At 44.2% G+C, this 263,984-nt stretch overlaps 8 protein-coding genes and 1 long non-coding RNA gene across 10 annotated transcripts; 5 read left to right on the top strand and 4 right to left on the bottom strand.

The window, feature by feature from the left end:
- Positions 1-39,604: 39,604 nt before the first annotated feature.
- On the top strand, positions 39,605-43,835 carry MRGBP (MRG domain binding protein). The gene is made up of 5 exons (XM_030463263.1): positions 39,605-39,837; positions 40,320-40,441; positions 40,968-41,049; positions 42,011-42,085; positions 43,150-43,835. Exons 1-5 carry the CDS (start codon positions 39,612-39,614, stop codon positions 43,338-43,340), a joined length of 696 nt encoding a protein of 231 aa, XP_030319123.1. The 5' UTR covers positions 39,605-39,611; the 3' UTR covers positions 43,341-43,835.
- Positions 43,836-46,747: 2,912 nt separating this feature from the next.
- On the top strand, positions 46,748-55,726 carry OGFR (opioid growth factor receptor). Its single transcript, XM_030463211.1, has 7 exons — positions 46,748-47,059; positions 49,335-49,397; positions 49,692-49,776; positions 50,187-50,265; positions 51,074-51,140; positions 51,452-51,600; positions 52,275-55,726. Exons 1-7 carry the CDS (start codon positions 46,856-46,858, stop codon positions 53,620-53,622), a joined length of 1,995 nt encoding a protein of 664 aa, XP_030319071.1. The 5' UTR covers positions 46,748-46,855; the 3' UTR covers positions 53,623-55,726.
- A 1,137-nt stretch (positions 55,727-56,863) lies between these two features.
- Positions 56,864-91,177, top strand: COL9A3 (collagen type IX alpha 3 chain). The gene is made up of 32 exons (XM_030463051.1): positions 56,864-56,944; positions 58,071-58,139; positions 62,093-62,128; positions 62,790-62,861; positions 63,077-63,130; positions 67,279-67,314; positions 67,939-67,962; positions 68,435-68,488; positions 69,120-69,173; positions 69,713-69,754; positions 70,948-71,004; positions 71,782-71,835; positions 72,303-72,356; positions 72,796-72,849; positions 73,214-73,267; positions 74,374-74,427; positions 74,878-74,931; positions 75,223-75,276; positions 75,847-75,900; positions 76,588-76,632; positions 78,290-78,343; positions 78,697-78,750; positions 81,490-81,543; positions 82,100-82,171; positions 85,675-85,710; positions 85,885-85,929; positions 86,446-86,478; positions 86,826-86,972; positions 87,594-87,648; positions 88,124-88,306; positions 88,562-88,639; positions 90,551-91,177. The coding sequence occupies exons 1-32, from the start codon at positions 56,879-56,881 to the stop codon at positions 90,724-90,726; spliced, it is 2,028 nt and encodes a 675-aa protein (XP_030318911.1). The 5' UTR covers positions 56,864-56,878; the 3' UTR covers positions 90,727-91,177.
- A 1,144-nt stretch (positions 91,178-92,321) lies between these two features.
- On the bottom strand, positions 92,322-98,348 carry TCFL5 (transcription factor like 5). Of its 2 annotated transcripts, none has more exons than XM_008497964.2 (6): positions 97,503-98,348; positions 96,607-96,793; positions 95,395-95,551; positions 94,614-94,857; positions 93,385-93,526; positions 92,322-92,677 (listed from the first exon to the last, which is right to left on the bottom strand). In XM_008497964.2, exons 1-6 carry the CDS (start codon positions 98,222-98,224, stop codon positions 92,558-92,560), a joined length of 1,572 nt encoding a protein of 523 aa, XP_008496186.2. In that variant the 5' UTR covers positions 98,225-98,348; the 3' UTR covers positions 92,322-92,557. The 2 variants fall into 2 exon arrangements, with proteins under 2 accessions (XP_008496186.2, XP_030318940.1); XM_030463080.1 differs by having other exon boundaries at positions 94,614-94,860.
- A 2,965-nt stretch (positions 98,349-101,313) lies between these two features.
- On the bottom strand, positions 101,314-152,830 carry DIDO1 (death inducer-obliterator 1). The gene is made up of 17 exons (XM_030462861.1): positions 152,715-152,830; positions 140,264-140,465; positions 138,212-138,322; positions 136,488-137,406; positions 135,889-136,207; positions 133,304-133,516; positions 132,281-132,506; positions 119,266-119,731; positions 118,211-118,370; positions 117,443-117,559; positions 117,147-117,254; positions 116,530-116,665; positions 115,858-116,401; positions 114,879-115,032; positions 113,750-113,839; positions 112,942-113,137; positions 101,314-106,516 (listed from the first exon to the last, which is right to left on the bottom strand). The coding sequence occupies exons 2-17, from the start codon at positions 140,358-140,360 to the stop codon at positions 103,170-103,172; spliced, it is 7,203 nt and encodes a 2,400-aa protein (XP_030318721.1). The 5' UTR covers positions 140,361-140,465; positions 152,715-152,830; the 3' UTR covers positions 101,314-103,169.
- Positions 152,831-155,558: 2,728 nt separating this feature from the next.
- LOC115599421 lies at positions 155,559-157,837 on the bottom strand. The gene is made up of 2 exons (XR_003988405.1): positions 157,644-157,837; positions 155,559-155,709 (listed from the first exon to the last, which is right to left on the bottom strand). It is a non-coding gene; the product is annotated as an uncharacterized LOC115599421 (long non-coding RNA).
- Positions 157,838-158,936: 1,099 nt separating this feature from the next.
- Positions 158,937-167,272, top strand: GID8 (GID complex subunit 8 homolog). The gene is made up of 5 exons (XM_008497807.2): positions 158,937-159,020; positions 160,165-160,294; positions 161,150-161,346; positions 162,901-163,098; positions 163,387-167,272. Exons 2-5 carry the CDS (start codon positions 160,177-160,179, stop codon positions 163,558-163,560), a joined length of 687 nt encoding a protein of 228 aa, XP_008496029.1. The 5' UTR covers positions 158,937-159,020; positions 160,165-160,176; the 3' UTR covers positions 163,561-167,272.
- A 2,804-nt stretch (positions 167,273-170,076) lies between these two features.
- SLC17A9 (solute carrier family 17 member 9) lies at positions 170,077-188,312 on the top strand. Its single transcript, XM_030463099.1, has 13 exons — positions 170,077-170,189; positions 178,027-178,224; positions 179,842-179,981; positions 180,652-180,751; positions 181,739-181,869; positions 182,660-182,756; positions 183,675-183,771; positions 185,833-185,920; positions 186,210-186,244; positions 186,760-186,875; positions 187,286-187,341; positions 187,944-187,973; positions 188,080-188,312. Exons 1-13 carry the CDS (start codon positions 170,095-170,097, stop codon positions 188,241-188,243), a joined length of 1,347 nt encoding a protein of 448 aa, XP_030318959.1. The 5' UTR covers positions 170,077-170,094; the 3' UTR covers positions 188,244-188,312.
- Positions 188,313-230,368: 42,056 nt separating this feature from the next.
- Positions 230,369-231,043, bottom strand: BHLHE23 (basic helix-loop-helix family member e23). Its single transcript, XM_030463181.1, has one exon. The coding sequence runs from the start codon at positions 231,041-231,043 to the stop codon at positions 230,369-230,371; it is 675 nt and encodes a 224-aa protein (XP_030319041.1).
- Between the last annotated feature and the right edge of the window lie 32,941 nt (positions 231,044-263,984).

Raw genomic sequence — 263,984 nt, forward strand, 5'->3', positions numbered from 1 at the left:
TTACTTTAGCAGCTCCACATCTTAAATGCCAGAGGCACTGATCAGATTAAAACAGAAATCACAGTTTTGTGGCTTGTGTCTGGAAGGAACAAAGGCTCTGATCCTGATTTTGATTGAACACAGGATGCTATCTCTTCCTTATTGTGTCTGTTACAATGGCAGGGAGGGAGAGCATTTATCACAGGATGCCTCAGTGCTTTTTAATATAGGATTTAGCATATGGAGCTCCCTGGCATTCACCAACTCCCTTGCAGATTTCACTTGGTGTCTTCAGAAGTTTTCACAGACTTTGGGAGGAAAAAAAAAAAAAACCATGTTCCTCTGCTGCCATTCTCCCCCCATTCACACACAATCAAACCCAGCTCCTCGTGGAAGATCAGCTTGGTTTAGGAACTGGTAGAAATCCCTCCCAAAACACCAAAATAAAAATTGTGGGGGGCTCTCACTGCTCCACTCATCAGTCTGGAAAGCAAATGAAAATTTCATGGATCTCCCTGTTCAGGGAGATGGAGGCAGCAAAGGTTTCTAGGAGAAGGTTTCCTGTCCCCCTGAGTTGAAATGCACACCAACCAAAAAGCTACAGATTTTCAGTGCTCAGTTTGGAGAAAGGTTGAGCTGTATCAGCTGAAGATGTAGGGCAAAAGGTACAAAGGACTCCAAATGGGCAAAGTCAGTACAGAATGCTAATTCTATTTGTTTCTGTGTGCCTGTATACATCCTGTCATCAAAAGGATTTGCAGGCTTTCCAGAGTGAAGACAGTTGTGTTGGCAACACCAGCACGTAACAAAAAAACAATGGAAAAGGAAGAAAAAAGGAAAAAAAACCCCAGAAAACCTTCTGCTCCTCTGATTTCCACATCTTCACAAATCAGTCAAAAGCTTTTCCCTTCAACCAAAATCTCACTTCCATTTGTTTATGACAATTCATCCTCCTGTGCTATTCATTTTTCTTGGAGATTGCCTCCAGGGCTCAGGGTCTGCCTATTTTTTATTTCCATCTCTCCAGAAAGCACCACAGGGTTTGAAGATTTCTTGCCTTGATCCTTGCTTTGTGCAAGGAGGGGCTGTGAGTCACAGCAGGACTTTGATGAGCCCAACAGAATTCCTCAGAGGTTGGCACCAGAGTGATGGAGAACTGGGAGCAAAATACTGACTCAGAGGAGGGGATGGGGAAGATGTTTTGTTGGGGTGGCAGCTGGGGATGTTGCAGCTTTCTTTCAAATGGAGCCCACTTCTTGGGAGGCACAAAATCCCATTTCTCAGGCAGCTGTTTTTAGTGTGTGGGCTGAGAAGCAGCCTGGGAGAGAGATCAGGATGAAGGCAAGAGGGATGCTGAGGCAATGCTGGGGGTGAAGGGAGGGCATGGGTAGAACCCCACCAACCTGCTCAATAAAGCATCCCCATACCAAGCAGCAGAGCACAGATGAGAAGCAAAGGGTTAAGTCTGCCTCCCAGCAAATGTTGTCTCTTTTTTGGGCAGAGTTTTTAACCTGTTCTCTACTCTTAGTGCAACTATTCCAAAAACCAACTGAGGATGTTTTGCCTCTGCTCAAAGGAAATTCTCTTCTGTTCAGTTTGGGAGCACCTCCTTGGACCACCTGGAAGCATCTCCTACCTTTTGTTTCCAATCTGTACCCAGCCAGCTGCAGGGAGAGTAGTGAAAACACTTAGAAAATCAATGGGAGAAGAGACCAGAAGGGGAGAAGATCTGAGCTGCTTCTCCAGAGGCTTACAGGACATTCCCTGGGCTTACAGGAAAGAGGGAGAAGTGAGACAGCAAGGAAACATTCCAGTCTGGTGAGGTTTGCAGAATTATCTGCTGCCAAATACAGCTCCAGAATCATCAAGCTACATTTTAATCAGTACCCCCCCATCCAGCTTTTCAATCAGATATTTCTTACACTCATTCCTGGTCTTCAAATGTTAAGTTTGGAAAAAAATAGTCAGCCTCAGGCCCTTAAACCAAGTGTGTGTTTGATTTTATTTACATCATATCCACTGCAAATACTCACATCCTTTCCACCAGCTCCTTTTCTTTAGGATTAACAAGGAAAAGTTTCCCTCGAGCAGCTGTGGCTGCAGCCCATGAATGTTTAAATTGAGAATAATTTGGTTTTCTGTTCCTATCAAAGTATCTGCTCTATAAAATTACTTGAGCCAATTCTACATTTTTTATGTTTGTGAGCAGAAGTATTTCTGGCTTATTGGTATTGTGAACAGATTTATTCCTGGCTTTGGTTTTTTTTTTTTAATTAGATTGTAGCTTAAACTTTACACTTAAATACTGAGACTTACAGTACAGAGATTTCAGCTAAACTTGTTCACTGGTCAAAGCACAGAAGAGAAAATATTTCAGTGTAAATGAGTATTAGCTTTTCTCTGTTATTCTACCAACAGTAATCAATTGCAATTTAAAATACAATGCAGCTCTAACCATAGATATTCACAGCTAGAAGTCCTTATTTTCTCTTGACCTCTTCTGTGCTGCTTCAAAAGTCAAACACTGAGACCTCATCATAACCAAATGTCCTCAGAAAAACTGAGATGCAGGTAATTGGATTTCATCTCAAACAAATCACAGGGGGGGAGCAAGGCTGGAGCCTGAGAGTTAATGTGGGAAATGGGATACAAGGAAAGGGAACCCAGGGTGGGCAAAACTGGGATTGCACAGCCAGGGTTTGGTGAAAATACTGAGATATCACAGATCAACATTCTGGACCCATGATGGAGAGCAGGAGCAGCCAGGTGTTAGGGCATGAAGCTGCAAACAGGGTTTGGCCAGGTCTGTGGAGCCTGAATGATGGGAAATAAATAATAATTAGAAGAGATTGAGTCTAGCTCCCAAGGAACTTCCAGAGGTGATGTAGGATCCTGCTGCTTTCACAGCATCACAATGGTTGGAAAGAACCTTCAAGGTGATTGAGTCCAACCATTAGTCCTACAGCCCTAAATTGTCCCCCAAAGCACCACATCTACCTAATTTTTTAATACCTGCAGGGATGGAGATTCCACCATCTCCCTGGGCAACCTGTTCCTCTCCTCTCTGCTCCCATTTTCTCCTCTCTGCTCCCATCCTCTTGGTTTGACATCCCCAGGTACCTGGGGTCAGAGACATCTGGAGCCAGTGCCCCATCCTCAGGCACAGACACGGGAGGTTACTTGCAGAGAGTTTGAGCACAGGGAGGGGGGGAAAGGAAGAAAGGGTGTCCAATAAACCCCATAACAAATAGGAAGCCAAAGGTAATTCAATCACCCTGCACAACAACGTTACCCAAAAGGATGATGAACACAAGTAGATAATTGTTTATCCTTTGTTTTCATTGCTGATTCCAAACTAATCCAATTATTTGTGCAGGTGATGTCTCAGCTCTGATTCAGGTGGGGGAAGAGTTCTGCTTGTGTCTGGTGAACTCCTAATTCAACACGACAGGTTTGACCTGAGAACACTGGTAATGTTGTCATCTCAGCTGGCTGTTGGCACAAAACTGGACTGATATTTTCTGTCTCCCTACTTCTGGCAGTGTTTTGGGAGCAGAGATCCCTCGGGTGACAACAGTCTCCAAGGGGAATGGCTTGTTCCTTTCTTTCTTTTCTAAGTATAAAATCCCCATAACATGAAGTTGTCCTCCTTTGCTTTGATTTCACCACTTAAGTCTTTTGTATATATCTTAGAGAGCCAGAAAGGGAAGAGAAATGAGTGGGGAAGTGACTTCAAGAGTGGGTTGTGGTTGGGCTGTCCCCTCCTCTGCCTTCTCTCAGCAGAAGAGAGCAATTTCCTTCCCCCCCTGGTTATCCCTGATGCTCAGCAGGGCACAGCCAGGGACACCTCCAGTTGTTACATCAGTTTTTCCATCCCGTTTGCCCTTGTTGACCCTATCTGAAGTCATGATTGTGCCATGGGATGAAATGAGTAAAAAAAAGCAAAAAACCATAACCCTCCCAGCTCCTCTTCTCCAGCTGATGGCTGAGCCTCCCCAGTCAACACTTGGGACTTTCTGAGGATGGACAGATCATCCTCACCACCTCACCCCACCTCTCCTGATGCTCTGAAAGCACCAGCACATCTCAGAAGCTGCTTGACCCTAATGGCCAGGGCATGGATCCCAGCAGATCTCAGCAGCATCCAAAGGAAAGGATGAGACAGAAAATATCCACCAGGAACTGGAGCCGTGGGATGGTTGTTCTCACAAACTCCTCCACTCCTGCTGACAGTGGATGCTGAAATAAAACTTGCTCAGATGTCACATTGGAGCCTGGAGCCAGGCCAGTGGGAGGAGAGGAGGTGTGGGGGTGGATGAGGAGGAAAATTGGTTTGGTTTTTTTCCTCTCTCTCTTTGCAAACATTCAGTTTCACCACTGACAAGGCTGACAGGTAGGAACCAATTAAAAAGAAAATCCTACTCACAGGTGCCCAGCTTCTTAGGAGGAGTTCCTCAGTTCTCCCCACTCCTTTGCAGGAACTGCTGGGTGCTGATCCAGCACACAAAGCAGCCTTGGAGTCTTTTGCACCCATTTTCCCAGGAGATGCTATGAGTGTCTCAGAACAAGAGAAGCTCGTTCAGATTGATGCTTCATAAGGCAAGGACAAGGTGTAGCCTATTGAGACATCATTAGGCTTCAACATTTCATTTTCTCTCACATACTCAGAAGGATCAAAGTGAAGATATCTATGTCAGGAAGGCAGCTCTTGCCAGTTCATCAGCAGCCAGCCCTGACACCAGAGCAAAAATTGGGTTCTTCCCCTTCCAGGATCAAGTCTGAATTGAAACACCCATATTCCTGGGAATCTTCATCAAGATCCTAATCAGCTTATGCCAGAAAGAGCAAGATGGGCAGACAAGGTTATTTTCAGCTCCATTTACAAAATCCCCATGCAAAATAAATGTGCATTACATTCCCACTGCAGCATGCATGGGGCACTTTAGTGTTTTAAAACTCCCTGATGTGCTTTGTTCTGCAAGGTACTGAGTGAGTTCCCCCTGAACTCAGCCAGGAGGGGTGAGGAGCTGCCAGTGCTTTGCAGAAACCCCTTTGGTCCCTGCTTTTGGTCCCAGGGTGCCATTTTTTGCTTGGGATGGTGGAATCTCACCTTGACCTCAGAAAGGGCTGGAGAGCTGGGATGCAGGAGGCCAAACCAGAGCAAAAGGGATGCACCAAGTTCCTCCTTCAGCAAAACACTTTGTGATGCCAGATGTGAGGGACATCAGGTGGAATGAATTGTACCACACTTAGTTAGCTCTCTGTCTCTTCTTCAGGTCTGCTACAGCCAGATTTCCTTCCTTCCTGTCCCGTTGTTCCACATCCCTCTCTTTCAGCTCCTTTCTTCATTTGGCACTCTTGCTAATTCTGTAGCTGGTTGTTTACTTAGAAACTGAGGCAATTTGTACAGAAAAAACAACAACAACAACAACAAAACAACAAACCCTCTCCTGTGCTAGGCTGTGCCTTTCTGGTGGCTATCACCAAACCCAGACCTTTTCTGCTTGCATCTGGAGACCCCAAAGAGCTAAAACCACCCCTGACTTCAGTACATGAAGTAGGGCAGCAGCCTGACTTAGATCCAGGCAAATCCTACACCCCCTGGCAGCATTTTAAAATCAGGAGGAGCCACTGGGCTTCTATCCAAGTATCCCAGTCTGCCCCTTTGGACAGAGAATGTGTCTGCTTGGTTTTCAGCTCAATACCAAGCCCAGTGGGGCTGTGTCAGTCTGACTGGGCACCAGAACCTGCTTTGGATTACCAGGAGTTCATATTCCATTGCTGGAGTGATTACTACTCTCAGTATTTTATTTCCAGCTGTACTGGGGTGTCTTTCACCAGACAGGAGCAGAAACAGAAGTTGCTAGAGCATTACCATGAATATATCCCATCTCCAAACTGATACAGAAACTATCAGCAGCAGAAGGACCAGAGGTGGAATAATTCAAGCAGCATTTGCTGATCCAGGGGGTTGGAGGAGCAAGATGGGAGATGGACAGTAATAAACTGTTTAATGATGATGGCAAAACACCCTTGGGTTTGCACAGGGAAACTGAGGTTGCTCCCCTCCCAGCTCTCACTCTCTGAAAAATTAACTTTGATGGGACCTTGCCTATTTCTCCCTTCTCTGTTTTGCTAGAATGTCTTAAAGATGTGGGTACTGCCTGAACACCCAGCTGAAATGGCTCTCAGTGAGTTCAGATGCAAAGCCAGGCTTCCAGAGCTAGAACTGATGCAGAAGGAGAATATTTTGAGTTCTTTTGGCCAAAACCTTCACTTTGACATGCACAAATACACAAGTGTATTTGCTGGCAAAGAAGAGAAGTGAGACAAGGTAGCAGTACATGAAATTGCATTGATGTTTTCTTTGCTTTGCCAAGAAGAATTAAAGCTTCAGGGCAAAGGTCTGTTCTTCACCCGATTTTATTATGTGGCCTGAATTTAATAGTGAGCATCCTTTAGCAGCTCTGTTCATTCTCTTCATCAGCCTCCAGATACACACACAAAACCACCCCCATTCCTCTTCCTTCCCTTGCTATTCCAGCTGTCCCTGAAATACTGAAGCCCCAGTTTTCCAGGCAGAACTGGTGGCTCCTGGGATGCCAGGAGGCAGCTGAGATAAAGCTGGGCAAAACCAGCCAGCCAGATAAAACCTTGCCATGTTATAGCCACATTAAATAAATGTTGATGTGGATGGGAGAAGAGAAGGTCCCAGTGTCAGGGTATAGTCCAGGGAGGGTTTAAAAACCTGAGGACAGGATCTGCAACTGAAAACTCAGCCCAGGGGAAATGCTCATTTATTTTACCCAGTTTTGCCAACAGATCTGATTTTTCTTTGCTTATTTATCACTCAGCTCCATCAGGTATTTTCTCAGTCATGCTGCCCAGGCACTGGCTACTTCTTTTGGATTTTTTTCTCTCTCTGTGCCTTTCCCACCTGCATTCTGAAGTTCCCATCACAGCCTGGAAACAAATGACCCTGACAGCTTGATTTGGGAATGGAAAAGCTCCTTAGGAGCTCCTTTTCCCACACCATTTCTGGTAGTTCAGAAGTGGAAGCCTTGCAGAGACACTGCACAAACCTGTGCTGAAAACTGAGGTCAAATACGTGACTAATCTTTCCTTCTGGGTCCTGCTAAGTGTTAGTAAGCAGAACTTAAATCTTGAAGGCAGAATGGGAGGAGAGCATTTGTAACACAGAAATACTTCTGGCTGGTGCCACAACCTGTGGTGCAGATGCTGCTGTGTGAAACCAGCTTCAGATTTGGGGTCAGAGCCAACAGAATTTCCTGACATCCCTGATAGGTTTTGGGATCAGACCCAATTTCCCTGAAATCAGGCATCTGGCATTTAAATAAACTAAAAGGTTTTATGGTTTGTGGGTTTCCAGTCATGGTAGGAGCACAGAGCAAGTTCTCATCTAATATTCCTTCCTGACTATAAGTTTTGCCCCAAGATGACAAATTGTTTTCAAATAGACTCACAGGATGTAATTCTATTATAGATGCTCTGTGTAAGTTTCATGATGAGGCTTTCTATCTCTTTAAAATCCTTCAGGAAGCAGATTTGCTATGAAGTGGATATTTATAGATATCAAAAGCCATACGTTTAAAGGAAAAGGATAAAATAAGTTCCCCTTAAAAACAAAAATAAAAGAAGCAGAAAATAACAGCTGTACGTTGTACAATGGTATTTGGAATAATTATGTGCTGAAGGAAGCAAGCTGAGATAGGTGGGAACAGCTCACCCCAGCATGAAATTACCTCTTGTTTTATCTACAGAAGTATCCTGCCACACATTTGTTTGCTCAGGTGAAGTCTGGTTTCTTCTCAGCCCTTGAAAAAAAACTGATCAAGGTTTTGCCCAGCCTGACTGGCACAGGGAGAGCTTCACCTGGGCCATGCCAGGTGTGACATTCAGGGACTCCTGAATCCTTAGAGGATCTTGCCAAGCCCCTCCTGACACTGCTCTCCCATCCTGCTTCCCCAGATCCAGGGGTTGGATGCAATTCCTCTGTGCATTGGGAAGCCAAAGGGTTCCCCAGCTGCTGGAGGAACCAAAGGGCAGAGGTTTGGTACAGGAGGGATCAAACCTTTTGCTCTTGTCTTGGTCTGTGTGTCCTTAAGCTGCACTTACCCTTTTTTCATGCCCAAAAATAAATGCATGCAGAAAACCCCTGGCACTCAGTATTTAGAGGACCTGGTTTGAGTCAAGGATATAGTGCAAGGAATTTCATCTGTGAACTTCTCAGGGTCCCTGATAGAAAAGGCAGGCCCCAAGACTTACTCCTTTCCATGGGTATCTTTGGCTTTCGCAGCCTCTTCATTCCAAATGACCCAAATAGTTTCTGTCTTGTTGATAATCTGAGTGTGATGAAACCTCTCTTAGTGCTATTAATCTCTCATGCAGAGCCATGTGAGCAGAGCCAAAGGACTTACCCAAGCTTTTTTCAAGAGCCTTTGAAAGCAGCTCTCTCTTCCCCTGACCAGGCTACAAATGTGAGAGCAAAATGTCAAGTTCTTGTTAATGTGCATACTTACTGCAAATTATATCCACTAATATTGGCTATGGGATTACCAACTATTATTATATCAAAGGCACCTGTAACTATTTCAGCTTTAATTATATTGATTAAACAACACAAGGAGAAAGCAAAAGGAGTTAATTGATTGCTGAGCCCAGTAAAAGGCTTTTTCTTTCTTCTCAGGAAGATGCCTGGGTGTCATTATAAAGATGCAGCTCATTACAAAGTTCTTGCTTCTCCTATATTTGTAGTGACATCCACACCAGGAGCTGCTGAACCCTTCCTGCCAGCCTCTTGTTTCTCCTGACATGAATTGGATGCAGGGGGAAGCCCAGGAGAAGGGGGAGGGCAGGGAAGGAACTGGTGACCCTCCCATTGCAAGGGTGAAACCATTTAACCCAGCAGCCCCAGGAAGGATATTGCTCTGATAGGAACAGTTCTTTGCCTCCATTTGGGTTCCACTTTCCCCAGGATCTCGAGGTCCAGGAGCAGCAGATCAAGAGCTTCATTTTGGGGTCACCGTTGTGCCAGGTGGGTGACTTTTCTCCTTCTCTGCTCTGAAAGTGTCTATTTTTTTTTTCCCTCAAGTATCAGCATGACTTTTATCGAGTTTTCACAACAAAGATTCCCTTGTCTAGTCAGAGTTGCTGTTTCTAGAGAAGGAATGCTTGTCAGTGCTACTGTGGACTGGTGTTTTCTCTGGCTTTGAATTGCATGAAAAGCCTAAATTAGCAGTTTGCTCTGAAAAGGAAGAGGTAGCAGCAGCTGTCACAAATCTGTCTCACTGTGGAAAGAAAAGTTTGCTTCTGATTTGCAGATGGTAAATCTGGGTCTCAAATTCACTGTTACAAACCCAAACTGACCAGCCAGATTATTTTCACCTGGCTATTCCTTATGGCTTCATTCTCAGGAGAAAGAACAGGATGAAAGAGAAAGTCTGTATGAAGGGTTGGGATAACTTCCCATGAGGACACAGCAGGGATGATTTGCAGTGACCTGCAAGATAAGGAGCAGAAAGTTGCCAAATCCTATAGGAATCTCCTCTGAGCATCCTGAGGAGAGGAAGATGATGCAGAGTTTGTCCCAGACAGGGATGTGCTGCAGGGAATCTGCAATGCTGAGCAATCCAGGTTCTGTAATTCTAAATTCAGTGGGACAGGTGGGGATGGAAGGCAGAGACAAGACCAAAGCACTCAACTTTCCCAGAAGGAGCTATCCCTCCACCTAAACTTTATGCCAAGAAAAAAAGGAAATGTGGGACTGAAAGAGCTGGTGGCAGAACTTGGGATAAAGAAGAGTCCCAGGATGTGTCAATGGCCTTTACAATTACTGCTCATCAGATTTCCATCTTCCTCTCCTTGCCTGCAGTGTAAATCTGTCATTTCCTCTTCTGAGGGAAGAGAGAAAGAAAGGAAAGAAAGAGAAAGGAAAGGGGGAAAGGAAGGAGAGAAAGAAAGGGGGAAAGGAAGGAGAGAAAGAAAGGGGGAACGGAAAGAGAGAAAGAAAGGAAAGAAAGTGGGAACGGAAAGAGAGAAAGAAAGGAAAGAAAGGGGGAAAGGAAAGAGAGAAAGATGGAAATGCTGCTCTGCTGTTGTAGCACATCTCATAAAACATCACATCTGATGTGATAGCTGGGAGGGAAAGTGGGTCATTTAGCTACAGCAAGTGACTTTAATTAAAGTCCTTGGCAGGTCCCATGGAGACACTGTGTTCACACCTCTAATTGAACCTTTTTGGATGGCTTCATTCAGCCACAGGATCTCCCTTTCTCCCTGTCCTCTGCTGACACCCTCCTTGCTCCCTGCTCCTCCTAAGCCAGCCAGCCCATTTTTGTAGGGAATTGGTGGCATTTTGAGGATTTCCCTCTGGCAGCCCTTCCTCCCTTGCTGCTCTTCTTCTCATGGGTGCTCAAGAGTGGCCCAGGAGCAGGTGGCACCCAGGAGGTGCCTCCATCAGACCTGCAGGCACCAAACAGCCTGAGTCCTTTGGCTTCAGAGATGATGGTGGAGAATGGGAGCTTTTAAGTGATCCCTCTGCAAAATTTTGCAAGGTCCTGGTCTGGATTAGTGACTTCCATCACCCTGCATTAGGTTACTCTCTGCAGCAGGACAGTGGATTGCAGAGCATCCTGGTGTGGGAACCTGAGTTTGTGCATCATCTGCCAAGGGTTTGCTGTCAGGAAAGGTTGTGGGGAAAAGGAAGGTTATTAATGCAGACATAATGAAAACAAAGAGTGGGGATAATTACATTTCCTGGCTCTTGTTAGAGGTCAGCTGGGGCTCAGGGAGTGGTGTGCACAGCCTGAGAATGGCAAGAGAAAAGGAATGGAGGGGATGGATGCATAAAAAGAAAGAGAAAAGAAAAAAAAAGAAAAAGAAAATAAAAAAAAGGCATTGCCACAAGTTCACAAGTTGAGACTAGATGGACAATTTTTTATCTTTTTAAATTAAAAGCATCCCTTTTTTTTTCTTTTTTTCTCTCAAACTCTGTGCCACCAAGTAAATAACTTCATGGAAATGCACTTTGGAAATAGACTCATTTACAAGCTCTGGCCCTTGAAAACAGATAAGCATTTATTGGGTTTATAGGGAGAACCAGGTATTTCTTAAGAAAGATTTCATTTCAGACACCTTATTTCTGTCTTTCAGTCATCTCATCAAAGAAATAAAACTTAGCACTGGATCCCTGTCTCTGAGTCACCTGTAATTTAGCCATCACTGACTCAGAGAGGCATCAAGCATAAATGGACACAGAGTAAAAGCCAGCATCCACCTGATGTTTTTCTGTCAGAGATAATAATTTATAATATCAAAACCAGAACAGCTGATTTTTTGAAGTGAGCTAAGTCTTGGAGAAGCAGTGAAAAACCTGCTGAACTCTGTTTTCTGCAGATATAATTTCCACATGTATATATTCAAAAGACCTCAGAGGACCAGAAAACAAGACAGGTTTTTAGGATGCTACCTGGCTGGGGAGAGTTGTGGTCAAGATATCAGACTGCAAGTTAGAAGAATGTGCTTTGGGTTCTGGCTCTGCAAGAAATGCTCCATGTGACCTTTAGCATCTCATTTATATCTCCAAAATAAGGGAAAAAAGAGTAATTTTAATACTGTTGCCCAGCCTCCACAGAGTGATTAATGCAGTTGTGTCCCTAATTCCATGGCTACAGCCCTGGGTGACCCATGGGCCACCAAGTCAACCCCTACCCTATAAATGGGTATATGTGTATTTATATATAAATGGAAGTGACAGCCACACAACCCATTGCAAGGCAGTGGGAGAACTGGATCTGCCAGGTTCTTCTGACCCTGTCACCTGCCCTCTGCCCACAGCCACATTTATTCCATCCTTCTCCATCTCTGCAAGCTCCAATCTGTCAGCATTTGACAACCCATTCTCAGCTTTGATGAGAGGTATTTAGAGAGCTGCTTAGTGAGAGCTGCAAGATGAGCATTATTCTAATTTACCAGCACTCAGAGAGCAGGGTGGGAAGTGTCTCTCATCTTCTCTTTACCTCTATCTAAATTATTGCTTTGCATCTAAAGACTATTGAGATGAAAACCCTGCAGTCACCAAAACCCAATTTCATTTCTAGTGTCATGGAATCAGTTCCCATACATTATCAATAAAGAGAAGGAGAAGGTAATAATTCTGGAAGGAATTATGATTCTAAAGGAACTCGAGTGGACTTGACTAGAATAACACAGCCCAAAAAAAGATCAAGCAGCTGCCTTCATCACCAGCTCTTTGTAGGAAGCTGAGCATCAGCCATATAACCCCCCAGGCAGTCCTGTCAGGCTCCAGGACATCTTTAATTAATCCAGCCAAGGAAAAGGAAGGAAATCTCTGCCCTCTGTGTTTTCTTTGCACTTTGAATATCCCACCAAAATGAACTCTGGGGCAGGCAGTGTCATCCAACGTTATGGTACCATGGGTGCCTCACAAACCAGGATAAGAAGGAAAAAAGCTTCCTGCACCAAGGAAGGGGCATTCCTGCCCTTTCACAGACCCCCCCACAAACACACTTTTAGATGCCAGGCTTTGTAGAGCCTCTTCAGCCCCAAAGATTTTATCAGCCCTGGTGTAAGGGCTGACCATCCAGTTTGGGTTGTCCTGCTCTTTTTATGAAGCTTTTTGCTTGTGTGCAGCCAGCACCCACTCACTGCTTCAGTTTCTTCAGTTTCTCTGAAGCAATCTAATGAAATATATTACATTCTGCCTCTAGTCCCCAGATTTTCTTTCTAATTATCTCCTCTGCCTTGCACACAGAAAGCTCGAGAAGTGAAGCAGCCAGGGGCCAAAATTTAATTTGGGTGGCTCACCCACCTAACCAGACCTGATAAAGCAAAATATTGGCAACACCACCAGCCTGGAGAGAATGCTGCAGATGGCTCTGTGACCTCAGGTAGACCAGATTGTTATTAAACATGATCTCAGAGCAGTTAATTCCTTAGAAACGAGCAGTTTATTAGGATCTATATTGACATTCCAATCTCCAGCAGTTGACAGAGCAAGCACAAATTCATCTTCTGGATGACTGGGCAACCCTCTGCTCCTCTCATGTTGACAGATCTCAGCTGAAGCCCATTTTCAGGGGGTTTTTTGGCAGATAAGTCAAGGACTTTTTGGCCATCTGAGCAGTCTCAGGCCAAATTAATTCACTGCTACCTACACAGCTCAGGACCCTGGGCACATTATCTGGGTGCCCACACTAACTGATGGGAAGCAGGGGACATCTCAGGACCCAGGTGACCCTACTGCAGATCTCCAAAGTCAAAGTCTGGTCCCAGTCCTGTCCAGTTGTGGGCACTGAAAAAAAATCAAAGGGTTTTATTCAGTTCTGCACATCCACACCTATGGACATTTACACACAGGTGTCAGTGTTGGAGTGCATCCACCCCCCCAACCCTAAGCAGAAATCAGAGCATTCAAGCTGCCTGGATTTTGACTGTTTTACAGCATGGACATTGAAATAGAGAATAGAGAGTAATAGAAAGCATCCACCCAACATATCACTGCCCTGAAGTCCCTTAATCAAGGGACCTTTTTATACTATATTGAGAACACCTGATGATTTCTGATGATTTTCTGCATGACCATGAGGGCTCTGGGTGGGCTCTGTGTTCCTGTACCATGGGGCTTCAATCAATGGTGCAATCAAGACCTTCAGATCCCCCACTTCTCATTCTAAAGGAAAGAACCCCTAGGAAGCTGTGAATAGTGGCTGATCACCCAAGGAAAAGGGGCAGCAATTCAATCAGCCATCCAGCTGGTCAGCAGCAGAGCATTTGCTTCTCCACTTTTCTGAGGAATAAAAATCAAAATGCCTGAGAAAGGCAGTCCTGAAGTGTTTGTTTACTGACACTCAATTTTTCATTTGCACAGAGCTGTCACCTGTAAGGAATGAAGCCCTTGTTTGAATCTCACTTCAATAAAACCCAAAGGATGTGTGGAGGGGATGCCTATCCTGCTGACTGCTGTCTGGCAGCCCCTGAACTTGGGTCCAATTCTCAACACCTCCTGGTGCTTGCAGCAGCTTCAGCTCCAGGTTCTTGGCTGCCTGTTTGATGGGGTTTTTCTAACTTGTCAGCCCTGATGACAAGATGAGGATGAGATGAAGCTGGTCCCAGCCTGCCATCCCCATCTGCCTAAGGCTTCAGGACTCGGTTGGCCATTCTTCTGCTTCTCACAGATTTGTGCAATTTGCATCTTATTTGCATTCCCCACACAAATCCCACAGGGAGAGGCACAGACTTGGGCTGAGAGGCAGGACCTGCAAGCTAAAGGGAGCTGGTGTTCCTATTACCTGGATTTTGTGAGCAGATGTCTGAGGGAGGGAATCAGGGTCTCCAGTCTCACCCAAACCTGGGAATTAAGCTTAAGCCTAACCCAGTTCTTGAAGCTCAACCCAGCATCTTACCTGAAACCCATTTTCTGAGTAAAGGGATAACTGAAAAAAAAATCTCTTTTGTTAGCTTCATCATTTTGGATCCCATCCTGTGACCTTTCCCTGGACTAGACTCAGCCCTGCAATTCATCTCACTTAAACCCCAGGAACTCAATGGGAAAAAGATGTCTTGAATCCACTTGAGAGCAGCCAGAACCTGCCCTTTAGGAGGGGAGGGAAAGAAAATGGGGAAGCAGAGGCTCTCCAGGGAGTTTAAGGTGTCTGTCAAGCTCCAGTTAAGTGAGCTGTGGCAAGTTTAATCGGATGGCATCATCCCAAACTGAATTCATTTGCTGGTGTGTAATGTTAATGAACCTCGTCTGCTCTGGCTGAAAATAGAGTATGAATGTGCATTATTTGGAGTGCATGCATTAGCCACCACGAGCTCCTTAATTAGTTTTGCAAAGACTGTGCCTGAATGGAAAGGTTAGGGGATTATAAGTGATAATGGACTCTTGATTTTATTTGCTGCACTTGCCTGATTTGTGGGGCACTGAAAGAATGGGAAGGAAAAAGAATTTCTTTTCATCAGAGGTAACCATGTTGTGAGCAGAAGGAAGCATTCCATAAATGTTCTGAAACTCTCAGATCCAGACAAGTTTGGCTTGGATGGAATTCCCTTTGCTAGGGACAATTTGCCTGCCAAAAGGGAGTGTATTTTTTTCACAAAGCCTTTGGAACCTGCCAGCTTCCCTGTAATCCACTTGACTGCTGCTCCAGTCTTTCTTTTTAAAGAGCAGGGCTGCATCTGAACTGCTTCAGATGTAAGTACAAAGGAACCAGTGAAATTCCAAGTGCTGAAAGCCATCAAGGCACTGGGAAATGCATCAATGTCCATGAAAAGAAAGGATCTGGAGGTACAGGGCAGGCTTTCAATGGAGGAATAGGGCTGCTTGGTGGAAATAATAAAAAAAAAATTAAATGCCAGGGTCTTGGACAAAGGAAGTGTCAGTTTTCCTATAGAAAATGGGAACAGTTCATGAAAGAGTGGTTTTGTACTAGCAAAGACCTTTGCATTTTTAAAGCCAGATTATGTGCTTGCAAAACCAAAGAATGATCCACCTGAACAAGGAGACCCAAATCCTTACCAAAGAGCAGTCTCCTGACCAAGGGACTGGAAGATGCATCTCTTCCATCCTGCCCCATCACCTCCTTTATCTCCTCAGGGAGACATCACCCTCACCCTGGCACAGGCTGGGCAGGGAATTGCCCCCTCCATCTCCTCCCTTCATCCCCTGACATGGCTTAAGGCTTGCTAATAAAGGACTTAACAAAATAGCAGTAACCATTTCTATTTGTATGAACCTCTTCTCTGCATCAGAGCTTCTCAAGGACATTCTCATGCTAGAAATCTGTGAAATTCTGGCCCATTCCTTCTGGTGTGTTACAGGAGTTCTGTTCAAACCCATTTCCTTCACCCTCATGTAAAAATTCTTCTGCCTTCACTCCTTTTTGCTGGCATTTCCTCACTATGAGCTCTGAGGTTCACTATGAAGTACATTGTTTTGACTGAACATACACAAAAAATATTATGCCCCATAATTGTGCAAGGCTTGGTTTTGCTTGTAAGAGATCCCCTTGCACACAAAGGATCTGTGTCTTAGCTGGTTTCTTTTGCTTTAATGCTAAGAATAATATGTAAAGAGCAGAGGCTCCGTGTTGTGCTGGTTGTGCACTTCGTTGGGTCCAGTTCTGGGCCCCTCAGCTCAGGAAGGAGATTGAGGTGCTGGAGCAGGTCCAAAGGAGGCAACTGGGCTGGTGAAGGGATCCAGCACAGATCCTGTGAGGAGAGGCTGAGGGAGCTGGGGGTGTTGAGGCTGGAGAAGAGGAGGCTCAGGGGAGACCTCATCACTCTCTCCAACTCCCTGAAAGGAGGTTGGAGCCAGGGGGGGGTTGGGCTCTTTTCCCAGGCAACTCTCAGCAAGACAAGAGGGCAGGGTCTCAAGTTGTGCCAGGGGAGGTTTAGGTTGGAGATGAGAAAGAATTTCTTTCTGGAGAGGGTGATCAGGCATTGGAATGGGCTGCCCAGGGAAGTAGTGGATTCTCCGTGTCTGGAGATCTTTCCAAAGAGCCTGGATGTGGCACTGAGTGCCATGGGCTGGGAACCACGGGGGGAGTGGATCAAGGGTTGGACTTGATGATCTCTGAGGTCCCTTCCAACCCAGCCAATTCTATGATTCTATGATTTCCATTTTTCAGATTTCTTAGCAAGTCCTACTCTGTGATTTACAGCAAAATAAAAAAGGAGAGACTGATCTGGCAGCCCTGTCATTGAAACCCTGACACAGTATAATGTTTGGGGAATTGCCTCTAATCAAACAATTAGTTAAATTGCAGTGGATTTATTTATTGATAAACTTATAGATACTGAAGCAGTCAGAACCTCTTCAGAAATGATTTTTTTCCCTGGAAAGCTTTTTTCTCGTGTCAGGATATTATTTGCCATGTTCAGGCTCCTCAGCCTGGCTCAGGAGAGTCTATGCTGTGACAAGAATTACTGTATTATTTGCCAACTTATTCAACAAATGAATGCTGATGAATAAAAGCAGCATTTTCCTGAAAGTCTGGGATATAAATTAAATCCTGAGGGAGACTAATACCATCCCAGCCTGTTTGGAAGCTAATGAAGGGGCAGTGAGGTTTACATAGATGTTCTTTCCTTTCAACCAGCAATTTCTTTTTGCAAAACACTAGAACCAACTTCTGACAAAAGTTTCATACAAAGTGGCTTTATTTTTTTATTTCTGCAAAGGATTGCTTTCCAAAAAACATTTTTTTTCCACCCAAAATATTTCTGATGTCCCAAACACATTGAAAGGAGGGGATGCTCAGTATCAGCCACAAAAGGAAAAAACCAAAACCAAAACCACCTGCAGCTGTATCCAGATGCTGAGTGCTCTGGAATGCTCTGGCTGCTCCAGAATTTAAAGACTGAATCACAGCCACTTGCAGCTGGCAAACAAGGAGAGGGAAAGGAGCAGATTTAAGCCTGAGGAGCCCTGCCCCAGGCTTGCAGCCTTGATCTCTTCAGGAGAAAATCAGCTTTTTCTCAGCAGCCAGAGGATGGGTTTATTACTCCAGACAGAAGCCTTTGACTCCTAATTCAGGACTTCAATAGAAGAGGGTTGGAAAAGTGAGATAAAATGAAAAAATCCTTTCTTAAAGTTAAGTGGGGAAAAGATAACATTTTGCTGAGGTTTTTTCTTGCTTCCACCTGAGAAGGAAAGTGCCCTTGGGTAGGATCAGAGAGAGGGATGCTTTCTCCCAGTGTAAGGACTGAGAATTAGGAGGCACAGATGCAGTGCTTGTTGATCCCCTCTGGGCTGCACATTTTTTGTCTTCTTTTTGTCCTGCCAGAGGGAATTGCTGGCAGTATTTCATCTAACACCATAGTGGTGCCCTAAGGACGTGGGGAATTCAGTCCCTCAGAGTCCTGTCTCTTAGGCCCTTCAGCAATATTTCTTTTCTGGAAAACAAATTACATTTTCTACAAACTAACTGCTGTACCTTTGGTTTTGGGGTTTTAGTTTTTTGGTGTGCAACACTGAGGAGGAAGGGAACATCTGGAAATTGCATTTAACAAACTTAAGAAGTGAGACTTTTTTTGGGGCTTCATGTTCTCCTTGGAACACCTCCAGCTCCTTACTCACAGCTCTCTGGGTCTCCTCAGGGGAATCATCATGGCAGTGCTGATGTCCTGATGGATTAGCCAATTTCTTAATAATTAATGACAGTTTCCCTGTGCAGCCTGGTCAGCATCCCACTAAACAGCACAAAACAAATGAGGTAACAACAAAATGGTCCTAATAATGGAGGGCAAAAGCTCTGAGGCTTCTTTAATTTTGCCATCCACCTTCACGTTTCTCACGTGGGAACTTTGTTTGGGTTTTTTTTTCTCAATAGGTGACTAAAGACCATGAAAAAAATTCTTTTTTTTTTTATTTTTTCAATAATATCCCCTAAAGTCGTGTAATTTGTGTTCCTTGAGTGCAAAATACTGAAACAACCCCACAGAGAGTTGATGCCCAGCCTGGAGATGTGCAGATTCCCCCCAGGGAAGAGCTGAAGCTCTCCAGAGGACAACCCAGAGAAGCTTCACCTAAATTACCCTACAGAAAAACCACTGATCCTCTCAAATGAGTATGTGGGGAATTAAATTTACCTTAAATTTACCTTTCTACCTGAAGAGATCTTTGCAGAACCCTACAGTGAATGGAAAAGCAGAGCAAAATAGGAGATGAAATGGGAAAAGGGTGGAATATTTGATAGCTGGTTTTCTATACCTTCTCAAAAAACAAATAAATAAGGAGAAACCAGGTAGGGGGGCTCCACTGTTTTCACACAGAGGAGTTCAGGCCTCATCCTGTTTAGGTATTCCATAAGTAAGGTGGATAACTGAGTATGGCAGGACCTGGAGAAATCTCTCCTCCAGTGTTTCAGGAAATGCTTAAATTTAAATAATTGACCAGAGATTATCTTATATTTCCCTGAGCCTTTCCTGAGTGTTCTCTATATAATAATGGAAGCAGAAGATAATTGCAACGATCAGGATCAGGAACTGGTTGAAAGGAAGGAGTCAGAGAGTTGTAGTCAGTGGGGCAGAATCTGGTTGGAGGTGTGTGACTAGTGGAGTCCCTCAGGGGTCGGTACTGGGACCGGTGTTGTTCAATATCTTCATCAACGACTTGGATGAGGGTATAGAATGTACCCTCAGCAAGTTTGCTGATGACACTAAGCTGGGAGGAGTGGCTGACACACCAGAAGGCTGTGCTGCCATTCAGAGAGACTTAGACAGGCTGGAGAGTTGGGCAGGGAGAAACATGATGAAATTCAACAATGGGAAGTGTAGAGTTTTGCATTTGGGGAAGAACAACACAATGGCCCAGTATAGGTTGGGGGCTGACCTGCTGGGGAGCAGTGTAGGTGAAAGAGACCTGGGGGTCCTGGTAGACAAGAGGATGACCATGAGCCAGCAATGTGCCCTTGTGGCCAAGAAGGCCAATGGCATCCTGGGGTGCATTAGAAAGGGTGTGGTTAGTAGGTCAAGAGAGGTTCTCCTCCCCCTCTGTTCTGCATTGGTGAGGCCGCACCTGGAGTATTGTGTCCAGTTCTGGGCCCCTCAGTTCAAGAAGGACAGGGAAGTGCTTGAAAGAGTCCAGCGCAGAGCTACTAAGATGATTAAGGGAGTGGAACATCTCCCTTATGAGGAAAGGCTGAGGGAGCTGGGTCTCTTTAGTTTGGAGAAAAGGAGACTGAGGGGTGACCTCATCAATGTTTTCAAATATGTAAGGGGTGAGTGTCAGGAGATGGAGTTAGGCTTTTCTCAGTGGTGACCAGTGATAGGACAAGGGGTAATGGGTGTAAATTGGAGCACAGGAGGTTCAAGTTGAATATCCAGAAAAATTTTTTTCCTGTAAGGGTGACAGAGCCCTGGAACAGGCTGCCCAGGGGGGTCGTGGAGTCTCCTTCACTGGAGACATTCAAAACCCGTCTGGACACGTTCCTATGTGATGTACTCTAGGTGGCCCTGCTCTGGCAGGGGGGGTTGGACTAGATGATCTTTCGAGGTCCCTTCCAACCCCTAGGATTCTATGATTCTATGACTAAAATCATCATATCCATTTACCTACTGTGCCTGGCAAATAAATTTAATAAAAAAAAAAGAGTACAATTTGGATATATTTTTATTCTATAGGAATACAGCATCATTCTTTATTTATACACAAAATCAGTACTGGGATCTGTTTCAGCAGAATTCAAAAAGCTTCTAAACCTGAGAAGAAATCTGCTGCAGGGAAAATTCCTGCTCTCCCAGAGCAGGTGGCTGGGAGCAGCACAGATTGGAGGCAGAGACCTCAAGTCAGGGCACATATAAACTTCTTATGTGGTGATCAAGCCCAGCCCCAGTTTGGGATTAAGGTTATGAAATGCTAAAATGATGCAAGCAGAGCTGACACCAGCAGGTCACTTATCAAGCTGTTAGAGAAGTGACTTTGGGGTATTTTATCAGGCTCTTTGCAATGGGGTGAGCTGCCCTTTTTTTGGTTTTTTGCCCTTAAAAAGATCTCTCAAATTTTTTTGCATGTTGGATGCTGCCCTTCCCCTCTCACAGATGAGTGGATGTGGTACCAGGAGGTCTGCAATGGGGCTCTGCAAAAGAGGAACCATCCCTCAGTCCATCCTTTGCAGCCCAGTGGCTCCACCTGCCCTCTCTCTGCTTCTGCATTACCAAGATTTCTGTCTTACCTTGGACAGGTGAAGCTCCTCTGATCACCCATTGTAGTGTAACAAGGCAACCAAGTGCCCCTAATTAGGCACAGGTGGGCTTAACACAAGCTCATGCCCACTCCCTGGCAATTAGGGGCACCTGGTTGCCTTGTTACACTACAACCCATCACTGATTTCCTCCCAGCACCATGAGCAGCCCCAGCCTGGATGCCTTGTGCTGTAAGAAATAATGGACTTTCTAGCCCTTTCTGGTGTTAATTCCAGATAAACTCAATTAATTCCCATCAGGACTCAAGAATAGTCAAGAGCAAGCTAAAAGAAAAGGCTATGATATAGAAAAAGATATTTCTTGTGTTGGATCCATGGCTGCACTATGTACATAATATAAATATTGCTTATTTACCTCTCAACAGTAATGATTTTCTTTTTTTTTTTGCAGTTCAATATGAGTAAGAGTTAGCATATCCCTGCAGCAACTCTGGTTTCTGTTGGTTGTCTTTCTGGTTGGTTTCTTTTTGTTTAGTTTTGTTTCTTTGAGGTTTCTTGTGGCTTTTTTTTTTTTTTTTCTTTTTTCTTTTTTTTTTCAGGCTCTTGTTGTTGGTTGAATTTCTTTGGTTTGATTTTTTCATTCCAGAAAAACCTAGCAGTGGGTATGCAGAATGCAGAATGCACACAGGTGGGAGTCAATAATGGATGGAGTTGAGGACAAATAAAGGGAAGGATAAAGGCAAATGGGTTCTGAGGGCACAGCTGCTAGGTTTTCCTTGGAAATGTAGGAATTTGGGGCTCAGACACCCCTGGAATGGGCTTGCTGACTGTGTGCAGAAAGGGTGTAGTAATGAGTTAGCCTGGCTCCAGGAAAGGCAAGATAAATGTATTCAAGTTTATCTGAGACCAGTGGATCATTAATTCAGGAAGAAACAGTTGAAGAAGCAGCACATTTATTAGAAATATTAAATGTGCAAACCTGGTCTTTATATATTACTTTATTTGTTATAAATTATAAATATTAAATGTGCATTGAGGAGTGTTTGTCTGAAACTCAGGATCTGTCTCTCCCAGTAATTCTGATGCAAAAACCCAAAAGGTGACCTAGTTTAGCACATCAGCTCCTCCTGATGGAGAGACTTTTTCCAAGATTTTCTTTTTTCTTTTTTTTCTTTTTTTAATTTCCTTGCTTAGAGTTCAATCTTCCTTGCCCAGGTGTGACCACGGATCCACCACAGCAACTCCAGCAGGGATCACCCTGATCCCAGTAAGAAGATTTGGGCTGTGCTGACTTGCCCAGGGTGTCAGAGTGGATTTGTGGCAGAGATGAACAGAAAATCCATGCCTCCTGATGCCCTCCCTGCTGTTCCCCTCCTTACACAACACTTTGTTACATAAAACTTTCTGGAAAGAAAAGGGGGGGGAGGAGAGAACCAACATCTTTTTGGTGTTCAGCCAGTTTTCTCTAGCAGCATGGCAGTAGCCTGGGAAGTGAAGCAAGGTTCCCTTATAGCACCATGTGACAAGGCTAATCAAAATAAACATCCAAAAAATAAAGGAATTAAGGATGAGGGAGCAGGCTGTGGGGAGAGCAGATGGTTATTTAAAATAACAGCAAATTTTCTGTGCTAACTGCAGCTATAGCTCTTGTCAGGAAACATAGTTGTTAATGGCAAAAGGGAAGGCAGGAACATCACCAGGGTATTTTGTGGGGCTGGTGAAAGCAGAAGGATGAAAAATACATGGGGGAAGAGGGTATTTTCAGCTCTCTGCAAGCCCTGCCCCAAATCTCCTGGCACTGGAGCAGAGAGAGGGCAAACAGAAATGCAGGAGGTGGAAAGAACATCCTATTGATCCAATTTCTCACACAATGTAAAAGGGCTGTCACAAGTCCAGGGATCAGACACTCAGCTAAAGGAGAATCAGTTGTGCCTCCAGGAAAAGCAAACTGCCAAAGCTGTAGTTTACAGCAGCTTAAAACCCAGAAAATAGGGGCCAGACCTTGAGAAAGGAGCTGGAAAACCAGACTGCACTGTCAGGCTTGGCTGAAGGCAAAACTCAAGTCCATCCACTTGCAGTTTCCAGCCCCTTGGCCAAATCCACCCCTTGGGTTCAGAGCCATGGGTTTAGCCAAGGGATGTGCTAATCTGGTTATTTGCCAGGCTCCCACTGGGAGAAAAGGGTTCTTGCTATGGGTCTGTGACCCAGATGTTTCTGAGCTGATGGACAGAGCAGTTTGGCCACCCCAGGAGGGAGAACTGTGCCAGGTTCCTTTATCTCAACCTCAGCTCTCAAGGGATGGGGCAGCAACCACCCCTGCCCTCCAGAGGATTTCCATCCCTTTTCCTGATGGGGAATCCAGCTGGGAGAGCATCAGCCACAGGTTTCCTCTGAGTGGTCTCTCCTTTGGTTCTACCAGGATTCATAGCAAAGAGAGGGGCAGATTATTGCTGGGCTGCAAATCCTATTAAATAACAAAATAAAACCCAAAGATGGGCTCATGGATAGGCAGGGGTGTGATCCCATTTGCAAACACACTCTGTAGCTCCAAAATTGGTCCAGTATTCAGGTGGCTCATCAACTCTATTTAAAACCACCACCTCAAAAGCATTCCCAGCTCTTGGAACATCCTCACTTCATTTTGAAGATGCCATTCCCTCAGCTGCCTCCCTGGAAATTCCCTTTGTAATGTGCCTGGCTTTAGAAAAGAAAGAAAAAGGAAGAAAGAAAGAAACAATCTCCTCCTGGCGTGACTGTTGTGACAAATCAAATTACAGGATCAAAACTTCCCTCTGTCCAAACCAACCACTTGACAGCTGTGTGGGTAGCTGGGTGGGAACAGGAGGGAAAGGTGGCCCAAAGCACTGAAAAAAAGAAAAAAAAACCCCATCCATCTGTACTCCTGCTTGCAGCAGCTGTTGTGGGATGTGCTCTGGAATAGCAGCCTCCTGCTGCACATCCCAAAGATGCTCCAGCCCCAACCTGGCTGCTCTTGGAGACCTGATCTTCAAATATCCTGTAGTAAATAGAAGCTCCAGGTCTGAGTAATGAATAAAGAGTTGAGCTACGTGGTCAGCTCTGACCAGGCTACATTTTACCCCAGACCAGAGAGAACAGGACATTTCCTGAAGGCCATTCCCAGCTTACCCCACCCTCCCTGGCTCCAAGCTCCCCATGCTCTTGCTCCTCTCCCAGTCTTTCCTAGTGGATTGTAACCTATTTTTTATTTTTTTTTGTTCTCCTCCCACAAGAGGGACTCTGGGAAGGAGAGGTGCCAGGTGCTTCAGCCTGCATCCCCATAGCAAAATGAGCAGCAGAAAAAAACCCAAAAACCCTTACAAAAACCCCATACACTGAAACTCACCCTGGTTTCACCACAGCCAAGTGCAGGCAGCACCATCTTTGCCAGCTGCTTTCAAGGGCAGTATTCTTTTTTCTTTTCTTTTCTTTTCTTTTTTATTTTGGTACAAATCCCAAGTTCAATGTGTTGCTGGCATCCCAGGTGCAAACAGGGTTCTGCAGCTTCCAAGGATGCTGCCAGCTGCTGCCAAGAGGTGTTTCAGATTCACTGGAGGGTACCTGGGAGTCCCTGCCTGCAATCTCACCCTGCCATGTGCTGGCAGCATTTTTCCCAGTTTTCTCTCTCCTCCCTGTGAATCCATTGCTGGCAAAGATCACCAGCAGATTGCTCTTATACCACCACCCTGTCCCCTGACCAAGTCTGGTCAGAAAAGCCATGAAACCAACTCAACAACACCTTTTAGAAGGTGACAGAAAATACCCATTTCCTCCTGAGCCATTGGATCTAAACTGCTCCTCCCCGTGAATCCCCTTGGAAGGCTGAATAATAAAAATAATCATCAGAAATTGAAGACAAATTGCTTCCTCCCTACAGTTAAAACTTTGAGAAGTGAGCTGTCAGCACGCTGCAAGAAAGGAGAGCAGCAGCTCTGCTCTCTGCTATTAAAGGTTTTTAGCACAGCAGACACTTTAGGATCCTGGCACAGTGAGCAATAAATGCAGAAGCAGCATCTTTTCTGCCTCCTGCAGAGGAGGGGGAGGTAGAGGGACTAAAGCTGGAGATGACAGTGACAGAGGATGCAGCTGGATGCTTTTTTTCCCAAGGCTGATGATGGGTTTCCATGGAGTTCACAGCACACATCAGCTGCTGGGTTGTTGGGACCCATCCATGTGTGGTTCCAAGCCCAGCCTGACCTGCTGGATGTGGGAAACCCTGCCAAGCCTGGGAACATTTTGAAGATGTAGAGACAGCTCCCTGACACCTGAACTTTGGGACTGGATCTCTCAGAAAGGTGGAAATTGCCAGGTTAGATCAAGCCCAAGGTCTCTTTACTCCACTCACCTTCTCTGACAGTGGCAGCACCAGATGTTTGGGAAGAAAGTGATTAAAAAAAATAAATCCCTTGAGTACTGCAAGCTGGGCAATGTCCCTCAGGTCTGGGAAGGCATCATCTGCCTTGCTGTCTGGATTGTCCTACCCTTCCAGCTGGTTTTCTGTCCTGTCTAACAGAAATGTTTGTGTTTTCTGTGATGGTGAGAAAGCTTTTCTAGGAGTTATTTCACTCCTCCAAAAAAGAAAATAAAATTAAAAAAAAAAGGAGTTTTGGGCTGAAAAATATCTGTGGCATCAGCTTCTCCTCAGCATCTCAGTGCTTGTCTCACACAACATCCTACATAAAAATACATTTAGCAGCTATTTCAGCAACAGAAAGGACAGAGGCAAAGGCTTATTGCCTGCCTAGAAACACAGAAATATTCATGTGTCTATCCTGAAGAACTACTGCAGCTGAACTGGAGAAGAAATGAAAGGATTTTTTAAATTCTCTTCCTCCTAAGTGATCATCCTTGTGCAAATGAACTCTGTGGGTGCTCACAGGATTTAAGCACAGGGGCTGCTCAGAGGTGTCTTCTGGAAAGGGAAGTTTTGCTGAAAGGCTCAGCTCCTGGTGACTGTTTCAGACAAGATCCTTCTGCAGCTTTATCTAGGTAAACAAAGACTCTAAATTTCCCCAGAAGTCAAGCATCTTTGTACATACACCCTTTTCATGAAGCTCATATTATGCAACTATTTAACATCACCCTTCATCAGCACCATATCTGAACAAATCTCATCTAAAAAGTGAGAGTGAAGGAAAATTTCTGTTCATTCTTTCTGTTTCTTGCACACTGGGGTAAAACCTTTGCTTTGATGGAGGCTTTCTTTTCTATTTCTTCATCATTTTTGACTTCTTGATTAAAGGAGATTTATCAGGTAGAAATCTAATTCTCTAAGGCTGGGATTCAGGGCAGGATGAAGCTCATCACTAGCAGACAGAACAAGCTTTATTTCCCATCTTAGGATACACAAATGGGGAAAAGGTGTTGGTAACCCAGAGCAGAATCCCAGAACCTGTCCTTCTGAGTCCAGTTAGAAATCCCCAGGAAAAAGAGCAAGAAAAGCTTGAGCAGAACCCAGGCACAGGCAGATGTGGTGTCACCTCCCTGCTTTTTGGGGAAGGAGAGCTCTAGACCTGGATATATTTATAACTTAATTTTCTAGTTCCTGTGAAACATCTGACTAGAGCTTTGGACTCTGTTTAATTCACTTTTGCAAATATATCCTACATCAGTGGTCTAATGAAACAAAAGATTATTGCTTTCTTCATTGCCAAAGGCCTTGAAATTCAGATCTAAAGGATTCAGATCTAAAGGATTCAGGTCTAAAGGATCCAAGCACCCACGTGAGTACACAATGAAACACAAGATTTGACTCACCAGAGAAGCAGAACCTGGATGGTGACTGGCAGTGTTTGCTTGGATCTTTTTCCTTTGGAAATTCACATTCTTGCCAAGTTTTGCTCCCCAAAATATTTACACACCTCGAGTACCCCAGCAAGGATTTACTTGGCAAAACAACAGCCCCAGAAGATATGATGGAGGCTACTGCCATGTTTCCAGGTTTGTAAAAATTCTTTTGAAAATTGGAAGTCTTTCTATCTAATATTTCTGTCTGCAGACCCTTGTTTGCTCAGTGAGATACCAGCCAGGTAACAGATAACCTTCAGTTTACCCTCAAGGGAGCTGTGTGCTCACAATATCTGTAAAACATCGTTTTTCCACATGTACAGGGCCTGAAAAAAATGAAGGAAACGACCAAGAATGAGATGCCCTTACCCACTGTCTGGATTTGTTTGGGTTTCTCCTGCTCAGTGCCACATATTCCACCCATCCCAGGAACCAGATGGACCAGAACCAGCAGGATTTTCTGCAGGAAGTGGCCAAGTTCCTCATGGGACAGGGGAAAGGTTCAGGTTGGAAGCTCAAATTTCCTCTCTCCCTTTTTTTTTTTTTTTTTTTTTTTTGTTTGGCACTTAACAGCTCCTTTTCGCTGCTATTTGTGGCATCTTTGGTTGTGAGTCCTCAGCCAGGAGAGAGACAGAGCTGCAGAAGGAAAGAAATGCAGTGAGAACTTTGCAAGGTTACACTGAATTTTGATAGGAAGAAATGATCAGAGTGTGCCAAGAAGCTGAGTAACTATCCTGCACTTGGTTTTGGCTGCCCCCATTCCCTAAGACCTGAATTTCTACCTTAGGTTAGCTCTGTCCTCTGTGTAACCCCCTGGCCAAGCCACCAGGATGCCAGAGGTTTCCTTCTGAAGAGAAATACACAAAAAAACCCCAATGGCGATTCTCCCCACAGCTTGGACAGGAGCACCCTGTGCTGGGTCAGGAACTGGCTGGAGGGCCCAGAGAGTGGTGCTGAACGGGGCTGCATCAAAATGGCGGCTCTGGTGTCCCCCAGGGATCAGTGTTGGGCCCAGTGCTGTTCAATATCTTCATTGATGATTTAGATGAGGGGATTGAGTCCATCATCAGCAAATTCACAGATGACACCAAGCTGGGGGGGAGTGTGGATCAGCTGGAAGGCAGGAGGGCTCTGCAGAGGGACCTGGACAGACAGGAGAGTTGGGATGATCCCAAGGGGATGAGGTTCAACATTCCAAGTGCCGGGTCCTGCACTTTGGCCACAACAACCCCATGGGGAGCTCCAGGCTGGGCACAGAGTGGCAGAAAGGGACCTGGGAGTCTGGATTGCCAGGAAGCTGAAGAGGAGCCAGCAGTGTGCCCAGGTGGCCAAGAAGGCCAATGGCATCCTGGGCTGGCTCAGGAACAGCGTGGCCAGCAGGTCCAGGGAAGGGATTCTGCCCCTGTGCTCAGCCCTGGTGAGGCCACAGCTTGAGTCCTGTGTCCAGTTCTGGGCCCCTCAGCTCAGGAAGGAGATTGAGGTGCTGGAGCAGGTCCAAAGGAGGCAACTGGGCTGGGGAAGGGATCCAGCACAGATCCTACGAGGAGAGGCTGAGGGAGCTGGGGGTGTTCAGGCTGGAGAAGAGGAGGCTCAGGGGAGACCTCATCACTCTCTCCAACTCCCTGAAAGGAGGTTGGAGCCAGGGGGGGGTTGGGCTCTTTTCCCAGGCAACTCTCAGCAAGACAAGAGGGCAGGGTCTCAAGTTGTGCCAGGGGAGGTTTAGGTTGGAGATGAGAAAGAATTTCTTTCTGGAGAGGGTGATCAGGCATTGGAATGGGCTGCCCAGGGAAGGAGTGGATTCTCCGTGTCTGGAGATATTTCCAAAGAGCCTGGATGTGGCACTGAGTGCCATGGGCTGGGAACCACGGGGGGAGTGGATCAAGGGTTGGACTTGATGAGCTCTGAGGTCCCTTCCAACCCAGCCCATTCTATGATTCTATGAAGAACATCAAAGTTTCCAGTTTTTGATACCAACAGAGCCTAAAAAGCAGCACAAAGATTGCTCCTCCCACAAAACAACATCCCTCTGGTGCTGCATCCCACTTAATTCCAACCTTTCACTAACCCTCTGAAGAGAAAAAAAAAATTAATATTGTATCTCTTGGCAGGAGACTCAGATGAAGAGCAAACTGAGGGAAATAATCAGGCTCACAATGTGGTAATAGACCTAATGAAAAGCTTTTTCTCTCAGGTGCCCTCTTGTTATAACAGGTCACAAAGTTTTAAATTGTCTTTAATTTAATGTGATTTTTTTGCCATGTAAACTGCAATTATGGCTCCAAACTGAAAATTAGAGGTTAGTGGCAGAAGTTTCTTTTAGTAGAGCATATCATAGATATTAATATTACCTCTTGAGAGGGCTTTATACATTTTTATTGTCTTTTTTCTTGGAGAAATGTGGCAATTTAACCCCTTGGGCAACCCTTGCCCTGTTGGGAATTCCCTGACATGAAGTTGCCCACTTGGGAGTTTCCAGCTCTCATTTAAGGGTGTTTTGCCAGGGAGCTGCACTTGGATCTGAAACTGCCCAAAAGAGCAAATATTTAAGTTTGAGGGGTTGAATTAGATCTGCCCATAATGAATAAATAGAGAATAATTTAAAAAAATAATAATTGTGTAAAAAAGTAGCTGCGTGGCAGGAACTGTGCTGCCACATAGACACCACTTCTCTTCCTGTTTACACCACTGTGAACCAGGAGTAATTCCAGTGACTGGATTCAGTAGCTTTAATTCAGTGCCATAAAACAAAAGATCATCATCATGTGCAGCTCTCTGGTTTTTAAAGTTCTGCCTGTTCCTAAATGAGGAGCAAAGGGAGCAGCAGCCACTGCATAGTCAGTGTTCCACTCAGTCTGGGATTTTCATTTTCTGGAAATATGTTTGCCAACAAGCTTCCTATTATGAACCTGAATATTACTGGTATTGGAGTCAGGAGATTCAAACAGCCCTTGTCAGGATTAATTTTAGAAATTGGTCTGGAAGAGAAGTATAAAGACACACAATCAGCAATCCTATCTAATAAAACTGATTAGAAGGGCACGGTTTTGCATGAGCTTCACCTTGACCATGGTGAGAACAAATAGAGAATGCTTTGAATTTGAACAAAATTAAAAATAATCCCATCAGGGTACAGAGCTAAGGTAATATACAGATATGAATTGCAGCAATAAAAGCTAAAATGGAAAATTAAATAAGATTATTTTTCTTAGCAACTCAACTAAATTGATCAAAGAAGAATAGCTTCAAACATTCCAAGTAGTGAGTGGAGGATTTTATTACATTTTTGGGTTCCTCTTCCACAAAGGCTGTAGATATAAAGGAAAATTCATCACCTCTCCCGAACTTCCCCACCTGTGTTGAAGATAAATCACAGTTCTGTACAGAGGTAGCTGAACAGATACACATTTTGTACATGTAGCTCACCCTGGCAGAAAGACAGCAGCAGATTAAATGCTGTCCTGGGCAATTGCAGAGCTCCTGGAATGAGAATTCCCACCCCTGAGGATCAAAGTTAGGCAGCTGGATAAGGACAAAAGTTTTGTTAGACCCAACGTCACATCTGTCACCTTCACCCATGAAAATCCCTGCCATAAAAAAACCCAACCAACCAGTTCTGAGATCAGTTGCAAAGGGATCATTTAAGAAAGGCAGTGGATGAGCCAGCATTTAAAATTGCTGAAAACATTATTTTTTTCCACCTCTCATTTTAGGTCTTTCTTTGATTAGTGAGCACTTGATCTTCAGGCTAAGAAAAAAAAAGCAGGACAGCAGAACCAGAAATAGGGGGAAATGTCAGCATGAGAAAGGCCAGAAAAGGGAATTTCTGAGAAATTCAGGTGATGAGGAGATTTGGGGAAAGGTCCTTGTACTCCCCAGGGCTGGAGAACTTTGTCCTCTGACCAAAGCCAGGTGGTTCCTCTGAAGGTCATCCTGAAGCTCTTCCTTTAAAAGCATCAAACCAACCACTGCTGGATTCATGTTCTCTTCTGAACTTACCACAATTGTAAATATTTTCTAGTGGAGACTTAGTCACTGAAAAGGAAAATGGTGGTGATTCTGTTTAATATCATCAAAAGGAGAGAGCACTTCAGGTGATCACTTCCAGGGAGGGGAAATAAAGCACTGGGAACAAAGCCATCCTTTTCAACTTGTAAATATTTATTATAATTGCATGAGCAGCTCAGCATTCTGGTATGGAGTGTTAATGGGACTCATTAGAGTTCACCTGAGCCCCAGATTTCCTGCCTTTAATGCAAAATGGAATTTTTTTTTTAATCCTTATTATTTTCTGAAAGTACACGGGGCTCTTTTATATGGTAAGTGGTGTATGGATTCCAAATGAACTTTGTAATCTGCTTCCAACAGGGAATAAAGAAAGAAAAACTTTTGAAAATCAGAAATATAATGTCTTGAATAATGCTAGTGAACCCAGGGCCTAATTAGGTATCTCTGAAGCTGCTGTGAAAAGCATTTTCTGGGGTTTTTAAGCTTTGATATGTCATGGCAGCACAGAGAGCTGGGAAAAGAGCTGTGGTCTGAAGTACTTGGAGTTAGCTCTGCTGTATAGTTTGGTAAATATAGATTAAAGGCACTAAATCTTCCTTCCCAGGTAAAATAGAAAGCACAGAGACACCTGAGCTGAGGCATCTGGGTTAACAAAACATCCCTCAAACAGGAGAACACCAGTAGTAACCAAATGCCCAGATCCTGTGTGAGCAAAGGGGCAGCTCTGCCTCTGTCAGACCCAGATTGGCAAATCTGAAAACTAGGCAGTGAAGGAAGATCAGAAAAAAAAGGAGGATTTTTACCTTCCCTAATTCTTTTGACCACACAGCAGCATTTCTGGGGTGCTTAAAGGATCTCCTAAGATTCACTGATGGGTATAAAGTGGCTGAGGAACCACAGAGCTCTGACATTCTTCAGGATGTTCTTAAATTAACTCCTCAGCTCCAAGAGGACAATTGGCAGCAAATGGTGCTTCTCCACCTCCTGCTCCTGATGGCTTTTTAAGAGGTGATCTCCAGTTTTCTGAAGGCAGGAGAAAAACCCTCACAGCCATGGGTACATTCTGTATCAGTTCCTTTGGAGAAGGGAAGTCCTTTCCTTACAGGACTGGAGGAGGAGTGTGAGTGATTCAGGTCACCCCAGAGGAGCTTTTAAGAATGGGATAAGAGCAAGAGATGCTTGGTAACTCTGATTGGGACTGGAGGATGAGTCAGGAGCACAGGATGTGCAGGTGGGACTGAAGCCAACACCTGAGGAACAACCTCACCTTCCCATTCCTATCTATAAAAGAAAGAGTTAAGAGAGCTGGAAAAAGCATTGCCCTGGACACACTTGATAAAAATCAAAGGGATATTTTCTTTATAAGTTTCCCACATCGTTAAGAAATGAAGTTTCCTACTATGGAAGAAACTTGGGGCTTCCTACCACTTAGAAAATTGCTTCAATTTGGTACTTTACCTCTGATATTGTGTCAAGGAGCATAATTCCAGCATGAATGGCTGGGCAATTGAGAAATCCTGAATAGGAGGAGAAGCTCACTCTCTCTTTCCAAAGAGCTTACAGTCACAGCTTGCTGGGAAAAGCTGTGAAATGTGCTAACTGGCTTTGTCACTAACATGATTATGCAAAGCAGATGATGGTAATAGTGCTGCCCTGCCAGCACTTACAATGGCATCTGCTCTCTTTCAATTTTATGCAATTTTCATTGAATTTAAGTTCCTCAGGTTGCCCTGCCATGGGATTCATGTGAAAATGAGATCCTTATCCTTAGCAAAAGCTGGAGCTGAAGAAATGGGAAGTGTTAATCCATGATGTAAAGGGAGGCAGATTATTTCAAAATGCAGAGAGAGAAAAATCTGTTGAAATGGGGCAAGTTTTCAATTATTTCCATTCCAAAAAAAAAACCTGAGCCCATCCTAAGTAAGAGGTCTGCATACCACAGCTGGCCTCTGATACATATGATCAGATGGAAATTATAATACAAATATATGAAAAACTGCTTACAGACCTAGCAAAGAGAGGATTCTGGAAGGAAGCTAAGTTAGGGTTCAAATAACAACTTGGGGGTAGAAGCTACTGAGTGACATAAAAAAGGGACAAAGCAGGAGCAGAAATGGGGAGTTGACCCCATTGTAGAGCACTGTGGCCAAGCCAGCCTCTTTAAATTCCTCCAACCCCAGTGTTTAATTATATAGTTCTTGTAGGAAACACTGCAGAAGATGGTAATTAGGATTTTGGAGTGCAATGGAGAACTGCTGATCTGGTTTAAGTAATTAGGTCTGTTATAATTTGCCAAATTTCTTAAGTAACAGCTCATTAGCATGATTGATCATCAACTGATAACATTTCTGTACAGTTTATAAAATCAGTGTTATAGTATTACAAGCAGCAATGCTCTGAAATAGTATGCTGCCTGCTGAATAATATCTGGAAAGCTATAAAAAATAAAAGAAAAAGTGACTCAGAGTATCAGCCCGTGACAAAAAGAGTTGCACACATTACCTTGGTAGTCTGGTTAGCTGTATCTGTTCCTTTTTCCAGGAACAGATTTATCCACATATTTATATTTTTATATAGTCATGTCAGTCATGACAGTGTTGTCTAGAGCCTTTCTTTAAACCTGTTTATTTATTTGAGGGTTTTTTTTACCTCCTGAGACACCCCAGGCATGCACATGGTGAAAACTGACATTTCGTTGGAAACACTTCCATGCTTCAGATTTAATCCAAAGCCTTGAAATTACTGATACAGTTATTTTGGCATTTTGGTGCTGTTTTAAAAGGAATAACTGATTGTGAAGTATGTGGTCTAAATTACAACCAAAAAAAAAATAAGAGTTTCAGGCCTGAAATACAATAGCCAACTGTCTTCTGTCTCTTCTTACAGGTGTCTCCTAAACTGCCAAATAAATAGAAGCAAGAATAGATGAAATAAATGAAATAGATGAAATTCCACCTTGGCTGAAATCAATGTTTTTCTTCTATTTTGCTTAACATCTAACAAGACAACTTTTCTTTCTCTTTGCAGTTGGTTTTAGGATCATTATGGATAGTTGTGGATTAATTAAAAATGGTGAAGGGCAAAACTCAGGGGTTTTGGCAACAGCAGTTGAATTAACTGGGGATCCAGGACAGGAGCATCTGGCTGGTTAAAAGGAAACTCTGCCCCATGTTAAAAGCATCTCCTACCAATAGAACCACTGCAAATATACTGATGATTTCTGAGAATCAAATTTCTTCTCCATGTGATGGATTCTTTCACACCCAGTGAGAAATTTGGCTCAGCAGGCAAAGCTCCATTGTCAGGGATGTTGGTTTATGAAGCCTTCTATGCTGTGAGTAATTACATCCTGTGCACATGAGGATAAATCCAGAATAACACAGCTCTGGTTTGGTTCTGTGAATCAAATGCAGGCTTGAAATTCTGGAACCAAACCAGAAGTGTCTGTAAAACAAAAGAAGGGACAAGCCATGCCTGTTTTCCACACCTAATGAGGGGAAAAGCTCCTGATGCTACCACTTTAAGGACTTTTCAGCCACATGCTGACTTTAGAGATTTATTTCTACAAATCAGACAAGTTCAGATGTTCTTTGACAAGTTACTTGGCTTGGTCCTGGGTGGTGCTATTGACTTATCACCATTACAAGCCAAATTTCCAACTAACCTGCTGTTTCCCCAGCTTTCTGTAACAGCAGCATTGCCTGGCTTGCTGCACTTAGCACCTAACACATTTTTGGCTGCCAATTTCCATGCCAGGAAAGATTCTTAAACCCCTCCTCAAATGATGGAGCCCACCAGATGATGCTGAAGGTTGCTTGTCAATACCCTCAGGTAGTCAAGGTTGAAATGCAAAAAAAAAAAAAAAAAGAAAAAGGCTCCAACAGAACCTCCCCGACTTGCAGAGCTCTGTCAAGGTTTGCATGTGCTGAAAGGAGCACTCAGACTTTATGAAAATCTGCTGCCACCCTCTGCCACAGTGGAAGGCTGTGTGGTTGTGATCTTAATGTCAGGTTTACTACTTGTCTGCTCTCTTTCTGAAGAGCCTTTGTGCTTGTGCTGCCTCTTTTTTACTTTAAAGAGTAGTGGGGTCTCTTCTTGAAAATGTAAATTTAAGAAATAACCCCCAGGGAAGAAAATTTAAGATCTGAACAATCCCTTGAAAGTGTCAAGGAAAAGAATCCCTTCTAGTTTTAATCTGGGACAGTGGAAGGTGAGTTTGGCAGGCAGTTTAGGGACCATCAAGAAAAATCACCTTGAGCAAAACATCTTCTGGTTTTCTGCCATAAGATGGGCAGGCACTCAACATCTGATTCTTGTGCTCCTCTTGAACCAGCTCATTCCAAATTCCCTGGTTCTTCCTTACACTTCTCTGTAAGCCTGGGCTGTGATGGATTTATTGACCTGAAAAATCAACAAAATGGCTTTTCCTTCCCCAGTCCCCCCTCTGCACTGGGGTAGATTGAAGGGTAAGTGTAGCAGTAACAAACATCTCCGTGCAAGCCAAGAGATAATTATTTGCACTGGTTTTAATCTATTTTTCCAAGGCTTGCCACCTGATGCCCATCCAACCTCTCTCCCTTGGGAGAATGAGCACAACTGATCACCAGGGAGAGGTTCAGGACCATCTGTCTCTGCCAACAGGACCTACCCTCTGCCCGACAGCTGCTGCCCTCTTCTTTGCTGCTTCACCTCCCCTGCCTCATTTTGATTTAAATGCTGTATTTTTACCTTGGGAAGAAGCCATACAGGCCAGACCTGAGAGTGAACTCCTCATTCAGTGTTCTTGTCTAAAATAAACAAAGACATTGTTGCTAAGAACTTAGGGAACTGGGAGGAAGCTGGGAAGGGATCTCCTTGCCAGCCACTGGAAACAGCAATGCTGCTTTATAGGGCTGTGGGATAAAACAACAAACAGGTTTGTTGGGGTTTTTTTATTCTTGACAAGTTTAATGGGGAGAAAAACAATTCTCTATCTATCTCAACTGGTTTATCAAAAGATGTTCAAAATGAGCAAGCTCCAATTTCTAGACAGTTCCCTATGCGGCCCTGTTAAACAAAACATCCCACAGACATCTCACTGAGAAAACAGATTCTAAAATAAAGCTTACAAACCAGCTCAGAACTCCTCTTTTATGGAGGTCCTCACCAGTCAGGACGAGTATTTATACTTGGAAATACTGTAATATGTCAAGGCACTGAGATTCCTTATTTTGTAGGAGTATTCATGTAGCCAAGAGTAATTTGGTCCAAGGCTATGTATGTCCTGCTGCATGGAACTATCTATGGAAATGGCATCATACAGAAGGTAGTTACCCAATCTGCCAGAAATTAAGCCCAGCTATGGCTACAAACACACAGTTTGTATCAAATGGTGATTTCCATCCCACTAGAATGAAGGTTCCAGTGTTTTCTGGGGGTCTCAGGAGGTTTCATTTCCTATGTAAGAAAAATTCTGCTAGATTCTACATCAAAGATGTTACTAAAACACCCAAACAAAACTTAAGTGACTGGTTTTTCATGCAAAACATGAAGATTTTATTCCTTTACAAACGTTTGTGTGGCAAAACAAAAATTACCCAGGATTCAGAATGAAGTTTTCACTTTGTTAAGGGCACTAACACATGGTGTTCTAAAATAATGACAGAAATAGTTTTAGCCATATTGCTCATCCCAGAAATCCAACACTCCTCGAGATAATGCCAAATGCTGGGCAGATTTCTCTGTTGTTCAGACTGCAACATCTCCTGAAATATCAGCTCATCCCTCTGGGGATACACAGCCTGGTCCACTCAAGGCTGAAAACTCTTGGTTGGTATAATAGGCAGAGAGGTTTCTAAGGCTGAAAGAAGCCTACAAAGTGGGAAGAAAAAAAAAGAGGAACCAACCTGTGCATGTCTTACATGTCTGCTGAAAAATAAAAGTGAGATTTAAACTTGTAGAAAGAGAGGGTTGATTTTTCTGAATCTGGAAAATCTGTTCAATAAGGGGGGAAAAAGCCTTCTAAAATGAAAAAAAGAGGAACATTAACTCAGGTCTGAATCCAGAGAGCAGCTGTATGTGGCATTATGAGAGGTTGCCATACCTTTCCTGGAGGTAATGAAAGAGACAAGGAAATTTAGATGCAGGGAAATGTAATTATTTGTGATTGAAACTAAATAGCAGCCCGTTTGTGTACATGTTCTTTTTGTTAACATTATTCTACCAAATTAAATTATTTTCATGTTATTGTGCTCACAGAAGTAGCCATATGTTTTTTTCACATTCTGTTTCACATGCTACTTTTTTTACTCATCAGAACTTAATGACATTAAAATTGCTGTCTGAGCTGACACAGTTATTCCCCCTAGATGATACTCTTTATGTAGTAGCATAATGTGACAGATGAAATAAAGCTCAGTACTTCACACAGACCTAAAAATAATTTCACATTTACTCCTGCAAAACTTTGAAAAGTGTTCGACGGGGGAACAATTTTTCTACTCTGTAATTTCTTTGCTTTTCTTTCTTCCTTCCTTCGTTTTCCTCCACCTAGAAACATGTGTATGAAAACAGGAATTTAGTTGTTCAGGAACCCATTTGCTCCTGCTGTGCAGTCATCACAGGAAATCATAACCCTCTCTTTCAGTAGCAGCTTAAGAGTGGGAAGCAGCACAGATCAAACAAACATTGGAAGACTAAATGGGTCTGAGTTGTATTGGATTTAGGGATGGATTTAACTGGAAAACCTGCAGACTTGTACTCTTGTTAATATAATATTTTGGGAAGTAGGGTGAAGCTTGAGCTGTGTAAAATCAGGCTCAGCATAAGGAGGATGTGGGTACAGGAGGTAGAAGAAGGATTTCTGAAGATTCCTTTAGCTTTGACATGGAAAAGGGGATTCTGTCAGGATCTTTCACTGTGGATGGAACTCTGACAGAAATAGTTATCCCTGGAAAATTTCAACCATGACTGGAGTGAGAGATTCCTTTCCATTTTGAGAGGACTGCCTGAAGGCCCAAGGAAAGGAGGATTTGCACCCAGGCATCCACACCGAGGATCTGCACCACCAAACTTCCCAAAGCTTCACACAGGAGATTTTGGGTTTAGCTCCTTTTAAACAGTTGCTTAATATTAGATTAATCTGTTTTGGGTATAAGTGTTACCTCAAGCCTCAAAGAATGATACGAGTTAGGCTAATTACTTGGGTATCAAAGGTACAGAAGGTTTTCTGTTTCAGAAAATTGTACCTTTCCCTTCCTGCTTTTTATTATTTGTAGACCTTGCAGGAAAACAACCTCTCTGCTGCTGAGTTTTTTGCCATCACTGCTTTATTATTCACTCACTCATCCTTTGCACATGATGTCATCGTTATTTGTTACCGAAATAATTCCAATGTCACAAAAAGGATTAAGATTTCAAGTGAGGAGCGAGCAAGAGAAAAAACCTGATCACCTAAGCAACAGCAGCCCTGTTTCATGCCTGTGAATCTAATAATACCTAACCACGCACAAACCCCTGTCACCAAAGGAATGATACATTCTCTTTTCTCCCAGACATAATGAGTTTTTACGCTTTAAATGACGGACAAAGCTGGTGGGTTCTGCATCTTTCAAGCACGCCTGGTGTGGTTATTTTTTTAAGTATCGATGTCAGGTTGATACTAAATGATCCTGTTGTGACAAGGACGAGAGGACTGGGGGGGTTGCAGCACACGAGACCTTTCCCCAGCACCATATTCCACCTTGGCAGCTCCTTGCACCGTAGGAGGATGTGCTGGGAGTGTGAGAGCTGGGATGGTAGAGGTTTTCTAAGTGGTTCTGACCTCCCAGTGTCAACTTCCAAACCTTCTGTGGATCCCAAAGGCAGAGGAAGAGGACTAGAGGGACCATTTGGGATGATGGCATTCTGCTGTCTCCATGACCGGCCCAAGAAACCCAAAACTTTGACAGTGGTGGATGAGAAGCTTCTTGGAGGCATCCGATGGTCTCATCTTGGCACTGAGGGGATGGGCTCCATGACCACCTTGTGCCTCTGGCACTACAAGTGTGGTGTGCCCCAAATGATGTTGGAATATTTGAAGGATTTGGTCAAATGAGAAAGGAGAGAAACCTCCCAGGAAGAGTTGAAGGGAAGGTTGGATGGAGCTTGGAGAAACCTGGTCTAATGGGAAGTGTCCCTGCCCATGGCAAGGGGGTTGGGAGAAGATGATCTTTAAGGTCCCTTCCAACCCAAACCATTCTATGATTCTATGAAATTTAAGTGGGTAATTAATAATGTGCTGCTTGATTGCTTAAAGGTGATTAATTTAAGCAATCAAATGGGCAAACTAGACGACATTAGAAAGGTGAACTTTGAATGAAGTTGGGCAATCAGCCCAGGGAACCACGTAGAATTGTTTAGCTCAGCCGGAATAGTGATCTTTGTGTGAATTTTGCTGATTTTGATATGAAAACCACACTTCTGGAAGCTACTGTACACTTCCACTGGAAGCCCCTTCCCCATTCCCTTGCGCAGTAAAATCAAAACAGAGATAACCTTAACCCACAGTCTGCGAGTTTCAGGACAGTGAGCACCTATAAAACACATGAAGGCTTTGTATACCTGAATACATGAAGACACTATAAATATTTTCACCTTCCCCCCTGGGCTGTGCCAGCTTTGCGGAATTACCACCCCTCTCACAGGCAGGATTTAAATAAAATCCACTCGGTGCGTTCCCTGCGGGCTTACAGACCCCATCAGCTCCTTGTATCACACAACCCTGAGGTAAAACCCCACCGAAATTTAGGTTAGATATTAGAAAGAATTTCTTTACGGAGAGGGTGATCAGACATTGGAATGGGCTGCCCAGGGAAGTAGTGGATTCTCCGTGTCTGGAGATATTTCAAAAGAGACTGGATGTGGCACTGAGTGCCATGGGCTGGGAACTGCAACGGTGGTAAAAGGGTTGGAGCTGATGATCTCTGAGGTCCCTTCCAACCCAGCCAATTCTATGATTCTATGATTCTATGAAAAACCTCCCCACTCCTCAGCACCGGGCTCGCCACGGGCCTTCCCCCCCCTCCCTCCCGGCCCCGCTCCGCCTCGCCGCTCCCACCGCCCCCTCCCCGCCGCCTCCCGCCCGCCAGGAGCCGCTGCGGCCCGGGAGCCGCGGCCATGGGGGAGGCGGAGGGCGGCTCGGCCGCCGCTGTGGAGAAGCCGCCGCTACCCGGGGCCGGGGCCGGAGCCGCCGCGGCGGTGGCTGCTGCCGTTGCAGCTGCGGCGGCGGCAGCGGCTTCCGCAGCCCCGGATCCCGGGGTGCCGGCGGAGGAGGCGGTGGTGGTGTGGAGCCCTGAAGTGGAGGTTTGCCTCTTCCACGCCATGCTGGGCCACAAGCCCGTAGGTGAGAGGGGGCCGCGGGTGAGCCTCGGTCTCGAGTAGCGGCGCTGGCCGGGGAGGAGAGCGAGGTGTCGGGGTGCGCTGGCGGCCCCGCCGCGGTGCTGCCCCCAGCGGCCTCCAGGCCCGATGCCGGCCCAGAGCCCCGGGGCCTGCGGGGATGGAGGTGCCGTGCGTGGCCGGCTGCCTCTGCCTTCCCTCGGGGGGCTCGGAGCCAGCCCTCCTCGTTTCCCTCAGCCTTCCCTGCCGTGCTGCCTTGGGTCGGTTCTCGGGCAGCCTCTCTAAAAGGTCTTGGCTGCAGGCACATGTCTGCATCACCCCGCAGGGCATCCCGAAAATAGCGCCTGTCATGTATGTTATGTCACCCATAGTGCATGTTTTCCCTGTAAGGATAGAATGGCTGGTTTGGTTTGGTTTGGTTTGGTTTCTGGAGTGTATGTTATGAGTGAAGCTGTTGGTAGTGTTAATTGTGTTGAGTTCTCCCCTCAGGTGTGAATCGCCATTTCCACATGATTTGTATCCGAGATAAATTCAGTCAGAATATCGGACGGCAGATTTCTTCCAAAGTGATCTGGGACCACCTGAGCACCATGTATGATATGCAGGCACTTGTGAGTACCAAGGATTGGCACGAGCATGGTCTTGTTTCTTACAGTTGATGAGGTTTGATGGGTCAGGATCACTGAGCCTGACATTCCTGTCATGTTGCTAAGATTTCTGTGTCATTCCAGGGAGCTGATGAGGTTTTCCTCATTAAGTGGGAGACAGTCAAACCTTCAGTGGTTTGCTGCTGGGGAATTGTTATTGTCATATGGAATTCTCTCAGTTCAAGTTGCCTAAATGCAGATCCAGCAGTCGTTTCCATAGGTATTTTACTTACATGCCAAACAAGAAGGTCACAGTGTGTTTACATAAGAAGCCATAGTTGGATTCCTGAAATGATCTTAAATGATCACGAGCCTGTCTCTCAGATATCTTCACTTTAATAATCAGTTTGGCATCAGGAGCTTCCCAGTTCTTCACAATTAATGTTTGAAGTATCTTGTTAAGAAATATCTAACGAGTGCATGTAAAATAGAACTTCCAAGTCAAAGTTTTTACCAAGTCATTCATGGAGATCTTTCTTTCATTTCTAAGCACGAATCTGAGATTCTTCCCTTTCCTAATATAGAGAAGAATTTTGCTCTTCCTGACGAAATGATTCAAGAAGTGAGAGAAGGTAAGATGTGACAGCAGTTTCTTGTTCTTCGTTACTCTAAGCTCAGATCAGGTAGTTTAACAGAACTCCCCCCAGAAAAGAGCATAATGTACCAATCCAAGGCCATTCCTTTGGACTAGTCTGTAAGGTGTACGAGGAAAAGGAACTATTAAACAGAACTTTATCTCAATTTAATTTTAATCATAAAACTGACATAAATTAATCATAACTGACATAAATTGTTGGAGAAAGGGTTGCTGCTTGGGATGTTCACATGCTCGCTATCAGCCCCTGTGACTGACCACAGTAGGAGGCAGGATAGTGGGAGAGAGAGACCTTTGGGCAGGTTCCACAGAGTGTATTCCCAACGGGATGCTACTGCTGCACAAACAGGTTCTGTTTACCCTGTTGAGGTTCAGTTCCTCCTCCTGGCTGTGCAGAAACGATCCAGGTGCTTCACTAACAGCAGTCTGCAGATTGAAAGGCACAATATGGCTCTTAGCAAGGTGATTAGTAGTTTATTATGGGGTTTTTTTGCATTTTTTCAGACTGCTATAATGTTACATCATAATTGTGCTAAAAGAGATGATCTGCCCACTGTAATGTGGCTCATTTTGTAGCAAAGTTGTTGTGGGAGCACTGGTGTGTTACCTAGTGCTGTTATCCAAGGTAGAAGCTAGGAACCTCAAGCATCTGCAAAAGGATTTCTTGGGGTATTTAAAACCACAGTAGAGTGCTTCTCACTTATTAGGTACTCAAACTTTCCACTTAAAATTTTCAGTGCTTTTCATTATGCTCATAGAAAGCTGGAACTGTTACCTGTGTTCCTCTACACAGTGCTGAGGATCCTTTCTAAATTACTGCTCAATGTTGCACTGAGTATTTGTTAAGATTATGCACATAGGCTGAGGCCACTAATCCATAAAAAAGAATTGCACACAGTTCTTTAAAACCATCTGTTTCTTAACAATCTTCTCCGTAGGAAAAGTAATGGTAGAAGAAGAAGTGAAAGAGGAAATAAAAGAAGAGATGGAAACACATGCAGGTCCAGAAGAAGGTAAATTTGTAACTCTCTACTGTGTGATACAAGATTAAAAGACAACTGTATCTCTGAGAAATTAATGTTAAAATGTAAATCCCAAATATTCTGGAATTTGTGTTTTGTGTTCAGACGCAGCATATGCTCATGCCAAGAACAATTTAAGAATGCACAGAATAAGCAGTTGCCAATATCTGGTACTTCTGAAGGATTTCTCCTTTGCTCCTAATTCTTATGTGCAAAGTTGTATAGCTTTGGAGTTTATTGGTTTTTAAAATGTACTTGACACAACCCTGCGAGTGTGATGCAATCCAGAGATCTCTGAGAGAAAGTGGAGTCCAGTTTAATGAACCAAAATACTGTGTTGGGATCTTTGTAGCTGTGGGGGAAACAGGGCCTAGAGATCAAAAAAGATTGTAAGACTGTATGCTTCAGTGTGAGGACAGGCAGAGTGGAGCTGTATTTGATTTTATTTGCATTATTATGCTTCTTTTAAATACAAAGCTTATTTTCCTAACGTTTTGCTGTAGAACAAAGTCAAATGTCAACAGTAAAGATCCTGCTCTTAACCTTAACAGACCAAGTCAAATGTTAAGTGTGTCATTTCACAATATTTATATCACAGACTAAGCAGTGTTTTAAGATGGACTGTCATGAAAGATGTAAAAAATGTATTTAAAAAAAAATATATTAAATTTCACATTTTGGGTGTCCAGTTTTAAGATCTATCTGTAATGCCAAATGTAACAAGCGTTGCTGGTTATCAATTTCAGAGAATGATCCCATTTTCTGTAAATGTTCCTTTCAAGTATTTTAATTTTTAAGTGCTGTTTAATCCCACTTTACTTTAGTCTGTCAAAATATATGCCTGTCTTTAAAGCAAATAATAAAAGCAAGATGTGCCTTTCTTACAGCAGATTTTTCCATTAAAAGTGCAAGTAATGCCTAAACTGGTGGTTAAATATGCTGAGAATTGAATGGTTTGAAAAGCTTGATATAATATGAAGGAATTTGCTAATCACTTTTTTGTTTGCCTACCTTTATAACTCTGATCTGGAATCATTACTTTGATCCTATTTCAGTTTTTGCGCCCTCTGGAAGTTTAGGAAAAACCACAGAAAAGCCAAGCAGCAAAGAGAAAGAGAAAACTTCATCAGATTCTGGGTCCAAAGAAGGGTCTGATAAGAGGAAACGCAACAGAGTCACTGAAAAGGTCCTAAATGCAAACAGTAATCCCTCCAGTCCCAGTGCTGCAAAACGACGTAGAACATAAAGCAAGCTGTGAAAAGAGAGAACTAATAAACTGTGGGACATTAAAAAAAAACAAACCAAACAGTAGCACAGTAGTTGCTACCTAAACTTTTTGAGAAAGGAAAAAAGAGCTGAGCCAGGAATTTGGAAGAACCTGCACACTGGCTTGGTAAACGTGCAAGACTTGGTGTTTCCTGCTGTGTTTTCTGCCTCACTGCCTTCTCAGGGCACTGGAGAGCAAACTGGCAGCATCTGGAGTTTTCTGGGTGGGTAACAAGGTGGTCACATTTCAAACAACATAACTCATGAAACAAGTGCTCAGTGAAACACAGTGGGCATAGGTTCCTTCTGCAGTCTGGGGGTTGGTATTTCTGCCTTTGCTTTGTTGTTGTCTGGGAACATCCCAGACCCTTTGTGGGTAACGTTGTTGGGCAGTTTTCCTTCCTGCAAACACCACGTTTGCATCAAATGTCTGAATTTGTTGGTTCAGTAAAACTAAAGTTCTTTGAAATACAGATTAACTACTGAGTTGAAGTATTCTTTCACTCTGTTTACTGGAGGAACCTTCTTTCACCCTTAGTGGTGTAGCATTTTTCAATCTTTATAGGTTTATTTACCATAAGTGAAGTGAAAATACTAGAATAATAGTTAATAAGTACTCTAAAGAAAATACCCAGTGGTATCACATGGTTTTGTAAGGGATCAGCTGAGCTGTGCCTGAACCTGGACATGTTTTTTCATCCACTTGTAATGTAGCATATGGTAGTGGGGGTTTGTACTGCATTATTTATTTTTTTAAAGCCATTTTAGTAGATGTTAATGGCATTGGAGTTCCAAAATGTTAATTTTGTTCTACAACTTGAGTCTTACTGACATTGTAAAGCTTATCTTTTATACACTAGAATATTCAGGTTTTGGAAGTTACTATTTTTATGTTGTGTGACCAGATGCAGTGCCATCAACAAACATGTTGAATGGTGAATGAAGTAGGCAGCACTGTTACTGTGGGTTTTTCCACCATATTAACTGTCAGTTCATAAAAAAGACTGTTCATAGTCATAGAAAGTTCATAAAATTACTTCTTAATTTGTCAGTATTGCCTTCAAGGTGAGGAACTAAGAACCTACAAGTTTTTGCTTTCATTCTAGGTACGTGACCAAGTTCTTGTCTGCATTATTTGCTTCACTTGTTTTATACCAAAAATAAATTTGACTTGTTTTTATTTTACTAAATGCCAATTGTTGTGTAACTTGATTAAAATTTGGCCCAGCATAGTTTGGAAATTGCTCAGGCATCTTGTGCTTTTAGGTGAATTGGTCAAAAGTGATGATGTGGGGTTTTTTGTTTATTTAGGGTTTTTTTCCCTAACTTTGGATCTTACAAACTGCTACCCTCTCATTTCTTTTAAGTTTTTTGATAGGAAATCAGCAGACAGGTTGCTGCAAGCTTTCAAACTGGAGGATTTGCTCTCTTCTAACTGCACAACCCAGTTGTGAAGTGCTGAGTTGAAGGTTTTGTTGCAGTCTTTTGGCTGATAACCTCTTCACCCTCTCCCAGCTGCTGGGGAAGTTCAGAGCTACACTACATCTGCTTTTACAGCATGATGCAAACTCCCTCTTTCAGGGTATCAATTCCAAAGCAGGAGGTATAAAACACCATGAATTTAGTGCTGTGCTTCAACTGAAAAACCTTGCAAAAAGGTCCACAGGATAAATACCTGCCAGGTGGAGAAAGAGCTCCACAGAGCTCTGGTTTGTGGGAGAGATGCTGCAGATGTCTCAGCTTCTCTGGGTGCTTACAAAAGGAAGTTTTACAGCCTTACTTGAGGAAGCTCCTGGGTTTGGTTCAAATATTTAAGAAAAATGCTCAGTTTCATTTCTTTGTTGGAATTACAAGTCACAGTTCCTGGTAAGGAAGCAACAACAAAAAAAAAGTCCTGAGAAAGAAGAAAAGTTTGAGAAAAAAAACTGGGGTTTTTCGTGGATTTGGGCCACAAAGTGCAGATTTTATAACTTTCATGGCCTTGGGGATAAATCTGTTTCATCCAACAGATTCTAGCCCTAATTTTTTTGCCATACCAATGGCAGGAGAAACGAATCAACGTGAACATGCACTGGTGCAATCTCTCCACACCAGCTTGGAATTTGGGAAAACCCACTGGTGATTTCACATCAATCCAACAGATTTTTTTTAGGAAATCTTGGCTGTGAAGTTAAAAGCATTTGGAAAATACCAAGTGCTTCAAATGACCCCAGTGTCAGTGACCTGCACCTCTTTGCCTCCCTTCCCCTTCCCCTGGGGTGGTTTTACTCCTTGTCCTGCTGCAGAAAGAGGACGTTTTTAACACGTGAAGAAGACCCCAAGCCTTGGTAGGGGTTTTCCTCAGAGCAGGGAAGAGGGAACCTCCCTCTGCCCCAGTTCCTTGTCCCCAAGTGCCACCAGGTTGTGTGGTGGGGTGGGGGGAGATGCCTGCCCAGCTGGAAAGGGGATGGATGGAAAGGAGCAGAATTACGTTTCCATTTTTTAATATATTTTTTTTTTCCCTCTCGGAGGAGAGTCCGGAAGGGAAGATCCCTGAAGGAACAGGGGGGATATTGAAAGGAAGCTGAGCATGAGCCAGCAGTGTGCCGGGGTGGCCAAGAAGGCCAATGGCATCCTGGGCTGGCTCAGGAACAGCGTGGCCAGCAGGTCCAGGGAAGGGATTCTGCCCCTGTGCTCAGCTCTGGTGAGGCCACAGCTTGAGTCCTGTGTCCAGTTCTGGGCCCCTCAGCTCAGGAAGGAGATTGAGGTGCTGGAGCAGGTCCAGAGAAGAGCAAGGAGGCTGTGAAGGGATCCAGCAGAATTCCTGTGAGGAGAGGCTGAGGGAGCTGAGGGTGTTGAGGCTGGAGAAGAGGAGGCTCAGGGGAGACCTCATCACTCTCTCCAACTCCCTGAAAGGCTCTTTTCCCAGGCAACTCTCAGCAAGACAAGAGGGCAGGGTCTCAAGTTGTGCCAGGGGAGGTTTAGGTTGGAGATGAGAAAGAATTTCTTTCTGGAGAGGGTGATCAGGCATTGGAATGGGCTGCCCAGGGAAGTAGTGGATTCTCCGTGTCTGGAGATCTTTCCAAAGAGCCTGGATGTGGCACTGAGTGCCATGGGCTGGGAACCACGGGGGGAGTGGATCAAGGGTTGGACTTGATGAGCTCTGAGGTCCCTTCCAACCCAGCCCATTCTATGATTCTATGAGTGATCGGGGCAGGGGGGACACGGCCGGAACCGCCACCCCGGGAGCCGCCATCATCCCCCTGTGAGGAAGCGCGGGGCGGCGGGCACAGGGACCGCGGGGCCGGGCGGGCGGCGGCCAATGGGAGGCGGCGCTGCGGGAAGGGGCGGAGCATCCATGGGCCCGGCAGCCAATGGGAGGCGGCGCTGCGGGGAGGGGCGGGGCTTTCCCGCGCTTCCTCCCCCCCTCCCCGCCCCACGTGCGGGGGCGCTCGGTCCCGCCGCCCCTTTCGCTTTCCCTTTCCCTTCCCATTCCCGGTCCCGTTCCCCTTCCCCATGGCGTCCCGGTGCAGCTTCTGGGCAGAGGACGAGGCGAACTGCTGCAGTTACGACTCCACCTGGGACGAGGACGAGGAGGATGAGGATGGCGGCGAGGAAGAAAGCGAAGCGGCGGGAGCGGAGGCGGCAGCCGGGGAGGAGCCGGAGGATGCCGGGGAGCAGCCGGTGCAGAGCTGGGTGCCCAGCTCCTGGCAGGCCCAGGTGGGTGCCAGAGGGGTGCGAGGGTCCCCCGGGGTGGGGAGGTGACCTTCGGAGGCGGGGAGGGCAGGGGAAGGGGCTCCTGGGCTGCCCCCGCATCCTGCTCCGCACCCGGTGCCGCTCGCTGCAGTCCGGGAGGTCTTTAGGAGCGGTATCGGTACCGGGAGACTTAGCCCGTAGCCCTTGGGATCGTCTTGGAGAGTTTATGGGACGGATTATTCTTCCTAGGTCATTCTCACCATGGTGCCGGTGTGGTTGGGCCCCATCTCTTTACTTTCCTAATTTGCTGTCGGGAAGAGATTGAGCATCAGTAATCTTGGGATCAGTAATATTGGGATCAATAATCCTGGGAGCAGCGTTGCTTTGGCACACGCAAAACTGGGTCTCTTTTTTTTTTTTTCAGTTTTTCCTGGGGCAGTCGAAACACCCCCCTGGCTTTCACCCTAACTCCTCCCCTTTAGGGGAAAGGAAAGTGAATCCTTCAGTTTCGTTTCAGTGACTGTCCATATAACTAAAATATAAGTAGACTGAGCTTTCCAATAAATACACTTTTAAGAGAGTTTAATAGTAACTTCGAGTTTTATATTAAGTTTTGAGGTATTAACCTCCCTCTAAATAAATAAATAAATAAATTCAGTGCAACATAGGATAGCAGAAATTCCTGACTTCCTAGAAAAATATTATCTGTGCTTTACAACCAAAATTAAAATTGGGATAGAGCAGGTGGATGTTCCCATTCCTGTCTGCATCCTCATGGAGTTTACTGGATGGAAAGAAGTGAGGCCTGAGCTGTGCAAGCAGAGGTGTGGGAGGTCACAGGTGGTTTTGGCAAAAAAACTGAAATCCTTCAAGGCAGAGATTTCCTTTTGAAGGGTTTCACCTGTTTTGAGGTCATACTGGCACTTGTCTTTGGGTTTTGGTTTTCTTCACAAGCTTTAATGTTTCCAGAATGTTCAGGTTATTCTTTTTTAATCCATTTTTTCTTCATGTAGATTTTTTTTCCTTAGAGCAACTTCTGGATTGTGCCATCTGTAAAAACAAGGACCAGTTTTTCACTCTAGTGAGTGGACTTCTCAAACTTTGCCTTACAAAGAAGGATGTTGTATCATGGTTTATGGCTCCTGGAATATTGTTCTGCATCTTTAAAGAGGAGTTCTTCATTCAGTGATGAATGTGTAGTTATCTCTGCCTGACAGTCCCTAAAAAAAATGTTTTTGAAGGGCAGTGAGGATGCATACAGAAAGAAATAGTAAATCTGCTACCCATTTATTCCTTTACAACCTCCCAAAAGCATGAGTCAGTTTCCAAAATGGGTTCCTCCTTATATGACACTGATTGCTATTTCTCTCTCCTCAGCCTGGATGGTTTATCTTATTGCAGAAGCTGCTAATGGTTTTTATTCAGTACTGAGGTTAAAGGCTTTTTTTTTTTTTTTTTTTCATGGCACACTTTCAAAATCAACCTTAAATTCAGCTTTTATCTTTGCACTTCACTTGTGTCTCTGCAAATACTCCATGTTTGTGGTCTGAAATTCCTGTAGGTGTCTTTCCAGTTCTTTTGCTTTCAGTGCTTTTGGCTTCCAAGCACTGAATAGTTTGGACTTTTGTGCTCATTTTTAAAAGGTTAATGCTTGGGGTTCATGCTTTTCTGCTCAGAGCCATGTTTTAATCTCAAACCCTGTAGTTCTGCCTTCTAACTTGATCAACAAAAATTCCAGTTTTTCAGCCAAATCCTGCTTGTCTTACCCTCTCCTGGCTTTGTAGTGCTTTCCTGACACTCTCTGCACAGCAAGACATGTTCTGACTGATGTCTTGCAGGTTTGGAGGGAAGGGAAAACCCACTTGGATTGCCTGGAAGGGATGTGAGAATTAAGGAGCTGATGTGTGAATTTCTGGTTTAACCACTGGCCTGAGTAGAGTTAGGTCAATGGTTGGTAGGGTTGGGTCAGTGGTTGGACTCAATGATCTTGAAGGTCTTTGCCAAGCAGAACAATTCTGTGAAAGACCTGTATGAAACATGAAGACTTCTAATAAATAAAGCTAGAAAAAAAAATATTTTGGTAAAGGAGGTAATGTGAACTTCTGAGTCCAAAGTTGTCACGCAGAGAAACTACTGCAGCAACAAATGGGCTGGTGTGGGGCTGCTGGGAGGGGAGAGAGGAGCACACAGGAGAGCTACAGGCAGGGGAAGCTGAGAAATGCTGAGTTCAGCCTGGATTTTGTTTTATTTCGCAGAAGACAGCTTTATTTTTGATTCCTCATCTCTCTCTCTTCTCTAGTACCCAGCCTGGCGCAACTGGCATGCGGCAGAAGATTTGCAGAGGTACAGACACCACTACCCGGTATGAACCTGCTCCTGGGGCTCTTCCTCATCACATCTCCAGTTAGGAACACTTCCCAGATTTCAGGGCACCCCTTTATCTTGGCATTGACAGGCTCAGAACCTTTAAAGGCTTCATTTGTGAGGTGGAAGGGGTGGTGGGAATGTGGGTGCATCAGAACCAAGCTGTGAGTGCCCAAAGTGTGTTTCAGTGACTTAGCTTGAAACGTTTAATAAACAGGAGGGAGAGAAATGAGAAGTGTTGAAGTGAATAATGTCTTTGAAAAGATTGTTGATTTCTTGGTCTCATCTTCAGGGCTTGAAAGAATCAGAAGATGTTGATGAAGAAGAGATGTGGAACTTAAACTTTTATAAAAATGAGATTCAGTTTTTGCCCCGGGGTGAGTATCTGCTGTGATGGCTGTTTGGTGTAACTCTTGCAGCTGGTTGAACTGATGAAAGAGTAGCTTGATCCCTGTGGGACAGTAATTAAAAAAAACACAAACCAACCAAACAAAACACTCCACTAAACCAAAACCAAACCAAAACAACAAAAACCAAACCAGCCCAACCAAAACAAACAACTTCACTTAAGAACTTCCATTTTAAAATGTCCTTGCTCCTGCTGTACATTCCTTAATTTTCTCTTTGGTGGTAGAAAAATGGATTTTTATTTCTGGCTTACCAGGCTGGTTGTCTAGAGAAGTTAATGCCTGTATGCAAAGACATGGTGCTGGAAATTAAGCCACTGTGGGTGACGGGCTAACTTTAATTTCCTTTTGATGCAATTTTTTCCTGCTTTTCTTTTCAGGTTTGCATATTGAAACTCTGCTTGAAACTTGGTGGGACAACTATGAAGTTCTGGAACAAAACCACTCTTACATACAATGGTAAACTGTCTGCATGCAGTGTCCCTCTTTAGCTGTAGTTCCTGTAAGAGCCAGTTGTATCTGTGCTCTTGAATTCAGTTTCCCAAAAGGCCAGAATGGTGATGAATTTCCCTGATGAAACCTATGGCCACTTTATTTTTATTAAGTTATGTTTTTCTGGAAACAGTAGAAACTCTTTAAGGGACCCAGGTTTCCAGTGTAAATGTAGCACTAGAGCTCAGATGTGCTTGGTCTTAGGGCAACAAGAGAGACCCAGATCAGCAGAATATGTTGTGACCATTGGTGTAGACAATGCTTAGATGGGAGGGATTTATTTCATAGAATCATAGAATGGGCTGGGTTGGAAGGGACCTCAGAGATCATCAAGTCCAACCCTTGATCCACTCCCCCCGTGGTTCCCAGCCCATGGCACTCAGTGCCACATCCAGGCTCTTTGGAAAGATCTCCAGACACGGAGAATCCACTACTTCCCTGGGCAGCCCATTCCAATGCCTGATCACCCTCTCCAGAAAGAAATTCTTTCTCATCTCCAACCTAAACCTCCCCTGGCACAACTTGAGACCCTGCCCTCTTGTCTTGTTGAAAGTTGTTATGCAAAAGAGACCAACCCCTGCCTGGCTACACCCTCCTTTCAGGGAGTTGTAGAGAGTGATGAGGTCTCCCCTGAGCCGCCTCTTTGGCATATAGTAAACTCCTTCTGGGCCCATAAGGATGTGAGGTTTCCAAGAGATCTCTAAGGCAGCAAAATTTCTGCAATGGGTTGGATGTTATCTTTGCTCTTCTGGGCTGAAAATTCCTTTCCCTTCAGGCTCTTCCCTTTACGTGAGCGTGGGGTGAACTTGCGTGCCAGACAACTCACGTGTCAAGAAATCCAGGTATTTGAAGTTTTCGGTTTTTTGTTTTTTTTTTTAATCTGAACTGTGTTAGGATTTTCCCTGGATGCCTTATATCTGAAGTCTAGTTTGTTGTGTTGTTTGTGTGGTTTTTTTAATTGCTTCCTAGTGGGACCAGAGCTCACTCAGTGACCATTAAGCATTTGTCTGTCTTTTGCCTACCAGTAGCTACACCAGAAATGAAATATATTTAGTGATACAATCAAGCCTTGTTCATAATTCAAATGCCACTTCAACTGATGCAGGTAACTGGGGAGCTGTAGCTTGTACTCAGAGGTCTCTCTTGTTTTCAGGCCTTTAAGAAGTCTGAGGAAGTTATGCAAAGGTTTGTACGTGCTTATCAGCTGATGCTGAGGTTTTATGGGATTGATCTGGTCAACAAGGAAACTGGAGAACTTAAAAGAGCAGAGAATTGGGCTGAACGGTTTCGAAACTTGAACAGGTGAGTCTGTGTTTATACTGCTGGTCTTTTACTGCAGCCTTTGAGAAGACAAAAGTCCCAAGAAAATCCTCAACCCTTGATGAATGGAAGCTTTTGCTGATCAAGATGTTAACCAACTAAAGTATTTTTGGCTTGGCTCAGCCTCTGACTGGAGGTCATTGCATTCTCTCCCTGTAATAAATGACAAGAATAATAAGAACCAACTGAGACAGGTTTCATTCTGTGTCCAGTGCAGCTGTTAACAGCAGGGTTCTTCATGTTGTTATCCTAAAGTAGGGAATACAGACATGGAGATCTTAGTACTTAATCTAGCAGAACTTGTGTTTAAAACCATTATTTTAATAGGAATCTCTGAAACATTTTCACAAGTAGACAAATAGCTTTCACAGGACTCTGTTAAAGCACTGAGTAGGAGTGTTTCCAAATGCTTCCTTGATTGTTTATTGAATTTCCAAGGAGCTGAGATGATTAATCCAAGAAGAGCAAGGAAAACACTGCTAAAAGCAGGCAGCAGCAGTAGCTGCTTTAAAAGTGAGCTCACCTGGACTCCAGTCCACGTTGTCAAATGGTCTTTAATAGATGAGTCAATGCACAAAACATTTTGCAGGAGTGTTTTTTGGTGACTTCAGGCTCGTAAGAGTCACTTCACAGTGTTTCTTGGGTGTTTATTTCAGGTACAGCCACAACAACTTGCGGATTACCCGCATCCTGAAGTGCCTGGGGGAGATGGGCTATGAACACTACCAGTACCACTTGGTGAAGTTTTTCCTCAGAGAAACTCTCGTTGAGGAAACGTTACCAAATGTCAAGAGAAGTGCCTTGGATTACTTCCTGTTCACCCTCAGAAGCAAACAGAAGAGGAGAGAACTGGTTCACTACGCCTGGCAACACTTCAAACCTCGGAGTGAATTTGTGTGGGGACCACAGGACAAACTCTTGAAGTACAGACCACACCTCACCAAGTCACAGCTCCACCAAAAGGCTGAAGATAAACAGGAAACTCCTGGCAAAAACAGTGATGATTCTGTGGAAAAAGATCAGAACCAGTCCCCAGCAGAAGAGCAGAAAGCTGGAGATGCTGTAGACTTGGTGCCTGGAGGGAATGATGGAGATGTAAAAGAAAAGCCAAATGAATGCCCTGCAAAGGGAGGGGATGGGGAAGAGGAGCAGCAGGAGGAGAAGGATTTAAACAGTGAGGCTGAAGAAGTGCTGGGTATGGCAGAGAATGATTGCACAAAGGAGAGCAAGAAGAGAAAACTGGGTGCAAATATGGCAGACTCCACAAAGAGTGCTCCTCTGAAAAGCCCTCCTGATATTGAGAAGATTTCCCGTAACCTGGGAGAATGTGCAATTGATGCAGAAATCACCTCCTCGGGTTCACTGGTACAAGCAGAAGAGGATCAGGAACCACAGAAGGAAGATAATGCAAATACTAAAGACTCAGCAGTGCCAGAGGCCAGTGATGCAACTGCAAAACGGAGGAGAGTGGATAAAAGGCCCCCCAGAAACAAATGCAGCTTGGCCATAAACCTGAGCATGGGGTTGTCTGCTTCTAGTGCCAATTTAAATCCATCTGTTACAAACAGTGAATCTGAAAAAGAAAATGTCTGTGAGAAAAATGCAACTGTAGAAGCACCAAGTGAGAAGGGTGAGGGTAATGCAAATGGTGTGGGAAGCTTGGAACCAGCCAAGGGTCTCAAGACTGGCAGGACTTCTCCAATAAATAGTGGCTTGGAGTCAAGTGGAGATGAAGTCCCAGCAAAGAATGATCAGCACCACTGCAGCAGCCCACTCCTGGGTGGCAAAGATGTGGTAGATGGGGTAGAACAGCCTCAAACCACAGGAAATGAGAGTGGAAAAGGGGAAGCAGAAGTCACAGACAAGAAACAAGTTCTAGAGAGTGTTGAGCAGAACATGGCATCCTCTTGTCCAGAAGAAGACAGTGCTGAGGCTACAAAACAAAAACCTGAAAGCTCTGAGCATGCAGCAGAACCCAGTGAAGAGCAGGTGGCAGCAGAATGAGACCAGCAGAGTGGGAACTCAAGGAAATGACAGAGCCCTAACTCCATCTGTAGTGATTGGGATAGCAGAAGTACAGGGAAGAATAAACTGATCCAGCCTTTGTCTGACTTTCACCTTTCCTTGCTTTTTTAGTATCACCTGGAGTACTTCACTGAGGTTGATTATCCTAAAGAAGAAAACTAATTTAGTCTTCTTCACAGGCAGGCTGTGTCCTGTTCCTGTTTTTTATCTGATGTTCAGGACTATCTTGCAGTAACAGGGGGTTTTGCACTTTGCTTTGGTTCTGTCTCTTCTTCAAGAGAAGAGGAAAACTATAATGTTTCCTTGTTTGAACTAGCTGAGTATTTATTAAACACATGATTTTTAGTGTTATTGACAGCATGACCTAATTTGCCAGGCTCCTTTCTGTTACCCTGTAACTTCTGTTTGTTATTTTGAAAGGTGGTACCTTCCCAGGAGGATTATTCCTGGCAAAGATTCTGCTTTTTAGGGCAGGAATCATTCTTTTTGTGGCATTTTGCTTGAAAGAGATGAGTATTTGCATTTTACATCATGTAAGAGTGTAGTTGCCTCTCCTCCTGTAAAGAAAATAGATTTGGTTTTAGAGTGGGGTGAAACAAGTGGTGTCTCTGACCAGTGTTCACCTTGAGTTACAGATACACACCTTTGGGCACTGTTCTGTAGGGTGTAAAGTGCTGCTTAATTTGCTCCATTTATCCCCTGCAGAAGTTGTTTTGTGGCACTTGTTAAAGCTGAAAATATGAATAATCTACTGGTTTCAAAGAGAAAAACCTTCAGACATCACCTAAAGCTGCCTTGAGCTCTTCTTCCTCAGGTTTTCCAACATTTTCACACCCTTGATTCCACAGATACTGATGCCCACTACTGGCTCAAAGGCCTTCTTTTAATTGCCAAAATGAAGCAGGTATTTGGCACTGCAGCTTTTCAAGCTCTGCCATTAATTTTCAGCAGTCTTTGGGACTCTCTTTTCTGCAGCCCCTTTCCATGAAGTGAGATGTGTCAAATTTATCCTGCTTCCCAGCTAAATCAGGGCTGTTCTACCATTAATGGTCAGCATGTCAAGACAGTGAGGGCACATTAATGTGAACATGTCTGAAAACCATTGGGTTTTGTGGGCAGTTAATTGAAACTTTAATTGGAGGGGCTACGCTTGTCTGGTTCATTTATTTACAGCCCTCCAGGATTTACTTTCAGACCTTGCCAGCTATTTCCCTGCCTTAATGTTGCTGACCTCCCTGGTAGCTGTTCTGCCTGATTTAGACAGGATTCAACCAAGGCTGAAAAGAGTGTTAAGCAATTCAGCACTTTCATTCCTAGAGGTTTACAGCAGAGGATTTGCCAGTCCATTCCCAGAAGGTCTGGACTTCCAGATATTTTGGTTTAGTTTGGAGGTTTTTAGGTGCTGTTTGTTTTGGGTAGGAGATGGCCAGAGGCTTGTCCACCTTGCCAGAGGTGGCAGTCTTAATGTTTTTCCTCTGTCAGCTACAGCTCCTTAAGAAGCTTCATTTTTCAAGGGATTTGATGGGATTTTCCTTCCCAATGTCAAGGTCTTGGTCCAGCTTGTGTGTGGGAATAAAAGCCTTGCAAGTGTAACATCTGATGGTCATGATCACACACATGCTGGAGAAAGGCTTTAATGGTTTAAAAGTACTTTTTGAATTGTTATTATGAACCAATGGAGCTAAGTAGCCAATGGGAATACACTTTATGACAGGTATAAATACCCTTAAGATGCTGAGTGAAAAACCTTTCATTAAAAAAACTTATAAGGAAGTGTTAATCAAGGCTTTTGTGCAGATTTATAGTAATTTTCTTATTTAATGAAGTTTTCATTGTGAGTATGTGCTCAGCTGGGGCACAGAGCACATATCTGGTTGCAGTGCTTGTTTCTGTGTTTGGGATTTCCCTGTGAGCCCCAGTATGGAGTGTTCAACCCAAACCCTCCCCTGTCATGCCCAGGTTTGGGGTTTGGGCTGTAGGTGTTTGCAGTGAGGAGTTTTCAGGATGTTTTCCAAGAAGAGCCAGAGCTGTGTCACAGAACTTGTTGTGTTGATGTCACCTATTAAAGCATGGCTTGATTTCATACCAGCTTCCACTTGGAGTTTTTCTTCATTTCTGAGGGCAGGACATGACCATAGACCCTGAGCACCTCTTCTGAGAGCATCCTTGGGACTATCCCAGCCTTCCCAAGCAGAGTCTGGGTTCACCAGGAGTGGGTTCACCAGGAGACCCAACCTGCTGCTTGCTCCCAGTGGAGATGATGCTCAGACTTCCTCCACCACTGTCACATCTGGCCAGGGAATGTCTGGGGGAAAAAAGACACTTCCCTCCATGCTTCTTCTTGAAAGATGTGCTCAGAAGTCTGTGTCCTGGTGCTCTGCAGAACAAGGATTTGGATTTTTGGGTGGCTCCTGGGCTAGCAGGCTGGAGGGCAGGTGGCCAACCTGGCTCTGGGGCTTGGAGTCCAGTGGGCTTGTTCCTCAGGACACAAGCACAAGGGGGTCTGTGGTGAGGATTTTTGTAAGGCACTGTGTTTCTTCCTCCTTGGATCTGTGGTCATCAGCTGTTCTCTGGAGAGGATGCATCATTTGCTGAAGAAATCAGCTGGCATTCCTTAGAACTCCCTGAAAAAAAAACAAAACAAAACACGATCCAAAAATAAAATAAATTAAAAACAGAAAATGAAAAACCACCCCAAAACAAACAAACAAAAAACCACAAAAAAACAAATCCAGATGTAAATACACCTCCAGGGTAAATAAACCACCTTGCAAAGCAGTAAGTGCATCTCTAGGTGTCTGTTGGGCTTTGGGTGGCTTCAGGCTCTCCCTTCTCTTGCTTTTTTTCTCTCTCAGGGTGATGGTTTTCCAGAACTGTCCCTGGGTGAGACCTGGGGAACATTTTCATACCTCCAGCTGGATATTTTGGCTCCTGTGCTGTGTCTGCAAGTCCTGCCCTGCCTTCCTTCTGCTCCCCCCTGGATGCTGAGGGCTGGGGCTGCCCAGGGGGGATGGACAGAACCTCCCTGACTGACTGATTGCTGCTCCCCCTCCTTCTCCCACCTCCTTCCCAACTTCTCCTCCCAGCTCTGCCCCTCCAACTGGAGCCACAGGTTTCTCTGGAGGTCAGGAGGCTCCTGTGTAAGCTGAGACCCAGGAGGAGGGATCTGCTGGATTTTGCAGGAGAAAGGGCTTAGCATCCAAGGAGGAAGGAAGAGAGGCAGAGCCTGGGCACCATGGTTGGAATCTCCTCTCTTGGGCTCCTCTTCCTCTGTTGGCTCTTGGCCACAACATCATCTCAGGTAAGGAGCCTCATTTATTTCTTCCACTCGAGTCTGTAAGGTCAGGAGGGTATTGTCAAGTGTGTGTTGTGTCTGCAGGATGCAGTGTGCCAATAAGCAGGTTATTAGGCTCTAAAGTTTATTAAAACTCTGTGTAGCTGGGGCTGTTATCCAGCAAACCCCTCTGGCTGGGGATCTGCTTTAAACTTCCCATAGTCAGGCTTGTCCTCCCCCTCAGGGCTGCTCTTCCCAGAGATAATAAAACCTTGGGAAAAGGGAGACCTGTTGCTGGAAGTGAAAGAGTTTGTTCTTACAGCAGCAAAGTGACCTGATCTGGCTTTTCAGCTGAATCAGAATGTCTCAGTCCTTCCCCAAACCAGTGTTCCCAACTTATGTTTCTGCAGCAGTGGATTTAACCCTTGTACATCTCAGACCTGAAGCTGCATTGAGTTTCCCTGCCACCTTTCCGGTGTCAGTGTTATTCCCTGGGGAAGTTAACACCTCAGCCAGGGTTTTCATTGTGTTAGGGAGGAATTTTTTGCTGTCTGGTTTGAGAGCTGGGAGCTGCCCTCATCTGCTGGGAGCAGAGCTGCCTCCACAATGAAACCTTTGTTCACAGGAGCTACAGCAAGCTGCTCTCTGGAGCCCTCTCCATACAGAAGTCATTTATTGGACCTTCCTTTCCTTCCCCCCACCTCAGACCTCCCTCAAAATCAGAGCTTTTCCTGCTCTGAAAGGAGCTTTTTCCTTTCTCCTTCTATATTCCATCACCCATCAGACTGGGGCTATAAATGAATTTTTAATACCAAGCACTGGCACCTATAGTCTGTGGGCTTTGCATTTTCTTTTATGCCCAAACCAGAACTGTCCTACACAACCAAACCCATTTTAATCTGCTCTGATCCCCTCATAAGCCACCAATTAAATGAGAGCCCCAAGTCAAAATAATTTTCCACAGAGGAAACAGGTCCTGAGCTCCTCTGAGCCCATGCAGGATGGTGGTGATGGAGGGGGGGGGATGGATGGAGGATTAGTGCAGATTTAGGGTTAAGCTGTAGGACTTGCCCATTGCTTTCTGCTTTAGCCTCTATGTTTCTTCTGATGCAAAAATAAACTTTTCTCTCTCTCTGGTCCCAAATCCTTTCAGAGAGTAGGACCACAAGGCCCTCCTGGACCACGAGGACCCCCTGGACCATCTGGCAAGGATGGCATAGATGTGAGTGCCATGGGGTGGGGGGCAAACAGCTAAAGGAGGGTGAGGGATGGAACAGAGGCACTGAGCAGGGATGCTGCTCATGTTCCCCAGAGCCTCAGGCTTTGGGTCATCCATCAGAGGTGGATGGATGGACCTGGAGGACAAACCCCAAGAGACCTTGTTCTGCAAGGCAGAGGTGCTGAGTGGCTTCAGGTTTTTTGCAGGATGCTCATAGAGAGCTCAGGACTATGTCTGTGTATGGATGGGGGACTGTGACCCTGCTTGCAAAGCTTCATTTTTCTCTTTTGGTGTCCAGAGGGGAAGGGGAATGCAATATGTAAAGCTGAGTGCATGGGTATGATGTGTGCCAGAGTCATTGCAGGTTCTGTGGTACAGAGAGAGCTTTGTGTGACACTTCAGAGCCCCCACATTGCAAGCTCCAAGAAACCCAAATAGACAGGACTGGACACTGCTTTGATGTTGGTTTTATTTCAGGGTTGTCAGCATGGCCATCCCTACCTTCCCCTGGGCTGTGAGGTCTGTGTCTGGCCCCTGGGTTGCCAGACATGAGGTACCTTTGGTGGCACAAGAGGCAAATGAAATGAGCAAGGTTTATTTCCCCAGGTAGTTCCTTAGAAATAAACCTCCTGCAGAGGTAGAAGACAACTTAGCACAGGACTCCCTGGAGGAGAAAACCTTGTGCTATTTACTTCTAATTGATGTTTCCATAGAAATGAATTTTTTTTTTATTTTGCATCTGTTGGATAAGGACTGAGTTTTGTCCTGTAGTTGTCAGTGGGTAAATGGAGCATCAAATGGACCTTCAAGACCACATCAACTCTAAAAGGTTGGATTCTCTCTTTAATACTCTGAGCAGAGCTTATGGAGTCTCTCTGAGCTGCTTATGGAACAGGGCAGGGATTTTTAACCTGAAGTAAGTTTCTTGGAATTGGGCTTTTAAAGCAACCTTGAAAAAAACCCTATTCATTCCACAGGGGTCGTTTTCTTTTGGATAAGAAGTTTAAAAAAGAAAGTTAAAAAATATCCTGGTGTATGGGGAACAAGGAGCTTTTTTGTCTGCAGTGCTGAGGTTTCCCAGCAGCTCTGTGAGCAAGGTTGGTTTCTCTGCAAAGAGAACCTCATTGATTTACAGCTGGTCCCTCTGAAGTGTCCTTTTGGCCAACACAGACTTTCCCTGAAAATTCCACTCTGGTTTTGTAGCCTGAAAAGTTCAGAGCTGGTTTTGTAGCCTGAAAAGTCCAGAGCTGCCACCCCCATGGTTTCTTTCTGCTGTTCTCCATGATGTGCTGAAGGGGATGCCCTGTTCAGAGTGAAATAGAAGAATTTAAGAGGAATGAAGCCCTCCAGACTTCAAATCATAACCAGCTTGTGTGTAGAGGCAAATCAGAAAGAAGCAAATCCCTGTGGCTGTGTTGTTCAGTTCCTCTTTGCCCCAGGATATTTCACCCAGGATTCTGGACCAAGCCCAGCATCACTTCTGATGGGAACAGGAGCCTGAGGAGATGTTGGTGGAAGCCACTACCAAAAGTGTTGTCAGGCTCCCTGTGGAACAGAACCAAATAACAACACCTAAGTTATATTAAGAACTTAGTCCTAATAAATCAGGTGGCTGAGGAAAGTGTTTTAGGTCTTGCAATCCCAGCTTGAGGTTGGAGTTTTGGCCATGCAGTTGTCTCTCCTTTGGACAGATTTGAGCTACATCCCTCCTGTGGTAAGCACAGCCCTGCAGCCCTCCTGGCTACCATTTTTCTGGGAATCCCTTTGAAAAATCCTGGCATATAAAATCCAGGCACTGCTCTGCATTTTCATGGCCCTGCATGGAGAGGACCCAGTGGATTCTGAGAGGTGGTGTCAGTTCTACCCCTGCAAAGAACAAACCCATCATTTTGGGTTTGTGTGAGATATATATATATATATTTAATTAAACACAATCAGAACTTTTCTGGGCCATATCTGTGCAAGATTCCTGAAGTCTGGAAGCCACTCCAGCCAGCTCATCTTCACCAGATGCCTTTGGATGGGTTGCTGTGTGGGAAGAGTCACTGGACAGCCCTTGAGCTGGATGGGTGCTGCTGAGTGGCTGAGCAGTGCCTAACACACAGCTGAATTATTCAGGATCTTTCCAATAAAACCTTGGATGAACCCCACAAGCACAATTTCTAGAAGCTGCTGCAGTGGTTCCTGCCTGCGACATGAAGTCCCTTTGAAATATTTTATAATTACAGCCTGTAACATGTTTCACGTTTCCTACTCAGTAACAAGCAAAACCTCTCCCTCTCAAGGCTAGAAACAGCATGTTATGATGGGAAGAATTAGTGACAAGTTCCTGGGAATTATTTCTGGGCATGTAATTTAATTCCCCAAACTGCTAATCACCAATTGTCACTTTTCAAAAATCAAGCTTTTTTTTTTTTTTTTTTTTTTTTTCCCTTTTTTTCTTTCCCTCCCCCCAACTTTTCATCTCCTGGCTTGACTTGCCAGGAAGGAGCAAACTTCCTTCTGTCTCTCATGTAGCCCTAGGAGGGCATTGCCTTTTCCTGGCAGCCTGTGCCTCTAATTCCCTGTGACCTGGCATCAGGGACATAAACACTGATTAGGCTTTTGATTTAGCTGCCTGAAGTCCTGGGGCTCCTGCTGAGTCCCACAGGGGTCCCCAGCACCAGGGTCAAGGTTTAAAATGGTCCCAAACAACCTCTCCCTGATGCTGAGACTTTACTGTGCCCATTGCCACCCCATAGGCAAGAAAAAAAAAATTAATTCAAGGTTTTGACAATTTCAAGTGATGGAGGAAGGAGTAAACCATCTCCAGCTGCCTTTTCATCCCAGTTTGTTGCCAAAAGAACCACTCCCTTCGTTTCCTTGGCAGGGAACCTTTCCCACCACTGAAAATGATAACTATTTATGGAGAATCTGTGGGCAAGGGGCAGCAAAGGGGTTGGTGCAGCAAACCAGAGCATAAAGATCCCTCTGTTCACTGTCCCTCTGCTCTCTGCTTGGTTGCTCACCAGAGCTCTGCATCCATCCTCAGCTCAGCACCCTTTTTTCCATATGGATTTTGTCCTTCCAGGGGATCAATAAACCTCTTCCCCTCTGCTTGCCCACAAGACCTGGGTTTCTCATAATATTCAGTGTATGAATATTCAGAATATTCTCATCATATTCATCCTAAAGCATGGAGGGGAGGGCAGGGCACCATCCAGACATCAGGAACAGGGACACAAAGTGATTTTTAGCACAAAACAACACAAATATCTTGATGTCTGGGGTCTGTGTTACAGCTGGGTGAGATAGGAGTTATTCAAAGGCTTTTTAAACACTGTGAACACTTTGAATGCTGCTCTTTCCATTAGGATAGGGGGAAAGAATGAGTGCTCCTGAAATATTTTCTAAAACTTGGTTGAATCCGTTTGTGCAATTGGATTAGGGGGAAATCAGCTGGGGGCTTTGTTCATTTGCTTTTCCTGTCAAAGTGGAGCCAAACGAGGAAAATAATTGCAGACAATTTGTTCATTCTTCACTTCCTGACAGTTCCCAGCTCCTGGTAGCACTAAAGTTTTGGTTTGTGTCCTGGAAACCTGGAGCTTAGCAGGATTATCCCTCTGGTTCATCAGGAAGATGTTTGAAAGCCTTGCCCAAGTGCAGAGAATTCTTAAGGATGGAAAAATGTTTGGAAAATGCTGGAGGTGTTTGCACTGATCAGAAGCATTGGTTGTCTCTGGGAGGCTGGGGGTGTGGGTTTCACCAAATCCCCAACTGGAGATGTGTTAAAGGTTCTCCAAGCTCATCCTGCTTTTGGGGGGCAGCAGAATCCAGAACATCAGCTTCCTAAGACTCTCAGAGCAGGGATGGAGGGAGATCTGAGTGCTGTGACAGCAAGAAACATCTTTGTGGCGTGAAAAGCCAACTGGAGGAGGTTCAGCACTCACACTGAATGTTTTTCTTTCCCATTTCAGGGGGAGCCAGGCCCTCCTGGTTTGCCAGGCCCACCTGTAAGTATTTCCTGGCTGATGCTAATCCTCATCCTCATGACCCACTGCAAGAATTAAGACTTTCTTGATTTTTCCTTGCTCTGCAGCAGAGTTTCCATAAGGGGTGCCTGGGACTGAAGATGCTCAGCCCTAGTCCTGGGGACAAACATGTTCTCCTGCTTCATTGCTAGTGGGGAATGCATGAAATAAAGCTGGGGCATCACCCCTCTAACAAAACTGCCCCCAAGCCACACATGCAGGGTTATTTTGGGCATTGGTCTGAGTTTGCATCTTGGTCTGCCAAGGGGTGCTCAAAGTTGCTCCAGATGACACAGTTCTTTGCTTTGGGCCACCTACTCCACCCCATTCTACCAGGAAGAGCTTATGGGGAACTGAGTGTGGGGCTGAGCCAGAGCACTGAGGTGTATTTAGGATTTAGATATGGATTGGAGGCTGGGTTCATCTCCCTCCAGGATTTCTTCCATGTTGGTATCAGATAAAACACCAACAAGTGAGCTCCCATCCTGGAGCCTCTATCAACACGTGCCACCTTCCTCTTGTTCTGGTGTTAAAAATTATTACCTGTTTGTTTGGTGTTAAAAATAATTACCTGATTATCTGGTGTTTAAAATAATTACCTGCTTGTCTGGTGTAAAAATAATGACCTGTTTATCTGGTGTAGGGGCCAAAAGGGGCACCAGGGAAGCCTGGAGCAGCTGGTGAAGCTGGGTTGCCTGGCCTTCCTGGGGTGGATGTGAGTATTTTTGTCACCTTCTCTTGGACCTTTTGGATTATTTCACAGAGGGGTGGGTGTTCTCCCAAAGTATCTCATCAGCTGTGGCTGTTGGAGAAGCAAAATGGATCTTGGATCTACAGGGAATGGATAGCAGGGGAAATGTCAGGTACACCCTGCAGGTCTCATGACTGTAGTTCTCTGGTTTCACATTTACATGTATTTATTTTCTACAGGGTTTAACAGGAACTGATGGCCCACCTGGCCCAAATGGGCCTCCAGGAGACCGTGTGAGTACCACATTAAATCTTAAGTCCCTCTTAATGCACTGCTTGCATTGAGGATTTCTCATTCCATTGGGTGACCTTTGGGTGATGATGATGATGATGATGATGATGATGATGATGATGATGATGATGATGATGATGATGGCAGATTTATCTGTGAACCCCTGCAGAAGACTCAGGCTCTTGGACTGAAGTCCTGGGTGGCATTTCTGTAGGCAAGGCAGAGATTCCTCTTTCTTTCACAGGCTTTGGATGGGCTTGGGTAGTGATGGCAATACCAATGCAGAGCTCTGGTGCTGTTTTATGTACCCTAAAAAGTTTCTTGAAGCAGCTGATTGACTTCATTATGAAGTTCATCAAACTGAAGCTATTCTGGCCTTTTTTTGCAGCCTGGTTATGCAGCCCTGGTCTAATTCCTGCAACTCTGGATTAACTGTTTACACTTTTGCTTTTTATTAATTCTGGGGCTGTCCATATGGTTGACATTATGAGTTGCTTTGGCACAGTCATCCCCAGACAGCACAGCAAGAAATAAGAAGGTTTTTTTTTTTTTTCTTGCTTCCTGCATATTCCAGCTCTGCTAAGGGCACCACAGGGAAATCACTGCCTGAGATGTTACAGATGTCCTTTGGAGCATCTCTGTTGGGGCCAGGAAGGTATTTGGGCCTCCTTGTGATATTAAGCACTAGGCATTAGTGGCCAAACAGCACAGATTTTGATGCAGAATGTCTGATTCCCTGGCTCCCAGCATGGGAAGATAAGGATTATATCCATAGCTGGTTTACTGGGGGGCTGAACACCCCACAGAGGGTAGAAAAGGCAAACTTCTCTAACATGGTGAATATATCTCAATAATCCACTGGCTGCCCCAGTGAGGTTCCCAAACCTTGAAACTCTCAGTTGTTTCATTTAGCTGAAGAAATGGCAGGGCCTTCTATCTCTGATGTCCTCTCCTTCCTTTCCCATGTGCAAAGCAAAACTTTCTTGGCCACAGGAATCTGAGTGGCAGGACCCAAGCATCTTGGTGACAGCTCCAAGCCTCCATCCATTGACCCTGCATTAAATTCATCTCCTTTGCTTTTCCTCCTGCCCATCTTTCTCCCTGGAGATCCAGGGCTGCAACATCCTGACTCCTCTCAGACCACCTGTGCCAAGAGCATCTTCTGGGAATTATCCCCTGATTTTTGATATAGAAATGTCCAGGACCACACACAGAAGCCTGTGAGGAGTTTTGTTGCCCCTGTTTTATGTTTGGGAGTGGTGTTTGCCCATGCCCCCTTTAGCACCCAAGGTTCTAACTTGCAGGGTTACTGAGCAGATAGTTTTTGGACACAAGAATTTCCTCTTCAGGTATTTGCAGGATACACAAAGGTTGTTTTAGCAGAGTTGCTGTAACTCCTGCTCTGGTTTGATCTGCTTTCCCCTCTCTTGTAACTCAATCTGTCAGCATGGGGCAAACTTTGGGACCTGTTGTCATCTATGGGAGCTTTTCAAGGTCAGTGGTCCATCTGGAAAATCATTTTAATTGGTCTGATAAAAACCTGGGAAAAGGAGAGAAAAACCCAAACCCAACTCTAAAAGCTTTAGCACTCTCAAAGGTCAGAATTTTTATCCTGACTTTGTCTTCTCCTCACCTCTCAGAACTTATTTCAGGCATCCCTGAGGTGAGCAGGTGTTAATTAAAGTTGTGAGATTGAGTTCGTGCTTCATCCTGTGACTTCTGCTGAATAAACAAGTTTTTTCTGGCAGAGAGTTTCTGGTCTGCAGGTTTTTAGCACATGGAAGTGAGCTCCTGGAAGACAAGGTCCCTTCCAACCCAAACTGTTCTGATTCTATGATTATTTTATTTATTTTCTGTCCCCTTCTGACCGTTCATGTCTGACCAGGGGCAGAGTATTGTGAGGGCAGCACACCAAAATGGTTTTATCTTAAATACTTCTGTTGCTATCAGCATCCTCTAGCTTTCCTTATGCTTACAGACAGATAAGATCAAACCTATTTATTTGTTCAGTTACCAAAACTCTTTATTTTTAGCCCCTGGGTTCTGACCTCAGGGCTCAATCCATTGTTGGGAAGTTTTCCAAGACCGTTCTGAAGTTTGGTGCTTCCCACTCTGAGCAATGAGAGAAACCTAATTATTCCTGTTTGTTTATGGATGTAATATTAATCAAGTATTTCCTGTGCTCCATCATATATATCCATAAAGGGGAAAATTATGGTGAGATTGTTTTCTAGTCAAAAGAACATTGTCACCAGGAGGATGAGTTGAGTCAGGCAGTGTTATTAAAATCCAGGTGTAATTGAGTTTCTCCTTTGAACTCAATGGAATCCCCCCAGCTTGCTCAGGGATTTGAGGATTTTTCCAGTACCAAGAGTGCTCCTGGCTCCATTCTGCACCTCACACCCTCATAGACACCAAACTTACAGAGAGTGAAGTCCCAACTCGTGGCACTTGGGGTTCTCTGCCAACCTTTTGGCACGTGGATGCATCCAGGTTGGACGGGGCTTGGAGCAGCCTGGGCTGGTGGGACTGGGTGGGCTTCAAAGTATCTTTACACCCAAACCATTCTGTGGTTTTATGTTGACAGGGGTTACCTGGCTGGGTCCTGGGGGACCAGGGTTAGGGTGCCAGGCAGGAGGTGCCAAGAACTGAATGCTGTTTCTCATGGAGGAGATCCCAGCTTGTCCCTTACAACCATCAGCAGTTGTAAGGACTTGAGCCTTAGGATAAGAGTGGCAGAAAGCAGAGTAACCAGCAGGAGAAGGAATGAATGAGCTGACATTTACAACTCAGCTGATTTTTATTGGATTACAGAACTGCTTCTAATGAGGCCTCAGGCCCTTGGCATCTTTCTCTTTCAGTTTAACAAGGGAAATATTTCTAATCTCATTTGGTATGCAGAGCATTAGGAAAGGGCCAGCCTCATCCCTGGGATCACAACAAGCAGCAGTGTGTTGGGATATTTTCCAGCTCTGTCTGTCTGCCTTCTTCTTCTGCTCCTAGGGGTAGATATCATTTCATTCCAGCTCAGAACATCATTCTTGAGATGTTTCTGTGCAGCATTTTGAGACCTCTGGGGTGGGGAGGAATTTAAAAATCCTAAAATCATTCAACTGGCATTGCTACACCTCTGCCACTTCTTTTTTTTTTTTCCTTTTTTTTCTCTTTTCTTTAATAAAAGAATGATTAATTTGGTCTGCTTTCATCAGCTGCCCTCCTCTGGCACAGCAGCAACAGCTTTTCTCTGAGGAGGCTTTTTGGACCTGAGAGCATCACTCAGACACTGCACACCCCTTATCTCTTGGGTGCTCTTAGCAGATGCTTGCCAAGGTCAATGCACCATTCTGCTGCTTTTGTTCATTTTTACATTTCCCTTCATTTTCTCTTTCAGAACTATTGCCTGTAATTCATTTTACAGTCTCTGGGCCAATGCTGGCATCTTTGCAACAAAGGGATTAAGGTCTGTCTGCCTTACTGAGCAGGAACACAGCAGCCTCAGGAATGACTTAATTCCAGTCTAAGGCCAAGCTCCAGGGAAGCTGAAGAGTAAGAATGCAAACTGGAGAGAGGAGATGGGGGATTTAACAAGGAAGCAAGGCAAGAGGCAGAAGCTGGCAAATCTTTCTCTTGGCTTCCAGGGAAATGTATGAATTAATAGAAGTCAGCAGAGCGAGGCCAAAGCTTGTAAATAGTTTCAGATAATTCAGTCACTGGAGCTAGGATATGGATGTATTATGAATAGTAATATTTCCCATGAATGAAATTCAATGTACAAGCATTTAGATGTTCCTGGGGACCAAGCTGAGGCCAGCTCTGCCTTGCAGAGGTGTCTTTAGGCTTTTAGAAGCAGCTCATGTTTTAGTCTCTACTCTCTCTTGACCTCCAAGTGGGGAAGAAGGTTGCTGGGACCAGTTCTGAACTATCTTCCTTCCTATCTTCCAATATTCCTTAATCCAGTAATTAATCAGCAATGACAGAGTCACCTTCCTTAAGTTTCTGTCCTTATAGTTGTGGATTCAGCATCTCCTGCTCCGTGCCCTTTCTGGAGCTGTCAAGCAGATATTGGTGGCATGGAGAGCAGAGGGTGGTGGCTTCCCACATGGAGGTTTCTGGTTTATTCCTGCTAATTTCCACTCTTTTCTTCCCATAGGGTGCATTAGGACCTGCTGGGCCTCCTGGACCAGCTGTAAGTATCTCCTAGACCTGCATGATGAGTAGATGATGTGTAATACTCTACCAATACCATTACCAAGACAAGGTGGGAAGCCTTGGATCCCAAACAAAGGGATAAAAGCCTGAATTGAGTAAAAATGTTGTTTAAAGTGTTTAAATATGTCTGTATGACCTACTCTGGGAATGCAGGGGCCTCTTAGTCTCAGAGATGTTAAAAACAACCCAGCTTGGGATAAAGATTGGCATGACAAATGCTATCAGAATCATGAGACATTAGGTAATGTCTATTAAAATGAGAAGAAAAAAAAAAAAAAAAGGAAAAGTAGATAAAGTAGAGCATTGTCTTCAGAAGTGCTCCTGTCCCACCCTCACGTCTCAGCGTGTGGCTTCACTTAGAGATGTCTCACAGGTAACAGCAATGCAAAGGGAATACAAATTATCAGAGGCAACAAAAGGATTCATCAAGACTCCAGCTGTGACTGCAAATTACAGTAATCAAGGACAGAGGAGTGCTAAGGAAACTTAAAAAAAAAAAAACAACAAAAAAGCATACCCCCAACCAAAGAGGATTTATGCTTTCCTTCCTGTATATTTGGTTTCTAAGTGATTTTTTTATTGTTTTAAATGTTGTTTCCAGGGCAAAGGACTACCAGGACCTCCTGTAAGTAATGAGGCTCTTTCAAAAAGAAGTTGAAATTATTATACAGCCTTTATTGGGAACTCTGAGTGTTCCAAACCCACCCCAAGCCTTGGGTGCTGGGCAGAGGGATGTGGAGTGGGTGGGTGCTGGGTGCTCACCCTAAGGAAGGTGCCAGGGGTGTAAATGAAAGGTGCAGCAGCTTTGTCACTGCAGGAAGGGACCAGTTCTGGGGCAGCTTTTATTTGGTAGCTTCCAGGGGCATCTCAGAGCTGTCCTGGGTCAGAGGGGGTGGGTGAAGATGTCCCAAACCTCTGCTCCATGGGGAGGTGGAGCAAGAGGAAAAGTTGTGCAGTGCCAAGATGATTTTCTGGGTGCAGCACTGAGCTGCTCACGGGGGGGGTTAAACAACCCAGTACAACCTAACTGTTTGTCCCTGGGTTTTGGCAGCTCTAGGAGCTGCATGATGAGTAAAACTTTTCTCTCTGTTCCACAGGGACCCCCAGGACCCAGTGGGCTCCCAGGTGGAAATGGATTCCGGGGTCCTCCTGTGAGTTCCTCCTCCTACTCCATCCTCATTTATAGAACATGCCACAACCACAGAAGAATAAATTTCATTTCTGGTCTCTTATCCATTCAGGAAGAATGTCTGAGACACTCCAAGCTCTGCAAATGCTATTAATAATCAACTTGTCTAGGGCCACCCCAGTCACCCTGTGCAATACCAAAGGTTTACAACTGCTTGCAGCCACATCTTCCTTTACCAACTATGAGTAAGGACAAAAGAGCAGCCAGTCCCATGAGGTCAGAGCTGCTTACCAGCTGGTGTGAACCTGGCAGCATCCTCAGAAGCAGCTATTGAACAGGATGGGTCTGATCTTAGGGAACCCAGAAGCACCCAGTCAGGTTTGGGTGCCCCCAGCTCCACAGAGCCAGTGAAAGCAGGGATGTAGGTGCAGGGATTATGTTCTTCTCTCCTAATCTGTCCACTTCCATCTGCATCTGCTCTCCCCTCTGCAGTCATAGAAACCTCTGCAGGAAGCAAGGTGCAGAGTAGTCCTGTTACCTTGTCTCCCATTCACAAAGATACAGTGGTATTTGGTAGCCACCCTTCCTCCCCCCTTGCATTTACATTTAGAGGATTAAAAGGGGGAATTCTTACTATTTGTCACTTTTTTCAGGGACCTTTTGGTCTGCCAGGATTCCCAGGGCCTCCTGGACCACCTGGACCTCCAGTAAGTTGACACCTGAAAATAAATATGAGATAATTCCTATGGGGAGTCCAGAGTTTTCTTCTTGCTGCCAGAAGCTGCAGTTTTTGTTTCTTGCCATTGCCTCGAGCACTCAATTTATTCAGAAACACTCAGAATCATCCAGCTTGGAAAGGACTTCTGAGATCATCAAGAACAACCTTTAATTCACTACCACTGGGGTTCCCAGACCATGGCACTGAGTCCCACAGCTTTTTTTAACATTTTTTTCCATTTTTTAAATTCTGTGCCCCAAGGAGAGCAGTGACTTCTCCCTGGCTTCTCTCTGCTGTGTTCATCACCTCCTCTTTGGTTTTTGTGCTCTGTGGGTGGAGGAACCCAGTGACATCCAAGCTTTATGGCCCAGAGAGGTCACACCTTGGGCTTTCTCTTCTCTGGGGTTGCTCACATCAGGATGTGTTCTGGGAGGGCCATCAGTTTTCCTAGAAATTCTCTTTTCTCCTGGTGTTTGTCTCAATGTATTAAAAAAAAAACAAACCTAAACAAACATATTTGAATTTCAGGGTCTTCCAGGCACCTTTCCTGATGGTAGTGGGGACCTTCAGGTAGGTTTTTCCTTATGGAGCATGAAAATATTTTGTGGTTTAAGCCCTGATGTGGTGCTGTGTGTGTCTTTACAAGCCCAAAATGCTCTTTCAAGGAGGTAGATGTGCTACTGCTGCTCCATTGCCTTCATCTTTGCTTTTCAAAATGCAGGTTGTTTTTTGTGGGTTTTTTTTTTAAAACAACTTCAGCATTTGGTAAATGACAAGAGCTTTTCATGCATCTGTTTCCAGCTCTGCTTTGCAAGAGAAAAGGTCATGTGTGTGGCACTGTTTATTTCCATGGATGGTGGCACTGGGTTCCTCTGGGCTTTGCTGAGGTTTCCTAGTGGAAAAATCCTTGATTCCTTTCTTTCCAGGGAATAAAAGGCATGGTTAAGTCCATGAAGGATGGAAGTGACATTTCCAGATTTCACAGCTGCTGTTGTGACAGCATCTTTGGGTTTTCTAATTGGCATGCCCCAAAAAAGCTCCGAGTCAGTTTAGACTGCCTTATGGCAAGTTGTGTGGAAGTTAGTAGAAAATGATATTATTCCTGCAAGTTTAATTTAAGTTACCCCATGGAATATACTAGAAAATTCAATTTCTTCTGCAGAGGTGTTGCCTGAGGGTTGATTAGAAAACCAAAGAAAAGCTGCAGAAGAAAATCTCATTCCCTATTTATTAAGTTTTTAGAGTTTTTGAGCTCCCACCAAATGCCCATGTGTGTTCTGATTTGTTCCCAGAGTTCTTTTTGGGAGCTCTCCCACCCTTAGGCTTCTGCAGACACCAGCTGAGAGGTGTTGGGTGACTTTTCTTACAGGTCTCCTTTCAATAAACTCTTATTTCTTGTCCTTCCTTCAGCTAGGTGAGCTGTCTAAAAGAAATCAATAAGGGCCAATTAATCCATAGGATTAAATATCTTCCTAATGATTTATAAGAGACTGACCCAGCTTTACTGGGGAGCTTTGTCAGCCTTCAGGATTTCTCCCAGTCCATGCTCAGAGGGATGCTGACCATTCCCAGCATTTTACTGGGAGCCTGAGGACCTATCCAGGACCCTCTTGCCATGGGGTCAATACTTGATGCCATCAATGCATTAGATTTAGTGGATTTAGACCCAAAACCCCACATGACCTCTTCTCCTCTCCCTAGTACTGCCACCCACAAGCTTCCCTGGGTCTGTACTTGATAAAGCAAATTTCTGTTCCTTGCAGTGTCCAGCTCTGTGCCCACCAGGTCCTCCAGGGCCCCCAGGAATGCCAGGGTTCAAGGTAAGGAAAATACCACTTCCAGATACAAGGTTGTGTCTCCCCTAAAACTGCTCCTGGGGATTAAACTTTTTTTATAGAGTACACACCTCCTGGAGGCTCCACACCTCTCCAAAGCAGCCATGCATCTGCCTGGGTTTATGGTGTCAAAACAGAAAACCCAGGAGTTATAATCCCCTATATAATAACATGAATTCCCTATGCAATAATATAAATTCTCTATACAGTAATATCATTTCCCTATAAAAAATATAATAATATAAGTTGCAGGTAGAACATCTGGCATGGCTGAAATCAATCTGGGTCTCTCCCCCAACAATGGGATCTCAATCAGAGTTTATATAAAAGATTTTAGGAGCACATGGATTTCCTGGGAAGCTGGGTAGTTGGGATGCTTTAAAGAAAAGGAGGGGTTAAAGATAGAGAATGGGGTTTTCAGAAGGGTCTCACTCCTGTTTTCAGAAGTGATGGGAACTGAGTTCTGGTCCCTGCAGTTGGGAATTGAATCTGGAGCCTGTTCTCACCAAAAACCCCCAAATCTGGGTAATTCCTGAAACTAGATCAATCCTGACCCAGTGATTGGTAAGACAGGAGTGGGCTATGGCCAATTCACCCCAGAGGGATCTCTACTCCCCCCCCTTACAGCATCTGCATGGATTATTTTCCCAGGAAGGTCACGGGTGTTGTGTGGGTTTGGGTCTTTAGAGCTGTCTCAGGACATTCCCATTTTAAAACTGGGATATGTCCTGGAATATGAATAATTGGGGTTCTTCTTCCTAGGGCCACACTGGTCACAAAGGAGAACCTGGTGAAGTAGGAAAAGAAGGAGAGAAGGTAAATGGTGATGTAAAGGGAGGAGGGGAGGATTTTTCTCTTTAAAAACATCATGACAAATGAGTTTTTCAAGAAGAGAGGGAGAAATGAGGCTGAAGGAGACATGGCAATGAGTGCAGAGCATTGGTTGCCATGGCTCTGCATGCAGGACTCTGTGCTGGTACTTCAAGAAAATTCTTCTTCCCCAAACCCATCATGTTAAGATCAGTGTGATGCCTTAACACATCTCGTTCAACGTGCAGGGATGTCAGCTCAGGAAAAAAGCTCTGCATTAATCCCTGGGGTAAATTCCTGGCTGATGAAACGTTCCTGCAGGTAGAAGACATTGCTCAGAACATAGAAGCAAATTCTGCAGAAGAAATCTGGGTGGGAGGGAGCTCAAGGAGGAATCAGATGGGAAATACCATGGATTTCTGCTGGCAGGTTCATGTTATCTCACTCTTTTCCTCTTTATTTTTTCTCTCCAGGGGAACCCTGGCCCTCCTGGTCCTCCAGGCATCCCTGGCAGCATTGGCCTGCAGGTATCACCTCCTTTTCTGACCATTTCCTATGTCCTTGTCCCTGTGGAACTCAGTGGTGGCACCAATCCCCCTGCAGAACCAGAGATGGGAAAGTTGATGCTGGTGAAGAAAGAACTGGAGCTGCTTTCCCTGAGGTCCTGCTCCTGGTACCTCAGCTCAGATGAGACACCCAAGTGGTTGGTGCTTTGGTAGAGCTCTGGACACCTTCTGGGTGGATGGCAGGTTGGACTTTGAGGGCATTTCTGCCTGGGGTAACTCCAGCATCACTTGCTTAGAGGTCCCCATCATCACAAGGCTGAGCTTTTGGCCACTTTTCATTGGGTTTTAATGTTTTCTGTGCTGATGAATAGCTTCATCAGGCTTTTCTGCCATTCTTATGTTTAACAGTGCTTGTCTTAATCATTTAAGACACTTTTAATTGTCTTGTTTTCTTAATTAGGGCCCGAGAGGACTAAGAGGTCTCCCTGGTCCAATGGGTCCGGCTGGTGACAGAGTAAGAAAAACCTTTTCATTTCTTCCCTCCCTCCATCACCAATTTCTCTTGTTAGAGGCTCAGGTGGTGTTTTTCCTTACTGAAAACCACTGGAGAACTTGTAAAGATACAAAATGCAGGCTTTTTCCTGCTTTTATTTAGGAACAAGTGTGTTACCAGAACAGCAAGGCCATGATACCAGCACAGCCCAGACACAGGGGTGGGGAGATCAAACTTGCTTGTTCAGAACAGAATCTTTTGCAGAATTGCCTTGCAAGAAATATGGGATGTATTTCCAGGGCTTTTGTGACTTCTTGGGTTGCAGGGATGCTGTCACTTCACTCTGTACTGTCCCAGCATTGTCATGATGTGTTATTCTTTGCAGGGTGACATTGGTTTCCGAGGGCCACCTGGAATCCCAGGACCTCCAGGGAAAGCTGTAAGTATCTGAGCATCTCTCTGGCTCTGCTTTCCACAACCAAAGCCTCAAGTTTATCCCTTGGCTGGCAGTGGAGAGGAGGAGGAGCAGGCTGACCACTTCCATCTGATTATTCCCTTTGCCTTTTTCCTCTCCCCTTAGAGCAACATTATTTCACCTGCCCTGGATCTCAAGAGGTCTTTCTCTCAGCTGTGGTTCCCCACTTATTCTCAGAAGAAGTGCTAAGGAAAATATGGTTTTTTCATCACTTCTTTTCCCAGAACATCAGCAGCTGGGGGCAAGCAGTTGAGAGGGGCTTGTGTTGAGCTTGAGTTTTGAGGAGGAATCCGTGAGCACTACCCTGAACTTCCCTCCTTTGAGCCAGATTTGTGCCCAAGTGCCCCCAGCTCCCAAGGACTTCTGCTACAGGCAGAAATAGCTGTGTCTGAAAGCTGCAATCTGCATCCTTTTGCAGAGCTCTGGGTGATGGGCAGGAGCATCCTGAGCTCACTGACCTGTGGGCAGAACCCTCTGCCCTCCTTACTGTGCCCAAGTAGGAGACCTGAGCTGCCCTTGCAACTTTATGGCCTCTCTAAGTGTTTCCCACTGGCCTGCAGCCCCTTTTCTCCCCTTGGTGTGAAAATCTTGGCATCTACTTTCTAGCAGCCACCTCCACCTGCCAGTATCCTGCAGTCTGCATCCCCCCCAGGGCAGTGCCACCCTCTGGGAACCCCTTCCCATCTTTGCAATGATGGAAGAAATTCACCCCAAGGAAACCAAAAGGAGGTGTTCGCTGTCCTCCAAACACTTCATTACCCCAGGCAGGATCTAGAAGAGAAATAGGAAAGTTTTTCTCCTCCTTTGCTTGAAGAAAACATTTCTTTAAGTGAAGGGGAAAGGATGGTCCCTGCCCAGAGGGCTGGCTGGTAAAAGCCCTGCTGCAGTTCATCCCTGGGTCAGGAATTGCAGAGGGTGATGGAGAAAGAGGAGCTGAGCTCCTCAGGGCTGCTGTGTGCTCACACCAACACCAGCAAAGAGCCAGAAACCCTTCAGCACTTCCAGCCTGGAGACAGAGTCCCTGTCACCCTGTGAGCAAGGTGCTTAATGGCTTTTCCTCTCTGTTGTAGGGAGACCAAGGAAGCAAAGGACCTCAAGGATTCAGGGGGCCCAAAGGTGACACTGTAAGTGCAGTAAAACATCCATCTGCTCAGAGTTTGGGTGTGACATTCAGAGGAAGCTGTTTCATAGGTTTACTGTGGTTTGTCCCCCCTTGGTTTATTTGGGAGGGAGGTGAAAGGGATGAAATTATTCTCCTCAAAAATAAGATGTTTAAAATCTTAGTAAAGATCCCTAAGTGCTGCTTCTTAGAAGTACTTAGTGCTTCTAAGTGCTTTTACAGCCCAGAGCACAGGGATCACCTCTTGCATCTCCATCCCATGAAACAGTCAAGAATTTTCCCAGATGTTGCAGCCAGCACCTAAAAGAACTCCCACATCTATTCCTATGAACTCCCATGAACAGAGCACAAACTGAATAAAATGTCCCTGTGGAGTTTAAGGATTCTCTTTTGTTGACTGGTTGTTCTTAAATGTTGTGTCCTGGATAACTGAGGATTTACTGTTGATTTCTAGGGTAGACCTGGCCCAAAGGGAAACCCAGGACCTCGTGGACTCATAGGAGAACCTGTAAGTTGATGAAGCAGGATCCAAGTCTCAATGTTGTCTGGCTTGCAGATGACAAGCAAAACATGACAGGAGAAAACTTGCATCTTACACTCTTTGCCATCAAACTTCTGCCCTGTGGCTCTGTGTAACCTTCAGGGCAGTCCTGGTTGGACTAAACCCAGCTGTGATGCTGTTGATGAAAAATCTCCCCATTTCAGTTTCATTTCCAGTACAACTTGAGTTGGACCTGTTGCCAAAAGGTTCTTTGTGAGTGTATTTTGCAACCATAACCTGTTCTGTTCATGGTTTCAGGGGATGCCAGGCAAGGATGGACGGGATGGAGCTCCTGGACTCGATGGTGAGAAGGTTTGTAAAGTCCAACTTCAACACTGCAGGGGAGATTTCTGGTACTGCCCCTTGTGCTTTGCAAAGCTGCTGTTGTTTGTCAAGAGCACAGCTGGAAAGCTTTGGCTTCTAAAAAGTTTTCCAGTAGCGTGAAGAAGAGTGAAATTGCTTTTATTAATTAATCCCAAGGAAATTCCCTAAAGAAGGGAGATGCAGATGTGGCCCATGATCTAAACTCAGCTGTGTACTTAGTGGTTCCAGCTGGCTGACTCTCAGCCCTCAGAGATGCCTTTTCAAAGCCACTGACAGAGACAACAGTTTATTTTAATTGCCTGGAGGCAAAGTTCTGTGGAGATATCCTGCTTGCCTGGTATTTGAACACTGGTCCCACCTGGAATGTGGATGGGGTGCAGCCAAGGAGGGACTGGAGCTGTAAGGGGATGGGGGGAAGCTCCTGCAGACAAAACTCTTCTGGGTCCTGCACATATGGGGAGGGAGAAGGTTGGAAAAGCCTGGGTGGGAATGTTCCCCCTCCATGTGTCAGACCATTTCCCAGCAGCTCAGAGTCTCTCCTCACCTCTCTATCCACAGGGGGATGCAGCTCGGATGGGAGCTCCTGGAGAGAAGGGACCCAATGGACTGCCTGTGAGTATGGCAGCAGCACCCAACACCCCTGGGGCATTTCAGCAGCTTGGCCAGAGATCCCTCCTGGGGAGAGGGGAGTTTCATTTTGAGCCCTGTCTCACAAGGGGCCCCATTTAAACTGGGACTTTTCCCACCATATAGACAGGTGAACAACATACAAGACAGTCTGGAGTGGCATCAAATCCTACTGCAGTAATACCCTGGGTTTTGGCCACTCTGACTCTGTTTAAGATTTAAATTTGAGATGGATTTTCTCTTTCACATCCCAGTGAGGAGCATCCCTTGTGCAGGGAGGTAAGATCTGGGGTGCAGTAACCTTTTTTACTGGTGCTCATTGGCAAAATATTCTATCTCTCTACTATTCCAACTATTTTGATAGAGGTGAAGTTTTCCTTTCTTCCCCTTACAGAATATTTTGAACACCCCTGGAGGGAGGTTTCTGCTTTGCAAAATGTTCTCTGTTTGTCTGCTCCTCTTTGCTGTAATTGTCAAGGATCAGTGTACTGAGAGCTGCTGATGCACTGACCAAGAGAGACACTGAAGCCATAATTTTCATGGTGAAAGCTGCAGAATCATAAATCCTCCAATGTTTCAAGGAAACACTGCTCCTTGTATGTCAAATCAAACCAGAGTAACCAATTTAATAACTCTACTTCCTCTGACATTGCTTTAATGCTTCTTTTTCAGGGGCTGCCTGGCAGAGCAGGTATTAAAGGCTCAAAGGGTGAACCAGTAAGTGAATCTCTAGTGATGGATTCTGGTGGGGAAGCTCCTGAACTTGTTCTGGCAAGGTTTTCCAGCTCTGGGGGGGTTGGTGCACACAAGCAGAACCTGGGAGGACCCATCCCAAGGTGATGGTGTCACCGGTCCCAGGCACTCAGTGGGTGTAACTGGGTGGCCCTGCCCTTGCTGAGACAGCTCTTGAACAGTCAATGAAGAAATGGCAGATGTATGGGTTCAGTAACTCCAGAGGGAAGCATTTTGCCTTTTGTCAAAGCCCTGAGAGCAAGCATCATCTCTGGGGGTCAGAAAGCTGAGTGTGTCCAAGCAGGAGCAGGATTATCCCATCTTGCCTTTGGAGACCTTCTGTGGAGCTTTAGGTTGGCACCTGCCTGTGAGATAAAAGAAAATTTCAGACCAAATCATTCCAACCTGTTCTGGAATGTGTCTAATTTTCTGTCCCACTCCCCTTCCTTTCTGAATTTCCCCCTCTGCACCTGCAGCCTTGTCCTTGTTAATCCTCCTGCAGGAGAGAGCACTCCTTACATCAAGGAGATGCAGGAACAAATCATAGAATCATAGAATCATAGAACTGGCTGGGTTGGAAGGGACCTCAGAGATCATCAAGTCCAACCCTTGATCCACTCCCCCCGTGGTTCCCAGCCCATGGCACTCAGTGCCACATCCAGGCTTTTTGGAAAGATCTCCAGACACGGAGAATCCACTACTTCCCTGGGCAGCCCATTCCAATGCCTGATCACCCTCTCCAGAAAGAAATTCTTTCTCATCTCCAACCTAAACCTCCCCTGGCACAACTTGAGACCCTGCCCTCTTGTCTTGCTGAGAGTTGCCTGGGAAAAGAGCCCAACCCCCCCCTGGCTCCAACCTCCTTTCAGGGAGTTGCAGAGAGTGATGAGGTCTCCCCTGAGCCTCCTCTTCTCCAGCCTCAACACCCCCAGCTCCCTCAGCCTCTCCTCATAGGATCTCTGCTGGATCCCTTCACCAGCCCAGTTACCTCCTTTGGACCTGCTCCAGCACCTCAAGCTCCTTCCTGAGCTGAGGGGCCCAGAACTGGACTCAAGCTGTGGCCTCACCAGAGCTGAGCACAGGGGCAGAATCCCTTCCCTGGACCTGCTGGCCACGCTGTTCCTGAGCCAGCCCAGGATGCCATTGGCCTTCTTGGCCACCTGGGCACACTGCTGGCTCCTGTTCAGCTTCCTGGCAATCCAGACTCCCAGGTCCCTTTCTGCCACTCTGTGCCCAGCCTGGAGCTCCCCATGGGGTTGTTGTGGCCAAAGTGCAGGACCTGGCACTTGGCCGTGTTAAACCTCATCCCCTTGGGATCATCCCAACTCTCCAGTCTGTCCAGGTCCCTCTGCAGAGCCCTCCTGCCTTCCAGCTGATCCACACTCGCCCCCAGCTTGGTGTCATCTGTGAATTTGCTGATGATGGACTCAATCCCTTCATCTAAATCAATAAAGATATTGAACAGAACTGAAATGGGGTGTCCTGAGTGTGCCCCCAGAAGAACTTTCTCTCTCTTCTTGGTCTTCAAAGTGTAAAGCTGGCTTAATTTCCTGATCCAGGTTTTAGCTCCCTCCTCCATTTATTGCTCTGGGTGGGACTTTCTGAAATGATGCCCTGACTGTTTGCTTTTTTCCCTCTGCAGGGCAGCCCTGGAGAGCTGGGAGAAGCTGGTCCCTCTGGAGAACCTGGCATCCCTGTAGGTACCCCCAGCATTTACACTTAGCAGGAGCTCTGCTCTCAGCCTCTTTTTAAACCAAGCTGTCAAGCTCACAGGCTGCTTCCCTGCACAAATAAAGCTTTTAGCAAGGGTTCCTGCCATGTGTGCAAACCCAGGGTGATGAGCAGTGGGTCAGCACCTCCCTGCACAGGTTCTGTGCTTCAGTAGAGGACAAAGCCCCTCAAAGGCAGGAGGGGTGACTGAGTGGATGGGGCAGCAAGGCTTGGGGAGGGAAATTGGGAGACAGGCATCCATTCCATCTCTGCAGTGGGATGGGAAAGGGTGGATTCAGGGCTCCTAAATGGCATGGCTGACTTTGGTGTTGTTGGCAGGGTGACGTTGGTATTCCTGGTGAGAGAGGGCTGCCAGGACCCCGAGGAGCAACTGTAAGTACAAGGCTGCTCATGGATCAAAATGATCCCAAACTCGAGCTCAGTGCCTGGGGTTGTTCTCTCTACAAAATAAAAGGGCCAGGTCCTCTCTTGGTGGTGTCTCTGGGGAGTTTTGGCAGCAGAGGAATGGTTTTCCCCCCCTTGAACGGGTCAGATCCTGCTCTCTCTTGCCAGCTTTGCAGAGGTGCAAAGTGCTGCCTCCCATTTCCCAGAGCTTTGTGGAGCTGCTGGAGTCACACAGGGACACTGGACAGGCAGGAATTCCCTGGTTCAGGCAGTAATCAGGCTCAGTTTGTGCTGAATGTGAGGCATTAATTAAGCAAAACTCCCCTTAAGCTCTTGCAAAGCCCATTGCCCCCCAGCACATGAAATCCTTCCCATTCCCACATCGCTTTCCTTGGGGCTGTGGAGGTTCTTCCCAAAAGCTGCAGCCATTTGAGCAATAAAAGAAAGCTTGCACGTTGTCGTGGTGGAAAAAAAGGGGCTTGTAAGGTGCTAAAAAGCTGGGAGAGCTGTTGGGAACCTCTTGCCTTTCTCTGCTTTTCCCAGCTCCTTGCACCAAGTTCACAGCCAGGTGATGGGGCAGCACCAGGACAGGGTTCAGGGGGGGAAACCTCTTCACACATTTCCTTCTCCCACCCAATGTTGCAGCTGCATTTATTGTTGTGAGTTTGTAGGTGTGAGCCCCTAGGATAGAAAAACCCCACGCTTGCAGCTCTGGAAGTTTTTCACCTTTTCCTCTGTGAACTGACAACTTTTGGAAGGTTCTGGGTTAGAAGGCACTGAGGTCCCCACGGAGCCTCTTGCTCCTGCTTTGGCTGCATCCTTGGCATCATCTCAGAGCCTGAGAAATAAAAAAGCTGTAGGAGTTGCAACAGAAACCTGGAAATAATTACATGGCTGCCTGTTGAGTCCCTGCTGAGCAGCTGAGATGATAATAAATGATACTGGGATGGCAAAAACCTGATTTATTAACACTAGTAAAAATGCTAGAGTACCCTTTATTCTGTCACTCCCCACCTAATGCCACTGTTGTGGTTGGGCCTGACCTTCCTGTGGTTTGGTTGGGCTTTTTTTTTATTTTTCCCTCTCCCCTCTTAATCTCATTTTGAAATCCAGAAGCCTACAGCAAGTCTAAGTTGGTCTCTGCTATGTTCCACTTGGAATAAATTGAATTTATTGTTTGTCAGCAGCTGCTCTTTAAAATTCCAAGGAGAAGGGAGATCAGCCTTAGAAATAAACTACACTAATAATCTTTGCTTTTATGTTTGCAAGTTTTCAGCAGAGTGGGCTGGCCCCACAAACATTTTCATATTATTATGGCCAGAAATCAAATGCAGTTGAGTTAATTCCATCAGTGGAATCTTCTGCAGTGGATGCAGAAGCAGATGGCCCTGTGTTTATTTCTCACCTGGATTTCTAACTTCTTATTTGTGTTATTAAAGTCTTCATTTATATGGTGTATAGTTAAACCTGGGCTATTCTTAGAGGTGCAGGATTCATCTAGTGTTAAAAATATTTGGCTCAAACCCATTGGACTTGATTTTTATTTTTTTTTTTTGTAGCATCATGAGAGTTTCTTCCCATTCCCAGCCCATCAGGTTCCATCAGGTCCCACCACTTCTAATGCTACAGCAGAGTCATTTTGGGTGCAGTTTAACTTGCCCAGAGTATTTATAACTCTCCAAGTTGCTCACTGAATTACAAGCAGTAACCACAAAAATACCTGAGCAGCTCTGTAGCTTGTTTTTTCCAGCAGATTGGCTCCTTCTTCTGGGTTTCTGCACAAGGTTGGGCTCATGCTGGGCTTGGAAGCCAGGCAGGGATAAGGAAACTGGTTTAGAGGATACAAAGAGTCACCCATCACATGAGGTTCTCATCTATATAAAGACCAGAAAAAAAATCGGAGAGAAAGTGGATGTTTGGGTACCAGGGGGAATTTGTAGGGGTAACAATGAAGGCAAAAAACACTGGAGATATCCCAGTGGGCAGCTGGGTTCTTGGGGACCTTGGGGAGTCCCTGGCAAGGCCAGGCTGAAGGTTTTTTGTGTCCCTTAATGCTGTCCCCAGCAGCAGGAGCTGTGAAGGAGGGAGCTGAAGTCCCACCCAGTGGACAGAAGTTTGCCCAAGGTTTCTGTTTCAAGAAGGCATTTTACAAAATGGGATTTAGGTGCCTAAATTTCTTTGGTCTTGTTATTTTTTTTTTTTTTTATTTTATCACTGATGGGATTTTTCTCAGTAGAAAGCAATAGAGACTCCTAATGGCAATGTGTGTGTGCTGCCTCCTGAGCCAGGCTCAGGAAAGCACCTGCACCAACAGCACAAGGAACTTGTTCTACATTGCTGGAACAAAGCAAGAGGATGCAATTACCAGTTTCCAAGTGGTTGGCAGTGGTTTCCTGCAGAACTGGTTTAATTAAAAGCATAATATTGGGATAGCAGCTCCCCTTGGATGCATATTGTCTGTGCTCTATCATGCCACCACTTCTTGTCCTTGATCTTTACTATGAATATGAGATGTCCTTATGCATTAATACACACAAATAAGAACTTTTCCTAATAACAACACTATTAATAAGCTCAGGAAACACCAAGCACCACTTCTCAGCAGCTCACTGGGTCCTTCAGCAGTGCCCCTGGGCACAGTGCTCAGCTCTGTTAGGAATCACCCAGTTTAATTCCACAAGGGCCATACCTAGCCCTGAATTTTCTCCTTATTTTTCTCTTTTTCAGGGACCACTTGGTCTTCAAGGCCCCACGGGAGCCCCAGGTGTCAGAGGTTTCCAGGTGAGCATCCTGATCAGGGTAATTTCATGTCCATCCTGTTTTGGCACTTTGCTGCAAGGCTCTGGGCAGGCAGGTGGATGATGACAACAAATCAGAGGAAGAAATGTTTTCCCATTTGCCCAAACCAGTTTGACACCCTTGTTAACCAGGGACAGTGGGAAGAGCTCAAGGCCAGATGAGCTGCCTGCTGGAACAATGAATATTTAGTGGTTGTTTGCCAGTGAAACTGCCTGAAAACCCACATGGGGTGCAAACTTCTGGGAGCATCACTCACTTGGGAGTCACTAATAGGATTTGATCAGTGATTTTATCAGCCCCCAAGCAGGGGCTGAAGCATTTTTTGGGAGGATCTGTCCTCAGGTGTGACCTGTGATGGGGCAGAGGTTGGGATGAGCTGTACCAGCCAGCTGTAAGCAAGTCCGTCAAGTTTTTGGGGGGGAAAGGAGAGATCTAAGTCAGATGATCCTTTTGAAGGTGTTATGGAGACTGGTGATCTCTGAGGGTGTCACAGAGTATGGGGTTTCCTGGAACTGTTTCTTTTTTGTGTTCCTAACAGGGTCCCAAAGGTGCCAGTGGTGAACCTGGGCTTCCTGGTCCAACTGGAATCCGTGGGGAGTCAGGGGACAGGGTAAGGAGAAGACACCAGTAACCAATACCTGGTCTGGGAGATGGGAAATCAGAGCACAATGGGGCCCCCAAACATGGGGTGGGTGGTGTCACCCCAGCAGGTGGGACAGAAGGGGCACATGGGGTGTCCCCATCCATCCTCCTTGGCTGCTGAGTGCCCAGGATGAGCCCTGTGCTGGGCAGCAGGATTTCTGCATCACCTCTGCTCTCTCCTTCTTCATGTTTCAGTTTAGGAACTGAGGTTCTTTTTAGGCAGCTGAGGTTGTTTAAAAGAGAATTTGGGATCCTACCCCAGGCAGAATAGAGGATTATTGGGGTTTTTCCCCTGCTCTGGGTGCTGAGTTCCCTCCCCAAATCCTTGCTCCCCACCAGCACAGGAGAGCTGGGTCATGCTTTTTGCTTCCTCAGATGCTTTGATCAAGTTCCCTGGATTTCTTGTTGTAAAATCCCACTTTGCTGGGTGAGTTTCTTTCTGAGCCCCCGTGTGCCTGGGCCCCATGGAACCAGAGTGAAAACAACTTTATATTTAAATGAATTCATCCTCATTTAAAAGGAGCCAGGAGGGGAAAGTGAATGCCATTTGTCCAGGGCTTGCAGGAGAACAGGAGCTGTGTGTTCACTGCCCCCTGACTCCTGCTTTAAGGTGAAGTTTCTGGGTAAGCAATGACAGCATGGGAGGGGGGTTTCACAATGGTTTTTCTGTGCCTGCTCCAGGCAGGGTGGAAAAAAAAACCCTGGGAGGGTGGAAGTGTGAAACAGGAGGGTTATTGTGGAGCCCTGGGGTCCTGACTGCAATCAGGGCTTCAGTGCAGGGGAAAATGGATGTTGAGAAGGAAAAAAGCTCCTGCCCAGAGCTGTCAGGTATCCCCAGGACTGAGAAGGGAGGAAAAGGTTCTGCTCAGAGGAAAAAAAGTATATTTTTTTTTAAATCTAGGTTCTGAGATGTAATTATTTCTATTGTAATTATTATTTCTATGATGTAATTATTAATCCCAACAGCCCAGCTGGTTGGCAGCTTTCCCCAGCAGGGTGTGCTGGGGCAGGTTTGGGTGATGCTGGAGATTTCCCAGCTCTGCAGTGGGGACTCAGTGACTTCCATCTGCCCAGACACCCCCAGCAGGGTGACAGCCACAGCTGCCCCTGTCCCCTCCTCTGCCAGCCAGCAGCACAGCAGCTTCCCTCACTTACTAACTGGGCAGAAAACTGGGGCTGAGACGACCCAAAAGCTCAGGCTGTGGAGCTGAACCAAGGAGCCCTGGCTGCTGGGGGTGGGCAAAAAGCAACCCTGGGGATGCTTTGCTGCCAGCCCAGCCTGCTGGTCCTGACTTGTGCAGAGAGGAGAGCTGCAAATGCAGGATCAATACAGTTCCACCAGCCTGGACACTCTCCTGAAATCAATTGGTTTTGTTTGGGTGGTTTTTTGGTTTTTTTTTTAATTTGGGGAAAAAGGGAACAAAAAAAATGAACAAACAAACCCACAAAAAATAAAAAGAAAAGAAAAAAGAAAAAAAGGAAGAAAAAGAAAAAAGGAAAAAAAAAAGGAAAAAGTTCCTTCAAGCCTGAGTTAACAGGTCCTGATCTGCTTTGTCACAGTCCTTGGACTGACTGTGGCCAGGAATAAAACCCAGTGGATCAGGGAGTGTATTTGCTGGAGTGAAACCCAGAAGGAGTTCAGTGCCCCTGACTGCAAGGTGTAAAGTAGTTTTGAGATGAGAGGTAAGCAGTGGGCAAGCAGGGTTTGAGATTTGCCTGAAGGGTTTGAGATCTGACTGTTCTTAGTGACTGGGGGTAATAAGCAAGTGCTTATCCTCAAGTTCTTTATTCAGCTCAAATCCCTGGGGATTTGGGGTGCTGGCTGAGGTGATGTTGCTCTCAGCTCCATCCTGGTGTCACTGGAGGTTGGCCCAAAATGTTGGTTGTGTTTAACTGGGACACAAAGGTGAGGACAGTCAGGGGACATGGAGCTGGTGGTCCTAAAATCCTGTCCCTTCTTCCTGCTGCCAGGAATGCGGCTGACAAGGACACAGCTTTGAATCCAAATCTTCTTGGCTAAGTTGTTTTTTTCAGCAGGACCCAGCCTGTGGTTACTAAACTGTGGGTTTTTTGCTATTAGGTTTTATAGGAGGCTTGGGGCTCTGTGGGGTTGGAGGAATAAATCTAGATGGTCAGGTTGAGAAAAGAATAAATCTTTATTGCTACTGGCAAAGATAAAATGGGAGTTATAAACAGCTGGGGCCATTCTTGCATTTTCCATTGTCTGCTTTGTTGAAAATTCTTTTTTCTGCCATAGAAATCACCCTCCCTTTTTAAACTTAGTGCTTGATTTGGGCAAAGTGACTTTCCCTTGTCCTTTGTGTTTGCCCTCCTTGATGATTCTGTTCTGCTGAGCCATCTCCAGATCTAGTTATTAATAAAAAAAAAAAAGAAAAAAGATCAGTTTGAAGATGCCAGATGGCTGAATGTGCTGCAGGGATCCTGCAGGATTGAATTTCCCATGGAGATTTTGCAGTAAAGTTCTCCTGAACTCCTTGTTGGTTCTATATGGACCTCAAGTCAGGAATAGGGCTGGAAATGTCTCCTGTCCTTCTCTAGGAATGCCAGGTTGATAAAGGTGGAAGGATTAGTGGAGTTGCCTGGATTATTTCTAGGTTGTTAATCAGTTCATCACCTAAATGTATTTTATTCCCATGGCAGAGATGTTTGGTCAGTCTGAAAGGCAGGAGCACAGATCTCTAAATCCCCAGGAAAACTGAGAGCCTTATAAAGTCTTGAAAAACCATCCTGACTTTTTGTCCTGGTGGTACAAAACTCAGAATTCTCATTTTCTAACCTAAGAAAATTCAATCTCCTTCTCACATCTTCAGGTGTGAAAGGCAGAGATCAATTTGCCCCCCAGTCCCATCCTGGGCTTCCTCCTTTCTGAATTTGTCAGATTTGTGGTTTGGGCAGGAGACTGAGAGGCCAGGAATGAAAAGCAGAGGGGCAGAAATAAACAGAGAGTTTGTGCCCCTGGGATGGGTGAGAAAAAATGACTTGTGAGAGACAGCTTTTAAAGACTAGGATTAAAAATAGAGAATTTATCTTTGCTTTATTTGTGCAGCTGAGGAGGATGGTGCAGAAAAGGTGAGTGGGGGTAACCTGTGGCAGGTGAGGAGCTGAGCCATGTCAAGAAAATCTCTCTCTGGTCTGGTGGGATGAGGACTTGGTGGGTAGAAGCCCCCAGGCCTGAGCTGGAAGGTCCTGCCTGGTCTGGCCACTGCTCTGTGCTGTCACTGGGGTGACAAGAAGAGAGGGACAACCCAGGCAGGGACTGCAGAGTGCTGCAAGGAGGCTTAAAAATCTTGGTTTTAAGAAGTATGAATGAAATCTCCTCTCTCCTACTTGGCACTTGGGAGACTGAATTCCCAACCCCTTGCTGGGTGAGTGACTGTCTGACCACATCAGGAATTCACAGGAAAATAAGAGTCTGACCTCATTTGCCTTCTTTCTTTTACTTCTTCTCAGGGTCCTACTGGTGTTCCTGGTCCCAAAGGCAACCAGGTAAGTGATAACTTTCATGCTGTAGTCAGCAGAGGTGTTTAAACCCTGCCTTCTGCAGAGCCTTTGAGAGCACAAACTGCTTTTCCTCCCTCAAATGAAAATATTCTGGAGCAGGCACCAAAAAAAAACCAAACCATCTTAGGTACAGTGTTCACTCTCGCATCTCACTTTCAGGGCATGGCTGGAGCAGATGGCCTCCCAGGTGACAAAGGAGAACTGGTAGGTGTCTTTAAATTCAGTAGAAATGACTCCTCAAACAACAGCTGGGTCTGGAGAATCATGGATCAAGAATTAACAGGGTTAGTGGGCATTAAACATCAAAAAGCTCCAACCCTGGTGGCTACAAAAAAGCCCAAGGCTTTCTGCCCCTGTGCTCTGTCTTCAGGAAGCAAAACTTTGTGGCCTTTGCAGAGCTGAGGAGCATCAGGACTCTGTTGTCAGAGCTCCTCAGAGCTCTGGCCCTGGGGGGGTTTGGGCCATCTGAAGAAGTCAGCAGGTGGCCAGGAGCTGTGTTCAGCACTGGTACCCAGGGCAAGCCCTGATGTCAGAGTCCTTTCCCCCTTGTACCAGGGCTGATCTGGCCTCCAGCTTCCTCTCATCATTCCTGGCCCCTGGAGAAGCCCAGTAGATGCCACATCTGTTTCATTGTGACTTCCCAGAGCTTGGGAGATTGGATGTTGGAGATGCATTTTTGGAATGGTTGATTCTTTCTTATTGCCCTTTTCTTCCTGCCAGGGTCCCTTTGGTCCCCCTGGACAAAAAGGAGAGGTATGTGTCAGAGATTGTGGGTCCTGAAAGGTTTGGGGGGGAACATACTTACCACATCTTTTGGTGATGGATCTCCATAAACTGGTGTTGGTTCCTAGAAGCATGGCCATGCTATAAAATCTATGACTATGATAATTTTGTGTTACAAACAGTCAAATGTCTGTAATAATTCTGCTGCAGTGTGGAATCCTACTATGATATTCTATATATATATATAAAACTACCCATACAATGGTAACTGCTCAGTCAGCTCAGGAAACCCAAAGCCTTACCTAAGCCCCATGAGATAATAATTCACCATGGCTTCCATTTTAAGTGGGGTTTTTTTTTCCCCTTCTTCATTACAGCCAGGAAAAAGAGGAGAACTTGGTCCAAAAGGTGCTCAGGGACCTAATGGGACAGCTGGAGTTCCAGGGATCCCAGGACATCCAGGGCCCATGGGTCATCAAGGGGAGCAAGGGGTTCCTGGCATCACGGGAAAACCTGGACCTCCAGTAAGTGTCCCCTGTCTGTGGGACAGTCAGGGAGTCACTGAGGTGAATAAATGGGGTTGGGTGAATAATCAACAATTAAATTCCTGTGCTGGAGCAGGGAAAAGTAGGGAAGTGTGTGTGCAGGGTCTTGTACCAAGGGTTCCTTGGTGCAAAGAGATGAAAAGCTTGGAAGCTTCTGAATCAGACTCCCCCAGGGAGGAGGATTCATCTTCTCTCCCAGTGGTGGACAAAAGCTCTGTGTCCCCTGGAACAGGCTGGGCAAGTCACTGGTTTTGGTACAAAAGTCACAAGTTGGTCATTTAAAAATCCCACTCCACTGCTTGACATGTTAGATCCCTGTCTTAATCCAGAGATCATATTTTGTCATTCAGAAATGGCAAAAGAAGCCCCAGATGAGATGTCTGGTTTGAGATGAAAATTAATCTCTGCCATCCTGTGACCCAGCTGCTAAACTGAAGCTGTCAGCTTTTGAAAAGTGGAAAAATACCCCATCCCTCTTCAGGCAGGATCCCACGCTGCTTCCTGAGCTGCTGGAAATGAGTTTCAGATCCTGAAGCTTCTGGCAGGGTGATTTTTGGTAATGTGGTGGGTTTTAAGGGTGGATTCTTCTGTTAATTGCAGGGCAAAGAGGCCAGTGAGCAACATATAAGAGAGCTCTGTGGGGAAATGATAAATGGTGAGTATTAAATGATAAATAGTGAGTATTACTGGGACAAAACTGGGGTGTTGCTCTTTCTTTGAAGTTACTGGTGTGGATTTAGAGGTCATGGTTGCCATTTGGGAAGAAGTTCTGAAATATTGTTTCAGAAAAGTTGTTTGCAATGATATAATTTTTTAGAATTATTTCAAAGGGGTTTAGGAACAAGGAAATATCAATGGCTTAAAACCCTGCAGCTTTCTGACCAAAATCTTCCTACAAGGAGATTTTAAAAATCTAACAAACCAGAGATGAGCTGAGAGGATGGATTCAATGGTTCCTTCTGCCAGCAGCAGTAGATGTGTGGGAATGTTAGGGAGCAAGCACACAGCTCTGCTTGACTGTCAGACTCAGTTTCCAGCTGCCCTCTCCATGAAGCACCCTCAGTGGTTGGGTGAAAAACAAAGCAAAGAGTGACAGTTTTAGACATGCAGTTTTGACTTGTCCTTTTCAGAACAAATTGCCCAGTTAGCTGCTAATCTGAGGAAGCCTTTATCTCCTGGAATGACTGGACGTCCTGGCCCAGCTGGTCCCCCAGGTCCCCCTGGGTCACTTGGAAGTGTTGGGCATCCTGGTCCTCGTGGTCCCCCTGGATACAGAGGGCCCACAGGAGATCTTGGTGATCCTGGTCCCAGAGGTGAGATCAAACCAACCTACTTCTTTTTTTTTTATGCTTACTGAAATATGTTGTAAACTTGAAGTGATTTCAGCAGTGGAGGAGAACAGCTCAAGCCTGGGGCAGCCAATGGAGTTCTGGAGGGCAGTTTTGCATCCACAGGGATCCCAGTTGTGTCCTGAGGATTTTGAGCTCCTTTTGGTCTTTCCCTTTCCTGTCCCTGGCTCCAGCTGCAGGACACAACTCATTGCTGGAATTCTCTGTTTCTGATTACAGGTGACACGGGTGAAAAGGGTGATAAGGGACCTGCTGGTCAAGGTATTGATGGGCCTGATGGTGACCAAGGACTTCAAGGTAGGGCTGTGCAAATAATTCAATAAGCTGTGACTGAAATAAAAGGTGTAAGAGGGACAGCTCTGGGTATTGCTGCTGGGACTTTATAATCACTTTGTCCCTGTAATCCTTAAGAATAGATGAGTACAGCAGGTGCAGACAATCTGCACTGTAAACTTCATTAGCACATTCCCTTTTCACATCACTCCTGGCTGGGTCTAAATGTTTTGGAGAATGTTGGTGAGAAGAGGCTGCTGGGACAGCCCAGCTCCTCGTTTGTTCCTGATTTCTTCCACTAATGGCCAGGAAAGGTCAGGAAGTTTTTATAGATCAGAAAGTCAGAAGGTTTTTAACTACTCCCACGTGGCAGCCAGGGGCAGCAGGGTGTTATTTTCTGTGGTGCTTCATCTACAGTACCTGGTTAATTAAAAAGTTGGTGTATCAGGTCTATAAAAGTGGGTAAGAACTGGGAGGCTCCTGAGTAAAGGCAAAGGATCATGCCTGCTTCCAGCTGGACAGGGGCCTTTCTGATGCTCCTGCTTAAAGAATGCCTGCAGTGAAAGCTGCAGCCTGGACTGCCAGCTATAATCATCCAAAATTCATGTTTCTGGCTCAAACAAGAGAAATTGGGAACAGTATTTAATTTTGCCAGAAACAAATCTGGGTTATAATCCCAGTTCTTAAAGTCCTGACTCCTTTATCAGAGGATTCAAAGATTAATTTGTGCAAAGTGATGATGACCTATTAGGAATTGGGAATAAGATTCTTTATTTTGCTCACCTCTTAAAGCAGCTTTTCTAACTGTGATTTCATCTCCATAAATCTTCAGAGCCAAAGCAGGCTCTGCAGTCTTCCATTTCTTAAAACCAAAATATTTATACCCAGTTCTCTTAGCTTCCATAAAATAACTGCAATTAATCCAGAAATGTTTTCTTTTCCAATGCATGTAAAAAATGGCTGTTTCACATATTAGATGATGGTGAGAGCATGTGTCCTACTCATGAAGCAGAAGGAGATCAACAGCAGATGCAATTAATCACTTACATAAATAGAATCAGGCCCAATCTCTCCATCCTAATTAAGACAGGAGTGCAGGTTTACAGACCACCTGGTCCAGCTGCCCCTCATGGAGACACAATCATTATTTTACAGTATTTAAGAAACAGCTTACAGTAGTTACAGAAATCAGTTTTGTGAAATATATTTGGCATCTGAAGGGAAAAAAAAAATCTAAGAAAAATAAATAGCTTGAATCTACCCCGAGCAGAAATTATTTTTGCCAGAAAACAGAATATATAAAACACAGGTATTTTAGACACAGGTATAAAGAATATATTAGACACAGGTATAAAGGCAACTCCTTATCTGTAATGCCAAGGAGAAGTTCTCTATCATCAGACTCTCTCCTTTCCTTATTCAGAATCCTAATTACAGCTCAGGAGGTACAAGGAATTGAAGCAGCTGAAGGCCTCCCAGCAAGGGGCAAAGGGACAGATGTAGATTGTCACAACAAGAAAGCTGTGAGCTTACACATCCAGGGAATCCCTGGAGCAAACTCTGCAGGGATGATGTAAAATAATTCTGGTCACAGCTGACTTGTGGATTCATGGAGTCAGACCCTGAGTGAGGAAGGGCTGGGATGGGTTCCAGTTAAGAAAAGCACAATACCAAACATCTGCCTTCAGCTATCCAGAGGTAATCCAAATAAATCCAAAGGTATTAAAAAAAAAAATAAAATCCCAACACACACACACCAGATTCAGGCTAAATTTATTCAACACCTCAACAGGCCAAAACAAGTCTGGTGTACAGACACTCAAAAGTATTTTAAGAACTCTGTAAATAACACACATAGACAATAAATAAATAAATAGATAAATAAATCAATATAAAGGTAAAAATTAATGCAATGTTTCTCCCCTTTTGGTTTAGGACCACCTGGTGTACCTGGAATTACTAAAAATGGTCGGGATGGTGCTCAGGGTGAGCCTGGTCTTCCAGGGGATCCTGGTACTCCTGGTGCTATTGGGGCTCAGGGAACTCCAGGAATCTGTGACACATCAGCTTGCATGGGAGCTGTTGGAGTATCAACTTCCAAAAAATCATAAAACAACAGTACAAGAAGTGGAGAGAGGACTGAATATTTAAATAAACATTACATTGTAAGAAAACAGAACCCTCCTAGTGATAAATGGACAGATGTTGCTTCTATTTTATTAACTGAAGACTTCTGAGACAGTTCTATGAAAAAAGAAAGCATCAGATGAAAACTTGTAATTAAAAGATGCTTTATGAGTATTTCCTCCTCCCCCCAATTAAGTTTTACTGCTACACCTTCCCTTTCTCCCTTTGTTCTGGAGACCTGCAAGAGGAAACATTTTACCCTCACCCCATCTAGCTGTGCTAAAGATCATGAATTATTTTCTGCAGAACTAAAGATCATGAATTTTCTGTATAAACATTTGGTTTTCAGCCTTCTCAATTCAGTTCCTTGGTGCTGTTCCCACTGGCTTCAGCCAGGGCACAAACATGCACAAAATACACATTGTTAAGGTATTTGGGCACCTCACTGCTCCTTACAGCAGTGGAAATTCAGCTTCTAAATACCCTGGATTTTAATATCCTGAGATCCTGACCTAAGAAAAAACCCAGAGTTTCTGTATCTGCTGTCAATTATCAGTTTTCAGCTTGCACCTCAGGTATTTGCTAAGACTGGTAATCCTCTTGCAACCAAATTCTGCAAAAGGTGTAATGTATATATTTTAATTCACAGGGGAGACTCTTTGTGTATTTCCAGGTGATAGTAAAGGAAACTAAATAACAGCATTTCCACAAACCTCTACTTAAGCTATTTGCACAGTAATTGTGAATAAAACCCCAAATAAGAAAAGATGCTCTTCTGAAGTCCAGCCAAAAAACACCTGTATGAACTGTTGAAAAATAAAAGGAGATTTTTTTTTTTTAACCTTTTCTTTGTGATGTTGTAAGTGTCATTATACTCATCAAATTAACTCAGCTGACCTCTGTTTTCCAGAACTGGTTTTACTAGGATTGTCTGGAAATAAATTGCTGCAAAATTGTCCATATCCGTGATTTAAAACAGGATTTTGGGAGCCCTTTTGTACTTTAACACCTGCTAGCATCATCTATTAAAAAAAAAAATTAAGAAAACCACTCTCAGCTCACACACTATTCTATTTCTGCCCTATGTGCTAAAGCTTATGAACAGACATATTAATCTTTAAATATGAAAATAGTTTCTGCATTTAAATAATCTACTTTTTACAATATGCCACTCTTGGACTAAAGTAACAATACAAGAACCTGTTGGACAGTTGTGTGATAGACATTAAAAATACTGTGGTATTTAAAAAAAAAACAGCTAACACCACTGTGTTGTTTTTTGGGACCAAGGATGCTAAAATATGTATGGCAAATAACTTTATAATAGCAGCAGAGTTTAGAAACTATGCACTTAAATTAACTAATATAGCTTTTAATAGGAAAAAAAAAAGGCTTTAATTTCTTTTTGTACTTGAAGAGTACATTTCCATCAATACAACTATTCCTAACTCTACTGGATCATCTTTGAAAACAAAACCACAAAACCCAGAACAAAAGAAAACCCTAAAAGCAGAACCACAAAAAGAAAATGAATGTTTATTTTTTATAACTAAAGGGGAAAAAATACTTAGCTGTCAAGATATTTTCATGTAGCTTCTGGTCCCAAAGCTCTTTTAACAGAGCACTGATTGCTACTGCTGGTAGTTAACTTTCATTTCCATTTTAAATCAACAATGTTTTCTTTAAAGCTCTATTTATATATATTTTACAAGTTACAGTTTGCAATTCACATTTGGCATGTAAACAGAGAAACTACAATGCAGTTGAGGCCCTGGATAATGAGCCAGAGTTGTCCTACAAGTCAGGGTGGTGAGTTCAGACAACTTGGTCTCCATAGCCATGTGAGTTTTCCTGCACTGGAAACATTACAAATGAGTCTGATCTTGCTACTTTTAGTCTCCTGCCTGTTTTACCACAGAACACAGTCTCAAATTCCTAAAAATCAAAATAAAGAAACAAAAGAAATGAGAGTTATGTTTAACAGAGGTATTCACTTGAGATGTTTTTCTTTCCCTACTGTCTTGAAATGAAAAAAAATAGATACTTTTAATAGGAAGTGCTGAGGAGCCACACCAGGATCTGGACAAGGTTTTCCTACACATCTCTCTCTACTCTGATGGTTTTTAGCAGAGCCAGAACTACTCTGGGGCTGCAGCTGCTGGTGTGGTAAAGGCAGATAAGCCTTTGCTGTGCTCACCCACTTTGGGACACAGTGGGATGTTGCTGTGATGTCCATCACTTAACTACCAGGTCATGAAAGCTGACTAGAAGATAACCCCATGAAATATATAAAAAAATAGAGAATAATTGAAGGAATAATTGAAGAGGACCTCAATTCTACAGTGGTGTCCAGATAGTATCATGCTGAGGAACTGGGCTAACTAAAAAAAAATAATAATAATTCCTAAAATCTCATTTGCAAACCCTGACTGAGGACAACCTGTGATATCATGCTACTAAACTGAAGCTGTTGTGAGGAGATCTGCTAAATAAAAACACTTCTAAAAGAAGTTCCAATGATAGAGAGGTTCTTCCCTAAACAGCATCAAGCAAGAACATTCTCTCTACTTATAGCTATGTCATGAGAGATTTAAACTGTTTCATATATTTATCCAGAAGAAAAATGAAATGAGATTTGACACCTGTTTCAGGGAATCACCGTGCCTCTCCTGGATGTACTTCAGAAATGCAGTTGTCCACTGTAAAGTGGTTGCCTTGTCAGTTTCAACAGTGCAGAAGGGAACCAGGAGATTCAGCTCATCACAACAAATCCGGATTCTGCGCCTGCAGCCAAACACAGGAGGTGATCAACCAAAGGGCAAGAGAAGAAAACAGTAAAAGTAACAGTAACAGAAGAAGGAAAACAGTGAAAAAAAAAAAAGACTGCTCACCCACACTACAAGCCATGGACTATGGGAACTTCTTTTTGTTTGCTGCAAGCTTTGTATTTGTGTGTTAGTTCTGTTAAATGCAAGTTATTGCTATGGAATTGGCTGAATGTTTTGAGATCTCTGTTTATAAGCTAAAAAAGCAAAGCCAGCCACAATGAAACACACATATTTTGACAGGAAGCTTAACATGAGCCAGCAGTATGCCCAGGTGGCCAAGAAGGCCAATGGCATCCTGGGCTGGCTCAGGAACAGCGTGGCCAGCAGGTCCAGGGAAGGGATTCTGCCCCTGTGCTCAGCTCTGGTGAGGCCACAGCTTGAGTCCTGTGTCCAGTTCTGGGCCCCTCAGCTCAGGAAGGAGCTTGAGGTGCTGGAGCAGGTCCAAAGGAGGCAACTGGGCTGGTGAAGGGATCCAGCACAGATCCTATGAGGAGAGGCTGAGGGAGCTGGGGGTGTTGAGGCTGGAGAAGAGGAGGCTCAGGGGAGACCTCATCACTCTCTGCAACTCCCTGAAAGGAGGTTGGAGCCAGGGGGGGGTTGGGCTCTTTTCCCAGGCAACTCTCAGCAAGACAAGAGGGCAGGGTCTCAAGTTGTGCCAGGGGAGGTTTAGGTTGGAGATGAGAAAGAATTTCTTTCTGGAGAGGGTGATCAGGCATTGGAATGGGCTGCCCAGGGAAGTAGTGGATTCTCCGTGTCTGGAGATCTTTCCAAAGAGCCTGGATGTGGCACTGCGTGCCATGGGCTGGGAACCACGGGGGGAGTGGATCAAGGGTTGGACTTGATGATCTCCGAGGTCCCTTCCAACCCAGATGATTCTATGATATTCCTTTCCTCTAGAAAAACCCCAAACCTCCCCACCTGCATTGCTTTTTCTTGTACAAAATCCACTGAATTTCCATTGTACTCTGGCTAATGATGGGATTATTACACTCTCAAGTTTTAGGCTACAAAACCTTGATCTCAGCACTCCCCAGAGCAGTCACCTTCTGTCTCTCTCCAGGCGGTTGTGTCTTTCTCTTCTCTGAGCAATCCCATCCTGGGAGCCACTCTGCACCTGCAGACTTGAACTTGACTGTGCTGCCTGCCAGGGCCCCAGGGCAGCTGCAGAGCTCTGCATTTCCTCACGGATGTTCTGGATTTCTCCAAGAGGTTTCCGATCGACGTTGGGATCCGACGGGCTCACCCGGATGCAGCTTCTCTTGTTTATGGCTTGTTTGGTTAAGGTGTCTTCTTGGAAAAACAAAAGAAGCAGCTATTTTAGAACCCTCCCATTAATCACTGAAAATTAAGATCATGGAAATTTTTTCCCCACTTCTGTGGAATAATCTTTAGAGCTTGACTGCCAACCTAGATTGTCTCCTTTGGAAGCCCCAGAGCACTGCACTGCTGGTTCAAAATCCACCTAACTTCTGGTTTCCCTGACATCCTACTAAACCATCCCTGCCTTGGATGAGCATTTGAAACAGCCCTTTAAATGTTCTTCACCTTGATAGATCTGCTATATCAAAAGTGGAGTAAAAAAGCACAGAAAGGAAGCAGTTGCTTACTCTAGGCCAAGATTTTCCAAGGTACATTGTAACCTCCAGCTAAACTCCCAGGTGCTGAGCTTTGGGCAATCCAGTCCCACAGTGCCTACAGCACATCTCAGACATAAAAACCTTGTGTGATTCACTAAAATCACATTCCTTCTAAGAGAGACACGAATTCATAACAAACTGTAGATCTGAAGGCAAAAAGCCAGTGAAAAGAAGAAAAATGTTTTACCTCCAACTTTGATCCAAACTTCCTCAGGCAGAGCTTTATTCATAGCACCCACTGTCTGCTTTGTGGAATCAATTTCCTGATAGCAGAAAGATAATGTCCTGGGTATCCCAAGGTCTTGTTTGGCAGCTTCCAAAATAGTGCAAGATGTGCCAGAGGCCTGTGAAAATCAAAAAGGAAATACTTACAGGACTAGATATATTAAAAAAAAAGGATACTATTTTGATATCTTCATGTTAACTTCTTAAGTTCTAGCCCCATGAGTCAATGTGTTGTATCAGAATAAAACTTAATTACTTCTGTACACCACAACCATGGGATTTTAAGAGGCTGCTGATTTTTTGGGGGATAGCTCTGACATTTTTGAGTGCCATGCTATTAGAGTGGCAGAGGTAAAGGAGAGAAAAAAATCATTTTCATCAAAATTGAAAGAAAAAAGGAATCATAGAAAAGAGTACCAAATATCCTCCCTCCCTGTCTTGTGTAGATGAAGCTGATACACTGAAAAACTCAAGAAAAAAGATCTTACAGTGAGAGATCTAATACTCATCATTACCTGGATGCTCATTATTACAAATGCCACACTACTGCCTGTAGTATAAACATAGGAAGAAATAAATTGCACTACAGATCATTCTGATCACTCCCCTTCAAACCAAGGCCCATTTTTACACAAACCCTTCAAATTATATTACCCCAAAGAGCTGAACACCATAAGCACCTGAAATAAGCAGAACATAACCAGGAGCGAGTAGGTTATCTATCATAGAATCATAGAATTGACTGGGTTGGAAGGGACCTCAGAGATCATCAAGTCCAACCCTTGATCCACTCCCCCCGTGGTTCCCAGCCCATGGCACTCAGTGCCACATCCAGGCTCTTTGGAAAGATCTCCAGACATGGAGAATCCACTACTTCCCTGGGCAGCCCATTCCAATGCCTGATCACCCTCTCCAGAAAGAAATTCTTTCTCATCTCCAACCTAAACCTCCCCTGGCACAACTTGAGACCCTGCCCTCTTGTCTTGCTGAGAGTTGCCTGGGAAAAGAGCCCAACCCCCCCCTGGCTCCAACCTCCTTTCAGGGAGTTGGAGAGAGTGATGAGGTCTCCCCTGAGCCTCCTCTTCTCCAGCCTCAATACCCCCAGCTCCCTCAGCCTCTTTTCATAGGATCTGTGCTGGATCCCTTCACCAGCCCAGTTGCCCTCCTTATTTACCTGTGCTTGTAAAGGATTGGCACTTCCAGCAGTAGAACACGTGGTCATGGTTAACAGTGGGTATGTGAACTGTAAAGATGGGGTGGGAGGTGCACTCTTGTTTTTTGCTAGCACAGCACACTTGTTGTCTTGCTGATGAAGAGGAACACTGAGCAGTTCTGATGGCTGTCGAATCAATGTGACTAAACTTCAAAGAAAAACCAAAAACAAGATTAAAAAAAAACAACACAAAATATACCAGACTGACTGCTTGAAAACCAGTGCAGAAAACTTTACAGCTACACATCCTGCTAGTAACTATCACCAAGAAACTACTTCCACTTGCTGTAAAGAGAAATAATTGCTGTGGTCACATTGCCTAATTCAAGGAGAACAGGAAAAAAAAACAATCTGAGAAGGGATTCTGCTCTGTGCAGTAGCAATACTGTTTTATGCCTCAACAGAAGGTTTTATCAGCACACAAATACAGTTCCAGGGTCAGACTGTAAAAATATTTTTGCTCAAAGTTTCCCCCAGGCTTCCACATTGTTAACTACTAAATTACTCTTAATATTTTGTTATGATTAAAAATCTACTTTGCTTTCTAGGGAGTTGCATATTAAAACTCTGTATTGTTCTCCTCTCACCTTTATTTACATGTTTTTATCAAGAATAAAGCTGCAAAGTAATTAAACTTTGGAATGACATGCTCTCCTCTCTGCAATATACAAAGGGGCCAAAGCTGAGGTCAGTGGAGTTGCAGCCACCTTTGAGTGGCCCAGCTGAAAAAAAAGCCCAACCCATCCCTCTCATATTAAAAAATAAAAGCAGGGTTGTTAAGATTTCAGGTAGCAAATCAGTTCTGAACTCTACGATGATAAATAATTTAAGATAAACTAAAATTAATTGCAACACACTTGTTATGAGTTACTCCAGATTCTTGGGGTTCTTGACATCTGGGGTTTTCTGTCTGGATGCTGTTGAATCTGTCTTCCAACCGAACTCTGACTGCAGATTTACACCTAGGCTCAGGTGCCAGTGCTGAGTTTTCAACAAGTATGTTTCCTTTATTCGCCCCAACAAAACCTTCACGTTTAAATTTTACTAAACTGTGTCCTGGGCCTTCTACAGAGCTAGAGTTAGGCATTTTATCTGTCTGCTTCAAAGGGAGGTTAGACTCACTAAGCAACATCATTCTGAGCTCCTGAATGTCAGCATAGCCCAAACGGGGGTTTGAACTCCGTAAACTGCTGTCAGAAGGCAAACCTGACTGCGAGGCAACCGGGTGAACCAACTGATTCCCAGATGAACAACCCTCCTGACTGGTGTTCACCGAGGGCTGGTGCAGGGGGGGTTCTGCAGCATGAGCAGGAGCAGGGAAAGCACCGAGCCTGGCTTCCACTTCACCTTCACTACCTTGTGCCTCCGTATGGGAGTAAAGTATGCGCTGGAGCTGGGTGTACTCAATTTCCATCATCTCCACCAGGTTGACGTCTGTGGTGGTGAAGCTAAGATTTTGCTCACCAAAGGAAACGTCACTTGAGCCTCCAGGTCCAACAGCAACGGGAGCAGGATCTGGAACACTAGCTGTGCTTGGAGGAATGGAGGTCTGAGGCTCCTCTGGGGCTGATCCTGACATGACTACAGTAAACCTAAGCAGTTACCAACGTCTCTTTCAACAGTAAACCGTAAAAAAAAAAAAAAAAAAAGACAAAAAAACACCAACCCTGCAACAACCAGCGAAAAATTACAAAGAAAAATAAGGGGGGAGGGTATAGGGGAAGGGAAGAAACCGCACTTAATACAAATTCAGTGCTACCAGGAGGTACCCAGGCGAGGGAGGAGCTGCGGACAGCAGGGGAGCAGCCAGTGCCACCATCTCTGCCCCTCCGGTGGCCTCAGGGCTCAGCTCGGAGCCTCCCTCCCCGCAGCTGCTGCCACACAACCAAACGGCTTTCACCTGCCACCGCCCGGCCCTGGGCAGGCTCTGCCTACACCGCTGCCTAAGGCTCCCTCAGAGCGGCCCTCATCTCCCTGACAGCCCCCGGGGAATGCGGAGGGGAAAGCCCCGGCTGACAGGACCTGGGCCGGGAGGAAGAGGAGGAAGAGGAGGAGGAAGGGACGGGGGAGGGTGTTGGGGAGGACAGGAGAGCTGCTCGCCTGCTCCTCCACAGAGAGGGGTGAATCAGCCCCGCTGCCAGGCTTGGGATGAGGAAAAAGAGGAAGAGGATAGTGACCCCCTCAGCCCAACCGGACCGGACCGAACCCGTCCCAACGCTCGGGGGGCAGCGGCCGAACCCCCCCCACCCCCCGCCACTGCCCCAACCCGGGACCGCCCCCCCGCCGCGCGCGCGCACCAACCGCCGCGCGCAACCGCCACCAGCGCGCACGCGCGCCCCGCCCCTCAGCGCTGGCCCCGCCCACTCAGCTCAGGCCCCGCCCACCCCCCCTCAGGCTCCGCCCCCAGCGGGTCCCGCTCCGGGTTGGGGTTTGTCCCTCTGTGGGGTTGGAGGTGTTGGGGTTTTGGTCAAAAAAACCCAAAAAAAAGCACCAAAAAACCCAAACGAAACCCGGAGGGGGTGAGGGAAGGGACCTTCCCTTTCCAAGCGAAACGGCCACCAGCAAGAAAAGGCGGAGGGAAGGAAAAGGAAGGAAGGAAAGGAAAGAAAGGGGAAGGAAGTGAAGGAAGGAAGGGAAGGAAGGGAAGGAAGGGAAGGAAGGAAGGAAGGAAGGAAGGAAGGAAGGAAGGAAGGAAGGAAGGAAGGAAGGAAGGAAGGAAGGAAGGAAGGAAGGAAGGAAGGAAGGAAGGAAGGAAGGAAGGAAGGAAGGAAGGAAGGAATCCACAAAGGTCCCTTGATTTGCTTTAATGTAATAATAATAATAATACATAAATAATAAGTATTTTCAAATAAAAATATTCAAATAAAAAAAATAAATATTCAAATAAAAAAAACCCCAAACCTTCCCAATGAGGGTGTGTCCTGGTTTGGGCCAGGATAAAGGTGATTTTCTCTCTTGTACTTCTGCTTTTAGCTCAGTCTCTTTAAGTAGCTGCACTTGCTGAAATGAACAGCGAGTTTCTCTAGGGCTGATAACACTTGATCTTTATAGTTACTGCTAGAGACTGGTGTGCAGAGCCAAGGACACTGCTCAGCTCTGAGGAATATTTTACCCTCCAGAAGGAAGAAAGAGGTCCCACCAGCAGCCCTGCTTTGGGGAGGAACAGACAAGATAGATGCCAGAATTGACCAAACAGAGGATTCCATCCCATACACCTCATCCTCAGTATAAATTTGAGGGATCACAAGGGCCAAGCTATGATTTCCAGATTTCATAGAATAGAATCATAGAGTCATAGAATGGGCTGGGTTGGAAGGGACCTCAGAGATCATCAAGTCCAACCCTTGATCCACTCCCCCCGTGGTTCCCAGCCCATGGCACTCAGTGCCACATCCAGGCTCTTTGGAAAGATCTCCAGACACGGAGAATCCACTACTTCCCTGGGCAGCCCATTCCAATGCCTGATCACCCTCTCCAGAAAGAAATTCTTTCTCATCTCCAACCTAAACCTCCCCTGGCACAACTTGAGACCCTGCCCTCTTGTCTTGCTGAGAGTTGCCTGGGAAAAGAGCCCAACCCCCCCCTGGCTCCAACCTCCTTTCAGGGAGTTGGAGAGAGTGATGAGGTCTCCCCTGAGCCTCCTCTTCTCCAGCCTCAACACCCCCAGCTCCCTCAGCCTCTCCCCATAGGATCTGTGCTGGATCCCTTCACAGCCTCCTTGCTCTTCTCTGGACCTGCTCCAGCACCTCAATCTCCTTCCTGAGCTGAGGGGCCCAGAACTGGACACAGGACTCAAGCTGTGGCCTCACCAGGGCTGAGCACAGGGGCAAAAAATTTCCTGATTTCCTGCTTCCCTTCCTTCACCCAGCATCCTGGAAGGATCCCATCCCTTCCTCTGCCTGTGCTCCTGATCCATCCCAGCCCATATCTGTGTGTTCCTGCCTCCAGCTCCCAACTGCTCCCAACCCCAGGATTCCAGCCTGGACTTTCCCAGGGCTGCCCTGCAGCCTCGGGGGTGACGTGAGAGTTATTGGGGAAAAGGGGGAAGGAATGGTTTCCATTTTCCTGGATATTTGTATAGATTTAGTCATTTTTCCTATTTATCATCACTGTTTCATTAAAGTTGTGTACTTTAGTTTCCAATCCACAAGTCTCTCTCCTTTCTTTATCAAGGAGGGGAGAGAGATTAACAGAGAGTGTCTGGTACTCGGTTTAATTGCTGGGCCAGTGTTAAACTGTGACACATAAACAAGTTCCCAGCAATTATCTATACAGTAGGTCTGGTTCTGAATCCACAAAGGTCCCTTGATTTGCTTTAATAATAATAATTAATAAATAAATAATAAATATTTTAAATATTTTTAAATATTTTCAAATAAAAATATTCAAATAAATATTCAAATAATAAATAAATAAATATTCAAATTAAAAAAAAAAAAACCCAAACCTTCCCAATGAGGGAACCCATTGGAAACCCATTGGAAACCATTTTAGAACCCAGGGAAAAATGCTAGCACAGATTTTCGTGGACTTTTTAGACTCCTACAATTAATTATTAATTGGTGCTGATGTCCTGCAAAACATCAATGGGGAAATGAACCCTCTTGGCCATCAGACTCCAGTGGTTTTTTGACAGCAATATTTAGAAAAGAAACCATACAGATTTCAGAGCTGGACAGCAGTTCTCTGTAGATGTTTATTCTACTTACAGTAACAAAAACCTGTGAAGTCCCATCTTTTCATGTACAGTGATATAATTTGCCATATAAAATACAATTTACAGAAATTTCTAGCAAGGAAACCTAAACAAACACACTTCCTTTTGCATACTTTTATGTATGTTTTTTAAATTAGAAACATCTCATTAAGAAAAAAACCAAAATAAATCTTACACCATAGTAGATGTTTGCATTTAATACCACCTCTGCCTTTTAGCATTTTGTCTGCAGGTTCCAAATACCAAGGATCATTCCAACCAGCAAATCCTCAGTGTCTGAGAACTTCCAAGATGCACCAAGAAGAACTGTAAAATCTGGAGTGAGACACATGGCAAACCTGCTACTTGGAGTCTTCAATGCTGATAAGCTATCTAATTTTATCCTTCCAAAACTATTATATAAAAATAGCAAAATATTTACCCAACTGTTAATCTACACGGTCAAATAAATTAGCAGGGGGTTTTTTTCTTCCATATTTTAGAATTATCTACTTGAAGAATCCATGGAAAAGTAGCAGGGCAATCTATTTCCCAGGGAAAAACTTCCCTCTTGGATCACAACATGAAATACCACCACCTGCTTCTCAAGTTCTATTTATTTTTATTTTTTTTTCAGTGGGGAGTTTTATGAACACTATGAGCCTAAGAAGGGTCTAACAAAAAACCAATGAAGTTTTCTTTGAGGAGAAAACCACTTTTAGAATGAAATCTACAAGAAAACGGGGAAGTTCCTTAAGCCTATGGCAAAATTATGCAACAATAAAACCAAACAAGAAAAAAATGCTCCACTAAATCAGTTTAATCAAAGTTAGAGATTTAGTGGCCTATTTCACCAATTTCTTCTTCTTTCCTTTGGTATCCCAATTTGTTTGGAGTCTCAGCCTGTTTCAAATAAACGTCTGATATATTTTTATAAGTTTTGCTGGTTATAAAGGTGCTGCTCTTCACTGTTCTGTCCTTAGAGATCTGTAAAAATGCAACATTTAAAACTCCTCAGCCTCGTGAAAAAAAACCAAAGTCTCACTTGTTTCATTGCTGTACACTTAACAGATGGATTCCAGAACAAAAAAATATCTTATAGAGATATAGAGATATCTCTATATCTCTATAGAGATATAGAGATATAGGAAGATAGTGCACTTTAAGCTTACAACATTCCTTTTTCAAATCCTCAACAGTCACAAGTAATTATTAACACTGTTTTTCTGCAGCCTTTTCCTAAACACACGCAACCCTTCTGTTGTGAAATAAACAAGACAGCAACATTGGAATCTATTTTTTTTTCTGGTTTTTTTGTTTTGTTTTTTTTTAAGCGTGTGCTGTAGGAACAACTTTGACACCAAAATATCATGTAAATGAGATGTAAAGGTATGGCTCCTAAAGTCTGGATTAAATTCTCTTATAAAATTACAATTCAAGTTACTGGAAAACATAACTTTATAATCTTAAAAAGCAATATGCTCTTCTTAGACTTTTTTTTCCCATTTCTGTACTGTAAATGGAAACTTTAAGATGCAAGTAGAAAAAAAACCCCAAATTTCAGTACAGGTAACGCTGTGAATTTCTTGTAAGAAAAACATTATGCACAAAATGCAGCAAGTGAAAGTCCAGTATGTTCTTGCCTTTTAGCTAGTTGAGTTATTTCCATTCACAGTTGTTCAAATTGGTTCATTTCTGTAAGGCTAGTTTTACAAGAGTGTTCCTGTAAAGGTGAGAATATACAATATATACAGGAGATGCTGACTCAGTCCTCACTGGGTGGGAAAAATAAATTGTTTTAGGGAAAAGAGGATCAGCAGCCACATTTCTAGGCCTGAGCAGTGGAAGATGAAGCTTCTGTTTCTGCTGGTTTGGGAGTTTCCTTCGGGGTTTCTGCCTTCACCTCTTTTGCAGTTTCCCTGCTCTTGCTCCGGTCTTTGCGATCCTTCCCCCTCTCCCTGTCCCGATCCCGATCTCTCTCCCGATCCCTGTCCTTCTCCCGGCTCCGATCCCGGTCTCTGTCTTTCTCTCTCTCACGATCTCTGTCTCTGCTTCTTGATCTCTCCCTCTCACGTCTCCTGTAGGATTCCCTCTCTCTGTTTCTCGCTCTGTCTCGATCTCTGTTCCTTTCCCATTCTTTCCCCCGCTCTGAATCCTTCTCTCTGCTTTGGTTTCTGTCTCTGTTTTTATCCCAGTCTTTGTCTCTGTGTCTATCCCAATCCCTGTCTCTATTCCAGTTTCTGCCCCGGTCTCTATCCCAAGGTCTGCCGTGATCCCGATCCCTTCTTCTCTCCTCAAAGGATCTACCTTGTCGATTTTCTGCTTGCTGAGGCTCTGCCTGATCCTTGTCCTTGTTTCCTCCCTCATATCTCTCTCTCTGTCTCCCTTCAAACCCCTGGCCCCTAAACTCAGGATTTTTGCCTTCTCGGAAGTCAGGTGCTGACCACTGTCCTTCCGACTCAGATCCTTGTCCAGAAACATTGGAAAGAGATGCTGAAGGCCCAGCTTCCTCCCACATCTCTTTTCTGTGGGGATGGTTTGGAAGGTCCAGGAGCGGTCTTGGGTTTGCCTTCATACCTTGCTGTGACTGCCCTTGGAAATGAAACCTAGAAGGGGGAGGTTCGTTTTCTTCTGGAAACATTGCAGGATTGGCTCCCCTTGGTCCTCCAAATTGCAGAGGTGCTGGACCCCTCTGGTTGGCAAATCTGGGGGGTGAATTCCCTCGCCGTTCTTCAAAGGGCTGTGGCAAAAGTCCCCTTGGCCCGGGTATGTGATTTGGAGCTGGACCTCTCTGCCCTTCGAATTGATTTGGGTGAGGCCCTCTTGGTCCCCCCCCAAAATGCCCTGGGGATGGACCTCGTGGCCCTCCAAACTGAGGACCTCCCCTCTGTCCTTTAAACTGAGCTGGTGGGGGTCGTCTTTGACCTCCAAAGGGAAAAGGTGAAGGTCCCCTGTTTCCCATAAACTGAGGTGGATCTGGTCCTTCAAACTGTCCTGGAGGCCTAATCATGTCATTATATTGGGAATCTGAGAATTCCCTTTGCTCCATGGGAGGTTCCCTGCAATCTTCAAACTGGGATGGTGACATTCCCCTTGGAACACCATGGTAAGAAGGGGCAGGACCCCCCCTGTTGTCACCAAAAAGACCGTGCTGGGAAGAAAATAAAGAAGGAAGCTTTTGACCTCCAAATCTTCCTCTTTGCCCATCATTATTTGGAGAACCATGCTCTTCAGAGAACTGTGGTGCTGGTCCCCTAAAATTAGGTCCATGAGGTCCTCCAGGTGCATTGACCATCACTGGGCCCCCTTTCTGCCCTGCCATAGAAAATGGGGGTCCAGCTCGGTTTTCTTCAAAGTGCTGTGAGGAAGGTCCCCCCTCACTCTGAACTGATGGAGATTCAATTTGTTCTACAAATTGATGAGACTGAGGATTTCTCTGTTCATCATATTGCACTGATGCAAGACCCCTCTCTGGCTCAAAGTGACCAGCTGCCTTCTCCTGAGAAGCAAACATTGGATTCGAAAAAGAATCCATTCCCATGACTTCTTTTGACTCATTTGGCCAGGACACATTATGCATCTCCTGCAAAGCTGCACTGTCATTCGATGTGGAGAAATTAGGCTGAAAAGAGGTACTTGGAGGTGTTGGGAGCAGCACTTTACGTAAAGGTTTGGATGCAGGGGGTTCTCCAGAAGCTGTTTGACTGACACTTTCCATATTAACTTGAGCTGTGTTTTCAAACATGCTGTTAGATGCTTCCTTCTGGGACACCGTAGGAGCCTTTTCACTTGAAACCCAGTTTTCACTACTAAAACCAGGCTGAGCAGCAGAAATTAAAGTTTTCTCTTCTTTGCCAAGTGAAGCCTGCAAAGGACTGGGGAAAACTGATGGAGAAATGTCTTTTGGGGGCATCTCATTCTGTACCCCTGGTGGTTTCATTCGGGCATCACCACTCTCATTGGCCTCTGTTGCCATTCTCCTGGCTTGGCGAGGATCCCTGCTCTGCCTTGGCTCACAGCCCTGGTTTAAAGCTGGTGCTTGCTGGTTCAGAGATGAAACTAAATCTCCTTTTTGTGCAGCTTGCTGGTCCTGATGGAACAACTCAGTCCTCATGAGGGAAGACTTTGGTGGTGGTGACATTAAAGCATCAGACACCGAAAAATGAGCCATTGAAACACCAACAGCTGCTCTTTGTTGTCTGAGGGCTTCTTCCTGTTCCTCCAGTTGTCTTTTCTGCTCTTCTATTTGCTTGTTTAACTCTTCCAACATTTTTTGCTGCTCTACCAAGGATGAGGACGTGGATAAATCGGGCACATAGGAAGCAGATGTTTCTGAGGAACTGCTTTTAGTGTCTGAGTACATTTTGTTGGGTAAATCATCAACAGCAACTTTTGCTTCTTCCAAGATGGTTTCATCTTCTGGATCGTAGGCCTCATCCTCTAGCTCTGCTGCAGTAGATGGCTTCTCCACACTATACCTTTTGTCAGTCTCACCAGTCTGCATCTCAAAAGCTTTCTCTGGACCATATTCCTCCTCAGGATCATACGGTCTGTCATCCTCCTCCTCTTCTATAGCTTTGTCCTTGGACATCTGCCCAAACTGTTGCACGATGGGGTCTAACAAAGGAACCCCTGAAATTCCTCCATCAGCAGCAGCTTGGCTTTCCTGATTTGAAGGCTGGACGGTTTCGGGATCCTTAGCAGGAGGCTCAAATGTTTTCTTCTTGCCAAAAAGGGTCTGCAGGATGTGCTCCAGAGGTGTGGCAGTTTTGGAGGATGAGGAATGGGCAGGAGCAGCAGCACTTGCAGAAGCAGCAGGTGAGACAGGTGGTGGGGCAGTGGTTGTGGTTCCACTTTTAATCGAGGACAAAATTTTTAATACTGAGGGGGTGACTGCTGAGGTGTCTGGAACAGGAGGTGGAGGAGGAGGAGGAGGTGGTGGAGGGGATCCTGGTGGTGTTGTGCTGACACCTGAATCTCCTGCATAAAGGGTGTATTTTGGGGTCTTCTTCTCTAGTGGCCCTCTGGAGAACAGGGATGTGTCTGTCTCCTCATGAGCTTGAATTCTGCTTCTCTTTTCCTCTATCTTTTCTGTTTCCATGCCAGAGGCCAAACGTTTCCCTTTCTGGCAGATAACCAAGCCAAGGATTATATTTGGCCGAGATGACTCGAGACCTGGAAGAGAACACAAAGATTGCATATGTAAAAACCTAATTTTTCATTATGCTTTCAACAGAAACTTATTGTTTAGTGTAGTAGCAGCAACACAAGTCATAAATGTAACAGTTTTTCTAAATTCTACTTGATGATCTACTGGTAATTTGCATTAGTCTATAAATATATGCATATATTGGTATATAATAAGTAAATAAATGCTTTAAATCCTCCCTTAAAATTTTAAATAAAAGGCTGCAGCATCAGATATGATTATTAAAAAGTGTCTCTGCAAAAGAGAAAGTTGTTTGGTTTTTTTAATTGCTGTCCCTCTCTCCCTGAAAAAATACATATTTACTTCTAAATGGTTTGCAAATATGTTGTACACACAAAGACAAAGAAAAGTGAGAAAACCTGGGCTAAACTTCAGAATTGTGTTCCCCAAACTCCTGTTTGGGGTTTTTTTTTCCAGCTAGTTTATTTTAAAAGGTGACAGAACCAGTGAAACCAATCAAGCAAAGGAGAGCTTAAGCAGACAGAAGTTTAGGATGGGGTGACAGGGACTGTGTTGGGTTTCTCTGCAAGAAAATCCTTGGCTAAGTAAGAACTTGGGGTCTGCTGAGGGCAAGGGGACCCCAAAGCCTCCACTGCAGGGCTGGCCCTGATGCTGTAGGATTTGCTATGGGTAAAAAACACTGTAAGCAGAATGATTCCTTGGTGAAAGCTTCAGACTTGAATCCTTGGAGAAGGATGCTGGAAGATGAGAGGAAAGTTTCTGATAAAGAGGAAAAATGCCAAGGTCTGTAGGTTGGTTTCAAGTTACTCTATTTCTTCCTTTTACAGGCACAGATCCCACGGGCACTTGTGGAAGATAAAAATGTCCAGAATAAAGGGCAGGGAGTAAATCCTTTACCATACAGTTGGTGGCAAACGTTGAAAATCAAAAGAAGTTTTGGTAACTTCTGAATTTAATGACTTTAAAAAGCCCCTTTTTTGTCTTTCCCATGTGTGTTCCATTAGAAACCACTGGAATCCAGCTGGGAAGCAGCAATACAGAAAGATAAAATAATCTGTAATGTAACAGGTAAGATTCTCTATGGATAAATGATAAGGGGAGGATTCTGAGCTATGCTGTTCCTTCTACTCATGGTCCTGCAGGAGTTTTATACGTATGTTCCTTGCTCTTATTAAAACAAACCACCTGCTCATTAAGGAACAATTTAAAAATATCTAATTATTAGCACTGAAAACTTTGAGACCAACAACAACCTCAAACCTCAGAGTTACAGACATATTCCATTAGCAAACCCCATGCACAGATCCATTACTTTGCTGAAACAAAGGATTTTTAAGTGGACTCGAATTTACCAGCTAAAGATAAAATTATCTTTTTTTTTCCTCCATAAATTTATGTTCATGTTTAATAAACTTCACCTTTTCCAAGATTTTTAGTTGCTAACTTCACACTAAGAAATCAGTACAAGAGTTCAGTGTGATTAAATGTGAAGTTTTGTTGGTGAGAAGTTTCCATCACTCTCACAGCTTTGGCTAAATTCCTCTCACATTCTGTGTGCTGGTTGTACCAGTCCAGTGAAACAGTTTGATCTGATAAAAAACCCAGCACAGTCTGGTAACTCCCTTGAAATAATCTTTTTTAAAAGACCAGACAAAAGTATAATGAAAATATGAAGCCAATCTAAACTATCTGCTTGAGATTCCCTTTCAGGAATGGTGCTCATTAAAATGACCTTGAGAAATAAGAATAATAGTGAAAATGTTTGGATAACAGTTATTCTGCAGAATACATTCTTGATCCAAAATAGAATTAACACTATTTCACAGGTCAAGTTTTACATAGCTCTGTGGTTAAGAGGGTACTGGACATGCTGGTTTAAATAATCTTTTAATACCTGTTTGTACAGCTAAAACTCAGTGCCAAAAGTTGGGTTTTTTTTTTCCCTGGAGGTACAAAATCTGTGCTTAATAAGTATTGCCAAATTTCACCTTATTTAGAAAAAAAATATATATACATATAAAGCAAAGCAATCAGCTATATTGCTAATTTGCTAATAGTTCTGTACATGCACCAATTTGCTGTTTAAGAGGGGTTGAGATGATGAGATCTATAATGAAAGTATGGAGGAGAGGAACTAAACAAATCATTATGTTCTTATGCTTTTATTATCCAAAATTTCTATTATCCAAATACTTTTTACTTCTATTATCCAAACTATTATCTATTACTTCTATTATCCAAATACTTGACTTATCCAAATCCCCCTTTCCACCCACAACTTAAAACAACTCCACCAGTTCTGATCACACTAATTTACCACCTTAAATGAAACTATATTACTATAGAAGATTGAGGCATGAGTTCAAAACTAAGACAACTGGGGAAAAAAGCCACATTCATCATAGACTTATGAGATAGAAATGGTTCACTGTGTGTGAATTTACTTTATGTTTTATCAGTATCTAAATAAAGACTTCACACTTGGCCAGCACTGACCAGTGAGGAGAACCTCATAAACTGGTTTTCATCCACAGACTCCCAGTAGGCATTCACTGTTCTGTTGTTAATGTTTTAGTTATCTGCTTTAACACAGACTTGTGATTTCTGCAATTAGTCACAATGAATCTCAAACACTGACTGAAATAAGCAGGTTTCAAAACTCCATCAGACAGGCTACCTAATAAACAGCAATTACTGAACAAATCAGTTCTCAATCCCTGTAAGAAACAGAGATCAAGTCACTAATTAAAGCATGGTAAAATTTTAATACACTTTCAAAACAATAAATTCCAGTAGTAAGTTAATAGCTATAGTGATGATTTAGTTGTTTAGAGTTTAGTCATCATAGAATAAATTAATTTAAAGGTTACATTTTGATACTGTAATTTTACACACTATTACAAGTTATTCCTAACCTGGCTTCAAGAGTCACTCAGCTCAAAGAGAGCAAATATTAAATTCTTTTGAATGGAAACACACAGCTAAGCATCTCAAAAGTTAGTCCAATACCCATAGACAGGTTAAATGTCTAATTTTAGGTAGTAAGAAGCCTGTTGTCTCCAGCCTCCAACTCCAGGACTGTCACTCACAACCATTTCCAAGCTGTGTCAGCAGTAAGCAGCTTCCAGTGCTAAATTATTTATAAAGCAATCATTATCCTGTAATGTATTTGCAGTCCACATCCTGATTTTCTTGAGTTACAGCCTGCAACTAAAGCTCTTAAAAATTAGGATTAATATTTCTTCCTCTTACCCTTCAATACATTTTTTCTTAGGAAATAGGGGCCACGTTTCCTTCTCAGCAGCAGCTGGTGCCAAGTTACCTGCACTGATACATTCCTGATTTCTGCACAAAACCATGGGAAAGGACCAAGCATAACCCTGGGGCACATTATTAAATGAGAGCAACTTTGTGCTCTCAGGTCAGGGATCAAATCACCCCCAGCATTGCCACAGAGCTGCACATGAAGGAGAAGTGCTGGCTGGCAGAGAACAAAAGGTCCTCAGTGCCATCTTCTGCTGCTTTTCATGGTATCTGCTGAGATGAACACACCTGAGTCCAGCTAATGACATCCATACAGTCCAAATTCTGTTCCATTTGTTGCATTTTTAAAGTGCATTCCATAAAGCATGAGATTTCATGCCTTTAGATTTAAGGAACACCATCCTGCTCTACTATACAGCACTATTTGTGGGATCCTTTGCTGATATATGGCTATTTTATTAAAATAAAGCTATTTTAACTACTTAAGATAGATGTTACATTCCCAACGTTGCCACTAAATCCCCGTTTAGAGTATTTTTTACAATATCCACAGCTGCTAAGGAACATTGTGTGGATGTAAAGCCAGCAGGTAAATTCACATACAGGCAACCACTGCAAAAAGGCAAAGCTGAAGAGCCCAGTGATGCAGAAAATCTGATAATAAATATTCCCAGATGAACTAAGTATAAATCTGGATAACCTTCCATTTCCCTGTTTTTAAATCACCCAGGTCAAAGATTTTTGTAGATCTTCTAGGTACTAGTGAAGCTTAGAAGTCCTCAGTTGTGTTCCCAGTCCATCAGAAAACAGGAGAAAGTCATAATCCATATGTGCCTGATGGACCTGGTTGGTACAGCTGGAATCTCTTCTAACTAGGATTTCTGGAGTGGCAGGGTTTGATTGTCCTTCCCTTCCTCCCCCCTCCAGTCATATTTAGAAGTCATCTTAAGCTATCTAAAGCATTTTGCTTTTTGAGTCCTGGCTAAACTCTATTTGAAGGTACACAATTAAATTTAAGGAGACAATGACCACTTTCTGTAAAATATTTTTATTGATTGTGAAAGCAAGAAAAAGCAAAATTCCATCAGATGTCATTAAGAAGTGCAGATTACATGTTGGTTTGTTGGGTTTTTTTTTTATGCTGTGGTTTTAATACATACACAAAAACTCCAGAAAAACAGCTTACCTGATATTTTTGCCCCCCATACTGGATTTTGGGTTTTAAATATGAACACAACTTAGCACAACTGTGAGGTAAAGGCTGCTACAGAAGCTTCCAAGAAGAGTGAATTGGTGGCAGAAGTCTAAGTGGATCTCTATGACTTTTTTCCATCATATGGCCTTTGCCTTTGGAACCTTATTTCAGTTCTTACCCTTTTTCCACTTTGCCTACAAACACTTATTTTAACTTGAAAATCTGGCTCAAAAACTACCTCCAAATTACATCTGTATTTCTTCTGAATAATTGCCCCCACTTCTGAAAAACCTTCACACTTGAATCTCACCCAAATAAACCAGGCTGACATTACAAATTTGTCTGCTAATACTTAGCAGAATTCACCTATGTTCACCAACCTCCAAGCTGAGGCAAGTTTCACTTCCAGTGAAATCCACAATGGAAGAGTAAAAGGAAGTGTGAAAAGGAAAGTTGATATTTCCACAGGAATGCAAGGCAGGCAACAATGAGGTAAATAACCTGCTTTAGCAAGGCATTTAACCATCCAGCCAAGTGACATTTGCAGACATTTACAGCTGATTCCATGGCCAATCCCCTTGTGTGTCCAGAAATAAGAGTATTCCCTTTTTCTGGCTGGGAAAACCAGTTAATGAGTATGAGGTACTGAGATTCAAGGATTATAGCTCTACTGCTTTAATTTAGATAGCAATAATCCTCCCTTTTTTAGCTACAGCCTCAAAACAACAACCTTGTGCACTGTACAAGGATGGGAAGATGGACTTGGGAGTTTTTTCTGAAAAATAATCTTTTCTGAGGATGCAGAGCAAGTGCCCTTTGCAGTCTCATGGAGGAAGGGAAAGCATTTTACTACTGATGTCTCATTTGCTGTTGTTGTTAGGTCATTAATACCTGAAAACCCATCCCAGCCCCCACTGCTCCTGCATATAAGCTCTGAGAATGCTTTATTGAGGTCAGTCCTAAACTTGCATTTGAGGAGCAGAGGATTTCAATCAGCTTCTCAGAGAGATCAGCTCCTGGCATCTTTGCTGTTTCATACCCACCATTTCACATTCTGCAAACCATGACAATGAAGTTTTGCCTTCATTGTGACCTCGAGTTCTTCAGCTTCTCAATCTGTTTGGTTCTCTAAAACCCCAGCTACTTATTTGCAGACTAAACATAAGCATCTCCTCCACCTCCTTCATCCTCAGATGAAGATGACTTCAAATTTTGTAATAGAAGAGATTTTCATGGCTGAATTCATTCTCAGTTCTTCTGTCACCACCTTTGGGCACACTCAACCCAAGCATTACTACTGCTGATTTTAACTAAAAATGAGGATTATAATCTAACCTGCTTATACCACCTAACTCTAGGAAATGGGGATTCCTTTCCCCCCAATAAACCCATCTTCAGAAGGCAGTGATTTGGCTAGAGTTTGGCCCAACTAAACCAAAACATCTCAAAGACCTTGTGCACCATATTGCACCCAGAGTGCAACACTGAGCATGAGACAATGTAGTGAAACCACTATAAATATTACCTTTGTCTTCAGAGACTTCTTGAATCTTCTGTGGGATAAGTTTCCTGCTTGATTTAAGTGCTGGTGAATGGCTGGTAAGGGCTAGGTTTTGTGGATTTAGGGGTTGCTGCAGATAGGGTGAGGGGTTTTGTTGGTTTGTTTGGATTTTTTTTCAATATAGTGGCTGCTCCACATGACTTTATAGGTGAACTCATCCTCCTAACAGCAGATAAGCATCTGGGTGGAAAGGCTATATAAATTTCAGACAATTTTGCATCTTGAACAGAGATTTGGATTGGATTTCCAATTTTTCCCTCTTTACAAACTCTAAAATTTGGTTTCTATACAAAAAAAATGAATAATCCTTTCATTAAACATTCAATACCAACTTGTTGCAGATTGACTTTTGCTTTGTGATTTTTTTTTTTTTTCCACCTAGCATTTAACCTCCCCTGTTTTGTGCTTACCTGGTCCCTCAAAGGGCAAGAGTTTGGAAGGAATTGGGTCCTTAGAACTCAGGGGGATCAGGTAGAGATCCTTGATATGCCTGTTGTTATTAGCTACAACACCAAAACGACCACGACTGCTAAAATAGGAGTAGAGAGAGATATAGGCAACTTCTTCTTCTTCTGTTGCAGGGTGGAAACGAATCAAACACAATTCCTGTAATACAAAAGCAAAGTGAAAAAAATTCAACCTGGAATATAATCAAATAAAACAGTAAAGGGGAAATGCCAGGGGTAAAACTAAATTGCACATTTATAACTGCAGCTGTATTTTAAAGGAGTACTGCTGGTCAGTTTATGTTAAAATAGGGTTAGGTTTGTCATTTTCAAAATACTTGTGTATCTTACATCAAACTAAGTATCTTGAGGCTCAAATTGATATGAAAGAAATGAAAAATTCTTATTTCCATGATTATATCTCTATACTCTGCATAATTTTTCACTTCTGAAGTGTTTTTAATAGTAAAATCTATTATATATAAAAGTTTCATATTTCATTTTTAATTTTTAATACTGGATAGATAAAATTTATGATGTTCAATCATTAACAGTAACTTTAATGACAATTTACTATGCAGGAGAGAGAGAGATCAAGAGGCTCTGCTGTTCAATGGACATGTTTCTTCAATACATCTAAACTTCTGAAGTGGTGCCAGTAGTTTTCCTGTCTATTTTTGCCATTCACTCATTTATATTATAACAAGTTGCCATCTTATATGGCTGCATTTTTTTTTTCTTCTGGGTTTTGCAAAGGATTTTAAGTGAATACCTTAGAAAGTGAAGATTTGAGTTTGCCAACATAATCCCAGACTGTCTTCGGTGAGATCCTCCCACCAATATGAATTGTATCTGGTAAATCCTAAACAAGAAGTATTAGATGGTAGTGTGAGAAAAAAAAAAAAAAACCATAAGAAAATCATGTTTAAAGCAGTGCAGAGTGCCCCATCCCAGCAGTCCAGAGCATAAAGCACTGTTATATTTTAGTAGATTTTCTGCATACTCTTATGATTCTGTATTTCTAGGTGGTTGATCATGGCCTGTTACCAAAAGGCAAACAGTATAAATCAAACAGAAAAAGCAGCAGCTATCTAATCATTCTGTACCCCCACTATTTGCTTTGTTCTTACAGGAAGCTGCTGTTGGAAATACAGATTTTCTCCACACTTTCAAGTTGCTCAGCAAATGCTGCTCTTGTGACTAGAAGCCACCTGAATTCTACTGAGTCATGAGACCACTGAAACTCATTTTAGCAAAAGCAACACCAAACAGAACTACCAACCCTGCTAACTGAAGTCCTAAAACACACATTTGTGTGCAAAACTTCCTAATAGTCAAAGAAAATGCACTTCAGAGAAGAGAAAAAACTTATTTTAGAGTATATCTTTACACTGTCTCATTACTTGAATGTACACCCTTGAGAATAACATCCCCTTACTGGATTTATTTGGAAATTAGAAAAAAGAATGATATAGCTCACAAATGGTCAAAGAGAATTTTGTAACACATCACATCAGTGACCTGCCTGGTTTGAGAACAGCATGAGAAACCTACTTTAAAATCCTGGCTCTGAAACTTTAATTTCAAAAAATAAAGATGAAATAAAGGTATTATTCTAAGTCAGATTCTAACATATGCATAAATATATTGAAAGACATCAATATATTGAAAGACATCAATATATTTAAAGACACGGGAATTCTTCATGAATCTGGGAGGGATTTTTAAAAGGTTTTTCTTGAGCTATTATTCCTATTCCTAACAGGATGCCATTTATCACTGCTACAGCTCTAATCTAACTATAAATTTTTTATACATGTACAGTGACTCCAGCCTCTCTAGCCCCAGGAACTGCAGTACAGATTGATTCCAAACACAGAAAGGTGTCAGTGCTAACGAACCTCGCTAAGATAATCAAAACCCCCGGAGACAGGATAGGCTTTAGTGACAAATTTGGCCACACTCTGCATGTTAATGAATCCTTTCCAAATGGTGTTGAGCCGAGAGAGAAAGAGGGAAGTGTCACTGTCCTGAGGTGAGCGTGGCTCTGCAGCACTGCAAAACAAATCCAAACCAGAGAGGTTACACAAGACAAATGAGAACGGTCCCTTCTTTTCTCCCCTCCTCCTACAGATCAATATAATTTACAGATTTTTTACTAAATGCTTTGTAAGTGTTTTCCATTAACTTGGTACTAGTGGGAAAAAAGCAAGGAGTAACAGAAAATAAGCTTGTAGCTGCAAGAAGGTGCTGCAAAGTATGGTTTGTATACAATGCAGTTAGCACTGTAACTGTTGTGATCCTGACTTTATTATTATAAACTAATCTGCACTAGATATTTGCCACTACTTGAGTCAATAATATGCATCTGAAAGAGATTCTCAAATAGAGGACCTTGCTATGAATAAAAAGCTTTTTAACTGCAGGTTCATAAGGACATACTTCACCATATTGAATCATACTATTGTGTATACCCAAAACACCAAAGAATCCACTTCCTTTCAAGGATCAATTGGTTAATTTTAATTCATACTCATGAATTCAGATGTAACAGTATTTTCAATCAAAATGGAAATCTGGAAATGCTTTTAAACCATCTCACTCAGCTGCTTTCTATACAAGGAGACTTTTAAGTCTGTGCAACTCCTTCAAGTTGCATTTAGCTCCTCAAACACATTTCAGAATCATCTCTTGCCAGCATACATTGATGACCTGAAAATATTACCAACTAGAGAAGGTAGATGAGGAGCTGGTAAATTAAAAACCTGAACTTTGAAGCTGAACAGCACTTTTAGTTGGGAGGAGGGGAATGGGACATGGGATTTTGAAGATAACCACATTAAAGATTGGGTAGCTTGGCTTACTGTTACGTATACGCACTTGATATTGGGTGACTGATGAACTGCTAGGTATCTCGGATCTGGTGAGGATGATGGTTTTGTTAATATTGATTTGGGGACAGTCATAACTGGTTTGGAAGTGTCCTGTTTTGTTTCCCCAGTTGAAACTTTGTCAGCCACAGGAGCCGAACGCAGGGCTGGGGCTGCAACACCAGAGGAGCCGCTCATTGCCGTCCTGGGGTCTCTGCCAGAAACTGTTACGGTTGTGACAACTGTGGCAGCACAAGAGGCAGGAAAGGAAGAAGTCTCTTCAGGGACAGAAGAGTCTGTATTGTTATGGCCCTGGGTTGTAGGAATGTAAGTTCTTTCCACAGTTGGCTGAGAAACTGTTTCTGCTGCTGGTGCAGCTTCTGTTTCCATCGCGTTTTCGGTGCCAGCCTCTTTGGCAGACTCTGCTGCTGGGGCTGCTGCAGAACTTTCATACTTGGGCTGTACTTCTGATTTTGATTTTGACTCCTTTTTAACAGCAGCCATTGACTTCATCTTCTTAGGTGGTACTTCATCTTCAGATGCTGAAATCTGACCTATAAATTTATTTTTAAAACTTTGGGTTACTACTTAACAATGAAATAAGTTTGAAGAGAAAGACAAATAAACAAACAACACTCTAAACATAACAATTCCTTTACTTTGCACCAAATCAGATAGATACCTGTGCAGATTTTGCAGTTCAGGTCAAAAAGATGGGCTCGATGTTGACTTGTTGTATCCTTCAACATGCTGCTAAAAGCATCTAGGGAAGGAGCACTGTTTAAATTTGGTGCACTCCGAGCTGACTCTTGCTGCTCCTAGAAGTGAATAAACAAAATATATTCCAGTTGAGCATTCATTTCAACCAGAAAATTTCAACTTTGAAATGTCAGTTCTATAAAAAAATTAAATATTAAGGGCCTTAGTTAATGCATATCATGTCAGAGTTGTCAAATAGTATTTGCTGTCATTTCATCCCATGGTGTTCTGAAGCAGATAGCTGACGTTCATAAATAAAAGATATATGAAAGATAAATAACTAAAAATAAAAGACTTATCTGTAAATTGACAGCTAGGGCTGAAAAATACACAGCATTTTAGAAGTGCATGCAGAAAATGCCATCATTTGGTTGGGGCACTCCTTCAAACTAAAAGGAAAAATGCTCCTAACACACCTACTAGGAGATAATATCCTTGCAGTTGATGGAAACAATCTGCACTTCTGATGAGAAATCTGAGTCCCTAAGTTACCATTTATCTCCCTCCATGTCTTCCTACCAAACAACAGCCAACACTTACATCAGAATCAGAGACTGGGGGTGAATCTTCCATATTTACAACTGGCACATGTTCCCGTTTCACAGACACTTTCTTGATTTCGTGAGATTTGCTTCTTGCCTCTATCATCTGAAAGAAACAAACCCATTTTGGTCAGAAATGCAAGTGTTTATTTTATAATTTTATTCTGTACTTTGTTATCATTGGTGGTAAAGGTGCACTGAGGCTGAACATTGTTTTGTTAGGAAGAAAACGGAGCATTAACATAACATTAACATAACACAGGTGGTAAGGACTGATTGATATCTGTTACTCACTGCTTTAGGTGGTTTTTCTCTCCATACAGACAGTTCTTTAGATAACAGTTCTTCTGGTTTCATTCTCACCAGTTTTGACAGGGGGATTTCTTCCCGAAGAACCCGATGAAAAAGCCCCTGAAAACAACAGAGACTTTGTTGCCATGCTGAAGAGAACCTGCTTGGTAACTAACAAGATCTACAGTGCTGAACAGGCAAAACCAGTTCCAGTTTCTTAATTCCCTATTAAACACACCAGCTACTTGCAAGCAACCAGAAAATAAGGATGAAACAAACAAAGGATGAACTTTCCTTCTTATCATATCTATCAATGTAACTGAATAGGCATGTCAGACATTCCTCCTGTCTCAACTCTATTGTAGAAATTAAAAAATAAAAGAGGTTTTGTGTATTCTGCAAGTGGATATTGTCACCTGCACCACCAGCCATTTTTTTCCCTTTTATAGCATAATCATGCACAATATCCAACACATACTAGAGCAGAAATGAATAAAGTCTGTGTTAATCTTAAGAAAGCCATTCTCTACAGAAATATTTCACACCAAACACCCAAATTTAATAAATTCACACAATCACCTAAAGTAGACTTTGAATACCAACTGGCTAAAAAAAATAAAAATTAATTATTTGAATGGCTTTATAATATTTTACAGTGTAATTTGTAAGACCATATCTTGAAGCTTTTAATATTGAGGGCAGAGCCTGACATATCATTAAAACCCAAAAATATATTTCAGTGTATGTTTACTGTTTAAGGAAACTGCAAACCTGGTTTTTGGGGTCCTTGAGATTGAACATGATGCTTCTGTATTTACTCTTGTATCTGTTGTCCGTAACTTGAAACAAATTAAACATCTCCTTCTCAATATTGAGTGCTACTCTCCCTACTTCACTCTCAGTCATGACCAGATCATCACTATCATTGACTCTGTTAAAAACAAAAGGGTTTGTGCATTTGTTAGGCATCAGGCAGCATTCAGAAAAAGTATCTTTTCAGAAGAAGGAGCTGAGCCCGACTCCTCCTCACTCCAGGAGGGCTGAAGGCTCCTCTAGAACAACTCCAAATCAAAGTTTATCCCAAGACCTTGAACTTGGGAACTAGAGCAACCTTTTGCTGCTTTTGAGAACTGATCTCAGCCTTCACCACTGCTCTGCTCATGGCACTGATGTTAGGAATGACACAGAGAGCCCAAACGCTTGAATTTTATTCCTGGATTTTCTACTGTGAACAACATTTCCATTTCAGAGACAGGAGTTACTGAGGGCTGGCATGAGCACAAATAATCACTGTGAGAAAATCTGCTTTTGTTTGTTGGTTTTGTTTTCTAAGTGACACAACTGATGAGGGTTTGCTGCTGCTGATTTTGATGTTGGGAGGGGAAAGAACCTCCGCTTCAGCAAGGCTTTACCCCTTCACTATCAGGTTTCCTAAACTATTTCCCTATAAACTCTGCCATAACCAAAACCTGCCATCCACAGATTCATAATGCAGAGCACCTGCATGATCAAAGCTTCTATTCTATTATTTAATTCTTCAATTTAATTTAATTCTATTCTATAATTTAATTCTTTATTGCCTCAATAAAAATAGTGGCTTTTTTTTAAAGGCTTTTTCACATGCATATTTATTGTATATCAGGTTGCTTTTTAAAAAATATATAAACCTGAAATGCCAATTATACTTGTAGCTATTTGTGGTATAAATTCAAGCCCTCAACAACCCTCATCAAGAAGTAAGCACAACTCTGCAGGTTAATTCTGCAGGCTAACTCTTTATGTCTAGCTGCAGCGTGCTACATAAAAGAAGTTCTTTGAATTCCCACCTCTTCCACAAAATTTCTTTTAGGGATCGTCGAATATTTTGGCGAATCTGAGAGTTAGGTTGTGACTGGCCAGGGCTGGCTGAGGCTTTGGCTTGGCTACTTCCAGATGCAGCAGAAATGGAAGAGAGTGAAGGTTTTTTGACTCCTCCACCCAAAGTGGAAGCTGCAGCCAGTTTTTTGGAAACCGAGGAGCCTTGAGAAAGGGAGCTCTGCTTGGAGGGGATGCTGCCTGCTGCTGGAACAGTGCCTGAGGAAGGCCAAGGTTTCTTGGGAATTACACCTTTGAAACTTCCAGCAGGTTTAAGTGGCTGCTTGGTTAGTGCTGGGTTAGAGAAGGACGGGGATTTCTTGGAAGGAAGATTCTTAGGGAGAGAAGATGCCTGTTTCTCTATTACAACTGCAACAGTTTTCTTTGGTGCTGCTGTAGGCTCTGCTCTGTCTTCCTGCTTTTTCTCTTCCCTTTGAGCTGTTAAAACAAAGAAAAGACAAGATGAAAGGCTTAACTTTGTAACTTCCTGAAGATCAGTTACCAATCTATAAAGAAAAGCCTGTGAAATGCTATCTCCAGAGAACTTATCAAGGAGGCAATAGAAGCTATTTAGTTTCACTAGCCTTAAAAAAATAATAATTTAAAAACAATGTTGACAATTTTTGGGAAGAAATTTGTCTTTCATGCTTCAGAGAGTACTTTGTCTGAAGAGATTAAAAGAGTTCCACTTTGGCTCTTACAGAATCTTATTTACAATCTATGCAAGAAAACTGAGGAAAAAAAAAAAAAAAAGGCACCACCTTCAAAGATTCTTGAGTAAGATAAGGGTCAAAAATACCTCAAACTTTTACATGTTAAAAAGAAATTAAAAAAAAAATAAATAAAATTCAGTACAATCCACATTTTGCATTTAAACAGCAGAATTCACATGGGACTTTACAGGACCTGTTAGAGGCTGACCTGAGGATGGAGCTCACAAAACCTAAAGTGTAGCATTAATGAAGTTCAATAAACCCTGTTATTAGAATTGATGTCATATATAACAGAATATACAAAGCATAAGTAAAGGTTCCAGTTTTCACTCCTGTTGAAAATACACCTGCACAGGACTTTAAAAACAAGTATTTCTTTAAATTACATTTAATCTCTCCACCTTCTGGCCCTGACAGGAACAACTCAACACAGCAAAAAATGTCAGCCCCAAAGAACCCACAAACCCCCAGCAGAACCACCTTCATTTACAAAGCATCCAAGTGACCCAACACTTGCACACTCATCCTGACAGCTCAAACAAGGGAGGGTTCTGATGGAAATATCAAAAAGCAGCTCCTGAAACAATTGTTTCAATTAGAAAAGCCAAGTTTTCTCCCCAGAAAGCCTTCCTCCCCTCCCCATCAATCCCTAGATAACCACTGACCAGTTAACAAGTTGATTTTTAACCTGATGTTTTTAGGTGAGGGTTTGTAAATGAAGTAGCAAAGAAGCCCTCGAGAAGTGCAGGACACTTCCTGGCACAGATGTAGGAATTTCTGTATCATTACCAGGGACCAAATGGTCCCTCTTCATCTTCCAGCTCTGCAGTTCTGAGAGCAGAAATCAGGAGGAAGGGTTTGAATTCCCCAATCTGCTCTCAGATGGATTTGAAGGAGCCAAAGCACTCCTGGGAAGCCCAGTTCAATAAACCCCACATCCCAGCCCAGGCTTTCCAAGGCAACACACCTGCAATGGGCCAGGTTTGGACTGGTTAACAGACCTGATGGGATATTCCCATAATTTGGGAAGAAATGGCCTTGCAAGCTTTTTCCATAGCTCAGGTACCCCCTGACTCTCAGCACGTGCTCCCAGATGCTTCTAAAAGTTCTTCAGGTGCTCTCCTGGTTCTACCACTGCCTGAGATGAACTAAGACACAATGAACTTCTGTGAGGGTGTAATCCATGCTGGAATGCAGGGAGAAGAGGATCCAGAAACACCATGTATTCCTCCTTATTAATTTCTCCTACAAGCATTTTACCTTGAAGAATTTTTCTGGGATTTATCTATTTGAAGTGTAAAAACAACCCACCTGCCACAATGCATTAAATCACTTCAAAGGCTGAGATGTGGCCAGGAAGCAGATAATTATTCCTCTTATGTTATTCCCATAGTTTCCCTAGAGACTGCTCTTGGTTACTGTCAGAAACTGAGCTAGAAAGCCCCTCTGGGTGACCCACCACGTCTGCCCTCATCTCCTCACCCTCCCCTGCCCCCTACCACCACCCTGGGTGATGGCAATGCCAGGAGGGAGGCTGAGGATCAGAAACCACTGCTGATGGCTTTAGTTTGGCCAAATGAGGCACTCAGGATTAAGAGAGCAAGCCAAACTCTTCTGAGTGAATAGCCTTGAACAGCGAGATGAACATCCAAACCATGTGCACTGATAAAGCTGCAGGAATTCCTCTAAATCCATCCTCTTTTTTTGCCTGGTTTATTGTATCTTCTGCACAGATTTGTTCCTTTTCAGGCAGGTTGGACAGGAGAATGATTCCTGTGACTCACCATGGGAAGCCAGGACAGCACAGCACAGCTGGGGTTTCAAAACAACAGCAAAATTCAGCCCTCAGTGCTAAGACCTTCAGTCCTTTTGGTTTACAACAGAAACACAAAATGTGAAATTGTAGATTTTTATGTCATCCTCTACATGCTTTTTCATGCCTTCTTCCAATCAAGCAAGGGCTACACTGCTAAAATAACACAGCCAAGCTGCTTTGTGTCAGTAAGATGTTGTATATGTGGGAACTACCTCCATCCCACCAACGTTTCAATGCCTCAAACAGCTACATCAGAGTAAGAATATCTACTTGTAAAATAAAAAGGTACAACTACAAAGGTAAATTGGGGTGCCCCGGGGCTGAAGGGCAGCAGAATCAATAAGAATCCAAGAAGAAAGATGCAGAAGCATCCTTTATTCTGCAGATTGACACCATGACTATTCAGAAAGGCTTCCAAATGAAGGCAATGTAATTCTGTGCTTCTTCAGCCCACAGAAAATGTGCAAATAGTTCATCTGCTTCATGAAAGTTTAAGTTTCAAACTACAATACTGCTTTACACCAACTACAACTGACTGTATAGCAGTGCTCTCATTAGAGAAACAGATAGTAAAGACTTTGTATGTACTAACTCAGTCACACGTGGTTTACTCAGTCCTTCAGAATATCTGCCAACTGCTCTTTCAGGTTTTTGGGACAAACCTCACTGTATTTGAAGGACCCTGTCCAATACGTGTGCACATTTTGACAAAGAATCAAGATTATTTAGACCTTATGTATGTAAATATCCAGAGATGGCTGTAGACTAACTTAACCTACAAAAAAAAAAAAAAAAAAAAAAAAAACCAACCCAAATCCAAACAAAAAAACCCACTTATCCAATTTTGACTATGAGAAACCAGAATTTTCTTCTGCCACATAATGCAGCTGAACCAACTCAGTGTCATTACTTGGGTCTTGGATCCACCAACACCCAGCTGGGGATGAAGGAGCAGGATTGACTCTTCTGCTGCCAGCTTCCTCTGCTTGCTTAGCTTCAACCTCAAGGCTTTTGCCATCTTCTGATGGATTATCAGAAATTATCTGCTCCTTCCAGAGAGCAATATCTCAACCTATGTGGAACTGAGCTTCTGAACAGCTGCCACTCAGCAGACTGATGGGATGTAGAATGGAACAGGGATGATCCCAGACCACCAGTTTCAAACCACTTTGCCTTGCACAGTCCATGAACAACTTGGAGAAGTCATGGTCAGTGCCTGCTATAGAATCCTGGGCACTGTGTTTCATACTGGGATGTTTCTGGTCCTTTTCAGCAGCTGTTCCAGTGTACCTACAATAAAGGCTTGTAAAAAAAACAAAAATTAGAGACAAGTACTGAACATTAGCCTATCCAGCTAAGAGAAGAGGGAGTTTCACCAGATTTGTGACAGAACAAGGTATTTAGTGGCTCTTTTCTGGCACATTTAAACACAGAGGTGTTACCTCCCTTGGCTTCATGTTAGAAATGCTATTTAAACCAAAACATTCATTCCCATTCTCCCATTTAGTCCTGTGAGCCACTCACTAGACAGCAACAGGATTCCTACTGACTGAGAAAAGGCACAGGGTGAAAAAACTGAGATACAGAGATAAGCCAGCTCATTTCCAGAGTGAAACCCAACGAATCCTCTGGCAGAAAAAAATCCTTGGAGGGCTTAAGAAATAGCATTACTAAGTTATCCTGGTAGTGAACATACCACATCATCCCTCCCACTATATCTCAACAGACAGAGAACCCCTCCCTTAGGGAAATTCCCTGTGAAGCTAAGCCAAGGATTACAACACAGCAACCAAACCTCCAAGCAGTGGGACACACGACTGCCCCACTCCCTGTTGTGCTACAGACAAGCCTGGTTCCACGTTACATCCCCTTCTGGACACTCTGATGCTGGTGTTTCAGCCCTGGAATGGGGTTCTTGAGGCCCAAAATGTTTCCTACAGTCTGGATCCGTTTGATTGCCTGGGATGGATTTGCAGGATGCACCCTCATAATCCCTCAGCCTACACTGGGAGGCTGGGGTTTACACCACCCCATGAAAACGATCCAAAGGGAAACTTTGTTCTCCTTCTGATCCCTTCAAAGTATTTCCCTGCAGCATTCCAGCCCATGCTGGTTCTTCCCCCTTTCCCTTCTCCATCCGGACCATTCTTTAGAACAGCTTTAGAAAGCCACTTCAAAAATACACAACCACCACTCCAGGTTTCTATTTAAATTATGTCATTTCTGACTGATAATTTTGCCAGACATTACCCAGTTTTTTTGAACTTTCAAGTAACTGAAGAAGTGTGCTTGAACTTTTGTTTGCAGTTTCGAAATGATTCAAATCACACTTTAAAGATCTTCAACTTCATGCTCTAGTTGATGCTAAAGAGATGCTGTAGATAAACCACATGCAGTTACACTTCAGGAGCCCGTTTCCTGACGAGTCTGTAAGGCTCAAGATTTTTTCTTTTAAAAATCTATAAAAAAAAAAGCATCACAGCTATCAGAGCAGAACAATTCTGTGAGAAATGTTTTGCAGCCATGCAAGCTGCTTGGTTGTTCCATCGTGTTAATTAAAAGTTTTCCTACAGGACTGAAAATAAGGCATAAGAGAACTATTGCCTCTGGTGTCTAATATTGCTTAAGTGTTTCCCTGGGTTCTCTTTCATCTACACTCATCCCCTTCCTTCCCCAGGATAAATCTGCAGGCAGTGTGGGGAGCACAGGTTCATCAGCTGTGTTGTTTTTTCCACCTTTCACAGAATTTTGCCCCGTGGCAATCCAACACTTGGGAAGAGACTGCCCTGCCCATCCAGGAACCTCTGCAAACCCACGGCATGGATCAGGTTGCTGAAGAACATGTGGGTCCTACAGGTATTTTTCATGCTCCAAGTTTTAGGAGGAAAAAAAAAAAAACCCAACCAAAACTACAACCAACTTTCAAACATCCAGGTTTGTATGGCACCAGCAGTAATGAAACTTTGGTTAGTAGTTAAAATTTTTCTGCAGAAAATAAAACCTGTAAAAGTCTATGATAAATCCTAAGCAGCTGAGTGCAGGTGCTGCTGTTCTGCCTTTTGAAGTGGTTGATTCATGAGACTTCAAAGGACTTTTACATCCTTTTCAAAAATACAAGGAAAGAAAACACACTAGTGCAGCTTTGCAGTTGTTAAAAAAGTAAAAATACCAGAAGGTATTATCTGACAGCCTGATAAAAGGCTGGCAGAGAAGAGCTGATTCTGAAAGCTCTGCAGCAGCAGTGGCCTTACCAACAGCTTCAACACCAGACAGGAAATGCAGGTAGGAGTAGACCAACCAGAAGCAATAATCTATTTAGGAATTCACAAAACCCCAGCCAGCATCTCGAGTGTCACTCAAAACCCAGCCTGTGGAATTGCAGCGTGCAGTTCTGTACAGTCCTGCAGCTCCTTCTTGCTCGATCCCTTTGGCTCTGCAGATGTTCCAGCTGTGGCTGTCCAGGGGCAGCACTGCAGGTGAGGGCAGCCCCTTCTGGCAGGGGTCACAGGAGCAAAGAAGCCACTTGGCTCAGAGGAGCTGTAGTACATCTCCCCCCTATCTGCCAGCACCCGAGAATTTAGAATCTGCATTTTCCCCTTTTAGTAAAAGGGGAAACAGGGGAAACATCCTCTGTTGAAACACAGGATGGGAAAGACTTCTCACTTAAAACTGGTGGTGTTTTAACAACAGTTCCCATTTGCCACTCGGCCTCGCTATGTCCCACACGGTGCTGCTCGATGCAGCTGTGGGTCTGACCCCTTCTTACTGGGAAATCATTTTAACAAAACAATTTCAAGCCCTCCACCCCAACGCAGTGACCGACAGCGACCTTTAATCCCCGAGTTCTTCCCAAGGGAAACCTTTTGCTGCTTTCCCTTTCCACAACAATTTCAGCAAACTACAGAGGTGAGCTGGTGCTTTAGATGTCAGCTGTAAAGCACTCTACAACGGGAACTCACTTACCAGTTACCAGACGTTCCTCCAGAGCTGCTTTTGCATGGATGCACAGCTGGGATGGGTGCCTGGCATCTCAGAACCGAACCTCAGAACCGGTGGGAGAGTCACTGCCGTGAGGTGCCCCTGAAGCACCCTCTGGTGGCACCGCACGCTCAGTGCCCCAAGGCGGTGCCGGTGTCGTTTGGAACCGCTGCAGTTCCACGGCCGTTCAACTGTTGCTTTCCTGAAACCTGTTGTTGCCAGACTTGGTCATTTCCCTCAAAGACAGCTCAGCAATTAGTTCTAAATAATCCCGAAGTTTTTGGACTACTCTGGAATAGGTTTCAGTGTTAGTTTTTGCTGTTAACTGCCTACAGAACTTGTCTGCTTCCAGTTTCAAGACCAAGTAAATTTTTTATTATAAAACAAGTGTTTTGGAGGTGTGCCTCCTGCCCTGCTGGTTTTCTGTAAAAACTTCCCTCGATTCTAATCTGCCCCACAATGAGAAGCTCATAATTCAGCTGCCCATGCACCAAGCCTTGACAGTCAGGCACACAAAATAAATCTCACTTTCACGTTAATTCCACAACTCAGACAAGGGTTTTTTCCTCTGGTGGCCATTTGGTTGCATCCAAGCCAACCTGTAGCTATGCAAATCTACAGCTTAGACACACAAAGCTTTGGTTGTTTCAATCTACATGAAATCAGTGATTTATCTACATTGGATGACTACTTCAGCTACACCACTCCTCAGTGAAACAGAGGCATCAGCTGCTGCTGCAAAAAAGGGCTCCTTATTTTCCAGACCTCTTCTGGACTGGTATTGCTCCTTGCTGGGACAGGCATCTTCAGGTTCCAAGTTCAGTACAGATCAGACACAGCAAATCATCAGCATCAAGATCAGCAGTAAAACTTGATTCCAAGAGATCGCCTCAGAAAATCCCTTTTATTTGGGGATTTCTAGAGGAAAACCTTTTTCACTGACTACACAGTCAAGTGAGCGGGTTCAAAGAACTAAGTATTAGTAAAAGAAAGCAAAACAGCAATAGAGGGTGGTGAGGTTTGTTTGTTTTTCTTTTTTTTAATCAAACTTTCATCACTTGCAGTGTTGATGACAAGAGATAAACCACCCTGACATTCATAATGCATCTGTAAGTTATACCAGTTCTCTGCCCCCCACAACCCTGCACCCATTCTGGAAGGAGTGCTGGCTCTGGCATCCAAGAGCCTCGGGGAGGTGGGGAAAAGGCAAAATAGGAAACACCAAAATAAGAAACACACCAGCAGCAGGGACCAGCCCTCCTAACTCAAGAGCAAAACTCTTGATGTGGCTGAGAGCCACGGGACAGATGGAACATACCTTGCAGAGCAGAGAAGGGGAAGCTCCAGCAGTTCACGGGGAGGAGATGAGATTCGTTCCCCAGGGATCCCACTGTTCCTTTTAATTGGCTGGATCCCAGGGGATGTTGGCTTCAGCAGCCACTAGTGGTCTGCCTCACTCCAGAGCCAGGCTTCAGACCCTGTGCCAGCCCCTCTGCCAGCACAGCCCCTGCCATTCTTAGCACCAGAGCTGCTGTGTTGCCCCAGCCACTCCTGGACTATCAGCTTTCCAAAGCCAGAGCTCCCAACAGGAATTTCTCAGAAGTTCTGGTGGACTCATCTCGGTTATGCTGAGCATTTGTTTGGTCTGTCAGCAGCAGCCTCTCTCAAAACTCCTCTAGTTACAAAGGGTTAAGGCTAGACCTATATATAGAGCAACCACATGGCCCAGAAAACGAGCAATAAGATAAACAGATCTTTTTTTACCCCTGGTCATACTCAATACTTTGTGCCTCTGAGTCTGGGGCTGCAATGATAACTTAGCTATCAAGGACTGAATTCAGATTTTACACTACAAGGAGGTGGCACAGGCTGATTTATCCTATGGGTAAGCACTCATCCCAAAACAAGGGCATCAAGTTTAAGACAAACGAGCTTATGACTTAAGAACAGCTCCTGAGTTTAAGCAGATATTTTTAACATGTTAGTAGTTAGGTACTTTTCATAGCTAAACCAAAAGCAGTATATCCACATGAACTGCACTCAAGAGAAGAATCAACTTAAGCTGGTACATTCTTGCCAGAAGAGGAGCATGAAATTGGCTCCAGTCTGTGTGCAGGCAAGGCCATAATTTCCTTTTCACAACTCTACTTACAGCTTCCTACACCACTTCTACCTCCTGAGCCATAACCACTGTTACTGCAGACTATACTACATTTCCCCCTCTTTAGAGTTGTACATTTCCTTTCTTTCCTCTTTGATACTGTTATGACAGAAAAATAAAGAAAAAATACATCAATCATATATAGTCCAAGCACTTTGTTATGCACATGGTCTGCTGATGGGTTGCCAGTGCTCTGTATTCCCTTTATAGCATCTCCATGTTCTGTTAGGGCTGTTTAGGAACAAGGAAAATCCAGGTGCCCTTTGCATTGGGAACCTTGGAACTATCCAAGCAAACACCACTCACTCTGTAGATGTATCTTGGGTGTAGAAAAGTTTAGCTGCAAAAGGGGATGGTAAGAGGAAATCTGTACTAGAGCCAGGGCTCTGCAAACCTGACCTCTCACTTCCAGGAGGTGGCAGCGTTGTCTCTCCCTAATTCATTGCTGAAAAGCAGGGGAGGTAACACAAACATTGCTTTCCTCTTAATGAAACACTTCCCCTTTGAAGTTCCACTCATTTTCTGTGAAATATTGGTACCAAATAAGATAAATAGTATAAGTTTGCTGCTATTTTAACTGTCTACAGTTAAGCAAACAGAAGTTTAGTGCCTTGGTGTGACAAAGTGCTTTCTATTCGGAAGTTCTACTTCAAGAAAAATGAACACATTTAATGTTGTTTTTCTTTAATCTAATAGACCCTCGTTGCTCTTCTGTGAGCTTAGTTACTTTTATCAATACCTGCAGTTAAGATGTTTAAGCAGCTTTAGTAATGGAGTGCTGAACTACCAGTTCATGCATTTCTTTTAAGTCTAATATTATTAAGTCAGTGGAATTTCAACAAAGGTTGGAAGCACTGATTACTACTTGGTGTATTTATGACTGGGAAGTTTAAATACTGGGATACTGCAAACATCTGTTCTTCTTCCCTTCTTTTTAAATTAATTTTCCATTTTATACCTGCTTATAAATTTGCTGCTCTTATTTGACAATTAACAATAAAGTCTCCTCCAAGTATTACTCTATCAAACAGAAAACCTGAGTTCAGCTGCTTCAGACAGAAACACTGATGCTGCTGATAAATCTCTGCATCAGCAAATTTCACATGTGAAAAACTGTTCCCTTGCCCCCCTTTTTTTTTTTACAGGGCAGATTCCATATACCTGTATCAATTCAGAAGCTAGAAATTCAATACAGAAGCTGAGCACTCCATATTAAATTAATCTCTAGTTTTTCTAATCAATTCATGCAATTAAAAGCAACATTTCTGAAAAGGAACATGACACATTAACTACTTTTCTTTTTTATGTGTAGCTCAGGTACTGCCTGAAATTTTAAAAGGATTTTTACTTATCAATGCAAGTTCAGAATACTTTCCACTCTAATTACTAAATGAATAAACAGGATTTTTTTCCACTGGGAACTTCAAGGTGTTAGTGTCATCAATCAGCCTCTGGATTTTGGTGTCAAGTCAGCTGAAGCACAGCCCTAACTCATACCTCCAAAAAAGCTACAGAAAAACCTGAAGAAACATGAACTAAAATAAATAACTGCTCTATGTAACTACACCCCACTAGCACCAAAAATCTTTTATTTTTAACTGCAAAATAGGCTGGAAGGAAAAAAGGGGCTTGGTGGCAGAGTTTAGATGCAAATATACTATATGCCCCAATCACTCACTACACCTAAAGAAGTGGCTTCAATATATATAAGTATATACATATATAAATATGTATTTGTACATATATAAATATGTATTTGTACATATATAAATATGTATAATATATACTCATATAAAAATAATGCTTAACAAAACTAATGTCAGACCTAAAAAAAACCTTCATATTTGGCAGGTACAGAATAAACACAATCTAAATCCATGTCTGAAATATGATAAACTGACTGATGGAAAGAGAATTAAGAGAGAATAATTCTGCTATTCAAGTTAAGTTTCCTCAGTTTGTAAAAGGCCTCGTGCACTGGAGTCAGAGATAAGGATTTGCAGAAGATGTTTTGGGAAGAAGCTCTGGGAGAATGCAGGTGGTATTTTGGAATACTGCATTGGGAGGAATGCTGTCCTCAGACTCCTCTGGGTGACCTTAACTCCAGACATCAGACACCTCAATGTCTGAGCTACTCATCTTAATCATCTTCCAGGATCAATGTTCAGAAATAAGCATTTCTAATTTGTGAGTCCTTTAATTCTACAACTACTCCCTAAAACAGATGACATGGTTTATCCATTGAAGGTGTTTTTCTTGACAGACTAGCTCAGACCTAGGAGTTCTAGTTTTCAGATACCTGAAGTGAGATGACTCCCAGATTTCCATAATGCTGTGACTCCTGTTTGGAACAGCCTGTAAAGATTTGCTAAATAAAGAAAATCTTGCAGAATATTCTTAAAGATGATACAACAGCATCTTCCCAGGAAGATTACAGATCCAACCCATCCAAACAAAGAGCAGGTCCATTTTTGTTTTCACAAATACACAATTTACCTGGGAATTAGTAATGGATCAGAGGCCCCAGATATTAGTACAACTTACCTAAACAATAGCAAGCTGAAGTTCTTCCTTGCATTTGATATGAGAGTTCTTCATCACATGATTTAAGTTGATTTCTACTGATTTTTGAAGTCCAGTATATGCACATTTTTTAACCAATTTAACAATTTGCTGAAATTGTTAAACAATTACTAAAATCCAATTTGCTACTAGAACTGGTTAAATATGTATCATCTCCAGTGTGGTACAACTTCAGAGCAGCCCCCCTTCAAACACTTCAACCTCCCTGCCTTGACAAACCTGCACTCCTGTCTCCCAGAACAAAATCCTAAAGCATTAAGGATATTTTAAGTGATAAAGTTATATGGCCACTTGCAATTGCATTGAGATAAAAAGTGTCATAAAAAACTGACATGTAGAATAAAACCTTGTAGCTACATTTATGTCTTTCTCTCCTACTTTTAGTTATTTTTAACACACTAGACAAAACCCCTACAGTTTTTTAAAAAAAAGCAGCTTAAAAATGCCAGTTTATCCAAATATGTATCTTGAGTTAATTGTAAAAAAGTAATAAAATATGCAGCAAATCTATGCAGGGGAAAAATACAGCCATTTAAAGATTTGGTGTAAATATAATTCAAATCTACCTAGGAACTCTCCTATGTGCTAATAAAAACCAGCAATTTAGAGTAACTGGTGCTCCCCATTTAAAAATCACATCTAAAAAAGATCTCATCTTGAAGATACTTCATAAACTTACCAGTTACTTTACATATAATGAAAGTGTTTAATAACTAAGTTTATTTCTGATAATAAAATGTAAAATTGGCTAAAGTGTGCTTAAGCAAGCTGTGACCTGAATTTCTGAATTCATTAATCAAGTGAATAAACACCAGACATCAGATCATGTGTTCTGAAGATGTGAAATGGAAGATTTCATTTGCACCACCCACATGATAAAACTACTGGAGTCAATCAAAAAATGTCATTAAATTGTTCAAGCTACAAACAGTATTCACTTACCTTTGCATGAGTTACAAGGATGCTACTCAAAACCTGCAAAAATATGGCAGGCAGTTTTCCTGCCTTATATCCACCTAGGATGTGCTCTTGTGTGTGTGGATAATGTGTGAGAGATGAACACATAAATAGAAGAGGGAAAAAGAAAAAACAACCCCCACAACAGTACTGCCTCCCCCCAAGCTTAAAAATAAGAAATGGTCCTTAAATTATTTCATGTAAGGAAGAAAAGCAGCAGGAAGAACTTTGATATACTTGGCAGTTAAAAGCTGTTTGAAGTGTAAAGTATCCTTGGATACCACGTGGAAGATTTCATTCTTGACACTAGCACTGAAAATGCAAGACCTGTGAGACAGGTGCCAAATCTAAATTACAAAAATACAATTCAAATTAGTACAGGCAATTGCTGATCCACACTGTGCAACCTTTCTGTAAAAGGTAAAAGTTACCAATACTCACCTTTTCCAGATTAGAAACAGTTATTGTCTTTATGGGAAAAAAACCCTAAGCATGGAGTTTTCATCCAGGAACCAGCTGAGTAGACTGACAGGCTCTTAATCATACAACTGTCACATGATACAAATGAAACTTCTAAAAGAATCTCCCATTTGTGTGTAACTCTGTGTGTGAATCTTTGAAGGTGAATAAAAGTGGTGCCTTATGGTAAAAAAATAAAAATTAAAAAAAATAACCCCCCCCCAACTCCTAAACTCCCTAGGTCTTGCAGAGCCAAGAATGGGTGGGTATTCAAAGGCAATGTAAATGATTATTCAGGAATATCCCTATGCCATACATACATTTGAACAACAGTGAAGATGAAATGGCAGCAGTCCTTTCAGGCTTTACAGCATTGTAATTATGATCGCTTGCCCAGGACGGGGTGGGGATTTCTGCTGCTGGCTCTTTAGCAATAGGTTGAGTGTTTGCCTCAGTCCTGGCAGTTGTCAGAACAGTCTTCTTCATATTCACCTCTCTTTTCTCAGGAAATTGTCTCTTTTGGTTTGAAAGAGGCTTAGTACCTGTCTGTGTATGATTAAAAGAAACTTATTTACTAATAAGCAAATATATTCTAGTTTGTAAACAGAGATACATGCAGGTACACAGATTTTTCACAGCAAACTCCTGTAGATACTCTTGAAATAATATATTATATATATATAATATATATAATACAATATTATATATATAACATATGAAATAATATAATTTCACATTCAAGTCTATAATACACCCTCAGTTCAGTAAACTGAGGATGGTGAAGAAGCCAACTCAAAACAATGGCATTTTTCATCAAGTTATAGGGTTCTGGGTTTTTGTTTGAAAAATACTGCCCATGGCTGCAAAACAAAAAGAAGGCTTTGATGTTATCTTTTTGCTTCTCAAAGCACACACACCATCCAGTCACAAGTTCACAGTAATTCCCAACTACTGCCCCAAATGCAGCCATTTGGAGTTATAGGTAAAACTAATTCTGACTAAAATTCAAGTAAAAAAGGTGTATTTGTTATACTATTTTACAAAAGGTAATAAAGTATTTTTTAAGAAGTGCACTGCCATAGAGAAGGCCCTTTTAAAGAAACTTTTTTTTTTGCTATCAGATATTATAAATTAGGATTGCATTTCTTGGATGAGATATTAAGGTTTTTTTAAGTGACTGGAATAGATTTTATTCTCAGAAGAATTAAAAAATGCTTTTTAAAAAAAGAGAACTAAAAACAATGTAGGATTTTTTTGTAGGCATTTTGTCTGAAAAAGGAGAGCACAGAAATAAAGCAGTGTGCTTCAGGACAACTGTTCTGGATCATGAATATTAAACTTACCTGCAGCTGAGATTTCTGCACGCCAGTTTTTTCAGATTTTGGTTTGATCTTCTCTTTAGGTTTTGGCTTTGTGTCTTTGCCAGCATTTAAAAACTTCATGGTGGCTGCAGCATGTTTGAGAATGCAGTCATTGCTGCAGTACACAGAATCAGGCTGAGCCAAATTAAAACAGCCAGGACCAATGCACTTTGAAGCTCCTGGTGCATCAATTACCTACAGAGTGAAACGGAGGGAGTTCAAACTTCAGAGGAAACAACACAACCATACCTGTGTGAGATGAGGAAATGCTCACCAAAGCTTTCTTGCAGCTGGTGACTTGGCACAGCTGCCAGCATGAAAAGGATTTTCATTCATGCTGTACCAAGGCATAAAAAGGTAACAACTTTACTCTGGTGTCACACTGTTTTCAGAACATGGATTTGCAGGTGGCTGCCAGCACTGAACTAGGAGAGGCTGCTTTCCTATTTTTTAGATCCCATAAGCACATCAATGCTTTTTTCTGACCCTCTACATCATGGGAGAAGTCTCCTTAATCATGTAAAACTGGTTTCTCAAGAGAGAGGTTTTTAAAACACATTTTACCTCTGGCTGTCCTCAGCCCAACACACAAGTCCAAGGAAGCACTCAGCTTCTCAGGTGTACAGATTAATTCTTGCTCTAGAGGTTCACCAGTTTTAAGTCTCCAACTTAAACAACCACTATTTTGCCATCACTTCATAGTTCTTACTCACTGAAAGTTTGCTTATGCAATCTGTGTTTTCCTCTCTTTCACCATTACTCTCCATTTAAGTGTTATATATTACACACTGCCTCTTCAAATGAAATGTAAAAAACAGCAGAGAACATTTAAGCCAGCCTGGAATATCTAAAAGCTCTTTAGGCTGCAGCATACCACCTCTAGGTGTTATGTTTTTAGGCTTACTTTTGGAGTTGATTCCTAAAAACGTTATATAACTCATCTTGCACTTGGAACTACTGCAGTTCTAGACAGCCTCTCCCCAGTCAATAAATCTCAATTTGTAATTACCAAAATAAGCTTGCCAAGAACACTGAAAAAAAACCAAAACAAAAAAAAAACCAAAACCAAAACAATTTTTATGGCATGGCTTATTCTTCCCCAGTCAGAAGTCAGTAGGACAAGCTGCTGCAGTCTGTAAAAACTGGGTTTGGGATTTCCTCATAAAAATTGTACCACATTGACCATTTAGTTCTCTCCAAACCACCTGGCAAATAGAGCAGTTCCATCCCATTTCCAGATGTCAAAAGAATACCTAAAATACTTGCAGTTCTTCCATAAGAGCAAATGAATTAATGACAGTAGTTCTTTCCCTAAAGGAGCAATGCCTAACAGGTTTGAGCAGCTTGTCAGCATGTCAATATCAAGGAGTAATCTGTGAAACTCTGAAGCAGAACTTAAAATAAACAATAACTGCCAGTGAAATGCAGACCACCACCAGCAGAACTGCACTCTGAAAAGTATCTGTGTACAACACAGTACAAGTGTATTTGAAGCCATATGTGAAAACATTATGAAGAATACAATTTTTCTTTAGCAAATCTTTATACATAAGCTCAAACATCACTCAGCTGACTGTGCTGACATGGAGAGCTCTGCTAGTTCAGCTGACTGCAACTGGAGGTGGTGTTCCACAGATGTTTTGTAGAAAATGCACCACAACAGAAACATTCCTCCAGGGATACTCACAGTCAAACTTGTAACTCAGGATTGATTCAAAGTTTAAAGATTAGGCAGGAAAGAAGAAATTCATGGAGGAAAAACACATGAATAGCTGTAGCATTCTAATTGTAAATACACTGAGTGCTCTTCAAGGCATTGTAATTAAAGGAAAATGTTCCAGATATTGGCATTACTACAGCAGCTGAGGCAGTACAAACAACCACTGCAGCATGAAGGTTTTGAATTTCTGCCCATGGAGGTGAAGCAGCTTTTCTGCCTGTGTTGAATTGGGAATGGAACTTGCCACTAAAACATTTTAAGTGTCTTCTATATTTTATGCCAGAATTTGGAATAACTTGAAATACCTATTTTTATGTTAAAAGGACAGTATAAAGCAATTCTCTGTGCACTAATAACTTCAAGAAACATGAGGACAAAAATCAGAATTTCAGTCTAATTCAAGTACAGAGGAAATGCAGCTGGAATGAACTCCAATAGACACATGTCAATGTTAAGTAAAAAGCTGCACTATCACTGAAAATGTCCAGTGAGATTATCTCAAAGCTGGTATAAGCCAGTCCAGAGTTCTGATAGTTTTATTAAAAGAACACCTTATTATTTGCCTTCCAGACCAGTATTTAGGGCAGAACAGCACAACTCATGTAGAATGCCATTTCCTTACATCTGCATATGACTCCTAAAACTCTCACTTCAAAGTAACACTTGCTTAGTTTTAGTTTCTCTACTATAGAACTGTGGATAGACTTCTGCTAAGAAGTAATATTTACTGGTTTACTCAGCTTCATATTTAGCTTAAAAAAAAAAAATCAGCTTTACAGCTGTACAAATAAGTCACTTTCCCAGTATACTCAAGTGTAATACAAAAAATAAGAAAGAAAATACTTACAGGTTGAAATATCTTTAGCTTTTTCTTCCCACTTGGATTTGCAGCTTTTTCAATCCTACCCTTGATTCCTTGGTCCTCAACAGATTTTTGTTCAATTGTTCCTATGCTTGTGAATTCTGTGCCATCCATATTTACTTGCCCTGCTTTAGCTTCCTGCTGGTCTGTTTCTGAAAGAGGCTCATCCTGTCCCTGCAGAATGGTGCAGTTTGGACAGATATAGTCCTCACCATTCCTCTCCAACAATCGCCCTCGAGCCTCAGAAATACCCACGCAGTCACCATGAAACCATTCCTCACATCTATCACAACAAATCATAAACCTGAAAAAAACAAACCAAGGAACAGTAAAATGTTGTGAAAAGACAATTCATGCTCAACAGGTATTTCCAGCAGCAGATGGTAAGTACCAGTACACTGTTCTGCCTTGCTGGTTTGTTGAGCTTTTAAATATTTGTTACAAACTCCTACCCCCAAATTCCAAAACAAACTCAACAGTTCATTTATATATCATCAAAGTAAGCATTAGCAATTGGCTTACGTTTTGGTCACAGCAAATTCCCAATGATTTGCCCTTCATTTTTAGTTGAAACCTCTGCCTACCTGTTGTTGTGAGGCTGACGACAGATACAGTACAGTGCATTAGGATCATAGATCTCAGACTCAGGTTTGCTTTTGGGCAGATCTTCAGATTCTTCATCTGTGACCTCTTTTGTGTCAAGGCCAGGCGTTACCTCCTTCTGGACCTCAAGATCCTCAGTGTCTTCCTGAGGCACAACCACTTGACTTGCAATCTCAGTTTGGTCTGCAGTGTCAGGCTCCTGTTTGACAGACAATTCAGACTCAATCTGGATTTCAGACTGGACATCACCTGCTTCTGGAGGATCTTGGTCTGAATTCTTTTTCCTTAGGCGGCTCTGGATATCCTTCAGTGTCAGCTGCACAGGCTTCTGTTCCACACGTTTCTTCCTCAGCCTATTCTGCAGCTCCTTTAGTGTTAACCCATCACTATCACTATCAGAAGGATCACCTTCTTCTTCCTCCTCTTCCTCTTCCTCCTCCTCTTCTTCCTCTTCCTCTTTTATGCGTCTGCTTTTAGAGCCCTTCTGGTCCTTGCAACTCCTAGTGCTAATCCTCCGAGTTACAGGCTTTATGTCTGGAGTGCTCTCAACACTGTCTTCTGAAGCAGTTTCAGCATCTGTAGCTGGACAGGATGCTGGTTCACTTGAATCCTCCAGAGTGGTAGGAACACTCCTCCTCCCTCTGCGTCTCACTGTTGTAAGGAATTCTTCCACTCTTTCCGTTCGCTTCGGTTGCCGCCCGCTACGCCTGAGGTTTAAGTTTTGTTGTTGCTGTTGGGGCTGTTGCTCACCAGAGTCCACATCAGCCTCACCTACACCTTCTCTCTTAGCAATTGTAGTCCTTCGAAACCCCCAAGTTTTCCTGAACTCTTTACTTGTAGGTTTGACAGTTTTTTGTTCCTCCTCATTGCTTTGGTCACCTTTCTCATCCAAAACCGATGCTAAAAACAAGGAAATTGTTATTTAGCTGTTGGTGAAGGAAGATGTCTTGTCTTAAAAGCTTTTTTTCACTGTAGTTTTACTGCCTTTGTGCTTACGTATCTATGGCATCAACTCATTTTATGACCCTGAAAACAGGTAAAATGCTTTCCTGTGCATGTAATACAACAGGAGTAGCAACTAAGTGCACACTGAACACTTTTTTAGGAAGGAGATTGAGGTCCTGGAGCAGGTCCAAAGGAGGGCAACCAGGCTGGTGAAGGGAGTCGAGCACAGATCCTATGAGGAGAGGCTGAGGGAGCTGGGGGTGTTGAGGCTGGAGAAGAGGAGACTCAGGGGAGACCTCATCACTCTCTACAACTCCCTGAAAGGAGGTTGGAGCCAGGGGGGAATTGGTCTCTTTTCCCAGGCAACTCTCAGCAAGACAAGAGGGCAGGGTCTCAAGTTGTGCCAGGGGAGGTTTAGGTTGGAGATGAGAAAGAATTTCTTTCTGGAGAGGGTGATCAGGCATTGGAATGGGCTGCCCAGGGAAGTAGTGGATTCTCCGTGTCTGGAGATATTTCCAAAGAGCCTGGATGTGGCACTGAGTGCCATGGGCTGGGAACCACGGGGGGAGTGGATCAAGGGTTGGACTTGATGATCTCTGAGGTCCCTTCCAATCCAGCCAATTCCATGATTCTATGATTCTATGACTTTGCCAGCATGACCCAGCTGTTACAAACTCTTAAAAATATATGTATATTTACACACATAAGCAATAGACAACTAAGGATATTTTCTGCTCAGCTTAAAAGGAAGAAATCTTACCAGGAGAACTGTTTTCCATATTGTCAGTATTAGATTCAGATTCCAATGGCACTGGCTGTGAACTTACAGCTTGTTCCATAGTCCGGACACCAGTGTCTCCACCCTGAAATGCTGAAGAGAAACACAAGGTTTAAAACTCAGATTTCAACAAATGTTCACAGCCTGAGTAAATACTAAATATTCTGATGTAATCTCATTATGTTACTGTAACAAATAACTTGAATTTCAAGCCACTAATAGTCACTGAGTATCAACAAATTAATTGAATTCTTTTGAAGTACTAAGTTAAATATATGGGATATGGATTTTGGCTATTAAATAGCCTTAGGATTTCTGTGATTTCTCAAAAAAACACCCTTTTGTGTTATAAACCTACTCCCTAGGGGTTGCATGGGGTAAAACCTGTAAGAGTTTCACTCCTCACATGGACACAGGCACTACACATGCCCCAGTGTGAAAGACCATGGAGCAGAACAAGGCAGCACCCAAACAGACCACACAGACACAGCTACTGTTTTAAAAGGTGAGGGTGGTATTTGATATCAATAATATTTTCTGGTTGAAAGGATTACCTGAAGCAGGACAAGAAACATGGCAGAAACACAGCCAGTTTAAAGAAATTTGAAGCAACTGCTGTTTAGATAATACAGGGTTGGTCAAAAAAATAAGGGTTTGGATTTTAAACCAAATGTACAACCAGAGAAACTCCCTGCTCTTGTTAAAATAAAGTCTCTATTTTGCCTATGAAATAGTTTAGCTGCTATTTTTAAGTTGTTTCAGAAACACTTGTGGGTATTCAAAAAAAAAAAGCAGCACACATTTACTTCATTATTTCTCTAACAATTGAACAGGAAAAAATATACAGGAAAGAGCAAAGTAAAAAACTTCTCAAACATCTCTCTGGAGAACAAAAAAACCCAACCAAACAAAACCAATCTGTGTTGAATGAAACTCCTAAACGTGGGTATTTACAAAAAGGTTTTCAGACTTCAGCAAATGAGAGAAGTAAATATAAGATCTGAGATTGCATTTTGAGCAATTCAGGAACCATCAGGTTTGAACAAGTATTAAGGTTGGTGTCACATCAGGGTGCAATGTTTTAAAGGAGTTGCATGTCTTGCAAACACTCTCCTACTAAATGAAGGCAGAACTTGTTCTGCAGTCATTGCAATCCCATTGCTTATGTGAAGCTGTATCATGCAGTTTTAAGCACAGCTCAATAAATTAGGTAAAAAGAATCAGTACTTTAAAAACTACAACAAGAAATACCCCCCAACTCTCTCCCAAGAATGTTTCTGGAGTAATTAGATGCATATCCCTGGCTCAAGAATTGCCTGAACATGATTTCTAAATAACTATTGCTGGAAGAACCAAAGATATTTCTTAAGAGCAGTACATATCACAGGTACAAGTTTTCAGAGGCATCCTTTAGCAAGCTTTTATCAATCTTGCAGTGTACACTACTGATAAATGCCCCTTTATTTCATATACTGCATCAGGTGCATGACTGTTCTGCCTTATCAGCCACTATCTCTCTACAGCTCAACTTCTCTGCTTTCTAGTGTTCAATTTAACAGTGATATAAACACAGTCACTGCTACAGAAACAAAAATGTCCATGAAGATAGGTTAAACAACTGAAAATGTAAATTAAAGAGTAATTTCAATGAGACAGTTTAAATCTTGCTGGAAAAGCAGCAGACTCTAGAACATCAATTTAAGTAGTAGCTGATAACTTCTAACAAACAAAAACAAAGTGAATTTTAAGCCTAAGTTCAGGTAAAATGTTTCAATGTAGTGCTGAAAATGTTTCAATCAAGCATGAAATTCCATTAATTTACCCCATTAAAAAATAACTATATTTTTGAGTATTTTTTTTAAAAAAACACCACCAAAATGATATTCACTCCAGAAAAAGGCTGTAATGGAGGTAAGGAAGCAGGTCAAAACTGTTAAAAGTCAGTATCTTTGTTTACTCTGGAAGATGATGAATTTTTAAAAGCTAAAAGCATAAAGAAATAAGTCTCCTGAGTTTCCTCTCTCTATGCTTTACCTGACACAGCATTAGAGTTTCGAATGGTTTCTCCCTGCAGAGCTGAGTGACAAGGAGAGCCAGAGGAGGGCAGTAAAGGATCAGAGTCATTCAGCATTATCCTCCCAGCACATGCTGAATTCCCTGATTCAGAAGTGCCACACTGAGTCTCCGAGTTGTCAGCAGGATCAAAAAGTAGAAATTCTCTTTTTCGTGCTGGATTCTGAAAAAAAAAAATAGGCAAAATAAGGCACTGTTATATTCATGAACTTATCTTACTATTTTTTACATAAATTTAGAATTCTCTTATTTTTATTAAAATATAAAGCAAATTCTGTTATTTTGCCTTTGAGTTTTCTGCTTTCAGAAAGACAATAAACTGGAAAGAAAAGTCCAAGAAATGCAATACCAAACCCCCCACTTACCAACAGCTGAGACCTCTGAAATAAACACAAAATACAACTGTGTTCTCTCCTTGGTTCCTTTAGACCCCATTTAAGATCTCCAGAACAGTAAAGGAACTGTAACCACCAGGTCTGTTCTGCTTACAGTAGTTAAAAGCATTTTGAGAGTGAGATTAAAGATGTGCATGTTGTGCAATGAAAACACAGAAATGCTTTCCAGAGTAAGGAAGATTACTTAGTTTGCACTAAGTTTCATAACAGAAGACATTTGCAGCTTTGAGGATTTAAATCTAACTGGCTACTCTGTGGTTTTGCAAGGTGGGATTACAGAAATTTATAGCTGAGCTTCAGAATTAAGAAATATTCCTCATCACTGTCCCTTTCACTAATAAAGGTTTGAAATACAAAAAATTTCAGAAGCTTTTTCACAAGGACAATAAATTATATCAGTAACACCACGTTATCTCAGAAATTAATCCTTGGAAAAACTTCTCAAAATCACAAGGCATTCATTTAAAGCATCTGAACAATTACTGTTTAGTCCTAACATGCAGGGGAGCAATGGAGCATCTACACTGACTGCTTGCTTCCCAGAACCTAAGCTTGAGAAACAGTAGAAAACACCTGCATTTAACCCAAAACAGTCTAGCAAGAAACAAGAACACTGGAAAAGAATTTGGGAGGAAAAGGAAGTCCAGATGGACTAGATACAAACAGTTGGTTTTGAACTGACCTGCAAAATAAATAGTAAAGGCAAAAGAACAATACTGGACACAGACTCTGCCTGCCAAGATTCTGCAATTAATGATGCAGGGAAATCAACCCAGTAGGTGAAGGAAGTAACTAAAACCTTAATTCTTTCAAAGGAGTAAAACCTGTTTGTTAATACTCCAGGTGGGGAGCCATATGAATTCAAGAACAATTCAGATCATCTTCCCAGCCCTGCCAACACACAGCCTGACTTCTCTTGAAGAGTATGTCTTGTATTTTTTCTAATCTCTCCAGCCCCCAACTGCTGAAGCATCTCTGCTGTTTAAAACTTTTTACTAGCTAAGCTATGCCTGTGTCTGGGTGACCCCCAATGCCATGTCACCATCTCAGAAATAAGGAAAGGGAAAGAGACTGTCAGCCCCCCCCAGTTTGATTTTCACTCCTGGATCACTATTATTTCCCTAACAATTAATCTCAAATTTTGCAAGTGTGGCAAAGTAAAATTAGGAAAAAAGCCCCATGAGTGCATAGCTAGATCCACATCAAGAGTTCCTTCCCCTGGACCTTCTCTATTGAGGATTACACACATTATCTTCCTTCTTTCCCTCAGCCAACTATTCCCACTCCAAAAAGAGAAGGAAAAATTTCAACAAAAAAGACAATAGAATAAACTACTTTTGAAAGATCCTCGTGCTGTATCTCATGGCATTGAATACCTGCTCTAATATGTATTTTGCTCCATTGTCTGAATCTGTGATTACATCCAGGGAGTCAGTCACTGATGGCTGAAGACAGTCTGAGTTTAAAGTGTCTTCTTCCACGCTGCTGTTCTGTAATAACCTTTCAATCTCCCTGTTCAGAATCTCCAACTGATCACACATCATGCAATTTTTAAGTGATATTCCTAAAGGAAGAGGGAAAGTCAGCTAATCACTTCTTGCTCAACACAATATTAAAACTATGAAATAAACTTTGTGTCCTATTTGAGTAATTTAGTAGTAACATATTAAAGAATTGCCTTCCCAGTGCACACTTGTGTATCAGTGTGCAACACACTCATTACAATTACATTTGAGGCCCAGAGCTGATGGCACTAAAGCATTCCAAGAGTGGAGTGGGCATCCTCTTTTCCTGGAAGACATTCTGGCTCAAAGTCATGCATTTTTTCCAATGTCAGTCATACCCCACCCAGTGGCAAGGCTGTGCAGTACAGTCTGCAGCTCTGACAAAGTAAAAGAGCATTTTTAACACAAAAACACTTAAAATCGAAGAGATTCTAATAATAATGTTTCTTTTGTATTTGTAGACATTGTCTCATTACTATTACTTGTATTAATACCTCCAAGAAAAACAAAATGGAATTGCAGTTTTAAAATTAGTTCAAATCTGAAAGGTATAAAAACTAACTACTTAAAACACTACAATTGCAGACACACTACACAGGCTGTAAAATGTTTGGCTGTTTCTTCTTATTCTTTAGTATCTCTCTCTTCTCTCCTCACTTGGTCCAAATTGTATTTCATGAAAAACAGAGCCAATTTCAAACTTATGTTACACCATTCTGCTCTTGCAGAACTGCATCTCCATACAGGTTAAACCTAAATGCCTAGAAAAGCTGAAAAAAATCAAGTATTACCAAAATACAAAAGCCTTAGCTCACAAGTACACAAACACAGCACTGCTGCTAGCACTTCTAAGCAAGCATTCTACTTCTAAGCCAGCAAAAATGCTTGTACCATAAGGCAACTTTGGAAGCCTTCAAATAAAGTGTTTCTCTTCCCCAGTTCAGTACAAGATTTTGTTCATTTTGTTGTGCTTGTTCTCAAGTTAAATATTCAGCTTCAGTTGAATGTAAGCTGAGGCTTATAAAGTGGTTATCTTATTTGGAAGGAACTGAACATGAATTAGCAGGTTACTCTTCCAGTTCTGCCCCATCTCCTTGAGAAAAGGGTATTATGCACCTCTGAAAAATTTGAGGCAAGAATCTCTATAAATGATGGGACAGAAAGACAACAAAATATGTTAATAATAAACATATCTACCACTGCTTATTTGAAAAATCCTCTGGTTTTGCTTAGGTAAAGAACTTCTGTGATAAGCAATCTCCCCTGTGAAAATGTGTGGGCTTTGAACATGATTAAGTGTTTCTTAAGGGAAAAACCCTTCAAAGATGAATTAAACTTTGCCAACACAACCCCTGGGCTGATTTAAATGGGCACATAACACACACAGCAGGTCCTTGTTAAACAAACGATTCACAGTGCTTATTAAATCCAAGTTTATGGACTATAAAGTGCAACCCTCACACTCCTTGGGCTGCTACTGTCCTGGTCTCCTCTCCCATGCTCAGTTTCATGGTCTACACCACATCTACTCACTCTGCCACAGGAAATTAAAACCTCAGAGGATAAATTAAAAAGAAAAAATAACATCAGAACTAGAAGAAGCACTGAGAACAAGGTTCCCCTAAGCTTGCTGCAATCTTGTTCAGCACCTGCACACCATGGGCCATTCAGCAAGGGCTCATCCAGGATTTCATTAACTGCCCCCCCTGGTTGAAGTTTGCAAACTGCAATAACATGAGCACTCCAATGCAACACAGCTGCCTCTTATCCCAAAGTGGAGCATCCAGCTGATGCACAATATTTTAAGAACATTCAGCCAAAAAAACATTTATTCAGGTTTTTCCTCCCCCATTAGTTAAAACGTTCTCGCTTCCCCAAAATCACCCTGAATCTAAATTCCAGAAGCAACTGAAGCACAAAAGTACACTGGCAAAATTGCCAGACTTTTGACTTCAATTTGGCCAACAATTCTCGTGACAAGCCCAAAACCACAGGGTGAGACTACAGAAACCATCTCTCAATTTGGCACCCATGTGAGACAACTTAACTACTGCACCCTGGGTGGCTTTCAGCATACATGGGTTGGAGAAATTCCAGAGCAGCACCAACAGTTTAGGAGACAAAGAAGATATTCCCAAACTCCAAGTCCTGCTACCACAATACCACTTGTTCACAAACAACACATCATAAAAATCTATCCTCTGACACATCCTCATTAAACAACAAAAAAGAAAAGCTGTCTTCACTTTTGGGTAAATTTATTCATCCCTCTCACACTCAAAGCCTCAAAACCTCAAGAAAAGCACACTTTCTACTGCCATCTTTGTAACCCTACAGGCTATAAATGTGACAAAAAGGAAGATTATCTACACCAGGAACAAGGCCCAAGATGCTAATTCCAAGACAAGCAGCTTGGAGACACCTTAATCTGCTGATGCTGACTTCACTAAACCCTTTTTAAGATGCCCCAATCCATCATCTTAATCTGATGATGACAAAGCAAAGCTTTTAAAGAACACCATTTCCCCCTTTTTGAATTTTTATTATTAGATCCTGGACAATTCCAACATACAACAAATACACATTCAGATCAGTATCTCCACTTTCAGCTCTCCCTGAAGAGGTAATGAAAAGCTCAGTGGGTTTGTTCACTGACTTCATAAAGAATTTGTCTTCTCTAGAACTTAGCATTTTGTCTGCATGAGGAATTGCTTGTCCCAGTGGGAAGACTTCAATCTAAAAATGGGTCTTGAAAGGTAGCTCAGTAACAAAATCTTTAACATGAACGAAACACAATCAAAAGGAATAATTAATTCTTTATCTGAAGACTTGGGTAAAAAACCCATACATCTTAATTCAGGATAAATTCTTCAGTTTCAGCTTACTAGCCATTTTCTTTTTTGAGGAATCTGTATGAATGGCCAGTGATCCTTTTTCCATGGTCTTGATGTCAGCACTTTTCAAGTCAGGCAATTTGCTGTGATATGCACAAATTCTGGTTTATGCTTTGTTACACCAGCACTTTGCATGAATACCTGACTCCAAATGATTAATATCTGGCACATATTTGTTCTCTTATTCCCTGCTCACCTTAGAGCTCCTCAGAAGGATAACATTGACCCTGAAACACATATAGAATACTCATCCCTTCCTACACAAACATCCCAGAAAGCTTAATATGTATATATCCCTTTATATTGAAGCTCCAGTTAATGTTTTAAATACATTCAAGAAACTGGATGGCTAGGGCCCAAGGGCAGGACAGAAATCTCAACCAACCCCAAAGGCCACTTACAGCAACTTTTTGAAAAACAGGATTAGAGAGAAGATAGAGGACTTTGCATTTGTAAAGAAAATTCAGAGCACAAGAATCTTACACCTTTTAGCTCTAAAAAGCACTTGTCACTCATTAGTGACCAGTTTTCTCTCCATGTCCTGACATGAAGCTGGTCTATGCCATATCTGACATCCCAGCTTCAGTAAGAAGGACCTGTTACTGGCTTTCAGCTATCTTCTGATCCAAGTTTATTCAGAGCTAGAAGGCCACACACAAGGTAACTGGCTAGAACAAAAATATCCAGGATAGGTTTCCTAAATATCAAAGAAACTATACAATATTACAAACAGGACAGAAAGCATCTTTTCCAGATGATGTAAAAGTGATTCCAATGACAACTGACAACATCTACACATTTTTATCCCTTGTAAAATAGGCACTGAGCTTGGCCTATGTCTCCTTGCAGTGTTAAAGACCTCCTAACAAGCAAATATACCAATATTCTGTGAGGAAAAAAATACAGAGAACTCATTCCAAATAAAAGAAGACTCATATGGCTTAAGTTGATGCCACTTCTACTTTGGAGACTGACCCCAAGGAAATCCTTTCATCTATTTTTCTATTTGGGAAACCTGCACTTTTTTCTACTCAGCAGCAGCAAAATTAATCCCTTGTATCAACAACTATTCCAAAAGCAGCCAAAAGGAAGTCAGAAGGGTAAAACCTACTTTGTACATTAGTGAACAGCTCCATTCAGCCCATGGACAAAAGGTACAATCTGTCGACCACTAAGAACAGCAGGAAACAGGTTCTGTGGTAGCACTGGAGAGAGCCCAGAACAGGCAGGGCTGCAGAGCAGGTCCCTCCAGCTGCTCAGAGACAGAACTGACAACCACTTACATGAGAGCAATAAAAAAAATCAGATGACCAACTCCAACTCATAAGCTGTCCTTTATTTTTATATAAAGTTCATCCACTGATTACTGACTTAAGTCTCTTCCTTCTTCAAGAAGGAAAACACCTTTGACAAAGCTGTGAAATGGGACTGTTGTGACAAGAGGAAAGCAAAGGGAGTTGAGTGAGAGGGGCAGAAGTTGTAAGGGTCAAGTATGGAAAGAAGTTGTAAGAAAACTCTTGTGATCCTGGACTCCTCTCCAGCACCCCAAGTGATCTACTGAACTCCCAACCTGACTGCTTCAGTTCAAGGGCAAAATATCCCAGGTAAATACAAGGATTTTATGCCAAAAGAAGTTAAAGATCATGTTAAAAATAAAATTTACATAAAATCAAAGTATTGCAATGCTTGTTGCTAGACCTACACTACAAAAACTAACACTCAGCTGCAAGTGCTTTGCTGGGTATCATTAAACACACTAAATTAATTTCAAGATTATATATACACATCCAGAATACTAACAACTAAGTGTCAATTTCTTCCTATCCTAGAGCCAAAGATTATTCTCATTAAAAAAATTAACACATTAACAAGGTTTTAAATTTGCCCAAGGTAGATTCAGTAATCCAGAATTCAGTAATGCAGCCACGTTCCTCACAAACATCCCATCTTGGTTTAAGAAATGGGTATTCTTAAACACTACATGAAGCAGTAATAATTCTAGGCAAATATAAACAGTGCTCTACAGCCAAATCAGGACAAAGTATCATATTAGGAGTTAAGTTTCCAGATAGCTTTTAGTATCAGAATTGTATTTCAACCCCAAATACCCATAACACATTTTAATTTCCAAAAATGTAGGGAAAAAAGTGTTCAATCTTCTTCCAAATTTTCTCTCTCATGAAATATGAGGCTCAAGACAGTTATAAATTTGATGAGATCACTTCTTTTCCACTTGAGAAAGGAAATCTTCCAAATTAACAATACATTTTACAGGAAAACAACCTAACAGCTTACTTTGTAAAATAACTAAGCAAAAGGATTCATCCCAAGAAGTCAAAGGAGTAGCTTCTCTTCAAAGCAATAGAACCATTCACTTGGTTGCTGGGCTTTTAATTACAAAGAAATGAACCTTTCCAAATTAAAATGCCTTTCATGAGCCATTATTTTAAACACTCTCCAGTGTCTCTCTGAAGCTCACCATCACTACTCACTTACCTCATGTAAGCCTCACAAGAAGGCCACTGCCTCACAAGTGGAAAACTCCACATTTGCAGTGACTGTGGAACCTCCTGGAGTATGGAATTTCATGTGCATGCCCAGAATCCCATTTCCATGCACACACAACTGACTTGAGCACAGTCAGACTGCAAAGACACTGAGTGACTCTATTACTCCAAGCTTCATAGCTCCCTGGCTTATGAAAACCAAAATACACACACTGAAGTTTATTTTGATGTCTAGAAAACCACCTCTCCAAGCAAACCATTAAAAAAATATGTATCTTGTTTCAGACTGCATCCTACAGGATCAGAACAGTCAGAAGAAACTGAAGGCCAAAAGGGATGGAGCACTCAGTGCAGCAGAATGAGAACACATCAGCTATTATTTTATTCTGGGTGAGTTGCAAAATTTTTTGATTCAGTGAAGTTCTCAGAGCTCAATTCAGCTAAACAGCAATTTCTCATGGCAACATCTGAGACCCCTCAGCAGCAGGTCCACCAGAAATGTGGCAACCAGGAAAATTTAATCACAGACAATGATTATATCTGCACTACAGATGTTCACTAGCACAAAACTGCTGAAGCCAGAAGGTTTAGTGGTACAACTCCTCCCCAGCAGAGCTCTGCTGGCATAAGCACAGCATTTTGGTGTCATTACACCTGCAGAACTGTACTTTCACCTGTATGAGTCAGTCTGTTTGCAGGTGAGCAGCAGTTTTATCAGTGGGGCTGCACACATCAAGCTCATTCAATGCAAATAGGGAAGGAGTTTATCTCAGGAGGAAGCAAGACTTTGAGACTTCACTCAAATTCCTTGAATGGAGAGAGCTACATTAGCAAAAAAAAACTCTAGGATCCTGGTGTCCACATTAAAGCTTTTGCTAGCACAGCTCTGGTAGGAGCTGGGGAAAAGGTACTGCAGTAAAGGACAAACCTTGACATAAATAACTTGCACTATGCACATCCTCCAACCTCCAGGTTCATTTTTGTGTTTGATAAACTCAATTCACATTCAGTTTGGTGTTTTCATGCATTTGAGGAACTAATTTTAAGAGGAAAGAAAAGTATTATATGCATGTCACTGGTATTTTCCAGTTCAGAGCCTAGGCAGACAGACACTACTGGTTTACTACAAGGCTGACATTTGCTTTTTTTACCACCCCTTTAATACCTCCTGAAGCCTTTACTCACAGTCACCTGAGTAAGCTAATCCCACATCTGCCCTAACAATGAAAATTTGCCCAAATACAACAGAATAAAATTGAAATATTTTTTTGGTCAGCTTTACTTCTGCTCTCGGGGTTTGAAGAGTATGACCAAAATTGAGATTAAAAGTCCATTTTGCTCATTAAGAAAAGCTGTGAGCAGAATCATGGTGTTGTTAACTGTTTATTTCTTCTTCCCTTTTCTACAGGTCCAGAAAAAAAAGAGAAAGATCTCTGTGGTCCAAACATAACCACCTCTGTTCAAGAAACCTTCTTCAGGCCAATATTAGAAGCCACTGAAGGCAACAAAAAGTCAAGAACTCAATATACAGAATCTCTACAATTTCCCATCACCTTGCATGAAAATATATTACAAATACATGCTACTTATTTCCTTAATTTTCCACTTCTGCTCCTGAACTGCTGCTCTTCAGCAGCACTGCAGAAGAAACCTCACTTTGGGAAGGTGATTCAGAGAACCTGCCACTCCTCCACTGAAGTAGCAAAGGGTCCTCCCCTGGCTTGTAACCCAAGAGTAAGAGTTATTAAGTCCCAGAACTTTAGTGTTTAACTCTTCAACATCATCTGTTACATTTATTTTGCAAATATTGAAGTTACAATTCTACTACTGTTGAATTTCAACTCCAATACTTACACTGGAGATAAAAATCCCTCTTCTCAGTTTTAGAGAAACCAGTAAAGCTGTAGGATCTTTGTCAGGTTGGCATTCTAATAGTAATCTGGTTACATCTCCTCAACTATTACATGTAAAAATGCTACTTTTCCATTCACCTGTCACCTCTGGCAAGTCCAGTTGTCAATCAAACTGAACACAGAAGTGGACTCAAAACTGCAGGACTGTCATTTCTGACCCTATCAGCACAGCTGCTGAAGAAACCAAGAAACCAAGAAACCTGTGCTTAAAGAGGTTTCCCCCTTATTTTAGTTGTAAAAAGTGAGCTCAAATGCTACATCTGAAACCAACCATCATTATTATATTCTTACTTTATCAGAGAGGCTTCATTAAATGAAGTGAAATAGAAATTAATTTATCCTTCAGAATTTAGTGAAACAGTAATTACAACATACTGATTATATTATTAAAAATGCAGTAAACACCCTGCAGTTCCCCATTTTGATCAGGGTTTGCTGTGAGAACTCACATAATGCACATTTCATCTTTGTCTTAGTTCCCCAACTGGAAATTTAAGATTCTTCTTACCCTGAAGATTCTCCTAGGGAGATTTGACAGCACACAAAAAAGCAACCAGTTCTTGGGTAAATTACTTTTATTTTCTTAATAATAAAATCCTCCCCTTAAATCTCCTACCACTGCAGCCCTAGAGGAGGCATTAGGCAGAAAAAGTGCACCAGAGCACAAAACAAGTGAAGAGATCACCACTTTTGTAAAGTAAAACCCATCTAATCTTACCCTTGCTGAGTAGTCACTGCCTTCCATTCCTACCACTGAAATTTTATTAACCTTCAGCCTAACCCCTACAATACTTTCCCATGTTTTCCCCACTTAATATTTGGAGTTTAAGTCCCAGACTGTGTAGAATTAAAATCCCACAGCTGTAAACTACAACTCTAAAGACAATTACTGTCTTAAACCAGAAGCAACCTACTGACAAACATCTTCGTAGTGAAGCAAAACTAAGTAGAACAAACACGACCTTTTGACAAGTCCACCAGACACTGGAAAATATTAATTCAATTTTATTGACTATTCTGGACTCATACAAACCTATTAGCATTGCTTTGGGAGTTTCAGAGGGTTGGGTTTTTTAAAATTCAAATGAAGAAAACCTCAAATATTATCCTGAAAAAAAATACAAAAACCCAACCCAAACCAAAAAAACCCCCTCTGAAGCACTGTGTGAATTATAGGCATTATTTTACATGTGAAACTTTAAAAATCTTAATTCATTTGCATCTGAAAACATCATTTTTATGCTGATAAAAACTGTCTAAAAATCCTTTAAAACACTGAACACAAACTTTGTAAAAATAATATTGAAATGCTAGTCCTGAAATCAACAATTAACTCAATTTGCAAATCACTGGAGTCATGAGGTCTCAAAGGAGGCTGAAGGCTAACATGAGCCTTTATTCTTCCAACAAAAAGCATTTAAAAACTCTGTATGCTTCTGGAACCATCCAGGGGGAAAAAAATAAAACCCTGAGGCCTAACTGAACAGCTATTCTGAGCAGACTTCTACATTTATTCCTAGAGAAAGTTCCAAATGTCAAAGAATGGTAACAAGCAGCTGGCATACATAAAAGTGGGGCAGAACCCAAAATATCTTACAATTAACACACTATATACTGCACTTTTACAATAACTACACATTGCCATGTTTCACTGACCAGTAAAACTGCTAATGATTTTTGTTTGTAGATGAAGCAAAACAGTTGAAGCTGAACCAATTCAGATTATCACTTAGGAGAAAATTGTGTTAAAAAGGCAAATGGGGAAAAAGTTCTCAGAAAACAAAGCAAAATTTAGTTGATTACCATCTGCCAAAGAATTTAAATAAGTTTGGGGTGATTAAATAGTGAAAAGAGCTCTTTCTGAAGAAAACCTCAAATATTATCCAGAAAAAAATACAAAAACCCAACCCAAACCAAAAAAACACCATGGAAATTATAAATGTGATATACATCTTTTTGAGATAAATAAAAGGAATCAGCATTTTTTGTCTCCCTGAAGTTCCTAGAAGGAAAACATGAAAGCCCATGCAAGGAAAACAGCATGTTACACGGTTATGAATTACTGAACATAGGAACAGCAGGCAGGGTATAACACACCTACATTTTGTAACAAGATTATGTTCTTTCCCAGTTAGATATTACAAGCTAAAATTCTAAAATCTTAAGCCACTACCAAAATATACCTATTACTTGGAGTTATAAACTGGAAACTACTTAGATGATGGGAAAAAAATAAATAAGTTTAGTCACCAAAGAATATCTTTGTGAAAGCCAAAAAAGCAGCTCCAAACTACCATCACCTCCAAGAGGCAGTATTGAAGTACATCAGTGCAGGGGGTGGGGAATAGTTCTTGACAGGGAACTTACTGAATATTTCACGTCAGGCTACAATTACTACGGTCTTAAAAATTCCTTTCCTTCATAAGAAAGTCACCAGAAGATGCTTAAAGTTCCTCTTGGTTTGTTAAGCTCACACCCCCCCCCCCCCCCGCCCCTCCTCCGCGGACCCCAACCCCAACACGAGGCATCGCTTGGGTTTTGAGTCCCGCCCCATGCGAAGACCACCAAGGACCCTTCCTCCACCCACAGCCACCCACCGGGGCCGCGGCGAACCGGTACCGGGGCAGCGGTGAACCCGAACGAGCATAGTGCTTAAAGTCGGTCGTGACGTCAAGGAGCAGCTTGCTGGCGTCAGCTTGAGTATGACATCGATCGCCTCAACACCACAACCCCCCCCCCATACACACACACACACCCCACCAGCCATGGAGGAGCCCGCCTTCCAGCCCGCTCCGCCCGGCCAGGGCGTCCTCTCCGCTCCGGCCCAACCACGGGATGAGCTTATGGGGCGGCGGCTTTCAGCTTCCTCCGGGGCCCCCGCATTGAGTCGCCGACCTCCGCTGGAACCGAGCCAGGCCTCCGGCGTGCCCGCGCCTTGCAGCCGCACCGACGGTCCCCTGAAAACACCCCGCTCCGACCCTCTCCCCCTCACCCTTCATCCCTTTCTCCGGGGGTTCTCTGCCCGCCCTGACCCGCACCACCCATCCCGCCCGCCTCCATTTTCTCGTCGAGCCCAAAGGCGTCCAGGCCGGAGGAGGCCGCCGCCTCTTTGCCGACGCCTTTCTGCCGCCGCCGCGGTCCCGCTCCCTTTTTCCTCCCGTCCCGGTGCTTCTCCGGATGCCTCCCTCGCTCACTCACCGCGGGGAGGGGGCAGAGGGGGTATGTGAAGGGGGGGAATCCCGTCGCCTCCGAAAGCCTCAGCCGCGCCGAGCCGCCATTTCCTCCTCCTCTCAACCGCTCCAGAGCGCTGGGCGGGGCCGCTCCTCCCCCGCTACCATAGAGACCAACGGCAGCATACAGCGCGCCCCCACCCCTTTTTGCACCCCACCCCCTTTTGCACACGGCCCCGGGAGGTCTCCGTTGGCTCCGCCCCCGTCCCCTGAGGGTCGGGCGGGAAAACGGCGGCGGCGGCTCCGGTACTGTCAGCACCGCCCGGACCGCGGCTGCGATTCCCCCTCTGAGTCCAACGGGAAGGGAGGTTGAGCGGTTCCCCCCCGCACATATACACACACAGCACTGAGGCTGATCGCCAAGATCCCCGTCTCCCCGGCTTTAAGTCGCCGCTCGCTGCCGAGGCCCGGGCGCACCTCGGCGTTTCCTCAGCTGAGGAGTTGTGTGGGAATCAACAAAGCGCTCCCGGTTTGCTTACATCAAAAATACGGAGGATCTTACCTCAGGACCTGCAAGTTTTGGGGTTTTTTTTATCATTATTCGTGGGGTTGCGAGTGCCAAAGCAAAACTGCCCTGTAACCAAGTACTGGTTTGCTGACTGTGACTTCTCAGAGGATTAACACAGCTTGCAGACCAAACTGTTCACATCAGCTTTGCTCCCCACCTATGCTTAACTCCATTAGGGTTTTGTTTTGTTTTTCTCGTTCTATTCCATCTCTTTTTAAAAAAAAAAAATCGAATAGCTGCTGTGGTGCTTTCCCCTGGCTCTGGGTTATGGACTGATGGAAGCGTTCACTGGATCAGAGACACTGCATGAGGCTTCCTACTTTAAATAACCTTTAAAAATGGTTTGGGCTACTACAGTATCCAAGCTGCTAAAAAAAAAAAACAAACAACTAGCAAGGGTTAATTCCCATTCTGGATGTTTTGTTCCTGTTCTCAGAAGCTGTGACAGTGACAGCATTCACACCCACATGGCAAGGTCAGCAAGAGGTCTCAAGGCTGAGAGGAGGACCCAGGAGTTGATGCAAGCACTCCTGGCCAGGAGATCTGAAGAGCTTTTAAGGCAGCTGGAGGTGCAAGCTTTAGGTCTTTGATTTTCCCTGATCCTGCAAATTTTTTCTCATGGATTTGTGACACTGATTCCAGATGGATTCCAGGCAGGTGAAATGTTTACTTACGTGGATTATGGAATGAAAACACAAGGGAACAAAAATACTAATTCTGTTGAATTACTGGGTTCTATTGTAATTTGATGACATAGTTTAGAAGTCTGTTATATTTAATACACAAGACTTCTGGTGATAAAAGCTCAGGATGATGTAGAAAAAGCTACTATTAGGCTTTTTTTTTGCCTGATAAGAACAGCCAGCCTCTTTTTCTACCTGAATTAATACTTACTTCACACAGGAACACCAAGAGGTAAAAAAATACCCAACAGATTCCTGTGCAAAAGTACAAGACACCATGAGTAAAGGCAAGTAGAACTTCTTCTCAGCTATAGAGCTGCAATAAATCAAACTTATGTGGAGAGGAAATACCTTATGATTTGCTAGATCAAGCTGCAGCAATTTATGCCCTGGGAAAAGCTAACAAGGTGTGGTTAATGGACAAAATTAGCACTTAGGAAGCACTCAGACCCAAGGATTGCACAGCAGGGCAAAGGGAACGTGCAAAACAAGGAATTGCACACCAGGAGTGAGCAAGGGAATGCCTCCAACAGGGGATCCAGCAGTGAAACAGGTATTAAATCCCTCTCACATGCATGTGGGAAGAGGTTTACACCATCTTAATGCAACACTGATTCACTTTGCACACCCAGTGAACACTTTCCAGCCACAACCCTCCCTCCACCTTTGGGTTGAAGCCCAGGTCAGAGTATCTGAATATCTACCTGGCTGAACACCTGTGTCACCTTCTCTTTAAAGGTACCATCAGCACCTCAGTTCTTTCCCTCTTTCACTTCCTAATTCTTTTCCTGTCAGAGCCTAATTTGGGAAATTCACTCCTGGGTTACCAGCCTGAACCTGGCAGCACACAGGAGAGTTTTGGTGATCCATAAAATGTGAGTTTGGTTCTGCTTTAGGCCACCTCTGCTGTGACAGGATGAGAGTTTCTAACTGGCTGGAACTGCAAACACTGCTGGCAGAGATGAATGTCTGTCAATCAGCTTCTAAAACAGTCCAATAAGCACCTTATCTACTTCTCCTTAAACACTGGAGCAGCTTATGCTTCAAATCCCTCAAGCACTACTCCTTAAAACTTTTTTCCACTGCTTTCCATAACCTTTTCCACTATCAATATTCCACATTTCTTTTTTCCACTATTAATATTTCCACATAACCTTTTCCATCTATTTATCTCTTGGATTTCCTTGTTATTTTTTAAGCTTTTGTGTCTTTTTTACATCTGGAAGAGTCTCACACAACCCACCAACCACTGATTTGTGATGTGCACTAAGGCATCACCTCCCTGTTGCACACACCTGGGGTGTCACTCTGTGCTCTCACCCACCTTTTCCTTCACCAGCAGACCAACCTTTCCCCCCCAGTGCTTGAAGGTGCAAAACCCCTTAAATATAAAACTTACTTTACATTCCTTCCTCTCAGCACCTCCTCACCGAGTGCTCTGCTGAGCCAACTTCAGCAGCCAGGTAAAAGCAGAGACAGAGTTAACCCATGAAAAGAGAAGGGATGAAAGCAAAGGACCAAGTTCTCTTCCCTCCTCCACCTCTGGCCTGGCTTTTTAGTTTTTCTTTTTTAAACAGACAATCATTTTAAGTCAGAAGAGACTCATTTCCATCAGCTGTGCTCCAGCTTTACCTTTTTATTTTTGGGGGGAAAAAGGCCTCTGTCCTCAGAGCTCAGCACATCACTCAACACAGACACCCCAGGAGTTGAGGCACTGAAGCTTCTGGGTCCTTGACTGCCCAAGCCTCCTGACTCTTCATTTTTCACAAAGCCTAAAGGAACACAGAGAGGGACTTCACTGAGGGTTAACCATATTCACATAAACAAAGCAATCCTCTTCCCTGCATGGCAGAAACTTGCAGGTTTTTTTCACACCCTGCAATTCTACCTAAAACTTTTCTTCTTCCCCTCCCTCAAGACCTTTTTAATTGTAGGGATTTTTCTGACTTTGCCAGAAATGAGTGGGTTTGGTTGAGAATTCATCCATCTTCAAATATGTTATCAAAATAGCTCTGAAATGGCAAAAACTTGCAAGTTTTTTTCACACCCTCCAATTCTACCTAAAACCTTTCTTCTTCCCCTCCTTCAAGACCTACAAATAAAAAGGGATTTTTCTGACTTTGCCAGAAATGAGTGGGTTTGGTTAAGAATTCATTCATCTTCAAATATCTGTTATCAAAATAGCTCTGAAATGACAGAAACTTCCAGGTTTTTTTCACACCCTCCAATTCTACCTAAACCCTTCCCTCTTCCCCTCCCCCTCAAGACCTTTTTATTTGTAGGGATTTTTGGGACTTTGCCAGAAATTTGTGGGTTTGGTTGAGAATTCATCCACCTTCAAATATCTGTCATCAAAATAGCTCTGAAATTAGGGTTTATCAAATCCTAATCCATGCAAGAACTCTACAAATGGCACTGAATAAGTTATTAGATATTTTTTTAGCCTCAATTTTGAAGTCTTGGCCCAACTTTGTTTTATTGTCCCCATTACTGTGGGATTCTTGTAGGACTGTGGCATATTGAAGCCAGGGAGCAGTTTGCTTCCATTCCCTTTAATCCAGAAGTCCCAGAATTATCCTGCAAAGTTTTCCCTGAGTAATAAAAGAAAGATTTGCTTGCAACTTTAGGGAGATCAGGGTTTTTTCCAGCAGTTTGGCTTTAGTGCTGGGAAAAGGAGGAATCAGAGAGGAACTTTTGCTGGGATTTGGTGCACAGCTTCGTGTCTTCCTACTTTGGTGAAGTTGAAAATGAAAAGCCAGGTATGCAAAGATGGTATTTCCAAATCTTTGAGTACTCCAAACTCTGAGGCACAGAAGTTCTTCACTAAAGGCAGCAGCAGGTATTACATTTGGGATGAGGAGATGTTTACTCAAAAATATATAAGTTAAAAAGAGGGGAATACAGAAAGTGCCAAGGCAAGATTACCCTCAGGAAAGAATGAGTAGGAAGCTTGGGTCATTTATTACTCCAGATACTGCTTAATCCTCCAAACACGCAGAGTTTTATTGCACACAGAATATTAAAAGGGGAAAAAAAAGTCCTGTATCACTGTAAAGCAATAATAATACCTTATTAAATATATATTTAATATAGTTAACTTAGTATATTCAAAGAATCTTATCATCTTGGGCTAATGCTGCTATCAAAAACGTTGTTACTACAACTGTAGTACTATTTAGCCACGGAAAAACTCTTCAGGCATCAGAAAGACATTTTGTTATCAGCAAATGCTTCAAGAGCAACATTCAAAGGGTGTTTGTTCAACTCGAGGGGTTGTAAAACTTCTCTCAAAGCAAAGCTCAGTTTCTCGGTAGGTTTGGCATTGCCAGAAACATCAAAAATATGAGGGAAGCAAATGAAAGGTAAAATAAAAAAATCCAAACACCCAAACCGATAAAAACGCAGCTGGCAATGAGATCCTGCACAGAGATTACACAATTCTTTGTTAGCGTTATGGTTAAAAGAAAATGTTGACTCCTAAATAGAAAAAAACCACCAAACCCACAACTCAGGAGCTGCCAAAAGCCCCTTTTGACTTGAACTCAGAAACGCTAAAGGAGAAAATTCTTTTAATATCGAAAAAAAACCCAAAACCGGTGTCAGCACCGCCCCAAAACCACCATGCTGCCCAACAGCAGCTCAGAGATATTTTAGTTAATTAACACATAATTCAAATTATTAGAAAGCAATTCCATCTATCCTGTACCTGTACACAGCAGCCAGGGGACGAATCACACTCCGTTGCCTCCTCGCTGCTCGGGGTGCATTTCCCTGGACAATAAAAAGCCAGGAAATCCCCCTAAAAAGGGCCGCACTTCCTTCTTTGTGGAAGTCTCCTGAGAAACTCCACCTTTTAGGGCGGAGCTGACAAGAACCAGAGCGGAACAGCTGAGGCAGGGAGAGATTGATGAGCTGCAGGGTCAAAAATAGGCTGGAGGTTTGGATTACCCAAAAAGTCAAATTCCTGGGGTTTAGTTTTTCGACTGAAGGCTGAAGAGGGAAGAGGAAGAGCCCTCTCCTCTCAGTGGTTGTCACGCCTGCTGTAGCTCGCTAAAAAACGCCTGAAAATGTATAGAATGTATTACTAAATATATTAAGCTTTGAATAAAATTTTGCGGTTTATAAAATGGGAGTTTTGGGGGAAAGAAAGCATAAAATATTGATTATCTGATGGGGTATTCCGTGGTTTCACCCATTTCAATGTAGGGAAATTGGAAGTGATTTTTGGAGATTCCATCGTGGATTTTTATCCATTTCAGTGAAGGGAAAAATGTCACGGGAGTCAGATTTGGAGCTGGGCTTTGTCACAGTCACAGGAACACGAGTGGGAAAGGAATAAATGTTTTCCTATTCCCAGTGTACTGAAATGACGTTTTTCCCAGGAGCATCACAGACACTGTTCACACATAAACATTGCCCCTCTTAAACCCCTTCTCCATTTAAACACAAAATCGAGGAGATGGCTTTGCCGGGAAATGCTTCTCTTCAACCCCCGCTGCCTCTGCCCGTGAGGAGTTAATTTTAAACCTCATTAATTTACAGCCCGTCACCTCTCAGACATTTCCCCCTTCCCCTCACCCTGGCAGCGCAGCCCTGGGCAGGAGGCGCCATGGCGGCCACAGCGCAGGCCCTGCCCTGACATCCCGCGGCCGTGACCCAAGGAAGGGCTTAGGGGAGGGACGAGACCGGACCCTCAACCCCGCTCAGCACCGGGGACTCCATCACGCCCCATCCTTGCCCTGTCCCCCCCCCAGCCTGAGGCACCGCAGCCGCCATCTTGCAGCACCCCTCTCCCCGCCACCGCTCTGTCCCCGCCCGGGCGGAATCCCTCCCTCTCTCTATGATCCTCAAGCGCCGCCGCTCCCACCCGTCCTTACAGTACCGATTCCCACCGGCAGGGGGTACCTACACGGGCGGGTGTACCCTCTATCCCGAAGCGCCACTCTATGGTTGCTTCTTCTCGCCTTTCTCCGGGCGCTGATTGGCCGAGAGGGCAGTTCTCGCGAGATCCGGGTGCCAGCGGCCTGGCGGAGGCGGCGGAGGCCCCCGCGTTCCTGCGTCGGAGCCGGCACCGCGGCGCTCGGTAAGATGGCGGCTGCGGGCCCGCACCTCCCCTCGGGGCAACGGGGGCTGCCGGGGCCTTTCCCTCACCACGGCGGTTCAGCCCCCGCTAGGCCGCTGCGGGCGGCGGGGACCCACCGGGCCTGTGGCGAGCGGGGCCGAGCGCTTCGGTGGGCCGGGCAGCGCCTCGGCGGGACGGGGGCGAGGAGAGGGCCGGGGGTCGGCAAGGGAAGGTAGCGGTGTTCCGGCGGGCGGGGGTCGGGTGGGGCTGTGGCCGTCGCCGTTCGTTACGACCGGAGCCCCGTTCCCCCCGCCGCGTGGTGGGGAGCGGGGAATGCGGGGAGCGCTGGGCCCCGCAACCGGGTCCGGGCTGCTCTGCCTCCCGCTGCCCCGCTGCCCTGGAGTCGGTGTGGCGGAGTTTAGAGGAAGAAAAACCTGTTGGAAAGGAGAGGGGCCGCGGAGGGGAGGCGGTGGCTGTTGGTGTTGTTGTTGCCGCCTCCTCCTCCCCTCTCGCTGTCCCCGTGACGGGAAGGTGGAGATGGGTGAACGGCGGCTTTAGCATCGCTCCCGAACGGGACAACAAAAATATATAGTCGAGAAAATACTGGGAGGCCGTGTTTTAGTAGGGTTGGCGAGTACTTTTGAGCTGGTGTAAGCCTCCCACTTGTACAGTGGATAATGTTTCAGGTTTTGTAGCTACACACAATTTGTAGCTGTTGTGTCCTGAGTTTTGGTGAGAACTCGAAAGCAAACAGTGCTGATGTAGCAAACCTTTAAAGGCTTGTCAGATTTTCTGGCCAGCTGTCAGACTCTTTGATTCACTTGTTCTGCTCTGTGATGCTGCGTGTCCTGTAGAACTTGTAAAGAGGATTTGTTTGGTGTGGATTTAAGAGTAAGGAGTAAAGGGAGAGATGGGATTTGAATTTTTTTATGCTGATGATTAATGAAAGCAGCTCTAGAGGCTGTCTAGGAGATGTGAAAGTGCAGGAACAAGGAGGAGAAAAATGTAAAACTGTGGTTTGAGGTAAAAGGGTGTGTTTTGGGCTGTTAATGTAGAAGACCTCATAAAGAAGGTTTTCAGGGAAAGAAGGTAGGAACTCAGTGCTTCTACACATTCAAGTTACTTCTTGATTCATGTTAAATGAGATGCTTTGCTTTCCTTTTAGTAAGAGTCCAGGATGAGTTATGCAGAAAAACCTGATGAAATCACAAAAGATGAATGGATGGAAAAACTTAACAACTTGCATATCCAGAGAGCAGACATGAACCGCCTGATCATGAACTACCTTGTCACAGGTAACAAGCAGCAGTGATGCCAGGAGGCTCTGGAATGCAAGCCACTTACTTATCAGGACAGTTTTGCCTAAAACTTGCTACTAGGTGGAGTGAAATTTAGGGTTTTGAGGACTTTGGGTTGGTGGTGACAACTCTTAGCAGTGTCCAAAGTGGAAACTGATGTTTATTCATTTCAACTCTTTGCTCAGAAATATATAAAAGTGTTTTCTGAAATGCCATTAACAAGCATAACCCACTTCTCTGGGATCTTTTTTGTGTGTTCTTTTTGATGCCATTTGAACTTTGTGTTTGGAACACTCAACTTGGAATTGTCCATGGCAATTACTCTGCATACCATCCCAGTAAGCTGTGCTAGGGTGGAGGCAGCTGCATCCCATCTACACCCCTGTTTGTGTTGGGGTGTGGGTGAAGCCTGCCAAGTGACAGAACTAATTTCTGTGTGCAGGACTTTGTATTTAAAATATCTGTTATAACTTAAGAAAAGGTGAGAAAGCAAAATTAATTCTCTTTTTCTGCTTCTTCTCAGTAAAACTGCCAGGTTTGTGTAAACAGACTTGGAGGGCTGGAAGAAAAATATTTTATTTTTCAAACTTTGCAAATGGGAATTTTGAATATCCCATTTTGGAATGAAAACACTGCTCTGGTCAAGTGTAAAACAAGCTTTGGAGTTGAGAGGTGTTGGACTACAAGTTATATGCATCCTGAGAGCAGCAGGGTGCTTGGTAAGAGTGGATTAAGCAACACCTCCTGGATAAATGGTGTTGCAATAGATAAGAATTTTTCAAAAGATGAGATTTGAGCTTTAAACAATTGTGTTGTGAAGTGTATTTTATAGGTGATATGTTTCTGTTTCAGAGGGCTTCAAAGAAGCAGCAGAGAAGTTTCGGATGGAGTCTGGAATTGAACCCAGTGTTGATTTAGAGACTCTTGATGAGAGGATAAAAATCCGAGAAATGATACTGAAAGGACAAATTCAAGAAGCCATTGCATTAATAAACAGCCTCCATCCAGAGTTGTTAGACACAAACAGATATCTTTACTTTCATTTGCAGGTAAGGGCAGGTGGCAAACTTTTATTTAAAGTAGTGGAGTTTTGAAGATTGTGTTGGGAGGTCTCTCAGTCTGTGTTGGGAGGTCTCTCAGTCTGTGTTGGGAGGTTTCTCAGTCTGTGTTGGGAGGTTTCTCAGTCTGTGTTGGGAGGTTTCTCAGTCTGTGTTGGGAGGTTTCTCAGTCTGTGTTGGGAGGTTTCTCAGTCTGTGTTGGGAGGTCTCTCAGTCAACGTGGATGTTCCTGGCATCATTTTGTGGTGGTGGGAAACTGGTGTGGTACAAGAACCATGAAAATTTGTAGCAGCAGCAGTGGTCTGTGGCTTAAAAATCATAGAATGGGTTGGGTTGGAAGGAACCTTAAAGATCATCAAGATCCAACCCCCCAAGGGTTGGCTGGGCAGGGACACCACTACAGGGGTTGTGTCATCCAACCTGGCCTTAAACACTCCAGGGATGGGGCATCAGCAACCTCCCTACTCCCCAACTTCTAAATATTAGTGTGAATGGCTTGCTAATTGTTTGCTAATACAAACAGATATCTTTCATTTGCAGGTAAGGACAGGTGGCAAACTCTTATTTAAAATAGTGAAGTTTTGAAGATTGTGTTGGGAGGTTTCTCAGTCTGTGTTGGGAGGTTTCTCAGTTGATGTGGATGTTCCTGGCATCATTTTGTGGTGGTGGGAAACTCTGTGGCATGGTACAAGAACCATGAAAATTTGTAGCAGCAGCAGTGGCCTGTGGCTTAAAATCATAGAATGGGTTGGGTTGGAAGGAACCTTAAAGATCATCAAGATCCAACCCCTCCTAGATGGGCAGGGACATCACTACACAAGTTGTGTAAAGCTTCATCCATCCTGGCCTTAAACACTCCAGGGATGGGGCATCAGCAACCTCCCTACTCCCCAGCTTCTAAATATTAGTGTGAATGGCTTGCTATTGTTTGCTAATACAAACAGATATCTTTACTTTCATTTGCAGGTAAGGGCAGGTGGCAAACTTTTATTTCTGTTTAAGAAATTGAGATTGGAAAAGTAGTGGAGTTTTGAAGATTGTGTTGGACATGGATGTGTGGTGGAAACCCTGTGGCATGGTGCAGGAACCAACATACTCCATGAAAATTTGTAGCAGCAGAAGTGTCCTGTGGCTTAAAATCATAGAATGGGTTGGGTTGGAAGGAACCTTAAAGATCATCAAGATCCAACCCCCCAAGGGTTGGCTGGGCAGGGACACCACTACACAAGTTGTGTAAAGCTTCATCCATCCTGGCCTTAAACACTCCAGGGATGGGGCATCAGCAACCTCCCTACTTCCCAACTTCTAAATATTAGTGTGAATGGCTTGCTAATTGGTCTTCTGTAACACATCATCTCAAAAGCATCACATTTACCTTTTCCAGTAGATTTTGTAGCCAAGTCTGCTGTTTTTTGCCCTCAAACTGCCAAGTTATGGGTCAGAGATTCTCTCAAATCACGCGCTAACGCCTGAAGATTTCCAGGCTTGAAACCCCGAGGGTTCCTCCCTTTGTTTCCCTGCTATTCCTGGGTCTCTCCTCTGCAGCAGCAGCATCTGATTGAACTGATCAGGCAGCGGGAGACAGAAGCAGCTCTGGAATTTGCTCAGACCCAGCTGGCAGAGCAGGGGGAGGAGAGCAGGGAATGCCTGACGGAGATGGAGCGCACGCTGGCTCTGCTTGCCTTCGACAATCCCGAAGAGTCACCCTTTGGGGATCTGCTGAACATGATGCAGAGACAGAAGGTAAGCCTGCCCCACAAGGAAACTCAGCTCTTTTGGGGTGAAAATGATGGCCAAATGCTTTTTATACTGATGCATTTATAGTGATGTGGAAAAAACCAGAATTATTGCTTCGTTTTTCTTAAGTGCAGTTAAAAAAAAAATGTTTCAGCTCCTTGGCTCTCTTGTTTTATCCACACCCTGCCCTGCCCATTTTTTGAGGAATTAGCACACTAGGTGTGATCTTTCCACTGACATTAGAAGTGTTAATTGTAGGAAAACTCATCCTGAACTTGAGTGTTTCTTTTCCAGGTATGGAGTGAGGTTAATCAAGCTGTTCTAGACTATGAAAATCGTGAATCAACACCCAAGTTGGCAAAATTACTGAAACTACTACTGTGGGCTCAGAATGAGCTGGACCAGAAGAAAGTGAAATACCCTAAAATGACAGACCTCAGCAAGGGGACGATTGAAGAACCCAAGTAAAAATGTGTGCAGATGGACATCAACCAATCTTAGTACTGCACAGTATACATTTATATCAGTCTGTGACTGAAATATTTTTACTACAGTACAGCACTCAATTCAGATTTTTCAATGAACATCTAATTTGAAGGGAGAAAAGTCCCTTTTAAATGCTGCAAAAACTGCATTGAAAGGAGCTGTATCTCTTTGAAAGTCTGACTTAGGCTATGCACTATAATACATTTTTAAAAAAAGAAAAAAAAAAAACAAAACCAATTAAACAGGACAGGAAAAAAAATAGCATTTTTAAAAGTACAGAGCTCAAGCTTTCTAATTGGCTGCTGATGCCTAGTTTAGTGGCCAGCAAGTTAATACTGAGTTATATTGGCAACTATTCAGTTCAGTTTAACTGTCTCCTGTTTGAAATGTGTATATAGAACAGTGAATATTTTCTACCTTTTAAGTTATAGCCAGATATACATTCCCCTTAAAAGTAACTGGTCAAGTTTTCATCTATAAACTTTGCAGTAAGGTCAACCTTTGGCTTAGGAAATAGTGTACAAACTTGTAAATCATAATTTAAGGACTTTTTTTGTTTGGGTTTTTTTTTTTTTTTCCTTGTTTCTGACTTTTTGGTGCTTTATATGGTGAGAGCTATGTTCATAATGGATCAGTGACCCATCTTTTCAGGAGGAATACTGTTGGAAATAAGGGTTTGTTCTTCATTTTCACAAATGACCAAAATGGCCCCCAGAGGCACCTGAGGGGTTTTGTTAACAGGGGCCTTTCCCCCCCCCCCTATTAAATCTGCAGCTGCAGACATTCAGTGATTCTACTGACACTTTAAAAGCCACTGGATGTTTTTAAGCTGAAAGACATGTTTGTGTTAGGAAATTAGGTGGGGGGAGAGATGCTCCTTGAAGCCTCTGATGCATCAGTTTGTGCAGGATCAGTTTGTGCTTGCTGAATAAGAATTAATAGTTTTAGAGCTACCTGAGCTGGTTTTCTGCCTTGAGCTGAGCAGAGCAGGGCTGTCTAAAAGCAGAAATTTCCATTTTTTTTCTGAATTCTTCCATACCTTTCTGAAGAGATGCAGTTCATCTTCACCTGTATTTGTTTACTGACTGTCCTCACTCCACTTAGGATTTATAGCTTTCATGTTTTACATGTGAAGTCCAGACTTTCAAGTCAACAAATTGTAATCCTCTGGGTATGGGATCTTCTGGTTGCCTGAATTTTGCAGCCCCACACACTGGTGTTCAGCCAGTGGTAGGAAGCACCCATCTTGCCAAATCGACCTCTAGATTTATTTTTTTTTAGGTCCTTAATATCAAATTGTTACAGATTTGCTGAAGAGGGACAGAGCTGATGGGTGAAACAACACCATGGCAGTTGTCACACCAGTCCCATACTGTACATAGTCTTGTATGGTAGATATTACCCTGTAGAATGAAACTTAGTTTTCACTTAATTTTACTGGAATACTTATGCATTAAACTGTATAAAGCTTTGCAGATACACCTGACTTATGGGAACTAACAAAACCTGTTACTGATTGCATTACTGTGAACACTGTTTACTTGTGTAGCTATTTTTTCTTTTTTTTTTTTCTTTTTTTGGGAGGGGGGGGGATGGGGGAGAACCATTGTTTGTTAAGCAGCTATTAGAGATGCAGAGTGCCAGGGTTAAGCTAGAGGATGGGTGGAACAAAATGCTTTGTTCCCAGGTATTTACTGAGTGTTCTGGTCTCCACTTTGAGGCATTTATGGTCTGGAGGGCTTGAAGTTTATACCTAACTAAAAAACTCTCAGTAGCCCCCCAACTACAGCAGCAGTCTGGCTTTCCTTCCCCCCGGGCTGGTTATTCTAACACCAAACTTTTAACAGTTGTGGGTTATGTTATTTTTATTTTTTTTTTTTAATTTTATTTTCCTTTTTCCAGTCGGTTGATGTCTGAAACCCATGTATAACTTTTAGTTTGTGAGAAACTGTATGGTTAATGTAACTTTGTTTAATAACAAACTGCAGAAACAAAACTGGAATAGCTCTTAATTTCTTCCTTTAGAACTGATCAGCTTTTCCTCTGTTCTGACACTTGTTAAATCTCATTTAAAGCTTCTCCCAGCTGAAGTGGAAAGTGGTGTGTTTTTGTGGCATGACTAGCATTTTTCTCCATGAGAAATGCAGTATTACAGTCCTGGTTGAGAAGTTCACTGCACTTCTAGAATGCTACATCATTTCATAGACTATTTGGGCAAAAGCTGAGCATAGATTACTTGAATTTTCTCTAGCTTGTTGGGTTTGGTTTTCGTTGGGTTTTTTTCCATTAAAAAATAAACATGTTTTTTAAGGGGTTTAATATAAAAGTAGTCTAGAACTATTTCACTTTGGTTTTATGAACATGCCACATTGATAAGCAGCTTTAATCTGTAAAGTTTTTGGTAACTGCAAGAAAATACTCGAAAGCTATGCATTTTAGAGAAAGCATAAAGGTAGTGATAATGGTACTTCTAAGGATCTTTATATTAGTGTATATAAAATAGTTTGCATATACAAATATAATATATAATCTGTTTGAAATATTCTTGAATGGTAGGGGCTGTGAAAACATATTATAATTTATGGAAATATTGTACACAGGAAACAGACCTCTCAGTACACGAATGAACTTTTGTCATATGCATGAGAAATGTCTTATTTGGTGACTACTAATGAATGGGATTTTGTTAACCCAGTTTTGTTAGACAACCACTTTAACAAATATTATTAAATGCCACTTTGATCAGTTTGCTTTAGTGTAAAAAAAAAAAAACAAACCTATTTTCTTCTACTTGATTTAGAACAAGGTGAAAAGAACTTTTGTAACAAGATTTGTTCCGAACTCAACGGTGGCAAAGAAATCTGGTGATTAAATGTGGTACACTACACTTGCACTTCCCCCAACCTTTCCTTTGCTGAAAGCAAGTAAGATTTTTTTTTTCCTTCATACTACAGACATGAAAAGTTGGGTTGTAAAATATCCTGTCATGTGCCTGTGCAGAAAGGCTGTTTATCAGGTGTGTTGGATTAGGCTACAAGTCTCTGTCCTTTTCCCAGACCTTTCCCATCTCTTATAACTCCCTCCTTACCATGTTTCTTCTCTGCTTGTCAAATCTAAGCTAAACTGTGGTTGCTTCTGTTGTACTGTGGAGTGATTTGTGATGGATGGGGGATAGATTTCCATGAAGATGAAGTACTGGTGGTACTTCCTGAGAAATACTGACCTGTCCAGTTTGGTACAGCTGGGAGAACAGGCTCCAACACAGATCCTAACACTACACTTTCCTCTCAAGACTTGTGAAGAGGCAAACATATAAAGCTTAAAACCAGGTGAAGTACCTCTCTCTTAAGATGATTTCATTGAACCACTTTCATCCTCTGCCACCCACATTACCAGGGAAATGGGAATGAGTGTGGAGAGCACTTCCACAGCGTTTGGGATGTGTGAAATTATCAGGAAAGAATTCAGTCTCCACTCCTTGTACATACAGGGGAAGCCATTACATTATTCTAGGATGATTTTATTGTTTTTACTTTGTAAAATTTATGCTTTGTATGCTTGGAGTATAAGCTTAAAAGCATTACTTAAAAAAAAAAAATAATCCTTGACTAGTAGATGGGTGTTGCTTGACTTCTTTCAAACCACTTTCTGTCCAAGTTCATTATGCAGCTTATTAAATGGAGTTGGAGCGTGATCCCTCTGTGTCTTTATCTTCATGGATAATGGGGCCTCCTGCTGTCAACAGCAGCTGAAAGCATCCCTGAGATTCTTCCCTCAAAGAACATGAAAGGATATGGATTCATACTTTGCCCTAAGTCTGCCTTTAGACTACAGAAGGTTTAAATAGGTTCTGACCTGTGCTATAGATCTCCCTGTGACTCCTCTGCCATATTCCTGTTAAAAGGGGATTCCAACAAAATGCTGCTGCCTTATGCCCACCTGGATCAATTTCTGCATGGGAGTTGCTGGTTGCTTAAAAGCAGTCTGGATTTCTCATTTTCTCTCATAATTTGCTTGGGTTTCAGCATCTTGCTGTCTGCAACAGTTCTGCAAAGTTCCAGTATTTAGCCCAAGAAACCACATGCATTTTCTTCAGACTGTGGATAAGTTGGCTTGAAACTGCTCTTGATGAGCATGGAGCTTTCAAGCCACAGCAGAGGTTTTTTTGGGGAGTCAATTGCCCTTTATAAATGTGTGCACCCATTTCTCCTTTCACACCCCTTCAGGATCTGGTCTTGATCTGTGCTTTGTAAAATCCTTGTCTGGATGAAGTGATAGTAAATGTTACTTCAAATATTAACCCAATAATCTTTAATTTAATTTAATCTGTCGACAGATCAAGCAGAACACAGGAAAAACTCAAGGAGACTCTGTCCTTGTGTAAGATTATTTTCTTCAGTCAGGACCTGTGTTCTGAGCTGATTCCATTTGCTGTTTAATCAGCTTGGTGGGAGGGTTGCTCCGAGGAAATTACACAGAAATAAAATGAACAATGTGTTTTTACTCTTTAAACTTCTGTGCATGTGATGGATGTTATGCTCACAACCACATTTTTTTTAACTGCAGCTATTTTTGACAGTGAAACTTGCTTCTTCCCTGAGAGGTGAATTAGTCAAAGAAGTTATTCATTGAGGAGGGGATGCTGAGAGGTACAAGGAGAGGACCTGGAAGAGTACAACAAATAAAACTTTGTGTGATGTGCTCAATTCCCAAATTGCATCATCATCTTAGCAAGTTGGGAGCCAGTGTTTCAGTGCTTGTATCCCACAGCAGTGAAATTTTCCATGGTGTTAAATCAAACAGGGGTATGAGTTAAAGTTTTCTGATCCTGTGATTACTTCACCATGCCCAAGACCTCCTCCCTTCTTTTCTGAGCTTGCTACGTGAATTTAACTTCCTGTAGTTACATCAGCACTCATCTCCTCCTGCCTCAAATTAACTCTAAACAAATATATGCTACTTAAAAAAACGATTTAATAAAGTAAAACCAGTTTATATACACCCCACATCAACTGAACAATGATTTGGGGTTTTGGCTGCATGGCTTGGCTCCCTCTTCTGGAAAGAGACACTGTGGCAGAGTGAATAAAAATATTTTCTTTATAGTTTCCAGCCCAAATAAAGGAAGGAAAACCTACAACTGGATGAAGGCAAAGCTCTGTGGTTTCTACACATGGTTCCACTCAGTTTGCACTTGTACCAGAGCTTGGTGCATGGTTTGTATTCCCTGTTGGTAGCAGTCTGTGTAACCAGGTGTGACCAAGCCACTGGCCTGCTGGGGGTGATCTCTCCTCTAAGGAGGAAATACTGAGGAAAAGGATAAAATCTGAGTTTTGCTTTTGTCAGCCCTCAAGACCCTCTCCTGAGGTTATCTCTGTGGCGTGAGAAGAACCTTTTGCTACTTCACTCTAAGGTTCTGCTCCATAGCAGTGCTTCCCCTCTTGATTTAAGGAGCTAACAGACCTCCAGGGAGCTGCAAAGTATTCCTGGCAGGAGAATGGCAGAGTTAACTGAAACTGCTCTGCTTCAGGCTTCGTTTTCATGAGCATTCTACAGGTAGCTGGCTGCAGGAGGTGCTTGCCCTGCATCTGTTTTTTTGGGGCAGCTCCTGTACCTTTCCCAAGGGCCACATCTGACTGACCAGGAGCTTCTCCATCCTCTGAGCTGCAGTGTTGCTGTGCCTGCAGCCGAGCTGTCAGCAGTCCCAGAATCACTTCAACGAGGTTCTAACAAAAAGCTCCTCTGCCTGCTCACTCAGATTCCTCAAGTGAGTCACCAGTCCTCTCCTTTGGATTTTAATTGTCTGTTTCCATCGAGGATTATCTCTCTGATATTTACACCAAGGCAACAGCTCCATCCAACACACTTAAGCTGGGATAATACTGGTTTTCCTTTTCTTTTTCTTTTTCCTTTTCTCCTTTCCTTTCCTTTCCTTTCCTTTCCTTTCCTTTCCTTTCCTTTCCTTTCCTTTCCTTTCCTTTCCTTTCCTTTTTTCTTTTCTTTTCCCTTCCCTTTTCCTTTCCTTTTTCTTTTTTTCTTAAATTCTCTGGACGGGAGCATCACAGCCCAGTTTAATCCTTAAAAAGCAAAGACAGATATTTTTTGCCAGCAAGCCCATGAAAGCTGGAGGAGCAGGAGCTGTCTCACCCACAGGACACAATGTTGAACTTCCCAGGGGAGAGAACAGACCCAGTTTCGACCCCGCTCAGTTTTTGCGGGTGTGGGGGGGACTATTTACCGGCGGTCGAGAAAAATCAATAATAATAATAATAAAAAAAATAACCACCCTAAACATAAATTTGAGTGCGACGGATGGAGAAAACAACCAGCTTTTCTCTCCAAGGTTCTGGGAGGGGACACCGGGGGGTGGCCGGGTGTCAGAGGGGGGGTGACGGGAGGTGCTGACACGTGGCCGTGGCTCGGCGAAGGGGAGGGAGGAGGAGGAGGAGGAGGAGGGAGGAGGGAGCCGGGAGCCGGGGCTGCCGCGATGTGCAGGAGGCGGAAGGCGCTGCCCGCATGGCCGCGGGTGCCGGCGGCAGGAATGTGCCGGTCTGCGGCTCCCAGCACGGCGGCATGAGGCGGGATGGCGCTGGGGACCCGTACTGGTCCAGGTAAGGCTGGACACCCCTCCTTTTCCTCCCTGGAAAGCAGCTCTCCTGTTTTGCCCGGGATACCCCCCCCCTATTTCCCAGGCATCCATCCAGCCGTTCATTTCCCAGCTCTGGGACCATCCCCACAAGCCCCGGGCGAGCTCATCTGGAGGCCACCTCTGTTACCGGGATGGAAAAGATGGAGCTGAGGGATGGAGGGGTCGGGCAGGTCCCCGGAGAGGCGGTTCCGGGAGGTACCGGGGACTGCTCCCCAGGATGCTGCCGGTCCGAGAGCCTCCGCTTCCCGGGACCGGGGGGGACCCGGTCCCACCGCCCTGGGCGGTCCCAGCTGCCTCGCTCCACCCGGCTCCGATGGAGAGGTTAGAGAAAAAGTGGAGGATAAGGAAACACGGGGGGGAAAAGTCTCTTGAGCTGCTTTTTTTTTGGCCTGTAGTCAGTTATTCAAACCTTTGAAACCACCGTGAGGTTCTTATCGAAGTATTCCAGCAGGGCTGTTTGTATTGGTGATAGTAATTAATTAAGATAAAGTCTGGAAAAGAAGCTGGGCAGCAGCTAGCCAGCACGAACTGTTCATCAAGTTAAGTCATTATAATACTTTAAAATACTATTAAGCCCGAACTCAGTGCTTTTAACAGCAGGAACACAGGAAAATGTGGGATGTTCCTGTGTTTGGAGCAGAGGCTATGGAGCAGGGATACCCAGGAGGGATATCCGGGGCTCCCCAGCACCTCCTGCCCAGGATCTGCCTCCTCCCAGCTGAACCTGGGTGAGATGATGGTTCTGAAGTGCCTGGACTTCAGCTGGAAGGGATGGGCAGAGGCTTCTCCAAACCAGGATTCCCTGGGCTTCACCGTGTTGCTCCTGTGCTTTATATTTCCTTTGCTTTAACTCTGCCACCAGAGTCTGGTGTGACTCCGGGGACAGGTGACAGGGACATGAGTACCAATGCAGAGGAACGTGTGGCCAAGGGGTGGAATTGTCCCATCCAGCCACTGGGTAAGCTGAGGTTTGCCATCAATGGGTTCCTGTCATCAATTCCCCTTCTTGACAGCCAGTCCTAACCTGCAGCTCGAAGCTGCCATCCCAAGGGAGACTTTTCCTGCAGGCAGAGAGCTCCAGGAGTCTGATCAAACCCATTCTCAACTCAAGAGCAAGGGGTGAGTCTCAAAAGCAGACCTTTGGCATCAGGGTTGCTTTAAATTGGAAGTTTCTTTCTCCCAAAAGCACTTAGAAAAATCCCTTCTCCTTGTCTCCCCCTTTTTAACTTTTCCCTGAATCTGTGTGGAGTGGGAATGGGGTGAGATGAAGAGCCAACCCAGTGCTGAGTTTTCATGAAGGAGTTTCCACTTAGATCTTTTTCTCCTAGAAAAAAAATTAATAAGCTTGGCTAGAACAAACCCTGCAGTTTCCCAGATCCCTTCCAAAAATGCAATCAATGACACTCTCTGAAAGGAAGGAGCCTGTTGGTGAAGCCAGCCTGTTGCTCCAGACAGACATATTTTGAGGTGATTCTGACCAGCTCAAGTGCTGCCAGTAATCCAAAAAAAATCCAGTTAAAGCTAAGGAGCAGCAGGAAAACCCTAACTCCCATCAGATAGTTATCTATATGACTGTAATTCACAGAAGCTGAGCTCACATCCCTGCTGTTTGATGTAGACACACACAGGTGGTTGCAGCCTTTATGGATGTTTTATGGTCCAAAGGAAATGGGGCAGGTGGAGGGTGGGAAGGGGGCAGTGATCTGCAGGTTGGACAAGTTGTATAAAATCCCTGCCTGGATGGTTTGAAGACAGTTGGGTAGCCAGTTTTTGAACAGATATGGAAATGAAGAGCTCTCTCCATTTCCAAGTAATGAGTTATTGCCATGGAGGCAAGGATTTATCAGGTGAGGGAAGTGACATGAGTGTTCCTTTCATGTTCCAACAAAAGACATGTCAGGCAGCCATCCAAGATCCATCTGCATGTCAGTAAGAGGAGAGATAAAGGTTTATCTTGGCAGCTTTATTTTCCCATCTTTGTTCGTGACACTTCTTCTTTTGTCCTCCCTTTTCCCAGCTGGCTTTTCCTTCCTCTTCCACTCTTTCCCTACATTTTATCCTGCTTCTCCAGCTGCTCTCCCTAGATTGTTCTGCACGTTTCCAAAGGCTCTGTTATCACACATCTCCTCTTCATCTTCCAAGAGAAATTTCTGTTTTGGGCTTGAAAAAACCCTCATGTTTATGCAGCACATCTGGACGTTTAGATACCACTTTTTTTTTTTTTTTTCTTTTTTAATGGAGATGTTACCATGCCAGAGCAGGACTCCTCAGGAGGTAGCAGTGCTTTAGCATCTCTGGTTTAACTGGAGGAAGACCTAAGGGCTGAGAAATGAAATCTCTTGCTGAAGATTGCACCCAAAGCCACAGCCAGATCCAGCAGTAGGCTTGGGGAACACATTTTGGATGGTGCCTCCAGGAGATAAATACAACATGGAAAAGTTGGTGTGTCTTGGGAAGCAACTGACTCCCGAAATCACTCTGCATTTCCCAGCCTCTGGCTACACCTGAAGACAAAGGAATATTATAGCAGTTTCATTAAGCTCCAGAGATAAAAGGAGCTGCAGGACTGGCCACAAGCTGCTCTCCAGCCTCCTGACCATGCTCTGCCCAGAGCCAAGGGTCACGTTGGTCACGTTGTTGTTCTGAGTTCTCTGCCCTCATCCTTTGTCAACACAATCTTGCAGCTTTAGTTGCCTCTTTTTTATTATTATTTTTTTTAATTTTTATTTTATTGTACAAGTTCCTCACCCTGGTTTTAATCATGCCCTTGCTGAGAGCTTTTTTCACACAGAAAATATAAGGCAGACACAGGTTTTGTTCCTGGCTGATCCACGGATGCTCTTGGAGAAGTGTCCAAAGCCCTCATGTGCTTCATTATTGCATTTTCCCACTGCCTCCAGCTGGACTTATCCACTATTTCCAGCTCATGCCAGCTGCTGAAATTGGATTTCATCTTTGCTTTTGCTGAAAGCAAGGAGGGAAGAGAGGGAATAAACCCAGAGCCACACTTGCTGAACACCACTTTGTCTCTATCCGTGGCTTTTTAAGGAGTTTGTGCACAGGAGGTGGGCAGGAAACCAGCAGCTTTTCCAGGAAAAAAACCCAACCCTGTGTCCTCTTTGCTGCTCTCCTGTTAAACGATGGATTAAAAAAAACCCCAAAGCCCTAACTCTAAACCCCAAAGCTCCAAATCATTAGCTTGGAGCTGGTTTGCAACACGACAAAATCAACTTGAGGAGGGGAGAGGGAAACCCAAACTTCCCTCTTGACAAGGGTGTGATGTCCAAGGGAAGGAGAAATTGTGATTGAGAGAAGCAGAGAGAGAGAGAGGGAAGCAAGAGGACTCTCAGACTGGGTTAAAAATAACTACCTGGGTATTATCTCCTGGCCCAGGAGTGTCTGCTGCCAGGTCAGTCAGACTGTGGTTGTGCTGGAGATTGTTGTAAATAAAAGCCATGGGTTGCTAGGATAGAAAAGAGGTTTCTGAAGGGGGATGCTCACCAATGGGTGACAAGGAGGGAAATGTCCCCAGGCTGAGGTGTAGCAGGTGACAAGGTGCAGGGGAGGACCACAGGCACCAGCTGGGGATGTTCTCCTGGGAGGTGGCCTTGTGCTTGGGTTGTTGGTGGCCCTTGGTTTAGAGCTGGTGGCCCTCCAGCAGGGCTGGGAACTTGGTGCCATCACAGGGTCTCATTTCCACCCTGCCCTGAGGTTTTTTGCAGGGATGGGGGAGTGTCCAGTGCTGGCAGATGGGATGAGTGGGGATGCTGGGGGGCACTGGAGGTGGCTCTGGCTGATGGATCCTCCATGCATCTCCCACAGAGCTCTTTTTATCCTCTTTTTACAGGAATGAGCTGAGGTAGAGATGCCCTGGGCGTGGTTGGGGTGCCTCACTGCTGATACCTGTGCCCACCTTGGCCGTGGGGCAGCCCTGATGGCAATCAGGACTTGCAGCCCCTCGTTCTCCTCCTGCTTCCAATCCCAGTCATGGAAAACACCCATAAAACCTCAGATATGGCTTCTGGCCAAGAGCAGTTTCTGGCACAGACTGCTTGTAGTCTTGCTGTCTAAGACAGCTCTCTCACCACCTGAAAATACCTGAGGGTCCAGACTTGTGCCTCGAAGGGGACACTGCTGTCACCTGCCTGAGCTCCAGCACATCCATGGGAACAGTGACCTGCAGTGTCTGCAGACAAACAGGCCTGGGGGGGGGGGGGAAAAGGAGGGAGGCATGTCAAGAGAAATAAAGTTGAATAAATATTTGCTCTGTGGCATCCACTGGAGAAATTCCTCCAGCAGGAAAACACACTGCAAATAAAGATACCCTGTGCTGCTGCCTCCCCAGCCACCACGGGACAGCTCAGGTTGAGTTTTGTCCCTTTGAGGCTCTCAGGCATCCTTGGAAAATCAACCTCAGCCCTGGGTGGAGGACTTGTTTAGTGGGAAACAGGTCCCAGGGGAAGCAAAGCTGTGATTCTTTGGAGCAAAGCTGGGATCACCCAGTGCCTGGAGCTGCGTTTGGAGGAGGAGAACCAAGGGCCACCAGGCAGGGCTGCTCAAATACAGGGCTGGTGCTGGGCCCAGAGGAGTCATTAGGGCTTGTGTTAATTATATAGAGGCTGTCTGGGTGGGGAGTGGAGGTTTGTGAAAAAGGGAAGTGTTTTCAAGCTGCATGGCTGCCCCTGCGTGAAGAGGGTCCTGGTGGCAGGGGACACACCATGGCAAGTCAGGAGAGCAGAGGCTGGGCAGCCAGCACCCATCCCATGGCACCCAATTAAGTCAATTAGGTGGCTCCAGACAAGCTCTGGTGGTTCTCAGCCAATGGTTTGGAGGTGGCTGCCACCTCTCAGGGAGGTTTTTACCCTGGAGGTTCCTTCCTCCTGCAGTCAGGGCTTGGCCAGGACCAGCCAAGGGGCTTGGGGAGATGCCATGGTCTGGTGAGACAGGCACTGCCACCAGGACACCAGGGCTGTGACTTCCTTAGGTTTAGGTGTGCTTTACTCTGCCTCAGTTTGGTTATCTCCAGCACTGATTACCTCTGCCACCTTCATCAGGGAATCCATTAAATTGAATTTGTTAATGGCTGATGTTCCCTACAAAAACTGGTGTTTGATTTGTCCTTATTCCTTAGTTTTTGAAGGAGAGTTTTAATTTTCCCCCTTTGTGCTGGCCAAGGTTTCTCCTGTAACCTTTGCTGTTGTTGTTTTGCACTGAGCAGAGCATTGACTCATCAGCAGCCTCTCTGATAACTATAATTAGGAGCAAATGCATTTAACAAAGCTCTTTCCTCTGATGCAAGCACAGCATTGGCCTTGCAGAGAAATAATTCTCACTGAGCTTTCAGGTAGGTGTGGGCAGCCAGGGATTACATTTACCATTCATATTATTTGAGTGGATTTTCCTAGATGGATATGTTACTTATGGAGCAAGTGGTTGTCTGAAGCCCTCTTGACTTTTAGGATAAGTCCCTTGTTTTGATTTTGAGGATAAGTCTCTCCTGGTGCATTTAACCATCTAGGAAAAGAATATAAATGTATAGAATGGATCAAAGGGAGCATGGAGACCATGTCATATACCCAGAGACTTATTCAGAGCTTTTGGAAAAGAATGAAAATCAAGAGAAAAGAATTCACTGGAGTTTTGTCAAAAGCACTGTGCTGAATGGGCTTTTGCTTTTCCTCACTCCAAACACCTGCTGGAGGGACCAGACCTCAGCAATATTGGAAAGAGAAGAGGAGGAAAGAGCAGATGAGCTGCACAGCTCTTTTTCTTTTCATCTTACCCCTTGCACAGCCACAAAGGGTTTAAGGTCAAGCAGGAATCCCTGAGCTCAGATCCCATTCGGATGCTGCTGTGCTGAGCCCATCCTGCTGCAGATGGCCAGGGAAGTTCAGAAAGGTCTCACTTTGCTGCAGGGGGAAAAAGCACCACTTCAAAAGCTGTCTTGGCAGCTGAATGATAGGAAATGCCTACACACAGAGCAGGCTGCTGTGTTTTACTTGGTCACCTCCATTGTTGCCAGCTCAGAAGCTTAAATTACTCAGTGCTGTGCTGATAAGAGCTGAGAACTCATGACCCTGGCTTGGCAACATCCCATTCCTGCAGCTCCAGAAGCCCTGGTTGGGCAGATACCAGTTGGTTTTTAGCACCTGCATTGCATCTGGTCCTGGACCACCTTGAGGGGTCTCCTAACACCTCCCAATCTCATCACTGGTTACCCCTCTGCTTCTGATGGGGGATTTATACCCCAAACCTCCTGTCCTGGGCTTGCTCTGCCCCAGCCCTTTGGTATCAGGGAGCTTGTGGTTTCACCCTGTTTGGCAGCAGCAATTGCAGTGAAATTGCTGCTCCTGGAGCTGCTGGGGCAGGTGGTCACTAAACAAATCCCTTTTAGTTGTGCAGCAAACTTAGATGTGGTCTCTGCAGAGACCAGGAGGGGCTGGGAGAAGGTCTCAGCTGGTTGGGACATTACAGGTGGGGTTTGCTGCTTCCTCTGTTATTTTGGAGAGCAGCAAGGGTTCCAACCTTCCAAGTGCCACCTGAAACACTTCCAGTTCCTCCTGCCAGAGGTGAGGTGCTTATCTGCCTTGTTGGGAAAAGGCAATAAATCCACCTCCAGCCAGCAGAGTTGCCTGGTGTGCTTCCCTTCTCATTGTTCCTTTCCCTCCCCCCGTGACGGCCCATTTGACACGTTCAGAACTGGTCCTGGGCTGTGTGGAATTAACCTCCATTTATCATCATTCCAGGACAGGGAAATAAATGCTCATTTCAATCTAAAAAGTGACCTGGGTTTGTTTCCCACACAGAAGGTGAGGGTGTTCAGCCAGGTGGAAAGCACAGAGGTTGATGCCCTGGGACAATCAATTCCATGGTTATCCCTGGAGCAGGGAGCTCTTTGCTCAGGGCTTTTTGCTCTCAGCATAGAAATAACCAGATGCAAATAATACAAAGAGTGGGTGTTCATCCTAAGCTTTTAGCTCCCTAATTCGTGGGCAAAAGGGGACTGGTGTTAGCAGGGCTGGGGAAGGTAAAGAGGAGGTGACCTTCACCTGGGCTTGAGGTTTGCAGCAAGTGTGGGTCTCAGCTCCAGAAACTCAGGGCTGACTTGGAGAAGGCTGCTCTCCCAGGTGTTTCCATCCTGCCTCTTCTGCAAGAAGACTTTTCTTGGGGCTGAGTATTCATACACCCAGCCTGAGCACGTTCTGTTATTTATTATTATTATTAATACAATAATCTTAAACTTTTTATCAAGCCAAGCTCAGTTATCTTGCTCCTCTCTCTGGGCTATTCTTACCTGGCACTAATTCCTCCACCTTCCTTCTGCTTCTGAGAGGCAACACCAAACCCCAACCTCCCCTGGAGAATGGGTAAGGATTCCAAAGAACAAACCTCTGCTCCCAAGACAGTGTCTCATGCAAATGTGTCCAACCCCCTGCACTGACCTTTCCTTTGTTACCCTTATCTTTTAAAGAACAGTTTACAAAGCTTTTGTTTGGGGAAGAAAAAAACAAACCCAAAAATCAAACATATGAGGTTCTCCCCCTGCTTTCCCCTTGATTTGCAGTCAGCAGTGTCCCAGCATCCTGTTCCACCTCTAGCCCAGGGACATCCAGCATTGTTTTGCTGCTGGGGTCAAATAATATTTGGGGTGGAAGTCAGCATCAGTCACGGGTGTGTCAGGAACAGGGTGCCACGGGCTTGCAAGCAAACCAGTCTGACCAGTAAGTCCTCAGTGTACATGGAGCTACCAGGCAGACCATTCCATTGCCCTTCCCTCATCTTCTTCTCCATCCTTGCAGGCCTGAATCCCGTGTCTGGACTGTGATGCTGCTGTTGGGGACATGCCTGCTGTACTGTGCCCGGGTCACCGTCCCCATCTGCGCCGTCGCCCTCAGCACCCACTTCAGCTGGGACAAGAAGCAGTCTGGGGTAGTGCTCAGCAGCTTCTTCTGGGGCTACTGCTTGACACAGATCATCGGGGGACACATCAGTGATCAGTACTGGAAATTATCCTCATGGTTTTCCTCTGCTTGGGCTTTTTTCTGGGATGTCTGGCTCGGTTCTGACCTTCCAGTTCCCATCCCGAGTGGCTGTGAAATTGTCCCTGGGACAGTTGGTGGGGTGGGAGTCTTGGAATTCTTAAGGTTGGAGAAGACCTCTAAGATCATCAAGTCCAAAAATCAGCCCACCACCACCGTGCCAACCAAACCATGTCCACAAGTGCCACGGCCACGTGTGGTGTGAACCCCACAGGGGGAAGCGTGGCTGTGTGGAGAAGCTGCAGCATTCCAGGTTGCTCTGGAAGCACTTGCAGCCTCTCCATCAGCTTCCCTCAGGCTCTGTAGCTCTGATTTAGAAAGGACACATGTAATTTTCTCTGTCCAAGTGCTCTGCTTGTAGGGCAGCGTTCACTGAAGGACTTTGCATGAGCAAAATCCCCAGCAAAGTGTCAGCACCATCCTTGCTGCTCCACAGCTCCGGTATAGCAGCTGCCAGCACTGACTCCAGGAATCCTAAGGGATACTTAGACCCAAGAGTTTGTTTTTTTTTTTCACTTAGAAAGAATGAAGAGCACTTTTCTACCAGCATGTTGGTTTTTTTCTGGTGGAGGTTGTTTTTAGCACTAGCTCAGCAACTGGAATCAAAAAAGCAAACCCACAAGCTTAATCGTTAAGCTGATGGAGGAAACAGCAGGTGCAAAGTGCAGAAAAGTGCTAAATGCTGATGCTCTTTGCATACTGGGAGTGTTATTTGTCCATTAACCACCAGTTCCAGCCCACTGGTGCTGGGCAGCCATTTGCAAGGGTTTGTAGCTGCAGTCACTAACCACAAGAAGGAAATATTTTCCTTTTTGTGAGGCACACAGCTTTTTCTCCTGTTTTATCTGCAAAGCTTAACTTCATCTTCAGCCCCACCAGCTTTTCCACCCTGTATCCTCACACAATCTTTTCAGAAGCAAAACTCCATCACGTTTGGAAAAAGACTCCCAAGTGTCTCCATTTTATCAGATCAATTACAAAACAACTTCCCCAGTCAGCTGTAATGAAAGATTTAAGAAATGACCTGCTGGAGCCATCCTGTTGTTAGTTAGAGGAGGGCTTTCCTGGGGAACCTTTTGTGAGGAACTCATGCCTGGAAGGAGCACATTATCCATGCAGTGAACTGTGCTATTTAATTAGGTGCCTTAATCATTTGCAAGCAAATCCTTGCAAAACCCCACGTGTGAACAGGCAGAGCTGATGCAGAAGAGCAGATGGGAGAGAAAACACTGGCACTGGATAAGGAAAGCAGAAGGGAGACAGCAGCTTGGGCTTCCCCTCTCTCAGGGCATCAGCCCCTGGGGCTGGTGGGTGCTGGAAGGGGATGGGTGGTGCTGGTGGCCACTGTCCCATTGGGGACAATGCTGGTGGCCAGCAGCTCAGTGGGGAGCTGGAGGTGGGAAGAGAGGAGATCAGAGCTGCTCCCCAAAAAGCATTTGTAACAGAACAGGTTTGCTTGCAAGGTGGCTCTTAAAAACAGGCAGAACAGGGAAGAGCACTTGAATCTTGTCTGGAGGGACTTTGCCCTTTTAACCTTCCCCTTGGTTTTGTTTACGTGGGGTTTCTGTCTTCCAGAGTAGGAGGTGAGAAGGTCCTTCTCCTCTCAGCATCAGCCTGGGGGTTCCTCACCATCCTCACCCCTCTGCTCACCCACATCACTTCTGCCCACCTGGTTTTTATGGCTTCCTCCAGGTTCTTCATGGGGCTGCTGCAAGGTGAGACCCTTGTCCTTCAGCTCCTGGGGTTTCCTTGCATGGGGAGCCCAGGTGCCATAAATTCAGATGGAAATCCTGTGGGGTTGCAGTGCATGAATCTTCTGCCTCAAAACTGCCTCTGCATCCAGAGCTTCCATGGGAAAAAAAAAAAAAAAGTGACATTTCTCCATAAAGTTGCTGACAGATCATTCCCCTGGAGGACCCTCTCTGCCAGCCATAGGCTGTGGCTTCTGAAATCATCACTGTTTGATTTTCCATATATAAAAATCTTTGATTTTCTGCATTTTGAAACTCCTTCAAAGCACATAGGGAAAACTGGTCCTTCCCTAAACTTTCTTGGATCATTTGGGATGATTTCCCTTTCCTCATGCCAAGCTGCAGAACTGGGAAACCATTGGGAGAAGTCATTTGGCTCTGATGGATTTACCATGGCTGTGGTGATGGGGGGACAGGAGCACAGGGAAAGCACAAACAAACCTTCCATGGCAATGGATTCACTTATTTTTATTTTATATAAAACAGTTGGAATTCACCAAAGGTCTTGGTGCTTCATCTCAGCATTCAGCTCCTGCTGGATCTTTGAAGGTGGCTTTTGATTTACTCTGGAGGGCACAGGAGCCTGACTGCTCCCTGCCTTGCTCCTGGTTTTTGTTTGGTTTTTTTTTCCTAGGGGTGTATTTCCCATCCCTGGCCAGCCTCCTGTCCCAGAAAGTCCGGGAAAGTGAGAGATCCTTCACCTACAGCACAGTGGGCACTGGCTCACAGTTTGGGTAAGTTCAGAAACAGTAAATTGAGCAGCAAGTGACAGTCTCTGGACACTGGGTGATGAAATGCCATTAAACAGTTGGAGGCAAAACTCCCAGCCCCAAGTACATGAGGATTCCTGGGGCCCTGAGCATCCCAGCTGCAGCTGAGGAAGCCTCAGGCAGTTGCTGTCAAGGATTTCAAGGATTTATGTTTGGAGGGTTTTTTTCCTCTTTTTTTTTTTTTTTTTTCCAAACCAGACTTTGAAGAGTGTTTGCAGCATTTAATTACTGTGGGGACCAGCCTGCTCCAGTAAGAAGAGCAAGGTTCAGACTGGGAGTGGTCACCTGTCCTCTCTGATAGATGGGGAGGATAAAACTTCCCCATGCCTGCTAATCTCCATGAGAATTTCCTTTCCCAAGGAAAGGGTTGCCTAAAAGCCAAATAGAAATATTAATGCATTTAATCACTGACTTTTCCAGTGGACTTATTTCTTTGGTTGATTTAAACAGTCTGAGAGACTTCCTGCACACCAGCAACCTGATTTTCTTCCCCTGAGGAGCACATTTCAGTGCAGGGCAGGTGGGAGTGAGGTCCCTTAGTGGTTTCTCCTCATTTTCTTTCCCTCAGGAGCACTTTTCAATGCAGGGCAGGTGGAAATGGGGTCCCTTAGTGGTTTCTCCTCATTTTCTTTCCCTCAGGAGCACGTTTCAATGCAGGGCAGGTGGAAATGGGGTCCCTTAGTGGTTTCTCCTCATTTTCTTTCCCTCAGGAGCACGTTTCAATGCAGGGCAGGTGGAAATGGGGTGTCTTAGGGATTTCTCCTGCCTGGCTGAGGATGCTGAGATGCCACATTGAGAAGCTGGCAAGTTGCAGGGTTGGGAGATGATGGAGCAGCATCTGACAGCTCTTTTAAGTGCATTCAGTGACCCAAAGCTTCCATCCCAGGGAGCATCTCCCACTGATGGGTGCAGTCCAGATGCCTGTAGCCAGCCCTGTGGTTTTCCTTGCAGGACACTGGTGATTGGTGGGGCAGGATCTCTCCTCCTGGACTGGTATGGCTGGGAGAGTGTGTTCTACTTCTCTGGATTGCTCACTTTGCTCTGGGTTTACTGCACCTGCAAGTACCTCCTGAGTGAGAAAGGTCAGTTCAGCCTCAGGCTGCCACCCCTCTTCTGGCTGCAGGACCCCAGGGGGACCTCTGCTATTTTCTAGAAATCCTCTGTGTTTCCAAAATCCTCTCTGCTTTTCCACGAAAACATTTTAGTTCACTTGGCTCCATAATACACTCTGTGTCCCAGCCAAGATGCTGGACCCAGAAACAAGGCTTTGAGCTCATGTTTTGAGCTGGTTTCCTATTTCCAGTCCCACACTGGATTATGTTGCCCTTGAGAGCCTCATCTGACTCCTCACTCCTCTTAAGCACCAGTGAAAACACCAAACTTGATCCTCAAAGTGGATTAAGCTCAAGCAGGGCGAGATACTTACTCCAAACTGTGAGCATCCACACATAGAGCTTTTAAAAATGAGTTAATCCTGAATATCTCTTCCCAAATAACTGTCTGGGTGTAATTTGACTAATGGGGAAGATGTTACACCTGGCTACAGCAGTTTGAGTCTGGTTTGGAGGAGCTCAGCCCTTGGGGAGCCTGGTGTGTGCCTGGTAATGCACAAAATCCAAAGCTGGTCCCTGCCTGGGGGATTTTTGTTGAGTCATAACAAGAGCTGTAAGAAAAGGGTGGTGGAGGAAATGTGTGGGTGCAGTGGAAAAAAATGTGGGTCAACATAACGAGGTGTTTCCATGAGCATTCAGTGCTGGGATAGCCAAAACCAAAACAAGATAGAAAGCGATTAAAGGCAGTGGTGTAGCAGGCTTCCAGCTGCATGGAAAATTCCTGATCAGAGCATTCCTTTTCCTGCTTTCTCCCCTGCAGAACTCATCATCCCCATAGACTATTTAATGAGAGGCCTCTCCATATCCAAGCAGACCAAAGTTCCCTGGAAGCAGCTGTTTAAGAAGGCACCGATATGGTAAGCAGCTGGGGTGGCCTTGAGCATCAGTGGGGCTGGGGAGCACCCTCCTCCCAAGGGCATCTTCTCCTCTCTCTGATTATTTCTTCTGCCTCTGTGTGTTTTGCCCACGTATTTATGTATTTGGGAAGCATGCCAGGTTTTCTAACCCCTTCTGTATAAATAAGGAACTCAAAAGGTAAGCTTGATAAAAAGCAGTTTGTGTTCTGCCTAGAGGAATTGCCAGGACTGGATGTTACTGGAAAATCTTCCTCTGTTTCTCACTATTCCCTGTGTCCAGGATGTGCTTCTCCTGAGTTATATTCTCCACCAGTCTCATTAGAAATGCTGCTGATCCTGGGTTCCTAAGAAGTGCTGCTCAGGGGCACTGGGTGGCACAGGCTGTGTTCTCCTTGCTGCCAAAACACCTCTTTAATTGTCATTTCTTTTTCGGGGTGGCTTCACTGGGTTCTGAAGCTCATCCAAGCCCATTCCCAAAGGGCCATTTAAAGACTGGGAGGAGGGCAATGAAGCTGTAGGGCAGCAAACCCCTTCCTGCCTTGAATAAACACAGAGCATCTGGTGATAAATCCTTAGAAAATCCCAAACAACACCTTTCTGAGGGCTGGAAGGGACTGGTGGGAAAAGCCCTGGCAGAGGTGGTGGTGCAGTTAACCTCTCCTGAACCCAGGGGCTGACATCAGGAGCCATGCAATGAGGGCAGCAGAGGAACGAGCTTGCAAGTGGCAAAGCAAAAGCAGGGGTTATCTTTGAAAAAAAAGAATAATCAAAAAAGAAAAATCTCAGGAAACAGTTGTAGCCCTGAGAGGGATTTATTTACAAACCAGGACCTGAAAGATTGGGTCACTCGAGTGCCTGTTTTCCCACCCGGTGTGAGCTGTCACCCCTGATTATTTCCTCCCTGCTGTGTATTTCCAGGGCTGTCATCATCGCTCAGCTTTCCACAGCCAGCACTTTTTTCACTCTCCTTTCCTGGCTGCCAACATTCTTTAAGGAAACTTTCCCTGAATCCAAGGTAAGTTGGGCTCCCAGGTGTGGGCATCGCCCCTCGGTCTCCCCGCTGGTGGTGCCTGAAGGGGCTTGGTTAGGGAGGGGGATGAGGGCAGAGGGATGAAGGCAGAGGGATGAAGTAAGGCAGAGGGGGTTGGTGAGAGGGGGTTGGCCCCATGAGGAAGAGGAGGAGGAAGGAGGCTTCTCTGCAGGGTTAGGAGCCATTACTCCTTGCACATGTCTGGAGATGTGAGGCAGCATCCCTGGAGAGGCTGCTTTCTAGTTGCTTTTTAGGGATGCAGAGCTGGGGCACTTCCAGGCATGGAGGAGGGAGTTGTATTTGTTTTTTACACTGCTTTGCTTCTGAGGGAAGGGTGGTTTTCAAATAGCACAGAGCTCATGACATCGTGCCATAGCAAATGACCAGCAACCCCTTCACTCCTGGCTTTTCACAGGGTTTGTAACTGAACTCACATTTAGCTCAGTCCTAATAATTCCCATTAATAATGTGCCCTTCAAAAATATGGTGAAAACCTCCCTCTCCACAGCACTAATGATGTTCCCATGTTTCAGAAACCTTGGTAATACTCAGGATTGCTCAACACTGCAAGCTGGCATTTTGATCTTTTTTTTTTTCTTTTTTTTTTTTTATTCTCAGAAACTCAGACAACCTTTCCCACCCTCTCTCTGCTTTTATAATTTCCAGAGCAGCTTACCAAAGCCTTTTCATGTTACATACATAAGGAGCTTTATGGCATCCTTGACATTTCTATTAAAATCATGTTATTAAACCAGCAAATCTACTGTTGTGACAAGATCTGTGCACCTCGAGTAATGTGCTTGTGTAGCAGCAATTTCCCATCTGTTAAGCATTATATATCCTTGTGCCCTTATGTAAGAAGCTCTGCACAGCCTTCCTGCAGCTGCTCATCACTTGGTGCATTTTCATATATCAAGGCTTGAGGATGCTTGATTTGAGAGGATGAATGATAATCCTTAGTGTGGGAAACCTGTGTCACCTGCTGGTCAAAGTCCCTTTCTGCAAGTGCCTTCACCTCTCCCTTCCCCTCCACCCACTGGAATGGAGGTGCTGGAGGGGTTTGGTTCAGCAGGGATGAGATGAGGGGGGGTTTGGTGTGTTGGGGTGGATTTGGAGACACTGGAGATATTGCCCCACGAGCCCTGTGGGAGGGGGAACATTGTCAAAAGTGCCCAAGACCCAAAGTTTCAAAGGCACTGGGAAATGCAGCTGGAGCCTGGGATGATTTCCAGGAGCAGCTGAAACAGGATTATTTAAACCCAAGATTTTTCAGCCCTCCTGCACCCCAGGAGGTGGTCCCTGCCATGGCCAGGGATGGTGACAGAGCAAAGGGGGAGATGCAGGGGGCTGTGGATGGATAGATGGGCTGGTTGAACCAGCTGAAATAAAGCCCAGCCCACACTGATCTCAGCTTCTCCTGGGATCTGGGCACCAAAGTGCCTCTGAGCAGCTGTAATCCCAATGAGCAGTAATCATCTGTGATTACAACTGGAGCAAGCTTGCTCAAGTGAAAATAAACCCAAGTAAGTTGCTCCCCATAATCCTGGCATTAGAAAATCCAGCTCTGTTCCCTCAGCTTCCCAGGGAGGCTGCTAATGAGGTTGAAGCTGATGCTGGAAATTTTGCTGACAGCTTTACTAATGACCCAGTGGGCAGAGTGAAACCCACAGCTTGCTTTCCAGGGCTCTGTGGCTCTCTCTCACATCACTCTGCTGAACAGCAAACTTTGCCACGTTTAATCCCTCTTTCCCAGAGCAGACAGAGCTTCTGCCTCTCCCCTGGATGCAGGGTCAGAAGGGAAAGACAAGAAACCTACTGAGTGCCTTAGCCCTGTGATGCCCCTGCCACCCTACAGACTTCAGCATGGTGCAGGGTGTAGCTGAGGGATTGCTGGGCAAAGAGGTAGAAATCCTGCAAGAATTCACTGTAAAAGCTTCAAAAAAAGTTTTTTTCCCCTTTCTACCAATATCACAGGCTGTCAAACTATGTGCAAACAAGCTCAGCTCTGACAGCAAACCTCCCTTGATTTTTTTTTCTCCCTTTTAGGGTTGGGTGTTTAATGTAGTCCCCTGGCTGGTTGCAATTCCAACAAGTTTGTTCAGTGGATTTCTGTCTGATCATTTAATCAGCCAAGGTAAGAGCTCTTTTGGCTTTGCCTCAGCTCTTGTAGAAAGAGGATCTTGTGGTGGGCTTGTTGGAAGGGAGAAGACCCAGAAAATAGACAAGATGAGATTCTGATATAGAAGTGGGATAAATACTTCAGAGTCCAAACCCCATCCATGTGTTTGAGGCTCCTTTTGATCTCAGTCCCAGTATCCACCTGGAGATGGAATCTTGGCCATCTGAAATCCACTTCTCCTGTGGTCTCTTGGCCATCTGACAAGGTGAGCTGTGCTTAACTGCAGCTTTTCTTTCTCTTCCAGGGTACAAAACCATCACCATTCGCAAGTTCATGCAGGTGAGGTCAGCTCAGATGGGAGATGGGACCTCTCATGGAGCTGGGTTGGTGGGTGTAGGTGGAAAGAGGAAAGGTTTTCTGGCTTGGCAGACAGCCTGCTGGTCAGGGCAGGTGGGAAATTAAATCCAGAGGAAAAACCCTGACCAAGAAACAGAGCCTGGGCCACCAGGAACATTGAGCACAGAGCTTTGTGAGTGCTCCAAAGAGGTTTTTCTGTCACAGGCAAAGGCCAAGCATGGGCTGTCACTCCAAATAACTCCCTTAGATGCTAGGAAATAGCTAGACAAGGGTGAGCAGAACTGGAAATGGGGGGTGCAGTGTATCCTCTCTGCTCCTGCAGCATCACATCCCTCCAGACAGACCTGGCACAGACAGGCAGGATATGGGGAAGAGGGGAAAAAAAGACCCCTGGTGCCTACAAGCTCTTGCCATTGGAAAAGGGAACAGTTTGTCCATAAAAGCAGTTGCTTGCTACCTTACAGAAAACATGGTGTTTAATTTTCCCTTTCTTCCAGGTTGTTGGCTCTGGTGTCTCCAGCATTTTTGCTTTGTGCCTGGGCCAGACATCTAGTTTTTGCAAGGCAATAGTGTTTGCCTCTGCCTCTGTTGGGCTCCAGACCTTCAACCACAGGTAACCACTGTGCCCTCAGCTCTCACCCCATAGCATTTTGGGGTCCTGGGGGGGCTGTCTCTGTCCTGTCTGTCACAGGATGCAAGAGCATCCTGTGTTGGTCCCTGCTGGGCTGGTGGAGTTGGGTGCCTCCCAGGGTTGGAGCTGATCCACCAAACCTCTGGTGTGTGGGGAAGGGCTGGAATCAGCAGGAATCAGAAATGCAGTAGGAGGGGAATTGCATTTTACCCCCTCTGACCACTTTGATTGGAATTCTTTTCCTCCTGGTACCCTCCTGTGCTGCTTCACTCTCAGCATCCTTCCTCCTGCCAGCAGCAGTTACTGCCTGGGGCTCCTTCCTTTTTTTTTTTTTGGCAAAATAACTGGACCAGTGATGAAGAAGTGCCATTTCCCTCTCTGTTTCTCACTAGTGGCATCTCAGTAAACGTGCAGGATCTGGCCCCCTCGTGTGCTGGCTTGCTCTTTGGTAAGGATTCTGAGGGGTTTGGTTGTGCTGGGGGCATGAGAGGCTCCAGAGAAGGATCACAGTGATGACCAAAGCACTGGAAAACCCTACAAGGAAAGGTTGAGAGGTCTGGGTTTGTTCAGAAGGCTCAGGGGAGATGTTCTTTTGGGTACTAAGAGGATGGAGACTGTTTTATCACGGGGGTGATGGGTACAAGTTACTTCTGGGGAGATCCTGGTTGGACACCAGAAGAAAAAGAAATATTTACTCTGAGAACAGTCAGACATTGGGATAATCTCCCCAGGAATGTGTTCCCCAACCCTGGACACTTTTAAGACTCAGCTTGACAAGGTGCTGAGCCATCTCACCTAAACCACGTTCCTACCTGGAAAGGTTGGGCTGGATGATCCTTGAGGACCCTTCCAACCTTGGCATTCTGGGATTCTCTCCATCTGCCAACCCCTTCCTTGCACCACAGGCTGGGGATGAGGACAAGTTGCAGTTGTCCCAGCCACCAGCAAGACATTTTGCTGAGCACATGAGCTGGGGATCAGCTGGGAGCCTGGATGAAGCCACTCGTGTCCGTGGGGTTTGGTTACACAATTCCTTTCCTTTCTTCACAGGTGTTGGGAATACAGGTGGAGCCCTCCTAGGTAAGGTACCTCCTGCAGCTCAGCCTTTCCTCTGGGAGTCCTCTCCTTGCAGCTGGCCAGGATCCAGCCCCAGATTTGCATTTCCTTCTCTCCCCTCCTGTCCCAGGTGTGGTCTGTGTGTACCTGGCTGGATACCTGATCGAAACCACTGGCTCCTGGATTACTGTTTTCAACCTGGTGGCTGCTGTGAACAGCATTGGCCTCTGTGTGTTCCTGGTGTTTGGAGAGGCCCAGAGGGTGGACACAGACTCTGGATACATGGACCTCTAGGGATGACTCCAGCCAGCAGCTGAAGGACAGGAGAGTGTCACGTCTTTGTGTCATTGTCGCACAAGTGCCAAAGAATATATAGATATATATATAGATATATTTTTAAGGTGTTTAGCAGGAAAAAAAATAATTATACTGAGACCAAGTACATTATGGGTCTGGATGAACCCCAGGGAAGAAAAGAAATTGAAAGTTCTTTTTTTTTTTTGCTCAGGGCATAGCTGGTGGCCTGCAGAGCCATCCAGCCCAACATCTCCAGTTGAGGATGTGATCTGTGTGGCCAGTTTGCCCCAGCCTGTCTACTGGACAAGTATCTGCTTGCTTGGAGTGGTCTGGGAGCAGGTCCCTCTGTACTCTGTGTCCTGTCACTGCAGGGCAGGTGACCAGCTGGGCTGGGACCAGCTCTTGGGCTGCCAGGTGCCACACATCCCCTGTGCCACACAAAAGAAACCTCCTTTGGTGCCCCAAAGGCACCTCTGACCTCCCCCCTCCCTCCTGTGCCTTCAGTTTGCAGCCTGCTCGACCAAGTACAAGCCAGGTGGGCAAGAGATGGATGGATTGATTGATTGATTGATTGATTGATGGATTAATTCAGGGCTTCCCTTCAGGGGGGGATGTTTGTAGCAGACCCAGAGCCAGGAGGTTGCCTCCATGCAGCCTTCCCCATTCTTGAGCCAAGTTGGAGGCTGCAGAGCAGATGACCTGAGCCCATCTTGCTCAAAGCTCAAGGGCTCCCTCCTCTCCCTCTGGCTTTTCTCCAGCCCTGAGCCAAGTTTGGCCACCTCCAAGGTGCCAAGAGAAGCTTCTGCCATCCCATCCCCCATGGGCAAACTCATGGCTGAGCTGGCACAGGGGGTGCAGCCCAGGAGCCCCCCGGGAGCCCTTTGCCATCTGCTGCGTGTAGGAAAAACAGATCTGGGCTATGGATTTCCAGTCCCAAACACTTTCTGCTTGCTCAGATGTGTCCTCCACTCCAAGGGGTGTGTGAGGCCTTCCCAAAAGTCCCTGTGGGAAGCACCAAGCAAATTTCTCCCTTGGGGATCCATAGCTCAGGGCGTGTGGCCCTGTGGTTCCCCGTGTCAGCCCTGGGCTGTACCCACCTCTGAGCCTGAATGTCTTTTAAGTTATTTATAAATATTTTTAAATTTAAGCACCAAATTCTATATTTTCTGGACTTGAGGCCTGATTCTGCAAGCTTTTTTTCAGGGGTACTCCCACCAAACCCCTCAGGATTTCCAGAAGGGAAGGATTTACCAGCAACCTACAGCTTCTGAGTTTGTAGGTTCAGTTTTAAATGTGACATTTCATCTTAAAGCCATTCACTGCTTTTTCTCCCACCCCTTGCTTGCAGCCCCCTCAAAATCTTCTTGATTTCTCTTGTCCTTACCAGAAAACTTCAGCTGAAATCTGGGAGCAGATTTCCCAAGGGATTTCTCCGTGCAGCAAAGCTGTAGGTCCAGGTTCGTTGTCCTTAAAAAAATGATGCTCCTCCTTTGGTTTTGGCCAAATTTCTTCTTGGGAGGTGTGTTGGAGCCACGTTCTGTTTCTGAATAGCTGGGTTTGTAGTGAAAATACTGACAGGCTTTTAATTGCAGAGACACTAATGGCCCTAAGCTAAGCTGAGCTACTTAATCAGAGGTATTAAGAGATAAAGATGCAGCTGCCTGATGTCTTTGCAAGAGAATATAGGATCAGTGTGGCCTGACTGGGGGTCAGAGAGATAAAATACTATTTTTTTCCTCCTTTTGTGGGTTTTTTTTTCTCCCTCTTGTTGCTACCATAGGCACAGCCCTGTGGCTGGGGTGCTGCAGAGCCAGGACACCCCAGTGCTGTTGGGTTTCCTCTTCAAGTCGTGGGATGGAATGAGGAGGGCACACAGAGTAAAAGCTAAAGCAGGCTTGCCAAGGTGGCCTGAGGCTGTGCAGACATCTCTGCTCCTCCTGAAAGCCCAGCAGGTTGTTTGCATGGCCTTTTCTATAGTGACATAGGGAAAAAAAGAAAAAAAAAAAAAAGTGGCTGATGGTTTTGGTTTTAACATCTCCCTGGGTGTCCAAGTGAGGAGTGAATTCTGGTTCTCTTTGCTTGCTGCAGCATTTCTTGGGGCAGAGTTTAAATCCCTCACAGTCAAACTGGGCTACTGGGTCACCCCTTGGCTCAGCAAAGTGGGAAAAGTGGGATTGAGATCATCAGAGAAAAGTCACTGGTTGTGGCTGCTTTGGAAATCCAGGGCTGCCTCTCTAAACTGCCTAAGAAGTTAAATATTTGAAGTACATTTGAGGCTGAGGTTTCCTGGTGTCCATACCTCTTTGGAGACATTTTCCAGTGCCCCACCATTCTGTATTCCAGCACCTTTGCCAAAGCTTCCTGTCCGAGGGGTTTTGTTACAAAAGGACCTTAAAAAATAAAGGCAGGAAATCATTTGCACACTGTCTGATTTTCCTTTGAGGTGCCAGGTTGTGTGACCAGAAAGAGCTGAAGGATATTTCATGTGATGAAATCCTGGGAGCTGGGGGAGTAGCTGGGCTGGGAGATTTTCTTACTTAGATTCCAGAGCTCAGTGTACACCCAGCTGCATCTTCCCATTTATTTTGCAAGAATAACTGAGCAGCTGCCTTCAGCTGAGCTGTGTGCTCAGTGCAGCATCAGGAGATGTGCCCCAGTATCACTTGTTAGAGTAAAAATACAAAGGAAATGAGATTATTATTATTTTTTTTAAGCCATAAGAATCCATTTCCAACCATCCTGCATCCTCTGTTCGAATGGATGCCAACAGAGGGAGCTGTTAGATTTGGGATGTGCCAGCTCCTGGGCAGCTGAGGGATGCTGAGCCTTGTCCTGGCACAGCTGGAACAGCTGGCAGGGGGAGCAGGGATGCTCAGGATAGTTTGGTTGGCACAGCTGGAACATCTGGAGCATCTAGACCAGCCCAACCCCACCAAGGAGCAGCCCTGGCTGGTGGCTGTCACCATGGGAGTGTGGGGTAGGGGATCCCACAGGACCTGCTGGACCCAGGATGGGTTTTTCCTCCTCATTTGGCAGTTTTGGGGAATTGGTGTGGAGGAGGAAATGTTTGGGAGTGCACTTTAAAAGGAGAAGCAGGAACTAAGGGAATTTGGAAACCTCATCGGGGGGGTGGTGTAAGCAAGGAAATATCTTTAAGGCCTGCAGAGTCCACTGGGTTTCTCCTCAGGAAAAAACAAAACCCAGAAACAAATAGACCAAAAAACAAAACAAAACAAAACAAAAAAACCCAACAAAACCCAAAACAAAGCAAACAAAAAAACAAAGCAAAAAAGCTCCCCAAAACTCCCACAAAACAAAAAAACCCAAAAAAACCCCCAAGCCCAAACAAACCACAAACCCCCCCCAAACAAACAAAACCTACAAAAAGAAAAAAAAAAAAAAGAAAATGCAATGTGAAACCCATTTAACAGTAAGTAAATAGAATGCAAATTATCCTCAGCTTTTCCACTCCTTTTGCTGCTCTTCTAGAGGTGCAGACAACCTCTGATATTCACACTTGAGCTAATTTGCTCTGAAAATCTCCAAGAAGCCAGAAACCCACCTGAAACCCTGCCCTTTGCTTCATGTTATTCTGCAGCTGGTTAAAACCTGAGAGATTTAAATGAGCTCTGCCACTTCCCTGAAATTTTCCAGGGCTTCTCTGCCTGCCAGGCTGGATCCCATCTCCCTCTGGCCAAGCAGAGATGGTGCCAAAGGGACTGAGAATCTGGGACTTCAGGCTGCTTAACCCCAGGCACATTTTATTTTCCTGCTGTGGGTTGGAATCGATGGGCTCAGTTTGGATTTGGGTTGTTTGAGGTGTTTTCCAGAGCTGCCCCTGGAGCATTGGATGGATGCTGCTTGGTTGGAGTTTGCATTCAGATGGGATCAATAAATACATTCTAGCAGATGGAAAGCAAAACCCAGAAGGAAAAAAAAAAAAACAAGAAAAAAAGAAAAAGAAGGAAAGAAGAGGGAAAAAAAGGAGAAAAGAAGAAGAAAAAAGAAGAAAAAAAAAGAAAAAAAAGAGAAAAAAAAAAAAAGAAGAAAAAAAAAAGGAAAAAGAAAAGGAAAAAAGCACTCTATGGAGGAGAAAAGAAATAGCAAAGAGCACTTCTCACTCCTACTTTTGCCTTGAAACCACAAGCAGATGCTCTCACAGCAGAGACCTGATCTAACATCCAGCTCCCCACATGCCCCAAAGAAACCTTCCTCCTGCAAAGGGCACCTGGGACTGGAACAACCCAAATATCACCCTTTATTGCAGCTCTGACCTACAGCGTGGCACGTAATGAGGAATTTTCCATTTCCAGCTTTAATGCAATAATTAAGATCTTCATTAAGGGCTTTTTACAGTTGGACTGCTTGTAATTAAAAATGGGGTGCTGGGGGGTGGGTGGTGGCAGGGACTTGCAGACCATGGCATCAAACTCCTGCTGCCAGCAGCTTTAAGTGCTCTCCCCTTTTAATTCCTCTTTTGTTTCTTGCTTCAAAACAATTCCCCTGGGTCTGTCTGTGACTGTCCTCAGGAAAAAAACCACCTGAAAAACAGTCTTAGTTCCAACACATCCAACTTGGTTTTAAAACAGAGTTTTTCCCCTCTTCCAAAACCTCTCCAAAATCCCATTGCTCCAGGGATGCAGTTTTTGCAGGTGCCTCTGAGCAGAGAGATCTTCAGGGCTCCTTGTTTTGGGGCAGGATGCCCTGTCCAAGGGTTTTTGGGACACAGGATGAGCCAGGGACCCTAACTGGGGTTTTATGCTCCAGTTGGTTTCCAGACTGGTGTAGCTGCCTGCTCACACAGTTCTCCACCCCTGGGTTAAGGGAGGGTTTTAATCCAATCATGAAAATAGATGAAAACCCCACATAAACCCACATCTTCCAAAGTGTCTCAGCTGCTGGGATGCCACAGTCCTGTTAGCCAGTAATAGGATTTGGCCTCTTAAAGCAATGCTGAAACACTTGGAAAATGGTGTTCCCAAATCACCAGAATTTTTGCAAAGGATTAAAAATAAAAAAATAAAGATTTTGCTGAGGTAGTAGCTGCCAGAAAAGCTTCAGCTGATCCCTGGAATCCTTTCCCAAAGTGCTTTCCCCTGATCTGTACAACCAGCAGTGTCCTGGTGACTTGCTCTTGTTCTTCCAAACACAGCATTGGGCACCATCCCCTGGCACCCTGCCATTAATTATTCTCTAAGAAATCGTTTTTCATTTCAGCTCCAAAGGACAAAAAAAAAATATTAAAAAATAAAACCCCTCCTCATTTCCATGGGACACACTGGAAAGGTACACGTGTAGCAATTACCAGTAGGATTTTACACTAAGAATTAGCAACCTACTCACTCATGTCCTGTGTTCTCATTAAAGGCAAACTGGGGGGGGGGTTGACAGGGGATTTTCCTGTGCAACCATTCAGGCTCATTGCAGCTGTTAAATTCCTTTTGTAGTGGTTTCCCCCCTCCCTCTCTTACCCAGCCTCATGCAAACTCATTTATAATCTCTCCTGGGTACCTGCCTGAGTTCCAAGCAAGGGGGACACTTTTTAACACTCATCCTCAGGTGCCCAGAGTTGGTGCCTTTCTATTCTTTCCTTTTATTTTGCCCCCCACCCCCCAGAAAAACAAGACAAGAGCTGGCTCCTGCCCAGGAACCTGGTGCCACAGATTTCCTGCCTGCTCTCACTTTTCTGTATTTTTGCTGCTGCCATCAACCTTCTCCTCAGTGTATGCAGCTCCTCCCTGCCTCCTTCAGCATCTTCCCTTCTTCTCCTTCATCCCATGGTCCATTCTTCTCCCAGCCTCTCTCCATGAGCCCACAGAGCTGGTTTGGGGGAGCAGAGGAGGTCCCCATGTCCCCCAGGCTTAGGGGATGATGCTCCCTTTCCTTCTGCACCCCAGACCCTGGTTATTTAGCAAAATAAACCCCTAAACAAATAGTCATAACAGCCAGAGCAGAATCAGATATGAGATACGAGGTCTTTGGATGAGTAACTCATCCCTGATTAGTTTTATTTCATTTTATTTCATTCCATCTGAAATAACTGTGCTTCGAAAAGGGCTGGAGGTTGCACTTCCCATCCCAGGAGCCACAAGCTCAGGGTAAAACCTCTGCCCTTGTAATTTCATTTTACAGCAACCTCTAAGTAGGACATGCACAGCATCCAAGTGGGTGACTGTAGTGAAATGAGGCAACCAGGTGCCACTAATTGCCAGGGAGTGAGCACGAGCTTGTGTCAAGCCCACCTGTGCCTAATTAGGGTGAGTCCCCACTGCGCATGAGCAGGACCAGGGGGCCAATTAAAGGTAACCCTAATTAGGCACAGGTGGGCTTGACACAAGCTCATGCTCACTCCCTGGCAATTAGTGGCACCTGGTTGCCTCATTTCACTACAGGTGACCCCAGAAATGTTTGCATGGCCCTGGGCTGTCCCTCCAGGAGAAGCAATGCTGGCAGGAGAGGGGATGCTCTGCACTTGGAAAGGTTTGGATCCAGGGATCATGGCAAACCAGGTACTTATTTTATGAGAATTTTGTGGATGGAGTCAGCTGGAAGTACAAAATTCCAACGGAACTGATTTCTCACTTAAATGATGCAGACTGAAGGTATAAAACTATGGGGAAATTTGGAATCACCTCCAAATCAGTTTCTTTTTTTTTTTTTTTTCCTGGTTTGTGGCTCTGTGTTGAGCTGAGTGAAAACTTCAGCCCTGACATTGCCAGACTCTGGATGCTCTTTGTCCTCTGAGCTCTATCAATGACCAAGGGTTTCAGCAGCCTCAGATCATTTCAGTCTTTCCAGAAATGCACTGTGTAAATTTTGATTCAAGGAACTGATAAAATTACTGAATTCCAGAAACAGAGAGAGAGCACTGAAATTGAGAAAAACTTCCTGGCAGGTTTTGGAAATCTTACATTAGAGTTTGGAGTTGAAAAGTGGGAAATGTTTGGGAGACAAACCTGAATCACTGTGTTTTAAAGGCTAGAAACCATGCCTAAGAGAGCATCAGTCAGATGTATTACCCATGGGTTTAAAGGATATGGATAAAGCTGTTTAGGATAGAAACTGAACCAGAATAAATGTTGTTTCCCAACCAGATGTGCTAATTCACACACAGTTAAATGCCAAATTTGCCTGGCTGAGCCCTGCCTGGGTGGGTTGTGTCTGTGTGCTCTGTCCCAGCTAAAACACACACTGAACAGCCCTATGAAAACGTGGCTTGGCCATGTAACACCCAAGTGATGCAATTTGGGGTGTTACTGGTTGGGTTTGCTGTCTGGGGATGACAGCCCAAGCAAGGCAAATACTTCTGGGAGTGCCCCACATCTCTGGAAAACAAGAGGAATTTGGCTTTAGCACCTGCTTTTTCCTGGCAGGGTTAATGCACTGCCAACAATGACAACATGAGTTAAAAAATGGCATATTTTGGCATTGCTTGGGTGTTTGTAGGGGAATCTGTGCCACTGGGTGGGTCAGAACATGTTCCTGCTCTTGGGAAGAACAGCATTTTCCTCTCTTTTCCTTCCATGAAGTATCAGTTTTGATCCTTTTCTGATGGTGTCTGTTCATTCTCTCCCTCCCTCCCTCCTCCTCCTCTGTCTCCTCCTCCTTGGAGATTTCTGGATTAAAGAATAAAGCACAGAATTGATTTCCTGACTGTGCATTAGAGAGGATTATTCCAGGAGATTCATCCCTGTTTGGTGGATTAACATTTCCAGGGAAGGGCATCTCATCCAGTACTTCTCTTGACATATCCCAAAACTTCGTTTTCCCTTTTGAAGGCAAGGAGGAGCATCTGGAATAATGGCAGGAGAGAGTAGAAGTTCAGAGAACAGGTGCTGGAGCTTCAGGATCTTTTGGAACAGCAGCATTTCCCATAGAAAGAGATAAAGTGTGATTTCTGTGAACTCTGCCAACTCTTTCCTCTGCTCCTAATAAAGGAGAAAACCAGAGCCATGCCAGACAGACACAGAAGTCACTACCAGCCCCAGGGAATTCAGGAAGGAATCTCTGTCCCCACTTCCCATCACCTGCAGCCTCAGAGAGAGGAGCACAGCATCCCAACCAACCAGGAGCCTCTCCAATTAATCCATTTAGCCTCCAAACTCTGCACAAACCTGGCAGATCAAGGGCCTATTACTTTAGAAAACCAATTCCTGAAGCTTTTCCAGCAATGCCTGAATCTCAATTGCACTTCAGAGGTTAAGATCTAAAGCAGAGCTCAAGCTCCCTCCCTCCTGGAGGAGCCAGGGGTATAATTGAGCAGAAGAGGCAAAAACTCTTCCCAGGAGAGGTGGAGATGAGTCCAGCCCTAATTGAGACCTTGGAGAGAAGCCTTTAGATGTCAGCCCACCAGAAAAAACTGATTGCTCCTCAGTCATGCTTGGAGAAATCAGCTCCTCTTGCACTCAGCTGTAGCAGGGCTGGTGACAATCAATAGGAAAAAAGAAGAAAGGAATGAAAAAAAACCCCAAATTGTAGCAGGGAGGCAAAGAAAGCATTCAGAAAGGCTGCTTTATTCATCCCTGGAAATTTTCTCCCAGGTGCTTCCTCTGCTTGTGCTCTCACAAGGATCCAAAGCTTGCAAGGATCTCTGCAACCAGGCTGATAAAGATTTAAGTCTCAGCTGGACAGGGTGCTGGGACATCTCACATAACCAATAATATCAGAAAGGTTGGACCAGGTGATCCTTGAGGTCCAATCTGACATCCTAGGATTCCATGATAAACCACAAGGTCCCACAACCCTTCTGCTTAATTGCTAAAATACAAACCTAACAAATGGATTTGCATTTTCTTACAGCCAGCAGGAATCTGGAGGGATAACTTTTCCAGCTGATGCTCAGCACAGTAAGGACAGGAAGGCAGGAGGGCTCTGCAGAGGGACCTGGACAGACTGGAGAGTTGGGATGATCCCAATGGGATGAGGTTCAACATTCCAAGTGCCGGGTCCTGCACTTTGGCCACAACAACCCCATGGGGAGCTCCAGGCTGGGCACAGAGTGGCAGAAAGGGACCTGGGAGTCTGGATTGCCAGGAAGCTGAACAGGAGCCAGCAGTGTGCCCAGGTAGCCAAGAAGGCCAATGGCATCCTGGGCTGGCTCAGGAACAGCGTGGCCATCAGGTCCAGGGAAGGGATTCTGCCCCTGTGCTCAGCTCTGGTGAGGCCACAGCTTGAGTCCTGTGTCCAGCTCTGGGCCCCTCAGCTCAGGAAGGAGATTGAGGTGCTGGAGCAGGTCCAAAGGAGGCAACTGGGCTGGTGAAGGGATCCTGTGAGGAGAGGCTGAGGGAGCTGGGGGTGTTGAGGCTGGAGAAGAGGAGGCTCAGGGGAGACCTCATCACTCTCTCCAACTCCCTGAAAGGAGGTTGGAGCCAGGGGGGGGTTGGGCTCTTTTCCCAGGCAACTCTCAGCAAGACAAGAGGGCACAAAGGGTCTCAAGTTGTGCCAGGGGAGGTTTAGGTTGGAGCTGAGAAAGAATTTCTTTCTGGAGAGGGTGATCAGGCATTGGAATGGGCTGCCCAGGGAAGTAGTGGATTCTCCGTGTCTGGAGATCTTTCCAAAGAGCCTGGATGTGGCACTGAGTGCCATGGGCTGGGAACCACGGGGGGAGTGGATCAAGGGTTGGACTTGATGAGCTCTGAGGTCCCTTCCAACCCAGCCAATTCTATGATTCTATGACATTACCCAGTGTGTAATTCTCTCTCCTTGGGATGGTAAGTGCAGAATCATAACCTGACACAAAGAAAAACCACAAAGCAAATGGTTTATTTATTATTCCCATCACAGGATGTGCTGTTAGCTGATGCCTCCTGACCAACAGACACCCTGCTGAGCATTGGCTTGCTTGGCTTCAGATGGAAGCTTCAAGTTGAGACATGGATTAAAACATCTCTTTGTGGTCCATCATGTTCTCCTCCTTTTCACAGGAATTTCCATCTCCCCTCCTTATCCCCACAGCAGAAGAATCTCACACCAGCTCACAGTCTTTTTGCTTTCTGCAACAAATCACAGGAGGCCTCTGGGTACCTAAACAACAAGGATATTTGGGCAATATTTTCCTTCTCTCCCAGTTTCTTGTTTCCTGTCAATAACGCTTCCTGTCTAAAAGATTCCTCCCCCCTTCCCAAGGTCTGCCTGAAATTAAAAAAAAAATACAGCTTTAAAAATAAAATATTTGGGGTTCAATATGGATATACTCCACAGGAATTGCTTTGGGGTTTGTTTTCCAAGTGTTTCTGATGGAAAACTTCAACCAGATGGCGCCCGAGAGAGAGCCATCCCCTGGCACTTTGCATTTTTAGGGACTGATTCTAACTTAAGAACTCCAAAATAACCTCTTTCAGTCTGAGCATTAGCCCAGCCCTCACCAGCAGCCCTTTGGGCTGAGTAATTCAAACCCATACATAGGAAATTATTCCTTTTTTAACCTCAGAGGACAAACACACTGCTCCTGAGCTCTCAGATATTTGTGTGGGACCAAGAAGTCACCCAAGGACTTGTCCCTGCTGTGGTTTCACTGGAGGAAAGAGAGAGCAAGGGTGAGGGATGCAACACTCAGCCCTGGGAGTGGATGTGTCCCACCAGCAGCCTGGACTGGTCCTGAATCTTCCCCTCCAGGGGCAGCATCCCTTGCTTGGTAAATGATGCTCCAGTCTGAGGTGTCAAAAAGAAAGAAAGAAAAAAAAAAACCAACCCCAAACTAACACTTTAATTTTTTTCTTCTCCTTCCTAGTGATTTTTGACAAGCTGGAAGAGAGCAGGGGGAGAGGGAAAGGCTGGAGCATGTTTGATATACACTTTTGAGGGAGCTTTTACTTTATTCTGTTTAATTGAAAAGTGTTAACATCGTCCGACATGAATATTCAGCTGATGCCTTTTGGTGCTGTTCCAGGAGTTAGGATCCCTGTGATTCCACTACAGCTTCTCAGCACGGAGCCCTGTCAAAGCCAGAGTGACAGTGGGGAAGCTATTAATTGAAATAGCTTCATTAATTAGTAATTAACAGCAGGGTAATGACTATGTCACACATCGTATTTCAATGAATGCCCTTCATGTGTTATGGGGCCTTTAATTAAAGAATATGCATTTTAATTAAAGGCAAGTTTGGCCCTTTGGCCTCTGGAATACAAAAGATGTTTCTAACTTTCCAGAGGAGGAGGAGGAAAGGTTAGAGAGGGGAAAGCAGGCTGAGCACAAGTCATTTCAAAGTTAAATCCCTGCTGCTGCCCTGCCCGGAGCGTGGTTCCAGGCACCTGGAAGTTCAATCCTCATCCTCTGTATTTGCTGGATTCCCCTGGGAAGTCAGGTCCAAACAAACTGAGAGAAGATGCAGGTTTGGGGGATTTGGGAGCTCCCATCCTTCATGGCTGTTCTTTGATAAAAAAGGAGCTGTCACTCCTGAGCTGGGCACGGGGGTTGTTTCAAGGAGCCAGATGGGATGAATTACAGCAGATTTGGGGTTTTTTTCAGATTCTGTTGGTTAGGATTTAGTCCCTGGGACTGGAGTTGGGTTTGGTCAGCTGTAGCACAGCTCTTTCTGCAGGGATCCCACCCATGTGCTTGGAAAGCCAGTTTGGAGGTTTGAAATCTATTGAGCACACAATAAGCATCAAGGGAAAATCCAAGGAAACAGATCCAAGGTGCCCGAGAGCTATTGACACTCTCAAGCAAAAAAACCTCCAACCCCACAAAACAATAAAACCTCAACCCCTGCCTGAAAGAACCACCAAGAGGATTCCTTCCCATTTTGATCATAAAAAAAGGCATTTATGGTTTAAAAACAACAAAAAAAAACCCCCTTCAAACTGTCCCCTTTCAAAAATAAACTCTACTCCCCTGACGTCCCCATCTGAAAGGCTGAAGAAAAGCTTCCCAAATGTGATGAGGATTAGATGTGTGAGACATTGCATTTCAAAGAGAAAATGGCACATCAAAGGCAGCTCCAGACAGAGCTCAAAGTACCCACCCAGGAGGGCTCCTGCCTGCAGGATGGGACCAGGCAGGAGTGGTTGCTGCTGCTGGATCCTTAGGAGAGAAAGTGGGAAGGGCAAGAGGCAGCCCCAGATCCTACTGAAGGTAGCTGGGATCCAGATCAGGTCAATGAAGGATTTGGGAAGCACATTTGACTGGATAATGATGGATGGATGGATGGATGGAAAATCAGTGCCTTGTAACTGCTTAATTGTGTCTTTAACCTACCCCAAAAATCAATTTAATAATGACTGAGAGCATCCTCTGCCTCCCCTGGCATAGCCAGAGGGTTGGGGCAGAGCTGTACTTTATTTGTACTTCATTCTCCCCATTGTCAGGTTGTCTCAGGAATGCTCAGCCCCCCCAGGAGCAGACCCTGAGCCCTTGGTCCATCGCACACTGAGGATGCTGCTTCCCTTGAGCAGACCAGACAGTGGCTCAGTTTGGGGGCTACAGAAGAAACTGTGCCAAAACTTAGTAATAAAAGCCAGTAGTTTCACCAGGTGAAGACAATTTGTCTGACTATTTATAGTAAAACAGGACCCTCTCTACAATGTGGCTCCTCCAGCATCTCTTTGGCCTCATGGGGAAGGTGCAGAGAGGTCCCTGGTACCCAACAGAGCCCACCCAGGGGCTGGGCCAAACCCTGCCATAGGGGTGTCAAAATTCAGAGGGAAATTTGGAGGATAAGTTAAGGGAGGGGAAAAAGCCCGTGAATCACTCTGGCTACCAGAGCATGGTAATTAATGTTAATAACATTAAATAATTTAAATGGATGCTCAGTATTTTATATTCTATTTCTTTGGCGTTTTTACTGGTGTCACACTGGGTTTGTCCTTGTGTCCTGGATCAGTAAGATCCCATTCACACAACATAAAACCAAGGGTGACTTTGGGGTGAGGAGCAGTGGTAAAGATCATCTTTCTTCTTTTTTTTTTTCTTTTCTTTTCTTTTCTTTTTTTTTCTTTTCTTTTCTTTTCTTTTCTTTTCTTTTCTTTTCTTTTCTTTTCTTTTCTTTTCTTTTCTTTTCTTTTCTTTTCTTTTCTTTTCTTTTCTTTTCTTTTCTTTTCTTTTCTTTTCCTATTTCCCAAAATAAAAATCCCATCCTGGTATGAAAATCTCTAAAATTCCTACTGGGAGAAGATGGACCTTGTTTCTCTTCACCACTAAGCATATCTGTACACATCTTGCTGCTTCCTCAGAAACTAAAACCAGCACAATTTAAGCATACTTTCACCTTTAGGCCCTAAATCTGTTCAAGCCCCCCTTTGGGTTTGGCTTCTTGACCTGTGCTAAAGTTGTATCCAAGCTGGAGGGGAAAATGCCATCACCATGTGTGTCAAAAAAACCTTTTGGTTTTCCTGTGGCTGCTTATACAGTTGTTAAATGCTGTGTATAAACCACAGAGATCTGGTTTGCTTCCTGAATAAAGCTGCTTGAAAAAAATTATATGGGAATTTCTGGAAAGCAACAATGGCTCCCGAGGTAAATAAATCTTGGTGGCACAAAGAACAGAAAAAAGATGCTATGGCTTTTGCAAAAATAAAAATCAAACCCTCTTGTGCTCCAAAAATCAAACCCAAACCCTCTTGTGTTCCACAAATAAAAATCAAACCCTTTTGTGTTCCAAAAATAAAACCCAAACCCTCTTGTGTTCTTGTGATCTGATTGGTATCAGTGGCTGAATTCACCTTAGCAGAAGAAACCTTAAATAAAGCTCCATTTTCTTCAACGATTCTAACAATAAGTCCTGATTTAGGAGGAGTCTTGCTAGACTAATCCTAAATATACTGAGCCTGAAATGCCTGGAATATCCCAGCTTTATCCCTTCCCTTGCTCTGGGGCAGAGAAGTGCTCAGGGTGTTTACAGACACAGCTCTTTGCCATCCTGCCGTTGGAAAAGCCACCAAAATCCAAACAAATCCCTGCTCAGAGGCAACAGAGCTTGGGGGAAAGGAGCACTGCTGCTCTCTGTGGGCCACCTTATCCATGATTTCCCTTTTTATTTGGAAACAAAGCAAGAAAATCCAAGCTGCCCATGACCCACCTGACTCGTGGCCACCCGGCTTGGGATCTGCTGGTGCTGGGGAAGCTTCTCCCTCCTGGGAGCAGAATCAGTGCCTTGAGGCGCAAGTGATGGAGGTGATCCCTGTGGCTGCAGAAAGCCACCTGGTAGCCACAGGATGCCACCAGCCTGCTCTGTGGCCAGTGCCAATGCCAGACCTGAAGCCCATCCATCCCTTGAGCTCCTCCTGGGCAGAGCATGCGGGGAGCAGGCAGGCAGAGCCCTCCTGTTCACAGCTTTAAGTGAAATCCAAACATCCCCATGAAGGGTGCTGAGACCCCTGTAAGTGCCTGACCTTGCTCTGTTGGATAACTCCAGGAGAAGAGCCAACTTCTCCCCTTTTTTTCCCTTTTTTTTTTTTTTTTTGTTGCTGTTTGTTCAGACCTTGTTTGTTGAGCATCACTCGCAGATCAAACATCTTCTCCCTTTCTGCTCCCAGAAATTAAAACGTGGCAAGGTCTTTTCTTTCTCCTCTTTTTCTTTTCCCTTTTTGTTTTTGAACAGCAAAGATTAAAAGTTGTTTGAAGAATGATGTTTCCCTAAGTTTTAGCTGACATTCAATTTTAATGACTTTTTAAACAAAGTAACTATTAACTGTGCATCGTTTTCTAGTTTCCTGATGTCTGACAGGTGTTTTTGCCCATGTGGGAAACAGATGCTGATAACATTTTCCCTAATAGCTCATAAATAATAAGCATTTAGCATTTTCCTTTGTATACTGCTCTGTCAATAGCCAATTTACTTTTCAGAAGCCACAACGTTTTCCTGTCAATCAGTTTTAGCCTCGGGCACTTTTTGGTGATTAGAAACCCCTTAGAGAGCAAGAACTCCAAATTAGTTTTAAATAAAAAATAAGAATATTCATGCTGTTGAACATCTGAAGGTAAAAAAAGGGAAAAAAAGAAAAAAAAAGGAAAAAAAAAAGATCTGGGTACATAAACAGCACTGGGGGGGTATTAATACTTCATAGAAATGGAGTGACCAAGGGCTCTCAGGAGAAATGCAACAAAGACAAACACATGACACAAAGAAAGTGATGTGTGCTGCAGAAAAAGAACTTTTTCTTGCAAAAAGGAGGCAACTTAGGGGGTTGCTGAAAAGCTTTGGCTTCGGGAGAGCTCTATTATCTTCTTCTTTGGGAAATAAGCAGCAAATCCAGCGTAGCACTTGATATCTACCACAGTGTCTGAGTCTTTTGGGCCACCTTGGATCTAGTTCTGATATTTTGTCTCCTTCCAGAAGAAATTTTGCCCTCCAAGGGGGGAGGAAATGCAGATTTGGGAAGCCCACAGTGGTAGGCACCAAACCCAGAAGGTGCCTGGGGGACCATGGGGACCACACAGAGCAGGGACCAGCTCCATGGGATGTTGTCTTCTGCTGGTTCATCCCTCCAGACCCTGTCCCCTCCTTTCCTACAGTCAAAAGAAAAGTCAGAAAAAGATCCAGGTATCTCCTGTCAGACCTTTTAGGCTCCATCCTAATATCTATGCACCTCCCAGATAAAACCAGCTTTAATAAACTCCACTTCAGTAACTTATTCCCCCCTCAGTGATCACAACAAACATCACTTTGGAAGAGAGAAGAATTTTGTGCTCCAGGATTCCAACTTATTTCTGGTCTGTTCAGAGTTCCCACCAGCTTTGCATCACCTGACTTTACCAAACCAGCATTTTGGATGCTGTTGAACCTTCAGCAAACTTCTGGTCACCTCTGGGGACAAGATAGCAGCAGGAATGGAGTTTGGCTCTGACACAGTTTGTCTTTTTTTCTGCCTAAATGGACTGAAATGAATTGATTTCACTCCTCATTAGCCTTACAGCACTGCATGGCAGTGTGATACCCAGCTCCTCCACCCAACTTATCTTCTCCTTTAGTTTGCAGGAGAAATGGCACCGTGCCCTGCTCGCCAGCCAGTACAAAAGGCAGCACTTGATTTTGAGAGAAAGTGGCTTCATTTATTCAAACATATTGACCTGGAACTCCTCAGCAGGCTGAGACATCTGCAGCTGCACCAGATACCATGAAACCCCCAGGGGGGACTTGGTTAATCAAATGCAACCATGAATAATGCAGGGAGAGAAAGTGCAGGTAGCACAGATACACAGGACAAAGGGTCAGGCAGTGGCTTGGTTTTTCTTTTTGGTGTTTTTTTTGACTCCTGGAATAAAGGAAAAGGAAAGTTTTGCCCCCAGCTGAAACTCTTCCCTTTTTCACCAGCTGGCAAAGTCACAGCAGCTCCTTTGGGAAGGGCAGCACCAAAATGGTTCATGGCAGAGCTGGATGCTCATTTAGCCTTGGGCTTGGCAGTAGCACTGAGGTGTGGAAGCTTGGGAACCTCTGAGCAATTCAGGCTGCCTGGCTGCCCATCCAGAAGGCAAAGATTTCTGCAGTGACTTTCTAATAACCAGGGTGCTCATTGGGGATGGAGCAGCCCCAGCAGGTGAGGAACAACCAGCTGAGGCTCCTGCTTTTACCAGATGGACCATGAAGTCTGGGAATCACTGGTCATATACATTTTTTCAAGCTAGAAGATGGCTTTGCTGGGAGAAAAAGGGGCTTTGGGCATGGGGCTGGGGCACTGCATTGGTGCTCATTGCCCCCAGAAGTCCCCATCAACAACCCTGGCATCATTGCCTGTAGGATGTTGGGTTTTGTTCAGTACCTTCTCTTCAATTCCCAATGTGATGCTTTCCTTGAAGAGTACTTGCCAGGAGGAGCTGGACCAAAGAAAGGTATTTTTGGGATCATAACTCTTTTCCATGGAACACCAAAACCTGTGGGGAGTTTGAGACTTGCTCCAAAGCCCATGTGGGGTGGGAATGGTCACTGCTGGGTAACTCAGTGCTAAGTGGTATGAAAGAAACCTGAAAGACTCACAACACTTCTCTCTCTGCTCTTCATTCATTTACAAGCTTGGTAAATCTTGGTGAACATCTCCCATCCATCCCCACCAGTCCCAACCCCCTCCTGACCACTGCTCAGATCAGATCCAGCTTCTTTGGCCAACCTCAACAACCTAAAGCCAGAGAGAAGACCTTAAAACCCACAGACATCATCCTAGGACTTTCTTTTGCACACCAAAATGATGGAGAGGAAGCAGAACAATCCTTAGTTACTCCCTACTCAGGAATAATGCCTGGATTTGGTCCTCTTCTCCTTTTTCTTTTTTTTTTTTTTTTTTCTGGCTGACTACACACCGACTGCTAAACTGCCCTGAACAACTACCTTGTTAGTTTTTCCTTTCTGAGCAGTTGGGTTGTAACATATGCCATTAGGCCAGATGTCCCCAGCTAAAACCCCTGTCACATCACTAAATATTTCAGCAAATAAAAAATTTTTTAACCACCCAGCCAGATGTCCACACTGCCACAGTGCTTAAGGCGTTTGACTGATAAAAAGCCAGGGCCCTTGGTAAGTGGGGATTTAAAAACATGTCCTGAGGCAAGTGTGTGATATTAAAAACATCCTGGGCTCTTTTGTATGGAGATTTGCATACGTTGAGGTTTTAAAGAGAGTGTCCATCTGTCACTGAGCATTCTCCCAATACAACAAAGCATCGATAAATATTTTGAACCACAGTCACTTTTCAGCAGGCACCAGCAAGGGATGCAGAATGGTTTCAGCTGGGATCTCCATCTCTGTGTGCAATAAAAGGAGCTGCAGTTTCCCTTGGAAGAGGTGTTTAATATTTATGAGGATGCCAGCCATGTACAATTACAGAACTACAACCTGGCCCTTGAGTGATTCCAGAAAAAGTATCAGCCAGCCAGAGAAAAAACAAATAAAAAAACCCCACCAACCCTAAAGCTTTTGGTGGGGAAAATCTGGTTGCTGGATGCAGTGATGCTCCACGATCACATTCCAGGAGTGGTGGCACCCACTTGCAATGCACATGGCAGCAGCCCTGCTCCCATGTCTTTGGAGAGCTATGGAAAGGCTCCTGCCAGCTTCAACAAGCTCTGAACAAGCCTGGATGCAGCTGAATTGTCACTGAAGGGGCTGAGATTCCTCAGCCTTGGGATAGGTGTTGGGGAGAAAAGGATCCATTAGCACAGTGGTGGGTTTGGCTCCTTGGATTTAAGGCAATATCCTGTTTGACTGGGAGGGGACAAAGCCTGCAGTGGCAGCAAGGATGGGGATGAGGATGTTCTCACCCTAAGAAACAGCCCAGAGGTGTGGGAGGTATTTTATAGAATGAAAAAAGTGAAGGTGAAAAGTGATTCCCACAGATCTGGGACTTGGGATGCTGGGAAGGACATTTCCACATCCCCTTCAAAGCTCCCTGTTGAGCAAACTCCTGCTTCCCAGCAGCCAGCCAGCCCTCCATCCCTCCTTGGGTTAAACTAAGAAAGTCCAGAAGCTTTACCTTGGTGGCTCCTTGGTGCCAAAATATTTTGAACTTCAAGTTTCCCACCTCCAGCAAGTCTGTGAGGGGATGTTAATGTTTCCAACAGAGGCAAGAGCCAGGAGAAGAACTGGTGAGCATCAAACCTTTGCTGAGAATCCCAGCTCCATTTGCAGAGGGGATGCAGCCCAATCTATGATTACTTAAAATAATGAATTTCAAATGATTTTTGGAAGGCAGTGCTGGGCACCCCAGTCCTGCAGCCCCTGCAGCTGAAGAGAGATTTTGATTGATCATTGACCTGTTGGTTTGAGCATCCCTATCCAGTACCCACCCTGCTGGCAGCAGCAGAGCCCCAGGAAGCCAGCAGAGCTCTGCCAGGTTCCACTGGCTCTCACTCCTGCCAAATGGGTATGATACTGAAATGAAATGCCAAATCCTTTTCTTTCTCTATAGCCAATGCAAATCAATGAGTTTGGGGTGAGCTGGGCACAGCAGCACTGGGGGAAAGGCAAGGGGGCTGCTGCATTTTTCTCAAGCAGAGGTGAATTACACTCTGGTTTTCCCCCAGAATGAGTCAAGCTATGGGAAAAAGGCACTGCCTTGGGAGGAGAAGCATTTCCAAGAGAAAAAAAAAAAAAAAATCATCCCTCACTAAATCCATATCCCATCTCCTCAAAGCTTGCTTACTGCCAGCTCCCTAATTTATGTAAACTGATAGTCAGAGCTGAATTAAAACCTACAATTAGCAATCCAGGAGGGCATGGCTGTAATTCAGACAGATGTGCCACTTAAAAATATTTACATAAAGCTTGCAGGATAACCAGCACTCCCAGAGGGAACCAGCACAGCCTGGCCACAGGGAAACCCAGCTTGGAGCTGCCTTTGGGTTGATGGCCACAAACCCAGCTCACCTGCCCCAATCTGCAGAGCATGCCTGTGGCTCAGACTTGCCAAGGGGACCAAAAACCATCAGGACCTAAAGAAGTTATCAAGACTCTGAATGTTTTCTCAGAGGAAAGGGGAGAAGATGCTCTGGAGCCAGAGTAAGTTTGCTCAAAGCTGCCCAGAAAAGCTCAAAATTATCCTACAAACCTTGTTGCTTGCTGCATCCTGAGGTTATTAGCAAGTCCCCTCCCTGCAGGTAATGATGATGAATTTTGGAGCTTCAAATCTGTGAAGGTGTACATGAGATGCAGAGGAACTTGGGTCAGTGGTTAGAGCAGGAGGAGCAGAATTTGATTTTTTGGTGGCCATGCAAAGGGCTGGCAGCTGAATTTGCTCTCACCTCTCATTTCACCTTCTTGCTTGTAAGGGCAAAGATGAGCTGGCAATTTCATGTTGGAAGAGACTTTAGAGCTCAATTTCCACTTTAAAAAACTTGGGATTATTGACCAGACTAGAAACCTTTTGCTATGCCCTGGCTGTGAGAATGGCTCCCACTTTTGTTTTTACCCAGCTTGGGCCAGCAATGTGTTGGGGTTAGAAAGTGTGAAGAAGCTTAGGGGAAAAATTTTAATTTGCAAAAATCCATTGCTACTATGGAGTGAAATTTGAGCCTGTTTATACACAGCCTTAGGAGTTGTTTTTGTGCATAGAGACATGAAGGAAATCCTCAGGAACTGATGGGGGGCTACAATTCATAGAATCATAGAATTGGCTGGGTTGGAAGGGACCTCAGAGATCATCAAGTCCAACCCTTGATCCACTCCCCCCGTGGTTCCCAGCCCATGGCACTCAGTGCCACATCCAGGCTCTTTGGAAAGATCTCCAGACACGGAGAATCCACTACTTCCCTGGGCAGCCCATTCCAATGCCTGATCACCCTCTCCAGAAAGAAATTCTTTCTCATCTCCAACCTAAACCTCCCCTGGCACAACTTGAGACCCTGCCCTCTTGTCTTGCTGAGAGTTGCCTGGGAAAAGAGCCCAACCCCCCCCTGGCTCCAACCTCCTTTCAGGGAGTTGGAGAGAGTGATGAGGTCTCCCCTGAGCCTCCTCTTCTCCAGCCTCAACACCCCCAGCTCCCTCAGCCTCTCCTCATAGGATCTCTGCTGGATCCCTTCACAGCCTCCTTGCTCTTCTCTGGACCTGCTCCAGCACCTCAATCTCCTTCCTGAGCTGAGGGGCCCAGAACTGGACACAGGACTCAAGCTGTGGCCTCCCCAGGGCTGAGCACAGGGGCAGAATCCCTTCCCTGGCCCTGCTGGCCACGCTGTTCCTGATTGTTGACCTCTCCTCTGGTGCACCCTTTTTTTCTTCTCCCAGAGCAAATTCCAGAGGTAACCCAGCTCTGGAAAACAGCACTTGCTGTGTGTCAGGAAACTTTTATTTGGAGGCTTTGTCTCCAACTCCAGAAGCCTTTAAGGGCTGCTCAAAAGGAGTTGTGTGGGTGGTGTGGAGGCCTGGGGGGTTTCTCAGGAGGCTTTAGGTGCCCTGAACAAACAAATCTGGCTTCAATCTGGGAAAACCCCTTGTACCAGTCAGCTACAAAATGAGGGCAGTTCACACAGATGGTGAAGACAGTCAGGCTGCTTTAAATCCACAGCAAAACCAATGACTAAAATTGGCTCAGACATGGCTCTGGTAGAACCAGTGAAAACTACTCACAGATGTCAGTTTATGGAGATAAGCTTTTTTTTTTTTTTTCCCCTTCCATCCCTGTCTATGCTGCTGACAATCACCATTTTCCACCTCTCCAGCTGCAGACATTCACAAGAAATGTGAAGAACTTTCAGCCTGGAGGATGCAAATTAAAGTTTGAAGACATTTTTTTGATATTCACTTGGTGCTCTCATTGCACATCATGTTTCCTCCTCCTTTCCTGGTAGCCAACACCTCCTCTCACATTGACAAGGTTTCCAAAATGATTGCAAAAACCCATGAATTTTTCTCAAATATTTATGGCATCACTCAGAATATTCACAGCAACAGATGAAAGGGGACTAAGTAGCAGATTCACTCATTTATTAGCAATGACAACTAAAAATTAGATAAGTGGTTGCCCTGTTTTGTTTCTATTCTCTCTGTGGTTTGCTCAAAACTTTCCACATTTGAAGATTTACACCAAGCTTGGATCACTTGCTGGCTTTGGTGGCTGGAATATTCCAGCAATAGTTTTGCTTTGTTTCAGCACAGTGGAAGTTGAATAAAAAAAAAAAAACCCACTGCAGCTGAATTTTATTATTGCAGCTTTTATCTGGGACATGAAAGCTCACCAGTTTAATCCAAAGTCATTACTGCAGTTAAAACCATTAAGTTAATTAATATGGACATTTATTACTACCGATAAAAGATAATATCAGGGGATTTATAGAAACAATATATCTGTATGTTCTTCCTCCTAAAGTCTCCAGGAAGACAGGACTTCCAGTGGGGTGGGAGAGGTTGTAATGGTACCTGTTACTGGGCTTGCACTACAGGCAGGTCAAGGGGAACACTTGCAGGAGAGTCACTGAGACAACCCCTGGGTTGCACTGGGGCTTGCAAAATAAATCCTTCAGCTTTTATAATGCTAATTTATTGAAGGGAGCAGAAAGTCTCTTGGTCCTGGCAAGGCTTGAGCAAGGAGGGAGCTATCAGGGCATCCCATTTCTTTTACCAGGAGCAACCCCTCTGCCACACAACACGGGGACAGTGTCAGCTGCTGTCCTCAGACCTCAAGATAAACCTCCACTTTGTTTTTTAGTTGAAGAAAAGTCAGCAAACCCTCATCTTTCACCTCTTCCAGGTCTTCCGAGCAAAAAAAAAACCAAAAAAACCCAAAAAATCCATTCAAATTGTCCCTGCCTGTTCTTGGTCCCTTTCCTCGTACTGATGCCGGATAACAGTTGGGAGAGTTGGTAATTTAATAAAGCTTTGCAAAGGGAGACAACTGGAGAATGTGATAGAGGGGCTGTATCCATCAGGGTAATGACAGACATTAGCAGGATGCCAAGTGTTGGGGGCTCGACAGATCTGTCACTGGTTTGCAGGCAGAGGGGCTGTGCTCTCATTCAGTGCTGTCTGCAAAGCTGTCATCTCCAGAGGAGATTTATTGGGCTGATAGATGTGATTTATGTCAGATGGTTTCAGCTTTGCTAGCTCCTGTGCCACAAGAGTAGTTAACAGGCAATTAAAAGCTCTGGTCCATTGTGCAGGAGCCAGCGTTGAGTTGGATCCTCTCGTAAAAATCCTCATTTTGGAGGTGGGTTTTAGGGGGCTGCCCTCCCTGGTGTGGATGGTTCTGTCTCTACTTAAAAAGGTGGGAATCCATTCTTGGGAAGGGGATTTTTGAATTCTGATTTTTCTCTGGCTTGCCTTCTTCCAGGGTTCTGCTGGGGAAGTCTCTGGGTGATGGGTGATATCTGCCACTTCTGGCCCGTGCTGTGGCCAGCAGAAAGCACCCAAAAATATATAATCACTCCAAAAGTAACTCCTCATCTCATGGCTAAGCCCAGCCAGGCTGTGCACACATGTTTGCTGTCAACCCTCTGCCAGAGATGCTTCTCCTGGACTCCTCTTTCCACCTCTTTAACACCAACAGGTGAATCACATCCACACCCCCAAACCTCTTCCATCTTGGGAAGCAACCAGGCAAAAATCCAGCACCACCACCACTGACTGTGACAAAACAAATATTCTGGAGCCACAGTGAATTTGGGGGGATGTTTTCAGGCACTTGTTCCCCCACCATCATCATCCCAAGGCTGGGCTCCATCCTTCCTGTGGCTGTAACAACCTTCCTGCTGCCTCCAAAACCATCATCAGGGCCTGGACCCCAAATCCAATTGTTCCAACCAAAAAGAAGCTCTGGGAGCCCCTCTGCCTGTTCACATCCACCAAACTCTTTTACATCAGTCAGTCCTTTGGAGACAATTAGCCTCATTGCACACACACAGCATCTTTCCCATGAATGATGCAGAATTAATTACTAATGACAGAGCTGCTTTCCTTTTTCTTCTTTTCCCCTTCTGTTACAACTGTGTGTGATGATACACACACACCTTAGTGGGCATTTTCACTCATTGAATGTTGCAACCCTTTTTCCCCCTTTCTTTTGTGGGTTTTTAGGTGTTATTTGGGATTTCAGATTCTTTTTTCCCATTACAAAATGGGCACAGGAGGCTGCTCACAGCCCAAGTTTTCTGTGTGTAGGTGATGCACAGCTAATACCTATTGTATATTTAAACCCCTTTTGCCCTTGTTTTACACACAAACTTCAGCTCATATTAGGAATAATAATACATCTGTGTTTCTGCACTTTTGGACCTGTTAAAATCACAGGAAAATTTTACAGACCAGTGGCTGCCCAGCATGGGGAGCAGATCAGGAAAAGCTGCATCTCACTGCTTAACCAACAACCACAGCTTTTAGAGATTTTCCAACACTCAGGAACAGTGTTTATACATCACAAGTGAATATTTAATGCTTAAAACCAAGAAAGTCTTTCCTTTAACCCATGTTTGGGCTGTCAGTCACTTGTGATCTGCATGCTGGGGAAGGGGCTGCTCTGGGGCAAACATCACTGATGAGTTTAGTTCAGATTTTTTGCTCCAGCTCAGCTTTTCTAGCATTCAGCCAGGCTTTTCTGGAACATAGCATTTTCCTGCCTGTTTTTCCCTTTCCCAGAGGCTGGATCTTTCCTGACTCCCTCCCAGCAAGACAGGAAAACCCTGAGGCATCAGCTCAGGAGGCATCAGGAGGTGCAGGATGGGTAGGACAAATCTACTTCTGCTCCTTTAAAACACTGAATTTCCTCCTTTTCAGAGCAAAAAAACTATACCCACCATTTTGGCTCGACTTTTTTCACCAGGGGGCTGAATCATCTGATCCTTTCTATGCAGAACTTGGGTGTGAAGACCAGAAAAGTCCAGGATTGCAGTCAGCATCCCACCACAATCTGTGACATTGAGCCCCATCAGGTTGGGAAGAGGACACGATTGCTTAAAGGAAAAAAAAAACAAAAGAAACAACCCAAGGAACAAAATAAACCCTCTGAAAAAACCTCTGCTGAGCAAAGGTGATCCGAGCTGACATTGAGAATTGTTTGATTTACAATAACAGGGAGATAATATTTTGCTAAGCCTGCCTGTAATACAATGTGTGCCATTTGGAATTTCCCATTACACTGAGCAATCTAATAAATAAATGCCCCGACTGCAATAAACATGAATCATTCAGTGCAGAGAAGCTCTCAGCAGTGCTGTAACAAACATCTCCTTCCTAATGGGCTTTGGAAGTCACCGATTAATTTGACTTTGAGCTGGCTGGCTCTGAAGCAGAGAAGCCTGGATAGAGCCAGACAAGTGCCTGCAAGATGCTGGGGCAAACTCTGCAGAGATTTAGTGACAAATGAGATTTACAAATTAGGGATGTGCCACTCTGGAAAGGATACAGCTCAAGCCCTGTGATTAGCAAGTCTGTGGTCGAATAGAATTGGCTGCTGGGGTATTTCAATTTTTTTTAACAATGGTAGAAAATAAAAGCAGTTTTATGGCATACTGCAGCATTGAAAGCCACCTTTGGAGAACAAAAAAAGTAGTTCATATCATTTGTCCTCTAATTTCTGCTGTTAATCTTTCAGGGGATTACATGCACGTGAAGGTATTTTACCCATCTTCTGCCCTCATGCCAATATTTGTTAGAATTTGGGATGGAATTTAATATGAGTAATGTCAGGAGAAACAGGTCAGGGTTTCAGATTAACACCAATAACCATAATGAGAACAGATGCTTATATCCATCTGGAATGTAGATTTAATATGTTAAATTCATAGCTCAGCCCATGAAATGCAATCATCAGATGTTTACTGGTCCCAATTTAATGAGCGATTTTGGATTAAACAGGGGCCGAACAACAGGCCACCAATCTATATTAAATCTCTGCAAAATGAAAATTGCAAAGATTTACTTAGGGTCATTACACAAGAAAATTTAATCACAACCTCATCCATAATGTCACATCGTCATCAGACTGATAATTGAAATGCCATGTGAGGGATTATGAATAACCCTCTGTTTATGAAGATAGCTTTCTGATTATCTCTGTGTCCTGTGAGTAACATAAAAGATGATTTATATTAATATACATAGTCCTTGCTGAAAAGAAACCCATTGGGGATCTGCAGAAAAAGGCTGATTTTTTGTTTTACCTCCACTCTTACTGATGGGAGATGTTGTTGAGTAACATTATTGCCACAATTTTAAAGCTGCAAGGTGAGGAGAAGCCTTGGATCCAGCCTCACCCCCTGCTTCTTGGCATTGCAGGGAGACACAGCTTGAAATATCCCCTCAGCTGTCTGAGTGCCATAAAGTATTCAGCACATGATTTTCGTAAGCAAACATTGATTTGTCTAGAATCAATATTAATTTTTCAGGCTGCACGTTCTCTGGGGCAGGAAATGTATCCTCCAGTATTTACTGAACTCTTTGCCTGTTTGGGGTGGTAATGAGACCACACTCTGGATTTTGTCACAGGACAAAACATGGAATATCTATCCAAAACTTGGATATCTGGCAATTAGATAGTTGTGGCATTGTCCTGGATTATACAGCAGTCACATTGCTGGTAGTATTTGGTTTGAAAAGTCTATTTAAATATTGATTCTGCTCCAGCCCTGAAGGTGAATGCTCAGCTGAGACACTGATGCAAACACTTTAAAAAATACAAAATAAGCTTCTTGAATAATTTTCTTTTTTCTTCCTGCTCTTTTTGCAGCATGCTGTCAATTAACATATCTTTACCTCACCATATGCCTGACAGACACCTAAAAGATAAGAATCCTTATCAGGTGCCTCCTGGTGCACGGTGCAGACAAAGACAATGAAAGTAGCAGGACACCAAAAGACTAAAAGATAAGGATGACTCCTCTCTGGGAAGTCAGAGTATATCAGGGACTTATGCAAAAAAAGAGACCTCTCTTTTTTTTGCTGTATCAAAAAACTCCAGGAGAAAAGGAGAAGTTGCAGTTTTGCCTCTAGACCCCCCCCTTCTCCTGGCACTTTGGTTTCCAGCTACGGGGCAGACAAAGCAGAGGGTTGGAAAAGCAGAGAGCACAGATCAGCAGGAGCAGCTCCAGCATGGTGATAACATCTTAGAATCATAGAATCATAGAATTGGCTGGGTTGGAAGGGACCTCAGAGATCATCAAGTCCAACCCTTGATCCACTCCCCCCGTGGTTCCCAGCCCATGGCACTCAGTGCCACATCCAGGCTCTTTGGAAAGATCTCCAGACACGGAGAATCCACTACTTCCCTGGGCAGCCCATTCCAATGCCTGATCACCCTCTCCAGAAAGAAATTCTTTCTCATCTCCAACCTAAACCTCCCCTGGCACAACTTGAGACCCTGCCCTCTTGTCTTGCTGAGAGTTGCCTGGGAAAAGAGCCCAACCCCCCCCCTGGCTCCAACCTCCTTTCAGGGAGTTGGAGAGAGTGATGAGGTCTCCCCTGAGCCTCCTCTTCTCCAGCCTCAACACCCCCAGCTCCCTCAGCCTCTCCTCATAGGATCTGTGTTCTTAATTACCCCCTCGTCCCTTTTCTTAATGACTCTTCTCTCCAAAATAGCTAATTGTGTAAATCTCTCCTCTTAACGGTGGCATTACTGCTTCTTTTGCCTAAAATAAACCCTTGTAACTTGTTTAAATCATAAAGCTTGTTATTTTTGTAAATTCATGTGTCATCTATGAGTAGTGGCTGAATTTTCCTCACAGTCAAAATATAAAACAATAACTCGGATCATAACAGACATTCCACAAGTCCATGTCCTTTATGGTGTCATACCTGGGCCATTACCACCTTTGGCTTCCAAATTGAAGCCTGTTTGATCCTTTAGTTCACACCAAGATGATCCAGGCAGGCAGGGAACAATGTCCTGCTCTGCCACTGCCTTGGGCATGTCACCTCCTCCCTGTACCACCAAATCAATGTGTTCTGCTCCAGAAGGTGACCCAAGACACTATTAGGACAGCCAGTAAGGCACAGGGGATGGGTTTCTCCTTTTCTGGCATTACAGAGCTTTCCATCTGAGTAACTAAACTGAGCTTCCCCCTGCCAAGCCCAGAGCAGGAGTGAGGATGAACTGAGCATCTCACCTCCAAATATGTGACCTCCTCCTCCTCCGAGCTGCTTGAGCTCAGTCTGAACGTGTCAAACATCCTGGGAAATCAGCTCTGTTTGGGACAAGATCAGAAGGCCAAGTGGGAATGTGTCTTTCCCTCTGTTGGAGGCTGCTTGCTGTCCCACCCCATTGTCAGAGCTGCAAAACTGATCACATCCGATGTGCTGTAATTGCCCTGCATGTGAATTAATTAGCCCCTCAGTCAGAGAACAATTAAGCAGTAATCTTAGGAACAAGGCAGAATAAAAACCCCAGTCTCCTGCCTGTCAGACAGAAGCCAGCAGTCCCTGAGATGAGCATCTCCCATCTGAGCTGCAGAGTGGTGCCCATGGGGGGACATCCCGGCTGCTGGATCTTTGTGTCACCACATCCCTGAGCAAAGCTTTGGACCAACTCCCCCATCACACTTATTTAGCCAAATTTTAAACAGCTTTAGCCATGCATTTGCCCATGTGGAAAGAAGAGCTCAAGTTTCCAAAGGGTCCCAGCCCACCTTGAGCTTGAAAGGCTTTGAAAAACTTTTGCATCCACTTCCTGGCTGTGCCAGCCCAAGAATGATGCTTCCTTCTGGAAGTGATTTCTTTCCTGAAATTTGTTCTTCTGCACATCCCAGAATCGGGCAGCTTAAATGGGGGACAGTTACTGTCCCTTCTTCAGGATTTGCACCTTTTTGGGGCTCAGCCAGGGTTACATCTGGCACTCACCTCCTTTCCTGAGGGCTGATGCAGAGAAGCAGCTCAGAGGGATGGTTTGCTCTGCTGCCAGATGTCCCTGGGTGATATTTAAACCCTGAGGTTCTAATCCTGCAATTACCTATTAGGGAGGTGATTTTACATGTACCAACCCAGCAAACCTGGGAGAAGATTGATGCCTTCCACTTGCCCTTCCCTTTTTTGCCAACCCCAGGATTATCTCCCTGAGTTTCCCCAGGCAGAAGGTGTTGGAGTGGGGATGACACAACACTGCCTGCTGCTCTTTCAGTGAGGAGCTGGGCTGACTGCTGCCTTTCTTACTATCCAGGGTTAAAAAAATAATAAAAAAGAGTCATTACTCATGGTTTCCAGCACATGGGCAAAGCTCAAAGGTGTTGGGTGATGCCCATGGCTGCAGAGCTCTCCCGGGTGGGTCTCCCTGTAGCTATGTGTTACGATCTGAGTTATTATTTTCTATTTTGATTGTGAGGAAAATTCAGCCCCTACTCACAGATGGAGGAAAACTGCCTCTTTTCCTTTTCTCCTGGGGTTTTTATACAGCAAAAAGAAGAGGGGTCTCTTTTTTGCATAAGTCCCTGATACACACAGACTTCCCAGAGAGGAGTCATCCTTATCTTTTAGTCTTTTTGGTGTCCTGCTACTTTCATTGTCTTTGTCTCCACCATGCACCAGGAGGTGACCTGATAAGGATTCTTATCTTTTAGGTGTCTGTCAGGCATATGGTGAGGTAAAGATATGTTAATTGACAGCATGTTGCAAAAGAGCAGGAAGAAAGAAAAAAGGAAATTGATTCAAGAGACATATTTTGTATTTTCAAAGTGTTTACATCAGTGTGGAAAACCTGGATGTAAACTGGAAATACTGCTAGAGGAACAAAGCTCAGTGGTGTGTGGCTGATGGGGCAGAAAGCTTTAGTGAATCCTGTTCTGTAAAAGTCCTCATCTGAAGGTGACAGCAGCCAAGGATTGGAGGTGTTAAAGGGAACTGACGCATCAGATAAACTCCAGCTGTCACCTCCAGGCAGCAGCTCCTCTCTTTCCCCTGCCTGCCCCTCTCTCTTGGCTAATATCCCTAATGATGAAGATTGAAAATGTTTGGTTTTTTTTCTTCTTTTGCTCTCAGCCTCAAAGGTTAATCTCTGCTTTTCTTCTTCTCCTGCTCTAAACAGTTTTATTTCTCAGAGAAATGGCAGAAGAAATCCAAGAAAAGTCAGCACTTTGACCAGTTTTGCTCTAGAAAGCCCCTAAGATGCTTTTGGATTTTGGAGGTTTCTCTGTATCCTCCAGACCCTGTGCTTTTCTTTTTCTCTCCCAACTCCTGTTTAAAACATCAGCTTTGAAGGCTTTTTTTTCCTTTCTGCAATAAGTCTTATAATGTAGATTACACAGTAGCAGACTCTCTTTTTTTTTGAAATTGGTTTATAAAGTGATTTTACCACAGCTTAACCTTAGCCTGGGGAAAGCTGAGTCTGTTTGTAGGGACAATCATCAAAGAGTTAAAGGATGCTGCAGAGGCAGAAGCTTCCAGTCCAGGATACACTTCCCACTAACTCAGGACTAAAAGTTCCTTGGTGGTTAATAAAGATTGCTCTGTGGCTTTTCAGAGCTGAGATGATTTAACTCAGATCCCTCCCAGGTACCTGTTTATTTTTTTGCCTGGCAGGTGCTAAATTCATTCCTGGGCCAAGTGACAGAGCCATCAGGGACCTGATGTCCCCCCTGGGGCCCTGCTTGGACACAACCCTGTTGGGAATCACTCAACCAGCTATAATTGGTCACTTTCTGTGTAGAGACAAAGTACTCAGAACTTTTTGGGATGCTTAATTTTGCATCAATAAACCCAGATGTATAAAGTTGAGTGTATGTGTGTACACAAGATCATGGGCTTGGAATGGACAAACTTGTAGTGCCCTGCTAACAAAAACCCTGTAAATTTATCTCCACCAACAGATCTGTGGAGACACTGATCAACCCATCACTGCACCTCAGGATGTTGCTTTGTGCAGAAAAATAAAAATCTGCTAAATTAATTAGTGGGTTTTGTCTCAGGGGTGCAGTGGAAAATTACCCAGTGGTGAAGAATGGCACCTCCTAAAGTCTTAGTTTGTTCAAGTAAAAGGGTTGATAGATCAATATAAGTAATCAACAGGATTTTGTTTTAAATAGTCCACCAGCAGGTAAAAGTCTGATGGGGAGAATGAAGGAACAAGAAAATACTGTGGAATTGGTACCTTGACAATGTTTTTTTCCAGCTGTATCTATTTTAAAAACACACCCTGCTTACTGCCATGAACAACACAGAGCCAAGAGCTAAAGGTAGCACATTATCTTGCCAATGACATATTTAGCCAGTTATTCAGGCTATAATGAAGCTGTGTAATGAAGTCAATGTCCTTGAAAGTTCTTCATCAATTTTTTTCTCATCTGTCAGCATATCCACTTGCCGACACAATATTAATTAAACACAACATTTCCTGGAGTGTTGAAGTGAAGTCCCATCACTGATAATGAACAGGTTTAGGAGAGTCACATCCCAACAAAATTACTTTTTAAACCAGCCTTATTAAGCAGAAAATTAGACCTAAATCACCCTACAACATCCTCATTAAAAGCCACTGATCCTTGGCTGCTTCTATGTTCTAACATCTTTAATTAGCAAACTGCTAGTCTATCTGCCATGATAAATGCTATTAATCTTACCTTTCATTTGCTTTCTCTAAACCTATCATTTGCCCACTTCAGGGAGACACAAGCTTCCACCAGAATTTATTTTATTGCATCCAAGGCCCTTGTAAGGATGAAAAATGCAGGAGTCATGGGTTAAATGGGATGGTTCTCTCTCTGCCCTCACTTCATCACTGCATTTCAGGATTTGTAGATATTCTTGGATATTCAGCAGGGCTTTGCAGCAAGATTCTGCAAGAGGCTCCAACCTGGATTAACACTAACAGTCCTCAGCCCTCAGTTTTAAGAGCTTAACTCCTAGTTTTTAACCTCAGAGGAAATGAACTCAGTGTAATTTACTCCATTTATCCCTGTTCATTTCATGATTATTATTATCCCATATTATTTAGTGGTGGTATTTGCTTCCCACAGATATAAACACCTTCCCTTGGCAGCTTTCATGAAAGCTGCTTTTAATTTCCCTTTGCCTTGGGTTATTCTGGCTGCTTCTCATTTGGGCCAGGTTATTCTAGCTGCTAGGAGACTGCAGCATTTTAAGGTCTCATTTTTAGCCCTAATTCCAGCACCAGCCTGTAAGGCAGGCATTTCCCTCCCAGTCTTTGTGTGTCTGAAAATCAGGATTCTATTCTCAGCTACCTGGGAAGCTTCTGCAGTCAATGTCAAGAGAGAAGCATCCCCAGAAGGAGACTTGTCCACCTATTCTGCAGTGACACGAATTACCCTTGGGAAACCCTTCTCTATTATTCCTCAGGATGGAGACAGCCCAGGCTTAATTAGTTGTCTGACTTTTAGAGGTTGAGTTAGGTACAATCATCTGAGTCCCAGTTAATTTTTATTTTTTTTTCAGGCTGGAGCAGATGAGTCACAATTCGTATGCAAGAATTGTCCCCCTGAAGCTGGGTGTCTCTAATGAAACCCTTCTCTCACCCCCAATATGTTTCCCTTATCTTGCCATCAGGAAATGATTTTTTTTTTCCTCCCTTATGCAAAGACACATGACATGCTCATTTACTCACACACATGCAAAACCAGATTAACTACTCCATAAATTAGTGAAAAGGTTTTCCCAGAGAAAATGAAGAGGAAAGACATGTAGTTTCCACTTCTCAGCTCCTGAATGGATGAAGATGCTCTGTCTGCTCTGTCCTTGGCTCTCTGGACAGCTACAATAAATCAAAGTCACTGAACTGTGATGGCTGAGTTCATGTGAACAGAGGTCCTCCAGTCCATTCCAAGCTTTTTATCTCAAAATGAACAACCACAGGGATGGTTTTCATATTTGACCATCCCACATCCCCAAATGTGGGCTATGCTGAGCCTGAATTTGAGCAGCTGGGCTGAGGGAAGCCTCAAACTCAGGGTAAAACCACATGTAAATGGATTTTGGGATCAGAATAAACTTTTGGTCTAGCTCAAACAGAGCATTTCAGGCCAGCAGCTAGAATGATGTGATGAATGGAGCATAAGCAATCAGGAATAGAGAATCATCAGAAGATCTGTGACGAAAAAACATCAGCCTTTCCCATGATGGTCCTGGTTATGGGGTATCCTTTTCTAAGCAGGTACCCCTCACATCATTCCCAAGCTGAGCCACTTTTTGCTGGCCAAATCCCAACAAAACCTCAACCCACAGCCCCTTGGAGGAGTTCTCAGAAGTCTTTTGCTTGAAGAGCAGAAGATGAGCATTACTACCAGTGCAGAATTACACTCCTGTGGAGCATACCTGCCACGTTCAGCAAGAAGCAGACACACACCTTCTCATCTGGGTTGAATAAAAGGTTTTTCTGTGCTTGACCTGCTGATCTGGGCTGTCTCTTTTTGGCCAGAGCACTCCTCAGGGCATTTCCCAACAGTCCTGAGTGACACTGGGGAGGTGAGAATAATTCTGTCATTGCAGACAACTAAACCATTCCACTAGAAGTGTTTTGGCAGCACCAACGTGTGCATGTGTCACCAGCAGTGTTGGTGTCACACAGGACAAATTGGGAAGGTCAGAGAATAGAAGTGAGGTGCTGGAAACCCAAATGAGGCTGAACACAGAAAGTGAATTTCATGAGGCTGATATTTGCCTCGTATGAAAATGAGAAGGGTTCCTGGAGTTAGGAAAAAAGTGGTGAAAAAGTGGTGTAAGCAAGGGATTAGTTTTGTGGGCTGAACCCCAAAGGCTGGCTGTGAAACAGAGAGGGGAATTAGAGGTAAGAACCATCAACCCAGGGCTCAGAGTGGGTGAGAGTGAACCAGGGCAGGTTTAGAACCAAAGGCTTTGTTAGAGTAGGAGTGTGATGATACAAATAAAAAAAAAAAAAAAAAAATCCCTGGTTGAAGTGTCTGTTTTCCTTGTAAAAAGAAAACCCCAGAGTTGCTCAGCCAGTGAGAGCATCCCCTGCTCCTGGGTGCATCACCCTGTTTCCTGGGGCTCCAGCTTTGGGTAGGACCCTCTGTGAGGCAGGAGCCTGTGGCTTGAACAGTGACAAAGAGTCAGGGAAAGCAGCCAAGGACAGCCTGGTGCTGACACTTCGTGTTATGGACTGGAGCTTTCAGAGGCAGAGCCAGGATCTTGGCTGGAGCCTTTGCCATCTCCCTCGTTTCAGGGCAAGCAGGGAAGGGCAGGGAGCTCTGAGAACCCAAAAGCTGCCTTTGGCACCCAGATTCTCTTTCTCTGGCAAAGCTTTTCACAAACTCTGGCCCAGATTCTCCCCTAGGACTTGGCTGTGGTCAGAGCAAGAGGAAGATTGGAGAACAAAGGTGGCTTGAAGCCACCTTCCTGCTTCTCCACTCTGGAAGCAGCTGGGGACCGGGTGGTCCCTGGGGGAAGCTCGAGTTGCCTCGGGCTGGCGTGGTGGCAGGAGATTGCTAGGGAAGAGCCAAGATGTAGCTACACCTCCTTTTCCATGGGCTGTCACCCCCCCAGAGGGAACCAGGAGGTGACTTGGGTGACACCACTGCTACAATAAAGGCTCAGTCTTCGCCGGGTCCCCAGGGAGAGAGAGCAAATGTCAGGATGGATGCTGCCCAGGAGGCAGGGTGATGGGCAGGGGGTGTAGGAAAGCAGCAAGCTCAGAGCATCTGAATTCAAATGTGGTGAGCTGGAGTCAGTGTGTGTCCACGGGCAAATGCCTTGATCTTTTCTGTGCCTCGGGGCAAGGCAACTGGAGGAGGAAGTCAAAAAAAAAAACCACCAGAATTGCACTAAAATGATCAGATGCTGCTTCCCAAATTCAGCTTAATGCTAAAAAACCCAAAATCGAGTGAGTACCTATAGACTCAGTGTTGTTGAGAGTTCATTTTCCACATATTTATATAGAAACTGCTTTGTTTGCAGGCTGGATCAGAATCCCACCGAGGGCAGAAGCATTTACAAGGGAGATAATTTGCAAGAATAAGAAATAAGAACTTCAGCAAGCAGTGTGGTCCCAACAAGAGCTCCAAAAGGAAAGGAAAAAAGTCTTGCTTGACAAGGGATTTTCATTTTGCTTTTGATGAAATAAAATGCAAGACAAACCCCAAATATATGCAAAGAAGAGAACCATTTCACAAAAGGTGCTCTTGCTTCATTGTTCCCCCCCACCCCAAAAGAAAAAAAAACAGGCATTTGTAAAATGTTACAAGTAAACACCTGAAAGAGAAGGAAAATCACACAGGAATAAGCTTGCCTGTGTTGGGCAATGTCCCAGTACCAAGATTATTCCATACAGTGCCACATTCAATTGCAAAAAGGACCATTAGGAGTAACAGAGCTCTTGTAACTAAAGTGGTTTCTGTCCTCAAATCTTCCAGGAAACTGATGGAGGCAAAAGAGGGAAAAAGCCAAGGGGAGAAAAATTGTTAGAAGGAAAACTGTATTTTCTTAGACACTGGAAAGGATGTAAAAGGAACCCAGAGGCCTTCAAGTCAGCAGCCATTTTAACATTTTGCAAGAGATTTTCATCTTTTTCCCCTACAGCCCCAGTTGTGCTGTAAACACCAAGCACACCCACTATGGCTGTCAGCTGGGTGGTTTGCTTTACACTGAAGCAGCCAGGAGATAAAAAAAAAATACTGAAAGTAATTCACAAATTGGTGAAATAAGGATTTCTTTGTGACATCTCTGATGCCTGACATTCAGCAAACCAACAAAAATAGGATGCCTGCATCTGGAAGCCAGGGAAAAGCAGAGATAAACTGGTTCTACATCCTTCTCACTGCAAAGCTGCCAAGGGCAGAATGGAAAACTAACACCCTGGCCTGTCCCTGAACATCCTTTCTTTTTTTAGAAAGGTAAAATAAAAAGAAAAATATTATTCATGGGATTGTTCAGGTTGAAGAGATCAAAGCCAAGAGACCAGTAGTTTTTACACAATGTCATTGCCTGTGCTGCAGTCAACTGTTGTATGAAGTTTGATGACAAGAGAATAAAAGCATTCCAGGAAAGCCACCAACAACTGAAGGAGAAAAGACACATTGGGTAAAAAAAGGTCTAGAGGTCTTGGTGCAGGCACACATGCTCAGGTACAATGTACAGGATATATACATTATAAAATATAAAATAAAATATAATATACATTATAAAATGTATGTGAGGACACCAGCACAGCCCAGTGTGCCACACACACACACACACCCAGCTTGAGCAGAAGAACCAAAATTTCCAAGTTTTCCCCTCCATAATCAATTGGGTGCTGGAAGGCAAATCCCAGCACCAGAAATTCCTTACTGGTAGCAAAGAGGAAACGTTACCGTAGAAAAGTTGAGTGCCAGCAAATGCTGATGAGCACCATTACTGTGATTACTGGTTGTGCAAAGATATGCCTGCCTTATTGTCATTTCTTATCCTACATCAAGCAGGGGCTGGTGGGGACCAAGTGCTGCTGTCTCCCAGCTGAATGTGACCTTTTTTGGGTGCCCGCGCTGCGGCGGGGGTTTTCCTGCTCCTCTGGGAAAGCACACATAAAAAAAAAACAAAAGAAGATGCAACGTGAGGTTTTAATAAGGAATTAAAGAGATGAGTTTTCTGCTTTTAAATGTCAGCATTGCAACTTCCCTGTCGTTTGCAGGGGAGCAGGGAAGGGGGTAAATATCGCGGGCTGCGGCGAGTTTTAAGCCCGATAATGATGGCGATAAAAATCCATAATGTCACTTGCCTTGTGGCAATCAGCAAACATTTCACATTAGGATTGCATCTTAAGGTTTGCGGCCAAAAAAAAAAGCAGATTTGCCTCTGTCTCATTAAAATAACGAATGCAGTCCAAAGGGATCTGCAGTGATTCACTGTACGTCACCCCGAATCACAACGCTTTTTGGAGCCAACTGACTATGGCCTCATTACTTTAGACAAAAGTGGGCTTGGAGGAAAAACTGGGGTGATGTTTTGTTGTATTTTTTTTGCTCAGCCTTATTTTTCCCTTTGAAATACTCAAGGCAAAAGAGCAGAGAGGGTTTTTTTCCCCATTGGTAGCTGAGGAAGGTTGGGTTGTATTTGTAGGACGATTCCATAGAGAAGCACAGAAAACATCGGTGTGAGATTGGGGAAATAGGGACTGAACAAGTAAAAATGGCATTAAATAATACAGAATTTAATGAGCATGAATCACTGATGAAATTAACGGGTTAAAATAGGCTGTTATGATAAATAAATATATTTATTACCTGTATCACTGGGGTGGGGAGTTGGAAAACCTGCATGCTGTCCTTCTCTGCTGTGTAAAACATGATTACATACTGGGTTTGGCTTCTGTATTTGTTCTGCAAATTTCAGTAGCTTAAGTGCAACAAAAAATTTAAAATCTTTCCCTATGGGTGTAAAATCTCTTGGCTATTTATCTCCACAAATTAATCCAATACTTAAGTTTAATCTATTTGGCCTTAAGATTTTTTTTGATAATTATGTTAGCAACTTTAGGATTTCAAGAACAAACATTAACTCAGGTTTTACTGCTGGGAAATGAAGCAAAGAATATTTTAAGAATTTAACTGTATCTTTTAAAAAAAAATATGCAGTTCTGAATGCAAATAGAAATAAGAATTGGAGGTAACAGGCATAAGAACTAATGTGAATTCTGATTATAAAGAGATGATATAAAGCTCAGAGTGAAAATCATACTTCAAAACATCTAAATGAATGGCAAAGAACTACCAAATACATTCTTTGCTTTGATTTTTTCCCATTTTCTCTTAAGCACATATGCTTTATAAGAATAATAATAAAAAATACTTAATATTAAGGCATTGTTCTGCAAATAATATGCAAACATTTCTACTTCAACAGCAAACTATTTGGCTATTTTCTCATTACATATTTTTAATTTCGGGTAGGAGAACAACTGCCTGAAAAGCATTCCTGGATTGACTGATTTAAATACTATAAATCCCCAAATTTTTTCATCTCCCTTCGAAGGGAATGCCAAAGGGGATTAAAGACATATCAAAACCAAATTTACATTATTAAAATTACTGTAATCAAGAGTCTTTTCTAGCTTTAATCAGGATTAGTGAGAACAAAAAAAAAACCCCCAACTTTTCTATTGTGCAATACTAATCAAAATTCTCTCAAATGACAGATAGCAGAGGAAAGGCAGTTTTGAAAATTAAAAATATTGCTTGCTGTATTCTAGTATTGCTTAAAAGTATTTTCACCACTTGGAGAGCAGAGCAATGATTTCTCTGCTGATAATTCACAGGCCAGAAAAGCAGCAGAGGCAAAAATAAATTTCAGTAAGGCTGCAAAGTCCAACCTCTTATTTTCAGGAAAAAACACTTGTTTGAGCACACACTGTAGAAGCAGGAGGGAAAAGTGCACTGTGGAATGCCTGGTTTTGTTGCCTTCAATTGTAAATTAAATAACCAGAGCTGTAGGAAACTTGACTGGAAACCTACGGTGCCTGAAAACTCAAGATGCACGGAGACTCCTGGACAACAAACAGGTTTGGTCTGAGAAATCGTGAAAGCTTTTAAGCAAGATCTTTATTCATCATGCCTTACACTTTGCAGTTATGCTGCAGGGTTAATATAGGAATAGGACCAAGCTTGTACAGACCTCTCAGGTCCTCTGGAGACTCTTAAGGAAGGCAACATGATGTTGGGTTGGGTGACCGTCCCATCTTACTGCTACAAATATCACCAGAAAAGTCAGCAAGTAATAAACCAGCAGCAGGCTCAAACCCTACATTCATTTCACCCCTGTAAAACCATCAACTAGTATTCCAGAATGGGAATGACAGGAATGGTAAAGAACAATCCCAAAAAAACCATCTGGGAACAATAACCAACTTCTTTGTAAAGTCCGGGACACAAGCTCAGCAATCCAGCACTGGTCAGACACTGGGCCAGTGTGTCAGAAATTCAGCTATAGGGATTAAAGAACAAGGAAAACTGTAGGATTCTGTTGGCTTTTCTCTAGGAACACCAATTGACATAACCTTTTGCTGGTACCTGAAGTAGCTGCTGCCTTCTGAGCCCTCCATCTTCAAACCTGTTGCTTCTCTGTATTTCCTTAACCAAGATTTTACCTTGTAAGCTCCAGACTGTTAATGTTAAACCTTGGCTGATACTCTGCAAACTGACAGCAGCTTTCAACTCCCTATTAGTAAGGTTACACCAGTGAGTAAAATGCTAGTTTTGGTTAGTGATGAGAATTCCACAGCTTACAAAAGCCCCAGAGTCCTCCTGGCATCTCTTCCGAACGATGCCTCATGCTGATCACCCTTGAAGTTTAAAGAAAACTTAAATGAGGTTAGGAAACAATGTGTTATCTTTAATTCAAATTATTAAATTATGTTTTCTGTAAAGCAATGAGTACATTAGAACACAGGGGCTGTATTTTAGCTCCATCTGAACACACACCACAAATCCTTGGAGAAAGAGAAGGAATCATCACAGGAACATTTGAGCAGAAAAAAAAAGATCTCCAGCATTTTGAAGCCCTCCCTTCATATTCTCTGAAACACCAACAGGAAGCAGACACTTAAAACCTTACATGGCAAACAAAATAAGTTATTTGTTGATTTGTGTTGGTTTGTTTTGTTTTTTTTTCAGGCAAAGCACACGACAAGCAGCAGCATCTCATCCCCAGGATAACTCTGCCCACTTGCAAGGTTAACACCAACACTTCAGACACACAAATGCAATCATCAGATGTTAGTTTAACCTCTCCCAAAATTACCAAAATCCCCAAATTACCTATCCAGAGGCATCGGGCAGTCACTTGGCAGTGGTTCCAGCAGCAGCTCAGCACAAATGACACAGGAGGAGATGCCAAGAGGAAGCTCAAAGGGCTCTGTTTTGGGTTTCAACTCTGGATTAGAAGAGTTAAAATCCTACAAGTCCGTGGTGGCAACTCACAGGAATGGACCTGCAGATGAACTGAGGAGTTAGTCAACTTTCTTTCAGTTTAATATTCATTTGTTTGTTGAAGGGAAGGCTACGGTTTTATTTCTTTTTGCTTTTGAATTAAAAAAAAAAAACCCAACCCTCTAAGGTAAATTTTAATAATGATTTACCAGTTTCTCTAGCATTGCTCTGACAAGTTCTACATTTCTGGTTTTATTACCTAGCTTTTTAACAGTTCTTAGATACTCAAGCTTGCTATTTTTCTATCAAAATTTTATTTAATGCAGGTTTTCTCTTCTGTATTTGAATCTCCATGTTTAGCATCTCCTGGGGTCGTTTAATTCAAATGAGAATATTTCAAGGATTCTCAGAGGTGGATTTTTAGGATCCTGGGTAGATATGTTAACATAAGCAAGCTTTTTATCTATATAAAGAATAATAAAAGTATCAAGGGATCACCACAGAGAAATCTATTGCTTCAGAAATAGCTTGTCTAAGCCCTGAAATTAGTGAGCACCTTTTCTGGCCATAATTATTTAAGGAAGAAGCATTTATAAATTCCATTATTGCTAGTGTTAAGCTTTTAACCAAACTCATATTTAACATATTAAGCTGTTAAATACTCAATTCTCCAACTATTTTAGTTTGGGTGAAAAACGAACATCTATGGTAATCTCCATTTAAATATTCCCAGCTGGTCAATCTTCTATAATTTAGATTTTCTATAATTTTAACCAAAAGTAATCAACCTTTAAAAATAAAATAAAATAATAATAATAAAAATCATGAGCCTCTGTCAAAATGACCTTTTTCTTCCAAAATATTATCCAGCAACAACTCATTCTGTAAATTTAAAATGCCCTTTGCAGTTTCCAGGTATTTTTTTGCTTCCAGTTGTGCTTTTGGTCAGCTTTCACTTCGTGCTTTTTAAAGAGCATTTTCAAGACTTTCTTTTCTGTAAAAAGGTACAACAGATAAACTGTTCTGTAAAACTATTCCATAAAAAATAAGAAAAATTAAAAAAAAGAAGAGAAAAAACCAGAGATGAGCAGGAAGCAGTTTGAAACATACATCTTTATGAACCAGGCTGAATCACACACTTTGCTTTCCAAACACAGCAAGTCTTTTGGAGATGTATTAATTAAAATTAAGTGCCGTGGACAAGCAGCTTTAGAAGGATGGCAGCCCTTTTCAAATTAGCATAACACTAGAGACAGGCATGGAAATTGGTTTAATAACCCTAAATAGTTACACCCCACTCCTAACACAAATGGCCCCAGACAGCTCCAGCCCCTCGGGCTCCGACTGTACCAGTTTACGCCGTGGCTCTGTCATTGGGTGGGTGCTTCCTTCTGAGCAGAAAGCACTGAATGCCCCTCAATTATTATTATTATTATTATTATATAATGACCAGTGAAGCAGACAAGGCACCAAAAGGCTGAAGATCATAAAGCAGAAAAAACAAAATAAACCAACACAAGCGGCATTAAAACCTTTAACCGAGGGACTCGCTTTGGAACTCGGACAAACACAGTCAGTACTTGGCAAGAGATTAGGAGTTTAGTCATGATATTAAGTGGCCCAAACCCCACATGTTTATCTAGGGTCAAGCTGTAGATATAACAGAAAAAACCAAGCCAAAGGGATAAGCAGAGTATTTAAGAGATTTCCTTCCCTGCCATGGTTTACATGGGTGTCCTCGGAGCTAAGCTCAGTGCTGCAATAACCCCTTTTAAATACCATTTACAGGGCACAGCATTCTCCAGCAAGTGTCAAAAACCACCAGCTATATCTCTGCCTACTTAAGTTTAAATGTTAGGCATAAACAACTTTTTTTAATAATTTTTTTTTTTTTTTTTTGGCATGCCACAACTCATGAGAAACTGGAGAAAACCAAATCCCTGCTGGTAAGGAGCTGAACGTCCACAAGGTTTTTCCAAGTATTCTGATCATTCCTCTAACTTTAAAGGATTGCTGTGTCCATCTCCACCTTACTTCAGCAGGGGTTTTGCCTTGACTGCCAGCTGGCTTGAGAGACATGTAGGACAGAGAAAGTAGTTATTCATGTCTTTTATTTATTATAAATACATATAAATATGTTACGTGACCTTTCGATTAGTGTTTTTTTATCATGTTGAGAAAGGACTGCAGAAAAAACATGGAAAACTTAAGCTGAGAAACAGGCAAAAAGCAAGCATTAGATACAATCACAGGCTCCCCTCAGTTCAAGAACAGGTTAACTTTTTTTTTTTTCAAGAGCAATAATTAAAAAAAAAATAAAATAAAAAAGCATCTTATATTGAAGCATCTATTCTTTTATCAAGAGCACCAAACTTTCCTCCTCCATGATCTGACCAAATGACATTTTCACTTGAATTTGCAGGTGCAGTCCAAACCCAGCTGGCTACACAGAACCTCCTCCTCCTCCTCCACCCCGATTCCGAATCATTGCATAGTTTTGCAGCTGGATTTTGTCCCCCCCTCTCCCCACTTTTTAAGCTATTTTTAACATAGGTTGATCACGCCAAAGCAAACTCACTGAGGTTTCCATTTCCAGATCTCTCTCCCTGATTTCACAGAATGTTTGGGGTGCTCAAACAACTTCGTAGAGCAGAGCAAGCGGAAAAACAACATCGTGCTCACGGTCCACTAACAGGCTGGGAAGGCAAGAACTCTAACAGATGAAGTTGTATATGGGGGGAAAACTAAAAAAAAAGTTGAAAGCAGGTGGTTTGGGGGTCCACATAAACTGCCCAGTATTTCCCAGTGGGGACGGGGGTACTTTGAGAGAAGCAAACGAAAAGAAAACCCAGACTTAACTGATAGCGGGAAGCCAGGGCTGATGGCAGAAAAGTGCACAGAAAAAGAAATAAATAAAAATTAAGAAAAGAAACGCACCCCCCCCCCCCCAAAAAAAAAAAAAAAAAGCCCAACGAAGCCAGGAGTCAAGGCTTGTCGTTACAGTGTTTGCAGAGGGTGGGGGTGGCTCCTGTGAAGGCAGTGCATTTCTCGGGGCAGCCGGGCAAGGCGGCCCCGCCGAAGGGGTAGACGGCCGACTGTCCGAAGGGGTTGAGGGTGGCGGGCAGCGGGGTGCTCAGCGTCTGGCCCTGGTTCAGGTAAGCCACCAGCCTTCTCATCTCCTCCAGGGCCTGCGCCTGCATGAGGATGTAGTTCTTGGCCAGGAGCAGGGTGGCGATTTTGGAGAGTTTCCGCACCGAGGGGCTGTGGGCGTAAGGGATGACGGAGCGCAACCCGTCCAGAGCGTCGTTCAGGTCGTGCATCCTTCGCCTCTCCCTCGCGTTGATGCTGAGGCGCAGCGAGCGCTGCTCCTTCGGCTTCTTGCCCAGGGCTCCCCCCTTCAGCTTCCCCTCCCGCTCGAAGCCCGAGCCGCCCTTCACCCCGGCCTCGAAGCCGTCCTCCTCGTCGCCGCTCTGCTCGCCGCTGCTCTCCGCCGACTTGCCCAAAGCCCCGGGGTGAAAGTCCGCCCCGACGCCCCCCGGGTAGGTCCCCCGCGGACCCTCGGCGCCCCCTCGCACGGTTCCATAGGCGAAAGCCGACGGGCCGTAACCAGGGGTCAGCGCTAGGTACCCCTCGCTGCCCAGCGACTTCAGCTCGGCCATGGCCTTGGCGGGAGGGGGTGGGGGGACAGGGAGCCGCGCTCCGCTGCCTCGGAGCTGGTGTGGATGAGGATGATGAGGAGGAGGCGGCCCCGCCGCTCCGCGCTGCGCCCGGGATGGGGGCGGGCAATGAGGCGGACCCAGCCCCGACGGCCTCTATATGGCGGAGAAGAACCGGCTGGGACCTCCCCCGGCCCAATCAGAGGAGTCCCGGCGGCGGGCGGGCAGCGCCGGGGGCGGCGGGCGGGATGGAAGAAAGGGTCCGGGAGCGGGATAGAGGAAAGGGTCCGGTAGTAGGATGGAGGAAACGGTCCGGGAACGGGATGGACCGTCCCTTTCCCAGCGGTCCCCCTTCCCGTGGCTCCCCGTCTGCTCGGGGAGGGGAGGTGCCCGGCCGAGGGGTCCCCGATTCCGAGGGGTCAGCAGCCCGCCCGTCGTGGGTACCGCGGGACGAACGGAGAAGCGGAGGGGAAGAGGAGCGGCTCGCTAAGGCACTGTCGGGATTTACGGGCAGTGGAGGAGAAACTGAAGCTGCTGCTGGATGCTGGAAGGGAAGGAAAAACGTGAGTCGGAAAGGTGAGAGCAGGATCAGCTCTCGGGATGTGACTGCGCTGGGCCCCAGCTCTGCGAACTCTTCTCCTTCCCCTTTCTGAAATTTACGATAAAAAACCAAAACAAACCAAGGGTCCAGCTGGGTGTTTCAGACTGCCTGGTTAACCTCAGAGTAAATAAAGAACTCATTAGGGAGTTTAAGTGTTTTCTGGAGAGTTTTTTTAGCGTCATTGGCAAGGACAACTGGAGAAGCGAATGCTTCCCCCACAGACATGGGACCGGGAAGCACGGGTGGGACATGGTGCCATGGGAGGTTTTGACAGCTGTGGGCATGACTTGCTGGTCAGGGTTTGATTTAGGTGAGGATGACAGAGGAGGCACCTGTTGTGCAGAGAGATTTCTAAGGCAAAGGCCCTGTCTATTTCTATTTTCTTCAGAGACTCATTTTTCTCCTTTCCATGTGCCAGAACAATAAATTTGATCCTTGGTGACTCAGTCCAGCTCAGAAGGGACTCTGTTCTTCCCTGTTGTGGGTCTCAGGAGTTAAGTTACTCCATGTAGTGCTCTGCAGTGTGAGAAATCACCTCGGGGGGGGGAATTCTTGCTGTGACTGGGGGAGTATCAGACCCAGGAAAGAAGCCACTGTCAAGGGCTGAACTGAAGAGTATCACAGAGTAATTTTGGTTGGAAGGAACCTTTAAAGGTCGTCCAGTCCAACCCCTCTGCAGTGAGCAACAAGATCAGGATGCTCAGAGCCCTGTCCAACCTCACCTTGAATGTTTCTGGTGTTCCAATGTGTTTCACCACTTCCTGGGTGCTAAGAGGATAAAGATGACCTAGCCTTTAATTATAACAGGGGGAAGACCTAGCCTCTTTTTAAAAAAAAAAATAAATAAAATAAAATTAGGCTTCTGAGGCTGCTTCACAGTACTGAGTTTTGTTGTAAAGACAGTACAAGGGCCTATCAGGCTTTCTCCAAACATGACATCTGCCTAGTCCAGGGCCCTCAAGTGTCTGCTTAGACAGGATGGGATGAATCCTGTGTGGTGACAGATGTGGACAGGTAGATATTGCCTACAGGCAGACACAACCAGTTGATGCAGCTCTACCTGGTCTGTTATTTGCTGTAGTAAATAGCTTGGGTATTAAGGTGACACCAGGCTTTTTCCAGAATGTGTTCTGTGTTTATCAGGCCCTCTAGAAAATGCAGTGAGCTTGTCCTCTCCCCATCACCTCCCTTTATGCTCTGTGCTAACATGAAGTGACGAGCTTGTCTCTCTTCCTTCTCCACATCAGAGCCAGGAGTGCTGAGATCTGCCCTGACACATGCACCCAAGCCCGAGCTGCTGCCTGGAATGAGACTTCTCCTGCTCTGGGAATGTAAGTCTGGAAGGTCTTTTTTCTATGTTTTGGTGTAGTGGAGCACAAAAAATGAGCTGCTGCCCAAACCCTGTCAGTCAGAGTGTGGACAAGGTTTGACCATCAGACTTTTCACTGATTTTCTCCTATCTCCTGTGTCTGACCATGGTGCAATATTCTCTTATATCTTCTCTGCTGCCCTTATGGGGCTGATCAGATACCATGAAAATCAATTATTTGTTGTAGTTAATAAGTTGTTTTGTGAGAATTGCAGCATTTAATGAGTGGGACAGCTCACTGTCTGTATTCATGGTGGTTTTCAAATACAGGTGAGCACAGGGTAGCTTCTCCTCATCACTGGAATCAGTTCCACACTCCAAGTGATAATGGACAAATGGAGGGAGGTACAAGAAATTTACCACTGTCATTAATTAATCTGTCCAATGAGAAAGATGTGAAGATGATGAAAAGAAGGATTGTCCTCTGTTAAAAATTTTTTACCTTATCTGTAATGTGTTGAAGCCTTTCAGTGAGAAGGATTAGCAGTGTGATAACATCACAAGTAGTGCTGGCTTTCTAAATATATCACATCTATTTAACAAGGTAATATCAGGAGAATCAGGAGGCTGAAAATGAGAAGTAAACACTTTTCACACAGGCTCTCTGGTGCTTTCATAAACAGATGAATTCTTCATGGGTTATTTCAACACTGAAGGGCAGCTTGGGAGGTATCAGCTACAAGAGAACAGAGAAAAAGGATTTGCTGCTTTCTATGTAATTCCAAAATGCTCAGCTGGGAGATATAATTTGGAGCCTATAGAATTCTGAAATCAAATCCCATTTAATGTGCTACCAAAAAATGCACACGGAAAGATTTGTTTGGGATTTCTCCCCCAGGTTTCAGCTGAGAATATGCATCTTTGAAAATATTCAGCCTGGTTTCTCACTGAAAACTGAGAAACAGAAATGCCTGATTTGGATTTTGAATGGCAGGCTAGAATGACAGAAAAAGTAAGAAAAAAACCCCATGCTGAGGGGATTGATTGCAATAGGAGAACATGGCAGAAAAGAAAATCTCTTCAAACTACTTTGGGGAATGATGGGCTTATGCAATAGGAAAGAAACTTATCAGATGCCATATTTACCAGCTTTAAAGTGAGAATTTTTATTTTATTTTATTATTATTATTTATTATTATTATTTATTTTATTTTATTTATTAATTTATTTATTTTATGTTTTACATATTCAACACTTGCTATGAATATTTAATATTTAATGGCAGAATATCATCACTGCAATTATAATAGTTTCTGTGGCTGTCAGTTCCTCAGGACAGGACCCGTACCTTTATTAAGACTCAAGGCCAAAACTTTTTAGAAAGGCCACATTAACTTTAAAACTTCAGTTGTTTTGCTGGAAAACGCCTCTTTTGACTGAGGAACCAGTTCACAAATAGATTTTTTTTTTCCATCCGAGGAGGGTATTAAAAGTCGAACAAAAGAGAATTTCTTTAAAAAAATCGGAAGGAAGGGGGTCTAAGGGGATCGATATGCTCTGGTCTTGGTTGTTTTCGGTCCCTTGCTGACACCTAGTGACAACCTCCTGCAGAGCCCCGGAGCTCAGCCCGCACCTCCCTCCCTCCCTCCCTCCCTCCCTCCCTCCCTCCCTCCCTCCCTCCCTCCTTCCTTCTTCTCTCCCTCCTTCCCTCCCTTCCTCCCTCCCTCCTTCCCTTCTTTCCTCCCTCCCTCCTTCCTTCTTGCCTCCCTCCTTCCCTTCCTCCTTCCTTCCTTCCCTCCCTCCTTCCCTCCCTCCTTCCCTCCCTCCTTCCCTCCCTCCCTCCCTCCCTCCCTCCTTCCCTCCCTCCTTCCCTCCCTTCTTCCCTCCCTCCCTCCCTCCCTCCCTCCCTCCCTCCCTCCTTCCTTCCCTCCTTTCCTCCCTTCCTCCCTCCCTTCTTCCCTCTCTTATTCCCTCTCTCCCTTCCTCCCTCCCTCCTTCCTCCCTTCCTCCCTCCCTTCCTCCCTCCCTTCCTCCCTCCCTTCCTCCCTCCCTCCTTCCCTCCCTCCCTCCTTCCCTCCCTTCTTCCCTCCCTCCTTCCCTCCCTTCCTCCCTCCTTCCCTCCTTCCTCCCTCCCTCCTCCTCCCTCCCTCCCTTCCCTCCCTTCTTCCCTCCCTTCTTCCCTCCCTTCTTCCCTCCCTTCTTCCCTCCCTTCTTCCCTCCCTCCTCCCTCCCTCCCTCCCTCCCTCCCTCCTTCCTCCCTTCCCTCCCTCCTCATTATCCAGGCAGAGCACTAAAAATCCAGAAATAACCCAAAAGCTGAATAGGCACACGCAGAGGTGCTTGTGGGGCTGGGGATGTGATCCTAGAACCGGTATTTTGGGCACCTGCCCTCTGGATTCAACCCTGTTCCTAGTGGCAACGAGCCCAGGAGCCTTTGGACCTTTTACTGGGACAAACACAAGGAGAGTGGGAAGTGAAGAACATCAAAATGTGGGATGATTGTAGAATCAGAGAGTGGTTTGGCTTGGAAGGAACCTTAAACACCATCCAGGTCCAACCCCCCTGCCATGGGCAGGGACATTTAGGGACACCACCAGCCCAAGCTGCTCCAAGCCCCATCCAGCACTGCCAGGGAGGAGCATCCACAACTTCCCTGGGCAACCTGTGCCAATGTTTAAAGAATTTCTTCCTAAAATCTAATCTAAATCTACCCTGTTTTGGTTTGGAACCCTGTCCCCTTGTCATATTGCTACATGGCCTTGCAGTCAGTCCCTCTTTACCTTTCCTGTAGCCTTTTCAGGTACTGGAAGGCTGCTCTAAGTTCTCTGAGCCTTTTCCAGGCTAAGCTCTATTTTCTACTGTGTCAAATTGATGGCAGGACAAGTAGAATTATTCTGCTGAAAACCCAACTGGAGCTGCTGGAAATAGTGGATTAATACTTCTTCCCTTGCATTCCCCTTCCCAACAGAAAATCAAAAACTCCCAAAGAGGACAGAAAGAACAACCAGACAGAAAAAAAATCAAATTCACTGAGTGATGCAGGAGCAAACATTTTATTTTAGGGAAGGAAAGTTTTATGGCTAAGGCTCAGGACTTTGGGTACAAGACTTCTGTTCTCACCCCTTTATGAAGCTCACTTAGGTACTTATGAAGCATTTGAGTGTGACTGCAAAACCTGCCTGGGAAATGAGGTGGATATATAAAAATTCTGTGCTTTTGGTCCTCCCTGCTGTACTAGTTAAGTATTCAGGGTAATACAAAAGGCAGTAAAATCTTACTTTGCTGTCTGACCCTGCAAGAACCACCACAGTTCCTACAGCTTACAGGAGCAACCTGAAGAGTTTCAGTCCAACCAAATGGTATTTATTGATTTATTGCATTGCTCTTCAGACACAAGTGATGAAGTGAGGCATCCATCAGCAGCTTCCCTTCAAGGACCTGAAGGAGGCTTCCAGCAGGGAAGGAGGAGACCTTAGTGCAGTTTTGAATGCTTTTTATTTTTTCTTTTAAGCACTTTATTCAAAGTAAGAGTTTAACCTCTGGGATAAGTTTTGCTCTTATGTCACTCAGTCGTATTTTCTCCCCTTCACTAGATGGCAGCAAGAAGAAAGGCATAAAGATTTTCAGGTTTTATTTTTTTTTTTTTAATACAGTAGGCAGGGAGTTTCCTGTCTGCATGGGTTCCTTTAGCAGCACACAAAACTCTCAGCAACCAAACCAACAAACAGAAACTTAGTCAAAAGCTCTGGCAGAGGTGCCCGAAACATCTCTCTTCCAGGCAGGAGAAACTGCAGAGCTGTGAGCTCTGGTGAATGGAGTGAAAGATGAGATTTTCTGGCCTGCAGTTCCCTCTGCTGGCAAAATCTTTACTTGCATTATATGTTTTCAGAGAGGGGTTGAGGAGTCTTCAAACAGAGGTTTATCCCAGAACATGAAATCTGCTGCAGAAAGACCCCAGCTGCCCCTTCAGAGGCCAAGCACCAGTGTTGCCTTTCTGCAATGAAATCATAAAAAGGGTTAACCCATAAAAAGGGTTAAAACCAGCTCCTTTCTAAGCTAGAAGAAAGGCTCAGCACCTCTCTCTCTTCTTCACAACTCTCTAAGAAAATCATTGCATCTTGGTGACCCTCCAGAGCTGGGAATGCCACCTGGGATCCCTTTGCTAGATGAAGGAAAGGTCGCAGCCTTTTTTAGGGTCTTCTCCTGGTACAGGGGGCTGCATGCTACCCACATGCAGGGGTTTTGTTGGCCAAGGAGAAGGTGTTGGTGGAAGCAGTGGGATGCAGGAGGAAGGGAGTAAGTAGTCGTGGTGTGGGATGTGCTGTGGAGATGTCATGGTCAGGTTGGTGCAATCTTGGGCTTTATTTCCTCTCTTTAAGGGTAACCATGAGTGACTGTTGTCACCTTCTCCTATTAAATATCCTTGTTTGGCTCTGCCCCCTCTGCAGGACTGCACCAGGCATGGCTGAAGGGGCTGCTTGAGACATCTGTGGGTGACAGATGGCCTTGGAGAAAGAACTGGAAAGATGGCCCAGTGTGGGGCTGATGGGGGATGCAGGACGTGGCAGGGTTCACAGAAATGGGGCCAGGCTTTCCTTCAGAAGGTTTTTAGAGCAGGGATTTGTATTCAGAATAAGGTGTAGACTTCTCTCCCCAAAACAAGTGCTCTGCTCTCTTTCCTGCCTATTCCTGGGAGGTTTCTTCTTCTTCTTCTCCTGTGGGTGCTTGCAGTTCCCTCCTGCAACGTGAGTATCCCAGCCTGGCAAGTGTGGGAAAACTTGGCTTTTCTAATAAGGCAGGGGAGCAGTTGAAAATGGATTAAGAAGGGATTGAATGTGTCTTGTGAGAGCTTGGCTATTGATTTCTAACCCTCCCGCTCGGATGTTATTGCAGAAATGATTTTCTTCTGCACAGTGCAGAGATTAAATATTAATAAATAGAAAATTAAAAAAAAAAAAAAAAAAAAAAAAAAAAGAGGGAGAAAAAGACCAGATCCCAAGACATCCCAGTGCACAATTAAAAAGCAAATGAAGGATTTCGAGGATGAAAAAGTTTGCTTCCTAAAGTTTTCTTGAGCTCAGTGTGGAGAAGCATAAGGGGGTTTGATGAGATAATTGGTAATATTTCTACTTAGTGTTTTGTAGCAGAGGTGTCTGAGTTTAAGCCCCATTCCACTGCAGTAGGGTCAGGATAAAGACAGAATAAAAGGGATGGAGATTTACTTTGATCCCATTCACCAGTGACCCATTTACTCACTGATGATGAAGTAAGGGGGAAGATGCTGATCCACTCTGGCTTCACTTCCACTGCATCCTGCAGTCTTACTCACTTCCATTAGGTTTCTATTTATTATTTAACAGGAGGAGGTGGAAGACAAGGCAAACCAAGATGATTTTTATGTCTTAGGCTTTTTGCTTGCACAAACTGCTACTTCCCATGAACTCTGTGGCTCCTGAGTGAAAGTCATATCCTTGGGTCCCTGAAGAGGAGCAGATTGGCAACCTTTGGATGCAGATCAGGACTTCTGCAAGGAAACCTGCTCCCCATTCTGAGCTCTCTGATGAGATCTGCAGTTATCATTTTGTTCCATCTCCAGAGAGCTGGGCAGCAACTGAAGGAAAAAAGGGGCACAGTGAGAATCTCCCATCCAACTTCTGCAAGATCAATATTCTCTCTGTAGCAGCATACACACAGAAAATGCAAATGAAAATTTGGAGGCATTTAACACAGATGATCAGTCTTCTTTTAAGAGAGTTACCATGAGAAAGAGGTTTTCTAGGTCTAATCCAAAGGCTGCAGAAGTGAATGTGTCTCTGCCACCCATCACTCACATTCTTGTCCAGCAAGTTAAAACAAATTTAGAGCAAATTTAGGGAGTGAGGACAATAGAGAAGGAAGGAAGGACTAGCTCTAGGGTCACAGGAGCATAACTAAAGGCAGGATTTTGCCCACTGCTTCTTTACACTTCTATCTGCAGTGGTGTTGCTGGCTGATTTCCATTCTAATCCAACAGCTTTCAAGCTGCACAAGATGGATGGTCAGTGTTTTACATCCCAAAGAGGCCCTCTTTTGACAGAGTCCCACCTGAACATACCTCATCTGGTGCTGTCTCTATTTATCTTCTTTTTTATGATCTCCCTCGGATTTAGTGGCCGTGGCTCCTTGTGACTTTGCTGCTGTCACTTCTCCATGGCCTTAAAGCTCAGACATTTGAAGTCAGCTCACTGGCTTTAGGTCTTGTCCCTGTTTTACTCATTTCCTCATGGTCCTGTAGCCTGTTCCTTGCTTCCTCAGCAACTCAATCCCAGCTGAGAATTTCAGGATAGATGGGCAACCCTTTCCTTGGACAGCAGAAGTGCTGACTGCTGGTAGAGGAGGTGGGAAAGGATTTTTTTTCTCTGAATTTAAGGGAATTTGGTAGATAAATCTGAGCCAAACACAGGGACAAAGGAAACCTGGCCCTAGGGTTCAGCTTCTGCTGTACGGCTGAGCAGATGGGGTTCCAGTCTTTTGTCTTTTACCAAATCACTGTCTGCCTGAGGTGGCCCAGGTCCTGGAAATCAGTGGGAGTCAGGAGGCTGAAGGCTTCTGAAATCCTGGTTAGAAATTGTTAGAGCTTCTGTGGCTTGCCAAATGGGTGCCCCATAGAATCATAGATAGAATCATAGAATCGACTGGGTTGGAAGGGATCTCAGAGATCATCAAGTCCAACCCTTGATCCACTCCCCCCGTGGTTCCCAGCCCATGGCACTCAGTGCCACATCCAGGCTCTTTGGAAAGATCTCCAGACACGGAGAATCCACTACTTCCCTGGGCAGCCCATTCCAATGCCTGATCACCCTCTCCAGAAAGAAATTCTTTCTCATCTCCAACCTAAACCTCCCCTGGCACAACTTGAGACCCTGCCCTCTTGTCTTGCTGAGAGTTGCCTGGGAAAAGAGCCCAACCCCCCCCTGGCTCCAACCTCCTTTCAGGGAGTTGTAGAGAGTGATGAGGTCTCCCCTGAGCCTCCTCTTCTCCAGCCTCAACACCCCCAGCTCCCTCAGCCTCTCCTCATAGGATCTGTGCTGGATCCCTTCACCAGCCCAGTTGCCTCCTTTGGACCTGCTCCAGCACCTCAATCTCCTTCCTAAACTGAGGGGCCCAGAACTCCAGCAGAGCTGGAGTCCCTAATCATGTGCATTCTCAGTCTGCTCTGAAAATAAACCAGCCTGAGCTGGAGAGTGGTCCAAGCACACTCACATGGGCAGTTATTAGGGCTCAGCTGATGGGTGGCAGCCCTGGAAGCCACAGTAAATCAATTGCTCTCTGTGTGCTTCAGTTCCTTGTCTTTGAAGCAGCAGTGTTAGCAGTCCTGGGGCCTGAGAGGATCATCCAAATGATTGTAAAGCTCTGATCCTGTAGAAAGTGCTGGTGTCTATCAATATTCTTCAGTGTTGCCTGGTAAGGTGGCACAGTCATAGAAAAAAGTAAGAAAATGCCCTTGCTGGGTGGATAAGAAGAGAGTGTGCAGATTACCCAGCACATCAGAGCCAGGTTTAGAAGCACCATACGGCATTATTTGTCAGACACTAAGCCATATTTAGTGACTATTTTAGCTATATAGAATGGAATTAGAGAGGGTGTGAGGAAGCAGCACCTCCTCCCATCTGCCCCCTTTAGGGACACAAATGCTTTGCTGTGACACTGTTCCCTGAGAGCTGGAACTTCAGCAAATAAGGGACTTTATTAAGTTATTAATAAGATTTCATTTTCTCACTAATGCTGTGGTGCTACATTATTAATTTAAAACTGTATTTAGCTTGACATGCTAAAGTGCTAGGCCTCATTATTAATGCATAAAGGCATGCCTCTGTTGTTTAATTAAACACCATGATTATGAAGTTCTGATGTGGTTTAATGATAGCAGGCTGGAGTGGTGGTACATTCCTCTGCTCAGATCTCCCCCATGCCCCCCTCCTGCTACTTTCTCCTTTTATTTCCCTTTAAAAGCACAAATGCAGTTGTTGTTCTGCTGAATAAACACCACATGACAAATGATGTTGATCTTTCCAAGGTGACATAGAATTGCATTTTTATTTTCCTGGCCTTAACTTCTTATTGACTAGAGATTTCTCTCCTCTTTTTTTAATGGCTCTGGAAGTTGCTGTTTCCCCAGAAGGCAACGTGAGCCTGGCTCCCAGTAAAGTCATCAGGAGTTTCCAACTCTTCCAAGGGGGCAGAGTTTCACCCAAGGGGGAGAGGAGACCTGGAGGACCCAAGAACAGTGTTGTGTATGTGTGTTTAAACAGATAAAGACTTCTTGTTCAGCAGGGCCCAAATTCTGGTTTTAAAAAGCTATTTTTTGGAAACACATCTCTGATTCTCATCCTCGTAGCACCTCATCTCTCAAAGAAGAAAATCCTTATAATCATCCTCCTCTTGCATTCTTGCACTGCAAGTGAGTGTACAGATCTGTTTTCTGCATGTGCAAATGCAACACAAATGTTACCAAGCTTAATTTCCTTTAGCAGGTTATTTCTTTCAAGGTGTGTGTTCAGCAAAGTAACCTTTCTCTAACAAAGAGATGACCTTTTTGCATTTATGTAGTGCTTGTTGCTAGGATTTAGATCTTTGCTGAAAGCTGTTATTTCTCTTAAGTACAGGAGAAAGTGCATTTTCACCTCCATTTGGGTAAACTGTCATTTCCTACTGCTCACTGCTTTTCTCACCATGGAATAATAATTTGAGGTTCAGTGGGTTTTTTGAGAGAATGCATTCCAGGAGTGTGGTGGGGCCTGGGAAGTCCTCAGCACTTGGTAGTGGGGGAGAAAAGGAAGAGGAGGGAGAAGGCTCCTGAAATATTGAAGACTTCTGAGTACTGCAGGTGCTCAGCTTCAGCCATCAAATGGTATTCAGTTTAGGAGGGTCATGCAGGTATTTTATAATCATACACAAAAAGCAGCCAGTGTGTTGCTGAAAAGCCACACGTGAATGCATAATATATTATTTTTTTTGGTGGTGGCACTTGCATCCAGGGGAAGCCACTTTGGGGAGATTTAAGAGGATTCTGTCCAACCGTGATGCTGATGAATAACAGAAATAATCTAATATTACTCTTTGTGTTACCAGTGTTATTACAAGTCCTGCTATTAAGCCATGATGTGGCAGGAGCTAAGCCACTCCACATGCAGGAGGCTGTCAGAGAGTGGAAGGGAGAGTCAGCCACAGGGATGCAGATCACCCCATGAGACACAGAAATGAGCAGCTGAACTCTTTCCTCAACCCTTCCCTGTGTTGGTTGCTGAGAGGCTGAAAAAAAACCCCAAACAAACCTGCAAAGAGCAGCCTGACCCTTTTCTCTACATCCTGAGCGTGGGGAAATCCCTTTGGTGCTGGAAATGGATGAAATAAGACCCTGCCTAGTGGGTGGGGGGAAAAAGACCCAAAGACTTCAAGCTCGTGCAGCTGGAATTGTCTCCAAATAGGAGCACACAAAGGGAAGAAACATCCCCTGGGAGCGTTCATGCTTCTCTGGGTCAAAATTGCTCTTCAGCCACCTGACTTCAGGGCTCTGAGATGCTATTTGCCAGCCTCACAGCATCTCAGGATGTGGAAGGCTATCCTGTAAGCATTTATCAGGGGTGTAAAATAATTGGATTGAATGTCTTCCTGGGGAACAGCACAAAATTGCACTGCTTAGTGCAGAGTGCCTTGCATGCTGGGGTTCCCAAAAGATCAGCCAGGGCAGCCAAGTTAACAGCAATAGTCCCTCTTTTCATCCTCTTTCTCTGCCTCCCATGCATTTAGAGGAGAGAGAACAATTGCCAGTTTCATTGCAATTGAAACAACTAAAATTAATCAAGGCCAAATCCCTCCTGTCCAAGAGACCATGACTTCAGCTGCAGCAGAAGCCCTTGGTTAAACAGCCCCTGAAAGTCTATCAGAAGTTTATTAGTATGGTAATTTATCTGGGTAAGCACATAAAGATGCTAATTGAAATATTGTTTTTTTTTCAATGCATTATTTTTTAAAAGCAGAAAGGTTGGGGATTTTCTAGGGAAAAAGAGTAGAATTGTCACTTGTGTTTCATCATGCCACGACATGATAATGTCTTTATTTGCCCACACGTCCTTTTATTTTATTTTTTTTTTAAATTACCATTATTTTAAATACAAAGAACAAAGCCCTCGATACTCCAAAGATTTGAGGCTTGTGCCACGTCTGGTTCTGGTCATGATGCATGGAGATAGATTGAATTAATCAAACTTCTTCACACTGCTATTTAATCGGGTTTACAATTAGCTGAGGGCTGCAGGTCTCCCGGGCCTCTCAGCTTTGCTGGAATACAGCAGCTCTGCAGCCACACACTGGGACTGCCTTCCAGACCAGATTGTCATAATGTGGCATGAAATTAAAGCGTGATGTTACTTGACAACAGAATCTCAATTTCTCCTTCCTTCCCTTTTTTTTTTTTTCCTTTTTTTTTCCTCTTTAACAAAGTCCCTACCTAGAGATAGGCTCCCCTGTTGAGTTGCACCCACCTGCTCTAAGCTACACAGCTGCCTTCAAAAGAGTTTCTGATACTATTAAACCAATCTGTGTTCCATTACAGTCATTCTGATCTTCTTCCCTGGCTGCTTTCAGTGGCAGATTATTTTGCTGTGAGGAGCTAATAAGCATACAGCTCTTAACTTGTTTCAATTCTTACTCAAATGCAATGATTTCCTCTCTCTTCTCACAACACCAAAGGGTTTTTGCTGCTGTCTCTTTGCCCCAAACCTGCCTGCCTGAAACCTCCTTGCTTGTTGTTAAATCCCTCTTCCACTCCAACCAACAAACCCCTGGGGAGTGCAGAGCCTGGGATGGTTTTTTCCTTCCATCACCCCTCATCTGGAGCATGGTTAGGAAGTGGGATTTACAATCCCCACCCAGAAGCAAGTCAGGGGCTTCTGAACACCACCACCAAGTCGTTATCTGCCTGTTGATGGTTTTATGCTGTTCAGGCAACCAGAAAGAGGTGAAAAGAAGAACATAAGGAAGCCAGGAGAGCTGGCTGGAAAGATCAGGGCAAGTTGGGAATAGAGGATGCTTTTCCCAGCTTTAACTGACCTGGAATCTGATCTAATTCAATGTACACCTTGGAAATCAATGGGTTGATGACAAAATGTTCTCTGGTTATAAAGGAAAAGGTTTGGTGTGTGTTCCTGGGGCTGAGATTTGAGTAAGCTCCCAAGCTGCAACACCTGGAGGTGCTGGGGTTACACTGGAGAAGGAGAATCATCCTTGAGGTTGAGAACCCTGGCCAGGTGACACCCACAGGGATCCTCCTCTGGTTCTGTTGGAACAAGATCTGGGAAAAACCAAGATCTGGGCTTTGATTTCCCAGTCTGGTTTGTGTGGCTCATGCTTGCTGCTGTCTGATGCCTTCTCAGGGTCTGGGAAGTGATCAGCCCCCACTGGTGGTCTGGCCCTTAAATTTGCAGTGATGGATTCTGCCCATTAGTTCTGTGCTTATTTTCTATCTCTGCAGTTAAAGGGAAAAAAAAAAAGTGTTTAAGTGCCATCTCTTCTAATATCAGATACTAAATTAAAAAAAAATATCCACAGAACAAGACCTGTAGATGGGTGACAGCTGAGATTCATACAAACCAGGCATACTTGTGTCTTCTACATGTATTTTCAATATATCTCCAGCCTGAAGTGGCACAGAAGTACAATTCTTGTAGTTATTTGGACATATTTAATCAGAGTAGCTTCCATTTAATTATCAAACACAGAAGAAAAATGAGCTTTGCTTATATATATATATATATAAACCCCAACTAAACTCTGTAAACTTCTGTCCCCCAGTTCTCTCCATCCTTTTTTGCCTTCCTGCCTGGTGCTGAGCATCTCCCAAGGATTAAGTGATTATTCAGAAAATGGATTCTGCTCCTAGTGAGGGTGATTACTTCCCCCATGCTGAAAGCCACAAAAGCACAATCAGGTACACAACCAAGGTAGTTTGGAGCATTTGCATCTTATACAGGTTGGCCTGCAAACACCTGTAGTTTTTCTGGCTGATAGCAACCATTTACAGGCAGAGGGAGGAAGAAAAAAAAAAATCAGTGAACTTGAAAAAGCAAAATAAAAAGAGAACATTTCCCTGCTTGAGAAAAATCAAACTGACTGAACTGAACTGAAATAATTTCCTCAATTTGCTTGGACATTTTAAATTAAAAGCAAAGTGTAAGCTCTGCTTGCAAATTATTGTAAACATTTCAATTACTCTTTAATTTATGGTAAAAGGGAGGAAAGGCTGGACTATGGAATACTAATCAAAGATCACTCCTGGGAAGTCAGACTCTTTGTTTTCCCATATTTTATTGGGCCAGAGTGTCTAGGACTATACATATATATATATATATATTTATGAATATTTATGAAGAGCTTGCTAGTGACAGACCAGGCTGGCCCTGCAGGCCCAAAGGAATTAATGTAAATTCCAGTCAACCATGAAAACCCACTAGAATTGAACTGTATTTCAGCATGGTGGATAAAGGACATCAAAGAGCAGAATTTCTATAAGATAATTACATACAATGCAACTCTAATCACAGAAAGACTGTGGATATTGCTGATAAAGCATAATAAATCTTGTTCTGCTGAATCAGCTTTCTGTTTCTATTGCACTGAACTCCAGATTCTTGCCCTTATTTATATTTTTACAGCTTTAAGAAAAGCACATCAACTAATGATTTACTGTAGCTTCTGTGAAAGGTTTGGGTTGATTTAGTTTTTTGTGGCTGGCACTTGTTGAAGTGCAGTTAGAGCAACAACACCAAAATATTTGGCAAGTCTGCAGGAAATAAATTGCCTGTAAGCTGAGAACCCACCTTGCTCTTGTGTTTGGGGGAATTGGAATAATTTCAGTTTTGACAGTGCTCAGAATTCAGGCTCCCTCCCTCGTCCTCTCAAGCTCCATCAACTCCTCTCACAGGATGCTCGAGGTGGCAGAGACCTCTTGGAGCTCATTAATCTGACCCCCTGCCCAAACAGGGTCACCTCAGGGTCACCTCCTTGCCCAGGAACATGGTTATCCATGGTTTGAACATCCTCAAGGATGGGGACTCCACACCTCTGGGCAATGGGTATTTCAACCCTTACAGTACATTTTTTTTCCCATATATTTAAGCAGAATTTCCTCTGCTGTTTCCCAGCTTCCTGCAGCTGCTCTCTCCTTACACCCAGGTGTAAGCCTGGTGTAAACCTTAGCACTGCGTGGACCAAGAGCATCAGGAAGCTGTGCCAGGTCTGATGCTGGTTACCCCATTCCTACAGCAACAGGGACCTGGAAACAGGGGCTGTGGTCACCAACTCTTCCTTCATTGTTCATGGGAACTCTGTGTGTCTCCCTGTGGGTCTGGCTCAGACATCCAAGCATCCCCTGAGCCCCAGCAGAGGCATTTATGGAAGGTGGCTTTACTCTTCCTTAATCAAAAAACAAAAGTTTGCCTTCTTCCTGGGAGCTTTGCCCTTCATTTGTCTTTCTGGCATATGGGCAGCAGAAGGTCCCTGCTTCTGACAGAGTGAAAGAATTTTACATATGGTTTAATTACAGGAAATTATCAGCAAAGGGAAGAGTTTGCAGGGGGACAGCTGAATCCCACTCATGGGTTCAGTGAACATCTGCCCAGGATCTCAGTGCTCTGCCACGTTTCTAAGTGACACCCCAGAGGACAAATGTCCATCCCTTGGTGTCCCTCTGTGCTGGGGACTTGGCTGGCAGTGACAGCCTGGGAAATGTCTGGTTCTCAGTCTGTTCTCTCAGCTTGGTGTTCTGTGGAGAGGAATTGCACAATTCCTCAGTGATTCCTAACTCCAGATTCAAATCCTCATTTCAGAACTTAAGAGGCTGATGCCCTCTCTTGACTTCATTAAGGTGAGTTTGAACATAGAATCATAGAATTGGCTGGGTTGGAAGGGACCTCAGAGCTCATCAAGTCCAACCCTTGATCCACTCCCCCCGTGGTTCCCAGCCCATGGCACTCAGTGCCACATCCAGGCTCTTTGGAAAGATCTCCAGACACGGAGAATCCACTACTTCCCTGGGCAGCCCATTCCAATGCCTGATCACCCTCTCCAGAAAGAAATTCTTTCTCATCTCCAACCTAAACCTCCCCTGGCACAACTTGAGACCCTGCCCTCTTGTCTTGCTGAGAGTTGCCTGGGAAAAGAGCCCAACCCCCCCCTGGCTCCAACCTCCTTTCAGGGAGTTGCAGAGAGTGATGAGGTCTCCCCTGAGCCTCCTCTTCTCCAGCCTCAACACCCCCAGCTCCCTCAGCCCTTCCTCACAGCAATTCTGCTGGATCCCTTCACAGCCTCAGTTGCTCTCCTTTGGACCTGCTCCAGCACCTCAGTCTCCTTCCTGAGCTGGGGGGCCCAGAACTGGACACAGGACTCAAGCTGTGGCCTCACCAGGGCTGAGCACAGGGGCAGAATCCCTTCCCTGGACCTGCTGGCCACGCTCTTCCTGATCCAGGCCAGGATGCCATTGGCCTTCTTGGCCACCTGTGCACACTGCTGGCTCCTGTTCAGCTTCCTGGCAATCCAGACTCCCAGGTCCCTCTCTGTCTGGCTGCTCTCCAACCACTCTGTGCCCAGCCTGGAGCTCCCCATGGGGTTGTTGTGGCCAAAGTGCAGGACCCGGCACTTGGCCTTGCCATGAACTGATACATCCCCTGGCAAGCAGCTTGGGGTTCTTTTTCACACCTATAGTCTCCTCCTGATCCCTCTGACCAGTCCATAATACTTAAGGTTTACTCAAGGCTTTCCACAACCTTTCTGAGTGCACCAATAACTTCAGAGCCTTCTTTGTATTGGTAGCATCACCCTGGTTGTCACCCAATGGGAAGGGCTCTTGTATGTAACCCCCCAAGCAGAGATGAAAGAGCACGTCAGGACAATGGAGGCTTGCAGGAGATGTCCCTCCTCTGCCTGATTTACATCCTGTCTTTGAAAGCTTGTCCCTCCTGTGACAGTCTGAAGTGAATAAACAAAGTTCCTGGGGAAATGGGATGCAGCGTTCAAACACTTTGCTGAACTTTAATGTTCTGTAAGTTGCAAGGAAACGACTACAAAAGCCTTGGAAGAGCAAAGGAAGAGAGGTAGCTCAAGGCAAGGTGATATCTTCCCTCATTAAAATCAATCTGTGCAAAGTTAAGACGTCAAAGAAATTCCACTTGTTCCAGGAGGGTATGAAAGTCTGAGCTATCAGTGATCAGAAGGGACTTGGAGAGCCCTGTTTGCCAAAGAGTGAGAGATGGGGAACAAAAAAAGAAAGAAAATATGTATATTGTATTTTAGCTTTTAACGTTGAGGAGAATAATGAATTCAGCTTCCTTAAAACAACAACTGTTTGCTATCCAAGTATGAATCACAGGAAATATTTTTAAGGGAAAAAGCCTTCAAAATTTGGGCTGAGATTCTGCATGAAGGTTTTCAAGCCACACAAAGACACCTCCAAGTCCAATTCCAAGGGCTTCCAACCTCCTATCATTTCACCCATTGCCACAGAAGATGAACGAGCTTATTAAAGACCAAATTATTAATTCTTAGGTTATCCAGCTGTATGCTTGTGTGCCCCAGAACCTTGGTATCATGGGCAGGGTTAGAATGAGATATTTAGCATTAAACCTGGCACTTTTCATCTTTTCATAGCTCAGTGATGAGAGCATCAGGGGTATTTCCAACCCAAGAACCAAACCTCCTTCAGATGCAAACCATTTTGGGGCTGTTGGGGGTTTAGCCCTTTGGATGGAAGGAGTCCTGGCCCCATCAGCATTCTCAAAGTTGCCCAAGCAGGGATGTAGCAGGGGACACAACGGGTCAGCCTGCCCTTAACTGCTAGTGAGTACAGGGGAAAATGAGGCTAGGCCTTTGGTTCTGCCCTTCATGGTGTGTTGGTCATCTGCAAGGGTGCAAAAAGCCTACTAAAAATCCCATTCTGAAGTACTAATAATCCTGCCTCCAGGAAAAGTATCTTTGCTTGGTGCTGGAGCATGAAGAGGAGCCAGACCACAGGATTGATCAGCATCCCCTGGCTCCACGTGCCAGCCACATTTCTCTGCCTTTTTCCAAGTGCCCTGGATGGGATCTGTTGTGGGACCTCGGGGAACTCTAGGGAAGGGTGAGATGAGATTGCACACACAGAAATGGAGCTGGGATTGCTGAATTTAGGACCCTCCAGGTGCCTGCCAGAGTTCCTCAGTGAGTGGGAGCTGCTGAGGATGTGCACAGGGCTCACTGCATGGTTGGTTTTTTTTAATTTCTCCCTTGATGGCTCCTTTTATCTGTAGCAGGCACAGGAAAAATGAGCCCCTGAAAAAAGTAAGGCTCTTTTTTTTGTTGTTGTTGCTGATAGTGGACGAGGCCCTTCCCTGGCTTTGCATTAATGTAGAAGGGAGCTGTGGCCATGGGCTGATTGCATTTCCTAATGTTAATCACCCAGGGGAGGTGAAGAAGTGAACTATATTTTATTCAGTTTGACAGAAGGAGGAGTCGAATGGAAATTTATTTTTATCTCTGGTTGTGGCCCACCTAAATTAATGTTACCTCTGGTGCTGAAAGGCTGAGGAGAGCAGATGTCTGTGGTTTATGTGCTCTCCTTGGTGGGGCCACTGCTGTACCAAACCTCACAGCTGGCTCTGCTTTAACTTAGGGACAAAGCTGAGCCATGTCCCCAGTTGCATGGGCTGAGCAGCCTGAAAGATGAAGATGTAGGGAGTGAGGTTGCAGACTTTGGTTATTTGTTTTTTTTGTTTTATTTTTTTATTTGCCTGCTTGGGACAAATTGAGGTCACTAGAGCTGAATTTCTAGTGCTGGAGGAATGGATGGCAGGTCCTTTAGCATGATACCACAGAGCAAAAGTGAGGAGGGGAAATACCCTAGCAACTTTTCAGCAAAACTCTTATTATTTACTGGGCAGCAGTGATGATTCCTGTCCTGCCAGGACCTCTGTAACCACAGCTCTGGGGTGTGAGGAGGCTCCTGGGGCTCTGCACTCCCAGACCAGGTAAAAAAGGTTGCACGTTGGGCTGTTCCCCAGACTGACCCAAACCTAATCTAATAGTGGATGCTTCCAAGGTTTAAATAAGAGGTAAAATATTGCAAGGGATAGATATTGCTGCTGCTGTGCCCAGCAAGAAGCCTGCTAAAGAACCCTTGTCTCTAACCTCCTCCCTGAGGAGCTGTGCCATGGGTTCCCTGCCAGCAGGACCAGGGAGCTGCTTGCCCAAGGGGAGATGGTGAGGAGAATGACCATGGATTTACCAGAAAACCTTTCCTGCCTCATGTCTTGAGCCTTCTTGGAAAAGCAGCAGGCATTTTCATCTTACATGAGCATCTTGCACCTTGTATTTGCTTCTTGGAAAAAGAGAGGCTGTGCTGATGCCAGGTAGGTGCAGACAGAGCAGTCCCTGGGAGGAGAGAGGATGGAAGAGGCTTCAGCAAATCTATCCAGGGAATGAAGCAGGGATGGGAAGGAGGGTGGATGGGGAAGCAAAAGTGATAAATGGCAGAGCCTGGTGAGCTGTGCCACCCACACAGCTATGGGTGGGATGGTGGGGGCAAGGCAAGAGGTACTGCAAGCACATTTCCATTGCTTTATTCTCTGTCTCGTGCTCCTCATTTCAAGGTCTGATCAGGTCTGACTGTTGTCACCTCTGCTGGCTGTAAGGACACCTATTAATGTTGACAGTTTAGGTGGCTGGGGGATGTGGTATTAGTACTGACAAATGCTGGTAATTTGCAAGCAATGTTTTCCCTCTAGTACCAGTGGGAAATCACCTAACCTTTGCCAATAATTCTCAGCATAACTCACAAAACCTCATCTTCTATCATTAGGAGGAGCAGCGTTTCTGAAAATCATCAGCTGTTCTTGAATCCATCCCTGCCAGACTCCACAGAGGAGGTGATGTTAATCAATGTGTGAGGCCCACTGTAGTATTAAGGATTCTCTTATAAAATCTTTTGACTACATGCTTTCTGGTATTAAGATTACTTGATTATGCTTTCAGTTCTTTTTTTTCCCGACCTGTCACATCGCTTGGCTTTAAGTATTTTTTTTTTTAGCTATTGTTATTAAATCAATTTTTTTTTTTTGACCATAACTTGCTTAATGTGTCTGTGGAGAGCACTTGTGTGTGTCTGTGCTTTAAACCAACACTGATTAATCAATAACTGGGGGACTGGGGGGAGTATAACTGGCACAAACCTGAGGGCTGAGGATCTGACCCGCAGACCACACACTGAAGCTTAAGTAAGAGATCTTTAGAAGTGCTGAGTTCAGAGCAGCTTCTTTGGAGAGTACACTGAGTTGTTGGCCAGTTTAGTGTTTGGCAAATCTTGCCTTCATTTTTCAGCTGAGAATGTGCAAAGAAATGACACTGATCAAAAATACCCTGGCACCTGTGCTGAGCCCAGGACCCTCCTGAGTTCAGACAAAGCCTGAGCTTATTTTGTGGAAGCTGTAGCCAAACAATGCTGCTAGCAAGTGTCTTTAAAGTGAAATTAAAATGTAATGAGGGTGGGAGGCAGGGACAAGCTAGCAAGGACCATCTGAGCTGTTGCAATTCTAGAATTCATCAGTGGTGCTGAAAGAGGGGAGCGGCTGCTGTGTTATTGATGCAAGAGGAGAGTGAGGTTATTGCATTATTGACATACAGGAGGTGGAGAAAGATTACCATGTGAGCAGGGCTACAAGAAGGGAGATTATCCAAATGCAATAAGCCATTGTTACAGCAATGACATTTTTCCACACCTCCTCCCCCCCTTCCCATCCTCTCCTTTCCACCTCCCGCCTGCATAATATTAAAGGTCAGTAATATCCAGACAGATGGTTGGGAGGGTGTAAAGAAAGGGGCTGCTTGCTTTGGCCATTTTTCTGAAAGGCTGATTGTGCTCACAGAATAAAATAAAATTAAAAAAAAAAAAAAAAAAAAAACAAAAAAACCCCCAAGCATTTGAGTTTTCTGACTGAGATTAACTCATCTGAATGTTAGCCTAGAAGAGAGAGAATTTGGGGTAGAATTTTGCCCTTTCACTGGCATCTGCACTACTCTGTCTGACAGCTCGAGAGGCATAGCTGCATTCCAGGCACTGGAATAACCAGGGGATAAATGCCACTGGAACTTGGCTTTTATTTACTAAATAACTTAATGTTTGGGCTTTTTTTCCCTGCTGTTAAAAATGAGCAGTAAACTTCTCGAGGAGGCTCTCTGCAACATCTTGATCCTCAAAGGACTCTGACCCCTCCTAGAGAGAGTATTTATCTCTCAGGTTCACTTTCTGTGCTTCTAGATGAACTCTGTCTCCCCTTATACTTCAGTTCCCTGAATTTAATTCCGTCTTCATCTGGAACTCTTTGTTTGCTCTGAGAGCAGGCTTCCTAATGCTGAACCATAATTGAGTAAAATCATTACCCACTGCAGAGAAAGTGACTCAGAGTGTAAAATATCCTCCCTAGAAAAGGCATCAGGCTGTGCTCAGGGCTCGGAGCTGCAGTTCCCAGAAGTTTATGCCAAGATTCCCCATTGCTGGCTGGAGTTTTGGAGCTGGCCTGAAGTGATCAGCTCACATCTTCTTGGATTTAATTGGGTTCTATGGGGCAACTTCTGATCCCTGATCCCCAGGGAAGGAGCCACAGAGATTGCAGAGTCTGCAGCAATCTCATCTGTCCAGAGTCACAGTCAGGGAGAGAAGAATGGCTGCTTAATCAGACACCCAATCTGAAAATGTCACATTATTATTTATGAAGCATTTAATAATCACACCACAATCATCGGATGCAGCGAGGTGGAAAACGAAAATGTATTTTTTTTTCCCAAATAATATATTAAAATTCTCTTATTTTGAGGGGAGAGAAAAAAAAAAACCAAACAAAAAACAACACACCACTAAGGAAATGATTTCTTTTTTAATTTGAAGAATACACATTCTGCTCTCCTTGCAGCAATGCCTCCTTTATGTGTGGCTCAGAAGTCACACACAGATGGGACAGTCTCAGATTCAGCATCTCGGGTCACCTGGATGTGTCCTGCCTGCAGCTCTCCCTTGCTGCTGGCAAACCTGCAAAGTTTGTTCAGCTTTGAGCATCCCAGACCAAGCTCTGGATTGTCGTTAAGCAGCAGCACACTGAGTTCAAGCCTGTCTGTGGATAACCTATAGCTGTTGGATAGTATTAGATAAATCTATGGTGTAACACAATTTTCAGCTGGGATAAAGAACAGAAAAAGAAAAACCCACTAAATTATCCCAAGGGTGGCTAAGGAACAAGCTGCATTTGAATAGAGGTGGGTCTGGAGACTGGGTTGGTGCAGGGAGGATTTTACTCTGGGCACAGATTTGAGTGATGCTGAAGATCCTGATTTGTCTCATAAGAAAGGCAAGCAGCCCACTGTGCTTTCTGAGGAAGAAAAAGAAATGTGTAGTGTTTCCTTTCAGGCAGAAAGTCATCTGAAATAATGAACATGTAATTCTTGAACATGTGTCTCAGGTTTTGCTTGGATGTTCACCTTGTATCTTTCCAGTCTTTCTTTCCCTTGTCACCATGGGAGAGTTTAAACTTTAAAATAAAACCCCTGTATCTTCTCTAGCTGTTTTGCATCTTTTCTTTCCAGGTTGGCTTTTCTTGCTTTGTTTTCTTATTTTCAGACAATTCCCCTTATCAGGAGCGGGTGCTCTGGAAAAGCTGAGCTGCTCCATGTCCTCTGACAGGGGAAGGGAATTCCCAGCACATTGTTCATCCTTCTGCTTTCTCCTAATTTGTGTGCCAGCATCAGCAGCAGAGGGGATGGCAGAGTCCAGGCATGTAGTGCTTGCTGCTCAGGAATTTGTGCTCCCTCTGTTGGCTGCTTGGCTCTGGAACAATGGAGGGAAAAAAAAAAAAATAGATATAATGTTACTAGGTTCTGCCAGGCAGAAATAATTTCTCAGCTTCTAATGGTTTGGTGACCAGCAAACCAGTTTGGGAGGCTGGAATCAAAATAAAGGGTTATCACTTCCAACTATCCAGCTGCCTCTGAATTTGGTGTGTTTTGGATAACTCAGGGAATGAGACCTGGATGCATTTAAATGCTTCAGGCTGGGTATGTGTCTGTGTCAGCTGAGGGCTCAGCTCTCTGTAAATCCAGGCATCTTTAAGGGCATCCCCAGCACATCCCTGGGGCAAAGGGATGCCAGGGTCTGCAGCCAGACGTGTCCCAGATTTGGGGACATGGTTGCAGAGATGTGCAAAGCACTGAGCCTCAGTGGCAATGCTCTCAGCTCACCTACAGCCACTTGCAGCAGCATTGGGGCTGATTCTCCCCTCATCCCCTTCCTCCAGAGGGAAATGCCACAGTCCCATAAAGCCATTTATTTCCTATAGCTTCCCCTGTATCCTCTCATCTCTGCCGATTAATGCAGTGCAATCAACAGTTTAATATGTTACTACTAAATACTTTAATTATATTATTCCTTTCTGACACCGCAATCACTAGATTTTTTATGCTTTGATGCTGAATCTAGTGAAACTTTAAATGAGAGTAATTAAATAATTAGCTGTAATATGTGACAAGGCAACAAAACGATTGCTGGTTTATTATTTGGCAGTGACATCATTGCTTCTGGTTCTGTTCAGGCAGCCAGGTCTTGCAAAAGAGTGAGTACAGAGTCAGGAACATCCCCTTGCTACAGAGATCTCAGCCAGAGTCAGTTTTGTCCAAGGAAAATATCTCATCTTGTCCTGAGCTCCAGCAGTAGCTATTCCTGTTTTTCTGACTCCCCTTTCTTTGTCTTTAAGATCTACTTCAGCATCCTTTTTTCCTTAAGAATTATTTCTGCTCTTTTTAAAGCCCTGCTCTCCTTGATGGCTTTCCCTCTCACTTTAACCTTACACTTCAGTGAACTTGTTTAGGCTTTTATCTTTGGTTCAAAGCTCTGGCTCTTTTCTGCATCCTTCAATTTATATATATATATTTTTTAACATATATATTAGCTGCCCAACACATCCCTCTGACAACTGGGAAAACAAATATCCTTTTTTTTTGCCCGACGAGCTCCTGCTGGGGTAAAAATGGCTTGGCTGAGGTTTCCCAATGTAGCCCTGCCAACCTGAAATGTATAAAACTGGACAGCCCTGCAAGAGAAATAGATCTGTCAGTGCTGTGCTGAGGAATGCTCAGGAATCAAATACCAATTTAGATGAGCAGGGAAGATTACAGCCCAGATTTGGGCTCTTCTTCTCTTTCCTATTGCCTTCCCACCTGCTCTCCCCCTGTTTCTCCTCCCATTTTTTCATGCATGTGGCTGCAGGAGTGGTTTTATTACACTTTTTATTAGTCTTTTGGAAATCACCCAGATTTTTACCTTGACATCTGAACCAGGTCCTGTGATTTAGGAGATCAGGTTTTTATGGAACCTTTCTGCTTTTGCTTGTTTGTTTTAAACCCCATCAGTTTGCTTTCAGGCAGGTGCTAGGAGATGCTCCTGTACATTCTTCAGCACCCTTTAGGTGACAAAAATCCAGTCCCTTGGCACCTGGGTGCTGGTTCTGCCCATGATACAAACCCCAAACCCATGGGCAGACTTGGGGTTGGGGGACCCTCCTGAACTCAGGTTTTGTCCTTCCTGCACAGATTCTCCTGGTTTCAGCAAAACCCCAGAGCAGCAGTGCTGTGTTTTACAGCCCCATGGAGTGTGAGGAGAAGTGACAAGATTTTCCTATAAATATGTCTCTAATCACAGAGATGTGCAAACCCCTTAGGAGGGATCCAGGTGAATTTCACACTCTCTGATAGGTTCTGGTTGTTGTTTCATTTTCTTGTCTTTTTATTTATTTATTTTTGCCTAATTTTTTTTTCCATCGTTGCAAGTTCTTGGCTGCTTCTTGCTATTTTTTTTTAATTTTATTTAATTTTAGACAGCTTAGGCTCTGCCCCAGACACAGAGAAAGGATCTACATGAAATACTTCACAGCAATGCAGCATTTTGCAGCCTTTGAACTGACTTTTAATCCTCCATGCTCTCTTCTCTTGGCAAGCACTGTGGATACAGATGCCTGCTCTTAAGAAGCTTCTTTTAAAGCAAAAGAACCACGTAATTTTGGTGTCTCAGTAGCACCACCCACCTCAGTGGCCTTACCTCAGGGCATAATTTGCCTTAGAGAGCTCCTCTTTTAAATTAAACTTCCAGTTTTCCTTTTCTCCTACCTGTGCTTTTATTTGCTGGGTACAAACCCAGTATTGACACCCAGGCCTCTGACAGAGCATAAAGCTGCCAAGCCTTATTTTCTATTTTTCTAGCAACCCAAACACTATATATATTCCTCAGGATACATTTCAGGCATCTTACATCATCCCAGTATAGGTTGGGGGCTGACCTGCTGGAGAGCAGTGTAGGTGAAAGAGACCTGGGGGTCCTGGTAGACAAGAGGATGACCATGAGCCAGCAATGTGCCCTTGTGGCCAAGAAGGCCAAATGGCATCCTGGGTGCATTAGAAAGGGGTGTGGTTAGTAGGTCAAGAGAGGTTCTCCTCCCCCTCTATTCTGCATTGGTGAGGCCGCACCTGGAGTATTGTGTCCAGTTCTGGGCCCCTCAGTTCAAGGAAGGACAGGGAAGTGCTTGAAAGAGTCCAGCGCAGAGCTACTAAGATGATAAGGGAGTGGAACATCTCCCTTATGAGGAAAGGCTGAGGGAGCTGGGTCTCTTTAGTTTGGAGAAAAGGAGACTGAGGGGTGACCTCATCAATGTTTTAAATATGTAAGGGGTGGAGTGTCAGGGAGATGGAGTTAGGCTCTTCTCAGTGGTGACCAGTGATAGGACAAGGGGTAATGGGTGTAAATTGGAGCACAGGAGGTTTCAAGTTGAATATTCCGAAAAATTTTTTCCTGTAAGGGTGACAGAGCCCTGGAACAGGCTGCCCAGGGGGGTCGTGGAGTCTCCTTCACTGGAGATATTCAAAACCCCCCTGGACACGTTCCTATGCGAAAGTGCTCTAGGTGGCCCTGCTCTGGCAGGGGGGGTTGGACTAGATTGATCTTTCGAGGTCCCTTCCAACCCCTAGGATTCTGTGATTCTGTTGATTCTGTGATACCTACATAGCTAGTCCCTGAGATGCTGCTCGCTGGTAAGTTTGATGGGATATGAATTTTCCCAGCTTCCCCAGGAAAATTCCTTTTTATTATTTTCACTTTCTTGTTTTAATCTTAAAAGGAGCAGCAGGAAGAACCTTGCAAAGTTAATAAGGATATAAGAAAAAAAAAAAAAAGAAAAAAAGGAGGTAATTTTTTCAGCAGGGGCTTTTTTTTTTTTTTCCCTTTCTTCAGAAAAGCACTGCTTTAAATGTTAGAAATTGCAATATAGTTAAATGAGAACCCAGAAATACACCATAAGAGTAATTAAGGCACTGGGCTACTAACTCCTGAGGTATTTGCTAGGCTGGGCTCTTGCAGAGCAGACTTGGATATCATTGCAGAGGGAGGTCTGTAAAGTAGCTTGGCCCAGGTGGAAGTTTGATGATATCTTGAGTTAAATTGGTGCCTTTTAGGACTGATACCAGAGCTCTACCTTTCAGCCCATTATAGAGCAGCCTGTGTGCAAACCAGTGGGATCTTTTGTCCATCACCTCCAGTGCTATTTATATGGGTAATTTAATTTAACAGCAGCAGGAGGCTTCCAAATAACTCTCCCCAGCATGGGAAGAAAAGCAAGCTCCAGTGCATATTCACACAATCCTGTTGACCTGTAGGGATGGGCAGATTTGGGGGAGGATGTGCATTCTCTTTGGAGGAGAACTGGAGGCAGATATATCTCTACCCTCTTTCTGTTTTATTCAAGGGTTTTCTTGCTTCTGCTCCCTCAAATCTGGGTCTCCAGGGCTCATCTCTTCTACCACTTACATTTGCTACCTCAACTAAACTCTACAAACCACTTTTGTCTTCATAACCAAGCCCCCTATGTGGATTTTTTTTTTAAATTTATTTATTTTTTGACCATTACACAAATCCAGTATTGGTCCAGGAGCAGTTGTGTGGCTCTTAGGGGATGGGGATATGGGGTAGCAGAAGGCCAGGAAATTCCAGGACTGCATCCCTGGCCTTTCCATGCCAGCCTGTGTTTTGGGTGCTGGTCTCCCTTGTTTTGGCTCTCATGGCATTAAGGCTCAATGAAAAGGCAACTGCCAGTTTCACTGAGGTTATCACCACCCATCACAATATGGTTAATGTCTGGGTGGAGGGAGGATTTATAGGTTTGTGGAAGATGCCACATGCTTCCTAGCTCTTGAATAGAGAAAAGAGAGCACTAATTAGGTCTGTGATGTTGGCAGATGGATCCATGTGTCAGGGAAAGAAAGCACTGTGCTCTCCAGCAATCCAGCCATCTTTCAAGTGTCTTCATCAATACCCCTGGCCTGGGAGGAAGAGTTATTCCACGTTGGAGAAACACAACAGCAGCTTTCAGCACCAGGCTCCTCTGAAAGAATGCAACCTTCCAGGACTGAGCCAGTGCTGAATCCATCATTGAACCTTATCTCACAGCACAGCTGCCTCGTTGTGGCTCCAAATGTCACCAAGTTTGGGGAAGATTTCGGGGAGGAAATATGCCTGGTATTTCTTGGGCTGCATTTCTGAGCTGAGCCAGAGAGGAAACAGGAGGATGCAAATGATTTGGCCCAGGGTATGTATTGATTCCAGTATTTTATCCTGCAAGTAGTGTAGCTGAAAGGAAGTTTCCCCAACTGGAGGCTGGTTTCATTTACATCTTTGGGAGATTCTGGCAGGCCTTGGCTGTGAATCTGGTGGCCCAGGTGGAATGCATGAACCCCCTGACTTTGCCTTGCTGGTGTTAGTCCTTGCCCTACATTTCCTCCCAGCACTAAACACTAATTTATCTCCCCTCCAAACAGGGCAGCAACCAAGAGCTTGATTTCCTGCTTCATCTCCATCACTCAGGCTGGGCATAGCAAACCCAGCAGTTTGCCTGGGCATTGGACTGGGTCACAGGAAGCCCCAATCTGTGACATTCTGCCAGAGGCTGCTGCCCCTTTTCTGAATGCTCTGAGCCCTGGCGAATCCTGGAGGCATTCTCACCCCTCACTCTGGGGTTGCTGTTCACTGAAAAAAAAACCCCAAAAAAACAGGGCTCAGCTTTTTTGGGAGCTGTGTTTAATTATTCCACTCAATTAGTCACTTCCTCCACGCCCACATTTTATTTATAATTATTTTTTTTTCCCCCACGAGTCAGGAAAAGGTTGTAGCTGAAAGCCTTGGAGATGACAGATGATTCACAGATAACCCCTCTCCTGGGTTGCACTCCCAACAACTTTGGGAACCAGAAAGCAGAGTAATTTTTGGACTGCTCCAACTGCTCCTGCTGGGGCCATACAGCAATAAATTACTTGGCCTCTCCCTTCTCCTTCCCTCTGGTGGCTCTGGCACCTGCAAGTTCTGATTAATATAGTGCAGGTAATACTGAGCACATTGGAAGGTTTCCATGAGCCAAAGGCTACTGGGGCCATTTCACAGGCTGGAACAAAGGCCTTTAGGGAAAATGTGAGCATTGCAATTTCATAAAATGCATGAAGAGCTGGCTCTGAAGGAAGACACAGCTCCCTCCTTTGAGAGGAGACCCCAGGAAGGCAACACTTTTATTTTTTCGAAGCCTTTTTTCTGCCGCTGAAGTTCCTGAGTTGTTACAGAAAATAGGAGCATTTGGGCACTATCAGGGTAATAGCTAATAATAGGCTCACAGTTTACTTATCTTCACACAAACCTTTTAATATACCCAGCCATTTCCTAACAGATGGGAAACAGGTACAGAGGAAGCCTAAGCAGCTGGTCCAAGGTCATTCGGGAAGAATGTGATGGAGCAGGAGCTGAGTCCCAGCCTGCAGATCCTGAGCCAGATCCCAGTGACATCCTCACCTAGCAAGCAACAGCAGCTCACCCACTGAGACCTAACCCATGTCCTGGGCTGTCCTCAGCCTTAGCTGCTGACAGAGAAGGGCTCAGGTTGCTGCTGAGCTGCCCTGAAGGATGCTGCAGCCTGAGGCAGGGCTGGGATCTCAGTAGGAACAAGAGGAGTTCAGCATCTCGGGGAGGGGTAGCCAAGATTTGGCCTTGTGCTTGTGCTGGGAGAGCTGAATGAGCTGCTAGATATGAATGTATGTATATGGATAAGGATATGCTGAATGAGCTGTGGATATGTAAATATATGTATATATAAATGGATATATATATATATATTACAGCTACCACCCCCAAAGAGCTGGAGAGGCTCAGCTCAGTGCCACAGGTCCTGCTCCACCTGCTCTTAGCCCAGCCCATCCTGCTGAGTTGCCACACTCAATGCTTTTTTTATACAACATTTCCACCTTAAATTGTTGGGTGGCCTTTGCAGGGAGGTGCAACAGGGTCTTTGTATCAGAGGGGTGGATGAGCCAGCATGTCCCTGCCAGCTCACTGCCAGCCTGGAAACACACTACAGATGAGCTGGTCCCCTTAGCACCTCCCCTGGGAGCCCCCAGGCCCAAGGGATGACTTTTTCAAAACTGTCAGGCTATTTTAAGCCTTTTAAAAATAGGTTTAAAAAAAAAAAAAAAATCAGTAAAACAGATGCTTGAGTCGTTCCTTGATCTAGAAGGTAGCTGCTAATTAGTTTTGTATACAGCCTAAGCCTCCTCTCCACGTGGCATATTCTGTGTCAGCAAAGGATGGCTCTCAGGGAATTTTTTTTCTGCTTCCTGTCCTTCCTTGATATTCAAGAGAGAAATGAAGTTGCCAGCACCAGCCCTGCCTTTCCACCCTTCTTGGTTTTCTCTGAAAAAAAATCACATCATGCATCCTGTGTGGCTGAACCGGGAGTTTTGCTCTTCTCTCCATGAAGGCTTCAGGAGGGGGAACTCATCCCATGGCTGCAATCTTTAGGTTGGTTGTTTTTTTCCTTCAGAAGGGCCCATCTGCCTCTCAGGGACTGCACATGTGTGGAAGGATCCAGTGCATGGCCCATTTAATAGAATCATAGAATCAGCTGGATTGGAAGGGACTTCAGAGATCATCAAGTCCAACCCTTGATCCACTCCCCCTGTGGTTCCCAGCCCATGGCACTCAGTGCCACATCCAGGCTCTTTGGAAAGATCTCCAGACACGGAGAATCCACTACTTCCCTGGGCAGCCCATTCCAATGCCTGATCACCCTCTCCAGAAAGAAATTCTTTCTCATCTCCAACCTAAACCTCCCCTGGCACAACTTGAGACCCTTTGTGCCCTCTTGTCTTGCTGAGAGTTGCCTGGGAAAAGAGCCCAACCCCCCCTGGCTCCAACCTCCTTTCAGGGAGTTGCAGAGAGTGATGAGGTCTCCCCTGAGCCTCCTCTTCTCCAGCCTCAACACCCCCAGCTCCCTCAGCCTCTCCTCACAGGATCTGTGCTGGATCCCTTCACCAGCCCAGTTGCCTCCTTTGGACCTGCTCCAGCACCTCGATATCCTTCCTATTCAGTTCCCTTTGGAGCACTGGGCAGCAGAGCAGAGCAGCCCAGCCCAGCCCAGCCCAGCCCAGCCCAGCCCAGCCCAGCCCAGCCCAGCCCAGCCCAGCCCAGCCCCTCCTGGTCCTGCATGTCAATAATTTGCAGGTTAAAACTCCTCCAATGTGCATCCCCACAACGGGCCCTGCCTTAGCTGGAATGGGGCTGGGGATCTATTGTGCTGGGAATCTGGGGATTAAGAGACTTTAATAAAAAGCTTCGACATGACAGGTCATAGCTGCTCTGGGGAAAAAAAAACCCAAACCCACAACATATATATATATATATAAAATAATCGATAATAAATATATATAATTTATATAATATACATAATATATATTATATATAAATATAATATAAATAATAAACATAAATATACTATAAATAATAGAATTATATTATATAAAAATAATCAATAATCAATATATATTATATAATATTCATCATATATATTATATATAATATTATAAATAATAAATATAAATATAATAGAATAATATAGTATATATTATATATGCTATATGTAATATGTATTATTATATATTATATAATGTAATATTACATATTGTATATAATTATAATATATAATATATAAATATATATTATGATATATATTATATACATAATACAGTATAAATATTATATATATGTTATAATATATAATATAAATTACAATATAATATATTTTATATATAAATAATATATATAATATATATGGATAATATATATTATTTATATACACATATATATATTATTAATATATAATACTATATAAATGATCAAATCTGTTCCTCCCAAAGCCTTAATCCTGCATGAGCTGGGATCCTCACTCCCTGAGGGTACCAGGGGACTCAGAGGGGCTCAGCACCTTGCTCCAGGAATCTGTGGTCCCTTCTGATTGCTTTCAGAGTTTGCAGTTTCAGTGCCCCACGCAGCCAACCTGGGGGCACTTGGTGCCTTTTTGGGGTTTTCTTTAACACCCACCCCCCCCAGAGCTGCTGCCACCCTTAACCCTCAGCCACAGAGGTCCCTGCTGCATCCCCCCTTCCATGCTTGCTGTGATGCTGCCCATGGCAGAGCCCAGAATGGTCCCTGGGTCCCTCCCCTCTGCTCCCAGGGTGGTTTTGGGGGGGGCTCCCAGGTTCAGCCTCCCCCCTGGACCCCCAGTGAGCGACCCCCCCTGCACCTTAATTACATTTGGGTTTCTTATGAAAACCTGACACTGCAGCAGTCCTTCTCCTGCACTTGTCTCTAAACAAACTGTTAATATTTTAAGTGTCTTTCACGAGCCCCAGTCTAATTAATTAAAGGTTTATGAAAAACAATTAGGTTCTGATAGGGATCACCTTCTCCTGAGTCCCGTGTCTGCGTGGAAAAAAGAGAAGGGTTAGGAAGGCTCAGGTTGAAATTTAGAACTGCAGTGAGTAAGAGAATACACAAATCCCACATGGATTGGGGAAATTAGGACATTTGGTGCCAGATTGTCTGACTAATTAGATTTCTATCAAGTCCTGAGGGACTGGCTGATGCAGCATTTTAATTTAAAGCTGCAGCAGCAGCAGCAATTTTTTTTATTTTTTTCCCCCCTTCTTCTCACGTCCTTTATCAGGTTGTCTGTGTTTTCAACATGCAACCCTTTTCCCTTCCAACGTTGCACCTCTGCAAGGGTCAAACCTTGTCCTGCCTTTTGCAGCACAGAGCTGCTTGTCATTTTTGGGTTTCATTTGAAGGGGAAAAGAGCAGCCTGGGGCTGCCAGGGGATTTTCCCATAACACCAGGCATGGCATTCCTGGATAGACCCATGGGGGAAAGCTGAGGGATGTCAGGATTACCCAGTACTCAGGATAGTTATAAAAAGGATGTTCAAAACCTATCATAGAATCATAGAATGGGCTGGGTTGGAAGGGACCTCAGAGATCATCAAGTCCAACCCTTGATCCACTCCCCCCGTGGTTCCCAGCCCATGGCACTCAGTGCCACATCCAGGCTCTTTGGAAAGATCTCCAGACACGGAGAATCCACTACTTCCCTGGGCAGCCCATTCCAATGCCTGATCACCCTCTCCAGAAAGAAATTCCTTCTCATCTCCAACCTAAACCTCCCCTGGCACAACTTGAGACCCTGCCCTCTTGTCTTGCTGAGAGTTGCCTGGGAAAAGAGCCCAACCCCCCCCTGGCTCCAACCTCCTTTCAGGGAGTTGGAGAGAGTGATGAGGTCTCCCCTGAGCCTCCTCTTCTCCAGCCTCAACACCCCCAGCTCCCTCAGCCTCTCCTCATAGGATCTGTGCTGGATCCCTTCACCAGCCCAGTTGCCTCCTTTGGACCTGCTCCAGCACCTCAATCTCCTTCCTGAGCTGAGGGGCCCAGAACTGGATACAGGACTCAAGCTGTGGCCTCACCAGGGCTGAGCACAGGGGCAGAATCCCTTCCCTGGACCTGCTGGCCACGCTGTTCCTGAGCCAGCCAGGATGCCATTGGCCTTCTTGGCCACCTGGGCACACTGCTGGCTCCTG

The sequence above is a fragment of the Calypte anna genome, chromosome 20 (assembly GCF_003957555.1).
Source record: "Calypte anna isolate BGI_N300 chromosome 20, bCalAnn1_v1.p, whole genome shotgun sequence".
NCBI lineage: Eukaryota > Metazoa > Chordata > Aves > Apodiformes > Trochilidae > Calypte > Calypte anna.

Coding starts and splice junctions, on each gene's coding strand:
- DIDO1 (XM_030462861.1), bottom strand. CDS start 140,360: ATGCTGAATGACTCTGATCCTTTACTGCCCTCCTCTGGCTCTCCTTGT. Junction 138,323..140,263: donor AAACTCTAATGCTGTGTCAG/GTAAAGCATAGA, acceptor GTTTCTCTTCAG/CATTTCAGGGTGGAGACACT. Junction 106,517..112,941: donor CTTGCCCTTTGAGGGACCAG/GTAAGCACAAAA, acceptor GTTCTCTTCCAG/GTCTCGAGTCATCTCGGCCA.
- TCFL5 (XM_030463080.1), bottom strand. CDS start 98,224: ATGTCAGGATCAGCCCCAGAGGAGCCTCAGACCTCCATTCCTCCAAGC. Junction 95,552..96,606: donor CCAATCCTTTACAAGCACAG/GTAAATAAGGAG, acceptor TGATTTTCACAG/GCCTCTGGCACATCTTGCAC. Junction 92,678..93,384: donor ACGGTGATTCCCTGAAACAG/GTGTCAAATCTC, acceptor TTTGATTTTTAG/GAATTTGAGACTGTGTTCTG.
- SLC17A9 (XM_030463099.1), top strand. CDS start 170,095: ATGGCCGCGGGTGCCGGCGGCAGGAATGTGCCGGTCTGCGGCTCCCAG. Junction 180,752..181,738: donor GGCACTGGCTCACAGTTTGG/GTAAGTTCAGAA, acceptor TTTTCCTTGCAG/GACACTGGTGATTGGTGGGG. Junction 183,772..185,832: donor AAACTTTCCCTGAATCCAAG/GTAAGTTGGGCT, acceptor TCTCCCTTTTAG/GGTTGGGTGTTTAATGTAGT.
- COL9A3 (XM_030463051.1), top strand. CDS start 56,879: ATGGTTGGAATCTCCTCTCTTGGGCTCCTCTTCCTCTGTTGGCTCTTG. Junction 56,945..58,070: donor TGGCCACAACATCATCTCAG/GTAAGGAGCCTC, acceptor AAATCCTTTCAG/AGAGTAGGACCACAAGGCCC. Junction 69,755..70,947: donor ATGGTAGTGGGGACCTTCAG/GTAGGTTTTTCC, acceptor TGTTCCTTGCAG/TGTCCAGCTCTGTGCCCACC.
- GID8 (XM_008497807.2), top strand. CDS start 160,177: ATGAGTTATGCAGAAAAACCTGATGAAATCACAAAAGATGAATGGATG. Junction 160,295..161,149: donor CATGAACTACCTTGTCACAG/GTAACAAGCAGC, acceptor TTTCTGTTTCAG/AGGGCTTCAAAGAAGCAGCA. Junction 163,099..163,386: donor ACATGATGCAGAGACAGAAG/GTAAGCCTGCCC, acceptor TTTCTTTTCCAG/GTATGGAGTGAGGTTAATCA.
- MRGBP (XM_030463263.1), top strand. CDS start 39,612: ATGGGGGAGGCGGAGGGCGGCTCGGCCGCCGCTGTGGAGAAGCCGCCG. Junction 39,838..40,319: donor GCTGGGCCACAAGCCCGTAG/GTGAGAGGGGGC, acceptor TTCTCCCCTCAG/GTGTGAATCGCCATTTCCAC. Junction 42,086..43,149: donor ACATGCAGGTCCAGAAGAAG/GTAAATTTGTAA, acceptor ATCCTATTTCAG/TTTTTGCGCCCTCTGGAAGT.
- BHLHE23 (XM_030463181.1), bottom strand. CDS start 231,043: ATGGCCGAGCTGAAGTCGCTGGGCAGCGAGGGGTACCTAGCGCTGACC.
- OGFR (XM_030463211.1), top strand. CDS start 46,856: ATGGCGTCCCGGTGCAGCTTCTGGGCAGAGGACGAGGCGAACTGCTGC. Junction 49,398..49,691: donor GGTACAGACACCACTACCCG/GTATGAACCTGC, acceptor TCTCATCTTCAG/GGCTTGAAAGAATCAGAAGA. Junction 51,141..51,451: donor TCACGTGTCAAGAAATCCAG/GTATTTGAAGTT, acceptor TCTTGTTTTCAG/GCCTTTAAGAAGTCTGAGGA.